The 258,354-nt window shown below is 45.0% G+C and overlaps 14 protein-coding genes across 22 annotated transcripts; 10 read left to right on the forward strand and 4 right to left on the reverse strand.

Annotated features, from left to right (window-relative positions):
- Positions 1-5,974: 5,974 nt before the first annotated feature.
- Positions 5,975-14,447, forward strand: c10h19orf47 (chromosome 10 C19orf47 homolog). The gene is made up of 8 exons (XM_018748514.2): positions 5,975-6,010; positions 7,926-8,013; positions 9,466-9,580; positions 10,074-10,155; positions 10,282-10,401; positions 10,719-10,865; positions 11,678-11,754; positions 11,855-14,447. The coding sequence occupies exons 1-8, from the start codon at positions 5,992-5,994 to the stop codon at positions 12,455-12,457; spliced, it is 1,251 nt and encodes a 416-aa protein (XP_018604030.1). The 5' UTR covers positions 5,975-5,991; the 3' UTR covers positions 12,458-14,447.
- Positions 14,448-17,240: 2,793 nt separating this feature from the next.
- Positions 17,241-32,690, forward strand: ttc9b (tetratricopeptide repeat domain 9B). Its single transcript, XM_029255750.1, has 3 exons — positions 17,241-18,058; positions 31,093-31,275; positions 31,621-32,690. Exons 1-3 carry the CDS (start codon positions 17,593-17,595, stop codon positions 31,713-31,715), a joined length of 744 nt encoding a protein of 247 aa, XP_029111583.1. The 5' UTR covers positions 17,241-17,592; the 3' UTR covers positions 31,716-32,690.
- Positions 32,691-42,350: 9,660 nt separating this feature from the next.
- Positions 42,351-66,604, reverse strand: map3k10 (mitogen-activated protein kinase kinase kinase 10). 2 transcript variants are annotated; one of them, XM_029255685.1, is made up of 12 exons: positions 65,976-66,604; positions 63,272-64,640; positions 50,789-50,969; positions 50,307-50,455; positions 47,946-48,121; positions 47,346-47,592; positions 47,110-47,232; positions 46,693-46,831; positions 44,556-44,668; positions 44,038-44,255; positions 43,331-43,877; positions 42,351-43,015 (listed from the first exon to the last, which is right to left on the reverse strand). In XM_029255685.1, the coding sequence occupies exons 2-12, from the start codon at positions 64,131-64,133 to the stop codon at positions 42,615-42,617; spliced, it is 3,156 nt and encodes a 1,051-aa protein (XP_029111518.1). In that variant the 5' UTR covers positions 64,134-64,640; positions 65,976-66,604; the 3' UTR covers positions 42,351-42,614. The 2 variants fall into 2 exon arrangements, with proteins under 2 accessions (XP_029111518.1, XP_029111519.1); XM_029255686.1 differs by having other exon boundaries at positions 63,272-64,235; positions 64,402-66,604.
- Positions 66,605-73,654: 7,050 nt separating this feature from the next.
- sipa1l3 (signal-induced proliferation-associated 1 like 3) lies at positions 73,655-123,959 on the forward strand. Of its 3 annotated transcripts, none has more exons than XM_018748778.2 (22): positions 73,655-73,824; positions 93,873-93,960; positions 99,784-101,437; positions 101,998-102,128; positions 103,398-103,586; positions 103,918-104,092; positions 104,305-104,408; positions 107,131-107,288; positions 107,565-108,147; positions 108,975-109,249; positions 112,854-113,096; positions 114,356-114,532; positions 118,312-118,436; positions 119,305-119,423; positions 119,828-120,258; positions 120,845-121,081; positions 121,236-121,398; positions 121,616-121,808; positions 122,040-122,189; positions 123,137-123,260; positions 123,594-123,675; positions 123,754-123,959. In XM_018748778.2, exons 3-22 carry the CDS (start codon positions 100,027-100,029, stop codon positions 123,895-123,897), a joined length of 5,214 nt encoding a protein of 1,737 aa, XP_018604294.1. In that variant the 5' UTR covers positions 73,655-73,824; positions 93,873-93,960; positions 99,784-100,026; the 3' UTR covers positions 123,898-123,959. The 3 variants fall into 3 exon arrangements, with proteins under 3 accessions (XP_018604294.1, XP_018604296.1, XP_018604295.1); XM_018748780.2 differs by having other exon boundaries at positions 122,058-122,189; XM_018748779.2 differs by lacking the exons at positions 73,655-73,824; positions 93,873-93,960 and adding an exon at positions 96,717-96,861.
- A 5,585-nt stretch (positions 123,960-129,544) lies between these two features.
- qpctla (glutaminyl-peptide cyclotransferase-like a) lies at positions 129,545-136,038 on the forward strand. Of its 3 annotated transcripts, XR_003797959.1 has the most exons (8): positions 129,550-130,812; positions 131,757-131,903; positions 132,270-132,563; positions 134,141-134,302; positions 134,403-134,502; positions 134,987-135,103; positions 135,617-135,812; positions 135,893-136,038. XR_003797959.1 is itself a non-coding variant. In XM_029255700.1 (7 exons), exons 1-6 carry the CDS (start codon positions 130,600-130,602, stop codon positions 135,078-135,080), a joined length of 1,005 nt encoding a protein of 334 aa, XP_029111533.1. In that variant the 5' UTR covers positions 129,545-130,599; the 3' UTR covers positions 135,081-135,103; positions 135,617-135,694. The 3 variants fall into 3 exon arrangements, 2 of the variants coding, with proteins under 2 accessions (XP_029111533.1, XP_018604423.2); XM_029255700.1 differs by lacking the exon at positions 135,893-136,038 and having other exon boundaries at positions 129,545-130,812; positions 134,992-135,103; positions 135,617-135,694; XM_018748907.2 differs by having other exon boundaries at positions 135,617-136,038.
- Positions 136,039-138,276: 2,238 nt separating this feature from the next.
- On the reverse strand, positions 138,277-139,977 carry six9 (SIX homeobox 9). Its single transcript, XM_018748909.2, has 2 exons — positions 139,594-139,977; positions 138,277-138,500 (listed from the first exon to the last, which is right to left on the reverse strand). Exons 1-2 carry the CDS (start codon positions 139,975-139,977, stop codon positions 138,294-138,296), a joined length of 591 nt encoding a protein of 196 aa, XP_018604425.2. The 3' UTR covers positions 138,277-138,293.
- A 5,692-nt stretch (positions 139,978-145,669) lies between these two features.
- Positions 145,670-151,283, reverse strand: six5 (SIX homeobox 5). Its single transcript, XM_018748512.2, has 3 exons — positions 150,399-151,283; positions 147,485-149,067; positions 145,670-146,376 (listed from the first exon to the last, which is right to left on the reverse strand). Exons 1-3 carry the CDS (start codon positions 151,091-151,093, stop codon positions 145,670-145,672), a joined length of 2,985 nt encoding a protein of 994 aa, XP_018604028.2. The 5' UTR covers positions 151,094-151,283.
- Positions 151,284-153,713: 2,430 nt separating this feature from the next.
- On the forward strand, positions 153,714-158,344 carry tbcb (tubulin folding cofactor B). The gene is made up of 7 exons (XM_018748921.1): positions 153,714-153,972; positions 154,070-154,198; positions 154,913-155,056; positions 155,247-155,343; positions 155,820-156,011; positions 156,193-156,265; positions 156,375-158,344. The coding sequence occupies exons 2-7, from the start codon at positions 154,079-154,081 to the stop codon at positions 156,487-156,489; spliced, it is 741 nt and encodes a 246-aa protein (XP_018604437.1). The 5' UTR covers positions 153,714-153,972; positions 154,070-154,078; the 3' UTR covers positions 156,490-158,344.
- A 1,799-nt stretch (positions 158,345-160,143) lies between these two features.
- Positions 160,144-160,826, forward strand: sdhaf1 (succinate dehydrogenase complex assembly factor 1). The gene has a single exon (XM_018748922.1). It carries the CDS (start codon positions 160,145-160,147, stop codon positions 160,391-160,393), a length of 249 nt encoding a protein of 82 aa, XP_018604438.1. The 5' UTR covers position 160,144; the 3' UTR covers positions 160,394-160,826.
- A 318-nt stretch (positions 160,827-161,144) lies between these two features.
- clptm1 (CLPTM1 regulator of GABA type A receptor forward trafficking) lies at positions 161,145-171,454 on the forward strand. 2 transcript variants are annotated; one of them, XM_018748316.2, is made up of 14 exons: positions 161,145-161,264; positions 163,774-163,904; positions 165,034-165,157; positions 165,390-165,548; positions 165,676-165,793; positions 166,633-166,718; positions 166,827-166,947; positions 167,966-168,210; positions 168,391-168,484; positions 169,111-169,301; positions 169,418-169,513; positions 169,920-170,055; positions 170,167-170,334; positions 170,659-171,454. In XM_018748316.2, exons 1-14 carry the CDS (start codon positions 161,211-161,213, stop codon positions 170,835-170,837), a joined length of 1,902 nt encoding a protein of 633 aa, XP_018603832.1. In that variant the 5' UTR covers positions 161,145-161,210; the 3' UTR covers positions 170,838-171,454. The 2 variants fall into 2 exon arrangements, with proteins under 2 accessions (XP_018603832.1, XP_018603834.1); XM_018748318.1 differs by lacking the exon at positions 161,145-161,264 and adding an exon at positions 161,275-161,670 and having other exon boundaries at positions 170,659-170,850.
- A 5,845-nt stretch (positions 171,455-177,299) lies between these two features.
- On the forward strand, positions 177,300-191,943 carry relb (v-rel avian reticuloendotheliosis viral oncogene homolog B). 2 transcript variants are annotated; one of them, XM_018748861.2, is made up of 11 exons: positions 177,300-177,933; positions 179,545-179,556; positions 179,965-180,140; positions 182,480-182,785; positions 183,612-183,772; positions 183,921-184,012; positions 187,217-187,348; positions 187,984-188,088; positions 188,413-188,628; positions 189,620-189,694; positions 190,242-191,942. In XM_018748861.2, exons 1-11 carry the CDS (start codon positions 177,885-177,887, stop codon positions 190,799-190,801), a joined length of 1,884 nt encoding a protein of 627 aa, XP_018604377.1. In that variant the 5' UTR covers positions 177,300-177,884; the 3' UTR covers positions 190,802-191,942. The 2 variants fall into 2 exon arrangements, with proteins under 2 accessions (XP_018604377.1, XP_018604378.1); XM_018748862.2 differs by lacking the exons at positions 177,300-177,933; positions 179,545-179,556; positions 179,965-180,140 and adding an exon at positions 181,245-181,317 and having other exon boundaries at positions 190,242-191,943.
- A 14,321-nt stretch (positions 191,944-206,264) lies between these two features.
- Positions 206,265-209,381, reverse strand: mrpl28 (mitochondrial ribosomal protein L28). Of its 2 annotated transcripts, none has more exons than XM_018748551.1 (6): positions 209,248-209,381; positions 208,619-208,945; positions 208,173-208,325; positions 207,207-207,341; positions 206,993-207,082; positions 206,265-206,691 (listed from the first exon to the last, which is right to left on the reverse strand). In XM_018748551.1, the coding sequence occupies exons 2-6, from the start codon at positions 208,904-208,906 to the stop codon at positions 206,596-206,598; spliced, it is 762 nt and encodes a 253-aa protein (XP_018604067.1). In that variant the 5' UTR covers positions 208,907-208,945; positions 209,248-209,381; the 3' UTR covers positions 206,265-206,595. The 2 variants fall into 2 exon arrangements, with proteins under 2 accessions (XP_018604067.1, XP_018604068.1); XM_018748552.1 differs by having other exon boundaries at positions 206,269-206,691; positions 206,993-207,079; positions 209,248-209,365.
- Positions 209,382-214,926: 5,545 nt separating this feature from the next.
- On the forward strand, positions 214,927-216,035 carry gemin7 (gem (nuclear organelle) associated protein 7). Its single transcript, XM_018748580.2, has 2 exons — positions 214,927-215,027; positions 215,242-216,035. The coding sequence occupies exon 2, from the start codon at positions 215,287-215,289 to the stop codon at positions 215,671-215,673; it is 387 nt and encodes a 128-aa protein (XP_018604096.2). The 5' UTR covers positions 214,927-215,027; positions 215,242-215,286; the 3' UTR covers positions 215,674-216,035.
- Positions 216,036-236,145: 20,110 nt separating this feature from the next.
- On the forward strand, positions 236,146-244,485 carry bmp16 (bone morphogenetic protein 16). The gene is made up of 3 exons (XM_018748302.2): positions 236,146-236,808; positions 240,350-240,681; positions 242,250-244,485. The coding sequence occupies exons 2-3, from the start codon at positions 240,357-240,359 to the stop codon at positions 243,209-243,211; spliced, it is 1,287 nt and encodes a 428-aa protein (XP_018603818.2). The 5' UTR covers positions 236,146-236,808; positions 240,350-240,356; the 3' UTR covers positions 243,212-244,485.
- The last annotated feature ends 13,869 nt before the right edge of the window (positions 244,486-258,354 follow it).

The raw sequence follows: 258,354 nt of genomic DNA on the forward strand, positions 1-258,354 counted from the left end.
CAGTTGTTCCATGCAATCTTTAGTGGCCTAGTGGACACCTGGTGGACTGCTGACCTCCAGACTAACTGGCCTCAGGAAAGCAGGCCATGATGCGGACCACTTCAGCAACACCTTTTCGGGTCCCTTTGACTCCCCTCCCATTTGACAGTGTATGGAGATAATCAGTCCTTTTGCATAAAACCAGTTGTGGTCATCAGCAATATTCAGATGCAGTTATGCCATTTCTCAGCACTAATTTCAATATACAAAACTCCTAATATTTTAACATTTATATGCTTTCTTGCTGCAGAAATAAATAATAAAAAAAATAACCACAATGCTATTTTGAACTGCCTTTCTCACCTCTGGTCTGTGAAACAACTGGTGGAGTTGAGCTGGAACTATTTTATAATCCCATAATCAGGCCCAGCCCTCTGTTAACAAAGCGGCGCAGTTTCTTGGACGCACACGTGCGTACGTGCGCTCATTTGAAAAGTTTTATTGTCGAGTTCTGTGCATTTCAAATGCTGGAAATAACAGCAGGACCAGTCTGTGAACGCATCTTGAAAAACTCTTCTCGTTTCGATCAGATTTTAGTAAAAAAAAAAAAAAAAAAAAAGAAAAAAACCTCAGTTCATGTGTATTTTTATAAGTGTTTTGGTAAAAGGCAGCTGAGAGCAAATTTCGGACAGACTGCCAAGCAGGTTGTAGGTGCGGTGGCAGAATGTAACTTTTGTGCCAATGCTCTATATGGCCTTTTTGGATTTTTGGGGCCGAAGGGTGCTAGCTACGTGGTCACAGTTCACTCTGGTGTAAATGGGCAAGGTGAATGTTGGGGAATGGTCTGTTTCTTTGTTTTTCGGTGAAGTCCAGTAACCCGGATCTGTTACGCTGTCATTCTTTCTTTGAGGGTATCCGAATTAGCCTCGCGTCTCAAGCACTGGCACTCAGCGTTGTGATGTTTTTAGCTCTGTGCTAGTGTTTGCCATCCCTTTCAACAAGTTCAGCCCAATTTTGTTCCAGGGCCTGTAGACCAGAGTGCTGAAACCCTTCACAATGTCCCTTTCTCAAAGATGTAAACTGAAGGAACTGTATATCCCAGTCCTGCCACAGAGCTGGGACGCTCCTCCGAGGTACTACTGTGAGCCAGGAAGGAGATTAGATGCTTTAGGTGCTAATTGAAAGGTGCTCACTTTCAGCTCTAGGGACTGTTTGGTTGTTATGGTATTTTTTCCTGTCTAAGCCAAACCCGCTTTTTTTAATGGGGCAAAGTATGTCATGCACACTGACGAACAACCTTGCCCCTCCTAGGATTTAAACCAACCATCCCTTAGTCTAGAGATCTAACCACTACTCCATTGTTGTAGAGTTTCACTGTTTAGCAAGATGTGGATGCTCTTGATATATTTGTATTTGGAATCATGCACAGTTACATGGTGGGGGTGAGAAGGCCTGTAAATGTGTGTGTAAATGTGTATATAATTATCATATATAGATATGAATATATTTGTATATCAATATTATTTTCAATATTCTATCATTCTGATGTCTGGTACAAAGGGTGTAGTTCTATACAATATGACCCCCCCCATTCACACCAGTAAGCAAAGTGAGGGCTGTCCCATTGTGGGTGAAGCACAGAGATCTCCAACAAACCTTTAAAAACCAAGTTTTTTCCACCGTGTTTCAGTTTCCAGTCACTGGCAGCGCAATTGATCTTAGGGGCTGTCAGACAAGGGTCCCCACTCTTGATCTGGGCGGACAAAAGTACTTTTGGGTTTTTCTGCTTTATTCTCAAGCAGACAACAACCTGGTACAGGTAAAACAGCTTAATGAGATCAATAAGTGCAATAACTCGCCAAATCATGTGTTTCGGTGTCCACATGACTAAAAAACTGCAGACTGCACAACTCCAGAACCAGCGCTTGGGGACCTGGTGGACGGTTTGAAAATACTGTGAGATAGTGCGGTCATCCAAAGGGGACAGGAGGTTTGGATGTACTGTGTGAATGGGGTCGGTGGACTGCAATATCAATGTGATTGACAGATACTTTATGACTGTCGCTTCTTTAGAACTGTGGGCCAGTTCCCCAAAAAAACATTGAAAAGAGCATGAAAGATTTTGATTTAATCACAAATTTGCAGGTTGTCAAATGCACTTTATTCATTCACAACAGGGGACCTATTTGCTGAAAAACAAATGCAATATTTTTGTCCTCTGGAAGTAACATGTAGCTCAAGATCCGAAGAGTAATCACTTGCTCTTCTGTGTACGTTGATTGTGATGGCGTTTTGAGAAATGTGCTTTGCAACCCCGTATCTGAAAGATTACCATGCAATACCTTCCACCTTTGCTTTTAACCTGTGCACCACAGTAAAATACTGTTAGACTGAAGGCTTCTTCAAGAGGAAGTTGTATGGAGGTAGGTGTTCCTTGAGACACCACCGAGGTACCACTGACAATACTGTGAAATCCTTGTAGTGGCCATTTGAGACATCCGTGGTTATGAATGGCGTGTTTCCCGGTGATATCTATCCCTCCTGCCTTCCCCTCGTTTTCATTTCACGGAGAGCCTTTTCCGGGAGTGGCTGATGTAAATATTGTTTTACTCCCCTTTAAATATATGTTTGCTACAAGTGTGTGACCATTCATACTCTAAATGTTATAACCCCAATGAGTGGTGAATATATGTGTAGGTAACACTTTCAACTCTGATTTTTAAAATAAAAGACACAGAAAGTGAACCAGAAAAAAAAAAAAAAAAAAAAAAAAAACTGGCACTGGTGGAAAATGTTGAGAATTTCAGGCATTGACCCAGTGAGTATTTTTGTGAGAGGCTGTCAATGGGCACCACTGATTGATGACTGCTTCAACTGCACAGCTGTAGCTGGCACTTAACTACAACGTGTGTGTCCTTGTTTTTCTCAAGTGTATTATTGGTTAAATTGTATCGCTTTGTAATCTTACAATATCAGATCTTTTTTTTTTTTTTTTGTATGTTAATGGTCAAAGAGAATGGGGAGAGTTCAGTGGCCCGGGGGCAACTGTTTTTATTTCTTTCTAAACTGCTTGGTGATGCCCTAGATGACCTCTGAACTCTGACCCCTATCCTTTATCATTTAACAGTATTACTTCCTAACATCGATACTCCGATTTATGTAACCGCCTTTCCTCAAAATATATCTCATGCTTTCCAGCTTTCTCTTTTCAAGGGGGAGTCTTGTTTTAAATTAGACTGTGAAAGCTGAGAGTGCTCCTCCTTTCTCAATCTATTAATGTGTCTGTCACCTTTTTGTGTAAAGAAATCAGCATTGAAATAAACAGCACTTACTGATGTCCACTTGTCCAGTGTCTGTGCAGACAGTTTTGGGGCATCGTGGGACTGACTTGACTTCTACCCACCCAAGTGTGAAAAATGCGCCACGGGCTTTCAAAAAGGGTCTTGTAAAATTAGTCAGTTAGCGCCCCCCAGTGGCAGTACGCGTGTATGACAGCCTTATTTCGCAGTAATACGTCCTTCGTGGCAATCAAAATACTGCAGTTCTGCTCAAGCCAACACAGCACACTGATATGCATAAATAAAACAAATAAGCAAACATGGAAATCTGAACCTGATTTTGAAATCCTTAGCTAAAGATTATATTCATGGCCAGAAATAGCAGTAGGCCTTCTCTGTAGAACGCAGCCAGTCAATGTAATATAACAAGCAGCAGGAATGGCAGAGATTAACTTCAGAGGTGCAAGACATTTACATCTTTTTTTAAAGATGCTTTTCTGCAACACAAGTTATCATTATTAATATGTAGTGTATAGTGGACACCTTCATCCGCACACAATGTCTACAACCACTTGTCCCACGCAAGGTTACAGTGAAGCGGAGTCTAACCCAGCAACACAGGGCACAAGGCTGGAGGGGGTGGGGACACACCCTGGACAGGATGCCAGTCTGGCGCAAAGCACCCCAAGCAGGACTCGAACCCCAGACCCACCACACCGCAGGCTCCAACCAAACCCGCTTCATCACTACACCCCCTTCAACCTTCAGCCAAGGTGACTTAAACGTTAGATACACTACACTAAACTCCCTACAGTGAGTATTCGTCTCCTAATGTTGTACTCTTACCCTGAAATGCCCCAGTAAAAGCAATACCCAGTTGTATAAATAGATTTATAACTTTAAATAAGTCAAAACCACAACCCGGTCCTGCAGATACATCCTGCATAATATTCGTGGGATCCTTCCCTATCTCACTACTGACTCTGCCAAACTACTTGTCCAGGCCATGATGACATCCCATCTGGATACTGCAACTCTTTCTTGTCTGGCCTTCCCACTACTGCCATCAAACCTCTATGGCTGATATGGAACGCTGCTGCCCAAGTTGTGTTTGACTTGCCAAAGGATTCCAATGTATGTCCTCTACTCATTTCTTTGCCCTGGCTTCTTATAGCTGCCCAGATCAAATTTAAGACCCTGGTTATTGTCTACAAATGCATCAGTAGAACTGCTCCTAGCCATTTACAAGACTTGATCAACTGCTACACCCCAACCAAACTGCTAGACTCTTCCACATCTGCCTGCTTGGGAAGTGGGATTTGAACCTAATTTCTTTGAGTTTGCACACCCAGAAATTTATTGTGGGGCAGGGCACTATAAGGTTAAACCGAGCAGAAAAGAAAAGGCAAGCAGCATTTATCTTGCATGTTTCATTAAAACACCAGCACACAGGGGAAATAATGATCTGAGCCCGAGAACCTCTCTTCATGAAGGAGCAACACTTCAAACCTGCCCTCCAGGCCTCCTTAGTGTCCCAAGCATGGTCACCCCATCATTTTCCTCAAAAGTGCCCCCAGTGGTTGAACACATTATTTACAATTTACCCATAATCCAACTACTTACAATAAACAAATCTTCCCGCCAAACACACATGCTGGTCGTTACAATACTATAAGCATACAACTACTACTTTGAAGCATAGTGGGGCTCACGCCACTGGGGCATCACAACGCCAGGAGCAAACAGGTGCCCCAAGCGCAGCTGCACCACCAAGGTCAGGTAACTGACCGCTGACAGTTGTGGCACATCATCATGTGTGTCCCGGGTTGGACATGACAATTCCATTTTACCCACAATTCAACAGTTTACACACACACTTTCTGAACCGCTTGTCCCATACAGGGCCGTGGGGAACCCGAGCCTAACCCAGCAACTCAGGGAATAAGGCTGGAGGGGACACACCCAGGACAGGATGCCAGTCTGTCACAAGGCACCCCAAGTGGGGCTCGAACCCCAGACCCACCGGAGAGCAGGACCCGGTCCAACCCACTGCACCACCGCACCCCCCCTTCTCAACAGTTTACAATAAACCCATTTTCCCACCCAAACTCCCAGTATCAAGGGTCGTTACAATAGCATAAACATCTGTGAACCAGCTTAAAGTCCTGCACTGGACAAGCAATTATGAATGAATGAATGAATGACATTTAGCGACAAGGGTTGAATATATTTTTATACATTTGTTATAAAACGTATTGGTGTAATCATTGTCATGCCTACAATAACTCTGGCACGAAATAACCCCACTACGTGATTAAATTAAGGGATATACAGTATATCTAGTCGTGGCAGTATACTGATGAATGAGTCCACAACCAGAAGAAGAAGGTTCTTAAGGCCCACGGCAGGCGGTATCCTGGACAAGACCAGAGCCACGGTGGATGAAGTCTCCCAGTTCCCACGCACTCCTGCTGCATAAAGGTCAGCAGTTGTTAGTGGCCTAACCGGTCATTGTAAGTCATCCTGGACAAAGTAGATAAATGATCATAATAAATAAACGGAATATCTGGCTGCAGAGCAAAACCCTCCCCGGCGAACGACATGTAAAGCAGCCGGGCTCTGTGACAGTGTGTCGTTCGGAGAAGTTCGGATCCCCTCGGTTTACGAGCGGAGCCGAGCGCAAACCGGACGCTCCGTCAGCGAGGCGGCCGCGCGGAGCCGCTTTCCGGCAAACATGGCGTCTGTGACCACGGGTAAGAACGAGAGCGACCGCCTCTGTTCGATAGCCATTTCTGTAAACATTAAAAAACCCGAAACCGCCGAGCGTGGAACTTGTAGGGCTGTTAAGGCACAAACAAACCGCAGGCGTGTATCGACATTATTACGATGTTAAACTAGTGCTCGTGACTCGTTGGAGTCCAGGCAGCTGATTGATGATGATCGCGTATGAATGATATGATCATAATGAATAAGATCGAAGTAATGCGGAAGGCGAGATAATTGGCGTTGAAGTTGAATGTAAGTGGATTCACAACAACAAGTTCTCTGGTTAAATGTAGTGCTGTGAATGTGACGTTCTTTGACTAGCTGCTCCGTTTTAGTCGCGATCGGCGCCGCTAAGCAGCTACTAGTCTCTCTCCCACAGTTTTGACTCGCGCTGCTGGTGATGTTTATCTCCTCAACGTGTCCGACTCGACTCGACTCGCTACCCTTCAACGAGACGCGGCTCGAGTGTGAGGAACAGCCTGAACTGTCACTGTGTGTTTTCGACATGTACTAGTAGTATGACGACGGGCTACTAGTCTACGCGGCACACGACACGACCCGTTCGTTCGGAGTTCAGTCCGCGGCGCGTGGGCATTTTTGGCGGTTCCCTCTCCGTCCGCGCGCGCGGTCCTCGTAACCGGCTTTAAAAACACAAAGCAGTTACTTTGTCACTAAGTGCTCAGCATGGCGGCCGAAGCCTTGGCCCTTGGCTTTCTCCGTATGGTGAAGGAAGGAAGGGGAGGACGATTCATGTGCTGTCCCATGCTGCTCTACTATGTTTTACTGTCTCATACTCCTGTACTTTGCTGTACTGTACTCTTCCACTGTACCTTGTTGTCCTGTGCTCTGCTGTCTTTCCCTTGTACTGTACCTTGTTGTACTGTGTTGTGTCATGTTGTACCATGCCATGGCATGTACTGGGAGCAGCTGGTAGTGTAGTGGTTAGAGCTACTGTCTTGGACCCAAAGGTCGCAGGTTTGATTCCCACCTCTGGCTCTAGTAAGCAAACTTGAGCATGGTACTTACCCTAAATTGCTCTAGTAAAAATTACCCAGCTGTATAAATGGGTAAACCATTAAGTAACTTAACAGTGGAAGTCACTTTGAAGAAAAGCATCAGCTAAATGAATAAATGTAATGTACTGTATTCTTGTGCCATACCTTGTTGTACTGTGCTCTACTGTCTTGTATTGTACTCTACTGTTTCATACTATACCTTGTTCTACTGTGCTCCGCTGTCTCATGCTGTGCCGAGCTGTTGAAGTCTGTCGGACGCAAGACTTGATGGCTCTAAAAATAAGGCCCAGCTGGTGTCCCTCCAGCATGTGGTGTCCTCAGTCAGACATACCATCTCCTCAGTCATTGCTGTTATTTTTGCATCGCCACTTGCCTGGCAGTGATTTAAGTGCTGTAAAGAAAATTCCCTTAGGTATTGCTGTGAGTTAAAGAGTACTAAAACATGCACAAACCACCCAGGTTCAAAGGAAGTAACACTTTGAAGTGGTGATAATAGCATTTTATTTCATTCTTCAGAAAAGAATTAAATTTAACGCTCAAATGCTGCTGTTTGGCTACTCAGGGTTCTGTTCATAGTTCTCTGATTATATTGATTGTGACAGGGAAAGGTGTTCTTCTAAATTTTGATCAGATCCATCTAAAATTGTGCTTTTTACCATGAGTTAATCATGGTATCTCAGATTATATTATGCTAGATACATTTTTTTTTGTTCTTGGTGAGCAAGCATATTTTATGAATATGTTGTGTCCCATATCACTAGTGTGTGTATGTGTTGTGTCCAATATAATTTGTTGAATATAAAAAAAAAGGATAATTTTGAGTTTTTTCAAGAACACTGGCTCATTACATTGTTTTAATTACTTTGTCATTCTTCCTGACCTCCAGCCACCTCAGAGTGGATCCAGTTCTTCAAGGATGCTGGCATCCCCCCGGGTCTGGCCGTGAACTACGCCGTGTCCTTTGTGGACAACAGGTGATTGACACTAGTGGAGAGAGGCTGGATCTACCTGAAGCAGCATCTTATAGCACTTACCTCCACATAACACAACTTTTCATTCATTCATTCATTCATTCATTGTTCAGCATCACAGAGGTTTGGAAGAAGCACAGGGAGTGAGACAGTACAACATGGACAGGACACTAATCCATTGCAGGAGTATCATACACACTTGTTCACTCACACACTATGAGCAGTTTAATCACCAGTTTACCTGAAACACTTGACTTTGAAATTCGGGAGGAAAATGGAGCATCTGGAGCAAATCCACACAAGCAGGGGGAGAAATGCAAACTCCATACAGACTAAGCCAGATTCAAACCCAGAGCCAAGCAACTGTGAGACAGCAGTGGTATCTAGAGCACCAAAGTGTCATGGGTTCAATCCCCGCCTATGGCTGTAGTACCCTTGAGCAAGATACTTAGCCTAAAAAATTGCTCCAGTAACCTAACAGAGCTATATATATCTTAACATTGTAAGTTGCTTTGGAGAGAAGCATCATCTAAATGAAAAACATCAAAAATAATAGATTGTAAAACTGACCCCACTATAAAAAGGCAATTCAGTAAGACTCCTGGAAAAGGGTTTTTATACTAGGTAAATCTATAAAAGGCATATAACAGTGATATATGTTCTAAAGAGGTAGCATTGTAGTCTCTGTTGTACCCCACTTTGATTTAGTCATTTGAAAGAAATTACATTTTTAAAGTAATTTTAAAGTATTCTCACCAATGTCCTGCTCTAAGATGACAATATTTGTATACATTAATTGTTCTACTTAAAACATGTTGGGACTCCATATCTTTTCCTAAGTCATAATGTACTACTGATATTGTGCACGTTGTATAAAATAGGTATGATAATGGTAAATAGGCTAATTAATTCTGTCAGTCATTTGTGTGATTCATGTCTGAAGCAAAAGCAACCTTTGTCATTTTTCCACTTGTTCAACTTTTATTAGTCATACTTTAATTTCCTTTTTTTAACCAGCACTTAGGGCTTTTCAGACGTGCTGTATGGGGTTAGTGTAAAAAGGCACAAAAACATATTGCAGGAATGATAATGTCATAAATCGCCACGGCAACAGGAATGGAGGTTTGGCTGGGAATGCAAGGAATGCTGGTAAATGCTATTTGTAATGACAAGGTTGAACTTAAAATGGCTTGATACAGGAAATTAAACATATGGCTGGAACTGCTGTTATCTTTATATATTCAGGACTCACTGTATCTTTTCTTCACAGATTTAACTAGTTTATTAAGCAAAATCTAGCACAATACCTATTCTAAAGTGTGATGTGACGTGCATAAAATAAGGCTAAGTAATGGTATGGATATAGGAAAAAGCTGTAGATAAGATCAGTATTGCCTTCCACTGTTAGCAAATGTTAATGCTGTAGTTAAATATGAGCTTATTCCTCTCTCTTAGGATCCAGAAGACCATGCTTATGGACCTCAGTAAGGAGATCATGATGGACCTGGGCATCACAGTCATCGGTGACATCATCGCTATCCTCAAGCATGCAAAACATGTTTACAGACAGGTGAGAGTCGGGGAAGAATTGAAATGTTGCGCTCTGTAAATGTGAAAGTCTGAACTTAAAGGCCAGTGAACCGTAGTTGCTCTGCACGTGACCTTAATTTAAAGAAATCCAAACTGCATGGAGCCTCATAAGCCTCAAAGAGCATTAGATCACACAGCATGGGAGAAACAGAATGTCAGAACTTCAGAAAACAGTCTGTAGTCTAAATACTGTAAAATTCCTCTTGGTGCTCTCAAAGTGATATTTAGAATATATAAGAAATTACTGTGGCTTTGCTCATTAATGCAGTTATTGTCATACTGGTTCATTTTCTTGAGTAGCTGTAGTCGTTGCGAATGTAGGAAATAGTGGTGATGTGCTTCGGATGGAGTTAAATCAAAGGTATCCTACACAGGCAACCAAAAGGGTGTGTCGTGTGAGAACTGAGTGGTACAGAATCCCCCTCTGTTGAGTGTGTTCCAGAAGCTCTTAGAGCCCCTTGTCATGTCCCCAGGACATGTGTAAGATGGCCACAGAGGCGATCACGTCAGGGCAGACCAGCGTTCAGGCTGAGCTGAGGCGTGCCGCCAATACTCGTGAGTGTTTTCCCTTTTATAATTTAATGCCTGCAGACATCTGCTCCTTTTCCTTTCTTTACACATTTTGTGTGAATACCCATCCTTCTCATGAATTTTTCCACACCCCCCTCCCTTCCTTGCCAGCCGCCACGCGTATGATTGCCAACTCTCTAAGCCGGGAGTCCCCCCCAAGCACGCCCGTTCGCCGTCCTGACAACCGCCTCTCCGTGACTGTGTCCAACAAGCAGGCTAGCACCAAAGCAGGTATGCTGAACAAGCAGCCTTATTTCAGCTTATCTTCTACCCCCCGTACCTCTCCAACACCCCCCCACCCCCCCCGTGTTCTAACTCTCCCGGTTGGCCCCTCTCCTTCTGTGCCTGAGTAGGTGCTCTCACACTCTTCTGTGCAAGCTGTGAAAGTCCTGCCTCATCTGTCAAAAACCACCTTAGCACTGTATTTTGTCAGCACCCCCCTCCTTTATCACCACGTCCTCCTCTTCTGTCTTTCTCCCATTCTCCCCTTGTGCCCCTCCCTCTCACTTGCTCATCTCACTGACTCTCTCCCTCCCTCCTTCCCCTAGTGCTGAGTCGGCCGGCGGATGAAGGCAGCAGCTTACCAGTGAAGCGGCGACGTGTGACGGCAGAGATGGAGGGGAAGTACATCATTAATATGCCCAAGGGCACAACTGCCCGCACTCGCCGGATCCTTGAGCAGCAGGCCAAGAGGGGTACTTGGATTCCTCCTTAACACTCATCATGGCAGCCTCCCTAAGGAGGAGCCCAGAGATTTCATATTAGTTTAAACCAGCTGTACAGCTGCAGTCAGTACAAACTATGAATTAATCCTTTTTTCATATGCCGTCAAAGCAATCTATTTATTTTTTTTGCATTATTTAGATTTTCTTCTTATTAATGTATATCCTGTTGATTTGTTGTTTGTAGGAAATAAGTATATGTTGGTGTACAGTGTAAACTGTTCTGAATCAATGCAGTACATCTTAGGTTATGGTCAAGCAATCCACTGGCTGATTTACATGTTGAGTATAGTGATCCAGTGTTGCAGAGCCTCTGTACTGGCACTGGTCCAGTGACCCATCTAATGAATATAACTAATTTTATGCTTTTTGCTCTCTGATGCTAGTAAGAAAGATAAGACATGAAAATTTTGGCTGCATTGCTTCTGTCAGAGCTAGATTTGAAAACTAAGATCCATGAAAAAAATGTGTAATGATTGTGAAGAGGGTTAGGGATTGTAAATATGTAAAACCAACTGTTAGAGATGTTGTACATAAAAGGAGCAGTGTCTAAGAAACAATGGACACATACTGGGTTTGTTCACTTTGTGAGCAGTGTTGTCTTTATCAGTTTCGTTTCTACTGGCTCCTTATGCTCACAAAGTCCCAGGTCATATCTGACAAATTATTGTTGGAGCTCTATTCTGACCTTAACATTAAGGCCTTCTTATTGAACTTTTGCCCACTGACTATACTCTTGCAGCAAAGTCTAAATTGCTTATTGTCCCTTTTTTCACTTTTTTTAGAGAAGGCACTGAAGCGTACCTCAGTGTTTGAGAGGCTGGGAGCAGAGTCCAAAGCTGACACCACAACTGGAAGCAAGGTGAGGCCTCCAGAATAAAGAGCTGGTCTGGGTTTAGAGAGCTTCTTATGTGTGAGAACCACTGTTTTACTGCCTGTTGCCTTCCTTTCTGCTTCATTAGCCCACTGGAGTGTTTAGCCGGCTGGGTGGAGAAGAGGCAGAGGAAGAGGATGAGGCGGTGACAAGGAGACCGGAGGCAGAGGAGGAGCAGGGGGTGGAAGATGAGGACGAGAGTGATGGAGAGGGCTCAGTCCTGCAGTATGCCGGTGTCCTGAAGCGACCCCCGCCAACCCTTAAAAGGACTGCCATTGCTGCCACCCCTGCCTCTGGCCAGCTACCAGCCAAAGTAGTTGCCAAAAAGGCTCCCATCACCCTGCGCCGCTTGGGCACCAAGTCCATACCCGCGACCTCCCCAGCTGCCCCCTGCCCCTCTTCCAACGGGCTGTCCTCTAACAGTGCCCCAGCCCCTAAACCCAGCATCCTGAAGAGACTTGGCAAGGTGCCCCCTGTGCACGCCTCAGGCACCTCCTCGACTGCCCCCCCTCAGCCTCCTGATACTCAGGACAGCCGAGTAACTAGTAGCAGAACCAAGGCTGCTTCAGCCTTTACGCTGGCCAGCTCCAAGGTGAGCAGCAGCACTGGGGCTGTGGACTGCCAGGGGGCCCAAATGGACCACACAGGAACTGTCAGCGTCTTCAAGAGACTGGGTACCAAAAAAACCTAAAGTTTGTCCTAAAAGCCCCCAAAGATTGCCACATTGTCCCTTTGACCTCACTGGGCTCGAAAACCCTGGTACACTCCTCTTCCCTGTCCTGTACCCATTTACCTATTGTCTCACTTGACCCCCAAATCTTTTTACATCGGTCTGAAAACATGTACAGTTTAAATGTGTGTTTTTTTTTTTTTTTTTTTTTAAACTTTCACTTTGTGTGTTGTTGTGTGGTATCAAACACAAATCCCCGTGGGTTGTTTGGTCTATTCCCCTGCATTTCAGTGTTGGTATATTTTATTGATTCTCATGTATTTACCCACATATGCTAACATGACCGTAGCGGTACCGATGGAGCAGGAGTCGGGGTCATTATCCAGGCCAGAATGACAAAAACACATCAGCTAGCAATTTAGCATTACAAGGAGACTTGATCACTAGCTGCATCCTGCAGGAGAACCATAGCTTCAGAGTTCAATCATCTAGACCAGCGTCTTGATTTTATGTATTCTCTAATGGAACACGTTTCCTTTCCGGAGCTGCCTGTCACGAGAACACTGATGCATTTTTGGCCGAATGAGTAATTTTATCAGTACTGGTTTTAACAGAGAAGGATCATAAATGTAGAACTTCCTCAACGATGGCGCTGACTGGCCTGTGAAGTGGAGTGAGACTTGACCCCCGATATGTAGTTTCACATTTGCTGCCAACTCCTCGACCAGTATCTGATTAAAATTCTGTGGACTCACCGATTGCCGGTTTTTGCTGTGGGTCGATTATGGATTTTCCTCAAAGTCAGCTGCTTGTAGTGTTGTTTTTAAAAATAATTTTGATTAGTCACCGTAACTTTGCAGTGTTGTACAAATTTTAGACAAGAATAAGAGAATCCAGCTTTTTCAAACATACTAGAATACACTTCTTTGTCATGCAATAGTACTGTTAAGGTAAAAGAAACAAAAAAGGACTAACTTGTGTTTCTCTTTCATCCCATTTCCAATATAAAAGTTCATAACAAACCTGTTCTCTTTAAGGGCTCCTCTATTAATGGAGTCAGCTATAGGATTGTTTTAAAGGAGGCAGCAGATTAAATGTATTGAAATTAATGCTTTTCTGAACAGTAATATTTAACATTATCAGCTGAAGACAGTACATCCACAGATAGCATTTAGTTTACCTGAGATGACAGTGTGACTCCCCCCAACTGAGAGGTGAAAAATGGTTCTCATCCTCTTTCAGCCACAAGCATAAATGGAGAGATTTCTTTGACATCCTAGAGGTTGCCTTGTTGCCTTGATCAAGCAGGGGTTCAAATATCAGGCCACACAAGGGCTTTTGTCCCCCCAACTGAGTCTGAATGTCATTAAATTGTCTCCTTTAAACCAGCCAGTGTTGCTTCTCCAGCTGTGAGCGCTGTGATGTCACTACCTGTTGCTTAACTCGTTGGGCTGCTACAAGTGAGCAGTGGGGGCAATGAGCTCTCCTTCTTGAGGTTGTATCGGGGGGGGGGGGGTGTCTTGAACAGATGTCAATGAATGCTAAGTTAATAATTTTAATAAAATGAATCAGGTGGGGGGACTGAAATGCACGCACACACATTTTTGACTTCTTCAAATTATGAAAAATTTTGACCGTAAGCACACAGACCCTTCCCATACATTCCTTGCCTCTGACTGGTGTGCATGAAATTGAATAAAAATGGTGCAATGTGAAAGTAAATTTGTAAGACACAAATTGGTTCAGTGAGAAAATAATTGTAATATTAGGTTCACAAAGTAGGCACCGAGGTGGAAGTTTGTGTATGAACTGTTTACAGAGTGAAGACAACTTTAAGTTTTACATAGCATATTAATCCAGTTAATCCCATATGAATAATTTAGAAATTAATTTAGATTTGTAATTTTGAAGGTTCTGTTTCTTGAAAATGCAGGAAATGTCATGCTTCTAAATAAATCCAAAACTGTATGCAGCTTCATACACATTCTTTTTCGTGGGTGCACTCTGACACTCTGCCCTCTCCATAATCTGCGTCTTAATTTGGAAATGGCTTGATTGCAGTAAAATTTCACATGTGAAAGGCAAAGAGACCAAGAACAATGACTTTAATGTTGCCATGGTTTCCCCTACAGCTCCATCACATCTTTGAGTAGCTTTATGTGTAAACCAACCAATCAGTACAGTGCCTGGTGGGTGCAACAATAACCCCCGGGCATCACATTTGAAATTCTTTGACCTGAGGCCTCCTGCACATTGGAGGTAAATTGGGAAATAAATATATCTTTTATACGTCTTCCTTCTCTGACAAATTGGACTGCGGCTGTAAAAAGCCCAGGGTTCCAGTATGAGCAGCTACTGTATTTCCTTCCACTGTATGTGCAAAAAAAGTTTATATTTTCTGATGCTTATATACAAGAGCTCTTAAAATACATATTGTACACATACATCTAATAGTGCTTCCATCAACAGGGATTTGTAACCTAAAGGCTGCCAGTTTAAATCCCAGTAGTCCAGCTTCAGCACCTTTGAGGAAGGTAGTTAATCTGACCTGCTACAGGGTGATAAATAGCTCAGAAATGGATAAAGCTGCAAATTCATTATAATAAATCAGCTAATCAGCTAAGAAACAAATCTCATCATAGTAGTAATGCAATTTTGAAGTTGCAGTCCTTTCAGGTCACCCTTCTGATTGCTGAACGTTCTCAACACCTAACATGTATTTGGGGAAAATCATTCTCCTGCAGTAGTTTTTAACTTTGCTCCGGCATGGTTGGCTTCCTTTTGTAAAAACTTGAAAATAATTTTATCTGCAAATATTAGACTAAACATATTTGCATTTTCAATTTTTTACATATCTATATACTTTATTTGGGTATCAAATTAAGTGAGTACTTGATGCTCCTAACTCACAAGCAGGTGCTAAAAATTACAAGTATCACTCAGTTGATGAATATTTCTTCATATGGCATTATACAGTATAAACAGTGTGGCGAAAGCAGAGTGAAATGAGTGCACGCCCAAAACATCACTCAGATAAAAATTCTAGCTCCTGCTTGCAAAAGTATTGCAGCTTTACAGTGGACATAGATCAAAAGAATATGAGCGTATAGAACATTTAGAAAAGGTGTCCCAGGTAAATGTCCACTGAAGGTCAGAATCAATGACTCTGTCCAGCTTGGTAAAGAGAGTCCAGGTGGGAAAACTACAGCAGCAGGTCCTTAAACACAGCTTCTACATGCTAGGGTCACACAAGTGTCACGTCCATGCCCACAACTCAACCGACAGCACCTGACTCTGCTCCAGCACCTGATTAACTGCTCACCCTTTAAAAAACCTTTCTCAGCTCCCATACATGCAGAATCTTGTCAGGGACAACCGTCCTGCCTTGTGACTCCTTGCTCATACACAGCTCCAGTTCTCAGTTCACGTTCTCTTGTTTTGACCCCTAGCTTTGTTTCTTGACCACGTCCACAGATCTTCGTTTCAACTCTGATCGCCGATCAACCGACTCTTCGCTTCGTCTCCTGACCTCACCCGTGGATTCCCGCTCTGACCCCGACTGCTGATCGACCGACCCTCCGCCTGTCCCCGATACCGAGAACTTCCATGATCCTTTGACTCCAGACGAACGACTCCGCACTTGAGTCTTTCCGTCCCGGTTCTCTCGGCCTGACGTGACAACAAGGTGTCCTGACCCCACCCCTGCGTGTTTTTCTCAACCTGCAATCCAATAATATAGTCCCACATTCTATGCAAAACTGATTTGTTTCAGTTTTCTGTCAATTAATTGGAATAATTTTCTTTATTTTTTCATTATAAAATATTTTAGCTACTGCTTAGGTAAAGGGATGATTTAAACTGATTACAATGAATTGCCAAAGTAGCCAGGTCAGTTTTCACATTTATTCATTTAGCTGATGCTTTTCTCCAAAGTGACTTACAGTGTTAAAGTTATAATTATTATAACCTTATAATTTACACACACAGTCTGAAACTACTTGTGCAAAGCAGGATTGTAGCAAACCAGATCCTAACCCAGCAACACAGGCCACAAGGCTGGAGGGGGAGGGGACACACCGAGGACAGGACACCAGTCTGTTGCAGGGCGCCCCAAGCAGGACTCGAACCCCAGACCCACCAGAGAGCGGAACCGCCAAGCCCACTGCACCACCGTGCCCCCCATATAAGCTTGCACTTATTTATCATTTATACAGCTGGGCACTTTTTTACAGGATCAATTTAGGGTAAGTACCTTGCTCAAGGGTACTACAGCCAGAAGTGGAATCAAAGGAATCAAACCTTGATCCTTTGGGTCCAAAAGGTAGTAGCTCTAACCACTATTCTACCAGCTGTCCCTTCAGAGCTGGATACTTGTAATCTGAAGGTGGGTCGTTGGTTCGAGGCCCATGTCCTGTTGCTTAATCATACTTCCCCCGAATTGCTCCCCTAACAGTCCTCTGCTGTGTAAATGGACAAATCTTTCTAAAGTAGATCATCATCTAGCACCGTGAATCACCTTTGAATAAAACTGAGAACGAATGATGATAATAAAAAAGGTAGCAGTCAACTTGTTAGACCCCACGACATGTATCTCACAAGTACAGTTTATCACAACCGTTCTTTCTATTTTTCTTTCTCTTCAGCTTTCTCGTTTCCCGTGTATATTACTTGTGCCATTTTTTTCGAAGCTCCGCTCGCACTGCTGTGCGGTTCACGAGCGCCACGGCGCGCGGGGCCGCGCGCGAAAGCCGCGCTCGTGATGCAGCAGCGCCGCACGACTCCGCCGTTCCCACAATGCAGCGCGCGCGAGCCCGAGTTCACTGTCCGTGGTGCTGAAGCTGCGCGTGCCGGCGGCTCGAGCTCAGAAGAAGGAGGGGGGGGAACACGATCGGAGCGGCCGCCCTTCGCACAGCACCGTTCTCTGCGCGGAGCATCGAGCGGCTGTAGCCCGTCCAGCGCGAGGATAAGTGCCGGTTTTAGGGACGATATATCTTAGAGAGGCGAATCCAAGCTCGGAGCATCTCTTCTGCACAAATAAGGAAGGAGATTCGCTTCTATTCGCATTTCGCTTGAATGCGCGCCGCGGTGTCCTGTGTGTGTGCAGCAGTCCGTTTTTCGTCGCTGAAACCGTCCAACTCTCTCGCCTCGCATCCTTTATGCACAGCACGCTCGTGCCGGAGCAGCATGGCTTTGTGCTGTCGCGCGCACTGAGGGACATGGAAGCCAAGCAGCACTCGATCAAGAGCCTGAAGAGCTACCCGGAGACGGGGGGTCGGAGCCTGGCGGCGGCGGCGGCGGCGGCGGCGGGCGGGGACGTCGGCGGCGGCGGAGGAGGAGGAGGAGTGGGCTGCCGTGCCGGCGCCGCGGAGCTGGAGATGGAGGCGAAGATACAGAAAGCGGTGGAATTTAAGCTGGAGGGCCACCGGTGCTACAAGGAGAAGAAATTCCGGGAAGCGATCGGGAAGTACCACCGGGCTCTGCTGCAGCTCAAGGGTGTGCACGTCGCCGAGGGCACCACGGGCTCCGAGGTGAACCTGCTGAACCAAGCGGCGGCCAAGCTCACCGAGGAGCAGCAGCGAGCCGTGGAGAGCACGGAGATCGAGTGCTACGACAGCCTCACCGGTGAGTCAGCGCAGCAGCGGCGCCCTTCTTCCAGCGGAGCCGTGCCGTGCCTGCTGCTGCTGCTGTTCGGTGAATGCCGCGCTCTGCGCTCTCGGACCCCGGCCCGGGTTCCCCACCTCTGCCATTGTTCATTCCAGCAGATCGGCGTGAGCAGTGAGTGTAGGCCGATATTGTTGTACAAGTTCCACCTTCCCCTTCGTCGTGACACATAACAAGAGCCCATTTCTTGCACAAGCAGCGCAGTGAGTGGCGCGAGCGCGGAGCGCGGAGCCCGGAGCGCGGAGCCCGGAGCTCGTCCTTCTGCGCTATTTAACGTGCTTCCAAGTGTTAGTCACATCCCGGCGGTGTCACGGATCGTAAGTCACTGACCAGGCTACCTTCAGGGTGCAGTATTTGCTTGTGCCTCGCATCCTTATAATCCACGGATGCGCTGAGATTGGAGATTAATTGATCAGCACTTTCATTTGTTTATTTTTTTTAAATTCTCCTCTGCCTCCCTTTTCTTTGTTTCCTGATCTCCTGGGTTTGCTCTGTCACTGTTTGTGCCTGTGTCCTTCTCTGTGACATGGTCAGGGTGAAGCAGGTTCTTTAACCATCAGGTCGGTCAGCTGGCGAGGGTACCTGCTGGTTAGGTGACCTCCCCGGGTTGAACTTCATCTGCTATTGATGGGACTGAAATAACGCAACCCCCCTCAGCTCGCGGGCTGCGTTTCGCCAGCACATAATGTTTTCGTAATACCCTCTGATCGCAGCATGCTGCTTCTCTCTTACGGGGATTCTGAGAGAACATTTCCACGCCGATCATGTTCCCTGATTAAAAAATATATATAGGTTCTGCAGTGAGGTGTTTTTCGAAGGTTGAAAAGCCGGAAAGAAAAGGTTCTGCATAAAGACAACATCACCTGACACTGGTTCTCCAAAGGCTTCCCGACAGCAGCCACCTGACCCCAAATGGCCACCTGTCATGTCGAGAATGCGAGGGAGCTGCGCTTCAATTGGGTGGTCAGTGCGAAGCAGAAGAGCAAGGTTGGTTACAAGCCTCTGGCTGCATCGCAGTCACACTGTGTGCCCTGTGTCGTGCTGGGCTTGCGGTCAGTTGATTTTTTTTTTCTTTTTTAATTTTTTTTCGGGAGCGGCAGGGGGAAGGGGGCATTCGGCTGACAGTTCACAGTTTGTGCAGCTTTAGTCCCATGGAAGGCCAATGAGGTGTGAAGGAGATAAGTGCTTTACAATCAGTGCCATCAGCATGGGATTCTTGTGGCGTCGTTTAGACCTCTTCCCTTTTGCTCTCATCCTTCAGATTATCAAAATTGCATTATTACCGCTATGTGCAGGGTTTAGGGGAGCCTCTTTTGATGGATTCTGAGTCAGAATGGGCAGGGAGAGAGAACTGTCTCAGGGGACAACAGGGAGGGAATGAATGGCACCCAGTCCCTGTGTTTCCGTTTGTCTCAGCTGTAACAGAGCGCCACTCGGACACGGGAAGATGCGGCTGAGTGACAGTCAGAATTCTGCGTGACCTGTCATACCCACTGTGACAGTGCTATGTGTGTGGGAGAGCTCTCACGTTGTCCACTACTCGCATTGCTATTTTTTTCACTCTGCACTGGCCACATTTTTTTTTTCATTACATAAACAACAAAAGATGATAAATAGTTTTCTGTGAGCGTATTGATCTTGCGCTCAGTGAGGTGCAGTAATTGTACCGTGACAGAGATGGAGGGACAGAGGAAGCAGGAGAACATAAGTGTTTAGTGGAGACACAACAAAATAAAGAAGGAGAGAAAGTGGGAACAGAAAGAGATAAATTGCTGCTTTTTTTATGCGTAGCCGTCTCGGAGCAAACGTTTTGTGGTGAGATTAAGTAGGTAATGATAGAGAGAAAAGAAGGAAGAAAGGACCCAAATTACAATATGGCGCCTGAATCTGTCTGAGTGTCACGTAACAGGATGAATTGTCCATTTTTTGCCTTTCATAAAAAAAGTACCAAAGAATACAATTCCTTTAATATTGTTTTTATTCTCTGATGAGACATTGACAAGCTCCCTGAGAGGCGGTGTGTTGTATCTATGAGTGGATTGTACTGCTGTTTGACACGTTTCATTTCAGAGATCGGAGGTTACTGAGCCAAGGGTCACAGCCCTGCATTACGTTACTGTGCTCACCTAGGGCACAAATCACACACTGAAAGACCCAAACTCCTGAGATCCCTTGACAAACACATACACACAATGTGTACAACTGCTTGTCCCAAGTGGGGTTGTGGCAAGCTGGAGCATAGCCTGGCAACACAGGCCCTGGGTCTGGAGGGGGAGGGCACACACCCTGGAAGGGATGCCAGTCTGCCGCAAAGCACCCCAAGCAGGCTTCGAACCCCAAAGCCACCAGAGAGCAGGACCCAGCCAAATCCGCTGCACCATCGCGCCCCCCCCCATCCTATCCTTGACAAACACCAAAGAGCTTTTTACATTTTTCATTTCTGTACTTATTTCTATTAAAAAATATGTACAGCTCCGCAGTATTACAGGCTCTCTTTCGAGTGCATTTGGCCAAGTAGGCCATTCAGAAGTAATTCCACATACACATAAATTAAATATAGACCTTGACCAACAAATGAGAATAAACGAAGGAAAAAAAGTGCTCAAAATCTGCTGAGACAGCTACGTCCAACATGCCTGACCAGCTGATGGTAATGACAATGACGATTACGAAATTAATGTTACTCACTCGCCGGTTGCTGAAAAGCACGTCGAGCCTCATAAACAGGGTATGACTGCATTCCTCCAACGCACAAGGTATCCCCTTAGGCAAACAGTGAGCGTGGCTCATTCTGCCTCTAAGGTACAGGTGGCATAGCTGCATCTTCTCCCATTATTCTCCGGATACCCTAATTCTGTAAGATACTAAGTTATTCTCGCACAACCACAGGCAGTTAAAATCACACATGTACCGAAACATACATTTATAAATCCACCCCGCCATTTTCTAACCCACTTGCCAACACCACCTGCAGTTTGACTTAGGCAGACTTCACCTCCCTTTCCCCAGCAACAGACTTCTCATATGATCTCAGCTGAATTTTTATGTGATCCCAGCTGGCAGTTATTGTCACTAGTATTACTGCTGATTTGTGAAGGTTTTATATATTCACTCTCGCTGGCGAGCAGACGGCATCACGTGAACTTATCGTGAACTTCGCAGCCCCTCGGATGAAAGGAAAACCCCAAAGTCCTTCTTTTTTCATCCGCTGCCAGAAATGCCCCACGTCGAGGAGCTGACGGAGCGCGTGCCGCGATGGGAGGAGAAGGAGGTGGAGAAGAAGGGGGGGGCAGGGAGCTCGAACTGAGTCTTTGCGAGTGCCAGGTTTGCAGATGGCATGGCCTTGGCATCGGTTTCCGCTCGGCACCAGCCCCATCGTAGTGTACTGTACCGTGCCTCCCATTCACAGTCCTCTTTCTGGCCCCTGCCCCATTCACTGCTCCGTGTGTCGGGTGGCGTGATGTGGGTAGAGAGAAAAAAGAGAGGACGGGGAAGAAAAGCCTAGATTTTATCTTCTGGATGTTTGGTGAAGGGACAATATAGTTAGTTGTTTTTTTTTTGTTTTTTAAATTGCAGTTATTTCCACTGTGATTTTTTTCATTGTACGTAGGAGGATAGGAGATAAACTGAAAAGCTCCCCATGTTTGAAGGCTCTGGGAGGGCAGAAGTGCTCTTACCATTCTAGTGAACAAAGCCCAGGTGGTTGTGAGGGGGAGTGGGAGAAGGAGAGGGAGATCGGGGGGGCGAGCGGCAAGGCTTCTATTTGGCTTCCAGCTAAATGTTACAACATAGCACTCGGAGGCAGAAACAGATGCCCCCCAAAAATGGCATGATGAACATACGCACGGTGCGGCCGCGAGAGAGGAAGAGAGAACAAGGATGCGGGACGTAGAGAGCGAGAGAAAGGAGAAAACCGACCCCCCGTTCCTGTCCCTGAGCCCCCAGGCCTACATTCTGTACAGAAACGGCCTTGTTGTGAAAACTGGACGCCCCATACGGCTGCAAACGAGGAGTGAGAACACACTGTACTTGCGGTAATAGTCCATGTGCTGTAGACAGTGCACTGTAATGGCTTGCGATGAAACACGGATTACGGTGCAATACTTTGTTTACGCTTCATAGCTCGCTTTTTTTTTTTTTTTTTTGCATTTCTGTCAATGGCCCGAGTCTGATGAATGACTAACGGTTTTCTCGTATAGTTCTTAAAGTAATGTGAAATGTTGCTTTCCGCTTGTGTTACCATAGGAGAGAAGAGCTGTCTAAGAGACAGCGCTCAGACACCGAGTGCAATGAATGACTTGTACCGTCAAACAGTGCCGACTCATGGGTTTGTAATTCGCAGGACTCACCAGTTTTGGTATTCCCCCACTTTTTTACACATAAGGAAAAATAGAAATGTTTGAAAAGATGCAAGTTTTACCAAACTTAAATAAATGAGTAAATAAATACTTTGTAAGCCTTGTATTGATGTTTGAAAAGGCTGGTATCATTTATTCCTTTGGCCGTGTCATGTCGGGCTGAGAAAACCGGGACGGCGGGGCCCAAGTGCGGAGTCGTTCGTCTGGATTCAGGGGATCGGGCAAGTTCTCGGTGTCGGGGACAGGCGAATGGTCGGTCGATCGGCCGTCGGGGTCAGAGGGGGGATCCGTGGGCAAGGTCAGGAGACGAAGCGAAGAGTCGGTTGATCGGCGGCCGGCGTTGAAACGAAGATCCGTGGACGTGGTCGGGAAACAAGGCGAAGGGACGGAAACCGGAGGACGAGAACCGAGAACGAGGGTTGAGTGTGCGCTGGATGTCACGAAGGAGGGCGGTTGTCTCTGACGAGATTCCGCAAAGGTGTGGGGGCTGAGGAGGGTCTTTTAAAGGGTGAGCCATTAATCAGGTGCTGGAGCAGAATCAGGTGCTGTCGGTTGAGTTGTGGGCGTGGACGTGACAGGCCGTTGCTTTTCTGAGAAGCAACTTACCTTTTGGGTTTGCACGCTAAACTTTTAAAACGATTTACCCATTTTTACAGCAGGGTAATTTTTACTGGAGATGGGATTCAAACTTGATTGTAAGGTGACAGCTGTAACTACTTCGCTACCTGCTGCCCTTAATAAAGTACTTTTCCTGCCCTAGTTGTAATAATTTAAAGATACTAGTAGTGCATAATGTATTTGTAGCCTAATACTAAAATAACATTCAAAGAATTTAAACTCTTGCAAATAAAAATATTCAGTGTACAATTTGTGGAATTACAGTTAGTTTACATCTTAGTATAGTGGTGTACTGCATTCAGGAGCTTTATAGAGATTACTGTTGTGCACAGCAGCTTTATGTCATGCTGCCACTTTCATATATTTTGAATGCGGTGGTGAACCATGTATTATTTTTTCAGTGGTAATAAATATGGTTACGGACCACAGTCAGAGTTGTTTCCGCCGCTGCGCAATGCGGCTGCATGTTATGTGGTTGCTTCCATTGGGGCGTGGTGTGTCTGGACAGCCGGACGTCCCTCTCACTGAGTGCAGCGTTTCCCTAGAGACACACCCTGGTCCTCCAGCTTCCCAAGCCTCATAGATTACACTGTGCAGTTTACAAAACAGCAGGTCAGCTGAGGACAAGCGATGGCTCATTCAGCAGATGCACTTGGAGCATATGCAGTAACCATGGTGATGATGACAACAACCTCTTTACCTGTTGTTAAGCACATGTTCCTTACTACCTTTGTGATTTACATCTCGGTGGATCCATGTACTTTCCCAGCTAAGGCAACGGTGATGATGACCACTGGCCTTTTACCTACTGCAGAGGGCAGAATAATGATGATGCCAACATGGATGAGGTCATTTTCAACATTAACACCGAGGCCAAGTGTCAAGACCACATCCTCATGAAAAATGAAGGCATTGACTGGAGAGCTGACTTGTGTTTGTTCGGAAGACTGAGGAGGTTTACGGGAAAGAGAAATCATCAATATTTCATGCACGTTAAAATAAAATACAGACGCGATGGCTTCCCGGGCCCTGGACAGTTTGACAGGACAATTGCTTGTCTGCATCTTACCTTTTTTTTTCCAGTGGTGCTAATCTGAGCAAGTTTTTACGACAGCAGTTTCCCAGGACAGCGGCTGAAGCAGCATGGGGTGTTAACAAGGGAAACCATGATGAAGGAGGTGAAAAACATGTATTGGGGGGAGGAGGGATTCTGAGGTTGGGATGTTGAGGGGTGTGTGCGCTGCACAGCAGTCCACAGGCGCCAATTAGAGGCGCACTGTGCAGACACCTGTTCTGCAGCTCGTTCGTCAATCCGACGGTCGCACTGACGACGCCAGAGTGGGAGGGGGCAGCAGAGCATGCACCAACTCCCAGAGGCATAAATCAGCAAGCTCAGTTGTACGTCAAGTTCATGGAGTCCAGTCCCTGTGTAGGGTGGGGTAGGGTTTGGATGGGACACAGAGAAAACAAGGACTGGTCCCCACATTGTGGCATTACAATGAGATGGTGTGTTTTGATGGTAGATAAAGAGGCCACCGGAACTGATATACCATTTCCAGTGATACCCTTTTACAGCATTCTTCTGTTGGACCTCTTGCTTATGACTAAAGCTAATATAAGAGTCAGGCAATGCTGAGTAGACTGCTATTAACCTGAGAAATAGAGGCAGGCATTGAGAGGAAGAAGCTGAGGAATTTGCAAGGAAGCAGGCGCAGGAATATACGCTGGATCCAGGAAATTTTCCCTTTGAGGACATAACATGGAATGTGTGTGGGAGAACATGTAAACAAAAGAACCAAACAAAAGGAGAACCAAGCAATCAGAGAAGGCTTTCAAAGACGAGGGGACGATTCGTCATGCCCGCAGAGCTCCACGCCATTCGGGACTTGCTTTGTGTGACAGGTCAATTTAGTAGAAGATCCATCTTGCTCATTGCTTGACCAGTGGCACCTTCTACACGTCGGACCATCGCAGCGTGTGAAATGTGAACAGAAATAGGAGGTGTGTTGGGAGCAGTGACACATGGGAGCAGGAGAATCAAGAATCAAGAAGGGGTATATGAAGAATGTGAACTGATTATGTCAACTGTTTCTCCTGGAGTGCTGGGGAAGGGGTAAAGTCGGGTAAAATTTGATGTATTTGTTTTTAAATGAATGCAAGTACAACAATAACTGCATGAAGTATATGAGGCTCGTGAATAGATGGTATAGTGCATCACCAGTATACTGCACATCCTTGGAGCAGTAATCCCCAAGATGGCATCAGAGCGGTCTAAACTGTTGAAAGCCTATCAAGAGTGGAGTGGTTTTGAGGGAGAAAGGGTTAAAAGGGAAGGTGGAGGCACTGATTACATCGGGGTGGGTGAAGATGCAGTTTGGAGGGGGATGGGGCCAGATGTCAGCAAAACTGATGTGCGTCTGGAACTGCCATTAAGCTCCCAGAGAACTAATTTCAGCAAGATGGACAGGAGTGTAATCACCGCCTGCAAAGACCAGCCCTAAATTAGCAGCGCCTCAACTTCTTGACTTGTCAGAAAACTATTTGCAAGAGAGAAAATTTGTTCCTTAGATCAGGCCTTGGAAGCGTAGCAGCAGGCACGGGGTGAGGGACCCGTCACAATCAATTTTAGTGAGTTTCTTCCGTTCGTGTTTATTTGTCTCCATCATTCGCTCTCTGATGCTTTTCAATTCCTCAAGTATGACTTCCCATTCCAGATTAAAGTTTCTGAAAAATTTTCTTTCCCTTTCTTTGAAGAGAGAGACAAGTGTTTTGAACACAGTCAATTTGGCATCTTAGATAATATTATACCCCCCCCCCCCACAGCACACATGTAATTCTGCAGTCAAATCTTCATAACCCATAATATCAAATCTTCGTATCCGGACATTGCGTCTTGTATCACATCCTGATTCCGCATGCCTCTTCCACAAGGAGGAAAGTTTACAAGCGCAGCGCTGAAAGAGTCTAGACCTGTGCCCCTAACACATTAGCAGCTTGTAGTGCATGTGGTCATCATTACTCTGCTAATTGATTTGAGATTTCCATTTGCTCCTTCCTGGCAACCACTGCATATCCATTAAATCCCTTTTCTTCCCCTCTCAGGGCTCGGTAGGAACACATGGGTCATACCTGCTAGGGTTGTGTTGGTAGGGAGGCTCCCCAACACAGACCTGCAACCTCTCCCCTACTTGCATGCTTCCCCTGGGGTGCTGCATGGCTCTGTTTCAGGTCCATTCCACAATGAGCGTGTTGGTAGTCGAGTCACTTTGCCACTGTGGTGGGGATTTTCTTCTCCACTCAACAAGTGTCCTGGACTTTGTTCTGTACACTAGTATTATGTATACAAGCCGGCAGCATGTCAGCGTCCCTTTCCCTCTTTGGCTCGACCTTACTCTGTCATTGGCGTGCCCCCCTGCGCTACTCAGCAACTGTTCTTGCATAACCTCATCTCCCCAGCCTTGCGCTGATGCCTTGTTGTTTTTCTGTCTGCTGTGAGCCGCTGTGCCTGGCAACAAGCACGGCGTAAGTGAGACAGACGGTTTAGGGGGCGCACAAAGAGAGTTGGAACGACCATTAAGCCATTAGAGGCAGAAACTGGATCCACTGAAAGCTTTCCAGGGTTCCAGTGGGATAGGACAACGGGAGAGATGGAAAAGAGGGTCAGGACATAAGTGGACATGGATAGTTATCTTATCGACACTTCAATGGGGTGATGGATGGCTGCATAATTTGGGAATCTCCCTTCTCAGCAGTCTCAGAGGCCAAACAGAGCCTAGTTTGCAAACTTGTGTCTGTGTACTACAGTATTGTAGTGTGCAGCATCCCATGTGACCAGTCGCAGCCCTGTATGCCTGTACTACATAACGTGCCATGTAATCCATCTCATGGAACAGAGGCTTAACACTTAGCTGTACGTATCTGTTGAGTTCTATTTCTTCCACATAAGTTTATTTTTCAGATTTTTTTATGATCCATATGCACACACACACAGTCTGAAACCGCTTGTCCCAAGCGGGGTTGTGGCGAGTCAGAGCCTAACCCAGCAACACAGGGCACAAGGCCGGAGGGGGAGGGGACACACCCAGGACGGGACGCCAGTCCATCGCAGGGCACCCTAAGCGGGACTCGAACCTCAGACCCACCGAAGAGCAGGACCTGGTCAATCCCGCTGCACCACCGCGCCCCTGATCTGTATACATTTTGCCTTAATTCTTTTTTTCCCCCATCGGCACCTTGCCGTTCTGATGCAAAGGAGACAGGCCCAATGACACGCAATTCTACACATTTATCTCTGGAAGGCTTCTCTGTTTAGAAAACAATGTGTATGTTAAAAAAAGACCTATACAGTGAGTCAAATCCAGCTTTACTCATAGCACTGACTTTGGGGTGTCGAAGCCTCGAACCTTTGACAGAGCAGGCAGGCATCTCAAGCAAGGTCATAAAAACATCAGACAGCTTTTTCTGGTCTGTTGTCCTTTCTTGTGATGTTGATTTGAATACATTCCTATGTTTCTATATGGTGGCATAGGGTACTGGGAATTCGCAAAGCAGCAGTGCAGAAGCAGACTGTTTTTTTCTCCGTGCTCTCCATCTGACAAACCAAGCCCTTTGCGCATAACTTTCTTTCTGCCTTCCTTCATTTCTCCTCTCTTTGCATTTTTTGCATTTACTAAATCCCTCCACTAGCTTTGCCTTTGATGTAATCAGAACTAAAAGTGCAACGGAACTGCCAGCCCTTTCAGCTGCCCCCCCCATGTTTCTCTGCTATGAGCTGTGGGAAGGTGACAGGCGCTGCTACACAAATGTCTCCTTGCATAATGCCAGTGCCCCCCCATTTCTGATTCCACGGACCCTGCTCCTCCCCCCACTCCTGCCCCCTCTGGTCTCTCAGTCCTGACTCATGCTTGCTTCCAGCTAATCACTCCTGACAGGACTGTCTGTATATCAGAGCATGCTGAGGGAGGGGTCACAGGAAACGTGCCAGAGTGGAATGGGCAGGTAAAGGTGTGTCATGCTATGTCGTCAATTACTAATTTGTGTATTATTATTATTATTATTATTATTATTATTGTGGTAGGTTCAGTCGATGCCCAGTGTGTGGCAGGTCTGGGGTTCGAGCCTGCTTGGGATGCCTTGCAATGGACTGGCGTCCCGTCCTGGGTGTGTCCCCTCCCCCTTTGGCATTGCGCCCTGTGTTGCCGGGTTGGGCTCCGGCTCACCGTGACCCTTGGGACAAGCGGTTGTAGGACAATGGATGGATGTATTATTATTATTATTATTATTGTAGACTATTCTGAAATACAATCTATTTCCGTTTTCACGCATTCTGAGAATCCCCACGTGGGATATCAAACCTGCAGTGTTCAGGCAGAGGTGTCGTGTAAACCTCAGTGTAAAGCCATTACCCTTTCTACTCGCCTGTTAGCAAAAACAAAAGTTGCACGAGCCGCCGTGACGAGAGCTGCTGTGTCAGCCAAAAACCTGGATTATGAAGCCAGGGATTATTCGCAAAATCTTATTCATGCAAAATGAATGTAAGAAGGTGAGCCGCCTGCTTTTTTCAGGGCACGTCTGTTTGAAGCGCCGCTGTTCCCTTGCAAGCGGCTTACTACAGCCTGATGTACACTACTCCTTGGCTGCTGGAGCAGTTTAGAAGGTAATCACTTAACCAGCACCCTATTCAGGCTGCTTTACAGATATCCTCAGAATCTATGTCTGCTGGACCCCCATGGGACTTCAGTAGCATCTCCAAGTCTGAGCAGTTCTGGTTTATCCCTGCAATATCTTCCAGACCCTTGATTAAATCCTGACTTTGGCTGTCATCTGTCATTCAACAAACAAAACTCACTACAAATGTCCAATTAGTCTGCAAAGCCTCCAAATTGAAGCTATCTGGAGCACCAACTGGCGGACACATCAGCAGACAGAGGCTCCAGGCCCCCTGATAGAAACCGGTTCTTTGTAAAAGTGCAATCTGCCCTCGGCTGCATTCTGCTCATGTCTTTTCACTTTTCAGTGCCACCAGCCAGTGTGCGGTTTCACTTTTCGCACATTTATTCGACAGCTTTATCCGCGCGATGTGATTTAGTGAACAAAGAGGTGCACGTTCAGGCAAAAAGGATGCGGCTCCGACTGAACGTGGTTGCGGTCCCATTGTAAGCAGACGGTTCAGATGGCAGCGCTGTGCTATAGTACTAAGTGTACTATAATCCTGGCCTTAGAGGAGCAGTGCTGCTAGCACACGATCAGAGGGCCAGGGCCAGTGAGGAGGGACATCGTCAGAAGCCTTTCCTGGTCACGGGCTCTGTCTTTTCTGCTAAACAGTGCAAATCCTCTCTGTTCACTGCAGTCTGCTGCTCTCCACACTCGGGCTGTGCTGCCTTCTCTTGTGACATTTACTTTGGCACATTCACACTATGTATGTCATAAAAATGTGCACCCTCTCCCCAAATATTCTCTTGTTAAATCTCAATCCAAGCACATTTCTCGATGATGTTATGGTATGTAGGTGAACTAGTCTTGTATATTTGGCAAGAAGGGTATTTTAACAGGAGGTGTGGTGGTGCGGTGGGTTTAACTGGGTCCTGCTCTGTGGTGGGTCTGGGGTTCGAGTCCTGCTTGGAGTGCCTTGCGATGGGCTGGTGTCCCCTCCTGGGTGTGTCCCCCGTGCCCTGTGTTGCCGGGTTAGGCTCCGGTTTGTCGGGACAAGCGGCTTCTGACAGTATGTATTTTAATGTTATGGTCTACACCAGAAAGTCCCTGTATAAATATGTGGACGGCTGAAGTATTTAAATTTCTCCCACTTGATAAACTGACATTTGATTTGCAAGACAATTGTGAAAAATTCCCGAATGTCCGGACACCCTTCCAGGCACTATAAGAAAGTGCTACATACTTGTCATAAATTGTAACCTTTTGACCCTGAGCCCTCGCTCTATGTAGATGGACATATTTGCAGTTTCTCAGGGTACTCTCCACCTGGATGCTGCTGTGACCCAGTGCTGTTCGTAAAACCGATAAAAAGGAAAGGTGCTTATAGGGCACCAAGTTATTATTATTTTTTTCAGAAAGCATATTAAACAAATGCAGGAACATGCCGCAGTAAAAAATGAAAGTGGTTGTTCTAATATCAATTAGCATTACAATGGAATTTTTCTGTCTCATGTATTGTGTTCTGTTTCGTTTGCAGCGTCCGTTGTATTTTAAATGTGAGATGTATAAAAACTACTCCGTATTATTCTTTAAAAGAATCCGGTATGCCGCAGTTCGGCTGGAGCTGCGTCTTGTTCTGCACTAATAGCTAACCATACTTTAAAATTCTTTCCCTTTTAATTTTACTCATTTCCTTTAATATAATGTCCTAATGCACTTTGCCGCCCTGTTGATACTTCCTTCACAATTTTTAAGACTCTGATGGTGGAGTCATGGGGAGGGGGGGGGGGGGTGTGGTAGCGCAATGGTGCAGCGGGTTTGACCTGTGCCTTCTCTCCGGTGGGTCTGGGGTTCAAGTCCTGTTTGGGGTGCCTTGCAATGGAAGGTGTCCTGTCCTGGGTGTGTCCCCTCCCCCTCCAGCCTTATGCCCTGTGTTGCTGGGTTAGGCTCTTGTTCACTGTGTCCCCCATATGGGATGAGTGGTTTCTGACAATGCGTGTGGTTGTGTTGTGTCCTAAATGATTTTGCCTTCTTTCGGACTGCCAGGGCCCACGCTTCACGGTGTCGTTCAACCGCACGTGCGGCTTGCGTGCCGCGCAATGAGCACCGTGACGCCCGCGGATGTCCACAGCTACGGCACCAAGGGTCACATCGTTACCGTAAATGTTAAAGTGAGCTGTACTTACAACACCCTCTTTCCACCTGTCTGTCTCTCACACACTTTCCCCTTCCTACTCCAGTACGCCAGTACAAAAAGAATGGGTTCCCTCGTCTCTCCGCCCCCTACCGCAGTGGGGTTTTCAGCCCTCTTTTGACTTTACGACCGTGTTCGGGGGACTTAACCAAGGCTTCCTTCCTGTGTCCAAGCGTGCCTCCTTCAGTCGGAGCTGGTGAACTACGAGCGAGTCAAGGAGTACTGCCTGAAGGTGCTGAGCCACCAGCAAGACCACTTCAAGGCCATGTACCGCGCCGGCATCGCCTATTACCACCTGGGCGACTACGACTGCGCCCTGCGCTACCTGCATGACGCCAAGAGCCGTGAGCCTACAGGTACGGTGCTGCAACACCTACGGTTCCTTTTGTTTGCTCGGGAGAGAGATGCCGGGAAGCGACGAGCTGGCCCGTACCCGAGGTGATCTTCACAGAGGTCAGCTGTTACGGACAAAAGAAGGAGATTGTCTGGCGAATGAGCCTCTGGCCTGACTGTGGCTCTGACTCCACCTGTAAAGCGTTCATACTGTTATAATAGACGTGGAACAACAGGGCTGCCGGCAGAGTGCTGATGGCGATTGTACGGGCGATCCAATGGCGATTGTACGGGCGATCCAGTGTAACCCTTGTCACCCCTCTCTCTCTCTCTCTCTCTCTCTCTCTCTCTTTCTCCATTGCTCTCAGACACTAATGTGTTGCGGTATATCCAGCTGACAGAGATGAAAATGAACAAGAGTGGCCAGCGGGAGCGAGAGAGCGGCAAAGAAGCTCTGGGCTAATCGCCCCGCCCCACCCCTCCTTCCGCCTTGCCTCCACCCTAGTCCCCCCCCACCCCGACTGCTACCCGCCTCTCCCTCCTTCCAGTAAACACCTGTCCCCCAAATGCCCAGGGACCGGGGCGCCGCCCAGCGGTGGGCACAAGCAGCGCATCGACTTCCCCCGCCATCCCCTCAATCATACCGACAGACAGAGACACGCACGCACACACACGTACACGCACTCCTAACCCTTTGCTTTGGAACTATTGTTCAGGCTCAGACTGATGAAATGAGCAACCCAACAAAAAACAAAGGAGAGTACCGAAAGCAAACTATTATAACACTAATAGCAACGGTCGCGAGAGTAATAACGCGACGCATTAGAACCGGAAAGGCCTGCAAAAGACGGGGGAAATAACCGAGAGACATGTCACGTGCGTAAATTTCCTTTCTTTTTCAGTTGAGCAGAGAAGTGAGGCCCAGGGTTCGTAGGGGAGGCCGAGACGCCTGCGTGCGACTCCATCAGCCGCGTTGGTTTGGGAGAGGAGGACGCGACGCCGACCGAAAGAGGCCGCGGTCCTTTTTTAGGCCAGACGATTTAGAACGCAGCACTGTGCCGAACCGCACTATAATTCACGGAAAATCCACACCTACTCAGAGAAAATAGTGCCCGCCCCACCCCTTCCACCTCAGGCTATACCACTATTTGAGCGAGGGGGGGGGGGTGAAGGTCCTTTCCTCGACGTAGCCTCTTGTCTTTTTTGATACCGAAAAGAAACCGGCCCGGTTTTGTTTTCATTTTATATCTTTCCGCTTTTTTTCTTACTTGCTTGTCCAAGCGGGACTGTTTGACCTCAAGGGCTAATTCAGTGTTCGTAGTTTCTTCGTCGATATCCGATTTCACTCAGCGTTCTGGATGACGCCGTCGTCGCGATTCCGATTGTTTCCGTAATCAAGCAAGTACGCGTACCTTTTTATGTTACTGTTAAAAAAAAACAGAAAAGGAAAGAAAAAAGGAAATGCCATCGTCGACAGGTTCGTGTTCGTTTCGCGCCCGCCGCCTATCCTGGAAATGCGTGGAATAGGCCGACCGTCGAACGTCACCGACCCCCTATTGAGTGACGCGAAACCCGAGAAAAGAGTTTACAGCCATTAGTGTTACGGTGGAGATGCTCTCTTTAATGCATCTACTGCTCCGCTCCGCTACTCCCCGTAATCACGCAAACCGAGTTGCCCTGGAACGGTGAGCAGCCATAGGATGCAAATGTGTTTTCTGTGCAGAAAATATTGTTATTAACATCGGAGACTGTTCTTTAATTTGCCTGTCGGAAATGTGTGCGATATTTGAATAACACTCGCTATAAATCGACTCAACTTTGCCATTTGAGATTCTTTATTTGTATATTTTAAATGTAAACTGTCCGTGTCACAAAGGGATAAACTATTAGTAAAAGTATAATAATGCTATGAAAGGAATTGTATTTAGACTGATAATGATAAGAATAATAGTTTTCGAGTTCATGGGAGTCTATATTAGTAAAGCTATAGATCTAGTCGTTAGCAAAGTCTGAACTATGATCCATTTGCTCTGTGGTAGCGCCAGGTTCCACTGGGGTTGGGACGATGACAGCATAACCCCCCCCCCCCCCCCACCACCACCACCACCACCACCGCCATGTGTCAGTAGTGGTCTTACCATCAGTTAAGTTCCCTTTTACTCCAACTCCAGACCACCACGTCCTGCCAGATTTTGTGAAATTTAGAGAAAAAGCTGTACTTGTCGCATATCACTAGATTCTTCTGGACTTCTGCAGAGCCCATGAAGACGGATCTGCTTCCGGTTGGCCAGACTCTTGCTAAAAACTGAGCTGCATGGCAACAATCGCTGAGCCCCGAACCGCAGCCCATCATCGCCTCACGTGTGCTAACAAACTACTAAATGGGTCAGGGGGCCGGGCCGCCGAGCGCCAACTCCCAAGGGGGCCGGATCGAGGGGAACGCGCCGCAGGTACATGCTGTATATTCCATAAGTCCGGGGAATCTCCGCCGTAGCGAGTGGTCTTCATTAGTCATGGACCCTTCGATCAAACTTTCTTTCCTGTAATGTTATTCTTCGTCCGACTGGGATGAATAAATGTACAATTAAGAAAATAAAAGGATCCGCTCATTTCCCGGTGACCTAGTACTGGGACTCTAAATATATGAGTTTGACTCACTCAAGGGGTGCAAAGCAAAGTCCAGAGGGCTGAGTAAGGAGAGCCGCTGGAACCGTCAAAGCCCAATGTCCTGCGAATTTATCTCACGCTCCAACAGAGGGACCGTGTTGCCCGTGCTGCGGAGATGTTCTACAGCCCCAGCCGAGGCATCGACTTACAGCCCTTCTGTGCACTTTCTCTCTCCTCCTCACTCTCTTGCTCTGCGGCCTGGGAGAGAGCGGTGGAGAGAGTGGCGCTGCGGTCACGCTGGGGTTGGGCGTGCCTGGGTGGATCAAACCGCACCATCTCTCATCTGGTGATCAGGTTCCGCGTTGGCCCCCCCGTCCCCCCTAACCGAGAGGCCCCATTGCCTGCAGAGGCTCCCGTCCAGCTCCACATCCTTGTCCCAGTGCCATACGCCATGTCACTCCTGGCACAGACGTATCTGGGTGAGGAGCGGGAGCTCTTATCCCCCCCCACCCTGCAGACGCGGTTCACATCCGGGCAAGAATCAACAACAAAAGCACAACTCGAGAAACGTAGACGTGTAAATCGCTGTGTGTTTTGCTTTGATGTCACTTTCAGTACATGTTTGTTGAATGTCCAAGTGGGGTTTTTTGTGGTTTTAAAACTATTGTCAAAAATGGTTGTGATGAAAAAAGCTTTATTTAACAGGACTGATTTATCAGAAGGAGCTGGGAGGAGGGGAGTTGTGTAAAGGTCTCAAACATGATGGTAAGCTCTGCGCAAGTTTATATCGCTGTAATCTTGACCGTATGGTTGCCGCGGCAATGGAACCACAACACTGATGTGTGGGATGCCATCATGAAGAAGGAGGATGCAAAGTGGACTCGAAGGGGCAGAGCTTCAGCTCTGCTTGGACGGTAGCAGATCTCAGCCCGCAGTTCAATCTTCCAGATGAACAGAAGACTGGCATCGTCTGTGTCAAGGGACATTTTTTTTTTGCGGAAGATGCTGGAACAGAACAAATGAAAAGACACACACAAAACTGGTTACATTTGAACTGCAAGCCTAGGAATGCGCTATGGATTGGCATTTGAAGAACATGAAATAAAGTAAATAAACAGATATGCAGATGTTGTGTGTGATTTGGCGTGAAAGTTTTTCTGCCAGTGCATTCATTGGATTTTTATAGATGCAAGATGTTCTGTATATCCTGCACCAAACCCACTCACACACACACAACACACACAAACAAACAAACACAAACACCGCAGAATTGACACCACAGGCAAGCGGTGCCGGAATTGCATTGCACACCGCCCCGAACACAAATGAAATCCAATCATTTATCCACTCTAAACTGCACATTGCGGAGATGCTGTTGCAGCTCTGAATCACTAACAGTCAATAAAAACGTGAGATAGAAAACATTATTGCAGAATAAACCTTTGTTGTTCCATCTTAAGGTTTTTGGAGTTCCCTGGCTGATACCTCCTTCCAGATTATTTTCTTATGGCTCCTACCGCTTCCTAGGCAGCGTCTCTTTCTCTGGCCCACGTACCCCTCCCCACCCCCTTCCGATCTCCCATGTCTCCGTGTCCCATATTTCCGTGTAACTGCACTCTAGTTAGCCTTTCCTGATACTGCAGCACTGCTATTTTCCTCTCCATTTGCCCCTCTAACACTCTCCCTCTCCGTGTCTCCCTACCACTCTTTGCTCTCCAAAGGTAATAATCTGTGTGTCACTTCTGACTGCCCAGCTTAACTGCTCCCACTGGGAAAAGGAGAAAAAAGAAAGAGGGTGGTGGTGGTGGTGGTGGTGGTGGGGGGGGGGGGTGGCTGAGGAAACAAGGAGTTTGGAGGGGAGGGAATCGGAAACACGGGAGAAGGAAGGAGAGAAGAAGCCTAATAGCAGACCACACTGGTCACACCTCAGTCTACGGACTGATGAGAACAAAGGATGAAGGCAGTGCTGCCTGTCAATACATTCTGCTTATTATTAGTGTGTGAGAGTGTGTGAGCGGAGTGTGTGAGTGGGTGCCTCTGATTGTCTATCTGTGAGTAATTTTTTGTATGCATGTAAATTATCTAGGCTTATTCTAGGTCCATTGTGCTGGCTTTTGCTGGCATGTGCTTGTGGGATTGTTTGCGTGCGTGTGTGTGTGTGTGTGTGTGTGTGTGTGTGTGTGTCTTTCACGTTTCTTTCAGCCTCGTGGCACACCTGGTTGCACACGAGCCTCTTCTGCACAACAGGTGGATGAATCCTCTCGTTGCACCTCCGTTCGGCCTGCAGATGTTCAGAAGCGGTCAGTCGAGTGGAGCTTCTTCACACATGTTCACCACCAGATCTTTTGTCTACATTTCCAGTGGCCCTCACCTCTCCTTCCAGCCCTCCCTCATCATCGTTCTTCTCTTTCTTGTTGCTTTTAATAGCATTGCCATGGAAGTGAAGTGGCGTTGCTAGGTAACTAGCTGGCGTCTGGAAGAGTGTTTGAGCGGCGGTTTGACCACCAAACGGAGCAGCGGAGTAGAAGAGAGTGCGTCAGTGTGTGATGACTGTCCCTGTGTGTATGTGTGTGTGTGTGTGTGTTTGGGGTGACCGCATCTGTGTGTATTTATGTGTGAGGACTGCGTGTCTGTGTGCGTTCCAGCGCAGGAGCCTTCGTTCATGTGTCTCTGTATAAGCGGAAAGTCTATAAGGATGCGTGTGTGTGAGATGGTGAAACTGTGCGCTATTGCTTAGGTGACAAAATGTTGCAGAGATGCATTTGTCCACAAAAACACACTCATATTGTTTGTAGATGCACATTTGTTATAGAAATGTGCTGTCCCCATGTGCACATGCCTGTGCGTAAATGACATTTTTCTCTGTATCCCCTGACAAGCCTTTACACAGCCGCTACTCCGGCATTGTATGCGAACGCTTGTTTGTGTACCTTATTATTAAAAAAAAAAAAAACATTGTAGGAGGTTATCAGGATTCATCTATCCTGCGTTTTATGCACCTACTCGAGCGACGAACATCAAGTGGAAAGTAAACTAGGTTCACCTGAGACTTTCATGTCTGCAGCTATGTCTCTTTCTCCTAATGTAATGCACAAATTTGTATTTTCGCTGAGATGTACGTCGCTTTGGAGAAAAGCATCTGCTAAATGAATAAACGTAAATGTATCTGTTTGTGTGTGTGTGAGATTTTGTCCTAGGACAGCGTGTTCAGACTAGTAGTGCACTTACTAGCGGGGACACCTGGTAGCGTAGTGGTTAGAAGTGTTGCCTCTAGATCCAAAGGTTACAGGTTTAAACCTCATCTCTGGCTTTAGTACCCATGAGTAGGATACTTACCCTAAACTGCTCTGCTCTATAAATGAGTAATTATGTAATTAGCTTAACATTGTAAATTGCTTTGGAAAAAAGCATCAGCTAAAGGAATAAATGTAAATTTTCTTAGTGTTGATAATATATACAGGATAATGATTTGTCCTTTGGTTGCTACCCAGTCCAATCCTATCCCGGTTTCCTCCCCACTGGGGTTAAAGGTCCTCTTACTGTACAGAGGAGATGTCACAGGTGTTGTTCTGTACAGAACAGTTTGAGATCATCATAAGGACCCTGGGACACGCAGAAAGACCGTAGTAAAACACACACACCGTCTGAAACCGCCTGTCCCAAGAGGGGTCGCAGCAAACCAGAGCCTAACCCAGCAGCTTAGGGCATAAGGCTGGAGGGGGAGGGGACACACCCAGGACGGGACACCAGTCCATCATAAGGCACTCCAGGTGGGACTCGAACCCCAGACCTGCCAGAGAAGAGGACCCAGCCAAACCTGCTGTGCCCTCCTCGAGCAAGCTACTTACCCTGAATTACTCCTGTAAAATTACCCAACTGTATAAATGGGTAAGTAATTGTGACCTTAACATTATAAGTGGAGAAACGTGCCAGCTAAATGAGTGAATGTGACACAGTAGATGAGATGTGGCTGCGACGAGTGTGTGCTGTCACCACTCAGTCACCTGTTGTGGGGAAGCAGGGTGTACCAGGGCGCACGGCCCACAGCTCCCCTCACAACAGGGCAAGGCGGAACAGCCCCATGGGCGGAAACCGGAGCTGGGAAGCTACTCCGCTCCTCCAGTCACCGGTCCTTCACCAGTAAGATAATGTGGATTTAGAACTCGACCCGACAAGCGTTTCGCCTCCAAACAACCGGAAATTACGTTCTTGGCTGATTTGGCGACATCTGGTGGTCAGTTGAAGCTACTGAATCACTGCATCTTGGGAAGGAAACTTTTTTTTTTTTCACTAAACGTGAATAAAAAACGTAAACAGTTTATTCGTTTAGCGGACGCTTTTTACCTATTTATTCAGCTGGGTAATTTTACTGGATGAATCTGGGGTAGGTGCCTTGCTCAGGGGTACCGCAGGCGGGATGGGACTTGAACCTGTGGGGTCCAAGGCATCAGCTCTAACCCTAACCCTATTTGCTGCCTCTTACAAGTTATACTCAATAAAAGCTGAATAAAACACATGACCCTCCCCTTCTTAACAGGTTAGGTTCAGCAAAAAAACCTGGCAACACTTAAATAAATACTCTGTAAGAGTTCTGTGTAGGGGGGTGTGATGGCGCTGCGGGTTTGGCTGGGTCCTCCTCTCTGGTGGGTCTAGGGTTCGAGTCCTGCTTGGGGTGCCCTGTGATGGACTGGTGTCCCGTCCTGCGACCCCTGTACGGGACAAGCGGTTTCAATCAATCCGTTCCATGCATCCACTATCCGTGAGCTCTTGTGCAGGGTCAGCATGTGTGGAGCCTTTCACAGAAGCAGTGGTGGGTGTGAGACAGGGTATTCCCTTCTGCACTCCACAACTGTATTACAACTTACAATAGTTTACCCATTTATACAGCTGGACAACTTTATTGGAGCAATTTTAAGGCAAGTACTTCGCTCAAGGTTACTACAGTAGGTGGGATTCAAACCTGCAACCTTTGGGTGGAAAAGTAGTCGCTGTAACCACTACCTGACCAGCTACCCCAGCTGTACTGTTTTGCATTAACTTTACAATTTAAAATCAGAATTACTGACAATAAAAAACAGGTGATCTCTGCAACGTCCCATTCAATGTCAATGATTGATTCGTCATGGCTGTAAATTTGCTGCTTAACACGTCCAAGACATAATTTGGTTAAAAAAAAGTTTAGTTCATCTCAGGATTTTCCTACTGTTTTGCTGTTGGTTTGGCTGGCCATTACGCAAGAAAGCATTTCTCCAGATCAAACCCCGATGGCATCCTTATTTTATCGCAGAATTGTTTGCATGTGTTTTTGTATTTATGGGTGCGGTGGCGCAGTGGGTTGGCCTGGGTCCTGTTCTCCGGTGGGTCTGGGGTTCGAGCCCTGCTTGGGGTGCCTTGCGACGGACTGGCATCCCGTCCTGGGTGTGTCCCCTCCCCCTCCGGCCTTACGCCCTGTGTTGCCGGGTAGGCTCCAGTTCCCCGCGACCCCGTATGGGACAAGCGGTTCAGAAAATGTGTACGATTCGTCATATAAACTTTTCCAGTGTTCATCAGCTTCAAGCCACTTTTAATTGGCTTTTTTCTTTATAATTTACACAGACAAGAAAAGCTTAACTGGCGCCCTGTCCTGAGTGTGTCCCCTCCCCCTTCGGCCCTGCACCGTGTTGCCAAGTGAGGCTCCGGCTCGCCGTGACCTCGCTTGGGACAAACGGTTGTTGGCAATGGATGGACGGAAGAAAAGCTTAAGGTGTTCCTTGATTTATTTATGGGTTAAATTATGTAAAAATCCTGGATATAGCTAGGGCAAATAATACTTTTGAACTCTGAGATGCGCTGAAATTAATTTACAACGGCTGAAAACAAAAAACACCTTTTCTCGAAAAACCCCTGTTCGGTGTTGACTGTTGTGAGTCATTCCGTGAACATGTGTAACGCTCCTCATCTTGTCGTTGATCACTGAAACTCAGGAACACCAAACTCGGGCTGCAAACACTGTGGAAATGAATTGAGTGAAGGGAGTCACAAATTTTATTCCATTCCTTTTCTTTCCGGGTGCATTTTACTGCCAAATAATGGCTGAATGCATAAATTCGGGTCACTTTCGCTCCACAGCAGACAGAAATTTTAGAAAACCGAAGATTACGAAAATGCTATTAAAATAAATTAACTGGGAAATGTCAGTATCTTTGAAAATTCATAACTGAAAGGTTTGTGACTCAAGAAGCCAATGTACATTCCACCCAGTCTCCTAAAATGGGGACCTGCGGTTGACACAATGGCACAGTGAATAGCAGCGGGGTGGTGTGAAAGGACGTGGGTTCGATCCCCACTCAGTCTGTGTGGAGTCTGCATGTTCTCCCCGTGTCTGCGTGGGTTTCCTGTGGGTGCTCTGGTTTCCTCCCACAGTTCAAAGACATGCTGTTCAGGTTCACCCCTAGTGTGTGAGCGACAGAGAGGGCGTGTTCCACTGATGTGTGGATGAGTGACCCAGCGTAAGTAGTGTATCTAGCAGTGTAAGTCACCACGGTGAATAAGGTGTGTGGGCTGGTAACACTACATAGAGTTCATTGGAAGTTGCTTTGGAGAAAAGTGTCCGCTAAATAAGTACATGTAAAATCTCTGCAAGTAATTGAAATGAGTCAACATACATCAGTGGTCCATTGTCCTTTATTCACACATCCATGAGTAGCCTAATCATTCGTTTAATTATCGGATTGCTACACTGACTTCATTTAGCCTCCAGCTTCAGTGGAATGGATCAGACACTCAATGAAGGAACATCAGTCAACTGTCCAACAAAGGTAATGGCTTGTTTTGTTGGTTCATTTGCATCATATATACAAATATACACAGAGAATCCCTGGGGAGAGGTTAATAGTACCAATAATTAATAATCTTTTTTCAATAATAACAATAATTTTAATAAATATTCTGAATGTTTTCAGTCACTCAGGGGAAACAGTAAAGGGCTCAGTCAATTAGATCCTGCTACTAAAAACCACCTCATCCAAATAATAACAATACAATATATGCAAAAAATAAAAATAAAAAACACAGATTTCAGAAAAAAAATCTGTACATTGTACATCTGCTACTTCATGATGTGTTCTTTTTTTTTTTTTTAATTTTAAAAATGCCAGTTCAACTCAACCACACAGCTGGTAACACATAATAAATAGCTCGTTCTCGCTGCCGAGGGCAGTGGGGTAGGACACAGGGCCCCTGTGCGTGAGAGCGGGAAACCAAGCGGGTTCCTTCCCGTGCCTGTTTGCAGCGCCACGTGACGCAGGCGAGTTCTTCTGTTTATTTTGTTTTGTTCATCCGATTCTCTCCCTCTCTGCTCCTTTTTGCTGACTAACCAGGCCAGCACAGAGAGGGGACCCGGGGTAAGCGTCGGCCGCTTCCGTGATCTGACAAGGACACCTGATAAGTGGTGCCAAACAGGTAGTACAAGTTGTGTTTGGGAAGAGGCCACACTGCCCTTCCCTTCCCTTCCCTTCCCTTCCTTCCCTTCCCTTCCCTTCCGTCTTCCACCGTTCACCTCGCGGCGGCAGGAGCTCCGTCCTGGATCGCTGATCTGCGATTCAAAGTGCAATTTGAAAGTCACGTCTGACAGCTGACTCCATGGCTGCAATGAGGGTGAATGTGGATGTGCTTCTCCTGCCCTCCTCCCCACCCAGCAACATCACACACTCCGCAGAACCGGGTTACGTCATCACTAATACACCTAAGGCATTCGCACACTGCGTCTGCTGAAATGCTGTCTATTTCTGTTGGTGTGACGTCAGTATCCGCAGGCAGTCAGAAAAAAAAAACTGCACGCACAGAAACTATATGTTCCATTAATAAGAAAAACAATAATAATTCTCTTCAATTTGAGATTCAATTTATTTTGAAATAATATAGCACGATTTATTGCAGTGTGCAAACGCCGAAATTTGCAAGTGTGCTCTTCTGTATGCAACTTACAATTCAAATCCGCATTTAGTGAATTAAATATACTAGTGAGGACTATGATGCTTATCTTTCAAAGTAATAAAAATGCATTACCTTTTTCTGTTTAAATCCATTCTGTGAATTCACAGAAAAAAGTAATGCTCACTGGCCGTTCCGTCAGAGGCTAGCTACTGACATGGGGTTTCTGACTGTCTAGCATGATCGCTGGTTCATAGACGGATCATGATGAGGATGGCTTACAGAGCAGCAGTGTCCAGGAGGATCAGATGGGAAGGAGGGGAGGAGAATGTTGGGCGAGGAGGGTTTGGGGAAGGAAAAGAAGAGAGGATGGTGTGAGGGTGGAGTTTGGGGAGGTAGGAGGAGAGAGGATGTGGTGGGTGGGGTTAGGGGAGGTAGGAGGAGACAGGATGTGGTGGGTGGGGTTAGGGGAGGTAGGAGGAGAGAGGATGTGGTGGGTGGGGTTAGGGGAGGAAGGAGGAGAGAGGATGTGGTGGGCGGGGTTAGGGGAGGAAGGAGGAGAGAGGATGTGGTGGGCGGGGTTAGGGGAGGTAGGAGGAGAGAGGATGTGGTGGGTGGGGTTAGGGGAGGTAGGAGGAGACAGGATGTGGTGGGCGGGGTTAGGGGAGGTAGGAGGAGACAGGATGTGGTGGGTGGGGTTAGGGGAGGTAGGAGGAGAGATGATGTGGTGGGCGGGGTTAGGGGAGGTAGGAGGAGAGATGATGTGGTGGGCGGGGTTAGGGGAGGTAGGAGGAGAGAGGATGTGATGGTTTGGGTTAGGCGAGAGAAAGGAAGGAATTGTGCGCTAGGATAAGTGATGACCACAGAGTGCAGCCGGGGCATGTTGCCCACAGAGGGGCACAGTGCTGTCCTGGCTCTGCCCCTCCATGTCCATATCTAGTAGGGTGGGCCGGACACCACCAGCACTGCTGTCCCCTGAACCCAGCGGGCTGTCACAGCTGCTCCCGGGCGACGAGCTGAGCGTGCGCGACAGGGACGATAGTTTCCAGGGTTCCATGCGGGGCCGTGTCGGCGTGGGCCGCGGCCGGGGTGCAAACTCCAGGGTTTTGGGCCTTTCTAAGGTCCCCGTGCCCACGGAGCCATCATGGTCCAGGGGAGGGGGCGCAGGCGCCTTGCGCCGAGGTGCAACCGGGAAGAGGGTAGAAGGGTCGGGCAGTCGGGGAATCTCCAGGATTTCTCGGGAACCTGAGGAGAAACAGCCACGTTAATATAAGGAAATAACACCATTCTGTACTTAGGATCCTGACAAATTTGAAGATTCCAACGATTCGTGATCGAAAAGCCACATCCTCACTCACAAACGTTTCACCTGCAAGCGCGCAGTCACCGACACACAGATGTTAAGTACAAGTTCTTTGTGGATGTTAAAAGGTAAAACGAAATTGTGTTAATAACTCTGACAGTTATAAACTATGCATCTAGACATCTCTGACTGGTCAATATGAGTCGCTGCTCGCAGCCAGAGCAGACTAAGAGAAAGCTCGTTCGGCTTGCGGGCACCTGTGTTCTGGGTGGCGGGGTTGATAGTGACAGCAGGGGGCAGCGGCGTGCTGCCATCGGAGGGTGTGCGGCGGTGCCCGAGGGTCTGCGCCCGTGGGCGGATGGCCCCATCGGAAGGGGTGCGCCGGTGCCCGCGGCTGACAGCCATGGCCGCTGACACGTGGGTGGGCGTCAGGGACTGGTTGGGCTCCCGCTTGAAGCTCTCGGCCCGCAAGTCCAGCAGGGGGTTGAGGGCGGGGGCCAGGGCGGCGGGGGTCGGAGGCGCGGGGGAGGGCCCGGAGGGCGTCTGGATGGGCTCGTCGGGGTCCGAGGGCAGCAGCGACTTGGTGGAATTGCAGTCGGACAGCGAGGAGAGGGAGAGCAGCGTGACAGAGGGTGAGGGGTCCAGGCTGGGCAGGACGGAGTCGTGGGGCCGCCCATGCGACAACGAGAGGGACAGGGTCCGGCTGGGCGGCGAAGTGCTGCGCCGGAAGCGGCCGGCCCGCTGGAACAGTCCCTCCTTCTTCCTGCGCTGCTCCTCTCGCTGTTCTTGTTCGTCCTGGTTCAGCTGGGTGGGGTAACAAGGGAGTCAAACGGACCAGCAGGGCAGCATGTCCCCACACACGGCCAGCCCAGGTTCGGACCTCCGTTAGCCTCCCGTGTGAATCCACCGTAAACTTGCCCTATGATCGATTGGTCCTCTGGACCCGCCCCTTCAGCACCCGTACCTGCATCCTGCCCAGCTGCTGCAGGTCATGACCCAGGCCCACGGAGGCCAGCAGAGAGGCACAGCCCAGCAGAACCAGGTCGCTCTTCTTGCGCTGGCTGCAGCGGCGAGACACGTCTGGTGCCCCCGCTGAGGGTCCCCCGTCCTCCATGCCCCCGTTGCTGTCGGCCTCCATGGACATTTGGGACACAACGGAATCCTGGGACTCGCAGTGCTCCTCTGCGGGAGGGACGAGGGGTGAAACGGAGGCTCGGTATTCACGCTGCTGTACACAATAATCTAGCACCTAAACGTCGCTCGGGTTCAGATGTGGGTTCGAATCCAGCTCAGTCCGTGTGGAGTCTACATGCTGAAAACCCGTACACCTCACTGCATCATGACTACGTCTGGAAACCCATGCCATATAAGGTTCACGCTGAACATGTAGCTACACACAAACAAACACGCTGAGCGAAAAGACCGAAAACACGAGTCTGGAACCACCTGGAGCCGAGCGGATAAACCAGTATTACGACTCACCCATTTCATTGAGGCTGGAGAAGGCGGCACACATGGGGGTGTGTTTGGGTGACTTGCCCAGATTGGGGGCACTGGAGGACCACTGCTTGCAGCCTTCACCCAGAGACTTCAATCTACAGCACAGACAAGCAGGATCAACGGCACACGCTCCAGAACCTACAACCCAACCCATCCCTGGTGTGAGAAGCAAGAGCTGTATGATATGTGTGTTTCTCTATGATGTGAGCGTTCCGGTTTGGCATCAGCCGTTCTCCGACTGCTGCCAGAACAGATAATGGTTCCCGATTTAAATATCGGTTCCCTGTTGCCGGTTTCATCCCTCGCAGATAGTGAATCTGAAACTCAACAAAGTGACACTGGGGACAAAAAAAGGAAATGAGAGATTAGAGGAATCATACGCCGCATATCGATCCTTCCACATTTTCCGACTGTGTGTGAGTGCAGGAGCGGCACAGTTTCACAGAGGACAGAACTGGTGCCTCGCAGCTCCTGGGCTACGGGTTCAAATGTGACTCACTCTGTGTGCAGTTTGCACACTGTTCCTGAGTTCATGTGGCTCTCCTCCAGGTGCTCCTGTTTCCTCCCGCAGTCCACATACATGCTGTTCAGGTGAACTGCTCACTCTAAATTGCCCACGCTGTGCGTATGCGAGTGAACGAGTGTGCATGATTGCCCTGAAATGGACCACTGTCCTGCCCCTTCCACCCTATACTTCTGGGATAGGCTCTGGACTACCATGACCCTGCACTGGCTAAGCAATTAGTGATAATAAATGGATAGATGACAGATGGATGTATATGCATAATGAATGTCTCCTTTGCAGGACTGGTATAGGGACCTGTCACGTCCAGTTAACGGGTTATGACTGCTGACACTGACATACTCTGGTACCACTCAGTTTACTGTACAGCTCACCACTGCATTCTGGGTTGTCACAGAAAACAGACCGAGAGGAATGTCCTGCTGGAGCGTAACGACTGCCCTCTCTGCTGGAGGTAGGTTTCTAATATGTCACAAGCAGCTGTACTAATGACGTCAGTCTGGTCAGAAGAGGAAAAGCTGCCCTCGTTGAAGGGCAACAGCAGGGGTAGGCGGGCGATGGGCCAGCATGATACGACAATGCCAGGTGCGGCTGCCAGGTAAACGGGGACAGCAAAGGCGGGACACGCGCAGGGTTCACCGCAGACTGTAGAAATACGGTTCTACGGTAGAAGATAAACGTGTACATTTCTGGAAGTCCTGGAAGATAGATGTGTAAATTTGTGCAAGAATTTTGTTGCAGGATCAGTACCGAACACAGCGGGCAGTTCGGTGGTTAAGGATACGGACTAGTAATCTCAATGTCACCAGCTAAAACCCCTGGATTGGTCCCGCTATGGCCTATTCCTATTCTGTAAGTTGTTTCACCTCAACGTTCTGCAAAACGGCTCAGGCCGAACAAACTCTTTGAACACCATACTGTTGCGAGTGGTGTGACCCATACCGGGATGACCCCAGGATGTCAAACCGAGGGACAAGCACTATGTCCCAAGGAGCGGACCTTCACCTGGTTACTCGGTAACGGACGCGTCAGGGTGCGGGTGACGTCTGGGAGCTCCGTTCGCTCCTGGGAGGGATTCGTTAAGAGCCTACGGCAGTTGGGGGGACGCTTTCCAAGCACAGCCCGCATCTCCTGCAGCGGTGCCATCCTGAGCGACTGCGTGATGCAGCAGATCCACCGAACTCCCGGGAGAAAGACACTGCGGTGCAAGGAGCACCATGATGGCACCGAGAAGCTGCAAGACCACTGAGCCAAGCAGGCCGGTCCTCCTCTGCCTGTGCCTGTAGCCCGACCTTAACCTCACCTCTAAGGTCCAGAAGGAATGTCGCCCTGGCCTACGTGATAGCATCCACGGGCAGGTCACGTGGTTCCCTTTTCTGGAGATACGGCACTCCGCTGGTTCTCACGTTTGGTCCCACGCTTGCGCGCAGGGCGACACGTTTTTGGTTGTTAAGCAAAACAGAGGAACTTGTTTCTCGGTTCAAGTTTGCTCTGAGATTTGCGTAGCGTGCAGCGTTCGGTCTGTGTGCGTTTCGTAGCTCCGGGCAATAGCACGGCCTTCCGGGGTCAAAGGTTTGCGTGTACGTCCGCGTGTACCTGTCCTCTCCACCCAGCCGCTCCCGCTGGTGGGTGGAGCTGGGGCCCCAGGTGCGTCCTTTCTTCTTATTGGCCGTCAGCTCCTCCTTCTTACACACGGCACTGCGGCCCCACGTCTTGCTCCCGTCGCTTGGCGTCACTGCGCGACACACACCGCGGGTGGTACCATTCACACGTCAGACCAGTGCTGCAGACATACCCACAATGCATTTCCGTCTCTCTGTGTTTCCGGCCTACTTTCCGTCCCCGCATCTCCTTGTACTCGTTTTCGGTTGCGTTCGGATCCCCCGGGGGATTTAAAAACTGCTGCGATCTTGGATCTTGGCGCCGTTCTGCCGCATTAGCCGTGTGATTCAGCACATTTTCCCGCAACAGGAACCCACACCACACCCTCTCCTCCTCCCCACGCAGACTTACAGCGTATGGCTCTCAGGCGAGGAATGACCCCAGGGCTGGCGGGAGGGGTGGTGTTCTCGCACCCCTGGGTTTTCCTCTTGTCCACACTGGGCGAGGCCTGCACCGTAATCTTGTGCTCGAACCCTGCAGGAGACATGACGGAGAGCGGCTAACGACTCGAGACCCACAGCCCCCATCAGTCACAAGTTTGCAGCGGAGAGGCACGCGCTGCAGGCGCAGCTCCGCGCTTCACCCACCAGAGGGCAGACTGATGCGGTTGCCGTCGCGGCCCAGCTTGAGCAGCCGGCTCTTCTTGAAGTGACCCTTGCGCTTCTTGACGCGTGGCTTCTCCTGGTACATCTGGTGGATGATGATGTTGAGTTCGCGCTCCACGATGTCGATTTCGCGCTCGGCCAGCTCCTGCTCCCGCCGCCGCAGCTGCTCCTCCTGCTCCCGCTGCTCCTCCGCCGCACGCGCCAGCGCCTCCTCCCAAGACCGCAGCTCCTGAGGGGCGGAGCGGGACCAGGGATGGAGAGAATTTAGAGAGGGGTTAGAAAGGGCTGAAAAGCACAGGATTCCAGGTCCATTGAATTCACTTCTGTATAGTGCCCTCTTACCAGTGGGACACTTCAGAGCATAAAGCAAAAGGCACAAAGAGACATGTAACAGGCAGGATGAATAAAAACAGCGATGCACCTCTCAAAGTGGGATTTCCAAAAAAACCACAAGACACATATAGTGATGTAAGCATACGGGCATCAGGTGGCACAGCGGTTAAGGAAAAGCAGCACAGGGACCAAGGAACTTCCCGGAGACCGACATCCGCACCAGCCAGCTGCCACTCGCTGCCTACCAACCTTCTCCTTCGCCCGCAGTTCATCAAACATCTGCTGGATCTCCAGCCGCCAGTCCTCCTGCAACGAATGGAAGGACTCCAGTGGCATCTGGAACATGGCCGACTGCTCGATGGCCAGCAGCTGGGACAAGATGGTCCCGAAGGAGGGGCGGCTGTGCGGGTTGGGCCTCCAGCACTCTGGCAGGGAGGATGCCAGTGAGGAGCAGGAGCAGGAGAAGGAGGAGAGCGACGGGGGGGGCGGGGGGGAGGCACAGGGAGACACGAAGGGAGAGACGTGTTAAAGGGAGGGATATTGTGAGAAAGTTAACATTTTACCAGAGACATGCTCCAGGTGCTAATGAAGCAACTCCGAAAATAACATGCAGTAAACTTCGGGTGACCGTTGGTCCCGGTCGACCAAAATGCGTCAGAAAAGGAGACACTCGACGCTGCTCCTTAGACACGATGAACGGCTACGCATGATCTCTTGCTTTAATTTGGCTTCCATTCATCTCAATACTCTCTTCTTAACATTAATGACCGAAAGAGTAAAACACGATCTTTAAAAGTGCTCTTCATGCCAGTGGTATAAATTAATTCTGCTGGCATATTGACCTCTGGATGTTTTCCTTTACAGTAATTAATTGTTTGTTTCATGTTTGATTGTTTTTAAAATAAAGTGGGAATTAATATCATGTTTATATTTACTTTTTCACAAAGATTAACTTTTGATATTGCATATGCTGCTCAGCCGGTGGTTTTACGCAAAGCCCGATACAGTTTGACCCAGGTTATACAGCTGAGTATTTTCAGTGAAACAGTTCAGGGTAAGTACCTCGGTCAAGGATACTAGAGTAGAAGCGTGCCTTATGACCTTCACGTTACATGTTTATGTGGATAGCTGGTAGCGTAGTGGTTAGAGCTACTGCCTTCGGACCCAAATGTCATAGGTTCGGCTATAGTAGCCTCGAGCAAGGTACTTACCCTAAATTGCTCCGGTAAAATTACCTGGCTGTATAAATGATTGTAAGCATGTAATAACTGTGACCTTAACATTGTAAGTTGCTTTGGAGAAAAGTGTCAGCTAAATGGATAAATATAATATGTACATACATGTAGTTTCTATTCCCACTTTTTTGGACAACTTACAAAAAGATACATGGTTGAAAAGATGAATACATGCCAAAAGAAAGTAAACACAATTAAAAATAGACCATACAGTAAAATACTGAACATTATGGAGACATAAAGTAAAAATATAGTTGCAAACAGTCATAGCAAACCAGAGCCCAACCCGGCGACAGAGGCCGCAAGGCTGGAGGGGGAGGGGACGCACCCAGGACGGGACGCCAGTCCATCACGAGGCACCTCAAGCAGGATTCGAACCCCAGACCCACCAGAGAGCGGGCCCCGGCCAAACCTGTTGCGCCACCGCGCCACCCGCTCAGGTATCAAAATATCAAAAAAATCATTGTGTTCATTTCATCAAAGTTCATGATACAAAGTTATGGGGTTTAGCTGCCAGTGGTGAGCAGCTCAGCGGTTCTGACCTTTGCTTGTAGCTCAGTCTACTGATAGTGGGGCAGTGGGGGCAGGAGCATGACCATGTGGTTGTTTAGCTTAGCAGTTCACAGTCCAAGTCCTGGCAGCTCCCCCCCCCCCCCCCCCCCCCCGGCCCCGTCACTGAACTGTGCATTCAAAGAACCAAGCAGCTCAAATGTAGACAAACTAAAGGTGTTTCACACAGATTTCCAAAATTCTGTGTCAATCATGGAAAACCCACAACAGATTTTACGTACTCCGCCATTCATTGTTTTTCATCAGATACGTCACTTGGATTAATTAGTCCTTTACTGAAACCAACTGATTCGGTTTCAGTTTCGCAAAGGATCAAATAAAGGGAATTTTTTACTAGCAAAAACAGAGCTGCATTTTTTTTTCTAATATTGACACTCAAAAATTTGCCAGGACTGTACTGACACATTCACTTCAATCATTTGAATTGTGTTATTTACTCAACGTGCAGCTTGAGACAGTTTCATTAGCGTCATAACTGCAACAAAAACCAGCATACAAAGGGATCTGCCAAGCTTGAGAATGCGTGACTTAGCACATACCTTTCTCCAGAGTAGTTTACAGCTCTATCTATCAGCACAGCTGGGTATTTTATAGGAGGAAGTCAGGTGAAGTACCTTGTTCAAGGATATTACAGCAGAACCCCTTGATGAAACTGTGTTGCTACTCTTCAGGTGACAAGCACATGCTCCTTACCATTAAGTATATATTCTGCCATTTAAAGCCATGGTGGGATAACGGAAGGACCTACGGTCAATGACTATGACAATAAGTGAGTCCACGGTGAACCTGAGACAGATGATCTTACCCTCCAGCAGTCGAGCAAAGGGCTCGGGGCAGGTGGAGGGGATAGGAAGGGTCAACTTATTCATGGCGACGCCGTAGGCCACCGCGAGGGCGTCGATCTCACGGTACGGCACCTCCCCCGTCAGAAGCTCCCACAGCAGCACCCCAAAACTGAGAAAAAGTAGAGGGGATTAGAGTATGTCACGGGTCCCAAGCAGAGCTTAAACAAACCACACACAGACCTCGGAGAGACCCAGCTGGACCCCAAACAGCCACAGAAATGCACCTCAATATAGGTTGCTACTCACCAAACTGAGCAATGCAGAGTATATACATGAAATGCAAAAAACACAGGTACCAAACTAGTCAGCTGAGTGCAAAGGTATAAAATTGCTGATGCTGAACATGAGATGTTGGTTCAAACTGTGCAGAAAACCAAATAAAACGGTGGTCATCACAATTTTTTGTTTGTGTCATCTGTTTCAAACTGCGTATGTCTCCTACCTCCAGACATCACTGCTCTTGGAGAAAAGGGAAAGTTTGATGACCTCGGGAGCCATCCAGGCGTAGGTGCCCGCTGCGCTCATCTTGGTGGTGCAATGCCACTCCCGCGCCAGGCCAAAGTCGGTGATCTTTAGGGTCTTCCCAAACAGGTCGTCCCAGTCCAGCTGCTCCAGAATCAGAACTGTACGGTTGGGAGTGGTGGTGGGGAAAGAAAGGCAGAAAGAGGGTCATAGTCAGGTTGATCTCAGTTTCATATGAATGGTGCACTGAAACTGACAGGTGGTTCACCACGTGCTATGGTTTCCCTCCAGGTCAACACCTCCAAGCACCGTCATTTTGAATCACCGGATCTGACCTGACCCTAAAGGTCACCGCACCCCTAAGGGAAAAAGGCCTGTTTGATGTTAATATACTAGAGTGACGGACAGCATGCTGGTACACATGAGGTCCAGCGCATGCAATCTTCAGTTACCGTGGTATATTGGGTCACTGTTGAACGTGAACGCACAATTTTGATTGACTCCGACTTTGATTTGGTCAGTTTTCTGTTCAGGCATCATAAATTGGAAATAAAACTGGACAAAACATGGAGAAGGAACAGCAGGTGGAGAATGTAAGGTCACCAAAAAACGTTTTGATTTCCTACAAAACTGCCTTAAAAGTTCAGATGGTCAATTTGACTGTGAACTGTTTTACTGCACACTTTATCCAGATGGTTATGTCCATTTCAATTAATTTCAATTTATTTTTATAGAGCTCTCTTCTCACCAGGGCAACACACTGCTAATTATGGTTAGAATAATGCAAAATTACAACTATAGCACACATTAAATAAAAATAGAGTAATCAAGCTGGAAACAGTGGAGAGGAAAACAAAAACTCCCAATCACAGCCAAAGGTGAAAAATAAACCTGTGGGGGTCCAAGGATCAGTGACTGCCCACCCCTGCCAGGCAACCTAATCAATCCCTGTGCGCGCGATCAAAACTCAGGAAACTCTGAATTCAGGTAGCAGACACACCTTTCTTCATGTCACTGGTCGGGGGGGAGATGCAGACACACAATCCTCTGCTGTTAGGTTCCAGTGAGCCATCAGGTCACTTGCAGGGAGGCCACAAAAAGCAATCCCTCGGGCAACAAGCACCTCTTCCTGGAGGATGTGTATGCACAGTACAGCAGCCTCAACACACCACTTTTTCACAGATCTCTTACTTACTCAATCCATTTCAGATGATGTGATGACAACGTAGATCTATTATAAGGACTTTTGCAGGACCTGTTTTTTCGGAGGGGGCGCGGTGGCGCAGTGGGTTGGACCAGGTCCTGCTCTCCAATGGGTCTGGGGTTCGAGTCCTGTTTGGGGTGCCTTGTGATAGACTGGCGTCCTGTCCTGGGTGTGTCCTCTCCCCCTCCGGCCTTATGCTCTGAGTTGCTGGGTTAGGCTCTGGTTCCCTGTGTGGGTGTGTGTTTTTTTGGAAATTTTGGCAACTAAGTTAAACAAAGGAACGTGCAAAATGTGAAAGTGCGCTATTGGTGTAGGGCCAGTCCAATGGCTGCTCTTTCATATACTAACAATACATTTGTGTTTTAAAAAAGGAGAAACCTTCTACAATGTAAACACCTTTCCCGTGGTCTACCAGAGCAGAGAACGCTACAGGTGTGGCCGATACCGAGAGGGAGCAAACAGCAGCGCTCAGGCGCCGCGGCAATTTCAAGACCTGCGGGTGAAAGCCGTGAGCCGAGCGATCCGAGCCGCGGACTGCTGAGACCTGCTCCGCACTTCCTCCTGTGTTTCCGCATGTAGGCAGATTATGGAAATGTTTGAAGTGTCAACAGGACCGGGCAGCTGCGGGGGGGGGGGATGTTTGGCCTTATCTCCAGGCATATGCAAACAGAAGTGGAGAGTCAACAACCTGGCTTTTGTTTGATCGGGAGAACGAGCGCTCGGCCAAACCTGCTTCGCCCGACCCAGGTCGCTGAGCGGCACAGCCGCTCCGGAGCTCAAGCTGACTTGATACTTCGCTCGTCTTCGTGGCGGCTTTATCCGGGAACATACAGCAGCGCGGACACAGCGACTCGACCTCACCGCAACTTAAAGTGCTCCAGTGTTTTGACAGCTCTGGTACAATCATGACCCTAAAAATACCTAAATCCGTCACACAGGCTATAGACGCAGGACGGTATAGGAAAAGAGTGCAACAGCCTAGACGACCACAGGCTGCAAGCAGGGCGTTGACTGTCTTCATTGGTCCACGAAAAATAGTCAGAAATACACACACACACACACACATTTCCAGAACCGCTTGTCCCATACGGGGTCACGGGGAACTGGAGCCTACCCAGCAACACAGGGCGTAAGGCCAGAGGGGGAAGGGGACACACCCAGGATGGGACGCCAGTCTATTGCAGGGCACCCCAAGCGGGACTCGAACCCCAGACCCACCGGAGAGCAGGACCCGGTCCAACCCACTGCGCCACCGCACCCCCATCTAGTCAGAAATACCTGGTACCAAAGTCATTTTTTCAGATATTTTTAGCTCGCTTTTAATTCTTTTGTCTTATTTTAAAGGAGTGACATTCCAGTCAGCAAACAGCACGAGGAGCACAGGAGGAAGCGTCTCGTTCAAAGTGCTTTTGTTTCTTTTTTATAGCGCCAAGGTCGGCTGTTGCCCTCACTTTCTCAAGAGACTGCTTAAAGTAGGCATCAAAAATACTAGCAAAAAAAAAAATTCTGGCTAAAAATGTCTCTCTTCAGACCAGCCCTGCCTACGGGAATGTGATAAGAGAGCACAGAGAAGCCCTTTAAATACAAGCACTAGGATCAAAATATAAAAGTAATTAAATATCCAGGAAAAGAATTAACTTTCAATATGACAGTTAGAGAGCAAACACCTCAGAGTTATTGTTCTTTCATATTCCTGGGGACAGTCTGACTGCTACGGCGCACAGCATCCGACACCAGCGCAGTCGGGCACGATCGCATGCGCTGAGTGAATGCCGTTTTCACGAGCTGTTCTGCTTCTTTGCTGTCACATGTGGGTACCGTGCGCCCGTGTAGCGTCGGCAAGAGCATCTCTGGCACAGGGGCTGTGCCACGTTGTCGCTCGACTTTCATACGCGGCTCCGTCTTGAATTTCAGCCCGTGGCGGCACAGAGGTGTACCGTGTTGGGGCTGCGCGGTGGGGGGGGGGATCCGTGCAGTCCGAAGCATGAACTCCGAGCACGTAGTGCTCGGGAGCATCCATGTGCGTGTGTGTGCCGGGCTGCCGAAGTCGTGACCGTAAGAAGAGGGGAGAGAAGGAAAACGTGGGACAACTGCTGACAACGGTTAATAGCCCCCCAGCACACACATCCCACCCCACCCCACCAACCCCCCACCTCCCTCCTGCCTCGCTTTCTGTTTCAATGCTTCCGTCACTGTGAGGGACAGCTGTCTCCCCAGGGCCCTGTGCGTGTCTGTGTGCGGGAGACGGGGCGCTGGACAAAGTATGTAAATCCGAGCAGAAGTACGTCTGTCTGGTGCCGCTGCTGTGGGTCAGGACCCTCTTAGTAAACTTGCGGTCGCATTTTAATGTTTGTTTCCTCCCAGTTTAGTCACAGCCCATTATGGAATTTTTATGACCCCCACTTATGCAGCCCCGGGAAAAGCATGCATAGGTACAGTACTGTGCAAAAGTCTTCGGCACTTAAATCTGTTTCACAAAAAATATTTGTTTTAGATGGTTATTTAATGTCTCCTGCATTAGTGTCAATGAAGAAGAGCATATTTTAGATTTCCAAGCATTCCTGCTGCAAAAAGTTACAGTATTACAGTAAGGGTTTTGTATGTTGTTAAAGAAAGAAAGTACACAGACACTGAAACCACTTGTCCCAGGTGGGGCCACGGCAAACCGAAGCCCAACCCAGCAACACGGGGCGCAGGGCTGGGACGCACCCCGGACGGGACGCCAGTCCATCGCAAGGCATCCCCAGGAGGACTCGAACCCCAGACCCGCCAGAGAACGGGACACGGCCAAACCCACTGTGCCAAGTGGTTATTGACGATGGCTGGTTACGAAGCTTTGTAGGAAGTTTATTAATTAAGAGCATTTTTTTTGGAAGCGTTGTCACTTTACAGCTTTTTCCCCCAAGTGCCTAAAACTTCTGCACGGTATTGTACATCCCTCCTGCGACGCGCACGCTCTGATCCATCCGCAGACTTCATCACGTGGTGAAATGACAAGCTTGGAGGACAGCACTGATGCGTTCCATTCCACCCACACCCAGCGCTGTAATCTGGGCAGAATAAGCAGAATAATTGTGACGAGGCTGCAACCAACAAGGGTAAGAAAAGCCAACCCAGCCAAGGGGATGTGGGCCAGTTTGTGTCCCTTGGACCTTCTTGCCACAGATGGCTGGTATGACACACAGGGTGCATGAGAACCCACTAGTGCCCCACCATTTGTACATTTACACACATCTAAGGCCTAAGCAGAGCAGGACGGGATGCGGTCCTGTCAAAACCTGTTTGTGGACTGGTGCCGGGATTATGCTGGTCTAGGCTTCCAAATACAGCCCCTGCGAGTCGATGCCCGACCAAAACAAAACATCACCGCAATGTTGCCAGAACACTGAGGCCCGGTCGCCACGTCGCCATCGTCTCACAGCAACATCTTCAGAAGGCGGCGGTTTTTCCCCTGCACGGCTCACAATTACGGCTCGTATTTCACCTGCTTGCCGCCCACAGCTATATTTTTAGTGGAACCATCCAAGTAAAGTGTGTATTTTCTCACTTTAAGACTATCGAAATACACTGGGCGAGGTACACCCAGCAGTCCTGTGTAGTAGCAGCTTGTATTCTGAAATGCGGCCAGTTTGCCCGTTCTAAACACACCTTAACTAACAGGGCTGGGAAGATCAGCCCATCACCAATCCGTGACAGGAGCAAGAACCTCCAGCGCACCAAGCTGAGCTTTACAGCTTCAGCGCAGGCAGGGTTGTAGGGGGGCTTGGGCAGGAAGAAGGTCGAGTGCCATAACGGCCCACTTTTCCGAAACCTTTGTTGCGTTTCCCTCCCCGTTCTCCCACATCGCACAAGTTCCTTCTCTCTGAAGATGCGGAGGGACATCCTGAAGCGTAGAGCAGCTACAGACCCCGTTGATTCAGTTGGCCCACATTAGGACGCCCCCTGCACCACACACCCCCGACACGCCCCAGCCCCACAAACCCACTGTTTACCGCTATCTCTGATGCAGTCCCCCCTCCATCCTAGTTCCTTGCATTTTATTATTATCTTTTAGGGTCCTATTGCAGTGCTGCCATGCGGACGTTCAGCCCTGGCCAGCAGAGCCAATGGCACGGCAGCGTTGTTAGTGGAGCAGTCCAAGCAGAATACCTCGCTCGAGGGGGGCTCTGCCCCACGCAACCCACCCTCCCTGCTCCTGGTCTGGCTCTTGAGATGCCCACTGCTCTTGTCTGTGGGTCTGCTTGGCTTTTCACATACACATTTTGCCCGCTATTAAGGTATTTTCTGGTATGAGGATACAGGATGAAAAATGATCAGCGACAGAAGTTAACTCCATACATTGCTACTGTCACGTTAAGATCTCATCCCTTATTAATTAGCATAATTTATTAAATTAGCTCACACAAAATGACCACAATGCCTAAGCTATTCACAGTTATTTACACTTTTAAATATACCGTGTAAATATCTTCATTAAGGATGCTACAGCAGGAACAGGGATTTGAACCTGGTTCCTTCTATGTTACCTGGTCCCCCATTTCAGCTCCTGTAGGACTACTTTAAGACTGCCTTGCAAAATCAGCCTAAATAATCAGAAATCCTTCTCGGTGGCATCTTGTGGTGCTGACCAGTCTGTTTCGGTAGAGCGGCGGTCACGCTATGACCGGATCAAAATGGAAGCGCTGTGAAAGGTTATTGTCAGATGCAAAGTGTACATGACATGTGTGGCTGTGAGGCGTGGAGCAAGAGCGGCATCCAAGACAGGCAATGTTCGCAGCGGGGTTGTTGCATGGGGGCAGCACGTGCACGTATCGAGTACTTTTGGGAATCCACTGGCGCCATCCTGGAGGCCTCCCTTGTCCCTACTGCCAGTTCCCGTAAGCCACACCTCTGGGTACAACAGTGTGAAGACCTCCCTCGCCACCGTGCTCCCAAATGGACACCCTGGCACTCAAGGCCCCAACTATCATCAACCTCCTTTTACAACTGTGAGTGAATGATGTGCCCAGAAGGAAGGAAGAGAACTGGAGAGGAAAAGGGAGATGTGATGCAAGAAGGAAAAGAAGGCAGCTTTACGGTGGCGAAGAAAACAAGAAGGGGGAGGAACAGAGGATGGCAGAAGTGGAGGTCGGCGAACAGAGATGTGTGAGGAAAGGGGAGATGGCATGAGAATGTGGAAGAAAGGCAGGTATTAGAGCAGAGGAGGAGGGAGGAAGAGAGGGATGATGGAAGAGAAGGAAGATATCTGCAAGACAGCAATGGAGACAGATTGCACTGTGGTTTGGCAGGCTGGTAGTGTGTCATTCCTGACCGCTGACTGTTTTCCATCACCAGACCCCCATCCTCCGTTCCTGTAACATCCTCCCCTCATGGATCTGTGGTCAAAGGCAGAATTCAATATGTCTGTCCAACACACCACTACCCCCACGGGTGATTCACCTTAACAACTACAGGGGCTCTCCTGCCTCTGTAGTGGGTGAGTCACTTTGGCTAAGCGTTGGGATTTAAAATAATCGCAATCAATATGGGACACTGATCTGAGCCTGCCTGCTCACTGCAGCTCCACGCATGACACAAATACTCTGTCTTGGCTCTCTGTCCCTGGACATATGTGCATAAATGACCCGGCAGATGAAACATGTCCCCTAAATAATGTCGGCTGGAACACAGGTGGGTCATAGGTCTGCTCACTGCTGCCAAATGGATACTACCTCCTCACAAACCCTGGAGCCTAAAATCTACATAAACTTCTCATTCTGAGATACAAATACGTCAAAGTATTCGCATCATTTTCGTTATTTTCCGCTCTCTGCCGAGCTTATTTGAAATACAAAAAACAACAGGAATAATACGGAGAAATTTGGCCGAAAGGGGTGTTCAGTCTATCGTTTCCCCAGAGCTCAACAGGATAGGGCCACTATGGATGTATTTCTCTGTGGTGTATACCAGCTATGGGTGCCACCTTAAATACAGACTGGATTAGCGGGTCAAATACCTGTGACTTTCAGAAAGGGTAAAGGGCAGGGTGAGCATCATCCACCCCATACACTGGTTGCTATGTGTGGCACCTACGACATACTGAGCTCACCACACAGCACTGCCAAGGCCTGTGGCTCCAACACCTGTCCTGTATTCTTCTAGAATCGCGATATTAGCTGGTGTCGAACGCTCCGCTCGCTAGCGTGCTGCAAGGGCCTGAGGTCCAGGATGTTACTCGGGTTTAATAATCACGGAGAACCACGATATCAGCTATGCTTGCTCATTGGAGAACATGTTCGCACCCTTACAACTGCAACCCATTTCTTTCCCTATCTCTGAGGAACACACCGAGCCCAGAGCACTGTTTCTTTAACTGATGCTTTTCTCCAAAGTGACTTACAACAATTTACCCATTTATAGAGCTGGGTAACTGCTCGATTTTAGTGGCGCTATTTAGGGTAGGTACTTTGTTCAAGGACACTACAGCTAGAAGTGGGATTCGAACTTGCAGCCTTTGGGTCCAAAAACAGAAGGTTTTACTTCTACGCTAGCAGCTGCCGACATTTAGCTGACGATTCTCAAACATCGCAGCTTCTCGGTCGGTATGAGCCATGCAGCCTGCTCCTCCGAGAGGCCGGGGACACCCTGTGCAAGGAGAGGCCTAACCACTCCATCTTCCTCTCTCCCCGCACCATCGCCCCCACCTCACCCGTGCCCGCCAGCGCCCAGCTGTCCGACAACAATGCCCCTCTTGCAGGAGGTGCAGCGTGGGACGCGTAGCGGGGGGTCGGTGCAATACGCTGGGCGAATGTGCGGGGCTTCCCTGTGTCACTCTGCGCGCCACTACACCACTATTTGCCAGTCCGTGGCACAGTGTTCTTACACAGCAGTGTGTGTGCTGCTCATCCACGTGATCCTCTGTGTGTGTGTGTGTGTGTGTGTATTTGTGCAGAAACGTTGAGGGCTGCGGGCTATGTATCGTGTGTCGTGGGCCGGGGTCTGGGGTGTTTGTCACGTAAGCGGGGTGCCCTACGAGTCCATACTGAGTTTTGACCATGCATTGGAACGCCATAAGAGTTGGGTTTTTTGCTTTGGTATCAACAGGTGTGTGCAGAAGATCTTACAGCTGGAAGCTGTTAGTCTCTTCTGTTTCCATATCAATGTGTCTCTATGCGTGCATGTGTTCCTCCTGCTGTTGAAGAATTAATCTCAGCCGATGTGGATGGGGAGAGAAACTGCGAGTCCTGCATTCCACATAACGCTTGTCTATGCCCTAATTCATCTCTCGCTGCAGTTAATCAATTACTTAACAAAACTAGGAAACATTAACTAAACAGAAACCAAACATGCCTACATGTTCTGTTCCCACAGGGACAAACCAGAACAGCTCAGTTTTTTCTTTAAACCCCCACACTCCACGGCCAGGCCCACTCCTATGCTCTTCCCCAAACTTGGGTCAGAGTTTCTTTACACTGATCCCTCATTATGCATTTCTTTGCCCGTTTGCACTGCTGCTTTTTTTTTTTTTCCACCCACGGTTCAAGGTCTAGACCATGTGAACGTCCCTGCACGCACGGCCACCCAGTCGCCCTCCCCCCCTTTCTGACTCCCATCAGTGTCCAGCCATCCCTGTCTCGAGCCTCTTATAAAAGGGCCATTGTTGGGGTGTTGTTGCCTTCCCAGCTGACCGCTGTGCCCCGTGTCTCTACCTGCCACTTTAGTGTCCACTGTCCCCATCTCCCCTCATGCAACATACACCTACAAGTGGATGACACCCAGCCAACAGCTTCAGCACTGTTCCCTCAGACTTCTGACACTTCCAGACAGTGCGCTGAGGGTGTCTATACCCGGGAAACACGGTGGTCAAAGCAATGGCTGTATAACCTGAAGGTTGCTGCTTCCAATCTCAGAAGATACCCTGCTGTAGTAATTTCAAGCAAGGTAATTAACCCCAACTGCTCAAATAAGATGTTTGAGTGTATCAGTGGACAAAATTGCACATTGGTTTTGATAAAGGTTAGGAAGTTTTTTTTTTTTTGCCGTAGTCAGTCCCTATAATAAATCACGCTTTAGCTCTTTTACGTACGATGCGAGTGCCCATGAGTTCAGCCCTTAAATGGAGCGAAGTGCTAGTGAGTCCATTGAAACTACTCCACTTTCCAGTATCACTCTGCTGGGGTGAGAAATGACGTCAAGGAACTGAAATACCAATGACATTCAAAATCATTCAAAACATTTTAGGCGAGAAGGCGGGATAAGGGAGCGTACAAGGGCTGTGGCTATGGCTGTGGCTGTCTTGATCTCTGCCTCGTGCTCTGCTTGGATCACCTGACCAGCTGTGGTGTCGCACTGGGGGGTGGCGGGTGACAGGCTCCGACGAGGAAAACATCTACACATGCATTGGCTCCACAGACCCACACGCTGAACTGAAGCATTTATTACTTAAAAGTATTTAACATGTACAAATCATAAGGCAGCAGGTAGAAAAGTAGTTATAGTGGCTACCTTTAGACTTGGAAGTTACAAGTTCAAATCCCACCTCCTGCTGTAGTACTAGTGAGCATGATACTTACCCTAAATTGCTCCAGTAAAAATGACCTACCTATATAAATGGATAAATCACTGTACATAGGTTGAAATAAGTTGCTCTGAGGACAGTGTGGGCTACGTGTGAATTAGTTAATGTCTTTTCCAAAAGCAAATGATTAGCTAATTATTTCAGCCAAAGTGAAATATTAGCAAATGTTTGTACCAATACAATATTCTATCTTCTCATCTGTGTCTTGTCAATGTCATTCTGTCTGTGCTGTGGAAGTTTCTGTCACCAAGACAAATTCCTTGTATGTGTGAACATACTTGGCAATAAAGCTCGTTCTGATTCTGATTCTGATTCTGAAATTCCAGGTTGACACCTTGCTCATGGGTAGAACAGCAAAGCCTTTCTGGAAATTGACCTAGTAACATTTGTTATTCACCACAGTGCCCTGGATCCAGGAAAAAGTAAAGGAAAAAAGGAGAAAATGTGGCTCTGGGATTTCTGGACACTCATTTCAGTACCTCTAGACAAGGCTGCTGGCAAAGACAAAGAGAGAGACACATTTCAAACTCCACTTTCATTTGAGGTCCAAATAAAGATGGCAAAAGGTAAAGTCAGGGTCCTGTCAAATGCCAGCTGGATGTAATTAATGGCTTTGAAAACTAACTCCTATGTGTCACCTTCTGCAGTCCCAGCTCAGGCCAACTGAGCCCGCAGCCGTCTCATCGGCGTTGCGGTTTGGTGACCAATGCGACGGGGATAGGTGAGATTGTGTTGCTGGAGACTCGGACACTTAACACCGATCTCAGCCCAGCAGCCGTGGGGGAGCTGGCGCAGCCTGCCGCAAACACCGTCTCCAGGCACACCCATCGCCAGCAGGCCTGCTGCTGTAGTCCCTCCAAACACACCCTTTCCAAAAAACTGGAAGACAAACGCCAGCTCATTCAATGGCTTTAGGCTGCTTTAGCAGACTTATGGGAAGATACAGTTCCAGCAGGCATCACGGAGCGTTAGGGCAAAGTATAATTTTCTTCCATAAAGTATGATTTTTACACATCTCTCACGCAAAACACAAAGATTATTCCATGTAAACACCTTTTCAATAAATTAGATCACATAGTTTGAAGACAGGGAGAAGTGTGTGGCAGGCCTAGGAAGAGCACTTCTACAGCACCCTTGAATAAGACACCTAACCAGAAGCTCTCCAGTGATGTATCAGGTGTATAAATGGGTAACACTATATGTCGCTCTGGAAAAAAGTGTTTCTTGAGTTACACAAATAATAATTAATAATAATAATTATTATTATTATTTTGCTGAAGCTAAAATTGTCTGTTTATGCACATTTCTACATCCGAGAGACTGAAGTTGGTAGAAATGTGTTAGCCTGCCCCACCATACATTGATACCAGACCTCTTTAATGATTAACAGATCTTGAGTAATCAGAAATTCCGACGGCCTTTACCGCTGCTCCAGAATGCCTTAACTTTGTTGTGTTTCGGTAACAAGTAATGGTCCGGGAGATGGCAGGTTTCTGCCATCGTGTAAGTCGATGATTCCCCAGGGGACGAAGACGGGGTGAGGGTGACGGGTGACACCGAGCTTGGCGCGTTTCCCGGCGGTGCTCGGAAGGTGGGGGCAGGCAGTAATTGGGATGGGATGATGGGTGGAAGGGGTGGCAAACAAGGGGGGAGGGTGACTGCAGGGTCTGAGTCCTATCTCAGTGTGGCTGTACTGATCTCCAACTGCACTCTGAAAAGGACACCTGAGAACGACGCACCTGGACAATAAGCCAGTGTGTAACTTTACACTCCAAAGAGCTGCCTTTTATTGTCATTCCTCCCCGTGCATGCCGCTGTAACGTGGTCCTGCCATAGCACTTGAATCACATGAGGCCCTGGTCTAACTGTGAAATCTACCACGCTGTCAGGAGTTGTTCTTGTTCATGGAGAGGAACGGGCACAACTGGAAAATGGCTTCTTGTCTCACACTTCCAAATCGAATCCTCGGAGTTGCGCAGTTGACATTTCAGGAGATGAGAATGGCGGAATGACTCAACAGCCCTGCACCGAAAGCTTGAGCAAAGACGAAGATTCTGCTTTTGCTATTTTAGACCAGTACGCAATAAGCGAATACATCCCAGCTCCCAGCATGATTCTGAGGATCATAATGCTTTTTTTTTTTTTTTTGGGGGGGGGTCTTAAAAAGTGTAGTACAATGGATGGAAACTGAGACGTAATAAAAAGAGGGACACTAAATTCTCATTCCTTGCTGATGAATGCCAGACATGTTTGAGGGTCTTCAAAAGACATCCTTTCCACTAACCCACCATAGACAAGCGTTTAATTCACCATTCCGCCACCACGTCTTTAGGCAGCTAGGAGCAGAAAGGGCCAAAAATAGCTTGTAACTACTGGAGACAGGAGGACAGGGTGGAAGGAATCATAGTAAAACAAGCAGCAGTTACTTCAGTTCCACAGGGATACGGCCTGGACTATGGAACCAGGTGGAATCAAACACATTTCATCCCTGTATGGTAGAGAACACCCAAATAATGGATTAGATATGCAGTTTCTGGAAGATCATTGTACTTCTATGTGTCGATCTGAGACAGTTTACCAAGAAACTCTCCTGCAAAGTGCATGTGCACTGTGTGGCCCCACATGTGGCAGAGTTGTGTGAGGAAACTGCCCATATCATAACAGGAAGCCTGCAAGGAAAGTGCAGGAGAAGCCATACTCACTATTGCTCGACTTGAGGTCCCTGTGGATGATGGGAACTATGGCCTGGTTGTGCAGGTAGTTCATGCCCGTGGCGATCTGCACGGCCCAGTTCACCAGTACTCGGGGTGGCACCTTCTTCCCGGCCAGTGCGCGGTTGAGGGCGCCCCCCCGGGCGTACTCCATCACTAGACAGAGATTGGGCTCTCGCAGGCACACGCCACGCAGTGCAATGATGTTGGGGTGCCGTAGCATCCAGAAGAGTCGGGCCTCCCGGCGCACACTCTCTGCTGTAGCACTGATGTCCTCGTCGGGGTCCTGGCGGGCCGCTTTCACCGCAACCTCTTCATGACGCCACACACCCTTGTACACCTTCCCGAAACCACCGGCGCCGATCACCTCCTCCAGGTGGAGCTCGGCGAAGTCTATCTCCAGTGGGCTCTCCCCACCACCCACCAGATTGCCTGACAGCTGGGGATAGCTGACATCCCGCCGTGTCACGTAGTTGCAAGGGAAAATGCCCACCTTGTCCTGGATCTTGCCAGTCCACCAGCCCTCATCCCCTGACACCTTCGAGTCCTTGGAGAGCACCTCCAGGAGGTCTCCGCGTCGCAGTGTCAGTTCCTCATCAGCAGTGGCCTCGTAGTCAAACACCGCTGTCCAGAAGGGGTTTTCACCACCAGCGCCAGCCTGGTGATGGAAGTCGGGGGAGCCGGAGGAAGACACGGTGGATGAGTCCCAGCTGCTGCCATTCTCGGCTGTCCCGGCACAAGAGGGCCGGACATCTCCCGGGGGTGCAGAGGAGGAGGCCGGAGGCAGGCAACCACCGCAGTTGCTACAGGGCAAGGGGGCAGCCCCTGCAGTCATTCTTGCATACGGGTCCATGGTAGCCTGCACGTCACCGATGTGGGTTCAACGGCTGGCACAGATCGTGTGTCAATGAAGGCACAAAATCCATGTAGAGCCCATCGACTGAATCCAGCCTTCCTTAATGAGGGGGAAGAAATCAATAGAGAATTCTGCTGTTGCACTGTCCCATAACTGTCAGCATGGCTGCGATAGTGGCTGCTATCACTGTTGCAGCCTATCGCTTGTCTCATTTATTTTGACTGGCTGGTGCCTAGGGTGCTGTTTTGTCAGGAAAAGCACTTACTGCAAATCCAGAGCTGTCCAGGAGGCTGTGTACAGTGAAACCCCCTGCTCCCATTGTGCTCAGTTTAGAAAAGCTGATGCCAAGTTGCCCCATGGGCAACTCAAGTAACATACAACATCCAGGTTATTCCTAAATCAGGCATGGTCCAGAGGAGGATCTTGGGGCGTCATAGAGCTGGATGGTGGAGGGTCAGACGGACAGTCTGCAGGACGGAGGCCCCTTCAAACACCTGCACCTTCCTGCATCACAACAGTTTTATTTATTTTTGATTTTTTTCCCCCCAGATCATCATGCACGATCAGTGACAAATGCAGGCACGGATACTACTTTGCACCGTCGTTTTGTTCCCTTTATAATAACCCGTCTCATGAATAATTCATGCAGCAAGCAGCTCTTAATCCAGTCTCATTGTCCCTTTACTTTGGAATGTGTACCAGAAGTCGCTCTTAATCTCAGGAGGCGGCCCATATGGACGGGACACGGCCGCAAACTCCTTTAGTTCGTAACTAAACTTTACGGTGATTATTGCATTCGTTGCGTAAACTGCGCACCCATGAAATCCGCTTTTATGCGTGAATTATCTGCAGGGCGATGCGGCGCGTCCCCGACAGCCACTGTTCCGTTATTCTGGATGTGACAGGCTGTCCGTCAGCCGTCAGATCCCCGATCGGCCAAGGGATAGTAGCCAACAGGGACAGAGCCCCCGAACCGAGCCTTTACTCCTCTTTGTCAGCCCCTGAATCCCACACGGTGCCGAACGCAAACCACTTTTAATCCCGTTCGAAAACGCAATCTTCCCTTCCGTTTTAAGACTCACTCGGAAGACATCATCTGGGACATAATTTGAGATTGTTGATGGAAAAAGTTAACGCACCAATTCATGTTCCGTAGCATCATGACATCATGTGTTGCAGCCTAAGAAATAATCGGTTCATTCTGATTATAACGCGCGTCCCGCTGTCTTAGGGTTTTAACTAAGAAGCGTCGAGTAACCGGGACCCGAGCGAGCCTCGGTCGTTCGTCCGAGAACGAACGGGATAACGCAGCGACGAGTCGAGTCAGTGTGTGTGTAACCCCTGATCTAGAACGGGATATGCAGCGACGAGTGTGTGGATCCCTGATCGAGAACGGGATAAATGCAGCGAAGTGTAAGAGTGTGTATTTCTGATCCAGATCAGGATCAGTGTAGCGAAGCGGTGCGTGAATCCCAAGTCTAGAATAGAAAGGGATAAATAATGTAGCCGAGTGTTGAGTGTATCACTGTATCCCTGATCTGGAACGGGATGATGTAGCGAAGTTTAAGAGTCTAGCCCTGGTCTAGAACGAGATAAACGTACGGAACCTCAGTGTGTCTTTTCCTTTCTGTTCAGCACCACGTTCGTAAAGCCTAAAATTACCACCGCAACCAGATGCGGCCAAACGGTGTCATGATGTCACCGCAGATCGGTGCAATTGTTGTTTGTGTTGCATTTTTCTTCTCACACACCGCGCTCTGCCATCTAATGATCTATTCATTGATTGTGCACAACACCAAAGTATACCGAAACGCTCCCTCTTCTCATGCACATACTCACATATCCTCAGACATATGCAGGGTCCACGCAACTAGAGAACCTAACCAGAGAACGTAGTTTATTATTGTCGTTAATAATGGTGCACATTATTGTGGCCTTGCGAAGACAAAATCGTTCAGATCCACGCCGGTGAACGCAAACACTGAAATCCTCCTCGGCAGTGTTTCCTTTGGCTGTCGAGAAGTCCATGGAAGAATAATCCACCATCTTCATGCTCATGGCAATAGAGAATAAAGCAAGACTAAATCCAGTAAAAAAATTAAAATCCAAACGCAGTACCCTCCGTCAGGCTACATTCCGATCTCGTAAGTGGTGAAATGTAAAATATTCTTCGCAACCTTATTGTTTTTATTACACACATAGTTAGCTGTGTGTATTATATCCATCTCAAATCCTCGTCGCATGGGCGTGTGAATGTGCCCGTCTGTGTCTTTCCGTCTTCTTCTTCTTCAATATCACTGCTGCCGGTCCACGAAATAAATAGACGAGAACTACTCCTTTAAGTTTTCATCCGTTGGGGTTGCTAGGATGGTCATTTATTCATGATTTATCAATGCCTTTTCACCTCGAAGATATCCCATTCAGTGAACCGAGCTGTCATCGGCTGCGGCTGACTTTGTATCCAAATACACCAGCTGGATCGGGGGTGGAGAGTACAGAGGGACGCTGGGAAATGTAGTTTCTACTTTCTCGAGGAGGCCGCCATATTGTTTGTAGGCTACGCCGGCAGTGAACGGATAGGGATGGCAAGGATGAACTACATTTATTAAAACATTGGAGAAGCTGCGATGTTTAACGAAGTAACAGTAATGCTAAGGCAAAATGATATTTAAACCAAGTGACACGCTATTATAATTTGTCGCTGCATCTGCCACACTCAGAAGTCGGACATATGTCACATCCTGGTTCTCCTCTTCCGGATGTCATCTGTAACATTTATCCGAAATCATTCAAATATCTTTGACATTTTTCATGTAACCTTACTATTTCTGTTTATTTCAGTCTAAGACACGGATGATAATAGTAACTGTTAGGCTTAACGTTTTATTGATATTTGTATCACTGTATCGGTGAGTAGGAACGCAATTAAAAATGTGTGTTTTCGCGTAATTAATTGATCATTCTTAATCCGTCCTTTTATTAGACTCGTTTCGAAGTGTGTACTGCAAAACGGACCGAAATGCTTGTTGTTGCTGAGGCAACAAAGTCTCCTGATTGGTTAAACGCTCCTGTTAGCGGCTGTCGATTGGGTACGTGTTTCACGACAGGAGAAAAAAAAAAGACAGACTGGGTAAAATGACGGAGTAAATTAACAAATTAATAATCATAATGTACACACTGCTGATTACTAAACAGACACGCCAAGCTGTTTTTGATAGCAATGTCTATTCTCTTTTTTGAAACAGTAAGCGTATGTTTTGAGTTAATTAAATTGTCATTACGTCACTCCAGATCAATGAATTGTTGCCACGATCCCTACGATGTAACGTGGTGAAATGTGGTAACTAAGTACAAGACAAAACATCCCAGACATCACACTGTCCACACACTATTCTATTACGATTTATATTGATCTTTGGGAAAATGACCCCCTGTCAGACATAAAATTTATATTTTTCTTTCATGGGACAATTGGTAGCGTAGTGATGCTTTTGGACTCAAAGGTTGCAGGGTCAAGTCCCATCTCTTGCTGTTGTACCTTAGACTAGAGGAAGGTGTTCAGCCTAAACTGCTCCAGTAAAATTACCCAGGTGTATAAAGAGGTAAGTAGTTCCAATATCAGAAGTTACTTTGCAGAGCATATTGGCTAAATGTATATATTTCTTGAAAGCAGAAATGTAATTTTGCAAGTAACGGTAGCAACTTTTTTTTATCCTTATGAAGCAGGAATAAGTAAGTGAAAGATCATTTTTCACTATGTGCACTGCAAATTCAGGAAATAATGTAGCTTCTTGCTTTACAAATAATTGGGTTAGAATTTCCTTGAACATTTCAGTTTGTTTTGGGTTTTTTTACGTACCTATTTTCTAAAGTTTGCTTGCGGCACAGCAAACATGACCTGTGTTTCACGAGTTAGTAGATGTCAATAAAACACACCCAAACAAAATAGGGCTGCTTCAATTTCAACTTGCTTTTACAGTGTTTGCAGTTCACGAGTGCTTGTTATATTCATTAATTTAGCTGACACTTTTCTCTAAAGCAACTTACAGTGTTAAGTGTTCTATAATTATTTACCCATTTCTACAACTTGGCAATTTTACTGGAGCAATTGTAGAATAAGTGTACTATTGCAGAATAAGTGTACTGTACGACAAGGGTACTACATCTGGTGGTGGGATTCAAACCTGCAATCTTAGGGTTCAGGGACAGCAGCATTAAGCACTACAATAGCAGGGGTCCCCTTTGTATACAACTGAAAGCAACAATATCAAAATCAGAATCAGAATGAGTTTTATTGGCCAAGTGTGCTCATGCACACAAGGAATTTGCTGTGGTTCAAGATGTTTCTAGTATTTACAGACAACAAACAGCTGACACAGGATTACAGAATAAATAAATAACATATTTACAGAGTATACAAACACAAGATTATAAATAGTAGTATAAATACAAAAAATGTAAATAAATAATAATGCACTGTAACTTTATGATGATGCCCAGATAAGCCTTTATGCAGCTAGTCCTGTAACGTATGTAAATGTTTGTGTATCTCAAAAAAAAAGATTTGTAAGAAGGTGATCAGTAATTGATATTCTGAATTTTATGTAGCAACTCGTGTGATGAACATTGGTTCTTATGGTGGAAAGAAATAAACAAACTGTACTTAAGAATCACATGTCTGCAACTATGTCTCTCTTTCTCCTAATGTAATGCACACATTGTATTTTCTATGAGATGTACGTCACTTTGGAGAAAAGTGTCTGCTAAATGAATAAATGTAAATGTAAATAAGTAGTAATTACAAAAAGTGATTGTATATTGTATGTGATATGAGGAACCATATATGAGGAACAATATGAGGAACATAACTCTCTTTTCTGGGTTGCATCGATCAGCAGTTGGCACTGAATAGAAACTTGTGAAAACATCAAAATTTTATTTTCAGGTTTTCATTTTAAAGTTTTTCAGTATTAATTTTAATGTATCTCAAGGTTTACTCACTCGCTCACTCACTCCCTCACTCACTCACTATTGGTATTCGCTCCAAATTAGGGTTGCTGGTCCAAAATTAATACATTAAAATAAAAAGTTCTACAAAAGATTACTTTTAGAACTTATTGTAGCTATATCCAAGAATTTTACAAATACTAACCTGTAAATCAGTCATTGGGCATGTGTACTGTTAAGTATTTAATGACTGTGACTTAGTAATAAATGTGACCTTGGATTTTCCAACAAATTTATAAGCAGACTTCTGGTCCCAGGTATGTCTATAAACTATAGAGCTGGTGTAAACTGAATCAAAGCTCAGAATTGTCATTCCAGTGATACGGCAAATGATTCTCTCCCTCCTGGAAGAGGTAATTGTTTGGCAAGCTTCAGTCTCTAGTTTCACCTCAAGTATCTGCCTGTGCTCCCAGTCCAGGTTCAACTTGCTGTATCACTAGTTGCCTTTGTAATTCATTATGTCCATGATGGACACAGGGTTCAATTTTTGTTGGACCTGAAGGGCTGGTTTTTCTTCTGCCTGATCTGGGCATTCCACAATCCCCTCTGGCCAAGGATAAAGTGTGAAGGTTCATTGCATGAAGGGGTGCAAAGAAGAGAGACATAAAGGTTCACTGAGGTTCTAAAGCAGGCCTTTTGGAGCGGATGCTGTGGAAGTAAAGTGGCATGTACAAGCTGTCCCATCAACTGACTTCTAGCTAACTATAAGGAGGCTCCAGTTGGAAGTTTATTGCAGAGGCTGCCATCCTGACTACTGATGGACCCTGACTTGCTGACTCAGTTGGGCTGTTCTGTCCATCTTGATGAGAGTGGGGTCGGGCACCACCTTTCCACCTTGGTTGTCTGGGATGCTCTCCTCTGTAATCAAGTGAATGTCTGGTACTGGAGGGACAGGTAGACACACCTGAGTTTCCTGAGGTAATGGGTCAGCTCAAGGTCACCAAGTGGAGACATGTCAGAGTGACCTCCAAACCAGACCTGTTCATTGCTCAGAGAAAGAAGATACATTAATAATCCACTGTACTCTGGGCTGGCTGTTTTTTCCAGTGCATAAGGAGGCAAAACATTTAAAACACAATTTTCATGCATCAGATTCCTTCCTATTTTTTTTTTGCCAGTACAGGAGTAAAGCCTTTTGTCTGAGCTGTACCTTGTAAATCTTATAATCCCTGCAAAATATTTTCTCCATTAGCCAATAATGTAGTTAGAGCTCATGATTCTTCAGCATGTGAACCCTGAAGACTACTAACTGGGGCAGAAAATTAGCCTTTGCGGTCTCTTGGAAAAAAAACTATAGTATGTAAATGCTTCTTCTTTTTTAGATGGCTATGCTTGGATTTGGCACCAAAAGATAGGCAGTAATGGGATGTTGCTGGTACAGGAAGGTTCATCACAGAATTAGTCCCTGGTCCATCTGTCAATCAGTCTGTCCACCAACGACCTGCTAAAATTGAGGCAGTGTTCAAGTTTCATAGCGTCACTGCAGTGTTTCATTCATTCTGTGTTGCTCTCTTTGCCTTTAAAATGTATTATTGTTTATTTATGGAAAACCAGGCCTTTAGCTCCACTTTATAGGTCCCGTGGAACTCGTGCCCTCCTGCCTTGGGTGAGGGAGACAGGAGGCTCTCAGTCCCAAGTTAAAACAAAAGTCAAAGTGGCTTTATTGTCATTTCAACCATATACAGCTGGTACAGTATACAGTGTAATGAAACAACATTCCTCCAGGACCATGGGGCTACATAAGAAAATAGGTTACCTGTTATTGTTAGGTCTTTCAGGAGTGCTTTACTGAGTATAATTTTAGGCAGGCAATGGTGGCTGGTGGGGGTCCTCACAATTCACAAGTACTCTCTACCTTGCAAAGAGGAGTCAAAGGGACAGTGCACACCAGCTCACACCAGCTCACACCAGCAGGTGCGGAAGCACCAAGGAACAGGGGCAGCTCACCCTGACCAAGGGCATCTTCTTCACCTGTTCCTCTGACCTCATCCATGTCCTTTGCTGCTGTCCAGATCCATAGCAACTGCTGGTCTGCATGACGGCTTCAACATGTGTTTTGTGACCCGTACACTGCAGCTGCTGACGAGAGGAGACCCCTGAGGAGAACCAGTAGTGCCCCACTGAACAGTGACCAGGGCCAGACAACATTGTCTCTGGTCTTTGGCAGTGGCCACATGTAGATGGAGCCAGACTCAGCATCTGCAGTTTCAGCTTGGCATCACTGAAGATCTGGTGGGAGAACTGTGGAAAGGTACTGTGTACTGTGTTTCAGCACTTATTGCCATGGCACCAAAAGACAGAAAAGATCCACCAGGGCAATGTCACTGAGGAAAGAGGAAGAGGTGAGGAGATGCAGGAGGTTTGATGCTCAGATGTAATGGAAGTGCATACTGTACCTGGAACTGCATCCGAGTGCACGATCCCCTCCTTTCAGTCGTCATCTCATCCTGGTTTACACCACACTGTCACAGCAGCATAAAGCATTATTAATACAATACTGTAATAATAACAGCATCATAAAACCGTAACAACAGCAAATCATCGTACTATATGTACCAAGTACATACTACATCTTGTAATAATGGTTGTAAGAATATTGGTATTGTGGCAACAGCACAGAACAAACAGGAAATTAAAACTACTCTAGAAAGACTGAAACAATGACACAGGAAGATGGCTTCGCACCTTTGGTAATAAAGCCTAGATCACCATGGACAAGGTCCAAAGTTCCGCTGAAAACACTTGGAAAAAGACTTGCACACGTCACCATTGGCAGTGAATGTCTGTTGTATTAATCTTCACCCACACAGGTTAATGAGAAACACAGGTTAACGAGAAAATGTCGATCCTACACTTTGCCTCGATTCGGCAAAGATCTGGATTAACCGTTTGACGAACAAGAAGGCCTTGAAGAAGGCTTGCTTTGCGCTGCAATTGCTTCTCGCTGACAAATCATTCGGAATATTATTCAAATGCTTTTGGAAGCCGTGATTTTGCGTTAGCCCTTCCGAACTGATGAGCAGTTACTATTTAAAGCGGGAGAGCAGGTGGAGAGAGGCAGATCATGACATGGACTTGGAGCCCAGAAGTCCCAAGAGGAAAGTTCCATTTGTAGGACCCTGAACCAACCAACCAACTTAGCATAATTCACTACTGTAAAATATCAAGCTGCAAAAATAGAAATAAAAAGTTAGTTAGTTTGAATAATAAGATAAATAAACAGCAAAAAATATATATTATCTTGGACTTCCTGTCATTTCCCTGACGGCTAGATCATGGAAACAGTTTTATTAAACGAAGCGAAGGCTACCTTCAGTGTGTCAAATAACAAATAAATTCCAGCCTCACTGATTATTATTATTGCACAGCATTCAGACGCTTGTTTTGGAGTAATTAAATGTCATTTTGCTGTTTAACATACGTATAATACGCGAGAAGAGGAAATATCAGAATATTGTTAGGCAGCGCGAGACAGTCGGATGGACGACATGTTTGGTACGAGCTGCGTGATCGGATCAAAAATAACTCGTAATCGTGTCATATAACAATGAGGACTGTAAAACTTCATGTAAAATCTTATGAAGTGATATGTCAAATAAATATACTGTAGATATCTTTCTCGCAGTATTATCTGTTGATGAATGTTTCAGACAAATTTTCCCGGGTCCTCAAGTCAAAACCATCACGTCAAGACTGAAGACGCCGTACAAAAAATGTTGTCACCATTGAAGGTTCACTGCAGTGTTGCTCCTCTGTAGTATATAGATATAATTACACATTTAAACATTACCCTATATACTATGTGTAACTATGCATTTCTTTAACTTGCAATTATGCTAAAATAGCTAAAACACTTAGTACTTGAACGTCAGATTGAAAAATGTCATCACAAGAGGGAGCTATAAACCAAGAATATTAGGCTATGACTGAAGATTTGTTGCAATTTTGCTACACTTAATTATATAAATATACATAACTGGATTTAGATACCTTAGAAATGTGTACCCTTCATATAGTTACCTAACTTTCATTCGAAATTTAGTAACTAAACTAAATAAGCTATTTTGTTAGGTTCAATGACCCCCAGGGGGCGCCAATGCGCAGTGTTTCTTTAAGATTGAAGGTTTACTGCCATTCTGTTACACTGCATTAGGACAAAGCGTAGCAGGATTTGCCATAGGTTTTCATTATCACCATGTTTTAAATTGATGTGTTTTATGATATCACTCTAGTATTTTAGGAGAACAAAATGTTGGTAATAATGCAAATACAGTGTTATAATGCTAAGGTAGAAGAACCTCCCCGTTCTTTGTAGTAACTATGACTTTTGTGCACACGTATACGCAAAACATGAATTTTTACGGTATCCAACATTTACAGTCAGGGGAGACCTCTGTCGGGGGGACACTGGGACTACAACAAGCATGTTGGCGCAGGCGCAGTAGAGCGTGTGTTCGCGTCTGTACGCGCTTCTCTGTGTGTGTGTATGTATGTGTGCGTGCGTGCGCGCGAGCGTGAGAGCGGGGCGCCGCGGTTTCGGTTGGCTGAGAGAGAAGTCGCCCGCAGCCGCTGTAGAGAGCGGAGGTTCTCAGATGCCTGAAGGGGTACCGTTTGTTGTCCAGACTCCCTAGTTTCTTTCTAAACGGGATTTAAGTTTCTCTTAAGTGTGAGGACCGCGAAGGTAAGACACTTGCCTTTCAGCGCTTTTTTTAAGAACTGTTCACTTGGCTCCGTCTCCACGATGGTGGGAAGCCTGGTTGGCTAGCTGGGCTGGTTAACTCTAACGAGCTTAAGCGTAGTGATCGTGTGCTGGGGCTGTTACTACTACTTACGCGGGGACCATTATGTGCTGTACATGTTTTCACACAGGAAATGCTAGAGCCTTCGCTTGAGTTGACGTTTGTTTATTTCTACACACGAACTTTGTACTGTATTGTAGTAGTTTCACTATATACATTCTATAAACTACAAAGTACACATACATAGTTCTTCCCGATTCAATTTCTACCCCAGTGCGCAGGCGCGGCAGTCGTGCGTGGACAGGGTTTTGTAGTTTTTATTTAACCGTCCTTACCTTAATGCCCATCACCGTGTGTGTGCAGGTGGACTACAAGTCCAATGCAGCGTTGCGCGCGCGTTCCTCGTGCTATATGAGATACCCTGGCAGCTGGTGTATAGTGAATAAGGACTGTTGAATTTTTGATAAGGGGAAAGACGTGATGTTTTTCAAAGCCAAAAATCATCTTCAACGGCGTGAGTGAGCAAAGCTGTAAATAACTTAAAGAATGGGGTGTGAAGTAGGTTATTGAGGGCTTGGTGTTACTCATTCATTTGCACATTTCATTTGTTGAATGTAAGATGATGTCCTTACCCCTTGCGTTTAGTATCAAACATGGTTTCTGTGCTTTACCTGTTGACTTTGGACATAAATTCTTGTGTTTTGTAATGTACATTATAAGATTCTTTGTAAGGGAACCTGTTGTCAGAGATTGCCTTTGCTCTGAACTGATGATGATGTTAATCCTCTCTGCATTATTTGAATTGTTGTGACTGATGATCGTATATGTTTGTAATCATGACATGCTACAGAGGAGTATGTTGGGAAAATTGAAGGTTGTGGTTGAGGACCTGAAATCTAGAGGTAGGACAGGCGAGGGACAGCGAGAACCTGGATGGATGGGCCTCTGTGTTTGTATTATGTCTAAGTGATGTGGTGTTTGTGGCTTTTTTTTTTTTTTCCCCTTTTCTACTTCTATCTAAAGAGTTTTTCCATAAAATGCATGAATATTGTAGCAGCTGTTATGAGAACATTATAGTGGTTCCTAATGCTTGTTGTAATTTTGCCTTCTAGTCAGTGCTGCATTGTCCACTATAGTGGTAACATTTCAGAAGTTTTGGCTTCACCAAGGTCCTCATAGTCAGTGTTTATTCATAAACAGGCATTTGTGACATTTTCCCGGAAGCAAGTGTCATGCCACTACATTTCGGCACACCATGTGCTATAGTTCTTGTGAGAAACTACATAGGGGGAAGTGAAGAATGCCAAGTTTACAGCGGGCGCTTCTCACTTGGGAAACCAAAATGACGTTTGTGTAATGGAATTTATGCGTTGTCACTGGTCGCACAGGTTTGTGCACTAAGAAGCTAAGTGAAAGCTTACAAAAACCCTGGTGTGTTGTAGCTATCAGGATACTTAGCGGTAGGTGTAGTGAAAGCATTTGATTTTGGGGACTAGACAAAAAAAGGTTTGTGCACTGCATAGGGACCAACGTGGAAGTGCATGTTATACGGATTATTGTTTATTGTTTCAGAAGAAAACATTCTGTAGAATAATTTAATTAATTATATATTTAAACAATTGTCAGCTGCTGTAGAGAAAAGCATCAGCTAAGTGAATAAATATAAATGTAAAAAATGAGTAGTTAGATGTTTTACTTTTTTAGTTTCCCTTGGAATGTTTGCTTATTTGTTTCATTCGTGTGTATAAATATTAGAGTTGGCGTTTTTAGATCATATAGTACACACGCAGGCCAGTCTCTTGTCTCTTTTGATTCTTTTAAAGTTAGTAAAAGCGGGTTTTCTGGTTCTCTCATCTCAAGCGATCTGTCCTTTTCAGAACTATTCTGTGTAGCTTTCCACACCTTTCCTGGTGATTTGTTTCATTCCATTTCTTTTTGCCATTAAGCCACGATAATTTGAAGGAATTTCCTTTAAGGTTTGCAGCACACTGATTCAGCTATTGAGTAAACATGAAATATTCTTCAGCACAACCGAGTCATGGGAAGGCAGACCCAGAAGTCTATTTTCAGTGGATAGTATTGTACTGATATTACATCTAGTGTATCAGTTTCGTGAAATACATTTATTAGTATGTTCCGTATGCCATAGAAACTGTCTGCTTCTGACCTATTTTTAGTCTCTGGCAGCTGAAAATTTTTCAAAATTGTTGAAATGTAAAAAATTTTTAGGGAGAATTTGTCTTTTGATGTGTTGTGTATGAGATGTATAGACTTGTAAGGTAAAAATTGAAGTGGGCAGCTTGTGAAAACAAAAGAATTGGCACTGGCTCTGGAAAATGTTTGGAATTTACTGCTCAATACTTTTTTGGTAATGTGAAATCCCCTTCTGTAGAGTCTGTGCAACTGGGAATTTTGTCTTAACAGTTTTTATAGTGATTAATAAACGTGTGAACCTTTGTTCCACATGTAAGTAAACCATTGTTTTCATCACTGGGGATTTACAACTTAATCCAGAATCTGAGACAATGCATAGTGTACTATAAAACCGGAATTTTAATTATATCAACTGGAAGAGTAAGTGTTGCGGTTGGAGATTAAAGTTGCATGTTTATAAACTGTGGGTGAGAAGGGATTTTATCTTTTTTCTGTAGTGTATCTATTTTTGAGTTGAATTCTTACTGAAGTGGTGTAGAATTGACTATACAACAACTGTGAAAGCATATTTTTCTGCTAAAGACATAGTCTCTGGGATCTGATACATTAGGGTTAGAGTTAAATCTAAGTGCTCTTTTACACCTCTAGACTAGCTTAATGCACTATGTGAATGTGTATATATATATATATATATATATATATATATATATATATTTAATGCTTCAATGATATAAACTATGAAAATATTGCAGAATGCACAGTGGCATAGCGAGTAGTGCTGCTATCACAGAGCCTGGGTGGTGCGGGAGAGCGTGAGTTTGATCCACGCTCAATCTGTGTACTTTGCATGTTCTCCCCGTGTCTGCATGGGTTCCCACTGGGTGCTCAGATTTCCTCTCTGAGTTCAAAGAAATACTGTTCAGGTGGATTGGTCACTCTAAAATCACCTGTAGCATTTCTGTGTGAGTGACAGACCAGTGTGTTTCACTGGTGCATGGATGTGTAACTCATTGTATGTAGTGCATCTGGTCGTGTAGTGGTTAGATCTGGTGCCTTTGGACCCAAAGGTTGCAGGTTCGAGTTCAAACATCCAGCTGTAATGCCCTTGAGGATGTACATACCCTAAAATACACACACACACACACACACACACACACACATACATACATATATATATATAAAATCTTCTGAACCGCTTGTCCCAGACGGGGTTGCGGTGAACCAGAGCCTACCCGACAACACAGGGCGCAAGGCCGGAGGGGGGGGACACACACCCAGGACGGGACACTAGTCCGTCACAAGGCACCCCAAGCGGGACTCGAACCCCAGACCCACTAGAGAGCAGGACCCGGTCCAACCCACTGCGCCCCTACCCTAAAATAACTCCAGTAAAAATTACCCAGCTGTTTAAATGGGTAAATAATTGTAAGTATCTTAAAACTGTAAGTTGCTTTGAAGAAAAGGATCAGCTAAATGAAATAAATGTACCTTGGGTGAAGGTAAGTCACCTTGGGTGGATAAGGTCTGGGCAGATAACACTGCATAGTATACTACTTGCTGGATAATGCTTTTCTGTCAGAGGAGATAGGAATTGCAGTTAAGCTTTTATAGTATTTAGGAAACCTGTTTAAACAATACGGTAGTGGCAGTGCACAATTTTCCAAGATAACATTTACTTGCCTGCTTAAAGGCTGTAAAGTGTTTTCTGTATGGTTGATATTTTAGCTTGAAAAATATCCAGTCACAAAATCCGCCAGTCAGCGTAGGTGTGATAAAGAGGAGGCTGTGAGTGGTAAGTGGACCTCTGGATCTGCCTGAGCTTTCTGGCATCAGCTGTTGGGGATGTGACAGCATCACAGTGACAGTTAGTGTCACTGCTTTGCCTGTAGGTGTACGTGCATTTTTCTGTGTTTTTGAGTGCACCAAGGGGTAGTGGTGGAGGAGACCTGAAAGGACGAAGGTGTCCCTAGTCCATGGAGCCGCACTGCTGCCTTCCTGTTCGCATTTGTTTGGCCTGAGTAAATATGGCCTGTTGGTCTTAGCAGGAGGATAAACACAGATGTCAAGTGGGCTGGGGCTCCTGCTGGCCACAGCCCGAACTCTACAGGCTGCGCTACAGGGAAGGAGAGGGCGGAAAAGCTTTTCAGGCCGTTGCTTGATGGTCAGAAGCAGGGCAGCACAGAGCCATGCTGTGTCCAGGGCAGCAGCTTTGATCCAGACTCATAAGACTCATAACCTCCTATGGACAGTTAGTAGTTGGTGGCTAAGAATACTGACTTATACCTGATTTAGCTGGTTCTCAAGGCAGGGACCTCTGCTGTTGTATACCAGGTAGAAAGAAATTAATTTAACCTTCAGTTCCGGTATAATGTGCTGCAGTGAATGGCTAAAATTTGGATCAAAGTGCTGGTGCACGAAATGCAACAATAAGAACAACACCTCTTTGATAATGGTGTTTGAAAACTTTGAATTTGAAAGGAAATAAGTGGAAATTTTGTACATGAGACGGGTACGTCATACAGGAGCCGTTTCCAGCGAGGGAGCCACATATGGTGACGTTTGCCTGACTGTAATCCCCTGCCCTGAAGAAAGCTCATGAACGCACTGTGTTGTCCTCTCCTGTCCTACACTACTACACATTAGAAACCCTCCTGTCTATCCTTGATCTGTCCTCCTATGCTCTGAATAGCTGTGTATTTTTACTTTTCTAAGTGGAAAATTAAGAGCTAGAGGTTTATTTCATTTGGTGTGCCTTAATCCAATACTGTGAAAAAGGACTCACCCAGCTCAGACAGAGACCGACACATTTCGTGTAAGGCGGGAGAAGGATCTAAATTTATAATGGTCTGAATGTAAGATTCTTTTAAGCATTTTTGTACTTACTCCCTTTCCCCTGCCTTCATCCTCAAGCCTGTACATCTTTCAGGCTTCATGAATTTCTTCCTAAACAGTTGACTGATTCAGCTTCCTCCATTGCAGTGGTAGATTATAATTGCTCATTTGTGGATGACATTGTCTCATGACCAGTAAAAGGGGAAGAGAATTGTCTTCCCCTATAGTTGTCTTTGCCATTGTGCTGTTGATGACAGGGTATAAGACTTTTTGCCACATAAGGAGGGGTAAGGTATGGTCAGCAGGAAGTGAAGGGTGGGGCAGATTGGGGGTGGGGGGCTGGAGGAAGTGAGTCCCAGTGGTGAGACACGACAACCTATGAATCACATTTTATCATTGCAGTCTTGGTTAGCAGTGGCGTGAGAGCATGAGCAAGTAGCATGTGAGCGTGTGCCAAGTGCTCTTTTGATTCTCTGATACTGCAATGGAAGACTTTGATGTGTCATGGTAGAGGCTCGGTGGCTCTAAATGCAGTGTCGCACCTGTCGAGTAAGGTATTGGAACAGTGTTTTTAATAGCTCCTTTATCAGGGCTCTTATTAAAGTGTGTAATAGTTCTGGCACACAGGGGGGAACACACCTGCAGCTGCTTACCGTGCCTTCCTAAAAGATTTACCTTGTTACCATAGTTACTGTAAACGAGCATATCGTAGCTCCCTATTGTCTGTTTACATTTCTGGTTCACCGTAGGAAAGGGATGGTGTGCAGAAATAGTGACCAAAGACCCCAGGTCTGACGTTTAAGTCTGTACCAACTGTTTACCCTTTATTTTGCATTTTACATTTACATTCATTTATTTAGCAAACGCTTTTCTCCAAAGTGACTTCCAATGAACTCTATGTAGTGTTATCAGCCCACACACCTTATTCACCAAGGTGACTTACACTGCTAGATACACTACTTACAATGGGTCACTCATCCATACATCAGTGGAACACACACTCTCTGTCACTCACACACTATGGGGGAACCTGAACAGCATGTCTTTGGACTGTGGGAGGAAACCAGAGCACCTAGAGGAAACCCATGCAGAATCGGGGATAATATGCAAACTCCACACAGACTGAGTGGGGATCGAACCCACGTTCTGTCACACCACCCAGGCTCTGTGAGACAGTAGTGCTACTCGCTGTGCAACCGTGCCGCCCATTTTCCTGGAACGTGCTCCAGTTCTGTGTTCTTGCAGATATATTTGTACAATCCTAGGAGAATAAGATGGAAGTTTCACACTCTGTGATTGTTTCATATTTTGGCAGATTCTGCATGCATTTAAGAGAATCACAGTACGGTATGTAGCATAATGATTAGACCAGCTGCCTTGAACTTGAATGACTCTGGTGTGAATGGTGCTCTTGCTGGAGCCTTGAGCAAGGTGCATGCCCTCAATGGCTCCAGTAAAGATTACCTTCCTGTGTAAATGATAAAATCACTGTTAATAGCTTAACATTGATTTTGAGAAAAGTTGCAGCTAAATGAATAAATCACAAAAAAAAATTTAATGGGTTATTTTCAAATTTGCTTTAAAACAAATGTCTCATCTACACTGGCACTGTATTGTAAATTTACATTAAAGGGGATCATTTACATACTGCTGTGTCTAGGGGCCCCACTAGGACTTTGCAAACTCTTCTCTTTTTCAGCCCCATCCCTGGGGGACTGTTGTTCTTCTAGATTTTCTGCTTGCCCGTAGACTCACATTGGTATGTATGTGTTGACCAAAGTGTTCTTTTGTTTTGTTTTAGAAATTAGTTAAGATGGAAAGATGTAAACGAAACATGTCACCCCAGAGAAGGACATTACTGTGCTGTACAAATGAATGTCTGTGGCATCATGTTGTCTGGTCTCCCCCAATGTACCCCTTGCGCATGTGATGCTTCTCTTACTACAGAGTAGCCACAGTTGTGGGTGGCGCCTTGGTATTCCCGCCTTCTTTGACCGAGACACCTGTGCACCTGGAGCTATTGCGGTTTACATTTCATGCAGGTTTCCAATCTCAGTTGAAGATGTCGACATCTTGTCACAGACTTCAGATTTCTAGGTGCCATACTTTATGCTTAAGAATTAAATCATGCAGGTATGTACTAAATGTTGTCAAGCAAGTTTCATCGCTTCTGCTGAAACTTCTAGTGTGGTCACGTTTGGTCTTTCCTGAATCAGATGGAATGAAGCTCTGGGGGTGGTGGTTGCTGATCAGCACAGGTAGTATACTTGTTTGCGGGACCAGAGGAATTCTCACAGAAAGTGGTATTCTTTTGCTGTGCTGTAGATTGAGGATATTTTACGAAGTCATAACATGAATGGATTGCAACCTCCTATGATGATGAGTAACAGCAATGTTCTTCTTCCGCGTTGCATCCTCAAGAAGCCCACAGAGGAAAACAATCTGAGAGCAGTGTTCCACCCGCTGTTTGTTTATGTGGTTTGAACAACACTCTTATCTTTGTGGGAAAGAGATGGGGAGATAGGGAAGACCTGAGGATGAAGGCAGGGAGAGGGAGTAAGTTAGCACAGAAAAGAAGGGGTAGGATTGCACTCAAGGTATTAAAATGGCGGAGAAGGTAAACAGTTGAGAGGCCCTAACTGTACTGATTTTCTCTCACTCCTGCCCTCCCTCTCCACCTTTAATGACTCTTCACTTTATGAAACACCTACCTCCGAAGTGACAAATATATATTTTTTTTTTCCTGTGGGCCCCTCTGACCCAGCTGCTGCCACAGGTGGACAGAAGCAGCCCCATGCTGTGGAGTGCAGGGGTGTCTCAAGGGGGGGCATCCAGCCTGTATGTGTACGGGAAACGTGTGGATCGTGCTCTGCTTGCTCCCAGGGAGCGACGGGTGTGTCCATGTGGCACAGCTGGCCATCAGCGCAGCGAGAGCATCTAGCCCGGCCTCTCGGGGTTCCAGTGCTGAGAAGGGCAACATCTCTCTAAGCTTGGCACATGCTGTTGGTGCTCTGTGGGAGCATTAAGAGACTGAACACAAGCATTGATGCGCGCGCGCACACGCTCTTACTGTAGCCTCTCCCAGGGGCCCAGACATCGCTGTGCTATTTCCCATGTCTCATTTCAGGCAGGAATGTTGGCTCATTCTGCAGGAGGCGCGCGCACACACACACACACACACACACACACACACACACACACACACACAAAGCGCAATAAACACGCACATGCCCACAGCCGTGCTCTATAGCTTATACTTACCCCTCAATTTCTCCAATCGTGGAGCGTAAACCAGGAGAGCTGCTGCTCTTGTTTGCTTTTGCTGCTGGTGCGCAGGACCATGCTGTGACCTTTCCGTTCAGTCCCCATCATTATCAAATGGGATGTAAACAGGACACAGTGAAAAGAAAGTCACCTTGCGCTGAATCAGTAGAGCAGCTGAGACTGCCGTCTGGTCAGCCTATTGTGTATCACCCCATGTCATGACACGCTAGCTAAAAGGAATTGTTTGTAGAGTAAATATGCTTAGTAAATATGATACTAACTGCAGATCGAAACCATTAAAATGGTTTCATTGTATCAGGTGCTCACACCCTGTGGAAACTGGCTTGCTTAACTCCTTCCTACAGATGGCGGTTTTCTTATGCCCCTTTTTCCATTTGGCAGCTTGCTTTTTTAAGGGGATTTGGACCTTGTTTTAAAGGCCAGTTTTTGAATGTCAGCCTTATGATTTTTATACAGCTTAATATACAACAGAATGTAGCCTATATGAAGAACTGCAGTATAATATGTTTCTGCATATAGACCTGGGTTTTGTACCGTCTATTGAGTGCCATTCATTGCAGGGGGGTCTGTTCTTGTAAACACACTGTAAGGTGTGATTTCTTTGTGAGAGTAGTTCTTCCACAAGGAATGTGTCCTTTAAATGCACTCAGCTGGAGCGCTTGAGTGTTTAAGGTGTAACTAAAATGCCTCTTACAGCTGTTTCGGAACAGCAAAGACGGTTCATGCTGTGAGTGGAGCCCTGGTTATGCCTTCTGAGTGAAAGGTTCGGTGAGAACTGAGTGTTTATTGCATTTGAACGTTAGCATGATTTTATCCAAGCTGCGTGGAGTGTGTGTGTGCATGCGCGCGCCTGGGCATTGTTACTTTTGTAATGTGGCTATTCCTCCCCCACAAGGCTCCCAGAGCTGTGCTCTTTTGGTTTTGTTTCGGCGTACTGTGTTTTGATGAGGTGTGTTTACACAGCTCCACGCAGCCATAAGACTGGCACTGTGAGAACGCTGCCCTCTGCTCTGGGGAAGTAGGCCAGCCATGGTGATGGGGGACACGGGGGAAGCCCTTAGGGTACTGCTGTGTTGGAAGGGGGCTGCATTTGCCAAAGGGAAGAGGAGCAGAACCACTCCCTTGTTTTTATTAAAAAAAGGCATGGCACCCTAGGGCTGAGGAAGAGGCCTAGATATGGGTCTTGTGGGTACACACTTCGATTTATTTGACCCCCCTCAGCCTTAACAAAAGACTGCTTTGATGAGCTTGTTGTGTCATAAAGGGGAGGGGCTGTGGGGCTGGAACAGGGTTCTGCAGAGATTAACAAGGGTGTACTTTAACCCACTTAACACACACACTGCTGGGAGCCACGCCAAATTGTGGCATTTGTAATCCTTAGCCCAGTTTTTCTTGCTTACCAACAGGTTGTTTTTTAATCCCTCTGCTGTGCATGGTGTTTGTGTATTGGCTAGCAATTGTTTGTGTGTGTGTGTGTGTGTGTGTGTGTGTGTGTATACCCTCCTCCTAATTGCCTCCTGTGGATTAAAAGGGTGCCAGTGAGACGTTCTGCAGTTTGAAGTGACCATTCCTTTGTGAGCCGCTACTGGCACTGAACAAAGTTCCTCATTCAGCGAGCACCAGCGAGCGCAACACAGGGCACCATTCAGTTCTTTCTGGCCAGAGTGCAGCATCACAGCCTTCGGGGTGATATTTTTATCTGCTTCTTATATTTATCACTGACATATCTTAGCTTTTTGCTGTTTTTCCCCCCCCCTAAAGAAAGCTGCTGTTCGCTGCATTTTCTTACAGTTTTTCTTCCCCATCGTACCACTTCCCAGTAATCGGAGCACAGCAGTGTTGAGCCGTAATTAACTAAGAGCCCTAATTGAACTCCTCTCCTGCTGCTTCATGGTTGATGGAGGCATAGCGTGGATGATTGAGACTCTGCGACATGCATCTTAGAGGCCCAGGTACAAGAAAGCGGCAAGAGGCAAGAAGAGGTTTCGGATCTGTGCATTGGTCTCTTTGGTGGTTTGACATCAAAAAGGGGCCTGTCTGCTCCAGAGGCCCTCTGAAGGATGCTTATTCCCTGCTTTTGCTTCTGCAGTCTGTCACCGGTGTGTGAATGGCGGGAGAGTTGTAATTAAAAAGAGGTGGGACTGAAGACACCTCCAGCATCCCCCTGTAGAAAGGGAGAGGGGGTGGGAGGAGAGAAAATTTGGAGTTACATAGGTTATTTGACTTGCATGCAAATGCCTTTGCAAAGATCCTGCTGTGGTGCCGCAGAGGTTATTTTTGAATCCAAACTGAAGAGGGAAGGAAATGCCGCACACGGAAAGATTGAAATGCAGAAACGCAGATACGCAGCCTGGTGGATTGTGAGAGAAGAGGGTGGGGACAAAGTGTGTCAGGTCAGGGTTAGTGATGATTCATGGTAAGAGAAGGCTGTAGGGGGAGGTGGCAATGCTCTGTCTGCTGCTCCAGGTGGGCGTGGTGCAGCAGACAGCTGGCACAGGTCCTGAGAGCGCAGCAAGGGTCTGCCAGTCCAGAATGCCCACCATCTGGGTCCAACATGCTACTACAGGTCTGCTGGGCCTGGTGATCACTGGCTGTACATGGAGCAAAGGGCTATTCTGGTGTTGAGCTGAATAGCAATTACTGCTGCTTTTTCCCTGCTGCCTTCAGTGGACCTCAGCTGCTATTCTAAGTAGTGGCTGTAGTTTTGCTGTAACGATTTTGCCTGGGTATTCGGTAGTCCGCAGTTGTGCGGCACAGCGTACAGCAGTACATGGGTTTCAGTTACTCGCAGTCACTGTTTGCTTTGGAGAGCATCTGGCTTTTGGCCCGAGAACAGACAGAACTGGGTTTGTGATTGTATGTGTTTCTGTCTGAGCATACTTGAGCATGCATTGCTCTTTACCAGGGTCAGCCTCTCTTCATCTCGAAGTGCCGCAGTTGCCTTTACTCTGACATGAGTTCTGTTGCTCAGTTTCATAGCTGCTTTGTGAGATGCAAAACCTATTCTCATTTTCTTTCTTGGTTTGACAGGAAAGGCCTCAACCCCAGTTAAGTCAGATCCTGCGCATGTTGAGTGGGGAGGACAAGCTTGGTGTTGAGAGGGTTGGTCAGGCTTCTCATGGTGTTGAACCCCTTTTTTTCTACATATCCTTGGACCCCTTTTTCCACTCCTTGTCATGCTAATTGCTCTCACGGATTGGTTTTAACATGACGGCAGTAACGACAGCAAACAGGCTCCTTGGGGAGAGGCCACCCACTGGGTCAGAAACTGGGATCATAGAAAGCCCCCCTCACTGCATCTCCATCTGTCTCCACTATACTCTGTGTTAGGGGAGTGGTGGGCGGGGACTGGTGCAAGAGGGGGAGACAGAAGCCTGGCTCAATGTGTGTAACACATGTGCCGAATTAACAGCATAACAAGCAGTCTAGTAAACACGAAGAGCAAGAGTCAGGGCACTGCACAGATGAAGGACACACCACCCAGGCCTGTTACTGCTTCCTTGTTGCAAGCCCATGTCTGCTGCACTCCAAGTCACCTTATCTCTGGATTGTAGGGGTCACAAGGATGACTCATTAGGTATCACTGTAGTAATCGTATGATTACCAGGACCATGGGTTTACTTTCATTCACTCGCCTGTGTTCTCCTAGTGTTTCCCCAGAGCTAGTCATTAAGGAGTTAATTGCTGTGGATCCACCTGCTGTTAATTATATGCCAAATCGTGCGTGCGTTTGTGTGTGTGTATATACTTGCACATTTTGGTTTTTTGAGCGTTTGTATATCCGCGTTCAAGCTCATGTGTGTCACAGCGGGGGTGGAGTGCTCAACTCGTGCTGCTGTAGGGAAGGCTCCAGGACGTCTCCTGTAAGCTTTGTTGCCTTGAGCTGTGTCACAGTGCAACCCCCTCTCCCCATCACCTACTGTGCCATGAATAATACAACAGGAACCCCGTCCATGGAAGCCGACAGATGAAAGAGATTTACTCATTCATCCCAACAACTGATTACTTTTCCTCTGTTGTTGGACGTGAGTGAACCTGCAGGCAAAGCTCACAGCACTTTTTCTTCCCCCAGAGTTTTCTTCTCTGCCAAGGACATGTTCTTAGGTGTTAATGGATGCTCAGTGGGTTTTCAGTGTTGTAAGGTGCTGGTGTTTTTAGCAGAGGCATGTGTGTTTTGTCATCTGTAGAGGCTGCTGGTGGTGCCGATTGTCTAAGGTGGTTTATGGGATTGATGGGAAGTGAGACAACTGAGACACTTTTTTTTTCTTCCCAGTGTCCAGATCCCTGGGTTCCACATTTAGTTTAAATTGGTGACTTCTAACGTCACCATTCCTCATAACGCATGGGTACAGAAATGGGGTGCTAGCTGGGCTGAGATACAGGTAAATGAATGACTAAACTGTACTGCATAACTGAGTCATAAAGATGGACAGATAAATAGGTTACTTCAAGGCCCTGCTAATTTATTCTGTGGTCTTAGCAGTACTGAGTCGAAATGAATTCCTCACATTGCATGGTTGGCTGTTCTGTGCTGAGATCTGGAGCCGGGGACAGTAGTTTTTGGGCTCTTTGGCGCGCGCACACACACACACACACTCCCACTCAGTCTGTGGCTAGACCCCCCCCTCTCCATCCCACCCGCTTCTTTCCCCTTCTTGAGTGAAACAAATGAATGGCTGTGGCTGAATCCTTACTGATCCCGAAAACCAGACAGTCTTGACTGCAGCAGAAAAACCCCCCGCCCGGGTGCTGGGCTCTTCGTTGGCTCTCGTGCAGTTCCCTCCTCTCCACCTCCATCCACAAAGTCGTGGGAAAGAAAGTGAATGAGGGGAACCGACAAAGTGAGAGACGGCGGGAAGCGGCGGCATTCGAGGCTGTCTGCGGGGAGGTGGGGGCAGCGTGTTTTTAATTTCCTCCCCATCACGGCCCTCCCCACGGGGCTGTTGACAGGCAGGGTCGTATGAGGACAGGGGCACTCTCCTCATCTGTCCTGTGCTGGCGTCTCCCCCCTCCTTCCCTCTCATCAGCCAGCTGCCTAAGCCACACTAGAGGTTTTGTGAAACCCGCTGTGCTGCAGGTGTGGGTGTTTGTCCATTTGCCTCCACCCGCACGCAGCCTGTCCATAAACCACCAGTACAACTAATATTCTGTTACTCATGACAATTCCACTAACGTAACCAACCAGAACAGGGGCTGTGTGCACTCTGTTGGAGGTGAGTGGCATTCTGCTGCTCTCCTTCCTTCCCATTGCACATAGACGATGAAAGCAAACTTCCAGTTAGATGCAGCTGATGTACTGTGGTCTTTCTGCTGTTACCTATTGGTAATAAAACCTGTACATGTGTTCTTAATCTGAATAAGTGATGTGTGTCAGCACACATCTGTTCATGCCATTTTGTTGTTTTACAATGGACGCTTAAAAGATTTATTTTTTTTTTTAGATTCTTTAATAGACTTATTTATTGTCTCTGGAGTAAATACAACACAGAAGCCAACCGGAAGTGGCAGAGCCCACTCACCAGATTCTGTATTTTTAGTTGTACTGTATGGTTGCGTTTAGTTTTTTGTTTTTAAGTGCAGCGAGCTGAATAATAAATTTTGGAAGCATCTTCTGTATAAATAGTCAGTTCAAACTGGTTGTCGACATGTCAGATTTAAACTGCACTATTTCTCTGCCCCTCCCTCTCCCTTCTGCTTAAGATGTAATTTGAGATAATTGTGAAACAATCGGCTTTTTATCCTCCAAGTTGTGGGGAAAGAAAGCAGGGCAGGATAGAAAGGATGGATGGCTGTTGGGCTTTCTCACTGGAGTTGAAGAGAAGAAGGATGCTCTGCCTCCTCACAGCTCCTAGCTCCTCTAATGACCCATTTCCCAGGTGCTGTAGCTGCTCACACACCTTGTCACCTCATTGGTCCCAGGTGGTCTGGCCCTGCCTCCTCCCCTCTTATACCCTCACTTTTCTGAAGACAGTATGTCCACAAATATCAGCCATTTGGTGTACCATATGTGATGCCCTACTTGTGAGTTGTAGGGACTTTATTGTGTGCAGGTAGGAGGAGGAGGAGAACACGGTGTCCGGTGGTCCGCTGCTGATCCGGCCATTTTAATGCAGAGCCTCACATCGTGTCACATCCGCTGCATTGGAATTAAACCCCGTTCTGAACTGAAACAGTTTAATTCGGCACACCGCCTGATCAGCCGCAAAGACAGGACACGCAAAGTTATGGGACAGAAGTGTCTTAAGTCTTAGGATGTCACTAACATTGTAGCAAAGATGGATTCAGTTTGTAATTCAGCCCAGCTCTTATACACATGCTGCATCTTTTCACAAGGCCAATACCGTTATGGAAATTGAATTTCTAAAGCCACATAGACATTAAGTTGGAAGAAGTACTCTTTACTACAGGACACAGCTTCACACTGACCTCTAGGACTGGTTCTTTCCCCTGCCTGCACAGGAAACACGAGCAGCGTAAAATGAAAATAACAACCTTATTCCCATTATCCCCATCGGTATCATTTTCTCACTGGCAGGCAGCGTTATCTGTGACACATGACCACTGAAGGCCGGACTGAAAGGCCTTAGCCCACAATGGGGTGCTCAGACAAGGGGAAGGCGATCCGTGGGAGTATCTGTGAGCTGGACCCTGTGAGTGGGACCCTGCAGAGGCAGACAGGCGGACCTCACAGGCTTGCGTCCCCTTCAATGGCTGCATTGAAGGGAGAGAAAGGGTGGGACAGGACTCTGGGGGGGGAAAGAAGGGAAAACTGTGTCAGAGACAGTCTTTGTCTGACGGCACTGTACTGTATGCCTGCACCCCCTTCCCCGAAACGGAGGTTCTCCGCCAACGCCAGCTCCTCTTGACCCGGCTGATGGTGCTTTTGTGAAAGAGGCAGAGTGTGCGCTTCTCTGTTTACGGAATCTGTGCTGTTAGGGGTGTGTGTCTCTCCATTGACTTGCTCTGTGAATGCCTTTCTTCATGTGAACGTGTGCGTTTGTTTGCATTTGTATCCATTTCTGTTGCCACCAGTTGCCAGTCTTGGTACTTTTTGCATTTGATTTCTCACGCTCTGAAGTAACCATTTAGAAAATGTGATGGAGAGGCTGCAGGTGGTGTAGTGGTTAAGTATGGACATATTCAAATCCCACCTCTTGCTGCAGTACTCTGATTTGCACCAGTAAAAATTACTCAGCTTTACAAATTGGTTAATTGTAAGAAACTTAACTACGTGTCACTTTGGAGGAACGTGTCAGCTAAATGAAGAAATAATTCTGTCCATCTGTTATCAATAACTGCTTGTCTGATGCAGGATCATTGTGGACAGGCATAGGGATTGAAGTAGTATACATCCTGGATGGGACAACAGTCCATTGTGGGGCATAATAATAAAAGATAATGATTATGATAATTATAATTAATTGAATTAAACTGAGGTGTGCATTCAGCTGTCTGTTCCCATTACATTTTAGAGTAGTATCTCACACAGGAGACACTCAAAATGCAGACTGCCCTCTCTTTTCCCTGCTGACCCTGTTCTCTCCGTGGTCAGTTGGGGCGGGTGGCAGTCTTCCACATCACCCACATTCCTGATGAACGCTGTGTTTACCTATTGCTCCATTTCATCTGTCTTGTGTTATATAAGGGCACTATGCAGATGTTTTGAAAGATTCATTCAGGTCAGAGCTCCTGTTAACCTCATGGCGCTGATTCTTTTGACCCCAAACTCACTGAAATCTTTCAGATGTTTGTCCTGTTTTGGTCCCTTCGTCATTGGTGACATTTTAATTTGAGAGTCAAATCACTGTGTGACAGAAGCAGCTGGAGGCTACTGGGTGGGGGTTGTTCATCGCTGTCCCTTTGGCATTATGATGGACTTGGTATCTAGAGTCATATGCTCTCCTGACTGGGATGGCTGTACACCTTGAAGGGGTCCATGAGACAACCTTACGCCACTGTTAAGTCAAGACTTTCCACAAATTCACATCTGTATGTGCTGTAGGGCCATCTCTCCTTCCCTCTGTTGTGAGCCTGTTATTACAGGAAGGTCCTCGGGTACCTTTTCAGCATAACTATAGGTCAGCTGCCTGCAGAGTGTGTAATGACAGCACAGCGAGCATCCCTGGAGAGCACCAGTGGGTTGTGTTGTGAGGTCTAGTGAAGGATAGGGTGTTGTCCAGGCAATGCAGGTGCAAAAAGTTGATTTACTCCCCTGCATGTGGGGATCACAACTCACTCAGCCTGTTCTGTAGCTTGTAGAGTCTTTAGGGCAGCGTGTGGCTCTACTGCAGTGCTCTATGTACGCTCTGCTGCTCCAGTGCGCTTCGGCAGTTTGCGCTGCAGAACGCTGTGAGCAGGAGGAAATGCAGTTTATTAGTGGTCAACTGTGAACGGTGAGGAGAGGGCATAGCTGTGCGTAATGGCTGTCAGCATAATGCAGATGTGCAACGGCTCATTTCCCCACAAAGCAACTTAACGGCATTTCTTTGCAGATACCAGAACTGACATTGTAGACTTGGGAAACAGAATTGCGAAGACCTCTGTGTGGGGTATCTGAGAGCGGGTGATGGAGGTTAGGTGCGTGTAATCTCGCTCCCCAGGACTAGTCTTGTCCACGCCCCTGTGCAGGGGCTGTCCCTGCGGCTACAGGGGCGGAGGGCCTCATTGGCATGCAGCACAGGGGGACTATTCCTGCGCAGCCCGCAGATCATGGTCCTGGAGAGCTGCTGCTGGCACTTTGATGCAGGAGTGCTGCAGTGGAGAGATGTGGGTGAGTGCAGGGAAGTGTCCAGGGGCAGCTTTCTAACCACCACCACCCCCGATTACCCCTTCGCCACACATAGTTTTGATTTCATGATTACTCTGTGGCATCGTAGGGGCGATGTGCATTTTAAAGTGACCAAATCCTGAAAGCGGCACAAAAAAAGAGCCTGCATGCAGTCTTGCTTCTATAATTTTATTGTGCAGATGCCATGTTTTGTTCCTGGAGCTGGAGAAATTGAGACAATATATGCTTAGAGTCTATACCTGTATGTGCTTGTGTGTGAATGTGCTCGAATGCTACTTAAGCAGCAGAAATCCTCAGGTTCTTACCAGAGCTCATTGCTATTCTCCAGCAAGTCTCTGGCACTGGACGGCAGCCTGGAGAAGAGCCAGGAGGTATGGGCTACCTCAGCTTCACTCTTCTAATGGTGGGGTCCACCGCCAAACTGGTTGCACAACAACAGCTGAGCAGACTTGGGGCCTCCAGACCTCTATGCTGCCTCTGTAAGAATGCCTGAAGCTGCAGAGGAAGTCATGAAAAGTAAAGGGGCTCAGGTTTAGGTTCCTTCTCTGTTTCTACTCCCTCCTCTTTCTTTCCTTCTCATCTTTTTCTCTATCATGCCAGTTCCTTAAAACAGAGGGAGTGAAGCTTCCTCTTCCCAGGAAAAGGAGTGGGTGTTCACAGTTTTCAGGAGTGTGTGGAATGGTGTGGGTGAGCTTTTTTTAATAAACCATTTAGAATTTTCTCCAGTTTTCCATGATGTTACAGCATCATCCGTGTTGATGTGTTCTGAATGTGTGATCCGCATATGCCGCTGGCATCTCGTTGGCATGGTAGAGGCCTGTCACTGGTGTAATGGGTGGCAAGTTTCAAACAAGCCACACCCCCCCACACACACACACACACAGCAGGCAGGATCCCCAGGCACACACTGTTTCCATAGCAAGGAACCTTGTCAAATGCAGATGAACTACCTCCACACCAAAGGGGCCGAAGGCAGGGGATGAAAGCATGAAACAGCCCATGGGTTTTAAATATGAATGGCGACTTAGGGGGCACATGCTGCACGCGTGCTGCACTGCCGGGGGTAACTCCACACTCCTCGCATGGGCAAGCTGTAGCACATCGTGGGGGGAATCCCTTATTATTGCACAGGGTACAAGACATTTAAAGGCACAGTATTTTTTGTTTTACTACTGAATAAGGAATTGCTTTCTGCGTATAACCGGAAGTCAGTTTGTGACGTGTATAACTGAAGGTCCACTTAAGTCACGTTATTTTTCATGAAAGAAAATTATTGCAGCAGCCAGGGATGTACTCATATGTAGCAGCTTCATTGACATTGTGGCAAACATGATTTATTTTTCCTTTTAAAGACCTTAGGTGATCTGATTTTATCCAAGGGTTTATGTTATGTTTAATCGTCACTGTGGTGCTGTTTGCTGGTAATGTGTACACTGTCACACGGTTGCACCCCTGAGCTTCTTGTGCAAAGACTCTTTGCTGGTGTATCACACATTTTGAATTTTTAAGAACTAGTTGAGGAAAGAAATTCAGCATTAGAACAGACAAGCACATATATTTACATCAAGGGCTCTCACTCACACATATGCACATACTATCTCTTCCCCTCTCTCTCACTGAGCCCTTGGTTTGACTCCTCTCCTTGATCACCATCTTGTCTGGCAAGCCCATGAACCGCAACTAATGACTCCCATGCTAAATATACTGCTAAATATATACAGCAGCGGTTCTCGCAAGAGTGCGGCACACTCGCGCCCATTAAAATTGATGCACTGAGAACGCGATCGTCTTATATAACACCGCCCATAGCCTGCATGTGTGTGCCTGCCTGCTTCTGAGCGTAAGGGGCTAACTTATGCGATTTTGCTTGCTGTCAGTGAAGGACAGACCAATTTTCTTCTTTCCTCGGACCTTGGTGCTGTTGCCTAAAGTCCTAAGGGTTTGTCCACATGATCAGAAATGTGGGGAGGCTTTTCTCTTGCAATCTGATTCCTGCAGTGGACTTTTAAGCTGTAAATCTGCCCTGATTGTGTAGGCTCTGAACTTCACCCCGGACCAAAGGAGAACTGCTTGAGAGTTGCTGGCCTGACCTGTGCCTGCGAATCCGAATTGTTGCTCGATGGCAGCAAAAGTGCATTGGTGTGGAAGTCACTGTGGTGACATGCACGCAGAGGCCCAGACGACTAAGGAATAGGTCATTTGTGGGAGTCTGAGCAGCCCCCTATTGAATAGTCAGGAACTGGACCTGAATTGATCAATATTGATTTACAGTATTGTTTTGCTCCCCTTAACCAAACCCCTAGAGGTATTGTATTGTGTTCTGTGTATGTGTAGACAGGATGAGATGTTTAATCTCAAAGAAAATGTTTTTAGGATGATAATTTCTGCTCACTGTGTCGTCTGTGGTATTTACTGCCTTCCTTCTGGAGAGCAGTGAAGTAGAACTGTCGGTCTGATTCAGCGTTCCCTGTATGGCAGGTGCTTTAGTGAAGTCGCGCGTTTGTATTTTTTATTCATTCTGTTGTGGAGGGCAGTGTTAGCTTTGGGTTGTGTGTGCTGCTGGGTATCAGATGGATGCGTGTATTTGTAATGCGTGCAGTGGAAGCAGGGAGGTTGGAGCAGCAGTTATTAGCTCCGTGCTCATCAGCTGAGATGTGAGCTTTTTGTGTGTGGGGAAAGGGAGAGGTCTAAGTGTTGGAGCCAGGGTCTGTACACGCACCCACACACACTCTCAGGCACTTGTACCGTCACAATCAGGAGTACTATCATTCTATCAAACTTTCACATTCTCTCACACACACACAAAATACAGCACACATCCCAGGATGTGCAATCACAGTGATGTTGCAGGATTAAAATTTTGCTGTACAGTGCCATGTTCTCTGGTGGGGAGAGCTGCTGTTTTAACCTCTTTATCTTCCTGTCCTCTAGGCTGCAGTCTCCAGGCCCAGAGACGCTCACTCCACTTCCCACCTGTGCAGCTGCTGGGACACACCCCCGCAGCCAAGGATCGGAGGAGGTAATTAGTACGTCTGGGTGTGCAAATCATGACTGGACTGCAGGGTTTGGCGGCAGCAGCAGCAGCAGTGGTGCTCATCACCAGCCCTTCCACCCCAAAGTACTCCCCAGCTCTTCGACAGCAAGTAATCGGGAATTAAGGATACACGCTGTAGGGAATCAAATGCTTCAGCTTCAAGAGTTTGAGACTAGTCTGTTGTGTAAATCTCCGGGGATTGCCTGCTGATCAAAGGCCTAGTTGACTATTTTTTTTCCCTGGGTGTGTCTTTGTGTCTATGTATGAGTGTGTGGGTGTGCATGTGTCTACATCTGTGTATGTATATATTTATGTTTGTGACTGTCAGGCAGCACACACTTGCCTTATCACTTTTTCAGCCCCTCGACCACCTTAATCATGGACACTCCAGGACCAAGTCCACCACTTCCATTAACATGCGACATACTCCATGCAGCGTCACACAAGCTCCCTCAGACAGCTAGACAGTAACATGGGGGGATGGAGCGTCATCAGGTACCGCTAATTGGGTGGATTGTCTTTGAATGAGTGGATGTGTTGCATACTCAGAACAAAATACATGATCTTTATGCCTGAACTGAACTAATAGAGATAATTATTGTCTCAAACACAGTCAGTCACATATGTATAGATGTCAGAAAGGCTACCTATGATAATGTGTATTTTGTATCTGCGTATACGTGTTGATACAATTACACAGGGATATATAAATAGATTATGTATTCATCTTCACTCCTGGGTCACTACTTTCTTCATAACCAACAGACACACCCATCCTGTCATCGTGCACCTTTAGAGGGGTTAACAGACTATACATTGTTCAAACGTGCACGCACACATACAGGAGTGCAAACACTAGTAGACACCTGCACAACGTGTTACATATCCCATATACTTGAGCGCTGCATGAGACTTCAGAGATATATATAGGCCATCTGCCCGTGGGTGGTACGTTTTGCCAGTGACAGGTGTGTGTATGAGGGAGAGTTTTGCATGATCTTCCACAGGCCAGCAGGTAGAGCTGTGGTCAAGAACACAAACTTATAACCTCAAGCTTCATTGTTTAAGTGCCCTGCTGTCAAATTTTGAGTGCCTAGCAGGGAAATACTGAAGTTTGTCATCTTGAACTCCGTTTAGTTGCAAAACGGACTCATTGAGCCAAACCGGAGCTTAGCTCTTGCCAGTTTACTTTTGGAGTTGCTCTGTGACACGAGGCCTCTCAGCCCCAGTAATACCTCTGGCTCACACTTCTGCTTCCAACCTTTCTGACATGTTCAAACAGGGGTGCAGCAAGCAGGGTGGTGGCATATCTGACCACTTGACATTCAGGCATGAGCTGGCAGGCCTGGTCTGAAGCAGGTGGTGGCAGCCACAGAAGGTGGTTATGAAACCTGCACAATAACCTACCAGTGACCTGTGAGTTTGTGCCACCACTGACCCCCACTTGCTGTTTTGTCCCTCTGTGTTACCAGCCAGATTCCTCTTCGAGGACTTTTTGCTAATATAAGAAACACTTCTGGGTCAAGCCAGCCCAGTAAAGGCTTCATGGCACTGAAAGGAATTAACTCTGTGCACTCTGTCTCATTGTCACCTACTTGATCTCAGAAAGGCTGAGAGCAAGAGCCGAGGCTTGATGTCATGCTGTGACTAGGTAAAAGACCTGGAAGTTTGAATTTTGGCTGCTGACTGATGTCATGGGAAACCAGTGCTGAGGAGTAAACAATCTCAGGGTACTCATCAGCATATCAAGTGACCACTCTCCTCCATAAATGAAAAGCCATTTCAAAGTCGGAGGTGTAAATAGGATTTTGTCTGTCAGTTTGAGTAAGGAGGTCCTGATTGAGAACACTCATCCTGGACTTGATTTGTTTCAGTAAAACACCCAGCTGATTAAGCAAGTCAGAATGTAATTTGCTTTCAATAAAATTGTTGGTTAAGCAGCAAGACTGTTGGGCAGCAGGAAGCATAGCAACTAAGGTCCTCAACAAAAATCTACATGGCAGTGCTTTTGCAATATCCATGAATCTCTGCAGTAAAATTCCCAGCTTGACAAATTACTGTGTCACCTTTTGATAGAAGCATGACATAATTAATGTGATGATGACAAGAATAATAATCAGCAGTGTGAGAAGTCATAGTTCTCTGAACATGGCCAGTGCCTTATCGTCTTTCTCCATCTTTTACTCTCTGCACTGTGCCCATGGATTTTCTCCTGCATCTTCCTTTATTTTTGATGTCTGCTTTATGTCAGGCCCCTGGAGCAGGGGGCTTTATTTGGTCCTTCAGAAACTTTGGCTTCCCCTGAATAGAGCTCCAGCACTGACTCTGACCCACCCTGCCTGTCACAGCTTATTCCTCGAGTCTCCCATGATGGCCCAGTGCCTCCAGGACAGTGCCATTCACCCCTCCCCCCCAACCTGACATCAGCTGCCACATGTCCTCATCACTCTGTTATCATTAATCTCTCTCTTCATAGTTGCTGCTAGAATGCTGTGCTGTGATAATTTTGTCCAATGCTTTACTTTGTCGTTGCGCCATCTCTGTGATGATTAAGCATAATTACACTGTTAATGTGTATTTGTGGTATGCTGGATTAGGCTGTTGGGACTCTAAAAAGGCTTTTCTGCCTAAATGAAAGGTGAGTGTAGCACCCAGAAATGCATTCAGGATCCCTATTAATTACTGGGTGACTAATTAAAAGGAGTTAAAAAGCCTCTTTCCTCTGTAGTGGCTGCTCTCTGCTTGGAAGCCCTGGCGTCTTTGGCGATCTTGTACACACCTCGTACGCTACCTCCCACCCCCAATCCGCCCCCACCAAGCCATGGGGAGAGAAATAGAAAGACTCCTTTCTTCCTCCACGCAGCTGTTCTCAGATCTCAGTCAGAGGTGAGATAACGTATCTCACAGGACATTTAAGGAAGTGCTTTGCAGACGAGTTCAGCCGGGCCTTGACAAACATCCTATTCAACACTGCTGCAACCAGTCAAATTCCTGCATCTATTGATGAATCGATTCTGCCCATGGTGCGGTCAGTAGCTCTTGTGTGAACTGCGGTGTTTTTCAAGCTTTACATTAATTAGGTGCACGTGAAGACAGTTGCCATCAGTTACCACCAAAGAAGCATGACAGTACGATACTCTAGAGGGTGACAGACAAAAAGGAATGAAGGGGGGGTTGTTTTATGTTCGTCACAGAACTAGTTTCAAAACTCCCAGGTGTGTGTCATGCCAAAACAATTATCTGAGCATCAATACAAAAAATGAGTCAAGTTAGTCTTGCTATTGAGGGAACACCAGCTTTAGGGCAAAATGTGTAAAGCTGCAAGTTCAAACATGAGCATAGCTACGATATGAATTTTCCTGTGTGTGTTTCAGGAAAAATAAAAATTGGCCAAGGTCTCTCTTCCAGGAAAATTTGTGAGAGAAACTTCATGTACATGAAGTCCAGAACAGAGAGTATAGCCTGCTTTTTCTGGTGGTGGCATGTCTTACAAAAAGTGCAAAATTGTAATGAAAATTAAAAATAAATGTTACCTTTTATTATATTGTGTGTGATATTTTTCAGGACAAGTTATTTGCAAAAACTAGTTTTTACACATTTACAGTGTGAGGTTAAATGAAGACAGTGGGATCCTCAACCTAGCTTGAAGTAGAATGGTTGCATGATGGCACAGCAAGCAGTACTGGTATCTCAGATCTCCTGAGACGTGGGTTCGGACATAGGTTCACATCCGGTTCAGTCAGGAGTTTGCATGATCTTTCCATGTTTGTGTGGGTGTCCCTGGGTGCTCTGGTATCTTCCCATAGTCCTGAGACATGTGGCAGATGTATTGATAACCCTAAATTGCACGTTGTGCATGTGCGTGATTGTGTGAGGGCGTGCATGTGTTTTTGTGATTGCCCCATGTTGGACTGACATGCTGTCTATTGCATACTGTGCTCCACAGCCTGCGCTTCCAGGATAGGCTCTGGGCCTTCATGACCCTGCACTGGACAAGTGGTTACTGATGATTGAGGAAGGAATTGAATTTGGATTGAATACAGATCAAGGGTCAAACTGGGACAGAACTGAAATGGACTTGTTCAAAAGATGCTGTGTGTGAAAGTGTGTCAAGCTCTGACCAGCTGCTGAAAGGGCTGCTGTGTGCGAGCAGCACCTCCTTTTCAGAGTGGTTTTCTCAAACATCCCACAGAGACGCATGTCCCTTACCCACAGATGTGTTGGATGTTTTGCTTTTGTGTGTGGTGTTCGAGGCACATACCTCTCCTGGCTGTCCGTGTACACTGGAGGGGACAGTATCCAATAGTGTTTTCTCGCATCTGATTGGAACCCCCCATAAGGAGCTTGCAGATCCACAACAGGGAGAGGCAGAAGAATTGCTGATACTTGTGTGCAGAGAGACTGCTTCAAGGAGATTTTGAGAAAGTAGGTCACACTTTACTTTAAAAGCTTGTTTGTCCGAGGGACTTTATGAGGGCGAGCGAACAAGGCTGTAATGAGGCCTTGCTTTGTGTTGTCTGTCCACATGGAGCTGACCTACACGGTTCAGCCAAGAGGAAGTTTTGTCTTTTGACTCATAACTCCTTCCTTACCTCTTTCATTTACTTCTCCTTTTCCCCGGCCCTCTTCCTCTTTCTGACTGTCCCCCTCCTGAGTCCCATTCCATGCTTCATGTTTGTTTTGCTAACCTCTTTCTGACGGTATTTGGTGGAGACATGGATGGAAGGAAGGAGTAGGAGGAGTCCAGTGGGAGAGGAGTTAAAGCCAGTGTCTCCCCCGGGGTCCTCTGAAGCACCACTGTTAAAAACTTTCTCCTTCTCCCTTTTTCCCTTTTCTGTGTTTTAACATTTGTGTGAATGTAGCTCAAGAGAGAAGTTTGTTGCTGGAAGCAAAAGAAAGGCAATGAAAGATGGCGAATTGTGACAAAAGTAACAGGAGATTGCTCTTGCCATAGTCACTATGCTGCTGTCCATGGCAGACCCCCCCAAGGCAGGGTTTGAGCCTTGCTTCGCCGGCAGTTCGCTGGACAATCCTCACACATGAGCTTAAGGCACAATGATTGATTGGACTGGGCATTGGTATGGCTATTGACCACATTCCAGGCCCTGCCATCCCGTGCCAGGCTGCTGACCAGTTGAAAGAAGGGAGAAAATGCGAGTCACAGAGACTGAAACCGCTGCTGAAAGCCACTACAGCTAAAGATTATGAGCTCCCCCAATCCCCACTGCAGACATGTGTCCCTCTCACTGCCACCAAGTGGTGCTGATGAATGCATCTTCAAGTAGGATCAGTGCAAGCCACCCGCACACATTGATTGCAGGCTAATTTAGCCACAGGATAGCATCACAGGAAGTGCTGTAAGAATGTTGTGTGATTTGCACATTTTACTGTTCAGAGTGTTTTTGTATGGGGCAGTTGTCTTACTTCAGTGAGAAGGGGTGAGGAAGGCTGTGAAAAAAATGTGTACAGGTACAATACACAGTAGATGACAATAACAGCAGTGGCTGGCAGGGTTCCTGAAGATTATCCTGAAAGGGAGGTTTTTCCCCAGTCAAACTCCCTACCTGTTCTCTTGTGCTTTGCTCTGAAATCAAAGTCAAGACACTTCCCTGCTTACTTTGGTTTGTGGCTGCTGTTGACTGTAATTGATGTTTATGTGGATGACGATAGCTGCAGAGTAAGCGGAACACTTTGGTGTTCTAGTTGGTTGAACTGTGTTGTAATGAGTGGAAGTTGCATACTGGGATCAGTGCTGAAGCACTGCATTACAATGTTTTCTCTGTGTGTCTGTGTGTGTCTGTCCTGTAGGGTCCAGCTCTCAGCACAGTGTCTTACAAGACAGGCATTCTGACGGGCACAGAGACCAGGGGCAGTTGCGGCCCTGACCCCCCCCAGAGATGTGTGTGGGAGGCTGTGGGAGGGACAACGTACACGTGGGGCCTGTCCTGCTCGCCACTTCCTCCTCCTCCCTCCCCAGTCCCCATCCTGCCCCAGGATGCCAGCACTCTCCCCCGCTGTTTCCTCCCAGGCCATAAACGCCGACCTGGGACCATGAGCTTATACAGAGATCGAACGCTGCACTGCACCACTGAGATGCTGGAGGTGGAGGGGGGCCCTGCCAGCTTTAGCTCTCAGCCACCCCCCTTGCAAAACACCCTTGTCCAACAGCCTCCATCATCCCACCACTCTGCCTACCGCCTCCCCAACGGTCACGTCCCCGTTGAGCCACCTTGCCCTTCCCGGGTGTCGGTTCCCAAAATGGGGGTACGAGCACGCATTGCTGAGTGGCCCCCCCGGCGGGTGCAGTCACGAGAGTCACTGCTGGAGAATGGGCAGAACGGGCAGCCAGGGTCATCACTAGCACGTGGAGGCGTGGCCCGACTGCCTCGCCGGCGTTCCAAAGATGTGGAGTTCCGGGATGGTCTGGGTGGCAATTCACCCTCCCCATTCCGGGCCTTTGTGCCACTGCGCCAGCGGTCCAGCAGTGAAGTGACACTGAGTGAGCAAGATGAAGCAGAAGCAGAAGCACGGGCAGGTTTATTTCGTGAGTACGGAAGCACTTCATCCATCGATGTGCAGGGCATCCCCGAGCAAAGCTTCTTTGACATGCTGAACCAGTTTCACAAGGAGCGCCCAGACCAGCGCAGCACTGCGCCTGCTCACCTAGAAGAACTTCTGCGGGCCGAGGGCACACCTGAGGCATCGTCCTCTCAGACATCAACCACACCCCAGCCCCTTGCCCCCACACCAAGACCTGATGATGGAACTCTCGGACGGGCAGAGAACAGAGTGAGGAAGAAGAGTGGTGGCACCGAATCCTCACTCGGAACGTCATCACTCTTCCGCAAGCTGCGTAGCTCAAGCCGGGGTGAGGCAGAGGTTGGGCGGGGTGAGGCAGAGGACAGTCGGCCGCTGGAGCCGGGCAAGCCCTGGCAGTGCCCAAAGAGCTTTGTACACTATGATGTGCAGAGCATCCTGTTTGACTTACACGCTGCAGCCACCCAGCGTGCCTACGTTACCCAGCGCCGGAACACGGCCACAGGAGCCTCAGCCGCTTCAACGGTGTCACTGGCTGTTTCACGGGCCATGGCACTGGGCGGGATGGAGCCTGGCTTTTGCAGCACAGAGGACCTACGCTGCCAGGAGCAACCCTCCATGCCAGGCCTCGATCCAGGTGACTCAGTCAGCAGCAGCCAGCTCCTGCTCAGCTGCCCACACTTTCTTAATGAGACAGGCGGCTACAGCGAACGCAATGTCAGCTTCTTGAGTTCGTCAGGTGGCCACGGTGACAACAGTGGCTGCGCAAAGCCCGCTTTCAGCATGCGCTGTAGCAATGCCAGCGTGTCAGTGCTGGAGGTATCACCAGAGCAGCAGCTGACCCGCCTGGAAAGACTTAAACACTATAGCATCGAGCTGGTGGACCTGGGAGCGCGCTACTACCGGGACTACTTCCATGGCCGAGGTACCATAAGCACATCCGCTCACATCAGCTCTGCTTCATACTCAAGTCTCGCACCCAAACATTTGGCTCCATTCTTTATGCAGAGTGATTCAGAGTGGCAAGGAAAAAACATATCTTGCTGCTGACACCAGATGATTTACTCCTCCAAATGTTCTTGGCTCTGAACCAGATAGAAGCTGCTGTAAGCAACCCTTGCCGCCCCCTCACAGGGCTCGCAGGGCTCCAGAAGTATCGTTTCAGAACTCTAAAGTGAAGCAACTGCTGTGAGGTGTACAAGTGTGAGATATGCTGGCACAGAGTAAAGAATGGCCTGCACTTATGAGATATGGTGTCAGTGCTACCTAGATTTCTCCACTTATAGGGAAAAATGTAGTCTCTGTAGAAACTTTTCCTTGAATGTACTTTTTAACCCTGATACCAGCCTACCTGGCATTCCAGTGTCATGCTTAAACTACACATAGATCAGTGAGCAGTATTTGCTTTTGTTGTCACTTCCCTTTGTCACAGATGGCAGTTTCATTTTTTCTTCACGAGATCTCTCTTCTGTTCTCCTGGTACAGAACACTCAAACTACTTTGGGACAGACGACAAACTGGGTCCGGTGGCGGTGAGCATCCGGAGGGAGAAGCTGGACGACACCAAGGACCTCAAGGACCAATATCAATATCGCGTCATTTTGCGTACCTGTGAGGTACTTAGAGGGGGGATGCTCTGACTCTGTGTGTGTGCACTCGTGATTTTGTGTTCACTCCTACCACCAATTCCCTGCCCCACAATACCACCCTGCACCCCTCCCCTTACTGATGGAAACTTCCACCTGGCCAAATGTTGCACATGCAGGCTAATCCAAACACAATAATGGTCCAGCACAGGTTCTCGCAAGGATCTAAATGCCAGAAAGCATTTTGCTTCAGACTTTCCATATCCAGAGTCCAGGGAAAGTAAGGCAGAACTGAAGGTAGAGAAGTTAAATGGTGTAAGGCAGAGTCTCATTGGGTCTTAAGCTAAGTGTACATTGACTGTACTGGTAGATCACACCAGAGACATTACAGGTGGATACACCTGTAACCCCCTTGGCGAGCAATTCTGCTGACCATAACTGGAGGACCATTATAGTGAATGTGTCAGTATACTTCAGTAATCAAATCTGCTTGTAATCCATGCTGTCTTTCAGATTTTCCAGGTTTCTCATACCTGCACAGTCTTGGTTGTGACAGCCTGTAGGAAAAAGTAGTACTTTGCAAAAACCTCTTAGTGCATTAAAACTACACGGCCGATGTTTGTGCCTGACATTGTTAATTTTCACATTGTTTATGGTTGTGGGTGGAGTGTGGGTGTGAATTTATAAGTGACTTTGTGAGTGTGGCTGAGTTTGTCCCAAAGGGGATTTCCTTATCTGAGTTTGTGTGTTTATGTTCATTTGAATGGAGCAGTATTGGTATGTCTGTCTGAGAGTGTTTGTGTTTGAATTATTTGTCCTCCTGCCTGTGTGTTTTCTGTGTGTGCCTGTCTTGTGTGTTTGAACTCAGCCCAGTGCAAAGTTGCTGAGTACTGCTTTCTGCTCTGGCTCCTGCTGTGTTGATTTTAGGATTACACGGCTGCCTGCCTGCATCTCCTCAGCAGTGCTGGGACAATGGCGCGCTCCAGCACTTATTTATACAGCAGTCATATTTCTGCAAGTCCATCAGGGTCATTTTCTCACGAACATATAGTGTAGAGTTGACGCACCCCCCTCACTGAAGTGGTTCTGATGCCTAGTACTGCAGCGTTGTCCGCACTGCCCTACACACCCAGTTCTGTTCACCCACAGGAATTCACTTTCTGCTATCTCATGTGACTTGTTCACAGCAGGTTCTGAGCTTCGATGTGGTTGGTAGTGGGAAAGGAAAGGGGCAGCTCTCATGGTGGCATTGCATAATTATGATTTATATGCTGACTTTTGTGCGACCCTTCTCCTCAGCTGGTGACACTACGGGGATCCATCCTGGAGGATGCAGTGCCCTCGACGGCACGACACAGCACGGTGCGGGGGCTGCCGTTGAAGGAGGTGCTGGAGTACATAGCGCCTGAGTTGAATGTGTCTTGCCTGCGCTTGGCCCTCAGCACACCCAAGGTCACAGAGCAGCTGCTTAAACTGGATGAGCAGGGGGTGAGCACCATTCCACAGTGCATCTTCAAGGCTGGGAAGTCCCACACCAGAACTTCTCTACTGACTTGTCATTCTGGGGCTACGCTGGGGCAGAGACGGGGTATTTTTCACAACTTGATACAGATGACCAACTGGTTTTGGGGGACCTCACCAGTTGGCAGAGCAGACTGCTTTCAGGTGTTTTGAAAAAATCAGCAGTGAGTGTCGAAGGACTACAAGAGTAACTGTTGTGCTTAATACGATTTTTGATATGTCTGCTGCATGGTGCTTTTATTCCTCTTTGCTGATGCCCTTCATGCTCATGATGGCATCTCTTGCCCCCCCCTTACAGCTGAGTCAGAAACATAAGGTGGGCATCCTGCTGTGCCGTGCAGGTCAGAGCACAGAGGAAGAGATGTATAACAACGAGGAGGCCACGCCTGCTTTTCATGCCTTCTTGGATCTCTTAGGAGAGCAGGTGTCCCTGCGAGGCTTCACCAAGTATGCCGCACAGCTGGACACTAAAAGTAAGAACTCCCCTTTGGCCCACCATGCCCTGTGGTTGGCTTAGAACAGCTCATGAGCCCCTACAGGGTCATCTGTATGGCACTGACTCTGCTAAAATATTTAGTATGGCTCCAGTGTTAACAGTGGCATGGAGCAGATTTTTTTAGATGCTGTGTGTGCTTTTGGAATTTGCTCTTGGTGTGGAAGATTGAGTGTGTGTGTCTTTCCGCAGCGGATTCAACTGGGACACACTCCCTCTACACCACCTACCAAGATTATGAGATCATGTTTCACGTCTCCACCATGCTGCCCTACATGCCCAACAACCCCCAACAGGTGTGAAACATATGCAAACTGCTGCCCAAACAGGTTGCGCACACATACAGAATCATTGAAATAGAGGTCAACTGGAGGAGGGTAGATCTAACACACACACACACAGACACAACTGCTGGCATTCTGTGGCACTCCTAAGAATTCTCTTAGCAGAAACTTAAAATAAAAATGTTCGTTATTGAAATGTGTGGGTTGGATCATAAACTGGCTCTGCAGGTAGTCTTTTTGCTTTCAGTCATGATGAGCCTTTTAGGCTTTCAGTTCAAATTCTCTTTGTCTCCTCATTCAATATTGCCTCCTTCCTCTTTCACTTTCCTTGTTTTCCAAGCCTTTATGCTTTGATCAAAGCAGGGTGTGGACTGCTCTGTATTTTTCAATTCATTCGCTGTGCTGTAAATAACACTGCCATTCTCTTCTTACCTCAAGCTTGTGTGTGAATGGTATGTTTTTACACACAAGTGTATTGATTTGTGTGTGCAGTATTTGTGGGTATGTCTGAGTGTGTTGGCTACTCAGGCATATAGTCAGCTTTTTATGCTAAATAACAAAGAATGTCTTACAAAAAAGGCTGTCAGGAATTTGAGGAAAGCAAAGTGGTTTCACCCGTGAGCAATACTTTTGCTGTGCAAAGCGCACGGACTCCACCAAGTGACTTTAGTTCTGCATAAGCAGTCAGCGCTCAGTAAAATTCAGTTTTGAAAGTAGCCTGTAGGTGGCAGAGTATCAATCTATAGTGCCTGCAGAGCAGCATAAAATTTGGAGAAAATATATATTTTGATAAATGTAGAGTCACTGTGGGCATTGGCTGGAAGACGTTCAATCTCTGACAAATGAACTTTCAGAAACAACAATTTTTCATTATCCTTAACCACTTTGCTGAGTCATGGTGGTGTGGAGCCTGTCCTGGAGGAATAAGGCAGGGCATTCCCTGGATGGGAGGATAGTCTGTCACAGGTTAACCACACATACTTGCTCACTCACTCTCACACTATGGGCAATTGAGAGTCACTAGTCCACCAGAAATGTGTCTCTTGACTGGGAGGGAAACCCACACTGACACAGGGAGAACATGTGAGCTGTACACCAAATGTCCAAACCCACAGCCCCCATACCACCCCCTGAAACATGTTTTAGAAAAAATTAGAGATGCTTGAAGTTTTACTTTAGTAGTAAAAACTGCTCAGAGCAGCACAGGAATTGTATTTTGCTAGTATTGTTTTCAGCAAGGTATTCTCACCAAAATGTTTTACCTTTTGTTTGTTCTGGGTTCCTTTCTATCCTGGCAGTCTTATCTGCCCCTGTATATTGTGCTTTCGGAGTCTGTAACAAGCAGCCTGGATGAATACATCTAGAAATGGGCCACTACATCTTCGTACTGAGGTCTCTTAGCTCAGACCTTGGTCTGAGTCTCGGTTACGTCATTGACCAATTTTGGTTGGCAGTTCCGCAGCAGTGTAGTGTGCCTGGGGGTGGATCTGGGAGAAAGGGGTTATGGGTAAGTTGGCGTGGGCATCTTGGCTGAGTGCCGCAGCAGCGCCTCCTTCAGGCATGTTAATGCCTCTTCCTCATGACAGTCTGAGCTGTGGTGTGTAAAGAAAGCAGCTGACCTCGGAAGAGCAATTGTACAGAGCCGGGTGATGCTAAAATATCAGTTGAAATCTGACATTTTTCTGTTTTGGAGTATTCATCTTACATCAGTAATTTGTTACCTTTTATTTTCTATGTCTTCTTAAGCATTTTAAACATTATTCATTAGTGGGTATAGTGATTTATAAAGTGTTAACAGCTTTGCTCTACTAAATTTGCCTATTGTCTGTCAGTGCTGTAATAATAGATAACCTGTGGAAAACCTGAGCAAGAACAAGAGGACGCTGTCAAAGAAAAGGACAAGACCTGTAGTACCTGTAGTTTTCATCCACAGGGCAAATGTGGATGAGCGGTCTACTGTTCTTATGTCTGTGATTTAGTTTAGTTTTGAGCGTGCCTTTGCCTTTGAGCATGTGAAAGTGTTTTTGAGCCTGTGTAAGGTTGTTGTGGGTTTGTGTGTGTGTCTTTGATTGCATGTGGAAAGTGCAGACCATCTGTGGTCCATGCTTGTATAATGAAAGCTTCCTGTCTTCTGGGAGTAGGCGGGAGTGTGCGCCATTGCAGGCCTCCAGGAAGCACTGAGCCATTGTGTGTGACACACCAGTGCCCTTCCTTGACAGTGATGGGAACATGCGACGGTCTATGTGCTGCGCATTTTATTAATAGTTCAGGATTAATGTCGGCTTGTTCTTTTCTCTGCCCTGGCAGAGAAGGACGCTCACATTCACATACTCAGTGGTAGCATGAATACATCTCCATGCCTTTAGTGTGCAACCAGAGACCATGCTGTAGGGTATCAACCCACTCATATACGCTTACTCTTTCAGTGGCTAATCCTGTTGGTCACAATGTGAAGTGGACATCTTACATGTTCAGTTCAGTGGTCTGAGGAGCAAAAGCACCAGGACACCAGGCAGTCTTGGTAGTGGTACTTGTTTTGCAGATAAAGAAACATTCAGTTGTGTAAATAAAAATATAAAGTCGTGGAAGTTCTACAGCTGTGTGGAAGTCACATGCAAAAAAGCTCAAAATGAACATTTCCAGTACCAGTTTCCCAAAAATCAAACCAGCTGCACCATTCACGTCCAGTTCTTTTTTTCCTCCATGCTATCTGAATGTGTGATTTCTGTTTCAGCTCCTGAGGAAGAGGCACATTGGGAACGACATTGTCACCATCATCTTCCAGGAGCCTGGAGCACTTCCCTTCACCCCACAAAACATCCGCTCTCATTTTCAGCATGTTTTCGTGATTGTGCGTGTGCACAACCCTTGTTCTGACAACGTCTGCTACAGGTATGCCCTGCTTCCTTCCTTGTAAGGTAGACTGTACAGTCCCCTTCAACATTGCCCTAACTTGCGTTCATATGTTGTATAGAAATACTGTGATTTGTTTTTTGTTTCTGATAACATTTTCCAGACTGCCAAACTACTTCTGACCCACATGATGATTATTGTTATTAATTCTTGAGCCATACAACTTCTTCTTTTGCTGCAGCAGTTCAGGATGCATTTTCAAAGGGTACTTTTTCCCTGTTGTCATTGCTGGTGTTTTACCTTCCCAAATCTTAGTGTGGCAGTGACACGCATGAAGGATGTACCTCCATTTGGACCACCCATTCCTAGTGGAGTGACTTTCCGTGATCCAGAAGTGTTTCGAGACTTCCTGCTGGCCAAGGTTATCAATGCAGAGAACGCGGCACACAAGTCAGAGAAATTCCACACAATGGCCACGCGCACACGGCAGGAATACTTGCGTGACCTGGCTGAGAACTGTGTGAGCAACACGCCGCTGGACTCAGCTGGCAAGCTCAATAATCTAATCTCCCTTGCCTCCAAGAAGCGGGAGCGGGCACGAGCCCGTGAGGGGGCAGAGTTGGGTGCAGCGGGTGCAGTGGCCTGGCGTGTCTGGGCCCAGGACTTCAGTGGAGGTGGGGTAGAGCTAGCCTGCATGCTAGGCATTTCTGCAGAGTACGTCTTGCTGGTCGACTGTACCACCAAGGAAGTGGTGTTCAACTGCTTCTGTGCTGACGTCATTGGCTGGACCCCAGACCGGGTAGCCATAAAGATCTTCTATGGTCGGGGGGACCACATCGCTGTAAGGGTTCCCGAAAGCCGTGCCCAGGACATCCGAGAAGTTGTTCGTCGGCTTAAGGTGAGGGCTTTTAAGCACCCAGTAAAAAGTCATAAGAGTGTCGCTTAAGGTGTGTATGGGGAGGGTACAGAAGGGCTGTCTGAAGGTTTAATTAGTCTTTCACAGCATTGCTATCCCAAGAACATCTCACCTTTTATGTAGTGTATGAAAAAAATTATAGTGCAGATCTCAGTATGTGTTTTTTCTTCTCGTGTATCTGCAAAGCATGAAGGAATGTAGTTAAATGTCAGTGTGAAATGTCTTGGCGGTAGTCCTAGCTGAGAAAGACAGCGTTACACAATGGTTATTGCTTGGCAAGATGTAATATATATTCCCTTAAAGTACCATCCAGCATCTGCATGAAGGGATAAAAGCTAATGAGATTCATTGAAACCAGTTTTGGAACAGTTAAAAGCTCTAAAACATCTGAACAAGTTGCTTTTGTGAATTGTCCAGAATGACTACATTTGCTACGGTACACATTTTGATTATTTTAACATAATTCATTTGAAATACAGCAATATACATGAAGTTTATGGGTCTTAAATAGATATTTTCTTGTGCTTATTTGGTCTATGTAATACTCCAGTTTAAATTTTGCTTTTATTGAGGAAAAACTTGGCCCACAGGACCAAAGTTGGTCAGTATATAAGGGGATGAAGACAAGAAGGAAAAGGAACTTTACTGAAAACAGTAATAGGTTAGAAATAGGGATATTAGATATATGTTTTGGGTAATCCTCAGGTACATTTGTGTCATATCAACAAGTAACTTCTTTTGTCACTTTTGGTCTTAATACCATCTCCTTATCTGTGTCCTTTTGCCTCCTCCCACTTTTGTTGGGCTAGACACTGACTGTGGGATGTGAGACAGTGGACATGACTCTGCGTCGTAATGGCCTGGGGCAGCTTGGTTTTCACGTACGCTTGGACGGCACTGTGGCAGAGGTGGAAGAGTATGGCTTCGCCTGGCAGGCAGGGCTGCGGCAGGGCAGTCGGCTGGTGGAGATCTGCAAAGTGGCCGCTGTCACGCTCTCCCATGAGCAGATGATCGACCTTCTTCGCACCTCCGTCACGGTCAAGGTGGTCATCATCCCGCCGTACGACGAGGGTGGCCCACGCAGGTGAGTCTGTTAGGTTTACCCTGTGGGGCAGTGAGGTGTCACTGCAGCACTCTTAATGGATGTGGTGGAGCATTGAAGTCCCCATTTCTGGCAGTGGCTGGAGTGCTGAGGCATAGACTGATGCACTTGTCCTATGTCAGTCCATTGGGTCTTAGACAAAGAAGTTTTGTTGCTGCCGAGTTGAAAGAGAGACTGAAGGAAATTTGAGAAAGTCACTTCCCCACTGTGCAATCTCTGCCTTTGTCTCCAGGAGTTGATTCATGCACACCTTTCTGCTTGGTCTCCATTGTGACTTGTGGGAAAGAAAGGCCTGTAGAGACTTCATGGAAAGAGGGCTGCAATAGGAGGGAGAAAAGAGCAAAGAGAATGCATAAGTGTGTGTACGTACATGTGCTTGACCGGCAGCTTTTCACTATAGGAAGTGTAGAGGCTAGTTGTGTTATGGGTACTTTGCCCTTGACTCTAATGCTAAAGCATTCTGTGTTACGGGGATGTAAGCATATATTGTTTGGGAATAGCATTCACACTTTGTTTTTCCGCACTCGTGGATGTGAAGCAGTGACTAATTAGGCATGGGTGCTCCCCTTCCACAAAGCCCCATGCTTTTAAAGTGTTCCAGCGAAGCAGATTGTGGGAGATTAAGGCCTGTAATGGGTCGGAATGGGGGAGAAGGAAAAGCAATAAAGTCTCCTGCTCGCTTTCTCTCCTAGGCAGAGGGTGAGGGGAGGCCCAGAGGTAGCTGGGAAGGTAGCGAGTAGCTCAGATGGCAAGGCATGTCTGAACACCTTCTAGGTGTGATGAGATGTGGGTGGGTGATAGAGATGGAAAGAGAAGCAGAGGGAACGAAAGAACGCTTGTCTCTTCTTCCCTAACTCCCTCCCTCCCTTGCTCCCTCCCTCCCTGTCCTCCTCCTCTCTTGCTGCTAGAGGAGAGACATTGTGATTTTGTGTATGTGCGCGTGCGTGTGTGTGTGAGAGAGAGAGAGAGAGTGCGTGGGGACTTGCGGGAAGCTCCAGCTGTCCGCCAGGCACTGCGATGGCAGAGACGCCGAAACCAGGCACCAGCATCTCCGTGCTCAAAGGTGGGTACTGTATGCAGGGGGTCCAAGAGGCACAGCCTGAATGAACACACAGAGACCTGGATGCAGCTGAGTGTGTACGCGTGCGCATGTTTGAGAGCAAGGGGGGTAAGCGAGAGAGTGGCGGTTGTCAGAGCAATATGCCTAGTCGCTGGTCTCAACCAAAGCTTGCATTTATTTTAGTCCTTTTTGGCCTCCTGCCTCCGGTTCTTGTACATGTGTACTTGTTTTATTCTGATTGTCCTTGTTTTCTCACACTTCTCAGAAAGCATGAAGACATGATGCTCAGTCATGCAGCGCATCTATCCTGTGCGTTTGTTTTAGATGTGACCCATGTCCTCTCTCTAAGGGTTGTGTAGATTTTATTGGATAAATTGTCTTTTATAGCCATAGATTTTTCAATTTTGTTTGCAGAGCTCACAGGGTGGAGCGTAAAATGCAGTACAGAGTTTGGTATACGAAAGCTCATTACAATGTTGTGGTGATAGTAGTTTACCATAGAATGGAGGTTGGTGTAAAGTGTATTTTTAGGGTTTGGCAGTAAATAAGACAGCCAGGAGCAGGCAATGGGATTGTACCAGTTACTTCACCCAGTAGACATCTTTGCAGTGTCTTGCCTAATCTTGAACTTAAATAACGAAAACATAAATTGAACATGGTGCAGTAAGATTAGTATATACCGGTGCTGGGAAAGCTGAAGTAATACAGTGGCTGTACTGTATTTAATCGTGGAGTTTTGGCTTTCTCAGACTTATTGCCCTGTTTAATGAAATTTAAAAAAAAAAAAAAATCTTCAGATTTTAAGATTACACTTTTTTCGTAAAGTGTTCATACAGAAAAAGAAACCTGTTTGTCTGTCAAAACCATTAATGTATGATCTAGTGGGTTTGTTGTGTTAGGTATAACAGATGTTTGGCTGCATTACGTTATGACAGGGTGCTTTTTTATTTTGTACCTTCTAGGTATTCCATTCAATAGGGTTTGCTCATTATTTGTTTAGGTGGCTGATTTGGAGGGGATGCAGCTACCTGAGGTCAGAGGTCAGGTTTGTGTTGGAAGTTCGGTTTCCCTCTGCTGAAGAGTACATTAGCTGAGCACAGTAACTTCACTATGGCAGCAAATGCTGTAAAGGAGATTAGTCAGATCGTGCTTTGTAAGATTATTTTTGTACAAATCTGGCTGTGTTTTTAGAAAATATGCATGTGCACATGTCTTTCCACCCCCCTCCCCCCCTCAGCATTTTTGGCACTGTTACAGGTCACCTTTTTATGAGATTAACTGGCAATAAGTCTAAGTGCTGTTATGTGTATAATGAAAGATTGAGTAGATAGGCTAAGAAATGGATGAGCATCAGCTAGTGTGAAGGCCATGACAGCATGTTCATTGTGCTTACCGAGGCCTCATGTTGTTCTGTTCTTTGTATCACTGTACTGTGGTCCAAACTGTGCTGGTCACTGTACTGCTTTAGTTTAGTCCCAATGGTACACTAGCCCTCGTACTGCTGTAAACCCGTTTTTCCTTGGCATCGTTGCTTGGTCCCAGGAGAGCTCATTAGCAGCCTTGGGAATCAGTGTTGTTCTGCAAGGAGTTACTCGGCAACAAGCCATTCCACCACAGGAGCTGCTCTTTGGTTTCCGGGTCAGGGTCTGCATTGCTCATGCTGCACTCTTCGACATCCTCTGCCGGCGAACGATGCATTAGTGAGGATGCGAGGACCTGGGCTTTGTGGAGCCAGCAGTTATAACAAAGGCCTGTCGTCACTCAACACATAGCAGCACCCCACGGATGACAATGAGGGAGTTCTATGCCTCTTTTAAAAATTCTTACCTAATGATTTTAAAAGCAACTTAGTCTTACCTATTTATACAACTCTGTATGTTACTGTCTTAATGCTGTGACACTAGGTCTCTTCTCCAGTGTCCTTAACCCCTACACTGCTTGCAGACTGACAAAGTTGACGTTGCTATCTGCTTTTGATGCAACCCCCCCATTGCCCCTCTCTAGTGTTTTATGTGCTTCCAGTGTTCTAGTAGTCTCCTGGAATGTGGATTATACCCTGTAAGACCAGTTCTTTAATTCAGATAAGTGTTATTTCCAGTGTTTCCCAGCTGGTAATTTCCTGTGTGTCTCTGACTTTCAGAGCGTCTAAGATGTTTGTCAGCTGTGGTCTAAGAAGCCATGGTTCCATAATTATTGAAATGATTTGAGTAAATTGAGTTAGCATGATCCTTACATGCTTTCCCACTCAGTCACTTAGATTGGCATTTGTGCTAATTTAAAGATGTAGGGGAAGGTTTTCCACTTTTTTTTGAACTTAGACATGATCTTGTCATTAATATTAAACTATCATGAAATACCATGAATACAGAGCAGCTGAGATCTAGTTCCAGGATGAGTCAACTTGAATCTCGCCACAGGTCACCTTGCCCAGTGCTGTGACCATGGGGTCACCAGATCTGTGTCCTTGTGTGCTAGTTTGTTGCCATATCTGTATGTGCCTGTGTAAAACCTCCCATGTATTTGCAGGGGTTGTACGGAGGAATACGAAATGAAGACCATGGAGGCAAAGCCAGAGCCAGAGCCACTGGCGGCAGGGTACCGGCCTTCTCATCGTGCACCTGCCTGGCGTTGGGACAGTCCGCCTACTGCCCTCAGTGCCCCACCACCCCAGCGCTGGACCCCAGTGGGACCTCCACAGCCCATTCCCCGGACCCACAAAGCACTGGCACCCATCCCATACAGAGAGCCACAGCACCTGTCTAGCAAGAGGTGGGGCTAGCTGCAGCATGAATGATACAGAATATAGCGTTACAGACTAAGTACTGGTATTAAAGTAATGGTCAGAGCAGTAGACATACTGGAGCAGCAGGTGGTGCAGTGGTTAGAGCTGCTGCCTTGTACCCGAAGGACCCAGGTTCAAATCTCACCTTCTGTAGTAGTACCCTTATTAAAGTATTGGCCTAAATTGCTCCACTAAAAATTACCCAGCTATATAAATAGGTAAATAATTGTTAGTATCTTAACATTGTAAGTTTGTTTTGGGCAAAAAAGCATCAGCTAAATAAATAAATGTAAATGTAGTGATCACTGTCAGAATTATGGTTATGTCACATGGGATCTTTGCTATTTTTTCCTTTCGATATGGGAGCTTGCTGTGAAGTATTTACTGTCGTGCTGAATATGTTGATGGCATAATCGAAGTACAAATCCCGGAGGCCTTATGTGTCAGCTGCGGTTGATTTTTATAATTAATGGCATAATGTTTGAATTAATTTGATGGTAATAGCCAGCTAACCAAATGTCACACTGGAACCAATATGTCTTGTCAGAAGAAAACTGTTGCACACCAATGCATATCCCTGACAAGTTGGACAGTTGAATCTTATGAAAATCAACAACAAAGGCAAATGGTCAAGACATTTTTACAGTTTCTTGTTTTGGTTCATCTCGCAGATAGCTCAAATAGAGCTTGTATCCACCTTTGTTGTTGTTGGCGTGCCTTTATTTTCGTTCCCCATGGTGCGTTCGTTGCCATGGTAAACGTTGTTGCATGCCCGTCATCTGAGCCTCCTCTCCTCCTTGGAGTTTTTTAGGAAAGCTTCCACCAGAAGGCTACTGCACATTCTCACAAATTGCATTGTTTAAATCTGAGGATTTTGAACCAGTTGGAGTTAACTGGAAATATATTATAATGCCTGCAAAAGCCACAATTTGTTTACTACCATAGCACTATCTTGCATGCATGTCTGTTGCAACATATTCAACATATTTTGTGAGTGAGTTGTAAAATATATTCTTTGAATCAGAATGAATCAGAACGAGCTCTATTGCCAAGTATGTTCAAATATATGTAATTCGTCATATAATACAGATAATGGGTTGACATCATAGGTGAAGTATGGATGTTCAAACAACTATAGATAATCTCCACAGAGCAAGGCCATAACCAGTGTTCCTTCAACTCTGCAGTATTTTATCACCTACTCCTGATTTTTATTCTCGCTGTTTTGTCTGTTTTACATTTCCAGGCCAGTGAGCTTCCCTGAGAACCATTACAGCCTGGCTCCTGCAGGGGGCGACAGAGTGGTTCCCTACCGCAACCCCTCTGCCAGTTTCTCTACCCCTGGCTCTGGGCTCACCGCTGCTGGGTTAGTTGGCCCTGTTGTGGGGGGGCCTTTTGTGCGGTACAAGCCCTCACCTGACAGGTAAGCCTCTTGAGTGTAACCACCTTTTTCCAAGCTTTGCAGATCCCATTCCCTGTGTAGTCTTAGCTCAACACCCTTAACATGTCATGATTCACGCTTTAAAGATGGATGTGGAATATTGTTCCAGGTCCGTGTACGTTGCGTTCATTTTTTTTTTTTAAAATTGGAAATTGAACAACAAAATGCGAATTATCCCTCCATTTGTTTTTTGTTTTTGATTTAATATTGAAAGAAAAAGCCTTTTTATTGTTTCTGAGCACACACACACACAAAGAATAGGACTTCATTTTCTTTTCATTTAATCATACAAAGACAAATGTAGGAATCAGAATCTCACAATACTGAATGAATGCCTTACAGCACACAGTATTTCCAGTTTAACAAGTAATCTAACCTAGAACTAGAACCTAGAACTTCAGTTCTTTTAACTCCTGCGCTTAGTTAGTAATAAGACTCTTAAGAAGTAGCACCTGAAAAATCCTGCCGATTTTCTCCGCAGACATGTCATCCTCCCTTACTGTCAGTCCCTTGCCGCTTTTGAAAAGCGTGTTGTGATCCATATTATGAATAACTTGGAGCGAAGCCAGCATGTACGACGAAGCCAACGATGGATTATGCGCGGTTTCAATTAGTTTACATCCGGGTTGTTCAAGAATACCATAAAAAGAAATAACTCAAAGTGGGGGGAAAAAAATAAGATGGCAAGAAACTATAAATGAGGCATATTTTACATTTTCAGCAAAAAAATTGTTTTTAAACATAGCTAATTCATAATTTGTGGGCGGCACGGTGGCACAGCGAGTAGCCCTGCTGTCTCAGCGCCTGGGTGGTGCGAGGAGCATGTGTTTGATCCCCACTCAGTCTGTGTGGAGTTTGCATGTTCTCCCCGTGTCTGCGTGGGTTTCCTCCAGGTGTTCCGGTTTCCTCCCACAGTCCAAAGACGTGCTGGTCAGGTTCCTCCATAGTGTGTGAGTGACAGAGAGAGTGTGTTCCACTGATGTATGGATTAGTGACCCAGTGTAAGTAGTGTATCTAGCAGTGTAAGTCACCACGGTGAATAAGGTGTGTGGGTTGATAACACTGCATAGTTCATTGGAAGTTGCTTTGGAGAAAAGCGTCTGCTAAATAAAGAAAAAAAAAAAGTAAATTGTTTTTCGTTTTTAAAACAAAAAAACAAAGGCATCATTCGCATTATGTTTTTAAATTTTGAATCAAAGAATGAACGCAATGTACATGGACTGTTCCACTTGTCTAAAACCCATCTTAACTGTTTTACATTCTGTGTGTCTGTTTTTTAATTGTACTAATTTGGAGGGTACAGTATGTACTATTGTAGTAAAAACACCACCAAGAACAAAATAGTCTTTCAGAGACCCTGTTAAACACATGCTGATGGTTTTGAAAGCTGATTGCAACACTCATTTACATTACATAGCATCATTTCTCCTGTTGTGTTTTTCCTGTCAGTAAAAATACATTGACGTTATGAGTTCGTTAAAACCCTAACCTGTTTTTCAGGTTACTGGTCGCATGTTTGGGGTGGTGTTTTACTGGTGTTTCCAGTAATCTGTTTTCACTGGATGTGCTTTAAAATAAGCATGTGCAGAGGTACTGCGTGGTGTGTGTGTGTGTGTGTGTGTGTGTGTGTGTGTGTGTGTGTGTGTGAGAGAGACAGAGAGAGAGAGAGATAGATAATTAGGGAGTCTGGCAGGGCTCCAGATGGGGAAGGTGCTCAGGCATGTTTGAGGGAATAGAACCTGATTTCATCTCCTGATTAATTTCCCATATCAGTCCTCTATTGTGTCTCTGTCTTGATGTGTATTAAACAGACATCCTTGCGTAGCTAGATGAATGTGCTTCTTGTAGTTTTACAGGAAAAGGTACACTGACATGTGCAGGCAGTGCCCTAGTCCTACAGTTTTGTGGTTGTTTCCTTTGTATGTCTCAACATGTTTGTGTGTGCGTCAGTTGATTGGGGGACCAATGAAAAATTAAGTTTCAGATTTACAATGTCTTACTTCGCCAAATCGTTCCTTTGACACAGTGTTTAACCAGAAAAAACATTACATTTATTCATTTAGCTTATGCTTTTCTCCAGAGTGACTGACTATGTTTACCTACCTACAGTTATTGACCCATTTATACAGTTGGGTAATTTTACTGGAGCAATTTATAGGATAAGTACCTTGCTCAAGGGTACTACAGCCAGAGATGGGAATCGAACGTGTGCAACCTTTGGGTCCGAAGGTAGCGACTCTAACCGCCACGATACCAGTAAAATTATATCCAGCATATTAGTAGTACTGCTGTTTCCTCCATGTGCCGTATAAATGGGTAAACTAAGCAGCTTAACATTGTAAGTCACTTGGAATAAATGTAAATGTTAAGGAAGTGCTCCAGTTTCTTCCCACAGCCTGGGAAGAAACTGGATCCAGACCATAGCAGCACTGCACTGAACAAGCAGTTACTGACCGCAGATGAGTTCAGAATAGTTATAGACTGAATTAGCATATTTTCTTAAATCTGTGAGACTGAAATTATTAGCATAAAGGGTTTAAATACTCTTCTCATACCCACTGCTGATGCAAGCATTCTGACTCAGAAAGGTGGCCAAACGTCACCTTGTTGACTGGTACAGGTTAGTGATGAATGAGGGAACTGCTGTGACTCTGAGGTCACTGATGTCTAGAGATAAGACACAGCTCTGTGCAAAACTGAACAATGGTGTGTCTGTGCGTTTCACTGCTGCGGTGTAGTAGCTTTGAAGGTATTAGTACATGTTTCTTAGGTTTCCAGAAAAGCCGTTACTACAAAGGGCTTTAGGCAGCTGTTTTGCTGTCACACAGTGTGTGGTCAGAACCTGGTCATTGTGAGGACCACGTTTAAAAAAAAAAAAATATCAAAGGACATTGCTCACGAGTGATACTGGGTGATCCTGCCATGTTGTACATTCACAGGAAGCCTGAAGGAAAGGCTTTTTTCTCTCCTCAGCCTGCTGGTGTGTGGTTCGAGTCCTCAGGCTGCGTTGCAGATAGTTTGCCTGCAGGTTCTTGGTCTGTTTGCAGATGCTTCTCCTGGGGAGCCTGTCAGCATTTCCTAGAAGTGAATCATCTGCCGGTGTGTGGCTACAGTGGATTAAGTAGACAATGGCAATGGCCATGCTGTTGAAACATTACCTATTGCATATTATTTAAATAATTACACTGAGCTGAGGGCAGTGGAGTCCTGCACCCAAGGGGCAGAGCACCCCACGGTGGCGCACTGTCCAAAGTGACTGCATGCCTGCTGATTATATTGACATGGATTGCATTCCATATGTGTTCTTTTGTGTGTCCCTGGTGTATGTGTAAGCAGGTTTCTGGAGCACATGTGTATTCAGGGTTTATGTAAGGTACTGCAAAAGTGCACAGCTAAGCAGGTGATGGTGTGGTCATGGGCTTGGACAGGGGAAGCCTGTGGCTTGCTGCAGCGACAGACCCGGCCCGTCCCCTCCTAAAGCCACTTTGACAGGCTGTGTATTTATCATATCCAATTAAAGCCTGACACTGACTCAAAGTCCTTTCGAACTGCAGCGTTTGCTCCAGGCCACAGGTCCACTACCTTCCATTCAGAATTGCTTGCTAGAGCGTTGCAAAATTCTCCATACCGTCAACCTGTCCATAGAACACTGAGCATACTGTCACACTTTCCGTACAGTAACACTGTCCACACTTGCACATTGGCCAAACTATGCCCTAATTGATTGCCGAGCTGAACTTTGACAGGACTCTTCTCGACAGGTACAGCACCCCACAGCGCCCCCTCGTGGGCTATGAACCGCATTTGAACCTCGACATGACATCAAGTGGGGATTCATCCTCTGGGTTTGCCAGCCAGGACAGCACCATAGAGAGGGTCAAGACAGGTACGCTTTCCCCAAAGGCTTCTTTGATGCTTGCAGATTTCTTTTCTCAGATTCTGTGCAAGAGTAGCAGTGGCTTTGAATGTGTCTTTACAGAACTAGGTGTTCCAGCTGATGATGCAATTTACAGTAGTCCAACAGACCTAGAACTCCTTGCTAGTCACCCTTCCTGCCCATTTATATAAACAAGGAACACATTGGAGACATGGAGGCGTGAGCAGCTTTTACAGCTCTCGGTGGCTACTGCCCTCCTGTGGCAAGATTGTAAAAGGTTACACACACACACACACACACACACTCTGCTTCTTAAAATTTTCTTTTAGTACTGGTGACCGCTGCTTGACAGTAGTCAACAGAATCAATGGTGTATGCCAGTGGATTCATTGTGTCAGTCTGGGGCAGCTGAGTTGCAATTGATTTTTGCTTTCATTAACTCTGAATCCTTCACTGAAACATTGTGAAGGTGGAAATAATTGTGGTTCATGTACACATGCACATATTCTCATCCAAAGTTAAAAACCTGCCAGGGGTTTTATTTAAACTGCATGGCTCAGACTTAATACTGGAATTAATGTATTTGAAGCGCGCGCGTGTGCGTGTGCGTGTGCGTGTGCGTGTGCGCGTGCGCGTGCGCGTGTGCGTGTGTGTGTGTGCGTGCGCACACGTACTTGCAGTAAGCCTTTAAGCTGCTTTCCTTTCACAGCAAAAGACTGTACTGGGATTTGATGCGGCCGCAGCTCTATACTGCATTTAATAGAGGTTCATACTGGTGTCTCATCCTGTGCTTCCGTTTCTTGTGTTCTCCCTGGTGTTTCCACCCTACCTTTTCCCCCATGTTATGTTTGTCTCTGTGTTGGCCTGTCCTGTTCAGAGCCCCTGTGGCATGTGCCAGCATCATCTCGGGGACCCCCGTTAGGTGGAGGCGGGACACAGAAGCGCCCGGGCCGACAGGACCCTCAGGGGAAGGACTCTCCCAACCGGCACTCAAAGGTGAGGGCGACGCTCCAGATCGTGCCTTATGGATGCAGCAATGCAGAGAGCTTCTCACATCTGCGACCTGGGATACAAGCTTATCACCTATAATGGGATTTGAACAGGCCTGGTGTCTGCCTCACTGCAGCAGGCTAAGCACAGCTCACTACAATTTAGCACAGCTGGTCTGTTGTGCCGTTTCTCTGGTGTTTTCGTGAAAGAACTGAATCCCTAGTATACTGCGCTATATGTTTGCTTTTCTTTACCATAGTGTGATTGTGTAGGAGCTGAAAGAAGTGCATCAATAGGTGCCCTTTTAGAATTCAGTAATGAAACTGAGATTTGCCTCACACTCAAGTCCTTCCTTGTTTCCTGTGTGTTTTGTATCTATGTGTGGTGTCTGTTTTGTGTATGTATGTCAGAGTGAGGCCCAGTACTCAAGCCATTCCAGCAGTAACACACTCTCCAGCAATGCCTCCAGCAGTCACAGTGATGAGCGCTGGTTTGATGGAGGAGGGGGTGCTGGTGCAGGTGGACTGAGTGACCCTGCTGAACCCGACCTGGACCTTGTCAAGGGAGGCTCCAGTGACAGCGGCATCGATGCCTCCACCCTTTATGCTTCCAGTCCTAATACAAAGCCTACAAAGCCAAGCCGCACCCACCCCGGGACCCCTCCAAAGCCCTTGCACAACTCGGCAACCTATAGCGGTCTCCAAGAGCTGACTGGTCGGAGTGGAGATGCCCGGAGGAGGGAGTCGTCCCCTGCCCTCGCAGTACCTTCTGGCCAGAGCAAGACCTACCGCACACGGACCTTCCCCCCTCCTGGAGCCAGTGCTGACACATTCAAACCCAGGTGAGAAAAGGATGGAAGAAGGGTACAACAAAATCTGTCTGGGCCTCAGCCCTTCTTGTGTTGAATGTAGTGGTGCCTGGTTAGAGTGTTGAGTTGTGCTCTGCTATACTGAGTGTGTAACAGGTGCTTGGTGAATGATGGAGTGCTACAGACATATAAAAACGGTAAAACTAAGTGCAGAGTCCTAACTCTGAGCCCCACCAATAGCATCCTCAGTAAACTAATGATGACCTTATTTGGAATATAATGAATTATTATAATCATAGGAAGGGGCAGTCAATGTCTTTTTGTCCTCCCCTGAACTGTTTAGTGATGTGGTTGCCATCTGCCCTGCGGCTATATCTCACATAACCTTCAGCAGTCCCTAGAGGGAAATAAAGGGCTGTGCATCCAGTAGGGACAACGCCTAGCTCACTGTTTGATAAGGCAGTGCTCAGTTACTCGGGGATGGTGAAGGGGCTTAGTCTGCAACTGGACACGCAGAGGGGCAGGTACCTCAGTTGGGTAGAGAGGAGCAAATGCACGGGTGGAGTAGCTGGCTTTTAGTTTAAGATCTGACAGTTTGTGTGTACATGTTCAAATTCAGGGCCTGCTACACTCCTCAAGGGTACAAGACCCCATCAGCGGAGCAGTCACGCCCTGTGCGGGCCACCACAGTCACACCTACACTCAGTGTGTCCCAAGGGTCCAACTCAGCCTCCAAGTCATCGTTTGGCAAAAGCAAACACGGAACTTGGCAGCACCGCGAGGATTCTAGCATCACCACGGGGACGGGAACCAGCACATCCACTGCCAGTAGCTCAGACAGCAACAGCAGCAAGAAGTAAGTGTGTGTGTGTGTGTGTGTGTGTGAGAGAGAGAGAGAGCAAGAGAGGATATCCTTTTTCACATTTCCATTGTCTCATTCACTTTGTGTCTCTGGCACACTGACTTGACTCAACTACAAATCATGTCTTTCTGTACTTTGCATTATCCAGGCAGGTGGATACCAACTCAAAGAACGTGTTTGGCCAGCCACGCCTGCGTGCCTCGCTGAGGGATCTCCGTTCACCTCGCCGTGCTCACAAGAGCACTATTGAGGATGACTTGAAGAAGCTCATCATTATGGACAACCCAGGAGAGGCAGTGCACAGGGATGCGGTGAGACACAAGCAAGAGCGAGGAGATTCCTAAAGATGATTAACAGATACATTTACAGATATAAACCCTGAAAAATATCTAACATACTTTTACCTCTTACTGTTGCTCTGCCAGAACTAACTGGTATTTAAAAAGATACCTTCTTGGCTGTACAACTGCCCAGTCAGAGATCTGTGTGTGCGAACTCTGACTCCTGTCTGTTGTCCTGTGTCCCCAGTCCCCTCGACGCACTCTCCAGCGCACTTTCTCGGATGAGAGCCTCTGCAGCGGTCGGAGAGATGCCAGCTTTGCAACCACCCCACTGTTCGACACCCCTGCCACTCCTAGTGACCTGCTCTTCACCTGTACGCTACCCACCCGGCGGCATGCCCACGGCTCGTCTCATACCTCCATGATCTCCAGTAAGAAGGGTGAGTTTCACTATTCCCTCCTCACTGTTGACTGAGGGATGCAAATCCTTGTGCTTTTGACATAACACCCCTCAGTTTGCTGTGTCTAGTCTTTTTTTTTCTTTCTAGTTTAAGGTTTAAAAAGTTATTGTCTCTGAAGGGCCTTTGTGCCATACAAATTTTATACAGTCTGTGTCCTGTGCTGTGAAAGTGCGAGTCTGTGTAGAGTGGTAAATTACTGCTCTATCCCAGTGCCGATCTCCACCTCAGAACTGTCCTTGACGGAAGTTCGAGACAAGGTGCCCCCTTTGCGCCGCCTCGACCCTGGACTCATGCCCCTCCCAGACACAGCCTGTGGCCTGGAGTGGTCAAGCTTGGTCAATGCTGCCAAGGCTTACGAAGGTAAGCATCTTACAGAACTTTAGCCTATACAGTATGTATAATAATACGGTAAATAATTTACATTAACCAGTTTCTGAAAGATTCAGGGCAACAAGGAGCATAATGGTTAGAGCTGCCACCTTTGCATCTGAAGGTTGCAGGTTCACATCCCACATACTGCTGTAGTGCTTAGAGCAAGGTGCTTATCTTAAATTGATCCAGTAAGAAAAATTGCCCAGCTGTGTAAATGGGTAAATAATTGTAAGTAGCTTAACATTGTAACTTGCTTTGGAGAGAAGTGTCCTATTAATAAAGGTTAATGTAAAATTATTTAAACATTGTCACTTTTGTACGCTTAGTCTCCACATTAAAATGATTACTTAACCTGAAAGGTTTAAATAGTCAGCTTTGTGATCATATATATCTCTTTATGTTGAGAAGGTTTGGACTCAGGTTTCCATTATGATGCCGGTCCTGGTAGTAAATGTATTGATATTGACATTGGCACACTTGTCTGTACCTCATTGTGTATTTGCATGTCATTTGTGCTATTTAAGACTGGTTTAATGCGGTTGGATATGACAGTGGTCTGTGTGGGGTACACATTTTAGTTCCTGGGAGCCAGCAACAGCTGTTTTATCACCAGCCATCACAGTGTGCCTTTCTGTCCTCCTTTCTTCCTCCTGGGCTTTGGCCTTCACTTGTATATTTTACTCACACAAAGATGGAGAGGGAAGGCCATGTTTTGTCCATGTGAACACACAGTTCAGTACTACTTGCTGCCACAGCTGGTTGGTAGGGCCCAGTTTCTGTTGTTCTCATGATGTGTCTACATGGGCTTTGCAGTGTGTCTTAAGAAGGGCTGTTGAAAGAGGAGGTTTTTTGATGTTTTGGTGTGTTGTGGAGTTTAGCAGACAATCACAGTGACAGTTGCGCTGATAATGGTATGTTGTTCATCTGTGTTACAGTGCAGAGGGCAGTGTCCCTCTTTTCCCTCAGCGAGTCGCAGATAGGGGGTCCAGAGCTACGACTTGCTCCAAGCCCAGTGCACTTCCACACCCCTCAGACTCCCCGTACCACCCCTACATTCAGGTACTCTATTTCTCTATGTCTCACACATATTCACACAAAGAGCTTCAGTGATTCAGAAGAGAACAGTATGCACCACACACAGTTACACTCCCAGCTCTGCTGTAGGTAATGCAGCAGTAATTTGCATTATGGATTTGGTGCATTTAAAGCTCTCTCTTGTGGGTGTCAGTTACAAGACATGGAGAGTTCCTCTTCCCAAACTGTCTTTCTCTGTACTTAGAAACCAGGGATTGACCTCCCTTTTCCTTTCTGTTAATTCTGTAATGTGTCTGTTTGCTTAGGTCAGTGGAGTGTTTGTTTTTTCACAGGTGAATATCTCTGTCTGTCTTTTAGTGATGAGGTTGCCAGTGACCTTTCTGGGAGGCTGTACCACTTGGAGGTGATGTTGAAGCAGCTCAACAGTGACCTGGAGAAGGTCGGTGTTCCTATCACGGATTCAACAGACTAATATTTTTGCAAAATTCTAATGCTTCTGTGTGTATGATTGCTCCAGGAGAAACAGGACAAAGTGGCCCTACTGGCAGAGATGGCCAATCTGCGGGAGAACAACCAGCGTCTGCAGGAGGAGTCCCTCTCGGCCAGTGAGCAGTTGCGGAAGTTCAGTGAGATGTTAACTGCCCAGGGGGAGAGGAAGTAATTCCAGGTCCGAAAGGCCATGCTCCTGCAGCAGCCCTGCCGTGCCTACCCAGTCTGGGTTGTTGAACATGTCACTGGCAACAGAGAAGTCATGGAGTGAGGGATGGGGTTGTAAAGGAGAATGAAGGGAGAAAGAAAGGATGGAAATTGAGGATATAGAGAGTAAGGGAGAAACAGATGCATGGAGACGGAAAGGGTGGAATTACAGTAATTTAGGATAATCTGGTTATGATAGGAGCAGGAAAGCTATTTGATAAGTTATGCCATTACTATGGGCTGTAACTGGAAGGGGATCAAAATACTGGAAGGGGATCAAAATAATCAGCATCAGCTTGAGGTCAGACAAAGCCCTTCTCCCCATCCATCCCTCTCATACTTTATAGGGTACCCTTCTGCTAAGTCACCTGTCACACCAAAGGTGACATCAGCTGCAAACTGGACAAATCCACATGGGATGGATAAATCCTCAACAAAGGTTAAACATGATACCGAAGGAACATTTTCTGAGCTGGACTAAAAGAGTACCCTGGACTTCCAGCTTCCTTAAAAACCATTCTCATTCTACAACTCAACCTTCAATAGGCTTCTTCCTCCTGCTCCACCTCTGATATGTTTCAGCTGATCTGAGCAGTCAGAGCCACGTGAGGAGCTGTAACGAAGGTCTCTAGCAGGCCTGGTTTGAATTGAGAGACCTGTCAACACCTTTTCCACCATGCATTCTTCCTCTTTTGCTGGAGTTTTTGTGAAATGGAACAAGGACAGTGACAGAAGGACTCGGCAGTCCTGCAGTATGCCCTGTATAGCTTGGTTTTGACTGGAACAGGTACAATATTTTAATTTAAGTCTGACAAGTCTTAAAATGCTTAAAAAGACATGTATCAGCTTGTTTTGTCTGAATATGTTCTCAAGATTTCTTTTAATTGCAACTGTTTTTCTCACCATTTTTTATTTTTGTAACAGAAAAGTCTATTTAACCTTTCATTGGCACTAAACCAGTATCATATATAAAAGTGGAATAGATGTACTCCATTACCCTGAAGAGGCCTATCAGAAGCAAAAAGCCAAAAAAAAAAAAAAAAACTTGGTGTCAACTCCATTTCCCGTGCTGCTTTTCAGATCATTTGTGAGTGAAAATGGTACTGTATTCCTTTGTGAGAACATGGTACTGTGCCATATAATCCCTGAAGCAGACCCAGCATGCCAATGTGTCTTACATTGTCTGTTACATGTAACAGGAAATAGATCCAAGCTCTGAGTTTTAAAAAAAAAAGTAAAGGAAAAAGCTTTGCCGTAGCACACAAGTTGAAATGGAGAGCTGCCGAATATGTTTTATTTACCCTCAAAGTCAGTATTCACATCTGATGTCATCTGTGTAGACATGAGTTTTAGAAAAGGAGTATTGAGCAGTACATCAGTATGAATACTGTTTTTCCTTAAGGAGTACTCCTACCTCACTGGGGGCAGTATGGGGGGGAAAAAAAAATGTGCTATAGGAATGTTTTATCACATTTATTCATTCAGATCGTGCTTTTCTCCGAAACAACTTTTGTGAAGTTACCTGCAGTTATTTACCCATTTAATAGCTGAGTAATTTAACTGGAGCAATTTATGGTAAATACCTTACTCAAGGGTAATATAGCAGTAGGTGAGATTCATACCGGCAACCTTCAGATCCAAAAGCAGCAGCCCCAACCAATATGCTGTTTATTGTAAAAACAGTAGGTGTCATCTGGTCAAAATAAAAGACAAAAAGCTGTAATCAATATAACTCATAACACCTCAGTGTCAGAGTGCAGCCATCACAGAAGTTCACTCTCAATATTTACCCCCCCCCCCCCCCCACTACTTTGGTCATTACAGTGGCATAGCAGTTATTGAAATGGACCTGTAATCTCATTTAAGACCAACTGCACCTGCTGTAGTACCCTTGAGCAAGGTATATGGTCAGAATTGATGCAGTGAAAAGCTGTGTAAATGGGTCAAATACTGTGAATCAGTCTGAGCAAAAAAAAAATAGTGACTCATATCTGGGCTCAGTGTGTGGTTTGTTGGGTGTCAGCATGTCTCTGTCATGGTGGACCGTAGACAGACTTGGACCTGGCTGAGATCCGGCCACCACACATGCTCTTCCCTAATGACCCCTTACTAAGTTCAAAATGCAGATAACTGACAAGACTCTAAGAGAATGTACATCAAAAGCATGCATAGATGTGGTGGTCATGGTAACCTCACCTCGAAAAGAGTGCAAAATAGGTAATGTAACTGTAGCCAGTACCACCTGCCAGTGGACTGAATGGTTGAGTGGCGTGAATCCATTTCCAAGTTTTTTCCATTAACGGAAGAATGGAATGGAATGGAAGAACAGTAGTCGCCATAATTGTAATCGTTATGATCAAGACATGACAAAGTGAATTGCACCCTGCTGTTCTTGGAACTTTGGAAGTCATTTCTGGAGATTTGGGTTCAGAGATCTTCTGGTACTGATATTAAGCAGAGACAAGAAGTGACCTCACTTTCAACGGCATAACCATAATGGCATAACTCCTACAGTTGCGTAACAATGAAGAACAGCATCAAGCAGCATGCTGTCCTTCATTTACTGAGCGCGTCTCGGCTCTCCGACTCTAAAAGACGGCCTGTGTAAACTGTGGTGATAGGAGGCAACGTCTCCCCAAAAATACCTGTGTACTAAATAAACACAAAGACACTATATTTGTACAGTTAGATAGGTAGTTTATATTCCTATACAGAATCTATTTTTCTGAACCGTGTGTGAAGATGGAGTGTGGCTGATGGAGCATGGTCTGTGATGTGAGTCATATGACGGAGAAATGGTGATTCAGTGCAGTCTATACTGAAGCTGACTTTAAAACCTTCACTATGCTAAACCCCCACCCCCGGTGCATTCCTTTCATTCAGCTGTATAAACCTCTCTTCTGCATTGTGTTTATCACAACTAATTACCCACCCCACGCGTGTGCACAAACATTGCTCCATGAACTAACTGGAATTTACCCTCTCTCTCAGGACCCCTGCCAGCTACTCCCTTGTAAGTTCTGTACTGGTTATACCTATTTATTGCTCATGTGTACCCTCACCATATTGGCTATTGATGACTGGGAAAGATGGAGGGAGGGGAGTGTTTATAGTCTGCCTCTGCCGTCGTGTTGTTTTTGTCTGAGACTTTTTCAGAATAATATCTGGAAACACATGGAGATGGCCAGACTTCTCTATGATCCCCTTCCCTGCCACCAGTACTTGTGACTTGCTTTTAAATTCAAGGCGCTATCATTTTAGTCCTCATATTTGTACTGTACTGCTGTCAGAGAACAGTATCAACTGGAATCTTGTCACGGGTGAAATAACCATCTTAACATTTTTAATATATTGTTTGTGAAGTACAAAGACTATGGATCAAAACACTACAACAGGCTGTGATGCAAGATATCTGCGCCATTATTGTCTTAAGTTTGTGTTTGGTTTTATTTTTATGTATTTCTTTTTTTTATTTGAACGCAAAGATATTGTTTATAAAACATCAACGTATCATACATTGATGTTACACATGCAAAACGGAGTGGATTTTAATTGTAATTTCTATTGTGTAATATTTTGATAATTTATTGTTTAACCACATTGGCCACGTTTAAAACTGGAGACAAAGTTGAAAGAGCAAAATATCAAGGGTACTTTTTTCTTTTGTAAGCTGTTTGATCTCAGATCTTTGTATAAAGTTGTATTTGTTTTTATTTTTTGTGGACGTTTTTCAGTTATTATAAATGTTGGGTGCTTTCTGCATGATGCAGAGCTCCATTTTTGCAGACGAAAACTGATGGTTGATCTTTGCGCCTTTGGGGATGTTTTAATGTGTACATTCAATAGTGTAAATTATGTTTTCTTTATAAGAAAAATATATTAAAATGTTTCCTTAAGTATGAATCTGTCTTATTTAAATGTTTTTATTATTCATTCAGCCTGTAACCTCTTTTTGTATGTTCTTCAATTTTCTTTTTTGAAAATTCTGGCTCTTCCTGAAGATGTGTGGGGAACACAAGAAAATAAATGTTTCCTATAGTTTCTTGGTTGGTAATATTTATATCATTGTAAATGCATTGTGACATTTAGACATTACTGTACACATTGCACTTTGTTTCAATGGGATAAACAGTACAGAACATCTTTTGTCATTCTTGTTAAATACAAGAATGCCCGTTGTATAACAAAAATTGGTAAGAAATGAGGGGGAAAAATGTAATATAGTAGAAGTAAAAAATGTTTGTGAACATCCTCTCTCCTAGAGGATGAGTTGCTACTGCAACTACAGTTGATCAGTATGATGGCCACTGTTTTCTTCCTTCTCCCAGGGAGACAACGTGCATTCATTCTGAACTATTTGATGAGCATTCAGCTCAGGCTGGAATATTCAAGGTCACTGGTTTTGGGCTGAGTGTGCTTCAAACAGAACTCCAGTAAAAGTAAGGTGTCACACATGGATCCTTGGTCACAAGGATGGGTTGTGGGTCCTTTTCTCTCACCCTGTGGGTAGCAGTCGAATGAAAGTGGGGCATAAATGCAACTCCACACTTTATCTGATGTTTTTCTCCAAAGCAACTTACAATTATTTACCCATTTATACAGCTGACTATTTTTGTTAGAGAAATTTAGGATAAGCACCTTGCTCAAGGCCCCAATACTCTTTAATATCTCAAGGCTGAATGTGGGAGTATCTGTGTGCTCTCCTGGTGAAGGTTTCCTGCTTCAAGGGTACTACAGCTGGAGAGCAGCAAGCTTTGGATCTAAAGACAGCAGCTCTAACCATTATTGTACCAGCTGCCTGAATAAGTTAGTTTAACCACATAACGAATAGTTGTGGTATAAAGGTACACAGTATACTATCTTGCAATTTGACAATTACATTATCGACTGAAAACTGTCACCACTGGATCGGCGCGGAACGCTGAGCATTCTCTGATTGGATGTTCTGATTCTGAAGTGTGATATGATTGGTCCAAACTTTGCCATGGTGATACCGTCAACATTCGCTGCTCGCTACAGTAAGGCCATTCTAATAATTAATGAACGTGGAGGTTTGCGTTCGCGTTCTCCCCTGAAGAAAAAAATACTACTGCTGGGTTTCACATTTGACCTGATGTAGGATAGTCTTGAGTTCTACTCTCTATGATCTCAAAGCAGTAAAATTATTCAAATTGATGAGTATGTATGGCAGGTTGTCTGTGTGTATCTCTGAAATATTAATTCTGTGTCAGTTATTTGGTTTTCCGGAACGCATCTTTGACATCACATAAGCTAGCCGAAAAGACTTGTCTGCATAATTTTTTGATACACTAATGGCTGAACAATTTAGACTACACAGAGAATAATCTACATTTCTCTCCTGATTTTTCCGCTGCATAAACTTACATCTGAAATACATTACGACTATACACATCTTGACTTTTACTTCAGTTATGCAGCAACTAGTATGTACACTGAAAAAGGTACATTTGACAAATTGTGCTTCGAAAATCGCGTGGCTGCACCTGCCTGTGTTCTGTTGGTGAAATGCATTTTGTTTATTTTGAGTGAACGCTGCTTTGAAGAAAAGTGCCCGCTAAACGAGTAAAGGTAAATGAAATGACACGTCAGTTTCATTTGGATGCTGCCTGTCCCTTTAAGGACGTCATCTGTCTGAGAAAACGGAAGTTGATGCCACATTGGACGCGCGCAGAACCGGATTTTGGAGGCGATGTTTCTCCTGTGTCTCTTGACTAGTAAACGTGCTACATAGACGTATTGCTACGAGACACTCTTGTAAACCATCACTACAGTCAGCGGACGCTGAATGCAGTGATGTAGTTAGTGTTCGATATATGCCGAACTTCATAAATCACAACAGTAACTCTCGGCGGTGTCATTCTCTGACATGCATGGCCATGATGGCATGCAGCACAGGCGGCCAAGGATGAATGATTATATTTGGTTTGCTTCTCAGTTAGCTAATCATCCATGCCTGTGTGTCATAGTTAGTTAATGTTTCTGTAAAGCTTGGCACGTACTTCCTCCTCGACAGTTTTAACGTCTGGCCTGAAGCGACATGAGTTGAGTGTGCCTGCACATTCCGCACGTTTAACGGGCGTGTGTGAAGCCTCGCGCGCACTAAATTACCCCGCAGAGAGAGTGGTGTAATTCTTATTACGCTTTGTTTGTTGTAACTAGCCGGGACGGGAGTTATGACCGAACTCTGGACTGCTGGTGGTGGGCACTGCACTCAGCTGCACTGTCGTCGATACGGATACGCACACGGGTTGTACAAGCGAGTTACGTCCGCGGCTATTATGTTATGTCGATAAACGAACGTGCTTGTTTGCTAGTACCGGGAGAGTTCGCGTAGCTCCAGGTGGACCGCTTCCCATACTGGAACGGACGAGCAGGACGAGGAGCTCAGTGCTGTGTGTGTGGCGTCATAAGAGTGTATTCACGGGGGACTGGGCGTTTTAACAGAGCCACTGCCGCAGCGCACAATAACAGTAACGAAACTCCAAATATGACGCAAAGTCGGCTCTGCGACACTTTCTCACTGACGACGTGTCTTTTTCGTACGTGAAAATGCTGGCGGTCGACACCCTCCCTGAGAGGGGCGGCCTCTGAGTCTGACGACGAGCCGCTCGGACGCTCGACGCCCCGTGCAATTTCACTCAGTAATATGTCGAAGAGCGGCCGCAGGTACCGGGTCGGCCCGGCGGGAAACGGCGCCGCACTAGGCCGCTGCGACCACGTGCGGCTGCCGCGCGCCAAGCTCCTGCTGTGCTGTCTGTGCGGCGCGCTCGCGACGGCGCTCATGCTCGGACTGTACCTGTCCGGAATGCCCGGCGGGAGCGAGGTGCGCGTGCACGTCCCGGAGCTCGTCAGAGACAAGGTGAGTGTTTTGCCCAGTTTGAAATGTACTTAAAAAAAAAACAAAATCTCACTAAACATTTTAAATGAATTATGTATTCGTCGTGCAGCCGCTTTGATAAAATGCTTAATTTAAATGAATAATTCAGTCAGTGTTGAACTTCTGAGGAACAGCAGTTGCAGCTGTGCACTCTCTCTGCCTGGGCTCTGCATGATTTCGTCAAACTCAGTCAGCGCCCATGGGAACCAATTTCTGCTGAATTTGGATGACACCCGCGGTTCAATAAATAATTGTTAGTCTTTTTTTCCCACGCTTTATTTTATATTTTAAATTTATGTACTGTGTGGCATCCAAATCGACGTACCGCCGGGCGGGTTAGATTGTACAAACCAAACATGGTTTACAACGTAACCAGGAGATGACACAGGAAGAAAAATATTTGCAACCAACGCAATAATCTATCAGAAAAATAGATGCTTAGTATTATGATTATTTTTTCATTGTGATGATGCTTTACCCCGAACTGACTTACAATGAAATGGGATTTGACTACAAAACTACTACTTACAATTATTTTACCATTTATACAGCTGGTTAATAGTTAAATTTCGGCTCTGTTGGTTCACATTCAGTACCTTTATCAAGGGTATTAGAGCAGGTGGTGAGAATCAAACCTGCATTGTTGGATTGCAAGATGGCAGCTTTAAGGACTACACCAGGTTGTTGGTTGAAAAGAAGCTGCTCCTGTTGTTGAAGGCAGCTTAAAGGAATGCCCCATGTGGACCCCTTTTCCCACCCCTCCCGGCCTCTCCTCCCTAGTCCTCCTCTGTGTTTTGCATCTTCCGGCCTGTAATTGTTCTTCATTGTCTCATTTCTTTGCTTCGGTACCATGTTTCCACCATTCACTGGCGTGTCATGACTCCTCCTCCTTCCGGGACCCCCTCTTGTTGTTTCTCCCTCTCTAGTTGTCTCACAGGTCCGTCAAGTTCTCCACAGCCCAGGTGAGGAGGTTGGCCTCCCTGGTGGATATGGTACGGCTGTGGGAGGCCCACCTACGGCCGATCCTCAGAGAGAGACTTCCGGGCACAGTGGGAAGCCAGGTGGTCCGCCAGGTGAGATGTCCCACTGCACCCAGCGGCATGCGGTTCAGCCAGGTTTTTTTTTTTTCCTCACTTTTCTTTTGAAATTAGTTTTATCAACATTATTGATGTTTTTTTGTAGATTCACTATACTTGAAACTCTTATTAATAAAGTGGATTAAAGTATATCATTAATGGGTTTTACAGTACATCAGCAAAATTTTGTGATCTGTTTGTAAGGTATAGAAAAGCTCCAAATCTTACTGAGTTGTTGGTTGCAAGTGTGCCTTAGTACCAGTATTCACTTCTTCCTATAACATCCCTCAGGTTTTTTTTTCTGTTCTTTATACTTTTTCTCTCTCCTCCACACTTTCAACACCCCTGGGGACCCTTCCTCAGCACATCTCCTCCCAGTTGAGCGACCTGTCTGCGGGCTGGCAGGTAGAAGTGGAGTCCTTCAGCTCCACCACCCCACAGGGTCCAGTCACCTTCTCCAACATTTTGGCAGTGCTGGACCCTGCAGCGCCACGACGGCTGCTCCTGGCTTGCCACTATGACTCCAAGGCTATCCCACCAGCCCCAGGGGCCCCTCAGAAGCCCTTTATTGGGGCCAGTGACTCGGCAGTCCCATGCGCCATGATTCTGGAACTGGTCACAGCCCTCAATAGTCAGCTGAAACTCTTTAAACAGCAGGTACAGAAAGAAGGCCCTAAGAAATGGCTGTAACTTTATCAGCTTAGTTTAATCAGCCAGACAAGTCCGCATTAAAACACACTAACTCATTCAGGAAAATAATTCTTTATGCAGTTGTAGTATTTTGGATTTAATTAAGAACAAATAATGTTTCTGGGTGTCATCTTAATCTGATGAAATTGCAAATTTTTTTTTTTTACCTTTTAGATCTTTTTTTTTCTGAATCTTTTAGTGTAATTAAAGCATCGAGTGAAACTCGACAACTCTACTTTTAGAATTTGAAATTCAGGTCATATATCCAATTCTGTGTTCTTCATAAACCAGGGCGATTCAGCTAAGGTCATGGAGGGTCCAGGAGTTTGTTTCACATATGTAATAAAATATCAAACTTTTCTTCACCGAACCTGTATAAATATCTTTGATCTGTTACAAGAGTAAAGAAAGTTGGAAGATGTACACCCTCTGGGAGCAGCACCATCCAGTTTGCTTAAACCATGTACTGCCTTTTAAAGAATAAGATTTTTTAAATAGAATTTGGCTATTGCAAGCAATGTTGACTCAGTCCTGATCTTTTTTTCCCTTAATTAAACATGCCAAATGGAAGCAGTCAGCGTTGTGTTCCTGGTCAGGATCATCTTATTGCAGGGAGAGGTAGGCACAAGGCCAGAAAAAGCAGGGAAACATAAGATGAAGGTGATGGAATAGGAGGCCAAATAGAATGCCATGGAAAGGAATATACAAAGAACAGCCTGAGCAGAAGAAAAAGGAGGTGGAGGATGAGATTGAGACCTGCAGGGATTGAGAGATGCTGACCGGAAGTGATTTCCTCCCTGCAGTGGGAACTATAGGCCAAACTGCTGACTGCAGGTGCTCTGCGACTTCTTCTTGTAGCGTTCTGCACCCAGAGGCATTGATCTATAGATAATCAGGCTGTGCTTAGGCTGGGCTCAGTCTGGATTATTATGTTGTTGCCTTTCACATAGTAGATGCAGAACAGGCATCAATGCATGTGAATGGTTTCAGATTGGCTCCGGATAGTTAGTACAGTACAGAAAGAAATGTCTATTAAATATTTTCATCACTTTTCCAGTTGATTGTAACATTGTTTTGTATTTTCATTTCAAGCTGCATATCTCTTTCAAGGTTATCATAAATCTTTGTCGTTAACTGCTGTGCTACCTACTGCCCAGTATGTACCTGCTGGCACTACTACTGTTGTCAAAATCAAAATATAAGAGTACCACAAATTTCCTATTTTTGCCTGCATTGCATGACTGCATAGTCATGACCATAAGGAACTGAAAAAGATATACAGTATTGTGGTTTGGTTCTTGTACAGTGACACATGGCTTCTAAGACTAAAAAAAAGACTGGGATCAGACAGTGTATAGTGGTTTTTTTTTTCTCCCCTAGTCATTGTCTTGAAGTGATAGTAGAATAAACATGAATAATCAGCAGATAGAGAAGGGTTTATCTCCCTGAACTCAGATGGAAAGTCAGTGTTCATCCGTGTTTCTGGTAACTGCTAAAAAAAAAAAAAAATGGTGCTGAAAGTATTTTTTGTCCACTTTCTATAGAAACCACCGCTCACTCTCCAGCTGGTGTTTTTTGATGGCGAGGAGGCCTTCGAAGAGTGGACAGCTATTGATTCGCTGTACGGCTCCCGCCACCTGGCCGAACGCATGTCTCGTACTCCCCACCCACCAGGTTCTGCCCACACCACAGAGTTGCAGGCCTTGGTGAGACCCTTTTTGTGTGGACGTGTGTGCATAGAGTTTTGTCGGTGTGTACCTGTAGTAAAATCCCATTCGTCCTCCTCCCACTTGCTGGTTCTCCTAGGATCTCTTTGTCCTGCTGGATCTCATCGGTGCCCCGGATCCTCTGTTTGTCAATCACTTTGACAACACTGCCCGTTGGTTTGACCGACTCATTGCAGCAGGTGAGTTCTCCTATACTGGCCTACAGCCTGACACTCATTGCTTCGTCACCTCGAGTCATGTTTTGCATGCTCCCTGCAGGACCTTTGTTTCAGATACTGTCGCTCAAATGGGGATCACGGGAACGGGGTGCTGTAACTGGAGAGTCCGGAGATTTAGTTTAACAGTACTATTTTTAGTGCTTTTGTGCTGATGAGGTAAAGTGAAGTCCAGCATCAGCCAGGATTTTGTGGTTTTGATTGCAAATTGCTGTCCGGTATTTGTCACTGTACTTCTCCGCTTACTGTCCGAAAATACCGCTTTTATATTTTCGCTTCTTAAGCAGCGATTTTTCAAAAAGTAACTTAGAATTGTACACATTACTGCAGCAGGCTATTTCAATTCAGGTTATTTTTCTTCAGACAACTTCAGCAGGATCCCTTCTTGTATGTGGACCTTTTCTCTTCCTATCCATTGACCTCCTTTCTCCTTCCTCTCTCCTCCCAGAGAAGAGGCTGCACAAGCTGGGCCTGTTGTCTTCTCATCCCAGGGAGCAGAGCTATTTCAGAAAGGATGTGTACCTTGGGCCAGTACAAGATGACCACATACCTTTCCTTCAGAGGGGTGAGAGTGGAGCAGGGTGGACAAAAGGTGGTGGGTGCTGACAGACAAGACCTCACTCATATGGTCAGAGCCTGAGGCAGAGCAATCCAGAAAAAATTATAGGGCTGCTCTGAATTCACTGTGAGTGATACACTAATAGAGTAAGTCAGTCCTTAGTATCTCATAAAGTGCAAGGTTGTAGAGCCTGTGCTGGAAGCATAGGGCATGAAGCAGGGTATATCCTGGACAGGATGCCACTCCATCACAGGGCAATCAAACACACTCATTCACTCAGTGTCACCAGTTCACCTGAAACACGTCTTTGGACTGTGGGAGAAAACACACAAACACAGTAAGAATATAAAAACATCACATAGACGGAGAGGGATTGACAGATTCCTGTGTCCAAACCTTCAGCCCTGGAATAATAATAGAATAATAGTGAGTTGGCAGAATCAGCAAGACAATAACACGGGAGTGTGTGAAGCCCAGTTAATTTTGCTTTCTTGTCTGTCTTTCTTATCACACATCCAGGGGTGCCTGTACTCCACCTCATTGCCACACCATTTCCCTCGTTCTGGCACACGCTGGAGGATGTAGAGGAAAACATGCATGCCCCCACAGTGGAGAACCTCACCAAGATCTTGGCTGTGTTCCTAGCTGAGTACCTTGGGCTGTGAAGGATCCTTGGCCCAAACCGACACTCACTGCAGCCATGGCCTAAGCTCAGGTTGTTCCTTGTTGTGTATAATCTACCTTACAGGGCTAGGAGTCACCTCAGCCTCATTCAGTGTGCTTTATCCTATGCAGGTTTTCTGGGGATCCCCAGATTGAACACCTTTATGGGGCATGACGCATTTGTGTCTTCTGTAACTGGACAAGGATGTGGCCTGGATACCTGGATTAATACCTGGATCTTTGCCACACTTCTCTGTCCTCCTAGCAGCAGTATCCTGAGTTGGAATCATGTCTCCTCCTTGTCCCACATCACCCCATGCATTACTGTACACAATGGCAGCTCATTTTTCTGTCCAAGGGCTGAGGGTACTGCTTCTGGCTTCTTACTAGCAGAGGCTCATATGTGAAACGAGAGCAACGCTTGTAGCACCACGTGGATTTTTTTTATTATTATAACATCAAAAATCAACACTCAGACTTATGGAAGTTCTGCTGTTCCCAAGCCAGGGCTATCTTTTGCTTGCTACTTTTTATAGTAGTAAACAAAGTAACATTGCACTTATAATATTGAGCCAACCTTTAAGTTTATTCAAGCAGTTCAATTATCATTATGATAGTTAATCGTACAGGGGTAAGGAAACCAAATAAGTGTATCTGAATGATCTATTTTTCCAGAACACCTGTGGAATGTCTTGAAGCACATTGTCCTTCTAGTGTTGCGTTAGAACAAACGTGAAACCATTATGGTTTTGTGTACTTTTGCTGAGATGTACATCACTTTGGACAAAAGCGTTTGCTGAATGAATAAATGTAAATGTATGATGAGATGATGTATTGCAATATTACTGTTATTTTGAAAAGGCAGATGAACCCCAACAAAGTCACAGTTGACAAAAAAAAAAAAAAAATTATTATAGTCCTGATTAGGCTTCCTTCAGGATTTGCTGTGAAAGACTGTGGACTTAACCTTGGGTCATGAGTAAATGAGCAGCTGTGGTTTAGAGTATAAGCGTAGCAAGAGCTGGGGCCAAAAATACACATGCGACTTCATGCTTTTAATTCTCATATATACAATACAGTACTCTGAATTCTAGATTTGAATGGCAAAAATTACTTTTGTAAACAAGGATACATTTTCAGGCAGGCTGTGAAGTTATTTTTGACAGTAAACGCATCTTTATAACGTGCAATTGAGCACTGAAACAAAAGGGGAGATCAGAAAGCCTGTGCTGCTCTGGTCAGGGTGGAGGAAGTACCAGTTAAAGGGCAGAGTATCTTATGAAACTGCCTTTTGGTCACAAACCCCTCACAGATGGGATTAACACTTTTAGGAAGTGTTAGGGTTGTGTTTCAGGCTACAAGCACACAGGAGGAGCAGTAATTAAAATGTACCCATAAATATAGTAATGCATATGGACTGTTCATATTTACTGTACAACACCTTTGCTAAAATTTGATGCTTTAAGTCAACTGTACTTCTGAAAGGCTGAATCCAGGAGACTTTTGTTCTGGGTGGCCAGTTAAGTCTCCGTTCCTGGTGTTGTAGAGAGAGCTGGAAAACAGCCCTTCAGAACCGTGAGGCCTTGGGTTTGCAAACCCCCTGCAGAGACATAGTGCTAACAGACTTATTGTATGCAAATAGGGAATGTTCCAGCTGTTTTTTTTCCTTAAATAAATAGTCAGTCCCATTTTACTTTATTAATGGTTTTTGTGTGTGTTTCTAGCTCTTGCGGGTCAAACATGTCTTTGGATCGTGTCAGGCAGAAAAAAAGCTCTCTGACTCTCCCACATCCCTCATAGTCATTGTACATTTACCAGACCGAATGGGTGTATTTTTGATGATTAGAATGTTGGTGCACCTCCCAAGTGCAATGTTCACTATTTAAAAAGTGGTTACGGGATATTGAATGATATCGGAACAGGCGTGGCTGCAGGTTTGGCGCAGCATTTCAGAGGAATACCGTTCCTAATTGTGCCTTTGTCCAGCAGAAGTCAGCAGTGCCAGTCCAACCAATGGGGCTCTTCAGCAGGACTTACTCAGGCCCTCCACCATGGGGTGTCTGCAGGCCGGGGCCATCCCTGACAGTCGCTGGGGGCTGAGGAGCGGAGGCGGGGGTCGGGGTGGGCAGGCACACACTGGTATAGGGTGCTGGGGCTCGGCGCGGTGGAAAGGTCTTCGTCAGAGCTGGCGTATGCAGACCCTGCCGTTCTGGTGGCAGACGGGAGCAGTGGGGCCCCGGGACCCCCCTCCTCCCTGACAGAGAGTCAGTGTCAATGAGTCACACTGGACTGGCTTCAACTCCAAAGCAAGTGACATTGAGAAAGCTGAGCAGCCCGACTAGGAAGAGGCTCCTCCAGCAGAGGACGCTATTGGTCCAGCTCAGACATGTTACTGTACTGTACTGTACAGGACAAGGTGAACAGGAGACGACACCCAAACTGAATACAGCTGAGTTAAAATAGGGCAGTTAAAATTAGCTGAAAAGAAATGATAAATCAAAGAAGGCTTGAAATCTGAAGTCACTCAGAGCAGCTAAAGATGAAAGTCCTGAATGTCACACTTGTCCATGGCATACCTGTCCCGGCAGTGAGCAGCCCGGTCCCTCTGCCGCCGGTTCTTGAACCAGTTGCTGACCTGCGTTGTGGTGAGGCCTGTGGCAGCAGCGAGGTCCCGCTTCTCCCGGGGCGTTGGGTACGGTTTGCGGCAGTACCATGCTCTGAGCACGCTGCGAGACTTCTCCTGCACGTGCACACACAGGTATCAGCTGACAGGACAGTACACTGGTCTCCCAAAGCCACACGTGTGTGTAGAACAGCGTTTGAAACAAATCCTGCAAACCACAGGGATGTTTAGACAACATTTGCCATTCTTAGGAGGGCAGCACAGCAGGTAGCACTGGTGCCTCACAGCTCCTAGGCTGTGGGGTTCAAATATGGTTGTGTGGGCTAGTAACGCTACATAGTATCCATTGTAAGAGGCTTCGGAGAAAAGCATCTGCTAAGTGAATAAATGTAAATGTAATGTTCATGTGGGTTTTCGCTGGATGCTCTGGTTTCCTCACATTTCAGATGTGGTTCAGGTGAATTAGTGACTCTAAACTGCCCTAGTGTGTTGAGTAACCACAAAGTTCCCATGCTTGAGGAGTTTGTCAGTTATGTTTTACGCTTCGTTTATTTCGTGGAAGCTGATGTCCAGAAGAACACAGGCAAAGGTTAAGGTGTGTGTGTGGAGAATGGAGGGATCACACACACACAGTTTCTAACAAAATGTAATTAACATGCATAGGGACTTTGTGGCCACCAAGGATATGTGTGTAGTTGCCCTGTGGTGAACTGGCATCCCGCCCATGGTGTGCACTGCCTCGCACCCTGTGCTTCTGGGTGAGGGAGAGGCTCTGGACCACTGCAGCTCTGAATAGAACATGTGGTTATTTATAACAGATGAATACAATTTAATTTCTTTGGAATGACCAGCCAGTTTTTGTCATCTTTTTGATGTCCTACAGATGCAATATGTTGCAAAATATGTTTTGAATGATCCTCAAACAGCAGCTGGTTTAGTTACTTTTAGCCGATGCATTTTTCCAAAGTAACAACGTTTTACTCGTTTATCCATGTTTTATTGGAGCAGCTCAGGATGAGTACCTTGCTCAAGAGTATGACAGCAGGAGGTGGGATTCAAAGCTGAGTTCCTCAAGTGTAAGGTAGCAGCTCTAACCACCACACCACCTGCTGCCCCTGTACTGTTTCACAGCGGTTAGTGGCCAGAATGAAATCAGGCAGCACATCAACGATAACAATGTGACTCGTAGAAAGCTTGAAACTCTTCCTACCTTGAAGCAGTAGCTGGTCTCCTCTCCGTCCCAGATGGTGCGGGGCAGCGGGAACTTGCGGCGAACGCGGTACTTGCCCACGGCCCCCAGGGGGCGCCCCCGCTGGCGCTCAGCCTCAAGGTAGTGGGCACGCAGCCAGAGCTGCTGCAGGAGTGGGTGGCTGCGAGGGGAGAAGTGGAAGCCCTCCAACAGGCTGTAGAGTTCTGGGAAGCAGCCCTGGTGGAAGGCGACGGCCGCACGCGCCTTCAGGACGCTCTCCTGACCCTGCAGGGACGGCCACGTGGGCAGAGAGCGCAGGAAGGCGGAAAGTCGTTCCATGGCGCCACCCTGCAGGAGCACTTCACAGACGCACGCCACCTGTTCTGCTGAAAAGACTGATGCCATGGCGATGGAAGCGGTGGAAGGCACGCTGGTCCTTCAGGGGGCGAGCGACGAGGGGGCTGGGTGTACCGATTTTGCGTGTGCGGTCGAGGTCCCTTACAGCCAGGAAAGCGGGGCTGGCAGGTGGTCCTTAGTGAGCAGTAAGAACGCCAACCTCACGTCTGCAACCTACTAGATGATGGAATAGAAACACACAAGTGGGAGCCACAACTCTGATGGTGTACGACACCTGTGGCTGCAGTTTGTCCATTTATATAAATCCAGCAGTCAAAAGCCTACAAGAAAGCATACAAATGTGACCCTAGATAGGCTTGTCTAATTGGCAGTTAGAAGATCAGTAAGAGGATAAGGAATCCAACCTGCACCCTCTCACAAGTCCAGCTCCGTTCCAGTGTCGTGGATCAGAATAACCCAAAGCACAGCAGAACCTCCTTTCCGTGAAGGAAAAACCCCACACACCTCAGCCGGGGATGATTGACTGTATTTTGCAGACCTATCACCACTGTTTCCTTAGAACTGCTGAGAAAAATCCAGAATCTAATGATGCGAAAATAAAAGCAGATAAACTGAAAATACTGGGGTTACGAGGAATGAAAAACCGCAGTGAGAAGAGTTGTCCTTTTAAGCGAGGGCTGTGAATGTCTTACGCTCCCTGTCCCAGTGTGTGCACGCTTGTGTTTGTCAGGTGCTGGTGAGACTGTATATAGACGCTTTCAGGATTAGGGATCTGCCCCCCAGTTCCTCCCAGGTATTACAGAACATACAGGTAACCTGAGACCATGGGGGTTAAAGCAACACACATGTAACGACACTCAACGGGCTAAATCGCTCCCTTGTGTGTGAGCATGGGCGCGTGCACACACAAAACTATGCATCATGAGGGAAGGACCCTTTGTGCTATTCATTTTGTCTATTTAAATGTGTATGTAAGCTTTCTCCCACTGCTCTCTCTCTTCACCCACACGGTCCCATAAGCACACCCAGGGGTCACTGAAAATATTGTCTCTGTTTCAGGACTAACAATCCATTCAAAATGCATCAGTGTTATCCAAACACAGCACACATTTGAATGGGAATGCAATCTGATTTCCAAGTGAAATGGGGGTTGAAAGTGATCTGTGTGCGTGCACGCCCATGCACACACAGCTCAGTAATAGCAAATGACAAACATACACACCATAAATTTACAGCTTGTGGATTTGATTTAAAATGTTTATTACAATATCACAATTAAATGTTTATAAAAAATAATACCTTTGAGTACAAAATAAATGCATTCAGAAAGAATAGGATGCATTTCCATCCAAAAACTACATTTTTGTTTAAATACGATGATTAGTAAAAAAGTATCCACAATAAAAACTTTTATGAACATTTTTGTGGATACCTTTTGACTTACTCTCGTACATCCCTTTACTAAAGCTTTGGTTGAAACAGCTCTGAATAAGTATCTGCAATGTAGAAGGAAGAGGGCACTGATCCAAGGAAATGACCAGCAAAACACGGACACACACACACACACACACAGGTCTGGAGGAAGAGAAGGATATAAAACCAATCATTATGACAGTTAACAATAACATGCAGACACACTGTAACAGCGTTCCCTTGTATAGGAGGACAGCATCATACAGTAACAAGCGCACACACTCGCACAAGACACGGGAGCCCCCCCTCCACATATACTCCCCCTATAACAGTACAATAAAAAAAAACATGAAAATACAGTTCACAGAAGATGATGCAAACCTTTGGTAAAGTAAATCCTACAAAAGTGGTACAGTCATCCTATTTAGAATATATGTACTGTACACATACACCGATCAGCCAAAATATTAAAACCACCTGCCAAATAGTGCGCAGGTCCCCCTCATGCCACCAAAACAGCTCTGACCCATCAAGGCATAGACTCCACACAACCTCTGAAGGTGTCCTGTGGTATCTGGCATCAAGAAGTCCTGTAAGTTGCGAGGTGGGACCTCCATGGATTGGATTTGTTTTTCCACTGCCATGAAGGGGTGTACGTGGTCTACGACAACCTTTAGGTAGGTGGTACATGTCAAAGTAACATGCACATAAATGCCAGGACCCAGGTTTCCCAGCAGAACATTGCCGAGAGCATAACATTGCCGAGAGCATCACACTGCCTCCACCGGCTTTCCTTCTTCTCATAGTGCATCCTGCTGCCATCCCTTTCCCAAGTAAAGGATGCAAACACATCCAGCCATCCATATGATCTAAATGAAAACATGATTCATCAGACCAGGCCACCTTTTTCCATTGCTCCATGGTCCAGTTCTGATGCTCACGTGCCCACTGTAGGTGCTTTCGATGGTGGACAGGGGTCAGCGTGGGCACTCGGACCGGTCTGCGGCAACGCAGCCCCATACACAGCAAGCTCCGATGCACTGTGTGTTCTGACACTTTTCTATTATGGCCAGCATTAAGGTTTTCAGCAATTTGTGCTACAGTAGCTCTTCTGTGGGATCAGACCAGACGGGCTAGCCTTCAATGAGCCTTAGGCATCCAGGAACCTGTTACCAGTTCACTGGTTGTGCTTCCATGGACCACATTTGGTAGGTACTGACCACTGCATACCGGGAACACCCCACAAGGCCTGCTGTTTTGGCGATGCTCTGACCCAGTCGCCTGGCCATCACAATTTGGCCCTTGTCAAAGTCACTCAGATCCATATGCTTGCCCATTTTTCCTGCTTCCAACACATCAAATTCAAGAACTCACTTTTCTCTTGATGCCTAATATATCCTAGCCCTTGACAGGTGCCATTGTAATGAGATAATCAGTATTGTTCACTTCACCTGTCAGTGGTTTTAATGTTTGGGCTGATCGGTGTACATACTTTCATAAAAGAAATGCTTACTCGGAGTTAGTTTCAGCGAAAGAGAATGCATTTTCTCCCTAAATATCTGTTTTCCGTGCGTGAGGTCATCTGGAGGGATTGAATTTCTTCCCAAGTTGAGTCCAACTCAGAAAGACGGCATGGGCGGGTCAGAGCATTTTGAGCTTTGTGCAAAAACAGTTTCCTAAGTATTTTTCTGTGCGTGTGCAACTTTGAGATTTCACAGAAAAATCAATTACACAAAAACACAGATGAGACTAAAGGCAACTGAGTGAAGTACTACTCATCTAAAGGGAAAAGACAATCAACTGTTTCAAACTGATACTAGGCTAAAAACTGCTACCAACTTCTGCACTCTCCATCACACTCAAAATATAAATCAAATCAGATCCCAAAATAACATAGCTCGTATCTGAGATGGAGTCGCTTGCCATCGCGAAAACTAGAGCCGCGGCTTAAGTCTGAACATTTCCACTGTTTTGTAAAACAAATGTAGCACTTAAGTCCCACGTAACAGATCAGACATTGTCATGCTGTGACATGCAGGAGATCTGGATAGACGAGGCTGAAGCAAAATCTGATTTAACTCCTTCAGCGCATGTACACCAGAAATCGGCACGCTTCAAAATTCAGTCAACTGCAGACACTTCTTCAAAAGTACTCCACGGAGAGCACCCTAGTAAAGAACAACATTGACAACAACTGCTGTAACTCTGTACAAGAGAGAGATTTTGTGTAATGTTGGTTGAGTGGAAAACTCAACAAATACAAAGGACCTTCTGAACAGCCCTAATGGGGGCTTCCCAAAGTGTCAATGTCAAAACATTCACATATTTCATCTTTAAGAATATTGTCCCTAAGGAGAACCATCCTAACCACATTAAAAATGAGCATGGGTTATGGTTACAATTTAATGGGAAGAACTAGAACTGTCAATGTCCAAAAACCAATAAACCTGTGAAATAACCAGAGTGTATTACACAACACTAGTAAGATGCTACTGTGGCTTCATGGGAGAACAGTGAACATCAGGATTAAGCCATAGAAAAGTGAGCTCCGTTGCAATGGCGATACAAAAGTCCTTTGCATTATCAGAATTCCAATTCAATGGAATAAAGGTTTCACTAATGAAATGGACATTGCCGGTGTCACTTCTGAATTTAGCTCATGAGGGAAAAGCACCCTAATGAAACTCCCAGCATTCACTGTTCTTAAAGCACCATTAATGGAGTGTTTGTTCTTCAGCAAGAAGTAATATTAACTAAGCGCTCACCCTTCGGGATCCTACACATCATCATCATTACTCTGCAATATAGATATGAGTATCACTGGCAGAGAGGTCTGCAGGAAACCCAGAACAGTGAGCAGGGAAATGTCAGTTTCACAGAATAATTTGTCAAACTGCTTCTCAGCTGAGTTGGAATTGACGCATAAAACGAGAATAAACTCTGTTCGCTGCATGATTATTTTCCATTACATCTGATACTAAATATGAACATAAGACCAGAAGATACCTGACAGACAATATCTTTTGATCATGTGATAAACGTGGAAAAAAGCAAAGAATATGATGAAACAACAATTAAGCTCAACCTTTCAAATAACTCACTAACCACACAGGACCCATGATATAAAGGCACTTGGTATTTCTAAAAAAAATTCTTTACATGTTTATAAAATAAAAAAAAAAAAGGGAAGTAATGCTACACATACATATAAATACGATAAAAGCAAATCTGAAGTGTTTCATTGCATAGAATAAAAAATGGATATGTTATAAAGACAAACTGAATTAAAGTGTTCTATTGCCAACTTTGAAAAGGAATTGCCAAATGTACTGACGACACTTGACTGCAGGAACAACATGATGTACGTCAAATACCGAGGGACAAAAGGACTGTTTGGACCATGCTATCAAGGTCATGCGGACACAACAATGCATCTGAGCCAGGTAGTGTCTAGAATGAGCACATCAGCAACTCCAGAAGTTTCTGGCAAAGCTCCTCTCCTTGGTTTCAAAATGCTGCTCTACTTTGCTGCAGCCAAGGCAGCATCACAGGGCCATTGCTGCACTTTCCTGGATTAGTGTTAAACAGAGAGCTCAGCACACGGAGCAGCTGTTAGCAAATTCAAAACAACCTCTCTGCAATTTCAGTGCAGCGTAAATCTTTGAGCTGTGCCTAATAGCCGAGTTTAACACGTTGAATGCACTCTAACATGCCTTGTGACTGTAGTGTATTGTCAATGTAGTTATCTAATTCATAAGTAGTTTTGTATTATACTGGAAAATAAAAAAAAAAAAAAAAAAAAAAAAGAGTGTTAATAAAAAGAAAAGAATGCCACTGACAGTGAGTCTTTCCTTCGGTGGATGCAACTCCTTGCATGGCAGACCCCAAGGAGTCTCCCAGGTTGGGTTGATGACCCAAAAAGCACTCAGCTCATGATATCAGAACTGAAGCAAGGGCTATGCGAGATGGGTCTTAAGACTGCTACCTTTCCTCGTAAAGTGTCTTGATCGCTGTTGGCGTTGTGCTGAACGGCAGAAGTCCTGAGGCAGGAGAAGGTAGCAATCTGCAGATGGCCATAACCCACTAGATAGATAGATTAGCTGAGTGGTACATTAGATACATTGGTGGTAGTGAAGAACCTCTGTGTCAAATCCCATGTGGTCAGATTCAAATCAGGCCATATGGTCCATACACTATAGATGCTGAAACGGAGCATCTGAAACAATCCCCCTCTAGACGGAGTTTCCTCGCCAAAAGGACACACACAGAATACCTCTGACAGCTAACTGTTGACTGGAGTTTATGACCCAGGTAAGGTGTACATGCATTACAAACCCAAGTCCTCATCCACAGGCACAGACTGGAGTTGGGTGAGGATTTTGGGGTCCTCGTCCATATCCTCAGGGTCCTCCAACTGCGACGCAGCACTAGCCTCCTGGTCTGGAGATGGGGCACCCAGGAGGAGGCCTTCACCCCCAGAAAGGCCTAGTAATGCTGACTCCTCCGGCAGGTCCCCCTTACCCCGTACATCAAACAGACTGAGGCCTGTGGACGTAGACAAAGGCACGGGGCTCCAAGCAGGCTGAGGCAGCTCCGAGGTGGTGGGCACACCGGTGCACACAGGGCTCAGGGTGAGGATGCTCTTTGGGCTCAGGGTTTGCTGGACGGGCAGGCTGCTGGCTAAAGTGGGCATGGTGGACGGATGAAGGCTGTCTGGGGTGGCTGCAGGGGCAGAGATGGCATGGGTCCCTTGTTCAGGGCTGGAGTAGAGAGCGGAGGAGCTGATTAGCCCAAGGGAACACTCTGAGGGCTGGAAGGAGTTGGTGGACGTAGGCAGGGTTGGTGCAAGAGAAATGACAGGAGTGAGGGCAATGCCACCATTGCTAGGGGCAGAGCCCTCAGCCGTAGGCTTAGCTGGAACGTTGGCAAACTGGACCCCAGCAGGGAGAGTCAAAATCAGTTTACCCTGCTGGATGCTTAGGCCCGTGAGTATAGGGTTACCACCTACACCTCCAGCCAAAAGGAGGTTCCCTGCTGTGGAGAAACAGAGAGGGAAAGAACAGAAAGTTATACATCAGACCAACTTCTATGTTAAAAAATACTGCATGTATGACGAGTGGAGAAAAATACTACAACACCAAATGAATGGACTAAAATGAAGTAGCTGCATTGCAACTACAAAGTTGCATAATAAAGAGCCTAAACTAGTACGACTTATTAACACTGCCACATGTCAGCTGAAGAGCTCTGATAATCAGCATCTTCAGACAGGAGTTTGAGCAACATGTGAAAACAAGGAGATGGAAAGATGCTGGAGTCCCAAAATTACAGGTGCACTGACCACAAAAGCTGCTAAATTTAATAAGGAAAAAAAAAGTGATATCATGACAGAATATGGCAAAACAAAGAAAAAAATTGTAAAAAGAGTAACAGCTTCACAAAGTTGACATTTATGGTAGTGCTGCTATTTCCAGCTTCTAGTATATTCAAGATGACCCTGAAGTAAGAAGCACAAAACCCAGATCACGGAGAATTGAAAGAAGTTCTTTTACTGAGCTCCCTACATGCAGGTGGGCTGAGTTCAAACCACTTTAACAGAAGGGTACTCAATTCATTTGCATCAATGAATATAAAGACTGCTCTACTGGCCAAATTTTTCATGACCAGGTACACTCGATCAGACATGATTTTCATTATCTCAGATAACGACAGCGACACAGCCACACACAGCTAAAGAGACTGCAAAGTGAACCCCAAAACAAAGTCAAAAAGCTTTCATCTGTGTCCTCAGTCACAAGACTGAAGCATCTCTCAACCCTTACAGGAAGGCATAGCAGGCATCCGCCTGCCTCATCTCTCGAAGAACAGGAGGTTACCCTTTACAAACCGCCCAATGTCCAAAAAAAAAATAGCTTAAGACTATAGTATTCACAAAGGACTGAAGGTATTCAGAAGATATTAAGTTGCAAGCTATTCGCATATTGTTTAAAATTTCTATTTTATGTACTTTAACTATTAATGTATATACTGTACATATAGCACGTACATGTTTCTGGCTTTGCACTCTGCAGCATATTTGATTTAATAGTGGTATTAACAGGAGAAATGGCAACTGGCAGCTCACAGGAAGTGCATGACATACCTGGAGTGGCACTGGGAAGCTGGAAGACTCCAGGACTGAGCAGCTGGACCCCTGTGGAACCAGTAGCTGGAGCTGCAACATTCTGCAGAGGCTGGTTCACTCTAAAAGGTCCTTGGGTCACACCTGTACCTGCTCCGGTGCTTGAAGTGAGGATCTGGAAAGTGCCTCCAGGTGAGGAAAATGACAGGGAAGGGGCTGTTGGGACCACCTGTGAAAAGGACAGGGGTCCTGGAGAAACTGTGGCCATGGAGGTCACAGGAAGGAGCTGAGGCACAGGTAGAGAGACCAACTGGGATGGGGCTGTGTGTGCAGACTGGGAAACAGGCACAACTTGTGTGGGAGAGGAAATTGGGATGATCTGGGCCCCAGGAACCTGAAGTGCCTGTGGGAGGGCAGATGTTGAAGCCACTTGGTCACCCAGCTGGAGGGTCAAACCCTGGTGGGCCTGAGCTGGTGCTACCTGGGAAATTGCCACAGCACCATCTCCAGCAGAAGACGACCCAGCCTGCTGCTGGGGCTGCGTGAGGCTAGGGGCAAGGTGGAACGCCTGTGCTTGAAAGCTGGGTATGGAACCCTGGGGCAGCTGGGATGTAAGGGGAGACACTGGGACAAGCTGGGGACAGGGAGACACCTGTGAGTTGGCATGCTGAACTAGCTGGGAAACAGGAATTCCTTGGATAGAGGGGACCACCTGGGGCAGAGAGAGCACCTGCGCAGAGGAAGAAGACGACGACGATGACACCACCTGGCAGATCTGACCGTTGGAGGAGAGCTGGGATGCAGCAGTGGCAAACACCACTATCTCAGGCTGCTGGGTGGGCAGTGGTGGCACCTGGTTGGATTGGACCAGGACTGGTTGAGACACAGCAGGTTGGAGGGTTTGACCCTCAGAGAGTTTTGCTTTTTGTCCCAAAACAAAAGAATTGAGTGAACTAGGGGATGACAGGGTGGAAGAGGATGAAGAGGAAGATACTGAGGTAGAGGATAAGGTCTGAGGGTCTTCTCCCTTTGTGGCCAGACCTTCCTGGACGGTGAGGGAGCTCATAAAGTCCACTGTGGGGAGAACGGAGGTGCTAGTGCTGCTATCAGCTACCTTGGCATCCTGAGGCAGCGGGAGGGAGATGGACGCACTGACGTTATTGTTAGTGTTGAGGACAATAGTGGGTAGACTGGTCTGTGCAGGCACCGTGGTAACTGCTGGCTGCTCTGATGCCAGATCCCCCACACTGCTGGCAGGTTTGGGAATGACCTGAGTCCCATTCAGAAGCAATGGGGGGTTGGCAGTTACAGGACTCAGTGTGATGGTATGGCCATCACCCAAGGCTAGGCCATTAATAATGACCCCACTTCCTGTCCCTGATAAAAGGGAACCTCCATTGAGGAGCAATGGATGCGGGGCAGTAATGAAACCCCCTGTGCCATTGAGGAGCAGCTGGCCTCCTGTGCTGCAGGGGCTGCTGGAGATTGATATAAGAGAAGCAGTTGAGCAGCCAGGGTCATCCTGGGACAAGGATGTCACTGTGTTGTCTTCAAGGCCACACCTGCTGCCCTCATCCTCTGTGCTGTGGTTGCCATCAGACTCGCTGCACAGGGGAGAGAAAAAAAAAAATGGAGCATACAAAGCTTTATGAGATACGAGGAACAGATTCAGGACTATGGGTCCTCTCCTAACTGTCCTAGGATGACAGACCTTGAAAGCATAGCTACAAAGCTTGGATTAAAATCTAAATTAAGGTGTACTATCTCAAACAAAGAGCAAAAAAACACGTTCTTCATAGCTTAAGTTTGGAACCAATATATATACACACACACACACACACACACACACACACACAGAGTTCCGAGTTTAGGGCCCTAAACGAGATGACACTGAAGAGACTGGTTTTTTTTCCCCCTCACTTCTTGTGTTTGGTGAAGAACAAAATGCAGCTTTAGCGTTGTTGGTAAATTTTACATTGAAAAATACAAAGTTAAAAAAATGTTACAGCAAATAACTTAGCACCAGCTACCAGCATAATTTTGTTAATTTATTGTATACAATTAACAATAACACGTATCGTATATAAGTTTTTTATTTTCAATATCCATTTGTCCATATATAATCTTTCTGTGGACATGTCCCCTTTTCCCGCCACATTTCCTTCAGTTTTCCCCCCCCCAGTTAGATTCGTGAAGCTCGACCGGTCCCCTGGCTCTCGCGCTCCCCTCGGGGCCGTGCGCCACGCGGGACGCGGACCGCTGGGAGACACCCGCGCGACACGTGCGCGCGCGTACAGGAAACCCGAGCCGAACAGGGCGCGCGGAAGCTCACATTTCACAACAAAGCGGCACGCTCTCGGTGCGCGCGAGTACCTACTCTTACTCTGTACATTTCACTCAAGCTCTGCAACAACTCCCTAAGGAGAGACCAAATCTTATAGCCTTTTTTTTTAAAAAACATCATACGTTTAACGCAATTTGAACGTGCCCACGGTTAGGGTCATGTTAGTTAACAATTGCCCAGTTTCACCACTGCAGGGCCACACACAGAGGCAGCTGTGCATTACCTCATTCTCCTGCTTCCTCACGTAGCTCACCTGTGCGCGCCCGAAGCTCCAGATCAGATGTGCCCGGGGGATTTCAACACAGCACAAACAAAGTTACAGGACTGAAATAGTAAGAGGTGGGATGTTTGCCTCTTCTTTTTCTTAGTTAACATTACAACAAAACTGACCCTTTATTTTGTCACCGGCGGTGGACACTCAGAAGACCGCAGAGCGAACAGACGACGGGAGTGTTTACACTGAAACGTGGAATGGACGTTTGCGCCGCTCGTCGCGAGACAGGCCGGACCTTTGTTCTGGAAACGCCGAAATTAATACGCCACACTCATCATCATGCCTGTCAGCGCGGAGTGTTACAGTGTCACACATACCTCTTGCTGTTGGTGCCGGACGGAGTTCGGTCCCTCTGTCGGCGGTTCTTGAACCAGTTGCTGACCTGCGTGAGCGAAAGCCCCGTGATTTTGGCCAAGTTTCTCTTCTCGTCCGGTGTCGGGTACCTGTTGCTCGTGTAGCACTCTTTGAGCGCGTTGCGAGACTTCTCCTTGAAGCAGTACACCGTCTCCTCGCCGTCCCATATGGTCTTGGGCAGCGGGAACTTCTTCCTGAGCCGGTACTTGTCCACGGCGCCCAGGCTGCGACCCCGGGACCTCTCCGCCTCTTTGTAGCGCGCCTGCAGGTAGAGGTCCTGCAGGAACCTGTGGTTGCTCTGGTGGAACTCGTGGCTCTCCAGGATGGTGTACAGCTCCTTGTACTGCTCCCGGTGGAAGGCGACCAGCGCCTGGGCCTTCAGCAGGGTCTCGTTGCCACGTAGCAGCTCGGCTGACGGAGGGATGGTGGAGAGGAATCTGCAGAGGCGCTCCACGTTGCCCGCCTGCAACAGCGCCTCGCACAGACACGCCACCTGGTCCGTGGAAAAGCTGAGCGCCGAACTCTGCAAACTTTGTAGCAGCTGCTCGGAAACATCCTCGGCCTCCGTCTTCTCCTCCTTCAGCTTGCCGGGCTCCTGAGTCGACTTCTCCGGCGTGTTCTCTGTGTGCACTCCTTCCCCCAGAGCAAAGGAAGCCATTTTAGTGTAACTTTTTTCGGCGCTGCAGTTCCTCGTCCCTCCCCCTCGGCCGCGGCCTTTCTCCCAGCCGACGGGAGTCTCGAGCCGGCCGACACGTCACGCCCCTCCCTGCATTTTTCCGAGCCCACCGCTCCAACGACCCAGAGAAAACGATCAAGTGTGCGAGTGCGCTGTCCTGCGGCAAAAACTTTTCTTCGTCCGCGCATCGAGTTGCTCTCAATGTAATTCTCTCTCACGCACGAAACAATCCCTGCTATGTGTACATAAAATCTACACACAAACACCGAAAAGACGGTATATGAACAATATGGCAATTGAATTCTATTAGCAGTGAATTTAAGTGTATCGATAAAATTCCACAATTTCGGTTTCTCTTGTCACAATGACTCTGAAAGAAAAAAAATGAATTTGAACAAGCGGTAGTTCCTCTTCACCAAAAAAAAAAAAAAAAAAACACAAAGTCCAAAATCTTTACTAGTCCATCGTATATATTGTGGAAATAAGGCTAAAGCTTCCCCACTGAAAAGTTTTTACCTCAGTATCATTTGTATGTAGGTGTATTCTATTTATAATGGTGTTTTTACATATCGACTTTAGTTATTTACAAAGCATTTTACGTGTCCATTTACAGACACAAATGGAGGGAAATTAAAAGAATATAACTCGTTAAGGGTTAGCTGTTCGACATTAAACCCAAAATGTTGCTGAGGTTCATTATCCGTGCTAGCCTAGGTCCTTAGCTAGCGATTCCACCCAGAATGCCTTTCCGAAGTTGTATGAAATAACTTTGCAGTTTACTTGAGCAATTTAGGTAGCCTGCATTCAAGTACTACAGTGGGATGCTTAGTGGGAGTGGAAAAGCGAAGATATGATATACAAATAAAACAAATCTGTAGCAAACATGGTTTGAAGGCGGGAAAACTGACAAGGATACAAATTACTCTCTTGCAGTCCTCAAACTAATCAGTCTCATTCCTAAAGACTTCTACATTCATGACGACTTTTGAGTATCAAAACTTGTTTTATGGACCTTTTGTGAAATTATAAAAATATTCTGCCTTTCAAAGAAAATTTTGAAATGATTTATAATTGCTCTTCTCCAAGAGTGTGTCTTTCAACTGATACAACTGTCTTTTCTTCCTGTACTTTTCCACTTTGCAGGTGCAGTGAAACATGCAGCAATAAGTGGCCGTCTAAGTCGACAAAGCAGAAAACCGCTGTGGATAAAAGTGGTTCCTGAGATGCTGAATAATGTAATACGTCAAGGGTCCTGGGTATTTAAGTAACCCTGGTGCAGTCGATGCAGTCTGTTTTCCCTGTGGGTCTATATTTGTTTTCTCTGTCACTCCAGCTGGGCTGCAAATGATCCTTATGGTCAGGCCTCTCCATGCAAATGCTCACTGTTCAAGCAGGAAGCAGCTGACTAAATACACACACACTTGTGTATAGTGCACAATTACTTTTTTCTGCATATATAATATATATACTGTATATATTTTTGTGCCATAAAGCGCATCTTGATTAGTCATTCTGTCTTTATGTGACATGTATTTATAAGTGAGATGTGTGTGTGTGAGCCAGGGAGATCATCTTACGAAGTGTGTCTGCATGTACTAAAGCCGGTTAGTGCGTCTACCTGTGCGAAGGGTGATGTGGACAGCAGCACGTACACCCGGACAAACAGAAAGACAAGGTGCTATGGGGCAGGTCCAAGCGCCCACATCCCAGCCTATGCACAGGAATGTAAACTTCTCCAGAGAATAGTGGCAACAGTGAACTGGGAAAGCAGATCTCCACTGAATCACAGCATCCAGCTCCTTTGTGTTCAGCCCAATAACTCACACCAGCACTTCCACCACTCACTTTGGGTGCCTAACAGTTGCATGCCTTTGATCCTCCTGTTTGTGTCCAGACATGCTCACAAAATCTCAAACCCTCAGAATTGGCTGAGAGTGTGAGAATGGTTCTTAATTTTGTCATTCCTGAGTTACACAAAAAAATCATGTACAATGAAGATTTATAACATGCCAAGTATATGTATGCATGAATATTGTGTTTAATGCTCTCAATTTGCAATAACAGAACACACGTAAAAACACGTTGCAACCTTCAAATTCTTTCAATATATATAAAGCGTGCATGAAAATCATCAGTGAATTTATTAATGTTCTGGATATCTAGAAGAACACTGAGAAAACAGGGTCGCAGTAACTGGATTAACAGTTAACACCCCTAAATATAAAAGTCACCAATTTTCATTCATTTTATGTGAGGCGGTGATGAACTTGTAGAAAGTAGCCTTTTTGACGACTACCGCGCTCCCAAACTCAAGGCTCATCAGGTAAATGTGGCAATTGTAGCTTGCTAAACAGCGCCACCATACGTTAACTTCAGCAAACCGCCCTCCTCGCCTAACACGAGATACTGCAAGGGTCGCCTCTTTCACAATACTCTGTATTTTCAGAGCTACGTCACTTCCACAAAACATGAAAGAGGCTTCCGTCTTCTCAATAAGTTTGCTCCTCCCCAAGATCCCTCCCAGGCTGCTAAAACGGTCCCATTCATTGGCTTATCTCTAAGCCCGTTTCAATATCATCATCTGTGATTGGTTGCTAGTTTGGTAAATGGGCGGTTAGAATGTTCTAGAATTGGGCGGTTTAAGAATGAGCTAAATGGTGATTATTCTTTTCAGTGCAGTAGGAGCGCGAAGCATAGAGATACAAGTACTGTCGGTTTCCCCGTTAGATTGCGAAATTTTGAGATTTGAACTTAGTTCATATCTAAACATGCTGTTCGCATTATCTGGATAGTTATTAGTACGATTCCTGACATAATCCTGCACTGGGGGGGTGAAGAACCAGCCTGGTCTCCCAGCCTGAGTGAGTTCCTGGGTGGAATTAATTTGGACTTCAGTTCAGAGTGTTAAGCTACAACAAAAGTATTATTTTTTACTTTTCTGTGATCGGATTTCGGAAGCAAAGCGAGATGGACGGCGTCGTGACCGTGGTGAGCAACCCGACTGTAACGGTGCGGATCACCAGCACCCTCAGCTCCTTCGAGGTGATCCGGCGCTTCAACAGAGGAATCACCATCGCCGAGTTCAAGGTAAGCACGTGTCTTTTCTCTTGTATCACTGTCCCGCTAGGTGGACAGGTGCTGTTCTAATACCTCAGTGAATGGATAGCACAGTTGTCCATACTTTATTTCTATCGAGGAATGGAATACGCGGCATGTCTACGTGTTAAGATCCGTTCAATCCCCATATGAGATTGTCTAGTGGGGCCTTTAACACTAAGCCCACCCGTCACAGCTGTTTCTGCGGAAGACAATGACTGTGACGTCATACAAGATTGACGCCTTTGGAGCTGAGGCATGTGATACAGGGATGGTCCTCGTGGGCAAACACAGAGTTATTACAGCAACGTGAAAATGACCTCTCGTTTACTGGTTTGGACAGGATGTATAGCATAGCACATAATACTTTGCTTCAGGATAACAAACCTGCTATTGCTCAGTTTGTGTAGTTCTACAAGGTGACTATTGTGTAATATGGAGGGAATGTTATGACCATGGTTTCAATAAGCTGATTTTAGTTTGGAAGGATCTTTACAAAATTTGTCGATTTCCCTCCAGCACAACAAAAAACTGTCTAATGAACCATGAGGGACAACTTTCATTCCTCTTTGAACTGAAGATAAATGACGCATTGATCTTTTACAAGAATATTTCACAAGGATTCCTACTTTGTGTCCACTTCAGTGAAGAATGCAAAATGCACAATGCACTGTCTTCATTTTCTTTTTGTTTGGCATATTTCAGAGCAAGTTGGAGCTGGTAGTTGGGACCCCAGCCTCCTGCATGGACCTGCAGCTATTCAGTGTTTCCGACAAGTTCCTGCAGAACCTTGAGGACAACGAGGCCCTGCTGGGCTCGTATCCCGTGGACGATGACTGCAGGATACATGTACGTAACAGGTAGTGTAGTGGACATGTAACTGAGGGGGTCCTGCCTAAATTGGAATAACTTGTCGTGCCACATTTTCTAGAAAATACTTAAGTGGCTACTACTAATGTTTTAAATTTATAAGGTGTAATAGTGTTTATTTTGGAAAGCTGAGACATGTTATACCTGACTGTTCTATGTGTGTGTGCAGGTTATTGACCGCAGTGGTGCCCAGACCTGCGAGTTCAGTGATGTGTCAAAGGTGGAGAAATACCAAATGGCAGATGAGGATTATGAAAAAAGGACAGGTGTGTTGTCTGTGTATTAAGACAATTAACCTTTCTGCATTGCTGGAAGTGTTGATGACAGCATTGCTCAGTAGGACTACTTAAAACATGCAAACTCTGCATTGACTTTGCTAGATTTGATACAACATCCAAACCCACAGCCTAGGTGTGAGGCACCTGTAACACACATAGCGTAACCATGCTGCTCATAGAAAATAAAATGCCTATTATATATTTAGTAGATCAGTTTTTGCTTGATCAGTTTTTGCTTAATCAGTCATTTAAAAAGATTGAAAATAAAATGCATTGATTCTGCAAACTCCACTTCAGTACCAGTTGACTGATTATCCTGTAAACATTTCACTTTTCTTCATGTCTTTGAAAACCCATAACTTGATTTACATAGCAACCTAGTATATCTGCATCACTTTAAAAAAACTGTCCATTTTAAAATTATAATGAAACTGTAACTGTAATAGCATTGCTGCCTTTGTCAGATTCTGCACGTATGTTCATGAAGAAGAAGAAATTGGGCCATCATGATGAGGAAAAGTTGTCACGGCGCGAAGCTGAGCAAGCAAAGCGTGATGAGGAAGAATTGGCACTTGCCGCTGCCATTGCTGTAGGAAACCGCTGCCAGGTGCATGTTGCTGGGCAGCCCACAAAGCTGGGTACTGTGATGTATGTTGGTAAGTACAGCTAACCCTAAATTATGATATATCTGCATTACGACAAAACTTTTAAATGGAATGAGGGTGAAATGCATAGTGACTTAACATGGTGTTCTACTACTTGCAAGAGAGAATGTAAACAGTTGGGTTAGGTTTCTTTTTAAATATCTTTTTGTGGATTGTGTTCTGTGAATGTCAGGTACAACGGAGTTCAAGCCAGGTCACTGGGTGGGAGTGAAATATGATGAGCCGCTGGGAAAGAATGATGGCAGGTAAGGGGAACTGTCACTGTAATTGCAAAGATGTGCTGTCATAGCAATAATCAACTCCTGCTTGCACAGTCTGACAATGTGCTGCTGACATGTCATTCTTCTAATTCAGCGTGAATGGGAAACGCTACTTTGAGTGCCAGCCCAAGTATGGTGCCTTTGTGAAGCCTTCATCGGTGACAGTGGGTGATTTCCCTGAAGACGACTATGGGCTTGATGAGATGTAGGACTGACTTGGGCTTACTGCAAAGGGATGGGCCACAGCAGAAGCCTGCCAGGAGGTCTAAATGTAGGTTCTCTTGTTGGAATTACAACCCATTGGCAGATGGATTTAATTTGTTCCTACATTTTAATTTTGGTTAAGCTCAATGAATGGATCTCTGTTTTGTACGCTGAGATCAAATATTCTTTTGTCAGTAGTGTGGCATGAAGGGGAGGTTACATTAATTTTATCAATCCATGCCAAACAAATCAAAGCTCTGATCAGTCTAGATATTCCAAAAACACTGATGAACTAAAAGAAACGAGAATCCACAAATCATGGGCTTTGATGTTGACACATCCGCACCACAATTTAGGTGTTAGTTTCTGCAATTAGATTGAGACAAGGTGGCACCAAAAACCTTCACTTTTCTTTGCAACATCAAGCCTTAGTCTAGATACTATGGGAAACAGTATGTGCACACCACTCATTAGTATTAGAGAAATGAGGAGGGATTCTACCCCAGTATCTTCTCCTTGTTCTTCCTTTTTACTGTTTATTCACTTGATGCAGCAGGTATAATACTGAGGTGTTTTATGTGTTGTGTTCATTTTTTGTGAATTTGACTGATATCCCCCTTTGTATCTGGATCAAGGAATGTTAATACTTTGGAGTTATGTCAAGGAATCATATTTTATCAAAGTTTGACTAGCACAGGTAATATGAGTGATACACTATGTCATGAACATACCTTCAACTTTTTGCAGCACAATTGGGTAGTTTACTTGGGCTGCAACTGTGTGTAGGCTGACAGTGGATGAAGACCATTTGAAGGAATCTAGTCTTAACTTATTTTGTAGATGAAAATGAGGTTAGCTGGGGAACACTAAAATGTTAGAAAATCTCACATTAACCAAGCAGATGTGGTCATGGGAGGAACTTAAGTACCATCCTTACACTAGATATGAAGTCTCTGCTCCTTCCAAGACAGGGATGTGCGTTGTTTTGTGGGATGACTTCTCGTCTATGCTTACGGAATAACTAACTCTTTATGTGCACTCTTAGCTACTTTTGAGTAGACATCTCCAACACAATACCATTTAATTCATACATGTTGCCTGATCTTTTAAATGCCCAACTGGATGTGTGTCTGCAGTGCACTTTTTGAAGAAAAGTTAAAATTTATTTTTTTAAGCTTCAATTGTACATATTTTCTAAGTGCTATACTCTTTAGTTGCTTTTTCATAATTTATCCAGGTGGGCAAAACTTTGTTTCCTCCCAAGAACGGCACCAACCTCCTGATTTGTTCCAGATTTAACACAAGTGTTTGTTTTCCATTTAAATGGGGTTTCTGTAATCTATAGCTTGTCATTTACAACTAAAAGGTTGTGGAAATGAAAACTAAAATTTTGGAATCGACAAAGTGCCGCTAAAATAACGGTTTGCTGTGTTCAATGTTACATTTTTTTTAAAATGGGTGCCAAATTTGAGTCTGTGCTCTTCTCATTTAACAATCACCCTTGCCTCTAGTTGTAGATGGCTGCTAGACATTCACAAGCTGCAGTTACAATTACTGCATTTCCTAGGTCTGCCTGTAAAGGTGGGCTTCAGACACATTTTCTGGCAAGGTTGAAAAGCGGTATATGTGTCATACAGGAAAGGACCGATTGTGGAACAGCTGAATCAAAGCATTGTGGTGCTGTAAAAGCAAGATCATGTGTGGGATGGTGGGAAATGCTTTTCAGCCTTGGACATAATCTGATGGTCTGAATAGTATCAGACGCAGCCCTTGAAGAAGCTAAAGAAGAATAATAAAACCTTGAGCTTGTACTCTTTTAGGAAGAAGCCTGTCAATAAAATGACGTAATAGGAAAAGGGATCTGTGTGATGTGTACTTACTTACTTACGGGCGAGTGAGGTCATCCGGAGCACGAGAGGGCGCTCCCGCACCAGCGCGACTCTATCACGTGCAAAGCCCGTCGGTGACATTAACATGGCTGCGGCGTTTGACTTTAAGTGGACGCGCTCGTACACGATACTGCGGCTTCGGTCCCTCCTGCGGGGAGCAGGGAAACACGGGTGGGGTCTCCGCGCTTTACTTTTGTAATGTAAACTATCAGCCCACTTTTATTTCAAACGAAGGCCACCTGCTGCTTCAGGTAAATCTATCTTAGTCGCGTCTCGTGCCCAGCACCTCCAGAGTCAGTCAGTTTTTCGCAATGATGAAGTTTTAATAATTAATTTAACTAGTTAAATAATGCGGAGTTAAAAACATATTTCACCCTGTGCTACTATATAATATACTAAGCGGGGCAGCTGCTGGTAGTGGTACTTAGAGAGCTGCTGTGGGCTTGAGCAGTCCACTCCATCCACTGACTGTACAGAGACTGAGTATCTGCACTTCCTTTTACTGTTTCCTATGGAATATTTTTGCTGTGTTTTACTGTATCGGTTCAGGGTAGTAGATCAAGGATAGTACGGCAGGATTGGGATTTGAACCAGCAACCTTCAGATTACGAATCCATGTCCTTAAAAGTAAATTGACCTTGTACTTTTAATCATAACTTTTTTGCTGTGTCTTTTCGCGTGGGATTTAATGAATTTGATCACGTTTTGATGTAAAGTTGTTCCGTTAAACACCAGTATAACTGAAATATCAAAAGAGTTCAATTTTATGGTTAATACTACAACTACCGAGTCATTTCCAAGGTTCAAATTAGTAACTAACTGGTTAATATAAAGACAGATCAACAGATATTAGCTGTAGTTCTGTTAATGCCACCTTTAACAGTTTAATAGTTGTGTAACATAACATTTTTTTGTCTTGAGTTTAAACAAGATTAAGTAAGACACAGACTAAACAGATTCTACCTTTAGTAACTAGAGTTGGACTGCTCCACCCAAGCGCATTGGTAAATTACACTGCCACTTGAAGCATTCTCATTCTCTCATTCTTGTTGTTACTACTGTTACCATTATTTATTGCTATTGCTGTTGCACTCCTCACCGTCATTGTCATTGTTTTGTTTGTGCAGCATTTCTATTGTCTTTGTCCATAGTCTGTGGAGAAGCATTCAGGAAGATTTTCATGACACATGTACATGGTACTTGTATCTATGACAATAACCTTGAAACTTGAACTTATTTTTCTTGCAACTGCCTCTCCGTTGAGGGCTAGGAAGAGCAAGCCCTCTCCATTGCCTGTGTTGTTCAGTGTGTAGAATCTGTTTAGCCTGTGTCTTACTTAATCTTGTTTAAACTCAAGACGAAAAAAATGTTATGCTACGCAACTATTAAACTGTTAAAGGTGGCATTAACAGAACTACAGCTAATATCTGTTGATCTGTCTTTACGTTAACCAGTTAGTTACTAATTTGAACCTTGGAAATGACTTGGTCAATTAAATGTTGATCAGTTAAAAGACAGAACAAACTACGTTACTGAACTGTTAAAAGACACCATAGCTCTTTAATCATTTGCTATTACAATGTAAAAGGTCTTGCCTGTGTAGTATTTTTTGAAGATAACCGGCATGCAATGACTACAAATCACCACATTATTTGTAATTAATTATTATTTTTGTTAATAATTTGTTGAAACCCTATTATTCAACAATACTACGTTGGGACCTTTTTAAATTTTTTTTGAACATGTTTATACTTCTTTTGACTCCTCAGCTATGGCGCGTCACAGTAAGATGCAGATGCAGGTGCTCTCACTGTATCGCCAGTTACTGCGAGCTGGCCGGTATAAACCTGGCTTTTTGATGCGGATCCGGAGTGAATTCCGTGAGAATGCCAGCATCCCGAAGAACAATGTCATGCACATTGAGTACCTGTATCGACGTGGCCAGCGACAACTTGAACAGATAAAAGATGCCAATACCAAGCAGCTTGGTGCTTTTACCAAAACCAGTAAGGACAACTGAAGTTGTAAGAAAATGCCATCCTGCCCACACAAGTGAGTGTTGTTGACACACCAATGAAACAAAAAATTTCCATCAGGAAAAAATGAGGATCGGAAGAACCGGGATCTTGGATATGAACTAATGGAATGAGTTTTTCCCCCTACGTTCCCTGGACAATTAGCCATATGCCTTTTCAGTTCAGTTCTGCATAGCGTGGTGATGACAACCATATAATGGACAGTTGCCTATGCTAAGCGCTGGGTGGAAATTTGCAAGACCCCTGTAAGGTCCGATGTTGTTTTGGTGATGTCCCAGCTAATAATTTTTTTCCAAGAATAGGAATGCTCACTCGTATTTATGCGTCTTTTCTGAAAACTGTTAAGTAAATGTAATTTTTTTTTCTTGCATTTGAGGAATACAACGTTGATAAAACCCTATTTGAAAATGTGGTGTGATTTTTGCTTCTTCCGCAAACATCTCTTTTACGGAAGCATAGTGTAAAATACAGTGCAAGGTGGGTAATTAATTGGAATTTACATTGTTCCAATATAGTGGTAATTTTAATCGTGTAGAACAAACATAAGAGCAGCCACGCACCAGATATTGGGCTGGTGTGTATTATCCGTGTTTACAGAACATTATAGACAGACAGACAGACACCCACCCACCTGGAGCCCCACAGATGTGACTCATGTTTCCCTCACCAAGATGGCTTCTCTGGTGGTACGCCGTTTGTATGTACGTACGTACGTACTACGTCTGACGCAAACGGGAAACAAGCGAGGCTCATCCGTCACGCGAGTCTGCGATCACGACCGAGAGGAGCGAGACAAGCAAGATGGCGGCGCAGGAGACCGGAGCGACTCAGCAACCTACCATGAGCAACGGCGAGGTAAGAGGAATTAAATCTCACGGTCCCACACAAGATGTCAGCAGAATAAAAGATGTCATTTCTTCGCAGAAAACGAGGATAATGATGGCGTAACATCCGATTTGTCTTATCAGTCATTTTCCCCGGATCATCGTGATGATGATCTTCTCAATCAGTGCCGGCTCTAGAAAAATTACCCCCAGCGTTTTATCATTACAATAATATGCATTTCTCCAGAGTCCTCCGTTGTATGGACAAAACTGATTCGATGTATCTGTTTTTCTCACAGTCGTGTTGCTCATTTTGCCTTTGTCTGACTGACAAGCAGCTCAGCCAGTCTCTGTCTGTGGTGTGAAATTAATCTTGCTCCATTGTGCTCCAGGCTGAACAGATGAACATGATCATGATGACCCAGCTCGGGACACGGGTAATATATGTATAATTAACATGGACATTTAATCACGGGGGCTAATAATTCGGTTGCAGTGGTGGCCCTGTTCTAAGATGGTGACGATGTTCAGACGTTATGATAACTAGCTGGTAAGCAGTTCAGGTACCGTCTATCATGTACGAATTTCCGATGCTGAACAATCGGCCGTTTGACACCTGGTGGTACTAACCAGGTTATATCGCTGATGGATGGATCTTCTTCATGTCACATAATTCACTGTGTTAAACACATGAAACGTGTCTTGATTCAAGTGTTAGCCACCTAGACAGGTGAGCTGTCGTCGTAGCTGTGGTTATTCATAATGTAACTATAACAACGAATACCCAACTAGTTTGGTGCAATGCCAAAGTTGATCATTAGCCTTGCCAACTAGTTTGCTGACTAGTAGTCCTGACCTGTGTCTGGCTGCACTCATAGTACTGAGTGATTTTTTTTTTTTTTTAAACCTGCCCTACTCGGCCAGGTAGACCAGTATATAGTTTTTATTTAGACCTGAACTCATTTGAGATAATTTTTGAAGATGTAAAAAATGAGTAATGGCTGCGAAAGCGCGTTTCGCTTGTTTGTGAGATGAAAAGTAGCCTCTGACTTATCGTACAGCCCCTCTAAACCAGGACAGTCCAGTGCCTCGTTACAGCTAAAATATCGCAGAAACTTTCTCATGTCGTCAAATCTCGCGACACACTCTTTTGTTGTTTAAAGGACACGTTGTCGTAAAATCTCGCGACGCGTCGTTTTGTCGTTGAAGGTGCGTTTGGTATGTCGAAATCTCGCGACACGTTTTGACGTGAAAAGTACAGTTGTCGTCAACTCTCGCGTTTTGTCGTTGCTGTTGTAAGTGTTGTAATAAGAAACAAGGGCATGTCTGTCACGAGTTAAATTTGCATTGTCCGCCTACTTTTTGTAACAACGTTTTTTTTTTTCCGTTATACCGTTGACGGGGCAGTATTGTTGGCTTATTAACGCCATGCATGACACATAAAACTATACCTTTTAATACTCTGCCACGTCAGTTACTGCTATTTGTCAGTAGGTTATAGTAAAGATTATTTTGCCAGTGTGGGGCAAACCGCTGTGGAATTTGAGCAGTCTGACGGAAGGTAATTGGTTAGTGGCATCTCACAGGCCCGTACTGCCAAGTATTACATGGTGGTTCCATAAGCATGCCATGCATGTACCAAAAAAAAAAATTAAAAATTAAGTCATGGAAAAATTCACATTCAAACAGTAGTCTTTTCACACATAAACCAGAAGAAACACACGAATCTTTACCCTAACCTAGGCTAGTTTAACTTGTTGCTCCGGTCCAGTTGACTACCTCTGCTTGGCTGGCTAACCATGGTTATACTTTTGAAATACTTAGTGGCTAAAGTATTTTAAGGTTTTAACACACAGGTAAAACATTAACTCTGAAAGAGCTTGTTGCAAATCCAAACACCTGGCAGGTCATGCTGGTACTCTCTTTCCACGCCGGAGTGCTTGCAGCTGGACGTATATATGTTTAACCTTCAGGTGATTTTCATATTGAAGCTTCGTAACATCAGCGGATGCAAATAGTTTCACGAGTTTGTGCAGGTCTGTCTGTTTTGTTCACTTTTGACAAATGACAGGTGTTTACAAAATACACGAAACACACCAGATTGCTATGTGCCTTATTCTTTCAAGAGTGCGAGGTTTGAATGAAAATGTATTTCTTTCACAACATGGGACTTGTATTGTCTGTGGTGGCCTGTAAATTTGGTAGCATCCTAGGCTGCCCAGTTCTAATTTTTGAAGTATGACTACAGCAAAAGAGGTGAATAATGATAACACTAACGGTTCACGGTAACCTGTCAAATGACTTTTAAGTCTTTAAATTCAGTTCCTTTCCTATCACATTGCAGTTGTCTGTCTGGTATGGACATTGGAAACTATATGAACATTGTATTTTTACCTTCTGCAATGACACGTTTTTTGTTCTTTTGTGAACTGGTTACTGCGAGACCTGGCTGTAGAAACTGCGCTTGCAGACTGAACCATACTTGTTACTCTGTCAGGAGTGAACAACCGTTACTACTGCCTGCCTGTCTGTCTGTACAGGTGAGCAGTAATGGGTCTGCAGGGGGTGACCAAGCTGTTCAGACCGCTGGAACCACGCAGCAAGCTCAGCCACAACAGCAACAACAGCCGCCTCCCAATGCTTGGCAGGTCATCAAGGGAGTACTGTTCAGGTGAGTCCACAAAATGCCTGCCTGTTTGTTTGTGTGTTTTATTTAATTTAATTTTATTGATTTATTTTATTTTTTTTTTTCTAACCTCCAAAACCAAAAAGTCTCATAGCCTGGTGTCGGTAATGAAGAGTGCGTTCCTTTAAAGGAAACCCTTTGATATCCACCTTAACACAACATCGATGTGCTTTCTGACCTGGGACATTTTTCAGTGATGTAGTGCTGGTCACAGTGTTTCCTGTGTCATGAAGTCTGAATAAGTTACACTAGAACATTTGCATATGCGTGTCTCTGTTAGTCATGCTAGTCTACTGTGTGGAATTTAATAATAAAAAGGAAGGAAAATGTTTAATTTCATGCTGCTTTTTCTATGATCTTTGTGACCTTGACTTAAGTGTTTTAGATTTAGCTTAGTAAAAGGAATCTTACTCTGGCAAACTATTTAGTTTGTATTTTCTTTTCTCTAAAAGGAGCACAAATAAGAATCGCAGTATGAGGTAACACGTGCACGAGTCATTCAGATGCAGTTTGTTTAAATGTAAAATAGACTTGTCTGCAGTGCTCCCCTGTGTGCAGATCTGGTGGGGTGAAGCCAAAGAAAGCATTGGGTCGATTTTTATGGACAAAGTAATTAGTGTCAGGGGGGTTGAATCCACACTTTACACATCTGCTCCGTGTGTTGCATTACTGTTGCCACATACACCTAATTGGGGTTAGCATTTTAAGCCTTACAGTTTACTAGTAGTCTTCAAGCTTGGCTTATTTACAAACAAGTTAGTAATACTGAGTTTAATCTTATTCCAGCAGACAAAGCCAATTGGGGTGAGGTTAGTGTACTGATGTGCTCATGGTATCAGACTTGCACTTTTGAAATACACTAGAGACCTTTTTACTTAGGGTACAGTATATTTACATGAAATTGCAATCATTCTGTAAATCTGTGGTAAGTGGTTTTTTCATAAAGTATTTTGTGTAACTGAGGTTAAATGTAATCTGGTTTTACAGACCACTTTTTCAGCTCTTGCCGCTGATAATGAAGATAAACCCCGTTACCTACTTTTACTATCATTTTTTCCTTTTTTCCCTTGCTCTGTGGTGCCCCTTAATTCTATTGTTTGTCTCTTTTTCCCAGGATCTTCATTATCTGGGCCATCAGCAGCTGGTTCCGCAGGGGTCCATCCACACCAGACCAGACGACCCCAGCTGGTGCTCCAAGGGTCCCTAGCCGCAACCTCTTTCCTAAGGACACTCTCATGGTACTGCAGTCTGGAATTGCCACCTGTAAACCAGCATGACTGCTGCTTACACAACCCCCAATCCTAAAATGCCAATAAAAATATCAAGACTGAGAGCATGTCCAGCTGGAACTGGAAATGCCTTGTGGTCTCACTGTTCATTGCAGAATAAAAATTTTGTTGTATATGACTTCTGGCTTTTTTTCTGAGGCATCTTGTTCTGAAAGGACTTCCTCTCTTCTCTGGTCTCCAGGACCTCCATGTATACATCTCTCAAAATGAAGTGTTTTCGGACTTCAACAATACAGAGGTTCTGTTCTGGAGTCAGCGGGATCTGATGTACGGGGACTGGACCACAGGAGAGGCTGGGGATGGCTGCTACGAAAACTATGGAGAGCTGGACATTCCTGAGGTGGGTTGGTAGGAGGGTGACTATAAGTGGGTAAGGAGTAACTTTTTTGTCTTGAGACATATCTGGATGGAGATCTGTCCATTTGTTTATTCCCCCCCCCCTTACTGTTCGTTTCCCTTGCTAACAGAAAGTACAGCAGAATGGCTCCCTGTACATCCATGTCTACTTCACCAAAAGTGGGTTTCACCCAGACCCGAAGCGCAAGGGCCAATACCGACGTCTTGCCACAGTTCATACTTCTCGAAGTAAGATTTTGCATGTAATGGAGTACCTTGGAGCTTCTATGGATGCGTGTAGTGAAACATGCAACATATGTATTGCAGTTACATTTATTTGTTTAGGTGACTCCCCCTGAAACAAACACACTTGCACATATCTCAGTACTGTAGTGAACCCCCCAAAGGACATATGGACATAAAAATTATGAGAAGAAGCTTCAGTTTTGTTTTTGGCTGAAAGTATGTGTTGGACATTTAATAAAAGTGCATATATAGATATAATAAAATTTATTTATATATATATATATATATATATACACACACACACACGCACGCACGCATCAGGATCTTGCATGTATTGGCAAAGTTATTTTGCATGAATATAACTGGATATTCTATAGTTTATTTTATTTATTGTAGCGGACACTTTTTTTCCAAAGCAACTTCCAGCAGACTCTATGTAGTGTTACCAGCCTACACACCTTATTCACCAAGGTGACTTACACTGCTAGATACACTACTTACAATGGGTCACTCATCCATACATCAGTGGAATACACTCTGTCACTCACATACTATGGGTGAACCTGAACAGCATGTCTTTGGACTGTGGGAGGAAACCTACGCACACACGGGGAGAACATGCAAACTCCACACAGGCTGAGTGGGGATTGAACCCATAGTCTTTCGTACCACCTTGGTGCTGTGAGACAGCAGCGCTACTCTGTGCCGCTGTGCCACCCAAGAAAAAGTTTAATCTTTGTATAGACAATGTAGTATTGTGGGACCCAAACAGACCTCCAGATTTTGTTTTAAATGTGTCGGGTAAACTTTTTGTTGTCTCCTCATACTTTTTTCTTTCTTAGTGCTAAACAAATACAAGCGGAGGAAATTCCAAAAGACCAAGAACCTTTTGACTGGAGAAACAGAGGCAGACCCTGAAATGATCAAGGTCAGAAAACTAATTAACCCTCAGTCTAAATATATTGTCACTATGTTAAGCAAAGAGGGTGTCCTTTATGTGCGTAATGGTGTCAACTTTATGCGTTTATTTTCATAGCGTGCGGAGAGCCATGGCCCCGTGGAGGTCATCTCTCACTGGCACCCTAACCTCACTATCAACATGGTGGATGACCACACAGCGTGGGTGAAAGGCTCTGTTCCTCCACCCCTTGACCAGTGTAAGGCCCACTTCCCATCTGCTGTATTAGGGTCATGTGACTGCTGCTTGTAGTAGAATGCTCTAGAGAACAGAAAGTACAGTGTTCTTACTACAGCTTCATTTACCACTTCATGATCTTTTCTTGTGCAAAGTTTTAATAATGAAAGATTTGTAAGGAGCTACCAGATTTACAGCAAATCTGAAAGCATTTTTCATTCATTTGCTCACATTTGTTCATATTTTGTCTGTCATTTTTATAATCTACACATGCAGAAATTTGCATTTATTCATTTAGCAGACACTTTTTTTCAAAGTGATGTACATCTCAAAAAATACAATTTGTGTGTTACCTTAGGAGAAAGACATAGCTGCAGATATGACTCAAGTACAGTTAGTTTCCTTCACCATGTGCACTGATGTTCATCACACTAGTAAATCTGATAATATTTACATTTTCTAATTTGCTGGACACTTTTCTCCAAAGCAATTTCTGTGTAGTATTTACCTGACACTTTTTCACCCAAGGTGACTTATACTAATAAATATATTACCTACAGTGAATCACTCATCTATACACCAGAACAACACACACAATGGGTGATTTAGTCACCAGTTAGTTCACTTGAAACATGTCTTTGAAGTGTGAGAGGAAACAAACACCCAGAGGAAAATCACGCAAACATGGGGAAAACGTGCAAACTAAACACAGACTGAGATGGGATCGAACCCATGTCCTCTTGTACCACCCAGGTGCTGTGAGACAACAGCACTACTTGCTGTGCCATTATTCTATGTGAATGTTTTGTGTAATAGTTAGGCAGTAAGTGCTATAATGGTTTAAGACAGTTTCGTGACTTGAAAGCTGTCCCTTCAGGTTCTGGTTCACCCTTGAGCCAGATGGCTAACCTGAAAGTATCCAGCTGTGTAAATGGGTAAAATTATGAAGTGTTATCTGTAAAAGCCTTGAAAAAGCAGTAAGTGAAGTGTTTGTGATGAGTGGACAGCAGGAATTGAGCTATTTTTCCTCTGTTTGCCAGATGTGAAATTTGACACAGTGAGTGGGGACTACTACCCCATAGTGTACTTCAATGACTACTGGAATCTACAGAAGGACTACTTCCCTGTCAATGAGACACTGGAAAAGCTGCCATTACGCCTCACATACTGCCCGCTGTCACTGTGGCGCTGGCAGCTTTACGCTGCTCAGAGCACCAAGTCGCCCTGGAACTTTCTTGGGGAGGACACGTATGAGCAGTCTGATGAAGACCAGGACTCCGTCAAGGTCCAACAGAACCACTTCCAGTAACTGCAATGAAAATCTTGTGTTTCTGACAAGATCTTTTGCTGCATTATTTTGAGATATTTCCTTCCCGGTCCAATATCAGATGAAAATCTTCAAGGCTAAGCAAATTAATGCTGTTTCCCAGTGTGTTAGTTGCTAAGAAGTTTCTTGTTTCCACAGGTGGCCCTGCTGGAGACCAATCCCTACCTGCTGGGTCTCACCATTGTGGTGTCCATTGTACACAGCATTTTTGAGTTCTTGGCTTTCAAAAATGGTGAGCTTGCTAGGATGTGTCTGGTGATCGCTGGTCTGCAGAGCGCCTATTGCCTGCAGTTTGTGTTCATGGATAGTATTCTAGCTTTTTGCATTGATGAGAATATATTTAGATCGGTGTTGTTTGTTGGCTGACATAGGCTGCATGACATTTGGCAAGGATGCTGTCTGGAATGGTCTTTTATTGACTGAGTTGTCAATGTGATTTTTTTTTTTTTTTTTTTTTTTTTTTTTTCCCCCCCCCTTAACCTTGCCATCTGTGTGATACTGAGATTTAGATATGTAGAAAAAAAGAATGATCTTCTTTGCTGTAAGAACTGCATGTAAGGTAAATTGATATATTGAAGGAATAATTATTTAGTGTCAGTGATGATTTACAGTTGAATAAATGCAAAGAAGGCCACATGGTGACTCTGGTGTTGTGGCACTGAGTTGTAGGAAGGTGCACAAAATCCAGTTTTATTCCTCATAAATGTGAAGAAATGCCAAAGCAGGCATGTTGAATTACCTCAATGTCCCAGTAATGAAACTCTTCAAAGTGCTAAATTTCTCTTAACACGAAAGGGTGTATTTTGGGGTACAGCATTAAATTCTATATATATATTTTTTTTTTTCTTCTTGTCTCAGATATCCAGTTCTGGAATAGCAGACAGTCCCTGGAGGGGCTCTCTGTGCGGTCCATCTTCTTTGGGGTCTTCCAGTCCCTTGTGGTACTGCTCTATATCCTGGACAATGAGACCAACTTTGTGGTGCAAGTCAGTGTCTTCATTGGGCTGCTTATTGATTTCTGGAAGATAACCAAAGTTGTGGATGTGAAGGTGAGTGACAGACACAGGATGTGCATTCTCAGCCTTGACTCTTGCTGTCAGGGTTTTATCTTCTTGGGTCTGTAATTGCTTGTTGAAATGAAAGTGAACTTTGTTTCTTTTCCTAGCTGGACAGAGAAAACAGGCTGGTTGGGATATTCCCACGGATTACTTTCAAAGACAAGTCCACGTACGTCCAGTCCTCCACCAAAATCTATGACGACGTAAGACCCCATTTCCCGAGCACGACTATAGTTTTACACAGTCACTTGTGAAAATATTATAGTAGCCCAGCGTGGACCTTCTCAACAGGTCCGGAACATGGAGTTTCTGTGAAACAGTAATGTTGCACCTAATATCACTATCACTTAATGCATGAAACAACTGTAACAATATTATGAGAAAGGTAATGTGCTGAAATATGATTTTAGATAGCTGTTTCAATGCTGTCTGCACATTTTACATTCATGGTGTTTTTATTTTTCACTCATATTAAAGTAGCAGCTTTCATATTGATACGCTGCCTTTAACATTCATGAAACCAGTTGCTTGGTCTAGTGTGAACTTATTTGGTTGTTTTGATTGTTGAGTAAAATCTTCACCATATTCTTCTTCCTTTTGGTTGATCAGATGGCATTTCGGTACCTCTCCTGGCTGCTGTATCCACTGTTTGGCTGCTATGCAGTCTATAGCTTGTTGTACATGGAGCACAAGGGTTGGTACTCTTGGGTTCTGGGAATGATGTACGGCTTCTTGTTGACCTTTGGTGAGTTTCCAAGTAGAATATCAACATATAGAGAGAGTCCATAGGTTGTGCAGAGGAGACGGTGTTTGCTAAAACACATCCTACATTCTCTTTTCATCTTGCCCCACCCAGGCTTCATTACCATGACCCCGCAACTCTTCATCAACTACAAGATGAAGTCGGTGGCCCACCTCCCATGGAGGATGCTCACCTACAAAGCCCTCAATACCTTCATTGATGACCTGTTTGCCTTTGTCATCAAGATGCCCATGATGTACAGAATAGGCTGCCTCAGAGATGGTATGTTCTTCTGATTCCTGCCTAGCATCTTCATGAACCCTCAGCTGTTCCAGTTACACGGCACCCACTTTATTCCACCATCCAAATGTACAGTTCTGGAACTTGATTTCCTTGCTCTTAGAGATATGGATTTGGTATAATGCAGTTGGCCACCCTGTAGGTCAAAAAAGTATTTTGTCCCAAAAATGGAGAAATGCAGTACACTGGCTTCTCAGCATAAAAACACAAAAAGTTGGGATCAGAATGCTAACTTTTTTTCATACCACCAAAATCACTATCTCTACCAATTTCTAAATAAGTAACCATAATTCACTTCTCCCACAGATGTAGTGTTCTTCATTTATTTGTACCAGCGCTGGATCTACAGAGTTGACCCCAATCGTGTCAATGAGTTTGGCACAAGCGGTGTGGACCACGCCAGGGACAGCTCAGAGCAGGGGGCTGCAGGCAGTGAGGCTGCTGCCATCACAGACAAACCAGAGGGAGAGAAGAAGAATGATTAATGCACAGCACCCCCACACCCTTTCTGTGTCTTTATCTGAAAGATGTTAAAACCAGGCAAAATTTATATTCCAGTACCAGTGAGGGGAGCAGAAGTCACTTTTTTTTTTTCCTCTCTAATGGACTCTATAACAATTTAAATCTTTTTTCATTTTGATGAAATCTGCAGCTCTGATCATATTTAATTGTAGACTGTTTTTTTATTTTTGTTATTTTGCAGTTCAAGTGAAGTAAATGTAACGTACTGTATTATGTATTTTGAAATCGTAATATTGGCGTTTTTTTTTTTTTTTTTTTTTTTTTTTAATGTTGGGTGTGCGTGTGCGTGCATGTGTAGTCTGTGGGAAAAGGGTTTGGTGTGGTAGAGGAAAGGGTTGGGGGAGGAGTCCAGTACATATCTCTGTGCTGTATTTTTTAACATACAGACAAAAGAGAATAGAGGTGGTTGTGTTTTGGCTGGATATCTTATGGCTTTCCATTCCGTGTGGGAGTGACAGTTTTGGGGACACCTGATTTTACAGATGTGGCTGATGCAGTTCACTGAGCAGAAACATGAAGGCGGACACTGTCCAGATAGTACCTGAAAAATGACTACACAATTTTTTTTTTTTTTTTTTTTTTTTTTATACAAGCCAAGTGGTTGATGTTCCAGAATTTAAAAAACAGCCTTGTAGGTATTAATATATATTAGGAATTTAATTGAGTATGACTTGATTCCCCCCCCCCCACTTTTTCTTTTGTATGTCCTGAAGCTGTACAGAATTTCAGCTTATATTGTTAATAATACAAGTGTCAAAGTTTAATGGCCTATGTGGAACAATTTATTTTTGCCCTGGACTCCCTGTTTTTTTTTGCTAATTTTTTTTTTTTTTTTTTTTTTTTTTTTTTTTTTTAAAAGTTAAAAGTAGACTTGAAGCAGAAATTGCAGGACCCTTTCTTGGAAAGGCATTCTATCTGGCACACACACAAAACATTCTCCTTGCTATCCCTTTCATCTTGGGTAACTCAGCATTTAAGCAGTATTTTATTTTCAAGACTTATGTTCATAGCAAAGCATAAGTGAAGTTTAAGAATTTTATTCTTTGTGTACAAATGTAGGCACTTGAATTTAAGAAGGAAAAAAGTTAACCATCATTAGCTGTCTTGCCTCCTGCTCAAATAAACATCAGAACGGGGAGGAGTTCTACTAGCATTTTTTAATTTCATGATGTAAAATGTTCACGGAGGATTCTATTCCATCTGCACGTGTTCTCATTTTTGAGCATTTTGCCCAAGTATAGACATCACTGTGATTCACCATTGATGACATCTAGAACTTGTCCTGGATTCCTAGGTTTCTCAGTTTCTGGGAGTAATGTGGCTGATCCAAGGAGTGACAATCCAAATAAGGTGCATTAGCCATCACCTCTGTGAGACTTGGACCTTTTGTGTCTTGTTTTCTTAGCACTGATTTTCACAGATGAGCTGAACTATCTGGCTTGTAGTTTTTACCAACTAGTGGTCAGAAGTTTCTTCTAACTTTTCAGGAGATACACTGATTCCCAAGTGTTTATCCTCATTTGTTGAGAACTGCTGAAACCATTTATAAGTTCATTGTATTTATTAATGCCAGTGTCCTCTCCAGAAAGTTACTTATTAAATATTGTCATATTTAAGCCAGTGAGCCAGTATTTACATTACACTATTCAACAAGACAGTGTTTACATAATGCATTTGAAAGCAGCTTCTCAAAGTACTTTGTAGATGTAACTCAACCCACTCATAGCAATGTTAGTCATTGTCACTAATAATGTTACTTGTTCAACTAAAATACATCTTTGGACTGAGGAGGGAAACCCATGTGAACATAGTATGTGACCATGCTGCTCAAGAACAACAAAAATAAAGTGGAGAGAGATGAAGGGAGCATGCAAATTTATGCGTAAGTGGTTTTGAGCATGTGGGTCTTAAGCTTGGATTTGCAGGAATTTGCACTTTTGCGTAAAAAAAAAAATACGGTTAACCCCTGTCTCGGGAACGCATTACTTATTTTCCAATTTAAATTGATGCTAAATAAGATTTTGTTTTACCAGAATTCACCTTATGACTAGATTTTTAGGAACTAACTGCTCTTGCTATGCAAGGAAAGCCTCTAAGAATAAAGAGTAACTGGGATACTTGTACAATTTCTTCACTGAGTATGACTTTATTAATTGTAATTTTTATAGCCTCATGTTTAAACACTTAACTAGGGTCAACAGTCTCATTTTATGTTGATATTTTGCCATGGCTCAGTGGTTAATGCTAGAACCTCACAGCTCCCTGGGCTGCTTGGTGTGTGCGGCGTTCCTGCTCAGGGTGTGCACAGTTTACATGTGTCTCCCCGTGTTTTCACCACCCGAGATGTGTACGGAAGAAGGCACTGGCAAAGCGCGAGTGGTTGCTACGAGTCGGGGTTGACTTGATGGCATGCTCAACATCATGTCAGTATTGAATGAATTTAGATTTACTGCACTGTTCTTGGCTCCATGGTAGAGTCAGTCATTGAATGACTGGTTGTCATTAGGTTGAAGTAGCACCGTCACAGGAATCGAAAGAAGCCCTTCTCATTGTGTGTCATTCCCCAGCAACTGATGACCGCAGCATTGAGTCTGTGAGCCGGACTTTGAACACGTAATCAACCCCCCACATGCAGTGTAGCCAGTCTAATTGCCCTGTGTGGACTCAACCAAACATCTTTACTAACTTGTGCAGAGACCGTTTTCAAAATAAGGCAGAACCATGACCTCTGGGATAAAATCCATGAAGGAGGCTTTGGTGAAGCAGAGGATCAAAAGGACCACAGCCCTCTTACGTGATCACATTTAGATTCTTTACATTGATTCTAAATTTTAATTTCATTGTCATTTTTGCGCAAGATTATTGCGGTTTGTTTCCCTGAGAATCAGATGAAGATATTTTATCGCTACAAGATGACTTGAAACATCCTCAAAGCAATGTCCAGAATATACTTTTTTACAGTTTGACATTATAAATGTATTAGTGCAATACACGTGGGTTTCAGCTGAATGCCTTCATCACAATGTATGCAGAATACATCAAGAGAAACATACAGTTTACAGAACATGACACAGGTTGTGACACCATAACTATTGAACACAGACAGAATGAAGACCAGTAACTAGAAGGTTTGCATAAATTAGAGAAGGGCAATACATGGCTTGCAATCATAATGGTGATATTGGGCAATAATGTAAAAAAAAAAAAAAGGTAATTACAAAGAATTACAGAAAGGGACAAGTAATAAAAACCAATGTGAATTACAAAAAATAGTTCACATTAAAAAAATAATGGTTTCTTAGCAATGAATTTCTTTGCTAAGTTCATTTAAGTTTTTTATTTCAGAAGTGATTATATTCAGATGGGATTTTAAACTCAATGCTTATTGTTGGCACTACCTCTGGAATCCTTCACTTTGATTTTCTTCACTAAAATTTAATTGCATATGTATAGATATTATTCCACTTTGGGTCAACTACACTTTAGATACACACACACTTTCTGAACCGCTTGTCCCATACGGGGTCGCGGGGAACCGGAGCCTAACCCAGCAACACGGGGCGTAAGGCCGGAGGGGGAGGGGACACACCCAGGACGGGACGCCAGTCCATCGCAAGGCACCCCAAGTGGGACTCGAACCCCAGACCCACCAGAGAGCAGAACCTGGGCCAACCCGCTGCGCCACCGCACCCCAACCCGCTGCGCCACCGCGCCCCCCTGTACACTTTAGATATTATTCTATTTTGTCACCAGCTCACTGGATTTTCAACTTTTGTGAAGTCTGAAACTTAAAAATGTTTGCAGCATAAATTGGTCTTTGAAATGCTGCTCCCAGGATAAATTCTTTGCATTTCTTTACTTTTCCACTCACAGATCACTCACCGTGTCCAGAGTCAGCAGGCAGTGATTTCCTTTCCTACTTCTGTCTTGCTGTCAGTTGAATTGTGGAATTTAACTCTCTGATATGTATCCCATAAGCAACTAAGTTACAATAAAATTTGAAAAGATTGCAGATTAGTAAACTGGGAAATACATCAAACAGTACTTAACATTGTTTAAAACTGACCAAGTGGCGGTAATTTGTACAATTAAATAAGTTGATCTTTACATTACTTCCCCATTCTCCATGTCTGCAACATTATTCATTGTGGCCCTCACTACCAATATCAAATATCCAAAACCCAAAATGAAGGTACATAAAAGATCCTTGAGCTTCTTACTGATACTAGAGTACTGAAATTAGATTGGGCTTTGTTTATGTTCACCTTTTTCAGTAGTTATTTTTTCACCACTTGTCCAAAACAACGTGAACTGTTTGTATGTTTGGACATTTTTACTGTAGCAATTTATGGTAATTACCTTGATCAAGGGTGTCACAGCAGTAGTGATGACTGGAACTTGAACCATGGTTGCTGGTTCAAGTTCCAGTCACCACTACTGCTGTGACACCCTTGATCAAGGTTATTACCATAAAAGCATTAAAAAGAATGTGGAAAGGCTTATGTCCCGGGGGTCCCCTGGCGCTCTGGGGTTGCTGTGTGCGCGCGCGAATAAATGAGTCCTTGAGTCCTAATTTGATCAAATTAGGACTCAAGGAGGAAATTCGATCAAATTAGGAGGATTTTAAGGACTCAATAAAATTTGATCAAATTAGGACTCAAGGATTTAAGGACTCAAGGAAATTTGATCAATTAGGACTCAAGGATTTTAAGGACTCAAGGAAATTTGATCAAATATTAGGACTCAAGGACTCATGATTTATTCGCGCGCGCACACAGCACCCCCAGGGCGCCAGGGGACCCCCGGGAAATAAGATTTTCCACATTATTTTTAATGCTTTCACCTCCAGAACAAGATGTTACGATGCATTTAGCTAGTGCATTCCAAGGTAGAAACCATTTGATATTCGGGGTTCACTCATGCACTCGTTCCCCGAGCGCTGTCGCGCCATCGCCATATGGCGCGTCATGAAGCTGGGAGGCACTGCAATGGCCTGTAGATGGCGACAAACAGCCACACTCAGCGAGGCGTTTCCACGCTTGGCGACTCGCTTGGGTGCCTCCATTTCCAGTTTGAAAACAGCACTTTCTCCTCCGGAGGTGTACGGCCGATTAGTGCTCCTGATGCAGTTGGATTAGTAGAGGAAAACGAATCAAAACGTGTGAAAGCTCTACCATATGTACAAATACGGTAGAGTTTCCAAGTATTTTAATTTGAGCTGCAGTTTGAATTAAAGTAAATTTACACCGTTAACTGGCTAGCCTTTACTAATAAATAAGGATTGCGCAGTAGTAAAGTAGAGGTCACAATTGTTTCTATTACATAATCCTGTCAACATGGGCGATTAAAACGTTTTCGTAATTCGTGAAACGGCTGTCAGGTGTAAACCGAATGATGTCACAACGACAGGCCGATAAAACGAAGTGCGCCGTCAAGCGGTAGGATGTTAGACTAACCGGAGGGGTGACGCAACCGATGGAAATCCGGAGGAAAGGTCTCCCTGTCCGGGGTAGAGCAGCTATTTCGTAATATTTTAACGTTTACCATTTGGGAAAATTAAACAAATACGAAACCAAACCGTTTTCGAGCAAAGCTGATCGCTAAACGACACATTAATAAAATGCTCAAAACCTGACGCCTGTACCGTCATTATATAAGTGGGGGAATAATTATATATATATATATATATATATATATATATATATATATATAATAAGATACGCGTTAAGTAGACATTCGATGGGGAAAAACCCATAAGTCACTTGAATTGATCAGTTTCCATCAAAGCGGAACATGATGTGATTCAATATATTCCTCCACGTATGAATTTGTGCTCATCGTAGCCTAGGGCAGATCTGTTTCTCACCCAGTCTTCTGAGAACTAACAGAACGATCAGGCCCTTCCGAATGCATTTTGTTACAATACTGGGCTGTATTCGAACCTACACCCGAAAAGCTCAGGCGCTGTCAGGCAGGGAGTCTATCCTGATCCCATACAGATTTATCGATGGTATCCCTTTGGAGAAGGTATGGGCTTTATACTTGAAATTTCTTTTGACCAATAAAGGGAGAGAAGTCTCCTACAAATTTATAAATAAAATGTACCCAAGTATATGCTTTATCCAAAGACTTAAAGCAACAAAGACATTGAAACCAGTTACTCATTTTGTGCAGGTCCATCAGTAAACAGCTCTTCACCTGTTTTGGCTATGTAGTGTAGATAGATGCAGAAACTCCGGTCGGACCTTCTTAATCTATCATAAAGTTGGTTTTCCTACTTTCCTACTTGCTGGGATTGTAACTTTGGGAGAGACAATGTACTTGTGCATATGGTGCAGACGGCTGCTCACTCGTCTCAGAAAATAATCTACGTTTATTAGCTTTACGTTGGTCTACGTTGTCATGGTAACCGGATTTTGGGATTTCCCGAAAGATGACGTGAGGGGATTTCCACGCGGCTCTTACATATCGTTCACAGGGAAAGAGGGCAGTTTCGTGCACCGAGCACCTAAAATGGTCATTTCAAGTGCATGCACATGAACATAGAACCGTTACTTCGTTACAACTGCATGTAGTTTGGCCACGTTTTCGGATTTAAGACAATTTAAGATAATTTACTAACTGAGGGCCGGGACGTCGAGAGCGGCGGCGCCTCCTCACTCGGTTGGTTTGGTTTCCCCGCAACAAAACTGCTGAACGACAAATGTGTGTTGAAACGCACGGCGAAGGGAGATGTAGGTGGATGGTGAAGAAACCGGGGACACGTCTCTTTTTCGGCACATATCAGACTGTATTGTCATTAGGAGTTTACCGAAGCAGAGAGAGAGAGCAAGAATCATGAAAGAGGCGACGTACATCGACAACTTGGCAGAGTAACCGTCTAGTCTTTCTCTCTCCGCGTTGATCCGCCATCTCGAGATTCCACAAGCAAGGAAAACTACGTGAAGAAATTATCATTAAATAAAGTCCAAGACCATATCGAGAGGGGACTGACGAAGTGTTTATGGACAATGCGCGATATGACCACCACCAGGAGCGACACGTCGGAGACCTACCCAGGTGGGTTTTTGCGGTGGATCAAAAGCGCGTCCACGCGGGACAGTTACTTTAAAATCTTGTAATGGTCGGGACTGTGGTATTACCAGTGAGTAGCACTTCCATATGGCATATACTAAACATACTTTTCAAAATGGCAGTGCGGTGGTGTAAACACTCACTGTCGCGACATTTCGTTAGTGACAACAATAATAAGAATAATATGATGTGTGTCGCATATGATTTTGTCAGCCTCCGAATTTACTGACGATGTTGTAAACTGGTTGAATCATCAACGTTATGCGTGTAGCTGATTATACCGTCGATATCGTGTTCCACTAAGTGTGTAGTTGTACCGAACATCGCGATACATTGCATTGATATGAAAACTGATGGATATTAATAGCGATGAGTTCAAGACCCCCTAGCCTAGGGCCTAGGCATTTTGGAGCTGCTACGTCAAAAGCTGCAGAGACTGCGCGCGCGCCGTGAGGTCGGACAGCCGCGTGCAGGTCCCTCACTTTTGCGCTCGCTCGCGGTGCGACGTACGTACGTACCCGTATGGAAGGCATGACGCGTTTATGGCGGCCGCTGGTTGTGATCAGTAGTTCAAAGCTTGCGCAGGTTACTTTTACAACTTTAACGTAGCGCGATATAAGGATTCTTGTCTATGTAATAATCATCTGTGTAGTGTGTAATAATCATGAGGCTAGTTTAACAACAATGACTCACAGCGCGGGGCACAAAACACACACACACACACACACACACACACACACAGACAGACAGAGAGTTTTAATCGTATAATTGAGCAAAGAAGTCAGGACATGATTTGAATAGTGGTCAGAACTGTGATCTCGTACTCGAGTTAGAATCCCACTCCTGACTGTATCTGCACTGCAGTACAATTGAATTGATCAAGATTTACTCCGAGTTGATACAGTTAAAACCTTCGTAGTGAACATTAGGCTTGGAAAAAGCTAAGTAAAGGTTAATAATAACGAAAACGTGTGTCCCCTCCCCCTCCGGCCTTACGCCCTGTGTTGCCGGGTAGGCTCCGGTTCCCCCGCGACCCCATATGGGACAAGCGGTTCTGAAAATGTGTGTGTGTGTGTGTGTGTGTGTGTTTGGCACAGCGTGTAAATGGGGTATTGTACTAATCACGCGAAATTTGCGTGGGTATCGGGTGGAAAATTGGTGGATCCACCACTTGACCCCCCCCAGTGTCCACAGAAAAATCCACGTGGATTTCATGATTTGTACCCACCGGGAAATGTATTGGACTGTTAATGTAAGCAGAAGTGCTAAGACTTTTAGCACGTCCTGGCAGACACATGATTCATTGTTCAGCATGCGGGGTGTTTGTTGTTTACTATGGTAGGCGGGTCCACGTGTTGCAGTGAAGCGCGATGCTTTCTGCTTGTGGACACATTGGAGGTCCACACAAGCAGCTGAGACGTGTCAGTGTGTGTCACTCTCTGTCACTCTCTGAGTTAGAACAGCTCTGCTAAACAGTCCTTCTGAACGGAAGCATCTGTGGTTCTTCCATTCTGTTTGGTTCATCACATCTGCTCTAATTAACTCTTTTTTTTTTTTTTTTTTTTTTTTTCCCTTGCTTTCTCTCCGTTTTTCTAGGAGTAGAATTGGGTGAGTATACTTTATATTCCTAATCATTGTCAATCAAAGGTCAATGTGATTTTTAGTGTTACTCTTGGCATGTACATTTTTTTCATGTCATTGTACATTTTCATATAATAATAATAATAATAATAATAATTTCATTTGTGTCACTCATTCATCTGTGTCACTGCGTGAGAAGAGCATGCCATAAAAATGAATTGAATTGAATTCTCTAATTGATGCCAAAAGCCAGATTTTTAAGTGAGCACAAAAATGGAAACCAGTGTTTATTTCTAATGGAGATTTTAATTCTAACACAAGGCCATTTCATTTATTCAATTAATTATCATCTTGTATCTTATTAATCATGCAGTATTCATAGCTGCATTGGCATTTTTTTCCCCTAATAGTTTTATTAATTTATTGTTATTTTAGAGATTATTGAAGAGTTTTTGAAAGAGATGAGCGATACGAGGGTCCAGACACCTGCTCCAGTGTCTCTGCCAGGGCCTCCGCCTCCTCCCCAGAACTCAGACATCCCCCATCTCAGTGCCATGGCAACAGCAAGGGAAGTCCAAGCAGTGCTCGTGTCCAGAGGCGCATGCCCTCAGGTGAGTCTGCTTTTCAACCCACGGTAATCCTTAAAAGCAGCACCGGTGGGTGGCCGAAGGAAGGTGAGGGTAAGGGGTTGCCTCTGGCACATCAGCCTAAGGGATCATGTGTTGTGTTCCAAGTTTCATCTCTGAGGCCTGTCCTATGTGTTTTTCGGCCAGCAATCAGGTTTCCATTTGTTTGTCGTTGAATCATAAACAAGAACAATCATTAACGATAATTTAGAATTTAAGCCACACATCTTGTTAGTTAGTAACCACTGCACTGAGGATCTTTTCAGAACTCAAAGCACAGTAAACATTTACAGGTAATGCAGCGGGTCTAATATAACCAGTGCTCCGGATCATTGGGCATTAACAATGGCGTGCAATATTTCATCTTAAACTTCACAGATTTTAATGAATAAGTGAAATGACTAAGCTTGCTTTCGTTTTACAACCATGTGCTGTAGACTTGTTGAAGAGCAGACGCTTCTGTAGTTTCTATTGGGTAAGGAGAGAGGAGGAGGGAAAAGCTTTTGGTGACGGTTTGTAATCTGACTCTTACTTTGAGGCCATTTCTCAACGGCTCTCTGTAGCTGACACGGGCCGCCATGACCGAAATGCATTGCAGGGTTCGGGGCCACGCCCCCCTTTCTCAACTCACCCTAATTGGTTGGGTTTCTCGGAAGTCAGCCAGTTTATTGCCTTTAGCAGCACTCCTCCTGGCTGCTTCAGCCAGTCTTTGTTCAGATTATTTCTGCTGGTCCTTGGGCATGCTCTACATGAGTACACACACACACACACACGCGCGCACACAGAAACTTGCGTCTGCTCACCACATGCACAAACACAGACACACACTCCAGCCACAAGGCCTCATACGCCCCGTTGCTTCACACGTAGACTCAACGCATACAGAGGCAGTGCTGAGTGCTGTTTACCATTACGATAACCACGCGGCGGTACATGTTTTAGAGAGCCTGGAGTTTTTTTTTTTTTGTTTTGTTAAAGAACTAGTACTGCAGTTCAGCTTGAAACACTGCAGAGAAATAACAACATTCTTTTGTTAGACATCAGGAAGCTTCTTCTTTTTCTCTTCTGCTTTTTTTTTTTTTTTTTTAAATGTTTTTGAAAATACACCTTCCGGTTGTTCGGGCTTTTTTTTGATGGCCGCTGCTGGTTCGTAAGCAAGGAGGTATGTGGTCAGTCCCGGATGTTGCTCGTGTGTATGCTTGTGCGTGTCCATTTGCACGGGGTGGTGGTGTGTCTGTTTTGTTTAGTTAGTCTGAAATGGTATTAAATGGTTTTGTAGTATGGCATCTTCTCGTAGGGGCATTGCGATCCAGAAGCAAGTAACAGACAAAGACAGGCAGCGGAAGCATGGTAGGGTTCAAAGATGACTGCAGGAAGGAAGCCTTCAAGGCAGTGTGTCAGACTGAAGCCATTAGTATTAAGGTTATATCAGGACATGGACAGTGATGAGTGTCTAGGCAACTCACCCAGTCAAGACAGTTGGACAATCTAAAACATTTGTCATCAGTTCTTTAAGAAGAAGAGAAAGAGGTCAGTTTTTAACATTTGTCAGTGTTCAGAAGCCCACATTGCATTTAATGTTGGGGTTGTGCTTTCAACAAGAGAAGTTTATTCTTTTACAAAGTTGTGTGAGTGTAGAAAATGATGTCGGTGATATGTTTGCTTTTTCAGTGTTGTATTTTTTCAACGGGTTGGCAGCAATATTTTAAATGTAATATTTTAATGCTGTAGTGAATCATCAGAGGGAAATTTTTCTTTGTGTGAAGAAAAAATGAGTATGTCAGACTAACGTAAAAAACTGGTTGTTTTGTTCTTTTGGAAGACTAAGAAATAATAGGGTGGTAAGTAGCAAGTATTTAAGGACATGCATTTCTAACATGAAGGTTGCTTGTTCAAGCTGCACTCCCCTTGTTGCTGTTGTACTCTTAAACAAAGTGCTTACATTGAGTTAACCCAGTAAAAATACACAGCTGTGTAAATGGATCAAAATCTGGATGCTACTTTGGATAGAAGTGTTAGTTAAATAACAAATTAATAGTAATAACAGTGTGAGTGTATTGAATGTTTTCTGTACACTTACTGAGAACCTGTTGAGTTAAAATGTAGTTTCAGTTTTTATTATCATTATTTTATTTCTTAGTTATTTATTTCAGTAGCAGTTTAGCTGGCTGGATGTTTCACTGGGATTACATTGGGTTAGAACTAAGGGTAATTCAGCAGGGGACTTGATGAGAGCCAAGAGTTTACAAAGTCGTGCACATAACCGGTTTGCTGTTTGTTGACCCATCCTCGAGTCTCACCTCTGTGCCTCTTCCTCTCTGCAGCCGTCCAGTCCATTCTCTCAGTTGAAGTCCTGCACCTCACCCATGGCCTCACCCATGTCCAGCCAAGGCGGCTCATCCAGGAGCGGGCGCTCGAGGGGGGTGGTGGCAGGCCGGTCAGGACCCATCCTGCGTCAGCACAGGGAAATTGAACCCCTTGAGATGTTCCTCGATGCACCCAAATGCGTGATTGTGGAGCAGCCCAAGGAGCGCGGCATGAGATTCCGTTACGAGTGCGAGGGCCGCTCAGCTGGGAGCATCCTGGGGGCCTCCAGCACAGAGGCCAACAAGACCCTTCCTACGGTGGAGGTGTGTACACAAAGACTTCGTTAGCCAGTGGAGAGTGCCGCTTCTTACCTGTACTGTCCCTTTGGTGGAGCAGTAGTGCTCATAATTATTTTTGATAGTGTAGAAAGAGCAAGCAAAGGATGCTTGATCTGAAATATTGCCAAGAATGTTGATTATGCAGACTCTCTATACTTGATGGATATGATGTGTTCTATACATGGTTAATATGAATAATACATTTATCATTTTACCATTTACACATATTTTTAAGCTGGAGGAGGAATTCAAATTAGAAACACAGAGGACAAGGTGACAGTATTTTACTGATAACGATTTGACACAGGTTTCCATTCCAAAACCTGGTCCGGATTATTTATTCACGGGGTGAGGGGTAATCTGGAATGTACCGTCAATCCCAAGACAATTGGGGCTTCCCCCCTGTGGTTTGTGCAGCATCTAAAAGCATTGCTTTCTTTTGTGAAAGAAGCGCACAAGGAAAACGTGTGTAGCTGAAATAGAAAGTCCCCCTAGGAGTGGCCCACGCCATTGCTGCAGGCTGGGGATTACCTCCTCATGGTACCACCCTCTTTTAATAATGACTGATGAACCCTCTTAAAAAGGCTGCAGCGTAGCTCTTCCTTGGACCAACATACTCATTTGAAAGCACATCAGATTTTTGTGTCGTATTGGATGTGGTGGCACTGCATCAGTGCCGAAAGCAAATCGTTATTGTTATTATTAAGTATGTGTAACACGATTGGTCTTAACTGCAGGTAGACGTTCGAGGAGTGAATGAATAATGTAAAATAACGGCCTCTCTATCTCTTGCGTTTTTGTAACCCATCAGATCCAGGGCAATTTAAAGCACATAAAGAAGGTGAAGATCACTGTGTCCCTGGTGACTAAAGACATCCCACACCGACCACACCCCCACAGCCTTGTGGGTAAAGACTGTGCTGATGGTATCTGCGTTATATTCCTCAACCCCCGGACGCACCAGAGGCACAGGTAAAACCCGGTTCATCCTTGTCTTTATATTTTAATCCCCACAGTCATTTTCTTATTGCCTAACCTTGATTTTTCAGACCACCCCCATGCCTGTGTATTAGAAAGATGGGTCAAGTTTGAATTCTTTTGTTTGCATCATATATTCCAGCTTCACCAACCTTGGGATTCAGTGTGTAAGGCGAAAAGAGCTGGATTCTGCCTTGGAGAAGAGAAGGAAGCAGAAGATAGATCCTTTTAACAGTGAGTTGAGCTCCCCCCACACACACACATCTGAGCTATAAAGATACCTACATGTGGACATGTTTTGTGTGCCTTGTGTAGAATGTCATATTACAGATTCCTCAGACACACACAGCAGAAAGAACCTATTGCTCTTACGTCCCTCAATGATCATCTCCTTCTTGTTTGCTCTCTGAGGTTTCAGTTTATAAAATGTTTTGCCTTTGTCTTATCAGTGGAAGTGCTGCTGTCCATTTGCATCACTTATTGCAAAATCGGAACCAGCTTAGCTGTTCGCTTTTAACACATAACCCCCGGAGAAAATCTTTTCTGTTTAGGTCTAACCCATCACCCCTTCTTTTTTGCCTTTTTAATTCAACATTTCAAAATGTAAAAAAAAAAAAAAAAAAAAAAATTTCCCCTCCCACTACATTTACTAGAGTTTCAGTGCTGTACGCTATAGCCAGTCACGATACAAAATTAAACTAGATTGCAAGCTTCTGTTTCAAACACGCTTTTCATCTCAATGAATATGTCTGTTCAGAGTTTCCGTATAGTTATAATTGAAAACGCAGCATTTTAATAAGCATATGGCGACTGTGGATTGAGCTTCATGCCAGATTTTACATTTTCCTCGTAGGGTTTAACCAGCCTGAAAACACTGAAAAAGCTGGTAATGCTGCTGTGTCCAAATGTTAGCTAACATCGTTATTGTGCCCCCTGACCTACAATTGTTTCATAGTGTTGTGCGATGACAACACAAACACAGCGGTGAAAGACATTTCTTTATGGACTAATCCTGGTAAAACCACAGCAGGGAACCCACAGAGGACAGTGAAGTATTCATGCTAGCTGCTTTAGCACAAAGCCTTCCATTTTGTATGCGTACTTGCAATAACCATTACTACCCACAGATTTCAGTCCTGAGCATTTCATTTCCAGGGACTGGAATTTATGATTAGCAGGGGGTGTAAGTCATGCATCGTATTTCCCTTAGCTGCTATCAGGCCTCCAACTTTATTTACAAACATAATTGTGAGAAAGCGGGTGTGGTGGCGCAGGGGGTTGGCCCGGGTCCTGCTCTCCAGTGGGTCTGGGGTTCAAGCCTTGCTTGGGGTGCCCTGCGACAGACTGGCATCCCATCCTGGGTGTGTCCCCTCCCCCTCCAGCCTTGCGCCCTGTGTTGTCGGGTTAGGCTCTGGCTCCCCGCGACCCCGTATTGGACGAGCAGTTCAGACTCCGTGTGTGTGTGTGTGTGTATGTGTATGTGTAATTGTGAGACTGGTTTTCATTGATCTCAGAATTCATTGTGTGGGTGGATCAAAGTTTTGGACGCTCGTAAGTTTTCTGAATGCCATACAGAAAACGGGCAGTGTAAATCTACTCAGTGCTTTGGGATGCATTTATTTAGTAAGCAAGTTACTGTGGAACAAGGGGGGGTGCAGGGGGGCGCAGGTGGCACAGTGGCGCAGCAGGTTTGGCTGGGTCCTGCTCTATGGTGGGTCTGGGGTTTGAGTCCCGCTTGGGGTGCCTTGTGACGGACTGGCATCCCATCCTGGGTGCGTCTCCTCCCCCTCCAGCTTTGCGCCCTGTGTTGCCGGGTTAGGCTCCGGTTTGCCTTGACCCTGCTCAGGACAGGGGCAACCCATCTGCTAGTACAAAGTGAGCAGTATCACTGATGTGAATAATTTGATGAATCAGAGCTAATTCTGTTTCTTTAAGCATGGAAACGTATTTGTCATATCTACACTCTGCACTGTGTTCACATAAAATGTCACTTACCACGAACATATGTGGGGTTACAGCTGGCTGACATAAACTGACTCATTGCACTTGAACAATTTTTGGTTCTGATGTTTCTGATAACTGTCATGTGATTAGCTAATTTCTGCCACTGTTTATTTAGATTTTATTTTATGTTGAATAGGGGGCACGGTGGCACAGTGGGCTGGGCCAGGTCCTGCTCTCCGGTGGGTCTGAGGTTCGAGTCCTGCTTGCGACAGACTGGCATCCCGTCCTGGGTGTGTCTCCTCCCCCTCCAGCCTTACGCCCTGTGTTGCCGGGTTAGGCTCCAGCTCCCTGCGACCCTGTATGGGACAAGCGGTTCAGACGATGTGTATGTGTATTTTATGTTGAGCTCTCAGCTTTCGTTATGGCCATTGGCATGGTGATAGCAGGTGGCCGCAGCGGTCTGCGCAAATGTTTCTCATCTGGCCTCCACAGTGGTAGTGGGCAGTCTTTGTCAGCTGCTCCCAGGGCTTTAATCGTCATTTTGGGATTTTACAAAGACCAACTCACTCATACAGTGTTTCTCTGACGTAAATGGGCACATCTGTGGGTTCATCATGCATGAGAGGCCAAGTCTATACAGTCTGGTCTGTATGGAGCAGAGGTGTGAATAGAATGCAACAGTGCCTTTGTCTTTGTACCGTTTCTAAGTGAGAAGCTTAAATGATTACAGTTCTGCTAAATTTGGATAAGCTCTTTGTTCAGTAGCTCACCATGTCTTGTAGGTCTCCTAAACAGAACCACATAAAAGATGTGTGTATGTATATATATTTATGGTGTAAATGTTCATGCACCGTGACTTTATGATCATGCCCAGATAAGCCTTTACACAGCTGCTACTCCTGTATTGTATATAAATGTTTTTGTACCTTTTAAAAATTAAAAAAAAAAAAAAAAAAACGTAGAAATGTGATCAGGAATACTCTATCCTATGTTTTGTGCACCTACTCTAGCGATGAACATCGTAGCATAAAGTAGAAAGAAACTAGGTTTATGTAACAATCACATGTCTGCAACTATGTTTCTCTTTCTCCTAATCTAATGTACAAATTGTGTTTTTCTCTGAGATGTACGTTGCTTTGGAGCAAAGCGTCTGCTCAATGAATAAATGTAAATTTAAATGTGTATGTATATACAGATGGAGGCTACTTTATTGGACGTGAGGTACTCTTGGTTATTTTCTTGGGTCATTCTTATCCGTAGGTATTGATGTAGACCTATTTCTGAACATCAAGGGTAATGGAGGAAAAAATTGATGGAACAGGCAATGGCAAACGTATATTAGTCAAGAAGCAAAGAAATGAAGTTTGTATCATTCTACTAAAACAGATTATTGTGCAGTTGTGCTGCCAAGTCATACGCATAAAAACTGCAGATATCCCCTGTATTAATGGTCACGGTTTTTGTGTGGTTTTGTCTCAATCTGTGTCATCCTAGCTGACCACTCGAAGAGTATCGAGGACATCGACATGAATGTGGTGCGGCTGTGCTTCCAGTGTCAGCTGGAGAGGGAGGATGGCGAGAAGATCTTCCTGAATCCGGTGGTGTCCAACCCCATCTTTGACAAGAGTAAGACCCTGCTCTGTCCACCTGTACGAGCTCTCTCATAAAACAGTTATCGGAGCACCTGGAGGTGGTTGCCCTGATACCACAGCAGTGCTGTGAGAAGCGTTGCTTGTTAGCTCACTGTGCAACTCTCTTGGGTCACGTTCAAATACACCACCTGTTCTGAGATGCTACAGTGAGCCTGGCCTGCATTAGTCACAGGGTTTCTTCCAGCACAGAGAAACAAGCACTATGGACATCTTCACTGACGTCTTTTGTTTTGGATTAAATGTAGCTTTGAGCAACATCACAGTTAAACAGATGTATCCTACCTCTTTTATTTTCTTTTTCAACAGTCTTTTTTAATAACAAATCACACCACAGGGCTGTTGAATGCCCATTCACACCATAGGCAGATGTCAGGTTGTGTGCTGAGTGTAGTTTTTACTCACTGTTCAATCTTCCCTGAACTGATTATGTCATCTTAGCAGGTAACTAAAATAACACATCTCAGCATGTACCCATATCACAGAATGTGCTCTTCAACTCAAACAAAAGGAAATGGAACAGTAAGGCAGGTGCCCGTTGTATGTGCTATCCCACCCCATGGGCTTAGAGACAGCTGCTCATTGTTCATGTACCTGTTCTTTCAATGACAGAGGCAACCACCACATCAGAGCTGAAGATCAACCGCCTAAACCTGGATCATGGGCCCTGCACTGGCAAGACGGAGATCTACCTCCTGTGTGACAAGGTGCAGAAAGGTGAGTGGGCCTCGGAGACATTTACCGTTGAGGTACAGAGATGCTTATTCGCCAAAATAACAATTGCTGAATACGAGAGCTGAAGAACCCGTTTACATTTAGCATAGTAGATGAATACTTGGCTGTGTTCAGTCCCAGGAGGCTCACGACTCTCTACTTGTGGCACTGAACGTAATATTAATTTCTTCAGTAAGAAACTGGAAGATTAAATGAATAAAAAAATGTAAAAGACTAGAATGGTGCAGTATGTATATGCTTTAATTTAAATAGGTGGATGGCTGTTGCCTGTGCTAACAGACAGCCAAATTTATGTACTTTTGGCAGATGACATTGAGATCATCTTTAGCCGGGGCAGCTGGGAGGCAAAGGCGGAGTTTGCGCAGACCGACGTGCATCGCCAGATCGCCATCGTTTTCAAGTCTCCCCCCTACCAGGAGCAGGACATCACGGAGAAAGTTGAAGTCAATGTTTTCCTGCGCCGCATCTCTGACCACATGGACAGCGAACCTGTCAAGTTCACTTACGTCCCACACAACCCAGGTGAGGAAGTCCCGCCTCTGCATGCTTCCATCAAGGCAACCCCTTCTGGTCTATCTCGCAGTGTGTGTGGGTTGTAGGAAAGGAAAACATGTATGTGTGTCTTTTAAATGGGACTTTTTAGCCACACGAGTTCTAATTTTAAATGCTTTACTTCCTTTATTTCATTCCAGACATAAATAATTCACTAACAAAATATCCATGGCATATCACAAGCAACTCCTGTAAGAGATTGAACAAGGTCTTGCTTTTTTCAAGTGACCTCTAGGTGTACTGTAAATCAGCCAGATCGATACACTGACTGGGCACATTTCATAATTTCATGAAGAGTTTGCCAGAGTTTTTCTCAGTTTTCTTGAAATAAAAGTACATTAAATGTTACTTTAGTACATAACAAACTGAATAAAATCCCCTAGTGAGTCATACCCTGTGTTGTAAGATTCAACTGTACCATCAGTTGAAAAACGGCTTTTCCTGAACTGAAGTCCCTGTATATTAATAAATCTTGTTTGATTTTGGTTAAGTCTTGTCTGTGCAAAACCGAAAGGTTTCACAAAGGAAACGACACTGTTATTCCCAAGAACATTTGACCACCATCCTCACTGTGAAAAAGTTTCTTTTATGAATCGTAATACTGTCTTGAGCTTTTCATTATGCTCTGCCTAACATACCAAATGGTAGTTTATGAGATGATGAAGATCACAGATGACTGGAGGTTCTCAGCAAGGCTTGAATCATAAACTTCTCTGCATCAGACATGTAAATGAATATAACAGTCATAAGATACCATTAAATATGTTGCTCAAATTCAAAATGTACATTGGAAAATAGATTGCAAACTGTTGAAATGCTGTAATATAAAGTTATTTTTGTTTATTTTCAGTTTAATGAATTTGTAATCCTTTACATATACTGTATGTGCCAGTGATTATAACTTATTTGTCAGTACAATGAATACCAAAGGTGGTGATAGTGAAATTTTCTCTGCCTGCAGATCCATATGAAGTGAACCGCAAACGAAAGATCAAAACTGACTTGCAGTTTAAAGAGAGGTGCAGTGTGACAGCCGGTAAGTTCATTTAGCTGATGTCAAAATGCTTTTTTACAGTTTAGAGATCAGGACTTATGTACCAGCACATATACAGCAATTACTGCAGAAGTGAAACCCCTTTAGTAATGGTGGCTTTTTTTTGCTGGTCTCTCACTCACTCACACTCACACACACACACACACACACACACACACACACACACACACACACACTGTCTGAAATTGCTTGTCCCGAGCGGGGTCGCTGCGAGCTGGAGTCTAACCCGGCAACACAGGGCGTAAGGCTGGAGGGGGAGGGGACACACCCAGGACGGGATGCCAGTCTGTCACAGGGCACCCCAAGCGGGACTCGAACCCCAGACCCGCCAGAGAGCGGGGCCCAGCCCAGCCTGCCATGTCATTTTTTGTACAATAATAATGTTATCATTTATTGACTTATTTATCAAGTTATTATTTTGAATAGATGTTTAATATTTGTTCAGCAGATACTATTATATGGTACAATCATCCATACTTTTGAAAGAATGATTCATTTTTTTTCTACTCTAATTTTACTCTCTCTGCAGTTCAACACCCTGTTGAAGGGCCCACATCTCACCAGTTCGACCCGTTCTCCTACGCCCCACCGGAGCCCGCTTACTCAATGCCAGACCCCCTACAGGAGGGGCTTCTGTCTCGGCCATCCCAGCCTCTGGAGGAAATCCATTACTCTAACTCCGTGGACTTTAAGCAGGAGGATAATATTTTCTCCAGCTTTGAAATTAACTCTGAGGATTTACAGCTGCTCTGTAGAACACTTACGCAGAGTATCGATGACTCTGCATTTTCCACCTTATCTATGACTGCTTGTCTAGACCCTCAGGTGCCACAGGACTACACTTTCTCTCAGACTGACCTGGACCACACAACCAACCTCAGCTTGACAAACATGGACCAGAACTTCAACATATCCCTGGACAACCGTCTGGATCTGGAGTTCTACAACGACGTGCAGTTCAATCAGCACTTCAATCAGCTGAGCAATGGGAACCACGTGCCACCGCTGGAGGCCCTACCGCAGGACCCCACTGGCCCTACCTCCCAGGGTTTGTCCCTGGTGAAGACTGAAAGCCATGTAGACCCATGAAGACTGACAAGAGGATGCTGTTAAGGTGTGACTCAAGATGGTCATTGAAGATTATCATGTTTAGAGACCTAACCGTTGTCATTCCACTTACATTTAATGCAATTTGGAAAACCTGCAAGGGTTGGCGAGTGATCGGTAGCTCTTGAAGTCCACTACACTATGTACTGTTGGCCCTCTCCGATCACAGAGGGCAAAGTTGAAGTGAGACTGTCCAAGGCTTTGGGACTTTTTTGCCCTTTTTGTATAATGTAATGCTTATCAGGTTCAGTTCTGCACTGCCTTCACATGTTTTCACTGTAGAAACCACAGTTGGAATGTAGATGGTGGTGTGTTATGGCAATCCTGCGGGACCAGGTGTTAGTAAGTGTCACCATAAAATTGACTTGAGGATAGTGACAATCATGCTGAGCTGCAGTCACCTTGTTGCCAAAGATGGTCGATCACTGTCGGCAGGGGGACCCTTGCTGGGAGCAGACTTGAACCGAAGATCAAAAAGCCATCAAAATCTGTCATTCTCCTCACCCGTTACTCTACAAAAAGGATCCTTTTTTTTACCCTCCGAATTCTAAAGATGAAAAAAAGTTCTCTTTCATGGGATTTGTACATGAGAAGGAATTTAAAATATTGTACCTACTGACTGAACGGTGATGTGAAATTCCAAAACCTTTTCATTGGGAGTCCTGTTTAAAAGTGCTGTTTTGTTTTCTGGCATATTTCAACTCTTCACTCTTTCACTATCCATTTTTATTAGAAATTGTAGCGAAACAAGATATTAGGTTAACTGAAGCTGATTGAACAGGATTAAGTATTTAATTCTTGAGTCATTGTGATTACAGTTGGCTTCATTATTAGCTTGGAATATTTTACAGATGTCATACAGTAGTTAAAGAAAGCATATGTAATAACATTACATGCGGTTGTCAGTTCCCACAAATGGCTTGATCTTGTATTTCACAGTGCAAAGAATATGAGCCATGTTGTCAGAGAAGCTACAGCAACTAGGCACTGTAGTTCATCCACTGTATGTAAAACTCTTTGTAAATGTTGTTAATATGTGATGTTTTAGTGTGTTTGCATTATATGATTTATGACTTGGCTGTTCTGTCATACTTAGCTTCCTTGTCACTGTTGATAGTTTCTTGTTGTGAATGTTATGTCAGTTTTCATTAAAGTGAATAAAACAATGCTATGCTTTTTATCACATGTCCTTTCTTACCATGTACTGTTAATCTCAACTTGTCATAATTATCTTTGCAGGTTCACACCACTGCATAAGTTTTGATATTTACCCTTTTTTTGGTTCTTTGAGGATATAAGGAGGTCAAATCAAATGTCATGCTCCAAATGCTGAGAGATACTTGAATATGATAAGCCTCACAACCAAAATATTTGATATTGGCTATCCTGCCATGGGAATTACATTGAAAGTAATACCTTAAACAATACATTTTTTTGGGTATGGCTAAATGTGGTGGGGCTGCAGCTTCTAGCAAGACTAAACCATGGTGCACCAGCATAATCCATCTGCTCTTATTAACCACTTTTGCCAAACATTGTGTATAGAGGTAAGCCCCAGGAAGCACACTGAGTCAATAAGGAAGGGCATACCTTTGACCCAATGCCAACCCACCACTGGGTATGTACACGCACAGCCACACAGCCACACACCCATCCAAATAGCATACGGTACGCTTTCCGAAAAGTGCTGTGTCTGGATTTGAACTCGGTGCTGGGTCTGTCAGATGACTGACATTTTCTGAGCTGCTGTTCCCTCTGCAGTTGCCAGAATAAATACCAGTAAATGGAATAAAAGCTTTCTTTTAGCTCTCTAGATAGGTCCTTGCCTGCAGAGAGGAAGCTGTCTAATTCAGAAGGAATGAGGAGACTGAGAAGTGGGTCACATCTCTTGCCTGTGATTCTTCTCCAACACTGCTGGTGAACCCTGGTAGGCAACCAGGACAAGTACCGGCCCATTCCGAGACAGAGAGCCCAAAGTGAGGCATGAAATATAATTATCCGAGCTTACATTTCCCTTGTCCTTTTATCATGTGCTGAACACAGCTTCACAAAATACTTTATTTACCCCAAGTAGATTTTTAACACATTTCTCAACAGTTCACATACAGAAGGCCTGAACTTATGACCGAGGATTTGTTATAATTAAAGTGTAGCCTCTTTTCACACAAACGCGACGACAACTCTGTTTGTACGACTAGCGCGCAGCCTAATCCATACTGACCGTATAGCTACTTTTTCCCCAGTGATTCATGTTTTGATTTCATTAAGGAGTCAGAGTCACTGGAATGTAACCACGAGAACAGCTACCCAAGGAGAGGCTCCTGCTGTCTAATGGCTTCGTGCTGGAGCCTCACAACTTTATACTCCCTTCTATTTTTAGCTCATTGCTAACCAGAGCGCCACCCACATGCATACCAAACTCCAAACGGAGCTACTCGCAACAACATGCCGCCGCTTCAGCCGTTTCCCACATAGCCGGCCCAGCACCCTCTTGTCAAACAACAGCGCCTTTATTGTTGAGTTCAGCCAGAAGGTCGCTGTTAGCTCCTCTAGATGTTTCTTAGACAAAAAATGAGATAGTAAAACACCAAATTGTATTTAGTCAAATAAAACAGAGTATGCCATATGACTGGATTCAGAACTGCAGTTGCTTCAGTGTTGTGTGGCAGTTCACGTGCTGTTACTTTGCTACTGCCCCGTTCTGACTGAGAGTGAATCCCATCTGACGAAATTGTGAGTACATTTCTGTGAGGTCTTCACCACCAGAACCCGCAAAGAACACACTCACAACTGCAACTGTTAAAGTGCTGCTCTTTGTCAGCAGCTCACCAGAGTAGGAATTTAATCCTCATCTGGCTTTTTTTAAGGGGGGTGCAGCAGGTTTGGTTGGGGCCTGCTTTCTGGCAGGTCTGGGGTTTGAGTCCTGCTCAAGGTGCCTTGCGGTGGACTGGCATCCCGACCAGAGCCCTGCGTCCTGTGTTGCCGGGTTAGGCTCTGGTTTGCCTCGTGGCGAGTGGTTTCAGACTCTCTGTGTGTCAGTTCTTTAGGTTGTACAAGCACATGCACATGCACATTATAAAGACCACACACACACACACACACACACACACACACACACACACACACACACACACACACACACACACACACACACACTTTCAGAACAGCCTGTCCCATACAGGGTCACGGGGAACCAGAGCCTACCCGGTAACACAGGGCATAAGGCCAGAGGGGGAGGGGACACACCCAGGACGGGACGCCAATCCGTCGCAAGGTACCCCAAGCGGGACTCGAACCCCAGAAACACTGGAGAGCAGGACTGTGGTCCAACCCACTGCTCCACTACGCCCCCCACCCATAAATTATTATTCTTGACAAATTAAGAATGAACTAAGAATGCCGCGGAATAGAACTTCAATGATTTTTGTGCATTTTAGAGGGTCTGGAGAGTATTATAAGGAAATGATGCCACTAATAGTGTAATGGACTGGTGCCCTGTGATTCCAGGATAGGCTCCGCACTGGTGCGTCCCTGCTGAGGACAAGCAGTTAATGAAAACTGATGGATGGCTGCCACTAATACATACTGTTATAATAATCACTTTGTGGTCAGTAAACTCTCAAAAAATGACCCCAATACCAAATACGGGAGAGCAAGATCGCTCACTGTTGCCTCAGTGCTCCAGGGATGTGAGTTTGGTGTTGTCCTGTAATCCTAAGACATTTCTCATTAATTGCCCTAACTTATCCCTGCTGTGGGAGTATGTGTAGGTGAGTAAGACCTATGTGGCACCTGGTCCTTCTTATTTCCCGACTTATACTCCAAGTTTCTTCACATAAACCCCAAATCACTGTGACCACAATGGGGTAGGCGGTTACTGGAACATAATAGATGGGTGGCGCAGTGGCACAGCAAGTAGCGCTGCTGTCTCACAGTGCCTGGGTAGTGCAAGAGAACATGGGTTTGATCCCTGCTCAGTCTGTGTTGAGTTTGCATGTTCTCCCTGTGTCTATATGGGTTTCCTCCCACAGTCCAAAGATATACTGTTCAGGTTCCCCCATAGTGTGTGAGTGACAGAGAGAGTGTGTTCCACTGATGTATGGATGAATGACCCATTGTAAGTAGTGTATCTAGCAGTGTAAGTCACCTTGGTGAATAAAGTGTGTGGGCTGATAACACTACATAGTATCCAATGTAAGCTGCTTTGGAGAAAAGCATCTGCTAAGTGAATAAAATGTAAATGTAATGCCAAATCTCTGGTCTGTGGGTAATGCCTTCTGAGCAGCAGTCGGTTAAAATGTGGTTTTAGACATCTGGGCTGTGTGATACGTCATAGTGAAGGAGAAACAGCGTGGCAGTCTGTGGAACGAAGTAACACTTCTCCTGTGAGAGAGGGACTGGTCGGTGAAGTTATGTGAGCACTTGTATGGTATGGCTTTGCTGATCTGACAGGTGCGTTTGAGTCTCTGGTTGCCAGGGCTACAGGATAGCAACTCATTCTTACTGGTAACTAGCAGTATGAGAAGATGGCCTTGGTATGGCTGTGAATATCTGTCAGCCTCCTTGTACACATGAAATCATACTGGACTGATTCTGATACTGGAATCTCATACCAATATGGAGAGGAGAAAAAAAACTGGAAAAATGATGGCATTTGTTCTAAGTAACGTTTTTAAATGTAATTTTAAAGAAAGAATTTTTAAAGAAATCGCAACAGTGTACTCTTATGAAACACATACAGCAGAGCTTGACATTAGAATGTAAAACAAAAACTGACACATGGGCTGTCAATTTTACTGATTGATAATGAGCATAGGATGGAAATGGTGAATGACTAATGCGATATTGAGAAACCATTGTCATGAGTGGATGTTTAAAATCATTTCAATCCTTCCGATACTTAGTGATTCAGAGAGCTGTTCTTATCTGGTACAACTGACTGCATGTAAAACTATAGATTCCGAGAGCCAGTAATGAAAAGCTCCGTTATACAGTTACATTTAATTTAATTTAGGTCCCAGATTTTGCACATCATGCTTTATTTATTGAATGGGTAAAAATCACTCCTCACACCTAATAAACACAAAAACATTTCGTGCTGCATGATCTGTTTCTAAAACTCTTCTGTATGTTGTTCATGTCTGTGATGCTGCTGTCTGAGAAAAGTAGCCAAGTGTTATGAAACAGTTCCATTCATAAGAAGGGAAAACTTGGACTCTACGTCAACATGTGGCCTCATTTTTCTTTCAAAACCGCCGAAGAGCACACATGTAAGGGCCACTGCGATGGCAGCACGGGTCACTGACCAGGGTAAACTTTCTGTGAAGTCACCCTAGAAGTCAACTGCCCCGTGGAGATTTGTGGCGGCTGGTGTGCGATTGGGAAACAAGAGCATTATTTACAGGAGGTGTACTTTTCCTGTGAACAGAGAACTGGCACTGGACCGTGACCATTTATCACTTCATGGCAGACAGAGGAAATCTTGTCCATTTTATGCTGAGTGAGTGATGATGACCTGCAGCTGGTATGACTCCTACTCTGTTATTGACCAATACTGGAAAATGCTCAGTTTCAAGTGGCGGGGAAACTCCGACAGCAGGAGAGCTGCCAGACAGAGAAGAATAACCAAACACTACCATCACATACACCCAAACACATAAAATATGCCTTCCGCCAAAAAACATACAAGTACACATGTACACATGCACCCGCAAAGCTGCGCATATAGTTGTCACGTATACATAAAGCATAGTTTCTAACCACAGATGTACATCAACAGTAGAACCCAGAATAACAGCAGAAATTCAATAAGATAGACAGATCTCTTGAGTTTTCTGGATGAAATTCGTCGTAATCAGACTTGAATTGTACTTCAGTAAAAATGACTTGGTTTAGCACCGTTATGACTGTTTACTTTGTTCTCCGATAGGTGCCGGGCAAAGCAAGCTGTGTTAGCAGAATGTGCTGCTGTAATTCATGTCAGTGGAGCAAGTGGAAAAAACAGTTTCCCACAAAAGCTGCACTGACTAAAGAAAAAAGGAATTAACCTCCATAGCTTCCAACCCACTGGAATGAGGAAGCTTAATGTTTCAAAGTATTGTCGAGCAACACTCATTTAGCACTCAAATGTCAACACGTACGTGTCATGAACCTGCCATGGGAAGTGAAACAAACATGTGAATTTGATGCTACTTGAGGATCGTTTGATGGTGCCTTCGTCCCGGAGCCTGTTTGTTTTTCAAGTGATGGAGGGGCAGTTGGGCAAGTTTGGCATCTGCGGTCAATTTGTTTGCACTAAACCAATGCAAAACACAGTAGCTGGTGTATCAGCGTAGCCTTGAAAAGTGACGGGAAAGGTTCAGTGGGAATGAGAAGAAAAAAATGCATGAATCATTTCGGTCACAGAGAAAAAAATGGAAGTATTATTGAGTACCAAAGCCAAACAATGAGCAAAATGCTGCCAGAAAATAGAAATTGCCTTGGAATAAATATCAACCACATTTTTAGAACAAGCTTAGATGGTAGATTTGGGTTTAGCCAAATATTATGTAAAGTATCAGTCACATGATTGACAAGGAGAGGAAAAAGCGCCTCATAACATCACCTCTAAGAGTTTTACAGGCTGAAAAAGATAATAAATAAAAACTTCCCTGAGTTTTGTAAGATCAACAGTGCTCAAGAACTTTCAGATAATATAAAAATGTAAAAGAGTCTGGGCCAGTTATTGATTATACTTTTTCTTCAGTTATTTTATTCTGTCTCTAGTGGAGTTTCTTTGCTGAATTATTAAATTGAAGCCTTTAATTACCAACAAATCACAGACCACTGAAAATGTTGCTTGAGTTCAAAAAGATGAAAAAAGATATCAATTTTTGACTTCAACATGATTCTACAAATAAAAACAGAACCAATCTTCTTGAAACCCATTTGAAGCTGCCTGAGAGCTAAAAATACTATTTCCTATATATATCACCTGACTTCTTCACAACATCAGTGCCAATTACAATATTTATTATATATAATATGGTAATAAATTAGGTAATATATTAGACTACACTGGGACATCAGCTAGTGTGTTTCTCATACTTACGGGGTCAGCTGGTAGTGAAGTGACATTGCCTTTAGACCCAAAGGTTGCAAGTTCAAATCCCCCTTGTAGCTGTAATACCCTTAAGCAAGGTATTTAACCTAAATTACTCAAGTGTATAAATGGATAAGTAATCATAAGCTGGTTTGGAGAAATGCATCAGCTAAATAATAATAGATCCTTTAGTTTTTAGCACAAAGAGGGCGGTCAGTGGTGTAGTTGTTAAAGACAGAGACTTATACTGGGAAGACTGCTGTTTAAGTTGTATTCCCTGCTATAGCTGTAGTACTCTGGTGATCGGCACTACTCATAAATAGCTGGAGTGGAATCCTGAGCTGTAAAAAATGGGTCTTATCATTAATGTGAGTTGACTCATAAAAGGGTCAACTAAGCAACAAAGTAAACACTGTTGGTTTAAACTGTGGCCTTTAGTGATATTATTTACGTAATTGCTAACATCAAAAGACTACGAATTATCCTATGCTCTAGTAAATATCCATTTATTAAGTTGCCATTGACAAAGGTTACTACTCATGAATAGCTGTAGTGGAGATACAGAGTGACCAGCACTCAAACACACATACACACAGCATAATCACAAAGACACACACTCTCACCACCCCCCCACACACACACACTCACAAAGAACATGGTCAGGTGTCATTTTCACAGAAAGGTAAAATGCAGTACCATCCAGCACAACTTTCCCGGAGACTTAACGACAACATTTGTTTTTTCAGCTTAGGCTTTTAACAGTTAATGCCATAGTGGTCCTTCACCAGATTTTGAAATCCCCCCACTTCCATAATGAATGATTCACAGTGTCCATAGGTATACTTCTGTAGCGCACATACTTACAGGAAAAAAGGCAGTGTGTTGTTTGCCTTTCACCCTGCTTCCCCACCTTTCTCGCTCTATCATAATTTCTGGAAAATCCTCAAGAAAAAACCTCTTTTTTTTTTTTTCTGCAGTTGTCGGAAGACTTTTGGTCAAACACGACTTGCATTCCTAACATGTAGTCATACCTAAAACACTCTGTGGATTGTGCACTGACCACAACATTAATTACATAACTCTGTAACAAGCCTTGCATTTAACTTTTTCTCTGAAGCTGTGCAAGCTTGCAGCTTCCTGCCAGTTACACTGTACCAAGGCTACAGATAAATGCTCCTATGTCGTTGTTGCTTCTTGTCTGTAAATAATAATCTGTGAGTTCAGCTTTGAACTAAAGAGAAAGGTTTGAACTAAATAAAGAAAAAACTAGGGTAACAAGACAACGTAAGGAAAATCAGGGTACATATTTAAAATACACGTGTAGGAAATGCTTGTGGCCAGTCAAAAAAAGTACATCCCGATAGACTACCTGAATATGACCTTGATGAATAACTGAGAGAGTATTTTGAAATACAGTCCAATCTGGCTACACGTTCTCACGCAGAAATTACTGTTATTAGATTGCTATCTGCAAGGCCTTTTGGTGCAACTGCCCCAATCAGAGGACTGAAAAAGTGCATAGAAAAAACCCACATACACAAAATGGAAACCTCACAGGATCTGATACATAAAGCTGATATCTATTTCTGTGTTGTCTGATACGGTATATGTTGTGAAAATTCAACGGTAAATTCATTACAGCTGTCCATTTCAATTCAATAACAAATTATATGTAATAACTGTTTATTCAATGTTTATGGGGAAAAAAACTTAAAAAAACACCCGTTTCGTGACAATCCAGCAAATATGTGCAAGTGCAAGTGTAAAGGCACATCATATACTCTTGGTACAGTAGAAAAATCACACTCATTTTCAGTAAATGTACGATGAATATGTGACGTTTACATGGTAAACTCAGCAGTTCTAAATTATCTTGGGTAATTTAATTTTTGAGTAAATTACCTTAAAAAAATTAGTGAGTTTAATTTATTCATTCAATATATGCTATTTCAAAGTGATTTAGCAAACGCCTTCATCAAGGCAACTTACATTGTACTATTTACTGCAGTAAACTGCCCACAACCACTCACCCATTAATACATCAGAGCAATACAACACATACTCACACTAAGGGCAATTTAGAGTTACCAGTTAACCTGAGATCAGACACATATCTCTGGCTGCTGGAGGAAACCCATACAAACTCCACACAGACTGAGCAGGGATTGAACTCATATCCAGTCGTCCCATCCAGTCACTATGAGGCAACAGGACAATCCGCCATCCCCTCATGCCTTCCTAATTCTACAGGTTGTGCATTTTGAACATGGAAGGGCCATATAAACTCTCCAGAATTTCATCTGACGCTGTCCATTTGTCCGTGTACATATTAGCAAACATGTTCATTTCACAGCTTTACAAAGCTTTGCATTCCTATTGCTCCACAGCGAATGATGATGTGGAAATGAAAAAGCAACCGCACAATAACATGAAAGTTTTCTCCAGAAAATCACCCCCCACCCCTGATTTTAGGAATAAATAACTGAACATAGTGCATTAAAGGGGTGAGGCCTACTATGACAAAGCATTTCCACAGGACTCTCGAGTGCCGCCTAGTGTCTATGCGTTAATAAACCCAAGGTGGGAATTTCCTCTTGGATTTATTCCTTTTTTCACTTCATTGCCATCCCAGAGCGGAGGAGTGTGATGTCAATGCTACACCAGTGGGTCTTTCTATCACTGTGAAGACTGGCACATACACTGAAGTCGGCTGCACCAGGTCGGCACAAAAATCAATTAATCGCAAAAAAAGGAGGGAAAAAAAAATTAATGGGGCCCAGTAGCAGGGACATCACTAGTAAGCCTAGTTTTCGTTTTTTTTTTATTTTTGTCAAAAGCCTTTCTTAAAACTATTCAGATGATAGAGTTGCAAAGACGAACTGATGAGAACCACCGAACCAGTGATTCTCAAGTGACTCTGCAACGAAAATCAATAGAAAATGATCTGTAATGGTTTTGATTGTGTAGAGGAAATTGACATGCTTTCCTTGAAAATTTTCTGGTTTACAATATGGAGTTTCCATTAGACAAATTTGATGTGGGGAAAAATGGGTTTGATGTCTCCGATTTAAACTGAAATAACATTAAGACACCAATAAATCACAAGCGAGCAAAACATGAATTATTATAAGACCAGAGGGAATAAATAGAAATATGCCCCCCAAAAGTCTATTAAACCTACAAAAGAATGTAGTGCAATGTGAAAAAATCACAGTGCACAACTAATGGAAACCATCAAAAACCACTTTACACTGAAAAAGACTTCCTAATGGGTCATATGACTTCCATATGTAATACTAAAATTTAGCTAAACTAGAAAAACCACACATTCACCGAAAGTACTTATAAGCAAGGGACATATAAAATGTCACTTGTTCTCCCAAAATGCCGTTTTCAGTCAAAATAAGTTTTATCTGTGACTAGTCACTAAGACTGAAAGTAGCTTCTATGCATTGTGCGTCACTGTTAATATTCTCACTTCTTGGTAAATATCTTAATACTCATCAATAAGAGTGTGGCCACAAGGTGATTCCTGTCTTTGAACGTAAAGCACTGCAAAACTGAAAAAAGTCAACCTTCAGAAATATTTGCTTTTAACTGCAAAGGATTAAACATCCATGCATCCATCCATCCATCCATCCATGCATCCATCCATCCATCCATCCATCCATCCATCCATCCATCCACTGATTATCAGTAACTACTTGTCCAGTGGATGGTCACTGTGGTCCAAAGTCTATGCTGGAGGAACAAGGCGCGATACAAGATATACCCTGGACTGGATGCCAGTCCATCACAGAGCAATCATACACACAGTCACTCATTCACATAGAAAAAGTAAGGTCACTTTAATCACCAATCCAGTCAAAAAGTGCTTCGTGTTGTGCCGCCCGGCTGACTGTATTCATAAACTTTTTAAAAATTAATTCACATTGGAATTTACAAAATTTTTTTGCAGGTCTTGCCCAACAGAAGCCTGAGAAGTCTTGTTCCATGTCACTTACAGTAAAGTTGGCTTCCAGTCTGAGATGCTTATGAGAGTGTGTTTGGGGTTCTGGAGGTCAGGTGAGGTCTTGGACCTGATCAACTGGTTAGAGGGACTTTCCTGCACCTGTACAGGATCCCATTGCATACCACAGCAACACATGGCCTTTTGTCAGGCTGCTTTTTTAAATATGAAGTAACAGAATTTTACCAGTACCTTTCAACATGTCAAAAGATAACAAGCATCAAAAATAAACAATACTTTCATTTTCATGTTTGGGTTTTTATTGCATGAACAGATACCTCAAACTGCAAAGTGACAGCTCCTTCATATATTAATAAGGAGGTGTGGATTATGACTCATTCTGGATTCCCGCATCAACCATGAGGCTGCTGTTAAAGCGTCTGCTGAAAGTTACCGAAGAAACAAATAAACGGAGCAAAGAGAAGAGACAAGGAGAATAGGTTAATAGCCCTGCAGTGTTACTGTTCCATTCCTGGAAATCAGATGGTTTCTTTTTCAAGCTACCTTGAACAAAGACCTGTCTTGCTGGGAGGTGAATTCTGAGAATAAAACATGGCCTTCAGTTCGTGTGGTTACAAGAAAAAGCCACAACTTTTACACAAGCCTGGTTCTGAGCACAATGTCGAATAGAATCAGCCTTCTGTGTGGTTAAAAACAATACACTGCTATGTACAGGTACATGCAGACACCTTTACTCAACAGGAATTTCATCTCAATTACTCATTTCTACAACTGGTTGTGTGGTCACATTACAAATTAAATTTGAAAAGTAGGTAATTGTATAACAGGGGGGTGTGGTGGCGCAGTGGGTTGGACCGAGTCCTGCTCTTCGGTGGGTCTGGGGTTCGAGTCCTGCTTGGGGTGCCTTGCGACGGCCTGGCGTCCCGTCCTGGGTGTGTCCCCTCCCTCTCTCCAGCCTTACGCCCTGTGTTCCCGGGTAGGCTCCGGTTCCCCGTGACCCCATATGGGACGAGCGGTTCAGAAAATGTGTGTGTGTGTGTAATTGTATAACCTCCACTACCTGTACCATATATTACAGTATTACTATATACACACACACTGTCTGGAACTGCTTGTCCTGAGCAGGGTCACAGCAAACCAGAGCCTTACCTGGCAATACAGGGCACCAGGCTGGAGGGGGAAGGGACACATCTCAGACAGGGTGCCAGTCCATCACAAGGCACTGCAAGTGGGACTCGAACCCCAGACCCACCAAAGAGCAGAATCCAGCCAAACCCGCTGCACCATTGCACCACAACATCCCCTACTGCATTACTACCACCATGAAATTTTCTTTCCCTGGAAAAAATGAAAGGACAAAGGCTGAATAGAATAATGAATTATTATACAATGAAAAAGTTTAGAAAAGTCAATTATACTGATAGCCAAGGTACCTTTATAAACCAGTTTATCTGCGCTACAGTAACGGCAGTGCTTCCCTGATGGTTTTGCACACTTTTAAACCTCACCATGTTACAAATCTCCTAAGAGATTTGCAAAAGCACCTAGCGAAATTATCTTGCCATCTGTCACCCTCCCAAACCTCTCAGAAAGGGTGGCAGGCTTTAACATAGACCTGCAGCATGTGCACTCATATGGAAATGTGGAAGTGGAAAGGGAAAGCAGATCTGAGATGCAAAGTATGGTTTGCGTTGGACCACAGTTAACTTATTTAAACTCTTCACCTGCTGCAAACGTATGCTGCAGGAGCTCCCACTGTGATTCACACCTGATGACCTGGCTGCGAATGAGTGGTATCGCATGGAAGTCGGAGATAACAAAGACTCTGAGCACTCTAAATTGCCCCTGGTGATTGAACGTGCGAGCGAACAAATGTGTGTGATCGGGATCGACTAACACCCCACAGAGCGTGTGCCCCGCCTCACGACCCAAGCTTGCAGGATAGACTCTGAACCAGGGCACTGGAAGAGCGGCCCTGACAATAAATGCCTTCTGTGAGGAGAAAACCCAGGCACCACAGACTGCCTGTTCCCTTTGCATGATGAGCATGACTTTGGTCCTTCCATTCTTGTTGGCCCTCGAAATGCCTACAGTCATCTAGAGGACTGTGGGCAGTGCGCTCCTCCAAATGTGCCACATAACCCGATGAGCCTGCAGTTAGCAGACAGCTCACAGTACACACCGCGTATGGGATGTGTGCCAGTGTTCAGCTCTCCCGAGTTTCTGTAGATCCTGCTCTGTGAGGGACAGACTATAAAGTAGGTGGAGAGGAGAAGGCTGAACCCAAAGCATGTGAGCAGAGCTCACACATGGGTGTGAGACTTGGCAGCCTGGCACTGGCGAACTGCTCAAACTCGACAGATGGAATTCTCGGGCTTTGGCTGTTTTCTTTCCTTCACACCGGGTAAGGTGATCGCTTCTGCATTCTAGGCCTCCTTGGGCATTTTGAACATTGTCTTGTTACATAATAGCTAAGAGAATCGGGCTATTTTGGCAAATCAGCAGGTATTCACAAGAACAAAAGATAAGTGCGAGTGGATGCCCGCAGCGGATATGCCCAAGGTCAATACAAAATACAGCAAGTGGAACTGAAAATGACTTCATGGAATCTCAAATATTTCATCCACCCATATGAGCGAAAGCCCAGTGCTTGAGGCTACTAGCAGTACAAGCAGCCTTTTCTTTGCAATAACAATAGAGCAGATTCGGTTGATTAATCCGTTCTGATGAAAATCAGTCAAACTTTACATGCACAGTATATTCACCGTCATAAAGTTCAGGTTAATGGATACCAAAGCGCAGAAGTATGTAGTTTCAAGTAGTTTGCCTTCAAACTATTTCGCTGGAAGCATTTCTTTGGTTCCTATTTCCTAATTCAAGAAGTAGATAACCCTACAACTTGCATGAAAACACTTCACATTGGCAACCTGAATCTTGCCCTCCTCCAACCACAGAGATGTCAGAAAAATGAGATTAGTATCTCTGAAGTGTTTGCACTGAAGTCAGATGGTTTCCAGGAACTTCATACCCTGTCTGTAACATCTTTGTGTCTTTGGCACTGCAGTTTCTTTGAAATATTCATTATTCATGTAAGATTATTAATTTTTCAACATAATGATCTGAACCCAAGTGCCAAAGTAAGCCAACTGCTGGCTGGTATTGAGAAAGGGTATTTCCAAGAGGACGTTATGGTCCGGAGCACTGCTGTGTAGCTGGTATTCCCCTGTGGTCAAGGTCCCATTACCCGTGTTGTTCTTGACTCCTAATACCCACGGGAGTTCCCACACACGGGCTGGGGTGCCACAAACCCGCAAAATCACAAGAGAAAGCAAGGACAGCTTCCCACAAGCTGAACAAAAACCAAAAATGAAAGGAGCTCCTATTCTATTTATTGTTTTTGCTTTGCAAAAGGCAAAGACTGAAAAGGCAGGTGGGCTGGTAATAGACAGGTTTGAGTTCCCAGAAGACCCACCTATCTGCAACTGATAATAACCAAAATGGGACCACCTGAAAGTTCTCAACACAGTTCAAGCAATCATTCCCCCAGAGTAAAAACAGGCATGTGTGGCTTGCAATCTCGTGGACCTTACGCACATCTCTGTGTGAACTTTCCTATGCTGGGTTTCGCTGGCAGGACACATGACTATGCCACACACACACACTTCCTTCTGAAGCATGAAACAATGAAGTGTTTAACAACGGACATAATGACAAGGCCTTACAGTAACCTTTCTTCGGCCTATGCAGCGATACTCGTGTAACAAAAAAAAGCCTTTCTGCCGCACACTGTGGCACATGTGCAAGAACCGGGACTGAGCTGATCTTGATGCAGAGCTCGTTTCTGTTTTCATAAATGCTGTGTGGAGGACACACTAGGTGATGCCTGTTGAGATCCCAGTGCCATTGTGAGCACTGACATCTCTTGGCCGTATACAGCTATGACAGTTTACTTCACGCAACAGGAACGAACATGTACAGGTGAGTACCTACAGCACCGTTCACAAAATACATCAGGGCAGATTAGAACAAGAAATTAAAGCAGTCAACGTACCAAAAGAAACAAAACACACAATTACATGGTGAACTTCACTGCTGCTCAGTCAGACTGTGACTCCTCACTTTGCTGACAGACAACACCTTTACCTATTTAAACCATAAAAAAAGTGAGATGTGAAATTATCCACAAAGCACATCGTACTTACAGTAAAAAAAAAAACCTGTACATTGACAAATTTGAGTAGATAAAGTGCATATCCACGTCTTCTATCATTAGACAGTTTATTACTTTCCTGACTTAGCCACAAAAGTGAATAGAGATTTAAACATCTGCAACCCCACAGGCTGCATTTAGTGTGAACTCCTGTTATTCAGATTGGCTCTTAGCTGGATTATATTCCATCACATGTGAATGAAAATTGATGACAACTGAAGAAAATGGCAGATTCTCTTAAGAGCTACACAGACACAAATCAGAGGCATTACCCTTGTTTTTATGCAAATAACACATTTCCACCTTCATGTTCATTCAAGGTCAGTAACACAAAGCAGTAGGTGCATGGAAAGTTTATTTTTAAACCTGAATTCAGTATACATGTAGAGATGTTACATTTAACTGTACAGGTCTGGCTGAGCAAAATTTGAGGAAAAAAAAAACTAATAGGATAATTGCAGGACAGTTTTCATCCCCAATTCACCCAACGACCCACAGTCTCCATAAAAAGGCCCTCATTTCTTCTCCACAATCACAGGTTCAGATAGCTTTTGGGCAGATAGCTCCTTCACAAGGTTCTCCACACACTTGTAAAACAGCGGGGTTGGCTCCTTTGGGTGGGGAGATAAAGAAAGGAGAATATTAGTGCTGGCAGGGCAGCTATAGGGGGCTCCCATTCTTGGCTACTTCATATGGTCTGGTCATGCAACACCCTACTTTACTCTTACAGAGGCAGCAGGTAGGAAAACGGTTACGGCCACAGAGTTGTAACTTGCAGATTTTCCATTCATATCCCAAATAAAATCCCATTCTGCCATTCCCTTGAGCATACTACTTTACCTAAATTGCTCCAGTGAGCTATGTAGTACATCGCTGTGAGTGAATGCAATGCAAGAGTGTTAGTAATACCACCTTGTGTTCCAGTAGTCTCTGCTTCTCCACAGCCTCCTCGAGACTCAACCCAACCCATTCAGCTTCCTCCTCTGGTATCACAAACTGCTGCTTGAGATGATGGGATGCGGATGGGGGTAAGGAGCAGAAGCATGAGAGAACCAAGATGTTATACTGCATGTAACTATGAATGCACTGTGTACCTGTCTAAGAGCACTATGTAAAAACTGCCCACCTTGTATTTGTTGTAGATCCTCTCCCTGCGATCAGGATCCTCAGGGTAGAGCTCAGTGTCTTTGCGAGCCAGTCTGAGAAGCATTGCCCGCTTCAAGTCCATTCCAAGTTTGGAGTTCAGGTCCTCCTTTGGGGTCTGAGGGAAACACACATGGAGTCACAGACAGTTGCTCTCTCACTCCAGTGATGGATGAAGACAGCAGCACACTTGTTCCACAACTGTGTGCCATCTAGGGATACAACGAACATTATAGCTTATAAAGGCATACATTAGAATAAAATAAAAAGTTTCACCATCACCAGAGCTGCAAATATCTTCAACAATATTTTTATGGTAATAACATGTTCTAGCTAGCTCCAGCAAAAGAAACAGCTTTAGGTCACAATGTAATAAAATACACACACACACACACATTTTCTGAACCGCTTGTCCCATACGGGGTCGCGGGAAACTGGAGCCTAACCCAGCAACTCAGGGCGTAAGGCTGGAGGGGGAGGGGACACACCCAGGACAGGACGCCAGTCCGTCGCAAGGCACCCCAAGTGGGACTCGAACCCCAGCCCCACTGGAGAGCAGGACCCAGTCCAACCCACTGCGTCACCGCGCCCCCGTAATAAAATACATAAAACACTTATTACTACTTAATGTTTTTTCAAGTTAACCTACAATGCTAGATATACCATACACAACTGAACTTTCATTCATCATTCAGCAATCTCTACAGCACAGGAATGTAACACATTCACACACGAACATACAGTAAGAGCAATTCAGAGCCAGTAGTTCACCAGAAACACGTGCTGAAAAAACCAGAGAACCCAGGGGAAACCTACACAAACATGGGGAACATACGAACTCCACGCAGTAGGAGCTGGATTTCAGCCCACAGTCTAGGAGCTGTGAATCACCAGTGCGCCACTATTCGGAGGCATTACAATTATAACGTTCTCAGAAAAAGGCAGTCACCTTGAGAATGTAGAAGTCAAAGCCATACGCAGCATCAATGAGGTCCAGGGTGCGCATGGTAACCGTGATGCAGAACTTGTGGTCTAAAATCTCACTATACAGAAACCGATCAAAAAGCTGAGGCTTCCAGCACTTCTTCACCCTCGTTGAGAGCTGCGGATAAAAAGTACGCAGCAGTAAACACAGTCACAAATGGCCTTATTCAGCCGATTGCCACATTTATTCAGCTTCAAGTCAGCATCCTGGTGACAGAAATTACAAAACTGATGAAAAGCAAGCACTGAAAGTGTACCTGTTCAAGCTTATTGGAAAATCAATGCGTGGATACTTGTAAAGTAATTCTCTAGATAGCAATTAGGACTAGACAAAAAGGACAAAAAAAAAAAGACAATCTAAGGCAGGGATGACACAAGCAGAGCTGTGAATAAAACAGAAGTTGGACTCACCTTATCGTTGTTGGCGTAGCGGTACCCTGAGATCCAGCCCTCCCCTCCCCACAGGCCCCTCTGTGACTCTGGGGGGTAGTAGATGGGGATGGGAACATCCTGCACGCGCTCTCGAACCCCACTTTTGGGGTTAAGTCTGTATTTGACTCCCAGTGGCTTCCAGTGGACTGCAGTAGGTGGCCGTGTCTCCTGCAGAGAGCGCAGATAGTGCTGTGGTAGGCGGGCATATATGCCCTCCTTGAGCTTTAACGTGTTCCACAGTTTAGGGGGGTACTTGTGTAGAGGCATCTTCTCACAGGAGTGATGGGGTGGGGGGGGGCAGCCTGCCTGGGGGACAACAAGGAAGAAAGAGGAAGATATCAAGCCTGTACCACAAGAGAAAAACGTCTAGGAGGCGAATTACAACGTAGGAAGGTCATGTATACACTGTAAATGACTGTAACCTGTGTTTACCGTTCTGGTTAATTAAAATAAAATGTGAGCTTACAGAAAGCTAGCCTAGGTGATTAGGTATCTTTTCGTTTAAGAGCTATCTCTCAAAGAATTACGATCTTAAGACAAAAAAACCCATTTCAACGTGCAAGACAACATTCATATAACTTCTTCTGAATAAATACAGGAAAACTTACCGATTTATTTCACAACATGGAGTTACCCGGAATACTATATTTTGGAGAATACCACCAAGGCAACTTCCGCTCACGTTACTGCTCAGCAAGGGCACGCTGCCGTACTTCCGTTTAAATTGACACGCCCACTCGCATTAAGGATTGGCGGGAAATTATTAGTGTGTAGCCACTGAGCGACATGATTGGTTGGCGGAGCTGTCTGTCGATAACACTCCTGTAACAAAGCACATAGAACATAGAAAATATTATAAAGTGCTTTTCTGATTTTATCATTTCTTCCCGAAAATGTCATTGCGCAAGTTGTTTAAAAAAAGCATTGTTGCACGAATACTAAGTCAGGGGCATATTCTGTTCTTACTACGCTTTCAAACAAGATGTTTTCCACGGAATTTTCTCGATGCAGTTTCCGCCCGAAAGGTGGAATTGAACCACTCTGCCGCTAAGCAGCTACAGGTTTGAAGCCTGCACCCCGGACCACCGAGGCTCATCCGGGCAACATAAGCTACCAAACAGGACGCTTAAATATCTCGAGAAATGTATTTGCTTTTCTTTTATGGTGGCAACAGTCAACCGCAAATGCCTTTCTTATTGTGAGAAATATATTGTAATACGGTTAGTCACATTGTTTTTCCCTTTATTTTATAAACTGATAGTAATATTTCTCTCTATAACTAACAAATATCGTGTAACCTGTAATGCTTTGCGCAGAAATGCTAAATATGTGAGCTGCTATTGGTCGAGGCTACCGTCACGAGGGTGGTGCTATCTCTCAGAATCAGAATCAGAACGACCTTTATTGCCAAGTATTTTCACACATACAAGGAATTTGTCTTGGTGACAGAAACTTCCACAGCACAGACAGAATGACAGTGACAAGACACAGATGAGAAGATAGAATATGTGAATGAAGGATAAAAAATATAGAAAAATATAAAGTACCCAATACAAAAAAATAGTCACTTGACATTATATGTATGTACAGGTATGTTCTATACAAATGCAACGGAGTGTGAGTAAGAGATATGATGTGATAAATAGTTATAAATATAAATAGCGTTGTGTATTGCACTGGTTTACTCTCTAGGGGGATTTAGCTGTTCATGAGGTAGATGGCCTGAGGAAAGAAACTTTTCTTATGCCTGGCTGTCCTGGTGCTCGGTGCTATGTAGCGCCGGCCAGATGGCAAAGGTTCGAAGAGGAAGTGGCCTGGATGTGAGGGGTCTACAATGATTTTGCTAGCCTTTTTACTGACTCTGGACGAGTGCAGTTCTTGGAAAGCTGGGGGGGGGGTGCGCCGATGATTCTTCCAGCAGTCCGAACTATCCGCTGTAGTCTTCTGATGTCTGATTTTGTAGCTGAGCCGAACCAGACAGTCATAGAGGTGCAGAGGACAGACTGGATGACTGTGGAGTAGAATTGCATCAGTAGCTCCTGTGGCAGGTTGAACTTCCTCAGCTGGCGAAGGAAGTACAACCTCTGCTGGACCTTCTTCACAATGGAGTCTATGTGGGGCTCCCACTTCAGGTCCTGTGAGATGGTGGTGCCCAGGAACCTGAATGACTCCACTGTTGCCACAATGCTGTTCATGATGGTGAGTGGGGATAGTGCTGAGGTGTTTCTCCTAAAGTCTACGATCATCTCCACCGTTTTGAGTGTGTTCAGCTCCAGGTTGTTATGACTGCACCAGACAGCCAGCTCTTGGACCTCCTATCTGTAAGCAGACTCGTCACCGTCCCGGATGAGGCCGATGAGTGTGGTGTCGTCTGCAAACTTCAGGAGTTTGACAGAGGGGTCTTTAGCGGTGCAGTCGTTGGTGTAAAGGGAGAAGAGCAGTGGGGAGAGCACACATCCCTGGGGGGCGCCAGTACTGATCGTGCGAGTATTGGATGAACATTTTCTCACCCTCACTAGCTGCTGCCTGTCTGTCAGGAAGTTGGTGATCCACCGACAGATGGAGGTGGGCACAGAGAGTTGGGTTGATTTGGACAGGAGGAATTGTGGGATGATGGTGTTGAAGGCCGAGCTGAAGTCCACAAACAGGATCCTCACATAAGTCCCTGGTTTGTCCAGATGTTGCAGAATGTAGTGCAGTCCCATGTTGACTGCATCATCCACAGACCTGTTTGCTCAATAAGCAAACTGCAGGGGGTCCAGCAAGGGTCCAGTGATGTCCTTCAGGTAGGCCAACACCAGTCTTTCAACTGACTTCATGACCACAGACGTTAAGGCCACAGGTCTGTAGTCATTAAGTCCTGTGATTTGGGTTTCTTTGGAATGGGGATGATGGTGGAGCGTTTGAAGCAGGAAGGAACTTCGCACAGCTCCGGTGATCTGTTGAAGATCTTTGTGAAGATAGGGGCCAGCTGGTCAGCACAGGTTTTTAGGCAGGCCGGTGAGACGTCGTCTGGGCCTGGTGCTTTCCTTGTCTTCTGTTTGACGAAGACCCGACGCACCTCCTCTTCACAGATCAAAGGTGCAGGAGGGGGGAAGGTGGGGGTTACCGGAGGTGTTAATTGATGCGCGGAGAGAGGGTCAGAATGGGTGTGGGGTGTGAGACAGGGTTTTTCAAACCTGCAATAAAACTCATTCAAATCGTCGGCCTAGAACTAGAACCGTAATATTTAACAAGCTTCTTTAAAAATTAGCACACCAAACGTTTAAAATGGTATATTTTGCCTTTACATTGCAGCATGTAGCAAAATACTTAATGCTTTCAGAAATGTTGACTATATGATCACCTCCATTGCACTACTGTCACTTATCTGCAGAGAAAAGCATCTGCTAAATGAATAAATGTAGGCTAAATGTAAATGTAATTCAGAGTGAAGTGTAACCTGTTTTATTGTACTTTTATAATAAATTAATTAAATCAATTTATAATACTAATCATGTTTATTTAAACATATTGTAATTAATATGAAAAAGAGACCATAAGAATAGCAGTATATCTGTATATCAATATATCTCCCCATGTTCTTGTGGCTTTCCACCCACAGTCCACAGACACGTTTCAGGTTACCTGGGGAATCTAAATTGTGTATGTGTGTGTGTCTTACACTGCTTTACTGTATAAGTGTGTGAATGATTACAGGGCGGGGGGTGCGGTGGCGCAGTGGGTTGGACTGCAGTCCTGCTCTCCGGTGGGTCTGGGGTTCAAGTCCCGTTTGGGGTGCCTTGTGACAGACTGGCGTCCCGTCCTGGGTGTGTCCCCTTCCCCTTCCGGCCTTACACCCTGTGTTGCCGGGTAGGCTCTGGTTCCCCGTGACCCCGTAAGGGAAAAGCGGTTCTGAAAATGTGTGTGTGTGTGTGTGTGATTGCAGGGCTTGATTTTACTGTATGCAGGCCTTAAGCAAAAAAAAGGGGGAAATGTCAACACCATTATATCATTTTACATTTACATTACATTTACATTTATTCATTTAGCAGACGCTTTTCTCCAAAGTGATGGACATCTCAGCGAGAATACAATTTGTGCATTACATTAAGAGAAAGAGACATGGCTGCAGACACGTGATTCTTAAGTAAACATAGTTTGTTACTTTCCACTTTAAGCACCGATGTTCATCGCTTGACTAGGTGCATAAAACGCAGGATAGATGAATCTTGATGACCTCCTATGAATTTTATTTTTTTTTAAAGAATAAGGTACACAAATAATCACATACGATGTTTGCATGATGATTTAAACTATTCTAATGACAAACAATAAAACAGATAGACAAGCTGAAGAAAGAAACTTTCTTAGGAAATGCCTACAGTGGAATTATATCTTTGAAATATAACTTTGAAGATTTAGTTAAATGTCTCTCTCAGTCTTATTTCCTTGTGTTTTTCTTCATTTCTCTATTTTTTCCTGCCTTTTTCATTTTTTTTCTATCCTTTATAAGCTCTGCAAATTCTGTAGGCCCTAGCTGGAAATCTGTAGGCCCTGAATGATTGTAGGGAGTTCAGTGCAAGTGTACCCAGTATTGTATGTCAGCTAAATACTAATTAATAATTTTTGTAAGTCACTCTGGAGAAAAGTGTTTGCTGAATGAATAAATATCAATGTAGATTCTTATAACATTATTAAAAAAAAAAATGGTAGGGCAGTATCAGGATTTGTCTATCCTGTGTTTTATATGCACCTACTTGAATGATGAACCTCAGTGCAGCAAGTGGTAGGCAACAAATTAGGTTTAGTTGAGTCACATGTCTGCAGCTGTGTCTCCTCCTCTTAATGTAATGCATAAATTGTACTTTTGCTGAGATGTACGTCGCTTTGGACAAAAGCGTCTGCTAAATGAATAAATGTAAATGTAAATGTAGATTCCTCGTGCTGGCTGCTCAGCTGTCAGAATGTGCGCGAAATCCAAATTTGGTCCTAATGAATGCGAAAAAAGGCCTGGCAAGAGGAAGCAGAGAAATTCAATGAATCTCCTTGTGAAGTCCAATTCTCGTAACTCGAATGAGCGTATCTCGAGGATGGCTCATGTTTTTTGGGTTCGTATGTTAATTTTTTTCCACCTGCTGTTTGTGTCCTGCTCTCAAAACAAAGCAGTTCCAGCAGCGGCCACCAGGGAGCGCCTCATCTTCCCGCGCTGTGTTCATTCCTGATTGCTTTCGCATGCGGCATTGTTTTTCTATGAAATTTTGTGATTTCCCAGGGAGAGTGTTATGTGTTCCCATTGCTTAAGAGTGGAAATATCGCGGCAGCCTGAAACCAAGCTACTTAAATTCTTTCCTTACTTTCTGCTTTCATCATTATCCCGACACTTTTGCTCTGACATAACTCTGACTCAAGGAATCTTTCATATCCTCATTCATCTCACAAGCCTCCTATAGCCTATCTGTGTGTAAAGAGCGCATCACTGAGGTAGAATACAAAATTAGGCTGTGACATTTTGGAAGCTTCCAGAACTTCCACACACAGCATGCCAGAGCAGTTTAAAAATATATTTCCAAATGTTTTCTGTTTATGTTGTTAATGAAAACGTCTGTCGTCTTCGATTTCTCTTCCTCGATGAGAATTACACACCTCTTGATAAAACTGCAGTGACGTCATATTGCAAAGATTGTCCGCATAATGCAGCGAGCATCACCACCACGGCTGCTCGCAGAATGAAGCTGAATAATTTTCCACGATTCAGCACAACTTCCATATACGAATAGAGTGGTATCATTGACTGGTCCTCTGTTATACAAATATTTATAATATTACACTGCTGTAAAATCTAGATAACATACTAACACGAAATTTGGAGGGAGATTCATTAGACTAGTCTTTGTTTAATCCTTTAACGTAAATAGTGGCATGACACAAAACTCAAAATGCATTGTATGTTACTTTGCACTGGAGCCCACCTAGGAAATGTAGGTATTTTGTCACAAGTTTAAGAAACAACGTTCTTTTGTCAGTCCGCATAACTTCCTTTAACACAGACTCACTCCAGCTGTGCGCTAAAAATGTAAAACATTAGGCATTACATGTTGCAGGGTTAATAAAGAGCTTGTGTTCCACCTGATTAATGAAATGTACAGTAAATGATAGAAAACCCTTTGTGTGCGAGTCGATGAGAAACTTTGCTGTGTGGACTTATTGCGATCCGCGGACGAGACGAATGCGCTGCAGTGCGGTGGAGTGCGGTGCAATAGTCATTCCGCTGCGCTAGGGGGCAGTGTCCGCCCTGGCCGCTCCGTCCGCCCGAGTCTGAGTTCCTCCGAAGAAAAGCGACGCGAAGTTCGAGTGAACCGCAAAGCGCTTTAGTAAGAGTGTGAAAGGAGTGGAAACGGCGTCTGAGGTATTGTTTGTACACCCCTTTAATTTAAACTACGGTTATTTGTCTGTGTAGAAATGTTGATTCTTAAAGAAGGCGTCGGCCAAATCTGTCTCTCCAGCATAAACTAAACGCATATATACACTGACTGACTGTTTTGCCATACACGGACTGAGGCTGTGACTAGATCATGTGGCACATTCACGTATGTTTGATTTTGCCTCGGTTTGATTGACAGGTGTTCGCTGGAACCACCCCGGCCGATGACGTGTCCATAGAGAGGATGAAAACCCCCGTCCCTGTGTTGCGTCTTCCACGAGGTCCGGATCATCCCGACAGCCGGGGCTTCGACCCCAGCTCCCCCCGGTTCCAGGCCCTGCGCTCGACCCGCGGCGGCGCTGCCGCCGCCGCCGCCGGGCTCCCCGAACTCCGGGAGGAGCAGCAGGCTCGCTCCCTGCTCCGACAGCGCTACCTGCGCAGCCTGCTGGCCATGCGTGACGCGCAGGTTCGTTTCCGCATGTACGAGCGCGTGCACGTGGAGGCGCGCTTCGGAGCCTCCGACATAGACGTGCTCAACTTCCAGGTGTCGGACCTGCAGACGCCCATCGGAGTGCAGAAGGAAGCTTTGCTGCGGTGCCCAGACATGATCTCCTACTCGCTTGAACTGTGAGAGGGAGGACAGCCATGGGACACACACAGAGAGGACACCTACTGCACGTGTAACTCAGTGTTTGCTGAAAGGATATTTGTGGCTTTTCCCCTGTCTTTCAACGACAATTAAAACATAAGATGCAAAACTGTTGTTGTTTGCTCACAGATGAATGATCCATTGATGCCTTTCTCACATGGACTTATAATGTGGTTTCTGATTCAAGTCCTGCTTTCACCTTGCAGGTAGAGCCTTGTACATTTACACTGATTCATTTAGCAGAGGCTTTTCTTCAAAGTGGCTTACATCTCAGTAAAGCTTGAATTAGACCAGTAAAAAAAAATTCTCTGTATAAATCGGAATGTGCACCAAAGGGGAGCAGGGGGCAGCACGTAGTTAGGGTTCGGGCTCTCCTCGCCTTGCTCCTTGCAATCTGAAGGCCTCAGGTTCAAGTCCCTGCTTTGTTCAGGGGTACTATAGCAGCAGAACTTACCCTCAGTTCTATACCTTCCTAAACGAATAGATAAAGCATTCCAGAGTTGCTTCTTTAATACAGTAATGCTCCTTGCGTAAATGGATGGATGGAAGTGCCATCCAAGGGGGTCCGTCTCCGTCTGTCTCGTGGTTTCCGAGGCAAGAGAGAGGAGTTGAAATGGCTTTCCACCGGTACTTTCTGTGCATGTTTTGGTAGTGCAAACACAAGGAGGAACATGCAAAAGCCTCACCATGAATGCACAAGTGCATAATGGTTTACGGTAACCTGAATGGGTTTAGTATTCAAGGACTGCCGTCAGGGTGATAATGCCAACACAGCACCCTGAGCTGTGGGGAGAGAGGAATTCAGACAAGTGCAGAAGTTAACAGCAGTCCATCTCAAGTGTTTCTGGAAAAAGTGAAAGGAAATGGCTACAGGTGGATTTCAGATATGATTGTCTGGGAAGTCTGATTTTTTTTTTCCTGTTAAAAGTCAAGATTACCATCTGTTTTTACTTAGAGGGTCTTCTGAAGTGCAGATGCTATGAATTAATGTTATTTTGTTAATGATCTCCTAGTTTAAGAGTTTCTGATGAAGACCTAGAATAATAAACTTTGGACTTTGCTGTGTCTTATTTTTGTAATGTGTTGGCATTAGGTTGAAATGTGAATCCCTCATTCTGTCGTGCAAGTGATGATGAGTCACGCTTACTCAAACATCCTTGTACCAAGTTTACATAGTTAAACTTCTGCTTCATTGTGACAGCCAGAATAAACAAGTGCCTGATAATGTGATAATCATCATTGTTAATGTGCAACGAGTGTCATAAGAATCTAGATGCTATAGAAGCCTACTCAACCCATCTTACTTGTTTGTACATTTGATACCTAAAGGATATCATTGCAGGGGACAGCAGGTAGCACATTGGGTTGGGTCAGCACATTTTCACTCTGACCCAGAGTTCAAAACCGGCCTCTTGCTGAAATGCGCTTGAGCAGATACTTATCCCGAAAATGACTATAATAGAAAAAATAGACTGCTGTACAAATAGAATAAATTTTATATAAAATAAGTCTAAGTAGCTTAAGATTGAGCTACTGTGAAGAAATATACATCAACTTAAAGAAAAAAAGTAAAGAAATCTTTTGATATGAACTGGTCCCAAGTTGGTTGCCTTTTGTGATGTCATGCTCTTGAATTTAAACAATATAAAGATAGGTGATTTTATGAATGCCTTGGATTATGTCCTAAATCCACTTTCCTGATGAATAACATTCATGAGAAAAAGAGTTTCCGCTTTGCCACTCGCTCAATAAGGGCCTGGGTCTGGCCAAGGCTGTCTCCTTTTTTTTCTTATGACAAAGACGCCATCACCTGAGGGGTCTTGTGATTGCGCTCATGTTTAGGTTTATATTGGGTTGCATGTGCTTATGGTTTATGTGTGAATCAAGGTTTATTTATAAATTTGTAAGATAATATGGCAAATTGTACAAGTAACATGATTCGCATTCAGAGGTAACCTGTTCTTTATTGCCTTGTCAGACAAAGTGATTGTTACACAAGCATCCATAGTATAGTACGTATTTTTAAAACTTTGTCAGAGACTTGGCACAACCGTTGCATAACTACAAGGGTACTCCTCACTTGCTACTGCCCCGAATGTGTATTTGCCTCTCTCTGGCTGAATACAAAAAGTTTTCATGTTTCACTTGAGTGGAAGGGGTGATTTTGTACTGGTATAAGGAATCTGCCCTGTCCACTATCAGCCGACAGGAAACACATTCCTCTCCTTCCTGTTTGTGGACCTCTTGCTTCCTGTCAAGTGCTGGGAACATGCCTGTGATGGCCTACAAAAATACATATGAACATCTGCCTCATACCACCTATGGCGACGTGCATGTCCAGCAGAAATGTTTTTGTATGTTTCTATTATGTATACACTTAATACAGCTCAAATTTCTTATATAGGTGATAGTTTTCCATGCATGGAAAGACAACTAATTTCATTTTTCTTATTTCATTTAGGGAAGTAAGTTTTCTTAAAGTGGAGACTTCACTTTCAAACTGACGTTATATTACAAATCTGACCCCTTTTTTTTTTTTTTTTTTTTTTTTACAAAGAACCACCTGTTTGCCATCTTGTGTCATGTGCAAAAGTTTTCAATGAGTTGTCGCCTCATTAAACTGGACCCAGTTAAATTATGAATCACCTAAGTACTCACATACATTAGAGTATTAAGAACCAGGTAATCCTCAGATTTCAACAAGCAGGTTTTGGGATTAAAATGGACCTAACATGATGTTTTTTTCCATAATTTCTCCATTATTGTTGAACAATAAGCATATTGCCGGTGTCAAAACCTGTTCCTGGAGGGTATGATAAACCTTACGTATAACCCATTTTACATCTGCAGACAATATTAATCAATTTAAAACTGACTAATGGTTAAACTGACTAATTAACTGGTGACTCTCCTACTGAAAGTGCTACTTCAAAGTGATATTTATGAGAAGAGTGGAACGCTTGTTCAATTTCTCACATTTTGGTATGTACTTTTTCTTTTAACGCAGCATATTCTCTCAGTACAGCAAGTCATGTGAATGTCATCGTGTCTCTTCGTTTACATCACGAAAATAGGGACTCACAGCAGATAATGTGTCAAAAGAATGTCAGCACCTCCATTAGCACTTCCTCATAGACAGAGCTGTTTAAAGTAGTCAGAAAATACTCGATTCAAAGCACTGTTGCTTAAACATACTGAGGTACAGGCACTTATTCACAATTTTACCTGAGTAAAAGTGAGGAGTATCAGGTGAGAAAACTGCTCAAACATCAAATAACTTTGATTCATTTTAATTGGCAACTAATGCAGTGGTTAGCGCTGCCACCTTATATTCAACTGACCTCCGTTCAAATCCTGGCTCCCATTGCAGGACCCTTGAGGAAGGCCTTTACCTTACCCTAAACTGATTGAGTACAAAAAATTTAAGGACAAAAGGATGATACTCGGTTCCAAACTCGGATCGGCCTCGTCGCGTAGAGAAGTGTTGACCTGGCAATATTGAGCTGACGCTGGCCAGTGAAATCCACAAAAGTTGTCAGATGTCAAAAGGTGACACTGAGGATATGTCGGTAATATTACACAGCAAACACAAACAATTTAAAAGTAAAGAGGAGGGAGTGACAGAAACATAACCAAGTAAAAGTCCTCAACAAAGGTACTCAAGTAAAAGAAAAAGGATCAGTGTAAAAGAACTACTCCACTTCTCCGAAATTTGCTGAGAAAATTTACAGTACATTTAACAGATTAAATGTAACTAGTTACTACCAAGCGCTGCTCATCGATGAGGGAAATGGAGACCCGATATACAAGATTCCTGCTGCATTGCTCTCTGCTTCCAGACACTACAACAACCTGAAGTACAATAAAACTTTTAATTCACTCAAACAATAATGATAGATGGCAAAGACTGAGCAACTGGATTGTAGTATAGAATTCCAGCACATAGGTGTCAGCTGCAACACATTACATTTATTCATTTAGCTGATGCATTTCTCCAAAGTGGCATACACTGTTAAGGTTGCAATTATTACAAGCTTACACTTATTTACCCATTTATATAGCTGGGCAGTTTTACTGGTGCAATTTAGGGTAAGTATCTTGCTCAAGAAGAGTACTACAGCCAGAGGTGGGGACCAAACCCGCAACCTTTGCATCCAAAGGCAGTAGCTCTAACCACTAGGGTACCAGTAGTCCCTGAAAATACATTATTGCACGAATACAAAGTCATTGGCATTCGGTACGTTCTGTTGTTGCTACACCTTTAAAGTAGATATTTTCAAGCATCACAAGGCGCAAGGCGAGACAAAAGAGATTTAACACTAACTTAGCGCGCTCCAGTCCTGCCCTCTTCTCTGGATGGCGAAATGATGTCAGCAGGAAGAAGCTTATCTGTACCACACTTTGATGACCCCAGTGTACCAACTGCTTCCTGCCTAAAACTTATGTCAGCTGTCAGCAGAATAGCAAACATCTTACATTTGGAAGGAACCACTGCAGGGACAGTCGGCCCATTTTTGGTTATTAGTCCTGAAACTGCAGTCCTGATATAGACAGCAATTCCCATCTGGAGGGAAGGAATGAATAAGCACTAAGTTATTTCAGTGAATACTATTCCACCCGTATCAGCCACCCAAAAAGGATCCTTTTTTACCAGGCTGAATGTCAAACCGCCGGTTTGCTGGTCTGCTGGCCAGCGCTGAGCCATCATGGGAAGCTTGAAGGACCAATGTTTGTTTTCCCTGTCGTTAGCCCCATTAGCACCAGGCCCTCTCAGTCTCCAGGCCTGGCTGTTTTGTTTGGTGCCCGGCCTGTGCTCTCTGTTTTGTTTCTGCGGTAGAAAGGCCTCCTGCGCTGGGAGATTGTTTACATGGCTGTGCCCATTGTGGCGTCGAGAGAGGGGGACTGAGTCCCAGGCCACTTCCATATTTGTTTTGTCCACTGGGGAATGTTGGAGGTGCTCCAGGGATTGTGAAGCTCTTGGAGTCGTCGTAGCCCATTGTGGAGTGGGGGTGATGTGGTATGTTTTTTTCTCACTCGGTATTGTAAGGAACGTCGTCCTGGGCCATAAATTAGCACACAACCACTAATGTGGTTCTGTAATGAAACTGCTGAAGTGTGGCAGGGATGTGGGAAGAAGTGGCAAATCACCGATGTAAAAAAAAAAGCTGAAATCTTTAGCTTTCTTTCCAGTTTGAGTGACCATTAAAAATACTGGTTCCCTGTTCAGTCATCTTGAAAATTACTCACCTAAAGCTCTTGAATAATTGGACAATTGGTTATTTATATCCATTTTTACCACATTTTAGTGCTTGTTTGGTGCCGACCTATAGGTATCAGGACGTATAGAATGTGTGCAGTCATTGCTGCTGACCGTTGAGCAGCTCTAGCACAGTAGATCTGAGATCAAGAATCCAACAGGTGCTTAAAAAATCAAAAATGAAAAAAAGAAGTGTTGAGTCATGATTGTTGCTACTTTCCTCTGAATTTTTAATGGAGTAGTCAGAATCCCAAAATAGACAGGATTATGTTCTGGAATGATTACAGTGATAAAGGTTAGCTGTCAACAAATAGACACCATGGGGATGACACGGAGGAGGAAATGGATTGCTCTGTTGCATGCTATCTGTCCAGTAGTGATGCAGAGCTGTATCCATGCTGAGCAATTCTTTCCTGAAACAAACTTGCATGGATGGTGCTCAGGATGGGGTTGCTCAACATTTATGGAGTTGACTGGATTTTATGCTTCCAGTTTTAGTTTATGGTCATGTGTAATTGCAAAAGAAGGGGCAGCGCTAGATGCCATTTTATATTAAGAGGCCTCTGAGCTTTAAATTGAAATTACTGACTCTTTGAACACTTTACATCAAGGTCCTAAATTAGACCTTAATGGCATCTTCTTGAGCTATGCGTACGTGCTTCATAAGCACCATGTAACTATTACTACAGTATATACTTATATCAGACACTATATACTGTACTATTAGATAACATGATAATAAGAAATCCCCTATATGAGTATCTTCATTATAAATCCATACCTTCACAAAGTGCTGTAAATATCAATAAATTACGCATAGGTGTAGTGATGATACCATGAAGGATTTTTAAAAGTTTTGCTATACCTTTATACTATTTTCTTCTACCTTTATGTTATTATACAGCAGGGAATTTAGAAAAACATTCAGAAATTATTTACATTCTAGTTAGTGTGTGGGTATACTGCGTATTGAATGATCTTTTCCACTCCAGGATTAAAAAAAAAAAAAAACTAGAAAATATTTAATTAAACAATTGTACATAAAATATTCAGTAAAAATTCTAACTGTGTAAAAAAGCTGACACACGTGATGTCCATATGTTCTTTAGGTAGATCTAAGTGAGAACTAATCCACAGAGGGCAACTTCTGCAGAATTTAAGGATGGAGAAATAAAAGTTCAGCAATTGCTGTTGGTTGGTTTGAACAGAGTAACGGTGGGAGTGTTTACAGGATGTTGCTCCCCTTTGCTATGACGCCTCACTTGCACACCAGTACTAAAGGTTTCTGTGTTATTTGGCACATGTTACTGAAATACAGCTTGAGAACATGAACAAGGAAATGACAATGAGTGGCTGGGGACATCATGAAAGCTGGGCATCCTTTACAAGGTGCTTGGGTGTGTGGCACTCGTTTAGTCTAGACGGGAAGCAATGATATGTGGGCTCTAATTACCAAGAGATATATCAAGATGCTTTCATCTACATGAAAGCCCAGGGGCTCTTCATAGACTAAACACAGGGAGCATGGAACTAATGAGAGCTGGAGATGCCGCCCTCAAGCAGAAGTTCTAGTGGTCCAGACCTCTACTGTGACATTGGGTGGTGACTGAGAAAAATTTTTGCAATTATGAGCCCAAGAGGTATCACACCGGTGAGCAATTATGAGACTGGACCTGCCAGAGGCTTACAGGTTGACCTCCCAGAAGGTCTTCTTGGTTGACCAAACCCAAAAGAAGACAAGCAAATCACATACCCTACAGAGTGAAAGACCTGAACTTTTCTTGGAAGTATAGATGTGCTGTTGACCTTAGAGGGAATAGAACTTGAAATCTCCTGGCAGGTTTATATATAAGTCAAAACATATCTGCAATAACGTTCACCTTTTTTTTTACTTTTGGCTGCAGTGTTGCACTTGTGTGTGAGAACTTTGTTTGTCCAAGTTGCTGTGACATAGGTCCAAATTGTACTGGTTAACTGTTGGCATGTTATACTGTTGCTAACATGACTGCTCCCCTTTCCGTACGCACCAAACAAGAGCAGCATGCTGTTCTTTTTTTTTGGGCCCGAACGTGTATCAGGAGAACAGATCCTCGTCCACTTTCAGCAATGTATTTAAACGATGTTTTGTCTCAACAAAATGTCTACAAATAGATTGATGAGGTAGCAACCTGCAAATCAGACATGGTTCTGCTTATGATATCATCCATGACAACCTTGGTTTTTGTAAGGTTCCAAGACAGCTAACCAAAGAACAAGTTGCTAACCAACCAGGCAGTGAAGGAAGTGGCGGTTGCTCCTCGCTTAGCCAAACTGCCCTTTTTTTCAGGAAAGGATCTTACAGAAGCTTCTTCAGTGTTGGTCAAGTAAATGGTGCTCAAGTAAATTCTGTACTCTTTCTGGATTCATTTCTATAAATATATTGTGGAAACTTTTTGACTTGCCTTCATACAAATCTGCTGATCTTCCTTGATAACACTGGCTCATAATCGTACATGTGTTCCAAAATGTGAAACTGAACGGAGCTTAAAATTGTACTGCCTGATAGGGTCACTTGCATTTAATATTATCATCATTTTGGTTTAGAAATTGTCTTTTCATTTACATCCATCCATTATCAACAGCTGCTGGTCCCAAGCGGGGTTGCGGCAAGCCAGAGCCTTGCCCGGCAACACAAGGGGCAAGGCCAAAGGGAGAGGGGACACGCCCTGGATGGGACGCCAGTCCACTACAAGGCACCACAGACAGGGCTCAAACCCCAGACCCACCACACAACAGCACCAGCTGAACCCACCGCGCCACCATGCCCCCCTGTGTTTTCATTTACAGTTAAACCTATAACTGTATTACTCCTATTACTTTTACTTTTAGAGTGTTTTATTCAAACTATCAGCAGAAACAAGTATGAGTTCAGATAAGACCTACGTGAATCATATTGTGCGGTGGAGGCTGTCTGTAAGAGGGCTGCATTTCAGGAACACTTATTTCTCGTAGTCAAACGGCAAAACCAGACAGGTAAGACTTTACTGTAATAATCATTAAAAATATTAAACAAAGCAACAAAAAAGAAGAAATGAAGGATGAAAAACAGGCAATGTCAAAAGAGCAGTTTCCTACTGGAACTGAGTTTACTTGTTGTCTGGGGCCAAGTCCCAAACACAGGCAAGTGCTGCCAAGTGCTAAATTTAGAGTGACTTGTACTGAAAAATGATATTTCTCTCGTCAAGTCAGAGAACTTGGAGGCGCTGTGTTTCTGTTACCCTTGAAATCTGTTCTTCCTTTCTGCACCCCCTATACGGTCCCCCAGACAACAGTCAGCACCTTATTTTGAGGAAGGACACCAAGAAGCAAGTGCTCCACTGTTTCAAATCTAAAAAGTAGGGTCAACCAACATACAAGGGTTCTTTACACCATCAATAGATAGATAGATAGATAGATAGATAGATAGATAGATCCCAAAGGAAATTGCACAAGCATACAACAGTGTATATGCATGCAATAAGGACAGAAGATGACAGGACATACTGTAATAAAACTGGAATAGATAAACATTTTATAATTTATTCTTCTATAAAAGAGTGATATAGAAAATGTCAAAATAAACACATTTAAAAAGTAGTAGTGGCAGCTCAACACCAAGAGGTCACCAGCGTGACAGAAGGTTGGAGGCTGGAATGATGGAGGACCAGTCTCTTGCTTAACGTATTGCTCTGTTCAGCCAACGTGGTGTACAGAAGGTGAAAGTTATTGTCCATGATGGCTATAAGTTTGTTTGGAGTCCCTCTCAATATTATTTCTTCCTCTGTGTGTCTCTGGGTATCACTGTGATCAAGTATTATTACACTATCTCAGTGTTAACAGAAAGTGACAGCTCACATGTGAAGTGTTCCAACCTCAGATCCATTTAAAAAGCTTTAAATATTGAAACATGGTTTTTAAAAGAGAATTTTCTTCAATTCCATGGAATATACTGGAACAACATTATTTTGACAAACTTTTCCTGGGGTTTTTCTAAACATTGCCTGATGATAGAACAGCTCAGTTGTGACAAGAAATGCAATGGTCATGACCCCACTAGCTGATGCCACTAGCACCAGTGCCCACCATCACCATCCTTCTCCACCGCTAGCAGAAATAGTTTTTGGGTGCCGTTCTGGCAGTCGGATACACCGCAGTACCTGCTGCCTGAAAGAAGACTTCTGAAGGTTTTGCTCTCATCATTAACTTTCCCTCTGTGATTTATGTAAGGCGATGATGTTCAAATGTGTTTTGCAAGAAGCGAAGGGAACACAGTTCCCAGCCCTGCCTTTGTCCCCCACCCCCTTAGCCGCAGTGACACTCTGTTCTTTCTCTCCTCTGCTTCCTGCATTTATCTTGTTTCTCTTCTTTCGCATCATCAAGAGAATGTTTCCAGGGTGGGCTTAAGAGGCTTTTTGGGGAGGGAGAGGGTACGTAATTGCTTGTAATTTAACTTAAGCACGCACCCACTCCCCCTTCCCCCTTCCGGTCCCCAAACTCTCTTATGACAGTCCCCACTGCCTCCACAGCAGTGTTCTCTCATTCTCTCTCTCTTCCTTTCCTTTGATTTACTTGTGTCAAGTCAAGGACATCTGTCCATTACCAAAACGCCTGACGTATACACTGCCACCGCCTCTTTTTTTCCCCCTTTCCGCTCTCAAGCCATGCTGGGTGACCTTCATCTCGGGTGGATGGACCATCGCATGTGCTCACTCTATGCCTGCAGAATGCATCTGGTACTCTTGTCTGTCATCCCCAAAAATCTCCATGGTAACCCAACATCCTAAATCTGTCATTCGACCTGAAAATAATGAAGGTGAGGGACAGTGAGAGTGCAACATGAGCAACTTACCAATAAATACAATTGATAAACTCACACACAGTCTGAAACCGCTGGTCCCAAGCAGGGTCACGGCAAGCCAGAGCCTAACCTGGCAACACAGGGCGGAGGGGTGGAGGGGGAGGGGACACACCCAGGACGGGACGCCAGTCCGTCACAAGGCACCCCAAGCAGGACTTGAACCCCACACCCACTGGAGAACAGGCCCCAGCCAAACCCACTGTGCCCCTGCGCCCCCGTGCCCCCACCCAACTGATAAACTGAAAATAAATAAATTAGCAAAAGGTAACAGATATTAGTCCATGATCACCCTATGTTCCTTTGGTAGTTTCTTTTGCTCGGGCCATTGACCCTGGCCTGGCTTCTCTTTCCTGGCGCGTGCGGTCTAGTCTGGAGGAAGTGCCCCCCCACCCTTCCAGACCTCCCCATGTCCATCTTGACTCCCGTCCGTTCGAGTCCTGTTGCTGGCACAGTTGGATCTAGAGGAGGGGGAGAAAGGGCTGATCTCTGGCATGATCCCAGAACACGTCTCTCTCCAGCCGCTTATTTACTGATGATATCCCGGAATCTCGGTCTGGGTAAACACTGTGCTGAGATAATGCGCATAGTTCATCACCCCCACATTCCCCCCTTCCCACATGCACCCTGCTGCTCTCTCCATTGTGTGCCTTTTCTGTTCCCTGTTTGCCCTGGACCTGTGTACCATGGTCTGACTTGGTGTCAAACTTGGGCCTCCTTATTCCACCAGTGATGGCTTCTCAACTTCAATCTGGACCTGTGGGGTTAGTGGGTGATGGATGATGGTGATAGATCTGGGCATCAGGAAAGCTGTTGGTTCCTCTTTTGAACGATCTATGAAAGATGAATATATTAGCTTGTGTATAGCCAACACACAAACACAGGTCTAACTGCTGGGCCCTAACTGTGCAAAAAATAGGCATCAATAATATACATTAATATTCTCAGCAGTGAGTTTTAGTTATCGAGCAGATGAATTTTTGCACTTTGGGTTAAAAAAGAAAACTGACCACCCAAGAGGCTTTCTGAAATGCATATGTGCCTATGGTCACAGTAAGAGTTGCTATAACCTGCATTAATGTGAAACACAGCCAGCCAGTCTAATGACCAAAGCAGAATTGATACAATAATAAGTCATAACATGCCTTTGGCCCCTTTCAGGATATTTTTTGAAGTCACAGTGGAAAATATCCGTCAGTGAAGTGGTGGCTTGATCTGGATTCTCAGTGGTTCGGGCCCAAAGTGGACCAGAAGGTAACAAGGAACCTACTGAGCAGCATGAGGTTGCGTGTTTCCTTCACACTCTGGCCACTGCTGGCTAGGGTAACTCTTGCAATCTTCCCTTCTCAGTGTGCCGGATCTCTCCCTGCTGTGCATTCTTTCTTCCATATTCCCTCCATCCTTCCTTCATCTCTCTACCTTCTTCCCTCCTTCCCTTTTCTCCACTGGCCTGCTCCTGCTCCCACTATAAACTGTTTACGCACAATGCGAGGCAGCGTCATTGCAACAGACCCAGTCCAGGAGAGATGCAGGTGTTCCTGTTTGGATTGGGAAGCCCTCGGTTTTTAGATTCCGCTGCTTTGGGTTCTGCACTTATTTATCTATTTCATATGGCTAAGCCAGGTTTATATCAACAGGGGGGTTTGCTTCCTGTTTTTTTTTAGGCCCCCCTCACCCCCCGAGTCAAAAGTCCCCCATATGGCTCAAGCCATCGGAAGAGGACAGTTATTTTACAGCTTGTGTACTTGTTGCTCTTGCCACAGATAAACAGCCTGTGAGATTAAGTTAATTGCAGGGCTGATCTTTGCGCATTGATTGTGTGGGCAAACAGTGTAAGTTCCATAGTAATGGAGGGGTTGGAGTCCAGCCTTGCAACCTGCAAACAAAGGGAGGAGAGACACATTGCAGTTCATCAGCCTCCTAAGGCCTAAAGAGAGGAGAAGCTCTTATGTTCCACACACACACACACACACACACACACACACACACACACACACACATTTTCTGAACCGCTTGTCCCATACGGGGTCAGGGGGAGCCAGAGCCTACCCAGTAACACAGGGCGTAGGGCCAGAGGGATACACCCAGGACGGGACACCAGTCCGTCGCAAGGCACCCCAAGCGGGACTCGAACCCCAGACCCACTAGAGAGGAGGACCCGGTCCAACCCACTGCGCCACCACACCCCCTCTGTCTCTTATGTTCCATATGTCTATATTAGCTAATGGCCTGGATGAGTCACTCAAGGACTGTTAGCTCTGAGGTGGCCAAGGTGATGCTGGTCTTCACTGAGCTGTGTGTCAGTGAAACATATGTGTTGCCAGCACACACTACCCCTGTAGGCTGTGAAATACCAATTAATCCATTGCAACTATGGTGAGCAGAAATTTGGTTAAGCATTTGTGTATGCCAAGGGGGTTTGGTGGTGCAGTGGCTTAGACTGGGTTGGACCGGGTCCTGCTCTCCGGCGGGTCTGGGGTTTGAGTCCTGCTTGGGGTGCTTTACGACGGGCTGGCGTCCCATCCTGGGTGTGTCCCCCTCCCTCTCTGGCCTTTTGCCCTGTGTTTCTGGGTTAGGCTCTGGCTCCCCGCGACCCAGTATAGGACAAGCAGTTCCAGATGATGTGTGTGATTTGTCTATGCTACCTTAATTTACACTTTTGGCGTGTCCCTACCGGGACAAAGAGTCAGTCACTTTTTAGAGAAGTCAAAATACATGTTGACCACCGTAATTGTTTAAATAGGACAAGGAAATGAATATCATTTTGTTATCAAAGTTTCAGGTGGTATGTTTATCTAAATTGTCCTGTAATAATGGCCATTTATTCACAACACATTCAATTCATGTTTATTACACTAGTGAAGAGGCAATAGCCTGCAACATCAGGGACTGGCAGGTTGACCCACTCTTCCAGATGATAGAAGCTTATAAAGAAGATATGTAAGACAACTTGGAATCACTGCAGGCTGAAGGGGGTGGGGGGGACGGAGCTGTGCAAACAGAACTGTGAGGAAGTGTCACATCCATGCCTGGCCCCTTATCTCCATGGCAGCTATCTGGAACACAGAAGCGGAAAAGATACCAGGAATCAACACACACGACTCCTTGCAAAACATCTCATTGCAGAGGCAAATTGTGTTAATAGATTTTAACTCTTTGTTGTAGATCGAGAAGAGCATTCATGCAGAGAAACACATCGCACAGCGGAGCATCGAGTTGCGCTCTGCCTCACAGCTCCTGGGCTGTGTTCCGATGTGGGTTTGAATCCAGCTCAGCGTGTGTGAAGCTTGAACGTTTTCTGTGTTTGCGTGGTTTTCCTCCGGGCGCATTGGTTACCTCCCACAGTCCAAAGAGCTGATTCGGATGACCTGGGGAACTCATAGTGTGTGTGTTTTGTTGCTCTGCTCTGTAAATGGGTGAATGGCCAGAGTAAAATGCCTAGTTGCTTTGGGTAAAGGTGTCAGACTAAATACTATTTAGCAATCATTACACATCACTGTGGAGAGAGAAAACGGCTGAATGAATAAATGAAAATGTAAACGTGTAGCAACGAACGAGAAGAGCGTTCACTAAGTGAAGCTCACGCACAAATTTGATCCTGAGCAAAGCTTTTCTCATAGCTATAGTTTGTCAACCAGCTTAGCTGGTGCTTGTATTTCCATGTACTCGTGTCCATTTGTATGATGTTGTACTTTATTCCATTGGGTGAAAGCAAAAAAACAAATTACATTTGGAGGACTGACTGGCTTTGGTCACAAAAAAGCAGAGCTAAATTCTGTGAAGAGGGAGTGTGGTGGTGCAGTGGGTTTGGCTGGGTCCTGCTGTCTGGTTGGTCTGGGGTTCAAGTCCTGCTTGGGGTGCCTTGTAATGGACTGGCATCCCATCCTGGGTATGTTCCCTCCCCCTCTAGCCCAACACCCTGTGTTTCTGGGTTAGGCTCTGGTTTGCCTTGACCCTGCTTGGGACAAGGTGTGTGTGTGTGTGTGTGTGTGTGTGTGTGTGTGTGTGTGTGTGTGTGTGTGTGTGTGTGTGTGTGTGCTGCACATCCATTGTACTAGAGTGTGAAGTGAGAAACAACAACAATTGTCATCCACTGCTGTTTGTGAGCACCGGAGATCTCTACCCCAGCACAGATGTCTACTACCCTTGAAACTGCTTGTTAAGAGCTTTAGGTCCACATCAACAGGCCTCACTCTGCCTGGGAGGAGAACACATCTTAACAGCAGCTCTGTGGTATTTGCATCAAAAGGGAATTAAATGAAAAAGTCAGTTGTGTAACAATAACACTCTTTAAATACATCTTGAAGATGATGTTGAAAATTTGGTTGCTTCTTATGAGGCACATAGCTGTTTAGAGTTGCTTCTTTTGGTGCCTCGAGGTGTGTTTCTCAGCCTCTCATTTACCATGGTGACAAAACACTGAGGATAATGTACAGCTGTGTTTAACTCCAGTTATCCAGCATCTCACATGCTGAAAATGGTGTGTCGTGTGAAGCCTGTTGATAAAGATGCTCCCTAAATATGGACTCTTGCTGTTGTTAAGTGCTGTCATGTTTATTGTTGGCAACAACATAAACAGAGCGCCTCAATAATATCCTGTCCACCACTTCTAGATGTGAGAACAATTTATTTCACATTCATTGACTGAATGATTAAAATCACTTTGAATAGACTAATAAAAAACTTTTCCTTGCTGCTCCACAGTCAAGGTAGTCCCAGGGATAAAATGAGCAACTGATTGGCCTGAAGATCTCAGAGAAAAATGCAAATTATTTGTATGGTTCAACTATAGCTATGGTGAGTGGCAAAAAGTTCAGCTGAAACAAGCTGTAGGATTTTGGCCTGTAGGAGAAATTTTTAATAGTAGCACAGGATTAGGGGACATGGTGGTGGAATGGGTTTGGCTGGGTTTTGCTCTCCGGTGGGTCTGAGGTTCAAGTCCTGCTTGGGGTGCCTTATGACTGACTGGTGTCCTGTCCTGGGTGTGTCCCCTCTTCCTCCAGCCTTATGCCCTGTTTTGTTGGGTTAGGCTTTGGTTTGCTGCAACACTGTTTGGAACAAGCAGCTCCAGCCACTGTGGGTGTGGGAATATGGCTGCATGTGCTAAACACAATGCTAAATCATTTCAGTAGTAAAGCACGGTATGTTTCAGAAAGTATTTGTGCAACAGATAATTAAAGTGTGCAGCTTTCAAAATCCTCCTTGTTTTCCGAGGAAGAGGAGAGAAACCCTTTGGGTTTTCCAAGGTGGTGTACGCCTGTCTGCCATAGCTGTGGCAGTAGAAAGCAATGTAGGACAGCCACTGTCCATAAGAAACAGATGTTGGACCACTTCTGTTTCACACTAATGGATGGCATCTCCTGGATATGATGTTCGCTTAGTAAGAAGCTTCTTCAGGTTCTCTGGGTAGTCCACCTCTTTACCCCTCACCATATGCATTGTTTTCATGGGTACTGTGATGGAAAAATTAGACAATAAAAGTTGAAAATTTCATAAAGTTTTGAAGCCATGTTCATTGAAATGAAATTCTTGGGGCTTCCTTTTCCCTGTGGGAGACTGTTCTGATAGTTGGGCCTTACCCAGGATGAGCTGGTGTGTCTGAAGGGACCACCTGCTGGTTTCATTAGATCAAGTGCCGAAGCTGTTTACATTCTTTGCAAACAGGTGCCCTACGGATGTCAACCAACGACGTCAAATAATGACGTGAAGGATACACTGTGGAGATGGTACGTGATGTGCATATTACCTCCATCCAATCCTCTAAACACAGATATTCATTTATAAATCCATTGTCATGATAACAAGGACAAACGGCAGTCTCCCCCATCCCACACCGACTCCCCCCCCACCCAAGCTATGACCCCTAAGTAACGACCTTGCTGAGAGCGTTTGCAGTGATGACATCATTGGTATATGCTCAGGAGTGTGAAGGTGAGGTGTGCGGTGGTGGGTAGGGGCAGAGCCCCATCAAGCAGCCGCCCATCTAGGGAAAGATGTCTGCGGCGTATCTTCGGAGAGATTATATTGGAAATCCTTCAGCAAACAGTGCAAGTACAAGAAACATGCTTTCTCTCATTGTCCCACTGTGTGGCAGCTGGGCTGGGGTTGGGGGTGGTGGTACTTGGAAGAATGAGTAACTCTCACCCACAGCAACCCCACAACCATTTCCGTCTCACTGCCTCCGTCTCTGAACCAGTGAGCTCAGGGGAACGGAATCTTATCTCTGCAAAAATGCACTTTGGAATTCCTGTTAATGCGGAGCCAGCCTTGTGTGTGTGCAATATAACCAAATTCCTTCTCTTGTTCGCTCTGCCCCCACCCTGCGCACGCCTCTGTTTCCGCTGTTGACCAAGGAGCAGACAGACACGGCTGAAATAGGATGACCTACCTCTCAACCCCCCCAACCTCCCCAACCCCCCGAAAGTACGGCACCTCTCGCGGGTGGCTGAGAGGTACGGCTCAGAGGTCTGAGCATCGGCAAGCACTAATTAATGAGCATTGACAGGCACTAATTAATGGCTTTCAGGTCACTGCCTTCTCTCCTGGCTCTGAAGAAAGTTGAAAAGACAAATCTCGAGTGACTAAGTTGTTCACAGCTAAAAGTGCATGCTTCGCAGTGCTCCCCCCCCCCACCTCAAAATAAATAAGAATAAATCTGAGCAGCCAAACCAGCAAAGACGTTTTAACCGAGTAAAAATGTACCGCTTGGTCACACTCTCTTGCACGAATACAGCAGAACCCCTTGAGGCTGCACTCCTGTGGTTTCATGGTGTCTGGTAGGGTGTCTATGAGCGTGGAAACTGTTTAGGGATCCTTCTACTTTTAGCGAAAGTGTGACTGTTCACCTAAATACGTTCTTCTGCCAGTTTCCAGATAGATCCTTCTCTCATGCTCTCCCACTCCAGCGGAAGGTCAGCAGTACGCACTCTCTCTCACGCAGTCAGAACGTAAATTTTGCACATGCTCTTTTAACAACACTTAATTCATTAAATTGGCCAGCCGTCTCTGACAGAAAAGCTATTATGTTATATGTCTCCCCATTGCCATTGAAAATCCTCTGTGAATACATAACTAACACAACTAGAGTCAGCAAAAGTCTCTTGAATACTAATGTAGATGTTTTTTTTCCTCAGTGGCCTTTTTGAAATTAGAGCTAAGAAAATGATGTGTTTGTTAGCATTTTCTAAGATAGGACCTACAAGAAACCATCACATGTTACGACTAAAATTTGTCACTGTAACTCATTCACGCTATACATTGTTTATTAATTTTTCCTGCTCATCAAATCCTTATTTATATGCAATGTGAAGACTGTTGGACAGTCTTCCAACTAGACAGGACAGGACAGTCTTCCAATAGCTGAAGAGTGATAGTAATGTAGAGGTTAGTGCTGTGGCCTTTGGACCCAAAGGTTACAGGGTCAAGCTTCACCTCCAGCTGTAGTCCCCTTGAGCAAGGTACTTACTCTAAATTAATTCTGTAAAGTTACCCAGCTGGCAAAACAGTTATAAGTGTCTTAATGTTATGAGTTTCTTTGGAGAAAAGCATCAGCTAAATTAATAAATGTAGGACTGAGCTTTCGTAAAATGATGGTAATGCTTGTAAAAGTTGGAGGCAAAAGAATGTGCTCGTGACTAGGAGCCAAATGGATGGAATCAAGGACAATGGACACAGCCCTTTCTAACCTGTGGATATAAGTGGGAGACAGGACATACTGTAGGTGCTCTATTCATGTTGTAGTTAAGGGTCTACATTAGCTGGACAGCACTTTACAGTAACCACTCTGAATGGAGGCATGGTGTACTGACATGTAAAGCTCTTATGAAACTTTTTGTTTGAAGCGCTTCACTTTGAGTATTTGCAGGAACTCTAGAGGCATTAATGTATGTATTTATGGATGTTGGCTTATGAAGTCATAATGCTTAGCATATGGACGCGTCATGAAAATCAGTCATAGGGTTCTTTAAGGTCTTACCCTGTACTCACATATAATAGCAGTGACCAGTTTACTCACCAGTACACCAGTAAACATGTTTCTTCCAGCAGCAGAGAAGCTTTTCAAGAATTTTAATAGAGCAAAACTGTGAGGTCACATTGACTCTGATGGCAACAGTAGGGTGCTGCTGGTAACATGGTAACTCAGTGGGTAGTGCTGATTCTTCACAGCACCTGGGTTTGGATTAAATCTTGTTCAGTTTGTGTGTGGCAGGTTGACTGGTGACTCAGATGCCCATAGCATGTGAATGTGTCTAATGCTGTAATACTCAGCTGTATAAATGTTTGAATGATTTTAGGGAGTTGAGCGTAATGTATCTAATATAATATGATATTGCAAGTGACCTTGGATAAAGGTGTGAGCTAAATAACTGTACGTCACTTTGAAGAAAAGCATCTGCTGAATAGGTAAATGTAAGCCCTGTGCAGCATTGGGACACCTGTCACAGTGCTCGCATTGTTCGGTTTTGAGTACCAGACCTCTGCTTGCAGAAGGGATTCCACCATCCTTGCTTCCTCTTCCTCCTCCTCCTCCACCCCTCCCAGTGACTGACTTTGTTATTTTACACTTTATTTGTGCTAAGAAATGGAAAAGAGAGGTGGAGGCAGGAGGAAGTCTGAGAGCGGGTGGCTTCACACTTTGTAAATCCTCAGACCAATCCGGCTGTAGGTGTGTTTGGACTGAACACAGACACTCGTCTTTTCCAAGGAGTGGGAGACAAGTTGGTGACTATTTGTTCTTCCTTGAGGAGACCTGACTCAGACAATGGTTTTGGAGTGGAAGTGCACTGATTTTAGCATGAAGGTAGTGCAATATTACCATAATGTTCAGAAAGCATGAACTGTTGCGATATCGTGGGTCAGAGATGATGGACAGAGATTCAGTGTGGAAAATGAAACCCTCACACATTAGATCCCTGGGGCTGTGCAGGCAGCACCTGCAGCTCATTCAGCAGACCCCATGAGTCTGCTGAAGCAGACATCGCCGACCCCTGGGCCTGCAGTTTTCACATCTGTCACTCTCTGCGCAGCTGGGCTGCTGCTGAAGGAGCTGATGTAATAGAACTGTCATTACTCCATGCTGGTGGACCAACGTGAGGGATCTGCAGAGTAGAGGACAGCGTCAGTTGTGTGCCTTCATGAAAGGGGGGACGTGGCTCTTTGGAACAGGAGGTCATTCTGAGACTTCTCATCCCACTGCAGTCAGTGGGGGATACGTGACACCAAAGGGGAGGATTATGGGAGTCACACAATTTTTCAGATGCAATCCAGGTTGTCTGACATTGTGCCTATAGACACACTTTGATGTTGATTCCCCTTTCCCTTATGCCTTCCACCCCTCCTGGGGCACAGGCCGCCAGTAAGGGCTCTCCAGGCATCTCTGACCTGTGCTGTCTTCTCTATCTGGCTCCAGGTGTATCCCAGCATCCTGGTGTCAGCTTCAAGATCCCTACATCATGTGTTGCGTGGTCGTCCCCTTTTCCTCTTTCCCTGGGGGTTCCAGGTCAGTGCCTGTCTTGTGACGCTGTCTTTCGGTTTGAGCAGTATGTGGCCAGTCCACCTCCATCTTCTTTTCAGTCTTTTCCTCCTGAATTCCAGTTTGGTTTGTTCTTCCCCAAAGTTCTGTGTTGCTGATAGTTTCTGGCCAGTGGATCTGGAGTATTCCACTAAGACAGGTATTCACCATATGATGCTCACAGTTTACCAGATATATACTCATTTGGCAGGCAGCTGCAGTGTACCTTGGTCGGAAGCACCAGGCAGGACTCTGTGGGAACTGTTGCCCACATCCAGTTCCACTTTCCTCTCTCATACCTATACTTTATTCATGTTTACTGTGTATACGCTTTCAACTGGGGTGCAGTGGGTTGCATAGTGGTCTGAGTTCCCGCCTTCACCTCGAATGATCTGGGTTTGAATCCCACCGCCTGCTGTAGTATCCTTGAGTAAAGCAACTCTGCTGTGTTGCTCTACTAAAAATCATATTATATTTGGGTAAATCATTGTTAGTAACAATGTTGTAAGCTGTTTTGTAGAAAAGCGTCTGCCAAACAAGTAATGTTAATAAATAATAATAATAATCATGCTCATGAAAGCGCTTTTGTCCCGTCTGCTGTCTTCCGCAACACACCTGATCCAGTAACACTTAACAATTACACTAAGATCGTGACTGTCCACATCAAAAGCTCACTCTGTCGTGCTTTGTGACCGCGGCCATCCCAGCGCTGATCTTATCTCCGAAAGCATGTGTGTGACCATGTGTCACCGAGTGTGTGCGTCAGTGTTTGTGCGCACAGTTTTGCCACATAGACATCACTATCAGGGAGGATCCAAACAGACAGGAAAGTCAATTAGAGTTAAACTGAGTTTACCAGCTGGATCTCCAGCACAGCATGAGAGAGGGAGGGAGAGAGAGGGAGAGATAGAGAGAGCAGGAGGAAAAGGGGGAGGAGATAGAAGAAGAGAAGGAGCGGGAGAGACAAGAAAAGAGAGAGAGGAGGGAGAGACAGGCACTGAGCAGCGGGTTTTGACAGGTTAGAGAAACTGGTATTATTTTTTCCTTTGCGAAGTCTTTTTTTGTTCTCCTGCTTGGCAGAGGCAGGATCACAGGCCACAACAAGGGGGGCTGGCTGCAGGGGTCAGGGGAGGGGAACTGCCAGGTTTTTTTCACGGGTTGTGGCAACAGGATGAGGGGGTGAGCTGGGGTTGCCCTGGAGCGGTGAGCCTCAGTGAGGGATGAGAGGAAGGGTGTCTTCATCCTCGCTGAACTTCCAGTGGGCCAGGGAGGAGTAAGGACAGAAAAAGAGCTGTTGGGAAGAGAGAGAGAAAGCGAGAGAGAGGCAGAGAGAGAGAAAGAGAGAGGGAGGAAGAGGGAAAGGCTTTGCTCCGCTACACCTACAACGGCCTGCGAGGAGATCAAGAGACAAGTGTCCGTAACGCTGGAGCACAAGGACAAACCATGGACTCTGCAAGCCTCCTACACCTCCTGGACGTGAGTACTGTATGCGTGCATGCATACACATACACACACACACACACACACACACACACACACACACACACACACACACGCACACGCGCACACACCCATGCGCAGTGACACACACATGACCTGTTTAGCTTACATGCTGGGGCTGGCTGTTCCAACATCTTGCAGCCTTTGGTAAACACACAAATGCTTGTCTGCTCACACACACACACACACACACTCAGCTGGGAGAGGTTCAGAGGTCGAAGCTGGTGAAATCTTTCTGCTTGTTACCGGCTGGCTTTGCCTGCTGTAAAGATAATCTCTTTTATTGCGCTTCTAAAACGTAAGCTCTGAAGGACGTAAGAGTGCTGGAATGTGTCTAACAATTCTTAAAGTCAAAAGCGTTGAGTGGCAAGACCACCAATTCAGACTTGAGAGCTCACAAAAAAGAAAAGTCTGAAAATATGATCCATGAGCCTGTGATTTGTAGATGATAAAAACTTGCAAGATGTCTTGGTGAAAAACAAAGTTGCAGGTTTACATTCTAGGAGGTGACCCATTGTACCTTTGAGTGAGGCAATTAAACTGAAACTGTACGGTTGGTCTACGTCATATGTTTAGACAGGTACTATGTTTTTGCATAAGAGCTTCTGCTAAACAAAGTGTGATGTAACAATGTAAATTAATGACGGGCAAACAGCTGTAATGTAATCATGGTTAATTTAATCAATCGCAATCCTGTCAAGATTTATTCAAATACACGCAAACATTTACGTTGTTTTTTCATATATGAAGGTCTGGTAACATAAGGTAAATGCATGTCACTGAAGCAAGGATCACCATTTAGAGACAAATTATGTCATTCTGAGATGAGTCAGTGGTGCAGGGAAACCCGGAATGTTCCTACTACTTTTCAGTAATGGTCAAGGTGCTTGGAGTTTCGCAAGCTGCAAGAAGCAGGACAAGGGAGCGCTAGAAGCTGTGTGTGTGTGCGTGCGTGTGTGTTTCCCGCTCATTTTGCCCCGTAGTTACCGTTTCGGGACGGCAATCATCATTAAGTGCAGTCGGAGGAAGCGGCCCTGTGGTCTTGGACTGCCCTTGTCGTTAGCATCTTAATCACGCCAGCTGGGATGAATTACAGTACAGCGCTAATACACTGTAGTAAAAGCACACCGCAGGCTACCTGGATTATTATTCTAATGATTTCATCTCTCCCTGTGCTGGAAACAAAGCAGCCCATATTTCAGCCACTGTTGCCCCCTTTCCTCAGCATGTCACATATTGCCATGTGTGCTACAAAGCTCTCTATAGTACTCACCGCGCTCTCTTGGGGCATCTCCGAGGACAGCTGCTCTCATTCATAAATATGCATGCAGACATAAGACAGGATCGTGGCAGAGGCGTACACCGTATTTCAACGCTGCGGTGGATTTGGGGCGTTGGGGGTGGGGGTGAAATTTAAAATGTGCTCCAGTTAATCACACAGTCAGTGGAGTGGATGTCGAGGGAGGGGGAGGTCAAACTGGAGCCAAGCAGACCTCCGCAGACTGACTGCTGCTCAAAGAGGCGTGAGGGGGCGCAGACGGAGCTTCGGGGCTCGATACAGGGGAGGTCAGCCCTGAGAGAGGAGGAATCTGGTAAATGGAACGCAAGGAAGAACAACAGGAAAGGAAAGCAGGGGGTACCCCTGAGAGGCACGGATTCAACCGGTGGTGGAGAGTAAATTGGTCTAGGGGCAGAGGGTTCGATGCCCTGGCTCTTTTCTCTGGGAGCAGTGCTCTTCTGCAAAAACACCATTCATTTTCGACCTCTACAAAACAAGACTGCACAAACATGATTGTGACATGTTTCTTGAACTGCGAGGAGACTAACTTCCAGAAGGGGTGGAGGGGGTCATAGGTTTGCTGGAGGAGAGGGACTACCGATTGCCAGTCTAACTTCATACGAAGAACACGGACCAGGTCCTTCTGTTCATTCCCATTCATATATTGCCTGGAGTACTGATTTGAGGTCAACCTGACCAAGCACAAGGGGTCAGGTAGGACCCAGTCGCAACGAGAGTGGTCTCCGGCACATTTGATAGTCCACCCAGCTGAGGGAAGGCAATCTGAGCAATAACACACGACCAGATGAATGGCTCATCAGACGAGGAGGGAGGGGAGAGATGGAAGATTACAGCAAAAGCTGCCAAATTAGGTTTAGGACCATTTTTTTTTGCTCTTAGACTGAGGTATTGGCAAAGGGAGGGGGATGACACACAGAAGCTCACCAGGAAAGAGGTGTCCTCTGTTCGTCCCCAGCCTCAACTACAGTCATCCTCGGGGAGAGGGCTGCTTAATCTAGTTTTCCCCCGGAAATAGAGGGAGTGAGCGCTGTCTGTGTCCGATTCTCCTCCTCTTGACTGACTCAGGTGGGTAGGGGATTTAAAGTTAATATATAATATCATCAATAGCATCATACACCATCATCGCACACTTGCTTTCTTAGGGACTTTTCTGCAGCTCAGTGCTGAGCTACAATGAAAAACTGACCTCAGTCATAGACAGCTTTTACCCACAATTGCAACAATGCTGAGAAAGACATATGTTGTGAGTGTCACCAGACATGTCTCAGTTACTTTGTCTCATGTCATTTTCCTGCATTTAGTTAATCATTGTAAATGCTAGAAAGGGCTTAAGGCATTGGTGATATTTTATAGAACATTTCCTCAGACATAATGATTTTGATCCCATAGAAAAGGAAAAACATTCTGCCTTAAAGCATGAAACCCCAGTTTCACAAGGAAGTAGACCTCACACCCTGCCGTCAGTGTTCCAGAAAGTACTTTTTCAACATACATCAGACTTCAACGTTTTAAAGTGTCCATCTGTAGTATGCAAAAAAGACCTTATACTCCTCTTTCTTGCAACACACTTACATAACAGTGTTAATGATCAACTGTACTTACCATCTGAAGTACACATACAGTACACAATTAATAAACAATACTTCTCACAGTCAACCCACTTCAGTATACAAAAAACAAAAAACATAGTGGATTATGGAGAGGACCTCCTGATTCATTCCTGGTCCAGATGTGCTACATTTTTCTGCTGATCCTAGGCCTGACAGGATGGAAGTACAGAAAGAAACTGTCTCTTCCATGGTCCTTTTTCATTCCTGGTTATATTGTGGATCCTCCTATTAAATCAACACATGGAAATGGAGCATAATCGGCTGCTTGAAACACTCCTCTCCAAAACAGCTTGAGTATTAATCCAAACATTTTTCATGAGACTTGAGGAATAGAGGAAATTGATTTTATGTAATGTATTGATATGTAGCCAGCTGTAGTTCTGGTGAGTTGAAGTCAACATTCTATTCTTCAATACAGCTGGATTAGGAAGGTGGAAATGAGGCAGTCAGTCATGATTTTAATTATTCCTACCAATGATCAGCATTTTCTAAATGTCAAAACCATGGTGTTCACAGTTACTTTGCTGAAATGGCTTTAGCTTTCTAGTTTTTGATCTCTTGAAAGCAGATGTAACCTAAGTGCCCTTCTCTATCCTTCCTGTACCAGGTCCACAATGTTCCCTGCTAACCTTCTGGCCCTGATGGTCCTGCTGCTACCTCAGGTCTTGTCGGGTCACCAGGGAAGGGCCATTGACGGTGGTGGGAAACCGCTGCCTACACTGGAGCCCAGCTTGGCCCAGTCCATCCAGAACCTCCTGTTGACCCGACTGGGGCTGCGGTCCCGCCCTACGTCAAGGCCTGAGGTGCCCATACCGCAGTACCTTCTCGACCTGTACCGCTTCCACAGGCAGCAGTACCACCTGGTGCAGGACCCACACTTCAGCTTTCCAGTCCACCACGTCCAGGAAGCCAACACTGTGCGGAGCTTCCATCATCTGGGTGAGTCCCCGTGGGACCACTGAAATCCTGACATTAATGCCTCCTTTGTCTGTCAAATGTGGCAGTAGAATAAAATAAAAAATAAAGCCCGCAGTCGAGATTGCTGAGTGGAGTTTAATTGTTTAGTTTTAATTTAATCGTTCCTCCAGGGCAGCAGCCATGTACAGGAACAGAGACAGAGGGAAATCCAATTTAAGCACTTGTTGATGTTGCTTTAGTGATAAAACACATTCAAATTCCATGTTTTACCTTGTCGGATGGGTTTTCGGAATATAAGAGCTACTACCTCTAGAAGCGAAATCATGTCCTGAGATATAAGGACAACATTTTCTTCTTTCATACAAAATATACATTTATGGTGTACATGAATTTATTTAGAGCGACTTTGGGGTAAACTCGGGTTGGGCTTGGGATGAAAAATACCAGTTCACCCCAAAATCACCCTAAATGATGCTTAATGTGATGAGGGAAAGCTGTGTAACACATTAAGAAGGAATGGATAACAATTAATTACAAGTTTATTTGTTTCTTTGGGTGGGCAAAGCTTCTCTGAACTGTAGACATGTCTACAAACCTTGCTTCAATCGCTTAGGCAACTGCAGCAGCAAACACATGTATATAAAAAGCCATTCCACACCTGAGGTGCTTACAGTGTTGAGCTTCTTATTATTATTTACCCATTTATACAGCTTGGTAACTGTTATTAGAGCAATTTTGGGGTAAGCATGTTGGTCAAGGGTACTACAGCAGTAGGCAGGATTTCTAGTGCTGACCTTCGGATTCAAACGCAGCAGCTCGACCCGCTGTGCTCTCAGCTGTCCCTGTTTGGTGTTTAACTTCTCTAAATTATAATATCAACATTTGTGAAAGATTTTTTTTATAGTTGTTCTTAAGATGTATTGGGTCTATAGGGTAACTATTTGTGGAAATTTTCTGAAAAGTCTCATATATGAAATACACACACACACATTTTCAGAACCGCTTGTCCCATCCGGGGTCGCGGGGAACCGGAGCCTACCCGGTAACACAGGGCGTAAAGCCGGAGGGGGGAGGGGACACACCCAGGACGGGACGCCAGTCCACCGCAAGGCACCCCAACCGGGACTCGAACTCCAGACCCACCCGAGAGCAGGACCGTGGCCCAACCCACTGCGCCACCGCACCCCCCGTATACAAAATAAATTTTAAAAAATAAATTCATATAGTAAATGTGCTGTGATATCGTATGTGGATTGGCTTGAGAAGGATGAAGGCTGCGTGTGAAATTTTAAATAAATAAATAAGAAAATTAAAGCACAGTGCACGTCACGGTCTCTCTCGGGCAGCCGATTTCAGTTTTCAAATGCAGTCTCAGTCTATCACGATGTAGCTAATGCGTCAGGGGCAGGCCTAAATGAAAATCTGGACGAATTTAGGATAAGTGACATTAATAACTGTGTACCAAATGTGCAAAAAAACTGGATTATTTGGAGACAGAGTAAGGAGAGATGACTGTTAGTTGATGTGATGATTTATTAGGTGATGCAGTTATTATCATCACTGTATTCTTTTCTTCTTCTGTCTCTCAGAGTTCACTGACACCTCAGTCTCACCCCTGAGTGTGACAGATCCATCGGACCCTGTTCGCATAACTTTCAATGTGTCCTCCATCCCAGAGGATGAGCGCATCACCTCTGCAGAGCTCCGCCTCCTGCACACCCCAGCTGAGGGAAAGTCTGGTGGCCACAGGGTCAGGTTGTTCCTCTCTGGGGATAACCCGCACATGGGGACCACCCTCCTGGAGTCCCGGACCCTCCCTCAGGGTAGCCACAGTGGAAGCGCCTCCTGGGAGAGCTTCAGCCTCAGCCCAGAGCTTTTCCAGCAAGTTGTCAGTCAGACTGGACTCCTGGAGCTTGTGGTGGAGGTGGCCCCTCTGAACCGGTCTCTTGCACCCAAAGGGCAGCGTACAGCGGAGCACATCCGGGTGCGCAGGTCTGCTGGGCAGAACGAGCCTAGCTGGGGGCAGGAAAGACCCCTCCTCGTGACATACAGCCACGATGGGCGAAGCCAGACACTGGCGCCTTCTGGCGGCACCCTCGTGGGACCACGCTGGAAGAGGAGAAGGGGGACAAAGGCTCAGGATGGGATCAGGGGGAAGGGGATGAGCCGAGGGAGCCAGCGTGAGCGGAGAGTGAAGCGTAACGGCGGACGGGCGGCCAAACTGAAACGGCTGTCCCAGGCTCGCTGCCGGCGCCACCCGCTGTATGTGGACTTCAGGGATGTGGGCTGGGACAAGTGGATTGTGGCACCCAGTGGCTACCACGCTTACTTTTGCCTTGGGGAGTGCCGCTTTCCTCTGGCTGACCACATGAACTCGTCCAGCCACGCCATGGTGCAGACCCTGGTGAACTCAGTCAATGGGGCGGTGCCTCGTCCTTGTTGTGTGCCCACCACCCTCAGCCCCATTGCCATGCTCTATCTGGACCAGCAGGACCGCGTCGTGCTCAAAAACTACCAGGACATGGTGGTGGAGGGCTGTGGCTGCCAGTAGCCTCCAGTAGCTTCCAGTAGCTGTCAGTAGCCGTCAGAGAGGGGCAACCCGAGAGGAGTGGGGCGTAGTGAACAGGATGCTTTCTCTGTCCATGAAATTCAGCTCTTTCAATCATTGCAAACAAGGCGCCTGTCCACAATGCCACAATACTGTGCACATTGTGATGTTATCTCCTTTCCAGCATTGTACAGTGGTGTAAAGAATAGCAACCCCAATGGGAAACTGATACAATCACCATTGTCCTTAAAACCTAATGGACATTTCATAGTACTTATATTCTCTTACAGCCCTTTATAGTGCCTCACCATTCCACTTCTCTCAATTCTGGTGTAATATTACAATCCTACAATCTGTCACCTGGACGTGTCCACCCGCCAGTGGATGTCTTTAGCCTCTTGGCAGACTCATAAAATGCTTAATATTGCACAAGCTCGAACAACATATTAGCTCATTTCTCATGCCATTGCTCTTGACGATGGTCAGTAGTTCAGACTCAAAAATTAAAAAAAAAAAAAAACTGCTGATGATGATCAGTAGTTCAGACTCAAAATAGACCTCTCTAACAGTCAAAGACTGTCCACAAAATATTTAAAATACACTTTACAAGATATTTAAAGTAACATTAAGATTAATTATTATATTGTTGGAATGTGTTATTATTTAAAGAGAAGTTTATATTCATGTTTTTGCTGAAACAGATTAAACTATGAATTCATAGAACAGATAAAATTCTTATTGATGTTACTCCTCAGATAGTTCTTAACTTAAAAATAGTACATTATATATATTTAAGTAGCAGACAGTTATGGGATATTTAATGCTAAAGAACATATAAAACTTCTTTTCCTTGTATAGCTCAAAAACAAATGACAGAATCAATGACTGACGATGGATTAGTGTCTGTTGTGTGTGGATGTGTATTATATGCCTACAGTACATGTATATATGATAAAGCAACACAAAATACCACAGGTCTCAGCTCCACTGTGTCGTTCTTTTGTACAGATTCTCTAACGTGCACGTTCAGGAATATTATCGCATGGTTTTTGAAGGACTACTAAATAGCACATGTGCTATTTACAATGAAAAACTATTGTTAATCATTGGCCTTGATGCCTCTATGATCCGCAAAGTAACTGATAATGCAAAATAGGGAAAATATGTTATCTTAGTGGTAAGAAAATGGCCACGTTTAAAAAAAAAAAACCATCCAGTTAGCCATACTACGATGTGTGACGTTGCCTGGCTTTATGTAATAAAAAGAAAACACCAAACTTTGTGCAGCAAGTATCATTTTTATTTTTGATATTTATTTGATTTAATACTTTCTACAAGGTGTGTGTAGAGGTCACATTAACGCTCCCTCTTTGGTCACAATGGGTTGCAGGTAACACGATGGTTAAGGAAACAGATTCGATATTTGGCTATGTCTAAAAAGAAGGCAAATGTGTTTGAGGTCCGTGACAAAGCCAACTCAGATGGGAACATAAAACTGTCACAGCGAAATTGATGTGTAGCACCGCTTTGCATTCGAGTCTGAGATCCTTCCTTTGGCACCCTCCAACTGAGAGGTTGAGAAAGTGGGAAAGTGGAAGCTGCTGTGCCAACCACATATCCCCAGTGGCCAAAGTGGAGACCCGGGGATACCGCACAGAGAACAGCAGTCATCTGTGGAGCCTCAGTGAGCTCAGTGTGCAGCTCCGGCTGTCGAAGAATGGGTGAGTGTGCATGTGTTTGTGTGAGCGTGCATGCCTGTGATTTCTCCAAGAGTAGTCGCAGATTGGGTAGGAACAAATAGTAAGTAGGTGAAATGCAGTTAGCATGAGTCACACACCAGACGGAAAATGACCTTTGTCACCGAGATGGCCGGAATCCATGCTCACTTCATAACAGCTGTGCAGGTGCTAGAGTGTGACAGTACATTGGAGGGTCATGTCAGATGGGTGGAGGGGGGGACAGAGAAAATGAGAGACCCCAAACTAATGGTATGTGTACAGTCTTTTGCGATCATGATTTAATTTTGTCAGCTGGGTTCTAGGCTACCACAAAAGCCTGTACACCCTATGATTTCACCCCAACCCCACTGTGATCTTTTACCTTGACACTTCTCAGTACTCCACACCCTGTCACTCTCAGACTGACTGACACCACTAAACAATCTTGTCTCAGCCTCTCTGATTAATTAGAGAATAACTGCATCAAAGTCACTCACAAAAATCTCACCAAATTGTTTTTGTCACTAGTTAAAGGAAAAATTCAACAGAAATCTATTACATTATCCTATGAATCCATGGAGAAAGTAAATAATTCATTATTAACGGTAACATCAAGGTGGTGTGGCAGGTTTGCCCTGTGCCCGCTCTCTGGTGGGTCTGGGGTTCGAGTCCTGCTTGGGGTTCCTTGCAATGAAATGGTGTCCCGTCCTGGGTGTCTCACCTCCCCGCTCAGCCTTGCACCGTGTTGCCCGGGTTAGGCTCCGGTTCGCAATGACTCCACTTGGGACCAGCGGTTTCAGACCGAATGTGGTAACATCAATCAATCAGTTCACTTGTATTAAATATCACCTCTTCAATCAAACTATTACAGTTGTTAACCTTTAATTTATCCAATGCCTTGGTTCAAGGAAGCTTACAGTGCTAAACAACTTTACAATTAATTACCCTTTCATACAAGAGAGCAATTTTAGTAGAGCAACTCAGGGTAAGTAGCTCAATCAATCGTGTGAGTGTTGTTTGAGAATTGTAAAATCCATTTGATCCTAGTTAACATGAATCAATAATACTGGCAGTATCTAACAGAAAAGGGGACAAAAATATTCTCTCATAAATATGAAAACTCTCATTGAAAAACAATTGATATCTATCAGAGGGATGAAAGGTGGGAATGCAACAGATGCAGATTCTACATGTGGGTGGGGATGTGGAAATGGTTGGATGTGGGTTGTGGACAGCTGGTGGTCTCCATCCCTCTTCACTTGCTTTCGCCTCTGCCTCTCTCTTCCTGGCAGTCCTTACCCTCTCATCCGCTCTGGAAGCATGAAGCTGGATAAAGACTTAGAGCTCGATGCACAGGCCTTCAGCCTCTTGCAGCCATTCCCCACAGGCTCAGGATGAAAAATGATGTTTTTTCAGGTGATGTGAGCGTTGTCCTTGCTCGGCTGGTAATCGCATTCATTCCTTCTCCCGTTTTTTCAGTTTTCATCTCCAGCACCAAATCTCTGAGTGGCGTTGCCCGGCAATTGCACATATTTTAGAAAACGAAGCACAGGAGGTGTCTTGAGATGACCACTGATGTTTTTGGTACATTTTTAAAAAGAGCTGGGGTGCAAAGAAATATGTGGAGCAAATTTCCCTTTAGCATCGCCCTATCAGGCAGCAGTGTGGCTTCATGGTTTGAATCCCTGAACAGGCCACTTTGCCCACTTTCTCTCTGTAGGTGGTCACCCGGGTCTCCCAGAGAGCTGCACTGGATTTCAGTCCAGACAAGTGTCAAATCGAAACAGAACAATCACAGAAACCTTGAGACCAAGGGAGCCTAGTGAATCATGAGCAAGAGCTGGAGGAACTCATGGGATGCCGACATCCTCCAGATGGCCTGGTGCACTGCGACAGAGAGGGAGAGGAGGATATAGAGAGGGACTTGAGCTGCCAAGATGGACCCGTAGAGGCCATTTTTCATTGCCCTCTTCTGAAACGTGTATGACAGGCAGGGACTGTTGACACCAGATGATCCCAGCCTTTGAAAACAAGCCGAAGATCGAGTAAACCCAAGATTCAAACAATAGCAAGCTAAATTGTAAGTGATGGGTAAATATCTAATCTTTCTTGGCTGAGGAGTCCCAGGTATGTGTGACAATCATCTAGATATCTAACAAAGTCAATTAAATAATCACTGTTGAAGCATATCTCTCATTTCTAAGGTGGTCGGTAGTTACAGCATCACCATTTTCATATAATTCCTCTGAAAAAATAGTCTCCAGTTGGGTTTTTAACTGAGTACTTGTGTTTTCTAAATTAGAAATATTGGCCTCACGGAGCTGAGCCTCAGTGATTTTTTTTTTTTTTTTTTGTGCTTTTCCTGTAAGTGTTGTTGCCTGTTTTGTTAAATGAGTGCCTGTTAAGTCTAAGGGCACTGTGACCATATTTCAGTATAGCTAACATTTTACAAAGGCCACCCTTCCTCTGGAATGAGTGTGTGCAAGCGGGAAATTTTCTATCGAACTCAGTTTGAATGATGTTTTCCAGAATGCATTTGCCTTTTTAGGCGGAAACGCAACCACTGTGTTTTTATAACTGTGACAACTATTATTGTTTTAATATGATTGTTCGAGAACGGATACTTGAGAAATGTGGAAGTGCACAATGAATAAAATAACTTCATGAAAAAATTAGTTCATTGATGGTGATTAATGGTCACCAGGGGTGGCATTAGAAAAATCCTCTCCTGTTCCTGTTTTTTGTCTATTTTCCCCCTTTTTTTTACTCTACTCCTGCAGAGAGAAATCATTGCATTTGCACATGTCATCCTGCCTGAAAACACGGCCGACAGCAGGCACATGAGTAACGGTGGGCCGGCGCACCAGAGGAGCATTAAAACATGCCTCATCCTCTCCAAAACAAGAGGGAAAATATGAGAAAAAGAACCTGCCATGGAGATCTGATTAGTGCTTAAAACATATGTGAGTGTGACTGTCCCAAGCAGCAACGTCTCAGATGTTTGATGGATCTCAGGTTCCTCCCCACTGTCACTCTCTGCTTTTCTTTCTGCTGACTTTGTGAAGAAAACCTTACTTGGTCATACTGCCTTAACAGTGATCCCTGCGTTGTCCTACACTTCCTATGGAGCTACTCGTAGGAAGGGCCATTTAAGGAAAAACTCCTTTGTATCTTTATTCAACATCAATATAATTTTTAGTTAATTTTTTTTCAAACTTCTCAGATTCCTACTTTGCAGGAGCAACTATATTTGATGTTAAACTTAACAAATTACTACATGTCTATATTCCCGAAAGAACGTCCTTGGTCTTATAGATGTACCAAACCGTTCTTGACTTCTGTTTTGTTTTACTGATCCTGAGAGGTCCATCTTGGGAAAAAAATGTGGAAAAGAGAAATCAGGAACTGTTGTGGTCAAGCTAATTCTTGTGGGAACTTGGTCAAAGAGGTGTGAAAAACTTTTCTGTCCGTTCATGAGAGCCTTCACTGGACAGGCATGAAGCAGGATAAACCAAATATTTAATTACACCCACACTAGTGGAGCTGGGGAGCCACAAGTCTGCGGGGAGACCAGGTGGAAACAGTGTGAAGACAAAGCAGTCAAGAGGCTGACAAATTCATCTCCTGAGGTGGGCTGGCGGGTCTAATCTCTCCTGCAGAAACGGCAATGTGGAGCTGAGGTTGTGTTAGCAAGACGAGGATGATGGGAGTGCTGTGGTACTCAACACAGGTCCCAGTTGGTCTCATCTGCATATCCCATGTCCCTAGATTTGGTTACCTGCTTAACAACCTAGAACTCCTCATGGGAATTCAGAAAAAAAAATTAAAATCAATGTTCAAAGGAACGTATGATGCAATTATATGATGGAGAAGCCTGTTTCTTACTTGGAGTTACAGGTCCCATCTGACCAATTTAAGCACAGAGGTTTTTTTTTTAACTGTTAATACTCTCATGGAGGTTTGAGGAAAAGAAGTGGCCATTTCATTTATACAAATACCATCACAGATATAAACTGATATTTAGAAAGGAATTTCTGACAGTCTCTTTCTGTTGAACAACACACTGCTAGCCTTTGTGGAACTGTAGTGTAGCTGTGAGCCGAAATCTAACTACAAGACTCTCGAGGGCTTGGTATACCAGGATTGGAACTGGATACTACTGTAGATATAGAAAACATATTCATAGCACCATAAGCCATGCGTGGCAAGGATAAAATCCTGAAATGTCAAGATGTTGTACTAAATATTTTTTTTTCTTCAGTATCATCTTTTCCTAAGAAAATGGCCAGCAGTGGATGGTATGGGGGGAGGCAGGGTGCAGTGGCACAGTGGCACAGTGGGTCTGACCAGGTCCTGCTCTCCAGTAGGTCTAGGGTTTGAGTCCTGCTTGGGGTGCCCTGGGGTGCCCTGGGGTGGACTGGTGTCCTGTCCTGGGTGTGCCCCTGCCTCCCTCTAGCCCTATACCCTGTGCTCCTGGGCTAGGCTCTGGCTCCCTGGGACAAGTGGTTTCAGATGTGTGTGAAGTCACTTTGGAGAAAAGTGTCAGTTAAATGAACCAATATAAATGCAGAATAGATCAGAGGCCCTGGCAAACCAAGGCTGAGGTGATTACTGTTTCCTCCATTTCTCTTGGGTTGAGCAAGTAAGCAATGAAATAAATCACAGGATGACCAAGACCAGAATGAGAAAACCAAGCCCAGTATAACCTCATACTGCCTGTTATTGTGGTCCAGAATTCAGGGGTAGACTGTTTTCGTGTGGAAACCTCCTCCTGTAACAAAGGGCCCTCTTACAATCCTACAGATTTCTTTAGTACGTGCATCGCAGAGGTTCACATTATATGAATATCATTTTAAGGGATTATTTCTTAATCCTATTCTTTATTTTCTGTAATGACAATTTTCACAATTTAAGTTATGAACTTACAACAGTGTTAGAGAATTTTAATAGAATAAAACAGAAACTGCATACAATCAAGGTGGCGCAGCTGGTAGATCTGCAGTCTCACAGTGCCTGAGCTGTTTGTATGTAGGTTTGAATCCAGCTCTGTCTCTGTGAAATTTGTAGGTTCTCCCTATATTTGTATGGTTTCCTCTCACAGTGCAAAGACATATGTTTTAAGTAAATTGGAAACTCTAAACTTTGTTCTCTGTGTGAATGATTGTGTAGCTACCCTCCAAAGCACTGGAATCCCATCCAGGGTGTGCTAGCCAAGCACCTGCTTCTGAAATAGGCTCTAGACCACCAAAACTCTGACTTTGGAAAGCAAATTAAGTGAATGAATTGAATGGCTCAGTTCCTGAATATATTTGGCTGTTCATGCTTGTAAAGGTTTATGCCCTGGATTTAATTGCTCCTATCAAAATTTCAGCTGTATAAATGGAAAAGACTGTAAATTGAACAAAAACATAACTCCATGATGGCATGTGTTTTAACAAGGCAACAGCTAGATCCAGCAGGTGTGATAATATTACCTGGAGGGAACTGTCTCTCTTGAACTGCCACTTGGGCATGTTAAACTCAGTTTTGACTTCAACAGTGTTTAGAGTTTTAAAAGTATCTCTAACACTGTTGTGTTGTCTAACTGTGCTTTATTTAATTGTTTGTTTTGTTGCTATGACTGAAGTGCTCTGGATTAGGAAGGGCACTATATAATAATAAATCATACTGAACTGAACAAAATGAATCAAACTGAAATGAATGAGAGAGTGGAAACAGGACTGGAAAGAACCCAGCATGACTCCTGGTAGTGTGAGCTGCCTCAAGGCAGTGGAGGACTCAGCCACGGACCTGACGCCAACACGGTAGCTGGACTCCTGAAAACCCCGCAGTTCCCAGGGAAGGGAGCGGGCCAAGAACAGGAAGTCTATGTCGAACTCATGCTGCAGACGGATATAAATATTTAAAGGATTGCGCCAAGGGGGTTGAGCCAGAGAGGCCTGGGACAAGACGATGCCACCACTTCTCAGTCCTGGGGACAACAGAGGAATGGCGCTAGTGGCATGTGGTAGACAAGACAGACAGACGACGGGTGAAGACACAGAGAGCAAGAATGAGAGAACCAGATGGGGGAGGCAGGACAGGCTGGGCACAGGTGGAATGGCAGAGGGGGAATGCAAAAGAACGCATTCTGTAGCGATGTGGCCACAAATCAAAATCATCATCCCATTTCCCATTAGTTCCAGGTACACAGGTGTTCAATGACAGACAAATCCTTCTCTGATTTTATACCTCCCCTGGTTCCTTTAGTGTTTTTTATAGTGGTATAAAAAAAACAATTTGATGTGAAAACCATGAGGACATATGGTAGCGATCGGGCCCGGCCCAGATTTCCGAGCAGACCGTCACCATTCTGAACGATATCCAATTTCAGGGCCTCCCGAAGAAACAAAAGTTTCGCCCTTTAATTACATTTATGTTTTTATGTTGTGCCAACCTCAGTTCCCTTCTTCATAAAGCTCTGCCTGGGACATAGGAAAGCGGCTGTTTCGAACTGTGGGCCTATCAGTTTCAGAGAGTATTAGCTTCGAGAAATTTTGCTCTTTGCAAGTGAGCTCACACTGCATACGCAGTGATGGGTGGCTGCTGTCAATCATTTCTCACCCTCGAAGCACTTCTGGGCCATTTCCCTATCACCTGCACCTTCTTCCCATCTCATTCAGCTGACGAGAAGGCCCTCCTTCCAGCTTCCACCCTGTAGCTCCCTCCAGAGCCCCAACCTCTTGCTCTCACTGACAGATTGCTCACCTCCGCTTACTCATGCAGTGCAGCAACCTTGGGGTCGTGTCCCCAGACTCTAGCCCTACAAACAACACGGTGATGATTTAATGCACCAGTCTTACAGGCTAAAGCCTCCCCCTCCCCCGATACGTGCTGAAAGTAAGAGATTTTATATTTTTTACTTTTTAGGGTTACAGTGCCAGGTTCAGTAGTCTGACTCAGACTTGACTGCCCGTGATTCCACCTCAAAAAAATAAACGTTAACAAACACGAACTCATTCATATGAAATAGTTCACTGTTTCCAGTAATGCCAAAATTTAAGAAAAGATATGTTTTTAATGCTCGGGTAGCTCCTCCAAACATCAGTTATCCATGACAACCACAAAGGTTGCCATAAAACATGGAATATAAAGCAATACAAAATAAATAAATGAAAGGAAGTCTTGCTCACAATTTACGTGAACGATTTTTAAACTTTCAGAATATATAAATAACTCAAAGTCCTCAGGAGAACATGACCACTAAAAGCTGGAAATTCACCAAGTGAACAAAGCTTTTAGGGTTTTACAAAAACGACCGAATGACAAATAAGGTGTAAATGCAAAATATGTAATCTTGTAAGCTGAAAGTTATCAGTTCAAGTTCCAAATGTGTGTCCACCGTGGGAAAGCGGAAAAAGTTTTGAAAATTCAGTTTTTCAGCCTAACGCTTCTCTCATAGTCTGTTGCATAGCAAATTTCTTTAAAATTTATGGAGATATAGAGGTACCGTAGTTCATTACGAGTTGATAACTACATAACTATATTTATACCAACGTAAGAAAGTGTTCAACATCAGTCTTATCTTAGAAGAAAACCGGACTTGAAAATGTATAGAGGTCAAAGCGTGATGTGGAAAACCATAGAACAGGATCCACAGCTGGGAGCTGTTTTTCCCGGTGTTTGAACTGGTTTACACTGTATGTATATAGTAGTAGTTTTGTCAGCTGCTGTAGAGCAATTTGAAAGGCTGACTTATTCCTAAACGGCTGTGTGAAAGCTCTCTTGTAATGTTCCACAAGTGTGTACACATGAGTAAAGGAAAGAGAAACGAGAGACAGATTTGGACATGGAAGGAATGGGCCAGAGCCTCCTGTGTCGCTCCTGAGCCTGCAGCACTTCCTTCCGTGTGTGAAACAGATCAGCAACAAAATTGTTGGATTTGGTTTATTTAAAAGACAAATTCCTTCTCTGGGACCCTGAGCAATAAAGCAGAGGGGTGAGGAAAAAGGTGTCAAAGGAAAAGTAACAATCCTGTAAGTCACTTGATTAATTTAGCGAATGATGCTTCATTCGGCCTCTAGAGTGGTTGGTTGTTTTGCTCTTTTTTTAAGGGGGTTGAACTGAATGCTGGAGGATGAACTCCTGCTCAGCCAATATAATGCTTCATTGGGTGCAGGTAAATTTGTAGTTTTAATTTCAACCTGTCGTTGAGGCCTTGAATGTTAAAAACATTCAAAACTGTTTTTGGGGTTATGCGGGTGGCACAGCAAATGGCACTGCTGTCTCACAGCGCCTGGGTGGTGCGAGAGCATGCGGGTTTGATCCCTGCTCAGTCTGTGTGGAGTTTGCATGTTCTCCCCATGTCCGTGCGGGTTTCCTCCGGGTGCTCTGGTTTCCTCCCACAGTCCAAAGACATGCTGTTCAGGTTCCCCATAGTGTGTGAGTGACAGAGAGAGTGTGTGTTCCACTGATGTATGAATGAATGACCCAGTGTAAGTAGGGTATCTAGCAGTGTAAGTCACCACGGTGAATAAGGTGTGTGGGCTCATAACACTACATAGAGTTCATTGAAAGTTGCTAAATGAAGTAATTTAAAAGCCAAACATTTCCCAATTCAGGGGGTCCTGCTCTCCGGTGGGTCTGGGGTTCAAGTCCTGCTTGGGGTGCCTTGTGATGGACTGGTGTCCCGCCCTGGGTGTGTCCCCTCCCCCTTCAGCCTTACGCCCTGAGTTGCTGGGTTAGGCTCCGGCTCCCCGTGACCCTGAATGGGACAAGCGGTTCAGAAATGTATGTTTCTCAATTCTGTTACTGATATTGCCTCTGAAAGAAGGAAACAGGGACTTTGGGAATCCACGTCATCACTGAAGAAGGCACCCTGAATATACACTGTTTTTCATTTAATAAATTAGTTGGTCTGCTAGCTAAGCATTAATCTGTAACTATTCTCTGACAAAACAGTAGATAAACACATTGATTTTTGTTTTTGTTACCCATTTCACCTCTGTTTTCCATGAGAGCACACCTTTTTTTACACAATATATCTGTATCAGGTATTGTGAATTGCTCATCTCTAGGACACTATATGCTTATATTTGTTTCAGATTGGCCTCATGTATCACCATCCTATTCTTTGTAAAGATGAGGAGTCTAGCAGGAGACCCTCTTTCAATAACTTCAGTAAGACTTTGAGACACACACAGGTAACTAATTGAAACAGTTGGGAAGTGATCATTTGGATATCCTTCCTTTCCTGACATGTCAGATCATTGCAGTCTGCTTCTCCCCTTTTGATTTTGTTGTTTACATTTTTAATTTTGCATGTGTTTAAATTACATTTAAAAATGGAAAAGACTAGTGATGTTTGTCTCCTTACGAGAGGCACACTTGCTTCCAAACTGATTTAGACAGTACACATGATGGACAGAAGGAAGGCCTGGGAAATTTCACACTCCCAGATGTGAAGATGTATGAAAAAAGAAGCCATATCTGACATCTGCTGTGAGTCTCCCAGGTTAATTTGTCCCAGTGTGGAGCTGCTCTAAGCCAGACAAGACATTCTCTGAATATGGCTCTGAATCTCTTCTACAACTTTCTATCCCCTTTTTTGGGAGGAGAAACACTCTGAAGCACACAGTTTCTCTTCAAACTGGGCAAACAGGAGATGGGCCGTTACAAAGAAATCAATTATTAATTACAAAGGACCCTATCAAAGCTCTGAAATTGATAAAACAAGAGAAAAAAGCTCAAGCGTTTTCAATTGGATGCTAAAATATTTGCTTTTGGCAACCATTGGGAGCTGTGCATCTTCCCATTTGTTCCATTTCTGCAGGCCAGCGGTCAACTGGATGCTCATTCACAAAATTAACCAGTTATCTCTAAAATGATGTTGACATCTGAATTGTTCTGAGCATTGTGTCAAGGATCAAATAAGAAAAAAGTGAGTGTGCGACTATGTCAGGCTGCTGTTAAAGTAGTAAATAAAATGCTAATATATGGAAGAACGAGCATTTAGTATATAAGGAGGAAGGAGCAATTTAAGGGGGGGGCACGGTTACTCCAGGTTCATCGAGTATTTCGAAAAAACAAGAGGATAAAACAACAGGAGTAAAAGAAGCTGATGAAATTAAAAAATAATAATAATAATAAATCTCACTTGTTGATGTTTGGGAAACACTGCCCTCTTTCGGTAGATGTGGTTCTTGCAGTAAGCAAAATATGTTACTCATTTCCACTCTAACTTATTGACATTATCAGAATGCAAAACTAATTCTATGGACTTGACTGAACATCATATCTAGTTTGGGGGAGCGCAGTGGTGTGGCAGGTTTGAGCCCTGCTTGGGGTGCCTTGCAGTGGACTGCCTGGGGTGTGTCCCCTCCCCCCTTGGCCCCGCGCCCTGCGTCACCTGGTAGGCCCCGGCTTGCTGCAACCCTACTTGGGACAAGTGGTTGTAGCAATTGCGAAAAAAAAAAAAAAAAACTAGCTTTTTAATATCTACTGTTTAAATTCCTGTATGAGTGACCAAATCACACATGTGTTAGAACTGCTGCACTGGCTGCTTGTAAGGTCTTGACTTAAAATTCCTCATGCTTACTTGTAAAATCTTGCATGGCTCGGCACTGCCGTGCTTCTCCGCCCTTCTGTCAGTCTATTCCCTACTTTGCAATCACTGCTCATTTGATTCTGGCCTTTCATACTGCTAAAATATTTCAACATTCCAAGACATGTGTCCTCCTGCTATGCTTTTAAAATTTTACAATCCCATCTCCAAAAATTAAAGATTCTAGTTCTCTAAGCATCTTTAAATCCAAGCTCAAGACCTACATGTTTAGAACTGTCTTCACATAAAAAATTGTTTGCACCTTTCCCCCCTTCTCTTGGCATGTTTTCACTATTGTTTCTCTTTGTATTGTTTTGAATTTTGTTGATGTCTTAGTATAGATTGTTCTATAATGGTGCAGCATGGTGGCACAGCAAGTAGTGCTGCTGTCTCACAGTGCCTGGGTGGTGCAAGAGAATGTGGGTTCAATCCCCACTCAGTCTGTGTGGAGTTTGCATGTCCTCCCCTTGTCTATGTGGGTTTTCTCCCACAGTCCAAAGATATGTTGTTCAGGTTCACAATTAGTGTGTGAGTGACAGAGAGAGTGTGTGTTCAACTGATGTATGGATGAGTAACGCAGTGTAAGTTACCACAGTGAATAAGGTGTGTGGGCTGATAACACTACATTGTATCCACTGGAAGTTGCTTTGGAGAAAAGCATCTGCTAAGTGAATAAATATAATGAAGATTACATTGATCTTCATAACTATACTTTGTTTTACTGCTGTACCCTATCACTTCATTCTTTCAGCAGAACACTTTGAAAAGCTGCATTGTATAGTTAGTACACACACACACACACACACACGCACACATTTTCTGAACCGCTTGTCCCATACGAGGTCGCGGGGAACCGGAGCCTACCCGGAAACACAGGGCATAAGGCCGGAGGGGGTGGGGACACACCCAGGACGGGACGCCAGTCCGTCGCAAGGCACCCCAAGCAGGACTTGAACCCCAGACCCACCGGAGAGCAGGACTCGATCCAACCCACTGCACCACCGCGCCCCCCTCCTCAGTAAGTACAATACAGTATAATATACGGAAAGGAAGAGACAGAGCAGCAAAGGAAGAAAGGAGGACAGAGAGATACAGAGACAAGTCTATACACATCCATTATAAGCTGTGGTGTTCAACAAACATATTGTGATAAATCACTGAGCTTTCATTTGACAGGTCGTGGCGCAGAAATGAGGTCAGTACCACCGAAATCACTGTGGTCGGATCGAAACCGAAAACAGGATCTTCGGGATCTGACTGAACTTTTTTTTTTAAATGAAACAATTAAAACACTCACAATACAAGAACAATCGAACCTAGCCAGAGGAAGTTAAACAAAATAAAAAAAAAAAAAAATACACAAAAAAATTACAAAACACTTCAATAACCAGACTTTACATCAACACCTTAAGTAATACAATAATGTACGGTTTTAATGGCCTACAGGCCTCAACAGTATTTATGTATTGCATAAATTCTTTAAGAAAAACAGAAAATACAGATTTTTCTTACTAGCAAATTTTGACCCGTGTATATGATATTTGGCTAAAATGATCAATATAATAATAATAATAATAATAATAATAATATATACCTGTTTCTCTGCACTTCTATCCAAATAGTACATGTTCATGAATCATAGTGCGTAGCAAAATCCTTACACAGTTTTGGTCGTAATACAGACAGGGTCAAAGCCGCGACAAGAAGCGCTGGGTCCGATAAACCGTGATCGTATAGAGAACGGGATGGAAGCAAGGCGGGGGACTCTGAGACAAGGCCGTGGCCAAGGCCACGCGTGGGTCGTTACCTGGGTCTGGGAAGGATCTCTTTCGTTAGCAAGCGCCGGCGTCAAAAAGCCGTCAAAGCTCTTAGGAGATTGTGGATCCCTGCTATTTATGTTTACTTTTACTTTGTCTGTACTGCCAGGTGTGCTGGACTCACCTGGCTGGGAGGTGCTTGTGCGGACGTGGCAGATATAATTCACATGGTATTTAATACATTTACAAAATCACGCTCCTCCACTTCTGCCCGCTTGGGGGTCCCACGCACAAGAGGTCCAAAATGAAGACTTTCGGTTCTTGCTCGGACCGATGTGATGGAATGACCCCCCCCCCCGTTCAAAACTGCTGAATCTCTATATTTAGCGAGACTTCGGACTCGCTTCTCTCCTGATCTCGAAAGTAACCATGTCAGCATTTATGTATAGGCCTATTAATTAAATAACAACTAGTTTAAAATGTAAAAGCCGGCTTTTATGCAGTTAGTACTCGTGTAAAATGTATTGTATACTGGTTCACGTGGTATGTGACAAATTGACTGTACTCACGTGGAGAAAGCGTATGCTAAATGAATAAATCATGTAAATATGGTCGAAAATATGCTGATCTTCTTTACACATTTTTACTGGTTAATATTAACCCGCACCATCGCAAGGAGAAAACACAGCCACAGGTATTGCACATCTGCTAGGGGTAAAATTCTGCTGCACATCTGTAAACTGTACAACTCAGAAATGCAGAATGGCACTGCCACGATGTTACTTCATAAATTAATGCTGATCCTGACATCTTCCTGCATGAATTACTTTACCCCCTGGAAGTACTGACAAAAAACAAAAAGTGTGCAGTGTGGTACACACCATGCAGCAAAAACAATATACATCACCAAATAATATCGAAGAAACAAAAGTAGGTAATACAGCAATTTACAGTATAATGGATTCATTCAACGGATTAAAAATAATGTAATGAACGGAGGCGATTTCTATTATTGCACTTGTTTCGGCAGGCTGTTCGCGTCTCTCGCGAGATCTCACGGTACAGGTTCGATTCTGATGACGTAAGGAC

This window comes from Scleropages formosus, chromosome 10 (genome assembly GCF_900964775.1).
Source record: "Scleropages formosus chromosome 10, fSclFor1.1, whole genome shotgun sequence".
Lineage (NCBI taxonomy): Eukaryota > Metazoa > Chordata > Actinopteri > Osteoglossiformes > Osteoglossidae > Scleropages > Scleropages formosus.

What these genes read in the sequence shown, in the direction of transcription:
- six5 (XM_018748512.2), bottom strand. Translation starts at nt 151,093, where the DNA reads ATGGCTTCCTTTGCTCTGGGGGAAGGAGTGCACACAGAGAACACGCCG. An exon ending in TCCGGCACCAACAGCAAGAG is followed by an intron (nt 149,068 to 150,398) that starts GTATGTGTGACA and finishes TCCCCTGTGCAG; the next exon opens with CGAGTCTGATGGCAACCACA. An exon ending in GCTTCCCAGTGCCACTCCAG is followed by an intron (nt 146,377 to 147,484) that starts GTATGTCATGCA and finishes GTTTCTCCACAG; the next exon opens with CAGGGAACCTCCTTTTGGCT.
- gemin7 (XM_018748580.2), top strand. Translation starts at nt 215,287, where the DNA reads ATGAAAACCCCCGTCCCTGTGTTGCGTCTTCCACGAGGTCCGGATCAT.
- relb (XM_018748861.2), top strand. Translation starts at nt 177,885, where the DNA reads ATGCGCGATATGACCACCACCAGGAGCGACACGTCGGAGACCTACCCA. An exon ending in CAACCCCATCTTTGACAAGA is followed by an intron (nt 187,349 to 187,983) that starts GTAAGACCCTGC and finishes TTTCAATGACAG; the next exon opens with AGGCAACCACCACATCAGAG. An exon ending in TTACGTCCCACACAACCCAG is followed by an intron (nt 188,629 to 189,619) that starts GTGAGGAAGTCC and finishes CTCTGCCTGCAG; the next exon opens with ATCCATATGAAGTGAACCGC.
- ttc9b (XM_029255750.1), top strand. Translation starts at nt 17,593, where the DNA reads ATGCACAGCACGCTCGTGCCGGAGCAGCATGGCTTTGTGCTGTCGCGC. An exon ending in GTGCTACGACAGCCTCACCG is followed by an intron (nt 18,059 to 31,092) that starts GTGAGTCAGCGC and finishes CCTGTGTCCAAG; the next exon opens with CGTGCCTCCTTCAGTCGGAG. An exon ending in CAAGAGCCGTGAGCCTACAG is followed by an intron (nt 31,276 to 31,620) that starts GTACGGTGCTGC and finishes CATTGCTCTCAG; the next exon opens with ACACTAATGTGTTGCGGTAT.
- bmp16 (XM_018748302.2), top strand. Translation starts at nt 240,357, where the DNA reads ATGTTCCCTGCTAACCTTCTGGCCCTGATGGTCCTGCTGCTACCTCAG. An exon ending in GCGGAGCTTCCATCATCTGG is followed by an intron (nt 240,682 to 242,249) that starts GTGAGTCCCCGT and finishes TCTGTCTCTCAG; the next exon opens with AGTTCACTGACACCTCAGTC.
- six9 (XM_018748909.2), bottom strand. Translation starts at nt 139,977, where the DNA reads ATGGCATCAGTCTTTTCAGCAGAACAGGTGGCGTGCGTCTGTGAAGTG. An exon ending in AGACCAGCTACTGCTTCAAG is followed by an intron (nt 138,501 to 139,593) that starts GTAGGAAGAGTT and finishes GTGCACGTGCAG; the next exon opens with GAGAAGTCTCGCAGCGTGCT.
- c10h19orf47 (XM_018748514.2), top strand. An exon ending in GAGGCGTGCCGCCAATACTC is followed by an intron (nt 10,156 to 10,281) that starts GTGAGTGTTTTC and finishes CTTCCTTGCCAG; the next exon opens with CCGCCACGCGTATGATTGCC. An exon ending in ACACCACAACTGGAAGCAAG is followed by an intron (nt 11,755 to 11,854) that starts GTGAGGCCTCCA and finishes CTGCTTCATTAG; the next exon opens with CCCACTGGAGTGTTTAGCCG.
- tbcb (XM_018748921.1), top strand. Translation starts at nt 154,079, where the DNA reads ATGGACGGCGTCGTGACCGTGGTGAGCAACCCGACTGTAACGGTGCGG. An exon ending in TCACCATCGCCGAGTTCAAG is followed by an intron (nt 154,199 to 154,912) that starts GTAAGCACGTGT and finishes GGCATATTTCAG; the next exon opens with AGCAAGTTGGAGCTGGTAGT. An exon ending in GGGTACTGTGATGTATGTTG is followed by an intron (nt 156,012 to 156,192) that starts GTAAGTACAGCT and finishes TGTGAATGTCAG; the next exon opens with GTACAACGGAGTTCAAGCCA.
- sipa1l3 (XM_018748778.2), top strand. Translation starts at nt 100,027, where the DNA reads ATGAGCTTATACAGAGATCGAACGCTGCACTGCACCACTGAGATGCTG. An exon ending in TACAAGCCCTCACCTGACAG is followed by an intron (nt 114,533 to 118,311) that starts GTAAGCCTCTTG and finishes TCTTCTCGACAG; the next exon opens with GTACAGCACCCCACAGCGCC. An exon ending in TGCTGCCAAGGCTTACGAAG is followed by an intron (nt 122,190 to 123,136) that starts GTAAGCATCTTA and finishes TCTGTGTTACAG; the next exon opens with TGCAGAGGGCAGTGTCCCTC.
- map3k10 (XM_029255685.1), bottom strand. Translation starts at nt 64,133, where the DNA reads ATGGACCCGTATGCAAGAATGACTGCAGGGGCTGCCCCCTTGCCCTGT. An exon ending in AACTGCGGGCGAAGGAGAAG is followed by an intron (nt 47,593 to 47,945) that starts GTTGGTAGGCAG and finishes TCCGCCCCTCAG; the next exon opens with GAGCTGCGGTCTTGGGAGGA. An exon ending in TCGCCTGAGAGCCATACGCT is followed by an intron (nt 46,832 to 47,109) that starts GTAAGTCTGCGT and finishes TGTGTCGCGCAG; the next exon opens with TGACGCCAAGCGACGGGAGC.
- sdhaf1 (XM_018748922.1), top strand. Translation starts at nt 160,145, where the DNA reads ATGGCGCGTCACAGTAAGATGCAGATGCAGGTGCTCTCACTGTATCGC.
- clptm1 (XM_018748316.2), top strand. Translation starts at nt 161,211, where the DNA reads ATGGCGGCGCAGGAGACCGGAGCGACTCAGCAACCTACCATGAGCAAC. An exon ending in TCCTCCACCCCTTGACCAGT is followed by an intron (nt 166,948 to 167,965) that starts GTAAGGCCCACT and finishes TCTGTTTGCCAG; the next exon opens with ATGTGAAATTTGACACAGTG. An exon ending in AATAGGCTGCCTCAGAGATG is followed by an intron (nt 170,335 to 170,658) that starts GTATGTTCTTCT and finishes CTTCTCCCACAG; the next exon opens with ATGTAGTGTTCTTCATTTAT.
- qpctla (XM_018748907.2), top strand. Translation starts at nt 130,600, where the DNA reads ATGTCGAAGAGCGGCCGCAGGTACCGGGTCGGCCCGGCGGGAAACGGC. An exon ending in CGGAGCTCGTCAGAGACAAG is followed by an intron (nt 130,813 to 131,756) that starts GTGAGTGTTTTG and finishes CTCCCTCTCTAG; the next exon opens with TTGTCTCACAGGTCCGTCAA. An exon ending in CCACAGAGTTGCAGGCCTTG is followed by an intron (nt 134,303 to 134,402) that starts GTGAGACCCTTT and finishes TGGTTCTCCTAG; the next exon opens with GATCTCTTTGTCCTGCTGGA.
- mrpl28 (XM_018748551.1), bottom strand. Translation starts at nt 208,906, where the DNA reads ATGCCTCTACACAAGTACCCCCCTAAACTGTGGAACACGTTAAAGCTC. An exon ending in GCTACGCCAACAACGATAAG is followed by an intron (nt 208,326 to 208,618) that starts GTGAGTCCAACT and finishes TTTTATCCGCAG; the next exon opens with CTCTCAACGAGGGTGAAGAA. An exon ending in AGAGACTACTGGAACACAAG is followed by an intron (nt 206,692 to 206,992) that starts GTGGTATTACTA and finishes CCCCACCCAAAG; the next exon opens with GAGCCAACCCCGCTGTTTTA.